The 287,196-nt window shown below is 49.7% G+C and overlaps 2 protein-coding genes across 2 annotated transcripts in view; one reads left to right on the plus strand and one right to left on the minus strand.

Annotated features, from left to right (window-relative positions):
• Nucleotides 1–3,225, minus strand: part of RPS19BP1 (ribosomal protein S19 binding protein 1) — a 3,877-nt gene extending 652 nt beyond the window's left edge. The window contains exons 1-3 of the mRNA XM_065944345.1: nucleotides 3,066–3,225; nucleotides 2,787–2,915; nucleotides 183–280 (exon numbers count right to left, since the gene is read on the minus strand). Of these exons, the coding sequence (XP_065800417.1) occupies nucleotides 183–280; nucleotides 2,787–2,915; nucleotides 3,066–3,117 (279 nt within the window). The 5' untranslated portion in view covers nucleotides 3,118–3,225. The remainder of the gene's footprint in view (nucleotides 1–182; nucleotides 281–2,786; nucleotides 2,916–3,065) is intronic.
• Nucleotides 3,226–41,733: 38,508 nt separating this feature from the next.
• On the plus strand, nucleotides 41,734–147,964 carry CACNA1I (calcium voltage-gated channel subunit alpha1 I). Its single transcript, XM_065923864.1, has 36 exons — nucleotides 41,734–41,966; nucleotides 60,627–60,738; nucleotides 62,312–62,445; nucleotides 78,876–78,973; nucleotides 94,552–94,711; nucleotides 101,652–101,967; nucleotides 103,300–103,392; nucleotides 106,593–106,899; nucleotides 109,924–110,348; nucleotides 119,554–119,705; nucleotides 120,490–120,675; nucleotides 120,985–121,102; nucleotides 121,701–121,856; nucleotides 122,335–122,428; nucleotides 123,081–123,283; nucleotides 123,931–124,398; nucleotides 124,732–124,832; nucleotides 125,529–125,652; nucleotides 125,923–125,991; nucleotides 126,493–126,677; nucleotides 127,119–127,245; nucleotides 128,803–128,928; nucleotides 130,263–130,352; nucleotides 131,803–131,995; nucleotides 132,557–132,708; nucleotides 133,984–134,093; nucleotides 134,683–134,816; nucleotides 135,584–135,654; nucleotides 138,952–139,030; nucleotides 139,744–139,865; nucleotides 140,312–140,656; nucleotides 140,916–141,062; nucleotides 142,055–142,177; nucleotides 144,131–144,296; nucleotides 145,799–145,995; nucleotides 147,293–147,964. Exons 1-36 carry the CDS (start codon nucleotides 41,734–41,736, stop codon nucleotides 147,962–147,964), a joined length of 6,588 nt encoding a protein of 2,195 aa, XP_065779936.1.
• The last annotated feature ends 139,232 nt before the right edge of the window (nucleotides 147,965–287,196 follow it).

The following is a 287,196-nucleotide window of genomic DNA, read 5'->3' on the forward strand; positions in this document are numbered from 1 at the left end:
TCCTCCCCGCTCACACTGTCAGCCCTCTGAGGAGGCCCCTCACTGCACAGCAGCGCATCCAGCTCTTGGGAGCCTGGAGGGGGGCCCACCCCGATACTAGCCTCAGGGCTGAGACTCCCACAGATCCCCGGAACAGCCTCAGCTTTCACCCCCAGTTCCCACAGCCCACCCCCCTGACGAACCTGCCGGGTGATGGATTCATCCACTGTGCTTCTTGCACTGGTCATAAACCTCAGGTTTACTCCAAGGTAACCTCGACGCTCTCTCTTCCGGAACTCAGCTGTGGAGGCAGAGAGGGTGGTTTCATTCCAGATTCACTCCCTCGAAGCTGCCTGGGTCCCCTTCTGACGTCTCCCCACTCCACCCCCGCCCCCCAGCCCTGCCGAAGGCCCCATGGTCCATTCCCCATGTCACTGCAACAGTCTGGCCTCTTCTGTCAAAGCCACACTCCACGTAGATCCCGCTCAAAGTCCCCCTTGGTTCCAGCTGCTCAAGTGATTTATTCAACAAATGTGTCCTGGGCATTTACTGTGTGTCAGGCACTGTTCTAGGTACAGAGCACAGAGCCGGAAACAGAACAGACCAAAAGTCCTGCCCTCATGGAACTTCCATTCTGAAGAAAGAGAGATGGTAAACAAGGCAAACAGTAGAGGGTGAACGTTTTATTGAGAAAAAGAGAACGGTAAACAGAAATGAGAAATGTGGGGGATGGGGGGAAGGTGGCAAGTCTAAATAAATAAGCTTTGAGAAGACCTGAAATTCACTGAAAGGAATTCTGAGCAAAGACTGGAGGAAGAGCATTCTGGAGAGTCAAAGGCTCTGAGCAGAAGTGTGACTAATGTGCTTGAAGGATGGGGAGGGGAGAACCTGAGGGGACGAAGCTGGAGGGGGCAGATTATGGGGGGCCTCAGCAGGCATGGAGGCATGGCAAGAACTCAGGCTCTCACCAAGGCTGATGGGAGTCCCTGGAGGGTGCGAGGCAAGGTAGAGACAGGTCTGACCTAGGATTTTACGGCATCACTTCAGCTGCTGTGGTGAGAAACAGATGAGGGGAGAAGGAAGGAGAAGACCAATTAGGAGGTTTTTGTAATAATCCAGGCAAGAGACAGTGTAGCTCAGACCGAGGTGGCAGCCACAGAGGCGTCCTTTAGGTTGGCCCTGAGAGTCCCCTCATTCACGTGCCATGGCAGGGGGGTGGGGTGAGTGGGGATGGAGGGTGTTGCCCGCTCCACCCTGGCATCACTGTGGCTCAACCCAGGCTCACTTCCCTGCTTTCACACTTGCTCCTGTTGTCTTTCCTCCCCGAGATTCATAGTTCTTTTAACAAATACTTGAATACCTTTATATTGCACCAGGCCCTAGGGATTTGAGGCTTCTCTTGTGGCTCAAGACAGTAAAGAATCTGCCTGTAATGTGGGAGATCTGGGTTTGATCCCTGGGTTGGGAAGATCCCCTAAAGGAGGAAATGGCAGCCCACTCCAGTATTCTTGACTGGAAAATCTCAAGGACACAGGAGCCTGACGGGCTACAGTCCATGGGGTTGCAAAAGAGTCAGACACAACTGAGCAACTAAGACTGGGGATTTGAAGACACACTAGGAGCTTACCGAGTCCTGCCACAGGTAAAACCATCAAACACCCCACCATCCTGCCCACACCTGTCCCTCTTCAAGTCTGTACATCTCATTAAGTGGCGCCAAATCCCTCTAAGATGCTCGGTTCTCGCCGACTCCCTCTTCCTCCATCCTCACAGCTAATCCACCACTGACACCATCAACACAGCTTCCATCTGCAGGACTCTCTTCTTGACTCTGCACTGTCACCAGTGCTCAGGCCACAGCTCCTTCTACTTGAAGGAATAGGTGGGAGCAGGGCTCTGGAGACACACTGCCTGGTTTCCACCTGTACCATCTGGGCAGGGGTCTGTTTCTGCATCTGTGCAATGGGGCTAATGACTGCGCCGACCTCACAGAGTTGTGAGAACAAATGAGCAAACATCTGTCAGAGGCTTAGAAGAGCACCCGGAGGGTTAACTTGCATTAAACGCTGTCTCTGACCCTCGTTTACTATATGTCACCTCGACCAGGCTTCTTTCTTTCAACATTTCAAAGATTAATAATAAACTTCTGATTCCACATATGCCAACAGTATACTTACCCCAACTCATTGTTATACTTCCATCAGGTCTGTGCTTAAATGTCGCTTCCTCAGAGAAGTCTTAGTATTCTAAGTCCCTTTCAAAGTACCCTAGTTTTACAGCTGGAGAAGGCAATGGCAACCCACTCCAGTACTCTTGCCTGGAAAATCCCATGGACGGAGGAGCCTGGTAGGCTGCAGTCCATGGGGTCGCTGAGTCGGACATGACTGAGCGACTTCCCTTTCACTTTTCACTCTCATGCATTGGAGAAGGAAATGGCAACCCACTCCAGTGTTCTTGCCTGGAGAATCCCAGGGACTGCGGTGCCTGGTGGGCTGCCGTCTATGGGGTCGCACAGAGTCGGACACGACTGACGCGACTTAGCAGCAGCAGCAGTTTTACAGCACAAACCTCATCACAGCGACCCAACCATAGGCTGATTTTGAAACTCCTCAGTGTTCTCTCCCCACTAGGACTGTAGACCTTGAGGGTCGGGACGATGTGATTCGTTCATCTCCGTGTTCCCAGGACCCCGCTCCGGGCCCGTCGCACCGCAGGTATTCTAGAAACGCCTGGGGAGCATTTGAAGCCCTGACTCCAGCGCCAGTTCCTCCCCGGGAGCAGCGCGTTCAGCCCCTTCCCAAGCTCACCCAGCGCCGATTTGGGCACCTTTCCCTTGGCGGAGTTCCGCAGTTTCTGGGCCTGGGTCGCCTTCGCCTTCCGGGTCCGCTTCGTCGGAGCTTGGCTGGGTTTGGTGTGTCCTGGAGCGGCCCCGGGGGCTGTAAAGAACGGACTCGGGTCGGAGGGCGCTCAGGGTTCCCATCCCACCCAGGCTAAGACTGGTCTGGATCGTTCGGCACCCTCGGGGCTCCTGCCCCCAGCCCCTGCCACCTTCCCGCCCGGCCGAAAGTCCTCGGGGAGAGCCTCACCCTCAGGCGCCCCCAATAGCTCCAAGCCTCGCCGCAGCAAGGTGGCCGACATGGCGGCGCTTAATCCCGCCCACACGTCTCAATTACTTCCGCCGTTGGCTCCCTTGGTGGTTTCGGCGGAAACCTGAGCTTGAACGAAAAGTTTCACAGTGAGAGGACGGAAGTACCCTCCTTCCTTAGAACGCAAGAGTGAGGTAATCGGAGGGAAGGGGGCGGGACCTGGAGGCGGGGCCAAAGCGCCGAAGGAGGCATTTGTCGTCCAATCGCATCCCAATCAACCCTTTGAAAGACAGGCAGCACCTTCTCCCGGAAGCCGTGCGCCTGTAGCCCAACTTGGCAGGTAAAGCCTCTCCGGTCTGCCGCTGCGTAGTGGGCAAGGCCGGTGCAGGGGCGGAATATTAGTGTTCTCAATTTTTACGAAAAAGGAGAATATATTTTTGGAAGTATTTTTTCCATATTCTTCAACCAGAGCAACGTATAGTTTAGCATGAGAATCCAGCTGTTTTGCATTAAATCAGACATTAAAAATATTTGCAAAAACTCCAAACAGTATCAGTGTTTTTTGTTTTTTTTTTTTTACTATTTTGTTTGGTTTTGGAAAAGACAACCATTTTCGTTAAAATGTGTCAGTTATGTTAACATGTGAGTTTGTTACTGTCATTTTAAATTAATAGACATTTTTAAATGTATCTGTTTTAGTTTCTAACGTGGTAATTCTCATTCAGTTCAGTTCAGTCGCTCAGTCGTGTCCGACTCTCTGCGACCCCATGAATCGCAGCACGCCAGGCCTCCCTGTCCATCACCAACTCCCGGAGTTTACTCAAACTCATGTCCATCCAGTCGGTGATGCCATCCAGCCATCTCATCCTCTGTTGTCCCAAAAGCTCTTTGGGATCCTGAAGTTTTTTAAGAGGGAAGAGGTTCTTGGGCTACCCAGGTGGCTCAGTGGTAAAGAATCTGTCTGCCAAAACAGGAGACTCAGGAGACATGGTTTGATCCCAGAGTCTGGAAAATCCCTTGGAGGAGGAAATAGTATTCCACTCCAGTATTCTTGCCTTGGAGAGTCCTATGGGCAGAGGAGCCTGGCAGGCTACAGGCTATGGGGTTGCAAAGAGTTGGACACGACTGAGCACCCACACAGAGTTTCTTAGATAAGATATTGATAGTTTGAGAAATTCTGGCTTAGAAATTAGTACTCTTCTTGCTGTGGGGAGTAACCCTGCCTTGTTCACTGCTCCATCTGAGCTCCTAGCCCAGTACCTGGCATTCAGAAGATACTCAATAAGTGAGTAGCGAATGAATCCGCAGTACAAACATGTTCTGAGGGCCTTTTGTATACTAGACTCTGTAGTGCGTAGGACGTGGAGGTGACTCAGTTGCTCCTATGTGAATGAACCTTACTAACCCCCACCAGCTAGTCCAGAAGGGAGAGAAAAACCTAAACAAACAATAATAACAAACACTTCTTTGAGGTGCTGTTTTCAGTGTTTAACATTTGTTGACTTACTTATATCACCCCCCTCGCTCTGAAGTAGAAGCCACTGTTTCCCCCATTTTACAAATGGCCCAGAGGGGCCAAGGAACCTATCCAGGTCACACAGGTGGTGTCAGAGCTGGGAATAAAGAAAGACCATCGGGCTGGAGCATTTATGCATTGCTGGCCTGTGCCAGCTACCCAGGATGCGGTGTGTGTCAGGAGGCCTCTGCAGAAGAGCTGGCCGTGTGGGAGGGGAGTGTCCAGGGCAGGAGGACCCTGTAGTGGGGGCATGTCCCTTGGGACAGGTGTGGCCCTGGAGGAGCAAAGGGCTGAGTGATTTCATTGGCATCAGGGCCACAGATTTGCCCTGAGGGCTTGTGGGGGGGTGGGATGGTCCCACATCCCAGTGATGTTGTCAGACAGGCTCTTTTTTCCTGCTTCTGAAATGGCCAGATTTTCTTATTTCTGTTACTGTATATTCATTGGAAGGACTGATGCTGAAGCTGAAACTCCGATACGTTGGCCACCTAACGAGAAGAACTGACTCAATGGAAAAGACCCTGATGCTGGGAAAGATTGAGGGTAGGAGGAGAAGGGGACAACAGAGGATGAGATGGTTGAATGGCATCATGGGCGCGATGCCATGGGTTTGAGTAAGCTCCGGGGGTTGGTGATCGACAGGGAAGCCTGGTGTGCTGCGGTCCATGGGGTCGCAAAGAGTCAGACACCACTGAGCGACTGAACTGAACTGATGCATTCATGTAGTGTTTATTGAATGTTTCCCCACCCATTCCTCAGTATAAACTCTATAAAGGCAGGCATCTTTCTTTATTCACTATTACATCAAGCGCCTGGAACAGAGTCTGGCATTTTGTAAGGGTTCCATAAACGTGCAAATCAGAGAGAGGAAGGCAGAGACGTCCAGGTCCACTCATCGTGGGATGAGTAAGTCTGCCTTTCAGGAGGGCAAAGGACAAAGCTCGACCGTACCCCCTTTCTCCTCCCAACGTGGGATGGATGGTCAGCACACGGTTGCCGGCGTGGAGGGATTTTTTGTCTCCTTATGTTCCAAACAAGGAGTGGATTCCTGCAGCGTCTTTGCCGGCCTCTGGAGGTGACAAGCGGCCGCTCCAGCCACTAGGTGGCGCCGCAGGACCACTTTCTCTCATCGCGCTGTTCTGCATCTGGTTTGCCGCGGTCCAGGCTAGGGTCAGAGCGTGGGGTGGGGATATGCCTCGGAGTCAGCAGGCTCTTTGTGGTCAGCCCTGACCCGCGCCCTTCCAAGACTGAGCGGGGAAGCGGAGGCAGAGCCACCAGGCTGGGACTGCCCAGCGGGGAGATAAGGCTTTCTTATGGAAAGGTGTGCAAATGACAACAGGGCATTCACCCACTCCCATAACAGACAGTGCCTCAGTTTCCTCATCTGTTAAATGGGGCTTAGCTTCCTGATAAAGTGAGTAGGAGGAGCCAGTAAGTTAATACTGATAAAGCTTGTATTACCTGACTGGGGACTGGGGAGGTAAGTACCCCACGAGGGTTCCTGGTGGATATTACTGCCAGGTCTGCCCCACTCTGACCAAGAACAAAGTGCCTGCAATTGTGCACCTGAGAAGTGCCAGGCCTGTCCTGGTCTGGATCCAAGAGGGCAGCTCCCTCCTGCTCACTCCCTGCCCCTGGGAAGTAGGGGGGGTGGGCCATGAGGTCTCACAGGTGGGTTCCTGTCCTGGCTGCCTGACTTCCGGCTACTTTCCTGCTCTCAGCCTGTTTCCTCCTCTGTCGGTGGAAGTGCTGGGCTCCTGCCTGAATTGAAGTGAAAGTCGCTCAGTCGTGTCCAACTCTGCAACCCCATGGACTGTATAGTCCATGGAATTCTCCAGGCCAGAATATTGGAGTGGATAGCCTTTCCCTTCTCCAGGGGTTTTTCTCTACCCAAGGACTGAACCCAGGTCTCTCGCATTGCAGGCAGATTCTTTACCAGCTGAGCCACCAAGGAAGCCCAAGAACATTGCAATGGAGAGCCTATCTCTTCTCCAGTGAATCTTCCCAACCCAGGAATCGAACTGGGGTCTCCTGCATTGCAGGAGGATTCTTTACCAGCCTGTCCGACCCTTCTCTGGGTGCCCCTCTATGTCTGCTCAGCCCAGGCCCTTAGCTGCACAGAAGAAGCACCCGGGTGATGTGGCCGCTTCCCCAGCCCCTGTTGCACACATGCCGCATCCTAGTCTCCTTCCTGGCAGTTCTGGAGCCAACTTAACCTCACCAGGCCTGGGGTGAGGGAACTTCAAGGCTCAGAGGGAGGTAGGGTCTTCTGCAGAGTCACAGGGTATTTCAAGAGCAGAGGGAGGACTAGGACCCACGACTCTGAGTCCTGATCAAGAGTGTGCATGAAAAAAAAAAAAAGAGTGTGCATGAGTGTGTGTGTGTGTGTGTGTGTGTGTGGCCATTTTGAAATTTCTTTCTTTTCTCTCTTTTGATTAAAAAAAAAAGTATTTGACTGTGCTGAGTCTTAGATGTGACCTGTGGGATCTTCAGTTGCAGCAGATCTAGTTTCCACTGTCCAGGAACTGGATGTGGGATCCAGTTGCCTGTCCAGGAGTGAAACCTGGGCCCCCAGCATTGGGAGGAGGGGTTGACCCACTGAACCAGCGGGCAAGTCCCTGTGTGGCCTTTCTGAATTATGTGTTGGGGGGCACCTGGGATCTTGTGATTTGCTTTTGCCTCCCCCTCTTTCTGTGAGTCTCTTAATCTCCTCACCTTTATCTCTGACTCTGTCTCTCCATGTCTCTGTCCTCTCCTTTTCTCCCTATCCCTGAGTCCTCTCTGTCTCTTCCTCAGTTACTGCACTGGCCCCTCACCCCCACCCTAAGCTCCCAGCCTCTCTCCACCTTCAGATTGAAAACCCAAATGGAATTTCCAATTGCCTTTTCCGACTGATGATTGTGCGTCTCCTAGTCCCCATGTTCCCGGCCCTCTCCCTTCCCCCTGCTGCCTGGCCTCCCTGCCTCCCTCCCTCTCACCTCCTGCTCCTGCCGTCAGTGGCTTTGAAGTGTGTTCACAAGAGCGCTCAAGAGAAAATCCATTTCTGCGCTGTCTCGTTCTAAATGGACGGGGAATGGGCTCTTTGCGGCCTCTGGTCGCATCGCCTCCCTCTCAGGGTCTCTGGAGCTTTCTTCTCTGAAAGGTGATGCTCGCGTCTCCTGTCTCATCTCCTCCTGACCAGGCTGTCACCAGGCAGTCACTCCTCAGCAGTCCCTGTGGGTGGGGGGGCATTGTGGGCCGAGGTGGGGGTTGGGAGGTGGGCAGGGCTGGGGCTGGTGCAGAGGCTCTGGGCTCGAAGCCGTTTGCCACGAAGTAGGCTGCCTTCCTTGCACAGGTGTGTTTCCTCCTCTGTCAGTTCGGCTTTGAGAAATATTGTCCAGCCCTCCTCCCAGGGCTGGGGGGGTCGGTGGGGAAGCCCAGAGCTCTTGGCTCCTGGGTCCTGAGGTCTGGAGGGAGCATGGCTTCTGGAGCCAGGCTGTGTAGGGTTGGATTCTGGCTTCTTCATTCACTAGCTGTGTGGCCTTGGGTCAGTCACATAACCTCTCTGTGCCTTGGTTTCCTCATCTGTGTGTTCATTATAATAATGGTCCCTGCCTTCTGGGGTGGCTGTGGGGATTGAATGCAAAGTGTTAATACTTGGAATAGCACATCGGGTACAGAGTTTAAGCACTATGTGTTTGAAAATAAAGGACTGCCGTGGGGGCCAGCAGTGTGCCCCGGGACCTCTGTCCACGTCTGTGAGTGTGATCTGAGTGTTTGTGTAGCTGCTAGACCTCCATGCTCTTGTGACCACACGGGGAGAGTGGTGTTCAAGAGCCTGGAGTCAGCAGGCTTGTGTTGAAATGCAGACTTTGTCACCTACCAGCTGTGGGGCCTGGGGAGGTTACACGGCCTCTCTGAGCTTCATGGGGGCTCTCGTGGGGGCTGGTGGTGTCTCCCTCCCGGGTCTCTTGGAAGGGGAGGGTGCCATGAGAGGCTACATGGAATGTCCTTGGCACCAGGCTGAGCACTTAATCAACTAGTCACTCAACTAACATCTGCTAAGCACTTACTAGGAGCCAGGCTACAGGCAGTGTGGTGGATTTGGGGTGAAAATGGGGTCTCTCTAGGCCTGGTGCTGCTCACACACTTCTGTTACACTCTCAGCAAGTGTGAGCCTCTTCTTGAGGGCCTCTGTTTGTGACCTCAGGGTTTGGAGGCTTCAGGGCTCATAGAAAGGTCCTGAAAGCTATGGTACATATACACAATGGAATATTACTTAACCATTAAAAAGAATACATTTGAATCAGTTCTAATGAGATGGATGAAACTGGAGCCTATTATACAGAGTGAAGTAAGTCAGAAAGATAAAGACCAGTACAGTATACTAACGCATATATATGGAATTTAGAAGGATGGTAACAATAACCCTATATGCAAGACAGAAAAAGAGACACATGTATAGAACAGACTTTTGGACTCTATGGGAGAAGGTGAGGGTGGGATGATCTGAGAGAACAGCATCGAAACATGTATATTATCAAGTGTGAAACAGATCACCAGCCCAGGTTGGATGCATGAGACAAGTGCTCGGGCCTGGTGCACTGGGAAGACCCAGAGGGATGGGATGGGGAGGGAGGTGGGAGGGGGGATCGGGATGGGGAACACATGTAAATCCACGGCTGATTCATGTCAATGTATGGCAAAAACCACTACAATATTATAAAGTAATTAGCCTCCAACTAATAAAAATAAATGAAATGAAATGAAATAAAATAAAATCTTAAAAAAAAAAAAGAAAGAAAAAGAAAGGTCCCAGGGACAGCAGCTCATTGTGGGGGGTCCAGGCAGAGGCAGAGTGACTTCTTTTCAACTATTTGAAAAGATACAATTGTGCTGGTGTGACTGATTTTAAGAACTTAATAAAGACACAGCAAAAAGCTACTACAAATTCTCCATGGAGCTCTGGGGTCAGATAGTGACTCTCGGTGGGGGTCAAAGATGACATCATTTTTTTTTTTTTGATGGGGACCATTTTTAAAGTCTTTACTGAATTTGTTACAATACTGGTTCTGTTTTATGTTTTGGGTTTTTGGCCAGGAGGCAAGTAGGAGTGTAGCTTCCCGATCAGGGATCAGACCCAATCCCCTGCACTGGAAGGTGGAGACTGCCAAGCAAACCCTGAAGGTGGGATCTGTTTATGGACTCAGCTCCGACCAGCCAAAGACACTAAGTTGCTGTGTGTCCTCGGCACATCCCTTGGGCCTCAGTTCCCTCTGGGGTGAGATGGGAGGGTCCCCACCACCTCCCCGCCCCACCCCGCCCCGGCCCCACACACCTGCCAGGTTCCCAAGGTCACTGAGACGTTGTGTGATTACAGGGAGAGGAAAAGAGAGATTACAGGGAGAGGAAAAGTGAGCCTGGAAGAGTCAGCAGAGGACCTGAGGGGCCTTGGTCTAGCCAGCATCCCTCCCTCTTGTCAGATGGGGGGGTCCTTAGGCAGTGCAGACTCTGGGGACCTGTCCTCACTGTGAGATTTTGAATAAGTCCCTTCTATGCTCCAGGCTTCAGGCTGCCCTTCTGGGCAGTGGGGACAGACACTTGGAGTCTGGCTGCAAAGTGTCAGGATAGGGTTAGGGAGCGGGGGGGGGGGGGGGGGGGGTGGCGGTGGGGGGGGGTGGGAGAAGGGTGGGGAATAGAAGGATGATTCAGGTTCCAAGTGGCCAGGAAGGGTCCCATCCCTTCCAGACTCAGCTTTTTAATTCTAATTACATCTCCATTAAAATGCAAATTTCCACAAACACCCAGAAAGTAGGACTTGTTGTCATGGAAACTGGAATCTGAGGGGTGGGGGAGAGGGGAGCTAGTCTCCATCTCCTGAACTTTCAGTTTGCTTGGAACCACTCTTCTTCCCTCTCCGGCACCACTTGGGGGTCTCTCGCCCCAAGGCTGGGTCTTTAGGGGAAGGGAGCTGGGTAACCTTGATGAAGTCATTTCCCTCCTTGGCCTCAATTTCTCCATCTGTGAGCTGGGGATAACACTATAGGCCTCTTTTATAGGATCGCCCTGGGGATTCAGTGATTTAATGTACAGGATATCAGAGAGCAGGGTCTGCTCTCTGGATGCAGTTCCAGGGTACCCGATGAAGCCGTGGTCTGGACCCTTCCCCACGATGAACCGAGGTGTCTCTTGCCCTGGAATTCTAGCTTCTGCTGCATCCCTGAACCAAAATAATGGCATGAGTGACCTTGAAGTCCTGTGTATGCTCAGGTCTTCAGTCGGAGCCACTCTTAAACTAATACTGCAGCCTTTGACTTTATGCTGTTTTTTTCTTGCAAGGGAGATGTGGATGCCTAAAAAATGGTGGAGGGATCTTTCTATCCCCAGTGTATCTGAAAACAGGGAGGGTAAAGAGAAGGAACTTTGGGAAGGGAAAAGAGAGCTGGTGAAAGAAGCCGGAAGGGATGATTACATGGAAGAAGCTGTATCCCTTTTTGTCTCTGTTACTAGGAAGCTCAGATTGGATGGCATTACTACTGTAATACGGTAAAAAATGTAACTGAGGGCATTATTATGTTACCATATTATTCAACTGTACTGTGTCGATTTCAGCTTTCTAATCTATCTAGTTCACTCTTGTTCCCTAAATGATTTCTAATCGTTTATTTTGCTTCCTAAGAAATCCTCTTTAGAAATAGCTGAGAGTATACATGATTTTGATAAATAAATCATGACGACAGAGGGAGAAAGAATGAGCATGGGCTGTTCTGTGCAGACCTTTCAGCCTCTGAGCTTGTGGGTGACTGTGGCCTTATTTTAAGTGCTGGAAGGGGAAAACAGGGAGTGGGGGACAGGGAAGAGTGGCTGTAAAATGTGTCTGGTGATTGACTTTGTGTTCTTAATGCTAAGTGGCTAAGTTTGCAACCCTGCAAGAACAAGGGTGGGGCTCAAGGGTCTGGTCTCAGAGGGGCCAGATATTGAACAAGATGGGGGTCAGTTCTCAGGAGAGGCCAGGAAGTGTGCATCAACTCCCACACCAATCCTGATAGCTCAGTGCTGGAGTTTACAGCAGTGCCCCAACCTTGATCGCTGGGTGGGGTCAGAAAATAGATCCTGGCTGATGGTGTGTTGGTGGAGGAAATGACACCACCCTGGGCCTGGCCTGGCTCTTGAAAGCACTCCTTGCAATCTCCAGCTCATTTTTTCTTCCTTTTTTCCTTTTTGGCTGCACTGCATAGCATGTGGGATCTTAATTCCCTAGCCAGGGGTTGAACCTGCGCCCCTTGCATTGGAAGCTTGGAGTCTTAACCACTGGATCACCAAGGAAGTCCTTCCAGCTCATGTTCCTTGCTACTACGACCTTGGTACAATATACTATGGATGGCAGAGGACAGTCCAGTAGAACTGTGACACTGATAAGAAATAAACTATTGTTGTTACAGTTTTTTATAACTCTGAGATTCAGGATCAATTTGTTTCCATAGCACAGCCTACCACATTCTGACTAATACACCTCCCAGTTCCCCTCCTGAGAGTCCCCAGGAGCCCCCAAGAGGTCAGGTTGGGGCTCCGGGATGACCTATGTCATCTATGCACAGAGGGAGAATGAGAAGGAGCAGGCTTTGTCATGGCTTCAGGGTCCTGTGTCTGCTCAGTGGTGAAACTCCCGTCCCCGAAGGCTCAGACTTCAAGTGTGCAGAGGACCGGGAGGCCTGGAGCTAGGGCTTGAGGCCTGTGGGTGTGCTGAGACCTCAACCAGGTCTCTGGGGCTTCCTCAAGCTCAGAGGAGGAAACCCCAGGGTCCTGAGATGGCTGACAGGGGGGCTTAGAGAGGAACCAGGGTCAGAGCCAGGGGCAGGGTCATCCCACTCCTGTATGTCCTTGCCGGCAGCCCAGGAGAGGCTCCAGCCATTACGTGAAAAGAGAAGGTGTGAAATGTCTGAAGCTCTTCACTGCACACAGGTGGAGCTGAGGGCACAGGTGATGGGGGCTTATCTGGACCCCAGAGCCCTGAACTGGGTGTATCCTGAGAGGCTGCCTCCCAGTCAGGACCCTGGGACCAGGAGTCAGGATGTGGTCAGAGGAGAATCCCAGGTTCTCCCAGGAGGACGCAGAGTTAGAAATTGGTGCCAAAAATTGCTCCAAGGAGGCTGAGTGCCGAAGAATGGATGCTTTCGAATCGCGGTGCTGGAGAAGACTCTTGAGAGTCCCTTGGACTGCATGGAGATCAAACCATCAACCCTGAATATTCATCAGAAGGACTGATGCTGAAGCTGAAGCTCCAATACTTTGGCCACCTGATGTGAAGAGCTGACTCTTTGGAAAAGACCCTGATGCTGGGAAAGACTGAAGGCAGGAGAAGGGGGAGACGGAGGATGAGATGGTTGGATGGCATCACCGACTCAATGGACATGAGTGTGAACAAACTCTGGGAGAGGGTGAAGGACAGGGAAGCCTATTGTGCTGCAGTCCATGGGGTCGAAAAGAGTCAGACACGACTTAGCAACTGAGCAACGACGACTCCTCCAAGGACCCCCAGGAAGGGTCGGTTTATTTCCCAACCCCACTGGCCCCACCCAGCCAACACTCCCAAGGGTCTGCTTTTGCTCGCCCCGTGCTGGGCTTTGGAGACACAGAGAAGAATTGTTCCGACTCCACCACCTCAAGGAGCCTGGTGGGGAAGACGGTGAGAGTGCCCTTTGACCTGGTGTGATTGGGGCTGGCAGGCCTGAGGAAGGGGGGCAGGGAAGGAGGGAGCATCTCAGAGTCCTTGTTCCTTGAGTGGATCCCTGTGCAAAATAAAGGTGTGGTGCCTCTTGTTCAAAAATAATTGAGCCGGTGAGCTGAGAGCAGAGCCTTTAACCAAGCATGAGGCCCTTGGGGGTGGCGGTGGGGAGCCCAGTGGGACTGCCCATGCCTGGAAGGGTTTTTCAGCTTGGGACTTTTCTAACGCACCCCTCACCCCTCCCACCGCAGCACAAGAACCAGCTGACCTGGTTCAGGTCAGTCTCCTCATCTGTAAGATGAAAAAAAAATGATACCCCCTTCTAGGGTTGTGAGGATTCAGGAGAGTGTAAAGCCTCGAGGTGGGGTGGGGCAATAATGGATCCACAGGTGATCCACCCCGAGATTTTCAAATTTCCATCACACACCTCCCGCCGCACCCGCCTGTGTTCACTCCACAGCACTAACCACTGTCTGACCACCAGGTATTTTACTTCCACTTCTTATTTTTATTCGTTGTCTGTGTTCTCAAACATGATGTGAGGACCACAGGGCTTCTATATAGCCTTTTTTCCTTCTGTGTCTTTTGACTGAAACCTTTAGTCCATTTGCATTTAAATTAATTATTAAACGTAATAGGAAGGCACTTATTGCCATTTTGTTAATTGTCTGTGGTTGTTTTTCTTGTTCTCTGTTCCTTCCTTCTTGCTCTCTTTCTTTATGATTTGATGACTTTCTTTAGTGTTATGTTCATCTTCCTTTCTGCTTATCTTTGTGTATCTGTTATGGATTTTTGGTTTGTGTTTACCATGAGGTTTTATATAACAGCCTATGTACATAGCAGTCTAAATTGATGGTTGCTCAAGTTTGAGTGCATTCTAAAAGCACTAAAGTTTTGCTACCCCCCTACTGCAGAGTGAGGTGTGTTTTTGATATAATATTTTATATCTTTTTATTTTGTGTATCCCTTAACTCATTGTGGCACTTCCATGGTGGCTCAGATGGTAAAGCATCTTCCTGCAATGCGGGAGACCCAGGTTCAACCCCTGGGTCGGGAGGATCCCCTGGAGAAGGGAATGGCAACCCACTCCAGTACTCTTGCCTGAAAAATTCCATGGACAGAGGAGCCTGGTGGGCTACAGTCCATGGGGTTGCAAGGAGTCGGACACGACTGAGCGACTTCACACTCACTCACACTCACTAACTCATTGTAGATTTTCTGCTTTTATCTTTGACCTTCATATTAGCTGTATAAGTGGTTGCTCTACTGCCTTTACTATTTATTTGCCTTTATCGTGAGATTTTTCTCTTTCATAATTTTGTATTCCTACTTATGGCCTTTTCCTTTTTTCCTTTTAAAGGAATCGTACTTATGGTCTTTTCCTTTTTTCCTTTTAAAGGAATCCCTTTAACATTTCTTGTAAGATTGGCTTATGGTGATGAATTCCTTTAGCTTTTGCTTGTTTGGGAAACTCTTTATATCTTCTTTTTGCCAGTAGCCACAGACCCTTGAGTGGTGCCTGGCAGATGTTTGTTGAATGAATGAATGAGTGTCAAGTCATTTGTTAGGTAAAAAATATGTACTGAGCACCTACTGTGTGCCAGGGACTGTCTGAGGTTTCCTTATGAGTGAGGTTTGGGGCAGAAGTGAGGGCGGGGAGCAGAGTGAGTGTGGATGTCAGACGGTAGAGCGGCAGGTGGGGTGCAGATGGTGGCCACAGACTCAGGGACAGGGAGACGGGGTTGGGGGGACGGGCCGGGGGGAGAGGCTTGGTCGGGAGGAGGGAGCATTCGCTGGTTGTGTGGCTGTGACCTGTCACGGGGCGCGCACTCAGCACGCAGCTGTTTCCTGCAGGATGGCCTTCAGCCTTGAGTCAGCCACTGGTGCCTACACTGCAGCGTCCGTGCTGGAGGTCCTGAGTCTGGAATTGCCAGGGAGGGAGGCAAAGCCCAGCCTGAGGACAGTGTCACGTGTAGCTTCACTCTGGGAGGGCGTCCCGGGTGATCGCCCCTTGTGGGGGTTCTGACTTGGTGGACACTGGCAGGAAATGTCCCCAGCTGTTCTTGTTCAGTCGCTCAGTTGTGTCCGACTGTGACCCCGTGGACTGCAGCACATCAGGCCTCCCTGTGCTTCACCATCTCTTGGGATTTGCTCAAACTCATGTCCATTGAGTCAGGGATGCCATCCAACCACCTCATCGTCTGTTGTCCCCTTCTCCTCCTGCTCTCAGTCTTCCCCAGCATCAGGGTCTTTTCCAATGAGTCGACTCTTCCCATCAGGTGGCCAAAGTATTGGAGCTTCAGCTTCAGCATCAGTCCTTCCAATGAATAGTCAGGGTTGATTTCCTTTAGGGTTGACTGCTTTGGTCTCCTTGCCAAGGGACTCTCAAGAGTCTTCTCCAGCACTGCAGTTCAAAAGCATCAATTCTTTGCCCCAGAGGGTGCTGGTAGTTCCCCTCAACCCCTCTCCTGAGAAACGGATCAAAGGAGGCTGGTGAGTCCACTGGTCCTTGGCCAAGCCGTCTCAGGCTATGTGGCTTCTGTGTGAACTCCAGCCTCTCTTTAGGGCCCAGACTCATGTCTCCAAGGGCTCCTGGCATGTCCTCTGCTCTCGTATGTTGCATGGGCCTCTCAGCCTCAACCTGTCCCTAAGGGAGCTTACTTTCCTCCCCCAAACCTGCTTCTCCTCTCCTCTGTCTCACTCCAGCCAGAAACTGGGGTGCCAGTCTCCCCTGGTCCTTTACTCCACCTGAGAGGAGTCACCCGTCCTGTCCATTCAAGTTTCTAAATCACCTCAGGCTCTGCCTTCTCTCCACCCTCAGGACCATGCCCCCAGGGTCAGGGGGCCCTAGGGATGATTTCTCATCTGCCCCCCAGGCTTGTGCCTGCAGATGCTTCCTTGGGGTGGGAGTTCCTGGGAGGCCTGCCTGGGGAGTGGGCAGCTTCTGCCTGTCCAGCTGTGGCCTTAAGGGTGGCTGTTGCCGCGTCTGCTGGCCCCAGGGTTGGCAACACACCCTCTCCCCCCTTACAGACCTTTCGTGCCTGGGGATCCATGGTTTAGGCTTCTACACCGACAGGCTCACAAGACCCCTTGGTTCTGGGGGTGCGGCGCTAGGCTGTGTCCCCACCCCAGGTCTGGTTCCAGAATCGTCCCTTCTTCTGCCTCTGCCTTCCTCTCTTCTCTGCCAGATGACCTCCTCCTGTGTCCTCCCAGGCCTGGTCGCTGGCTCCCATCCCTTCTCTTTCCCTCATGCTCCCAGGTGGAGGAAGCAGAACGTGATGATTAAGAGCATGACTCTGGAGTCAGATACCTGGGTTCAAATCTTAGCTCCACCATCTATCGGCTGTGTGACCTTAGGCAAATTACTTAAACTCTCTGGGCTTTAGTGGCCCCATCATAACCTGTGCTTAACAATAATGTCAACCCTGTAGGTTGTCATAAGGATTAAATGAACACATTCTAAGTGCCTTAGGAACCTAGCTGTTATGTTTTTTGGTGCCTATCCATTTATAGAGTGCTTTCCCAGTTAACCTCTGGGCCTCACACCTAATCTATTTGATAAATGAGGAATCTGAGGTTCCTACCTACTCGATGCAGTGGAGAGCCTGGGACTGGGAGGTCAGACCTGGGTGTGAGTTTAAGTCAGGTCATTTCTTGTGTGTCTCTGGGAGATGCCTTCTTCTGAGCCTGTTTCCTGATCTTGAGAGTCAGGATTATAAGCCTTACTTTGTAAGAACCCACTACTTTCCAGGTATGTGAACTTTAGCCAGGTTACTTGATTCTCAGTGCTTCAGTCTCCTCATCTGTAAAATGAGAGTGATAATCTGAGCACCTACCTCACAGGGCTGATGTGAAGGTTAAATGAGGTAATATGTGAAAGTGCTTAGAACAGCACCTAACTCACAATAGAGACTGTATAAATGCTAGCTATTATTATAAGTTGATGGAATTTGCACATGGGCACAAGATTTCCCAAACCCAAACATTTCCAAGAGGTTCATCCCTGGAGTGTCAACATCCTTGGATTAGATATCCCCTGGGATTCCTTGTCAGAGATGTGTGAGTGGGTGTTGGAGACCCCTGTGGAGGTAGGACATGTGAGCTGGGACTTCCAGCCAGAAAGAGCACTTTTGAGTTCTGGTTATGTTTCTTACCTACCTGGTGGTCTTGGGTGAGTCATCTCCTCTCCTCGGAGCCTCAGTTTCCTCTTTTGCAAAACACAGATGGTAATATTGGGAGGTAAAGGTTAAATCGGATGCAGTGCCTGACAAGAGAAGACCCTCAAGAAATGATCGCAGTGATTAAGATGCCCCAGCACAAAGCAGGCAGTCCACAACCAACTTTCTGCTGTGTGTGTGAGCTCTGTGGCTTTTATTTCTTTAAAATAGTGAGCTTATTTATTATTTTTTTTAAAAGCAGATTTTAAAAAATTTACGTATTTATTTTTGGCTGACTGGGTCTTCATTGCTGCACAGGCTTTTCTCTAGTTGCGGCAAGCAGGGGCTACTTTCTAGTTGTGGTGTGCAGGCTTCTCATTGTGGTGGCTTCTCTTGTTTTGGAGCACAGGCTTTAGGGCTCCCAGGCTCTGGAATACAAGCTCAATAGTTGTGGCACACGGTTTTAGTTGCGCCGAGACATGTGGGATCTTCCTGGATCAGGAATCCAACCCATGTCTCCTGCATGGGCAGGTGGATTCTTTATCACTAAGCCACTAGGGAAGCCTTGAGCTTACTCTCTCTTTCTGGCTGCACTGGGTCTTCCTTGCTGCTTGAGGGTTTTCTTTAGTTGTGGCTAGAGGGGGCTACTCTCTAGTTTTGGTGTGTCGGCTTAGTTGCCCTGTGGTATGTTGAATCTTCCTGGACCAGGGGTTGAACCTGTGACCCCTGTACTGGCAGGCAGATTCTTAACCATTGGATCACCAGGGAAGTCCACTGTGTCTTTTAAAATATGGGGGTTTCCCCAGTACTCCTTGCTTCCTCCACCAGTTGCCTCCCTACCCTCTGCTAGCACCCTGCTTATCCCAAAGTCCAAGTCTGATGGAGGGATTCCCTGCAGGGAAAGTGGGGGCCCACACAGTCCCAGAGGAAAAGAGGACCACGGCCTCTCTTCCCCCCACCCCCTGAAACAGGGAAGGAAATCCTCCTTCCCTCTTGGGAACAATTGAGCATCCCCTCAGACTCCAACTCAAAGCTCCTCAGAGACCTGAATGAATTAAAGATGTAATTAAATTAGGAATCCTTCATTATTCGAAGGCTGGGATTCTCTGGCAGGTGGGGTGATGGTGGAGAAGGGGCAGGGCCATTTTTTTTGCAGAGGCTGTTAGATTCTCTCCTGGGGGCGTGTGTGTGGCCAGGCTGGGGCCCAGAGACCTGGGAGACAGAGCCAACTCCCTTCCCACCTGCTCCCACTCAGAGGCACCTCCCCACAGTCTTGGGCAGCTTCAGGCTGCCCACTGTCGCCCTGGCCAGCCTTGCGCCAAGGCCCTCTCTCAGCTGCAGTTTTCTCATCTGCAAAATGACACAAAGCAGGGAGGGAGGATTCTGTTAAACTGCTTTTCAGGTTGCTTTAGGCAGTAAATTTCCATCTAAGAACTTGGGAGACCTCTTCCTTCGAACGCCTGCAACACTCTCCTTCTAAAGGAGTCAATTTGCACCCTTCCTCCTCAATCCTAGGGTATTTAGTTAAGCATATCTTTGGCTCAGCTCACTCATCTAAAAGGAAGGGAAACTCAGGAAATGGATATGACAGGTTCTCTGCTGGCTACCAGGGATACTGAGTGTGGTATTTCCTGCCCTGCCATGTCCAGAGGAGGAGACAGAGAAGCTGGGCTTGGAAGGAGAAAAGGGGGAGGGAAGGCACTCCAGGTTGGGGTGGGGGGGAGCGTCACAGCATGCGTAAAGACCTCAGAGGCAGGAGACAGCAGAGGGAGGAGGTGAGTGTAAGTGGAGCACTGGGGGGGCAGGTGTGCGCCGGGGAACAAGGTTCCAGAGCCTGGCGTGTGATGGAGAAGGGGAGGGCTAGCACTCTGCTACATTCCCAGAGGAAAACAAAAAATTTCAAAACTGTCAGAAATGTGATGGAGCTGTCAGGAGTACATGAAACAGCCACGTACCCTGGGAAACGGAAGTCAAGGTTCTGTTTGTTCCATGACAGTGTGAAAACTCACAACCTTTTCATCAAGATGGGTAAGAAAAACACAGGAACACTAAAAGCGTTTTGGTTCAAGTCTGCTGAGGACGTTACTCTCAGCCCGCCTGGTTTCCGCCCTCCGGCCTGGATTCCTTTGTGCGTGTCAACACTCGCCCAGATCCGCAGACATCTCTCTCTGCTCTGGTTTCTCGACTTGTCAGCCATCTTCACTGTGGTGTGCTTGGTCAGTGTGGTCCTTTGAAAACGATGTCAAAGGAGAAATTGCTCTCCTTGAAAATCTTTGGCTGGAGTCATCTCTCTTACAGTCCCTGTCCTCTGTCTCCGTCTCCCGCTTCCTTCCTGGCACCCTCCTCCCCCAACCCTGCTGAACTGCTGGGAGAGGTGTGGATGGGAATGGACACTGTCCAGGCTGGGGAGAGGCCATTGAGAGGTTCAGCACCACGGACAGCGACACAGCCTCCGAGCAACAGGAAGTGACTCCAGGCTGAAGCCTGAGCGGGTTGAGGGCTTTGCTGCTGGCTCAGTGGTAAAGAATCCACCTGCCAATGCAGAAGACACTGGTTCGATCCCTGACCTGGGATGGTCCCACATGCTGCGGGGCAACTAACCCTGTGCGCCCCAGCTACTGAGCCTGCGCTCTAGAGTCTGGGAGCAGCAACTACTGAGCTTGTGTGCGGCAGCTACTGAAGCCTCTGCACCCAGAGCCCGTGTTCCACAACAAGAGAGGCCACCGCAGTGAGAAGCCAGCACACCACAACTAGAGAGTAGCTCCCACTCTCCACAACTGGAGAAAAGCCCGAACAGCAACGAAGACCCAGCACAGCCAAAAATAAATACATAAAATGACTTAACGAAAAAATGAAAAGACTGGGTGCATGGCCTTGAGTGCCAACTCAGGCAGTTGGGGTGCAGGTGGCTGGGTTGAGGGTGATGATGTCAGAGAAGCTCCCTGTGGGTCCAGAGATGCTTTTTCCACTGGAATTCTCTTTTATTTTTTCAAGACCCTCAATCACCACCCCCACCCCCAGTTCCATTTCTTCCTCCTTCTGCAGGACTTCACTTATGCTCCCTCCCCCCCACCCCCCAGGTTCCATGCTCCCTTCTCCAGGCCCCAGGCTGCCTGTCCACAGGAACTCAGCTCACCTCCTCAGGCCCAAACCCCTGTCTCATGTGGGAGATCCTGGCCTGGCTGTCACAAGAGGCTCTGGTGAGGCTCAGTTACTTGCGTGCTGTGTGACCTTGGGCAAGTGTCAACCCTCCCGCCTGACCTCCTGGCATCTTAGCTTGGAGCCAAATCTCATGGTCAACTCCTGGCAGTCAATACACTGGTGGGGAGAGCTGTAGGCAAGGGCAGGATGTGTGCTGTTGGCCGCAGGAGGCCACAGGCAGGGCTCTGTGTGCTTGGGGGAGGGAGAGGCAGGGACTCTGAGTGTGTGTGTGTGTGTGTGTGTGTGTGTGTGTGTGTGTGTGTGCTGGGGAGGGGAGGCGAGGGCGGGAGGAAGAACGCAGAGGAGCTGCTGGACCAGAACAGAAGAACCCCTTAGCCTGTATATTTAGCTCATCGAGGTATATAAACAGAAACCTGGAGCCAACCCAACGCTCCCCCCGAGCGTGAGTCATCTGTGCTTCTGCAGCTAAAGTTAGGCTCCAATCACAGTCTCCCTCTCCCTCTCTTTTCCTTCTTCACTCTCCATCCCTTACTGCCTCCTTATCTTTTCCTCCCCATCATTCCCCTCTCCTCTCCTCTCTTTCTCCCTAAACCTCTCTCCTCTTGGATGCTCTGATCTCCCCACGCCCTTCCCTCATCTGCCCATTCCCTCACTCTCTCCCCTCCCTCAATTTTTCCACCTTCCTCCTCTTTCTCATCCCTTTCCCTCTGTCTCTCTAACACTTAACTCTGTCTTTCTGCCTTCACGGGTGCATCTGAGAAAGGGTATTTTTTGCTCTTCTGTTTGTGTGAACCTAATAACAGTAACGCTCAAGTGGCTGTGTGTACTTGAGAGGGAGTGTGAATGTATCTGTGTGAATTTGTGTCTTGCTGTGAGGATGTATTCAATAAAAATTCTGTCTGGGTGTATATGTGGGGCTGTCTGTGGTGTTTGTGGGTCTGTGTACATACAGGAGTGAGGGGATTGTGTGTCTCTGTGTGTTTCTTCTCCTTTGAGGGGTGCAGCTCTATGCCCTGGAAGGGAAAGCAGTGGAGAGCCCCTCCCCAGTTTTACACAGAGGCTTGGGGTGCATGGAGATCGCCAGACGCCCTAAAGACTGGGAGCAGCGTGGTCACAGGCTCTAGACTATCTAGACAGTGGACCCAGGCTGGGGCTTTTTGGCTGTCACTTTCTGCTGTGTGACCTTGAGTCAGTCTATTGGCCTCTCTGGTCCTTGCTTCTGCATCTGCCAGAGGAACATGATCCCTGCTCATCTTACAAGGCTGGAAGTGGGGAGCAAGGGAAGATCATGGGTGTGGAGTTGGTGAGGACATGCTGGTCACCAGAACACCTGAGGCCCATCCATCAGGTGTGCGCTTTTCTGCTTCAATGGGTTGGCTCATGTTGCTTCCCCAACTGTGTGTTTATAATTTGATGTTCAAACAGAATTGGAGGCTGGGTCCTCCCACTGGAAGTATCCCCCATCTTAATCCGTGGATTGCTACTCTCACCTTCAAGGCGCATCTTGAAAGCCACTGTCTGCAGGAAGCCTCCCAGATCTCCGCCGAGGGTGTGTATCTGCATCCTCCGTCCCCGCTGTGAGCCCTCTAACACCCCCACCATGGCCTGTGTCTCTGCCCTTGATGGAGGGATCCCCAGAAGCATTTTATGAAAGGAGATATGTGTGTGTCCTGGGAATGGTGGAAGAGAATGGAAGATGAGAGGTGGATGGGAGGGGCGGAGATAAAGTGGGGCAGCTTGAGCCCCAGGCTCTGCCCAGCCAGAGGGGGAAGTAGGAGTCTGGGCCTTCAGCTGGGCAGGTGGGCCCAGATGTCAGGGGCCATTTGCATCAGGGATCAAGGAACCTGCTGAGAAAGCATCAGGCCTCTGGCCCGAGAGCGCGTCGGGGTGGGCGGGCAGTGCCCCCTCCCGTCTGCCTGCCATGCAGCAGCCAGGGTGACCTTTGTTTAAAAATATTAATTTATTTGGCTGCTTCAGGTCCTAGCTGCAGGGAGTGGGATCTTTGCATTGTGAAAGATCCTTTGTTGTAGACTCTCTAGTTGTGGTGTGTGGGCCTAGTTTCTCCATGGTGTGTGGGATCTTAGTTCCCTGACCAGGAATCAAACTTGTGTCCCCTGCATTGTGAGGTTGATTCTTAATCACTGGACCACCAGGGAAGTCTCTAGGGAGATCTTTTAGGATCTGAGTCAGATCAGTACTTCACTTAAAATGACCCCTCCGTCCTCACTGTCCATCTTGCTTTATTTTTCTTTGCCTGGAAAATTCAATGGATAGAGGAGCCTGGCAGACTACAGTCCATGGGGTCGCAAAGAGTCAGAAACTACTGATCAACTCAGCACAACATATGATGTGTAGGCTGATCGTATCTGGTGTACTATGCTTCCCTGGTAGCTCAGCTGGTAAAGAATCTGCCTGCAATGCAGGAGACTCTGGTTCAATTCCTGGGTCGGGAAGATCCCCTGGAGAAGGGATGGGCTACCACTCCAGTATTCTTGGGCTTCCCTGGTGGCTCAGATAGTAGAGAATCCACCTGTAATGTGGGAGTGCTGGGTTTGATCCCTGGGTTTCGAAGAATCCCCTGGAGGAGGGCATGGCAGTCTACAGGGTCTCAGAATCAGACGCAGCTGAGCGCCTAAGCACTCATGTATGTCACATCTTTAGTAACAGTAGTAGTGGTGTTAGTTACTCAGTCGTGTCCAACTTTTTGCAATCCCACGGACTGTAGCCCACCAGGCTCCTCTGTCCATGGGATTCTTCAGGCAAGAACACTGGAGTGGACTGCATTCCCTTCTCCAGAGGATCTTCCTGACCCAGGGATCGAACCTGGGTCTCCTGCGTTGCGGGCAGATTCTTTACCGTTTGAGATACAGGGTATATTTTCTGACTTGCTCATTACAATATATGATCCAAGAGGGGGCAAGGACTTCATTTTGTTCATTGCTATGCCCCCAGGGCCTAGAAATGTGCCTGGCACATAGTTGGGGCTCAGAGAGGAGCTGATGAACAGACAAAGCAGCCCTGTCATGCTCTCCTGTGTGATAATCATTCATTTATTCATTCAGCCATTCATTCATGCTGCCACCTGCTCTATGCCAAGCTCTGCCCTTCTTTGCAGCGGTCCTGGTCTGACAGGGCAGGACAGAGTGCTAGGCCATCAAGATGGGGAGGGGGTAAGGAGGGAGGGACCTCTGACTCAGCTGGTGTGATGTAAAGAGGAGGCTGAGCGGGGCTTGAAGGTGCAAAGTCACTCTCTAGGTGGAGACATTTGATTGTGGTTTTTCATCTCCTCCCCCCAACTCCCAAGACCAAGGCCGAACAGAGGGCAGGACAGGGATTACTCTCTGAAGCCCAGAGTAGGCATGGGTACAGACCTGGCCCCAGAGCTGGGGCACTGGGCTCCATGATTCTTCCCAGGGCCAAGGGTTGGGGTGGGGGGGGGAGTGGGTGGGGGTTGAAGGGTGTGGAGTAGGTTTCAGTTTTAACAAAGATCGGAACCTTAAAAGAAAGGAGAAATTTCAGCCATCCTGGGTGGCCAAGGAGATGGTCCCTGGAAGGCCCATCCTGAGTCAGCAGGGGTCCCGAGGTTGCAGGGGTGAGGAGGCCCCAGGCCAACCTGGAACAGCCTCTCCGGCCCAGGACCCCGCTCCCACTCAGACAGCCCCCAGCCATCTCTCCTGGAGGGTGGCATTGAAGGTGGCTTCCCAGAGGCCTGACTGCAGGGGTGCCAGCCTTTGTCCAGCCGAGGATAAAGGGAAGAGTGGCCTGCTCTATTATTCTGTCTCCAAACAGCAGGCAGGGCAGAGGGAAAAAGGCAGCGAGAGTGTGCGTGTGGGGGAGACTTACACACAGGATGAAGACAGGGAGAGGGCCCCCCCTGAGTTAGGGAGAGGGGGTAATGCTGGGGGGAGAGGGGGACGTGACAAAGGGGGGTGGAAGAGAAAGATGGGCAGAGCCAGAGAAAGGAGAAGACAGAGAGACAGCTGAAGAGGAAGGGAGCTGGAAAAGAGGAGCAGGAAAAAGGAGAAAGATGGAGAGACAGAGACAGAGAGATAGCAACAGAGAGACAGAGGGACAGAGACAGACAGACAGAGGGACAGAGACGGACAGAGACAGAGAGACAGAGACAGGGACAGAGACAGACAAAGACAGAGAGAGACAGAGAGACAGAGGGACAGAGACAGACAGAGATAGACAGAGGGACAGAGACAGAGAGACAGAGACAGACAGAGACAGAGAGACAGAGGGACAGAGACAGAGACAGAGAGACAGAGGGACAGAGATAGACACAGAGACAGACAGAAACAGAGACAGAGAGACAGAGACAAAGGGACAGAGACAGAGGGACAGAGACAGAGACAGAGGGACAGAGCCAGACAGAGATAGAGAGACAGAAGGACAGAGACAGAGAAAAGACAGCAGAAACTGCTTTCCCTGGTTCCTCCATCACTCTCCCCTCCGGCTCCCCCATGTCTGCTGTCTCTCCCTCCAGCCCTCTCTCCCCACATCCTTCATCTCCTCCTCTCCTCTCTCTCCTGGGCCGTCTCTCCCGCACTGTGCCCGTCTCACTCCCATCCTAGCGCCTGTCTTTCTGGGAAGAGCCCTGGGGGCTCTGCTGGGGGAGATGTCGGGCATCACCACCTGCCTGGGGAACGGCCAGAAACCAGAGCCCTCATTCCTCAGTTTCCCCACGTCCTGTCCCTCTGCCTCCAGCACATCCCTTGAGTCTGCTTCCATCCCTCCGGTCAGCAACATGGCCCAGGCTCGGTAGGCCTCTGGGCCCCGGTCCTGCCCTCTGCAATGGGCTCTCACAAGGTACCCAGGCCCAGGCTTCACCACAAAGCTGAGGTTGCCACTCGCGACTCACCCCCACCCCCGGGCCTGGCATTCAAGGCCGTTTGTTCCCAAGACAAGCTCTGCTCCTTCAGAGCCCCAGGCCTTTTCTCCTGCTCTTACCCTTCCGGGGATGACCTCTCCTGCTGCCCACCAACTCTCCAGACTGTCACAGGGCTCTCTGCAACGGGAAGACCCGTCAAAGTCTGCTTTGACCCTCCACACCAGAAGAGATGTTTTCCTCGTGGGGGGCCCCTTCTCCACTGTGCCTAACCCGGGTTGTCAGGCCATCCCCCTGCTGGGCTGGTTTCATTGGTCTCTGTACCTCCAACACCTGACACGTGGTAGATGGTCCCTAAGTGTCACTGAATGACCCCCTGGAGTGATTGTCCCGTGCCACATCTTCTCATGACCTCAATTTCCTCATCAGTAACGTGGATGTGGAAATGACAGCTCAGAGTGCTGGCATTCAGGATCGCATGGAGCAAACAGGAGCACCTACTGTCTGCTGAGTTACACATGCTGGATGGTGAGGCACCAAGAGGATGGTGTGCTCACGGTCAAGCACCAGTTGGATGTGGCGGGGGGGTGGCTTCTGGTGTCCGGTCTGGGGGTCTGGGTAGTCCTCCCTGCGGTTCTCTTCTCTGACATTCACCCTGGGAATAAAGGTGCTGGTGCTCCTAGCCCCTGGTCCCCACCCCCAACCCTGCCCTTTGCAGACCTCTGGGGCATCAAGTCACCCTGTCCTTCTGCACTCAAGCTAGATTCTTCAAGCCCCACCCAGGAAGCTTCTAGGGCATCAGAGGTTTCTTTTGGGTGTGAGTCAGGGACTTCCCACCAGGCAGGAATCTGGGGGTCCTGAGATCCGTCTCCTCCCCCTCTGCCCATCTCCAGCCTTCTTCCTGGGCAGGCAGGGAGGGGGTGGGTCTCTATGCTCTCTCTGTCTCACACACACACACACACACACACACACACACACACAGACACACACACTACTCACTCACTCTAGCACAGAATCCTGTTTCTGCCGCTCATTAGCTGGGTGACCCTGGGCAATTTACTTAATTTCTCTGGATCCCGGCTCTCCCATCTGTAAAATGAGCTTCCTGACCCCTCTCACCAAGGACTGCTGTCAGGTTAAGTGGGCTAACGGAGGAGAAGGACACCTGTCTGGGGGAGGGGCTGCAGCGCCTTAGCTGGGTATGGAGGCTGGACACCCCTCCACCCCCACCTTCCAGCTTGGGCAGAATTCCTGGGGCTGCAGTGACTCTGGAGGGTTGCCAGCATCCAACTGGGCCCCTCTGGCTCTGACCTTTGCTTCCATCAGCTTAGTCGAATTGGGGGATGGACTGGCTGACCTGCCCAGGGCTGGCCTCGTGCACATCAGCTCCAAGGGGAATCCAGCCCCACAGTGAAAACCCCACTCTCACAAGGCCTGTGTGCTTCTAGCAACTTTCCCCGAGGCTTGTGGGGAGAGGGGACTGGCATATCCAAGTCCTCCTGTCTGGGAGCTCCTCCCTGGGGGCTCCCCCTCGCTGTGACTCCACCTCCTCATCTCCTCTCTTCTGCCATTGCTTTCTGCTCTTTCCCCTCTGAAACTTCCGGTTTTTCTCCCCTGACCAATCCAGCCACGATCCTCCAGACTGGGCTCTGGGTCCACCTTGGCCTCTCTGAATCCATCAAATGCCTGCTCCTGGGAGGCCCAGCATTTGGCCCTCCTCCCCTCTGAAACTAACTCTAAATCTCCTCCCTGTTTCATCCACAGTCAGCATTTCTGAACCTTTCCATCTAGTCACATTCTACAGCCCTGGCACAGGCCTGGTACCCAATAGATGCTTAATAAAATCTCTTGGAATGTTGAAGTTTGTTCTCTGCCACTGATTTTCTAGCTGCTCCCATGGTGGGCTGCTCCCAGGGCCTGGCTCTTAGGCATCCAGGGAGCTGGACTGAGAGCAGTTCTTCTCCAGGCCCTGGGGCGGGGGGGGGGATGCCCTTGAAGGGTGCGGGGTGGCCAATGTGAGGGTATCACAGGCCATCCCCTCCCTGCCCTAGTGGATGGGGTAACTCTGCCTGTTTGGAACCCTGAAACCTTGACTCTTAAGAGTTTCTGAGTCTTGGAATCCAGGAGCCTAGTGAAGAGTACAGACTCTGGCCCCTTGAATTCAAATTATTAGCTGTGTGACCTTGAACAAGTTACTTAACTTTTCTCTGCCAGTGGTTCCTCATCTGTAACACAGTAGTGACGATTTACAAGACTGCGGAAAGGATTCAATGTGTTAATATTTGTCAAGGGCTTAGACCAGGGCCTGGTGCACAGAAATGCTCTGTGAGTGTTTGAGAAATAAATCAGTGTGGATTCTGAGGAAATTGGAATCTGTGTAATCCCAGGATCTTTAGGCCTGGGAGGGACCCGTCTCATGTCCTTGGGCAGGAATTTGACCCCAGCTTCCTTTAGTCCCAGCTTGTTTATCCCCACTGACAGATGCTCCCTACTCTTGCAGCCATGACAATTGCTAGAAAGTTCTCCTCAGGGATGGAGAGGAGTCTGGGCTTCTCTTCTCAGCAGCTGCTGGAGTGTGAGGACCCAACAAGGCCTGGACTTTGTCCTGGGGAAGGGGATAGTGAACCTGGTACAGCTGTCAGGTGGGTGCACAAGGGGACTCCAGGCCAAGGCCCAGCTCACTTACCTCCTGGCAGGAGCCTGGGAGGCCCCTGCTCCCAGGGCAGGGCAGGGTCTAATGAGTGTGTGTGGCTGCTGCAGCCTTCTGCAAATACCAGGCGCAATATAAATAGCAATAATGAATAAATGAAGCTCCTGCAGCCAGCGAGGGCCTCCAGGAGGGACTGGCACAGCCCTGCTTCTTGTGGAGACCTGGAGTTGCAACCCCATCCCCCAGCAGGTTTGAGGGTCACCCCTCATTCACTGTTTCCATGACCTTTACTCTACGTGCACCCTTTATGTCCACAGAACCCATCCCGATGCTGAGCGGTGGGGTGGGCAGAGGGTGAAGGAATGCACCATGAAAGTTTTTGCTGAAGCAGAAAGCATTTAGGTTGGACACAAATCAGGACTTCCTGTCAGTGTGGACGCTTGAAGGAGGCTGGGGCGGGGGTGTTAATCCTGTCGGGATAGGGAGGGGACTGTGATCATGGAAGAGGGCAAATGTCTCCTTCAAACTGAAAAAGAACCGTGAAATGATCAGAGCTGCTCAGAGAACAAAGGAGCTGTCCCAGGAGGTGGTGAGATCGACGTCACCTCAGGTGTGCAAGCGGGAGCTGGGCCCTCACTTTGGGAGACTGTGATGGAAAAGCCCCAGTCCTGAGAACTCACCATCTGCTGGCTTCTCAGGGTCCAGCCTGTGAACTTGATGAAAATGTTGCCAGAGGAGACTGGAGAGAAAGTGAGCAGTAGCTGGCATCTTCTCCTGCCTCGCTGTCTGATCTCTTTCACTCTCCTAAGCCCAGGACTGTCCAGCTGGGCACTCAGACGGTCAGGGTATGGAGCGCCTGCTCGCGCCACCTCCTTCCTACCTCCAAGTCTTTGCACATGTCCCTTCTCCCTCTTCGATGCCAGTTCTCCACCCACCTCGTCTCCTCTTATCTCAATCCTGCACGTGCCTTTGAGGTCCCGTGCAAGCCTTTGGCCCTGGATGAGGTCTTCCCCGAGACGTCTGATCTGCAGCCCACTCTGTTCTGAAATAAATCCATCCCGCCCGCGGACGCCTTCTGGCCTGCTCAGTCCATGCCTGTGAGACACCACCGCCCAGGCTGGTGTGTGCTTACATGACCTTGCGCTGTGGTCTGGTGATGAAGGTTTGTCTGGTTTTCCCGGATGGATGAAAAGGTAAGGAGCGATGAATGTTTGTTGAGCACCTACTAGGTGCCAGGCACGGAGCTAAACCCTTTTTAGACTTCTCATTCTGCAGAGCATGAACTTAAAATCTTTTCTGTGGAATCTGTGTGTTCCTTTCACGGAAGAGGAACCTGAGGCCCAGAGACTTCAGGGGGCTTCCCAAGGTCCTCTGACAGGAAGGGGCTGAGCTGGGATCAAGCTTGAAGGCATCCTTTTCCAACTCTCTGTCCATTTAGCAGACCAAGTGGTTCCAAGGGAGGTCTCAGTATCCCTTCACCACAGCCCCAGCCCAGCAGGGTGTCCCCACTCCCCTAGCCTCCAAGGAGATGAAGTGGGGGTGGGAGAGCTGAGCAGAGGTTCTGACCCCTCTGGGTCCTGTGGCCCTGGCTTCCCTGGAGGGAAGTGATGAGGCTGGGGCATTTGCAGCTGGAGTGAGGCTTCCGTTCCACCTGAGAGCCCTCTTGGAAGCCTTCCTGGAGGAGGTGGCTTTTCAGCCAGGCCTTGAAGAGTAGGAAGAAGCTGGGTGTGGGTGAGAGGAGGGGAGGCTGCCTGTGTTGTGGAGTGAACCTTTGGAGTTGAGTTCTAAGCCGGGCTCCACCTTGGAGAAGCTGGTGGTCTTAGATGGGCAGCCTCTCACAGGGGCAGCAAGGACCCTCTCCCCACCTCTCACAACATCTCGGTTAGAATCCGGACAGTAATGTGGCCAACCAGGCAACGGGTCAGTAATGGGGTCCCTCCCTTTTTAATGCATGACGCAGCCCCCTTGTGGAGGGGATAGGACCCTCCCCCAGGCACGAGCCTGAATGTTGAGGAGGTGGCCTCAAGGCTAGAGGGGGCTTCCTGTCCTCTTGGGAGAAGAGGGGGCTCACCAGCCGCCGCCGTCAGTCTGTCTGTCGCCTCCACGCCTCCCCCCTCCAGCGTCCCGCGCCTGCAGCTTTCCCCGAAGACATTTGGTGTCAGTATAAGGACGGCTTTGCCTCGCACGCGGCGCGGCTCGGTCTCGCCGCCGCCGCACGTCCCCGCACCGCCGGGCGCTCGGGCTCCTCCGCAGCCCCCGCCGCGCAGACCCCGCGCCTGAAGCCCGGGGCCGGAGGCGCGAGCCCAGCCGAGCCGGGCGAGGAACGCGGCCCCGACCCCGCGCCCCCGCCCCGGGCGGTCGCCCGCGCGGGCTCCTCCGGGCATTTGCCCGCCGCACGGTCCCCGCAGCGCCCCCGCCCCGGGCCCGGGCCCCTGCCCGGGAGCGCCGCGCTCCCGCCCGCCCGCCGCCCGCCCGCCGCGCGCCCCAACTCCGGCTCGGTCCGCGGCTCGTCCGCGCTGCCGGCTTCTCGCCTCCCGCCGGAGCCGCGCAACACTCCCGCCAGCCCGCCGCCTCCCCGCGCCATGGCCCGGGCCCCCGGGCCCGCCGCCCACCGCCCGCCGCCCCGAGCGTCCCAGGGGCTCAGCTGATCCTGAACTGGCGGGGGGCGCCTGGCGGGGCTGCGGGTCCCCCTCGATTTCCGGCTTCGGGGGACGCGTCGCCCCCGCGGCTCTAACGTGGACGACCCCCCACCCCCCCCACCTCCGCGGCCCGGCCAAGTCCATGCCAAGGTAAGTGGGGGTGGGGTTGGAGGTGGTGGTCGGGAACGGGAAGCAAAGGAGGGCTCCGCTCCGCTGCCAATTTCTTGGCGCGTCGTGTTCTTTATTGGGGCGTTTATTTATTTCTGGGGACCGGTCCCCCCACCCGCGCGCGCCCATCAGGTCGGCCCCCCACCCCGTGCCTTGGGGGTAGGTGCCTTGGGAGGAAGGACGGGAAACTTTGACCGGTCCCTTCTCCAAGGCCACGAAAGTTCTCTCCGTGCCAATGCTGAAGCCGGCTGAGCCAGCGCTGCAGAAATTTATTCAACAAGTCAGGCTGCCGGTCGGGGGTTGGTGAGGGGGTGCCCAGGCTGTCTGTCCGTCTCTCCCGCTGTCCCTCCGCGGCTGCGGCTCTGCGGCCGGCGGGACCGGAGCTCGTGCCCGTGTCCAGGGGGCTGAGCTGGGAGTGTTGGCGGAGGCAAGGCGGCCGCAGGGGGATTGAATGGGGGGAATCCCAGGCAGCGTTTAACTTTCCTCGAGGCCGGGGTGGGAGCCGGCCCCCTCCCTGGTCAGCACCCCGAGGGTGCCCAGAGCCTAGCTGTGGGAAGCCAGGCGGGGGTCGGAGCTGGGACTCTAGGGGGTAAAAGGAAACCTCAGTAGGTTGGAGCTGGTTATATAATGAGTGTTTATGATGACTGGGTTTTAATTGTGTGCTGGGTGGTGTGTGTGTAGGATGTGGGGCGGGGGCAGGAGGCCTTGGCAGGGGTGGGCAGGCCTCTGGGGGGAGGGCATGATGCCTGGCTGGAGGGGGCTCTTAGTTGGGCCCAGGCTGATGCATCAGTCAGCTGCTCTGCTTCTTTCTTTGCCTCCGGGGTCCTGGGGGCTCTTGAGTCGTGAATGAGGTTGGCCTCTGGAGGACACACCGGAGCTGTATTCTGGCCCTGGGAGTCTGTGATCTGGGGCCAGGTGTGTGCATGTGTGTGTGTGTATGTGTGTGTGTGTGTGTGTATATGTGAGCGAGAGAGAGAAAGCGAGAGCAAGCTTGCTTGCGTCTGCTGTGGGGTGTGATCAGGTCTGACATGTCGACACGCCGTGTGACGGCGTCCTAGGGGCTGGGGTGCTCAGGTTGGCCTGACCAGGGAGCTGGTCTGTTCTGCTGTCTCTTGCCGCCTAGGGGACTCAGCCAGCAGATACTGGCCCTGTCTCCAGCCAGGGTGCTGTGCAGATGGTGCAGTGGGTCGGGTCCGTGGGCCGGGGCCCGCGGGAAGGGGTCTGGCCGAGGAGCTGGGCTGCTTGCCCGCTCCTCAGGCCCTGTCCACGCTGGCAGACCACCACTCAGATCAGTGTCTCCCCTCAGCCCCCAGGACTGGCCCTGGAAACTTGTCCACCCTTCAGGACAAACTTTCTGTTCAGGCTCCAGGCCCTCTGGCCTGGGATGGGGACTGGGTTGGGGCATCTGGAGATCTCCCTGTCCCCTTCCCTCCTCCAGCATCCGTGCTGAGCCCAGAGGGGGAGGACTCAGGGGTGACAGGGCAGGTGGCACTGAGCTGGGACGATTCTGGGGCTGCAGCCTGGGGGAGGAAAAGGGAAGAGCCCCATCCCGAGGGAGTGCTAAGCTGGCTGGTGCCAAACTCGCCTTGCCCCCCAACACTGCCACCCCCCGGGGGCCTGGGTACCACTCCAGGACCTCTGGGCTCCCTGCCTGGCTGCTCAGAGCTGCCCAAGGCTGCCTCTGGAGCTCCGTGGGGGGCAGCTTGGGGGAGGGCCGGCCAGCCTGGCTGAAGGTCTCTCCCAGTTGCTTTGATGGAGGTCCTCCACCCCCTTTCCCTCCACCTCCGTTCCAGGCGCTTCCAAGAGGGCATCTTCTAGGCCCACCAGGGGGCACCACGCGGCAATTCTCTGTGCCCTGGTTCCCCTTGACCTTGGGTGGGGAGGTGGGGGCGGAGGTAGCTGCCAGAACCACCCCCCTCTCCTCTCCCTCCTGCTGGCTCCAGACAAGCCTGCCCCTCGCGAGCCCCGCAGCCAAGCTGGGAGCAGTTTCAGGGACTGGCGTGTGACCGCAGCCTCCCAGGGGTCCTGGACCCAGATCCACATCCCGAACTCGCAGCGGGAGGTGGGAGGGAGCCTCCGACTCTCCTCCCCCTGTCCCCCTCCACTGCCATCTCTGACCCCCTCACCCTGTACCCCAAGTGGGGCTCCCCGGGAAAGTCTGCCTCTGGGCCCTCTCTGTCCCTCCCCCACCCTCGAAGAGCTCCCGCCCTGGCAGCTTCTGAAGGCAACAAGGTAACAAGGGGCTCTCCTGAGGCTCCTTGGTTCCTGCCTGTCTCCTGGGCTGCCTTGTTCACCGGATGCCCAGTCAGTGCGCTCAGAACTATGTCTGGAAAGACAGGCTGCCCGGCTGGGTGGGGGCGGCAGGGGGTGCATCGCTCTTCTCCCTTCTCCATCCCCTCTCCTCTTCTGGCTCCCCGCTTCCTTTCTGTCTGCCCTTCCCCTTGCTCTTTCTGACCTCTCATCACCCTCTGGTTCTTTTCTGCAGAGCCTTTTCTTCCCACAAGTCCCCAGGAGGTGCTCTTGGCTAGTGACCTCAGTCCTTCTTGCCCGCGAGAGTCCGGCATGTGGCTCTGCTGGAGGCCCAGAGACTGCCCAGGGAGCTGGGAGCGTGTGGTCTGTGGGCCTGTGCTCCGTCATCTGTGGATCTCTGTGAATGTGTGAGTGTGTGGGTCTGTGAGCCTTTAGGTCCGTGGGACTGTGGGTGTAAAGTGTCTGCGAGCTGGTGAATGTGTGGGTTCATGGGTCTGTGTGCCCGCACGTTTGTGGGTCTGTGGATCCTCATATCCAGGAAGATGTGGGCTGAGTCTCTCCCCCTCATGGCTGCCAGTCTACGGAGGGAAGAAAACAAATCTGATTTCCTGGATTCCCTTCTCTCTTTTGGGTTTGATAAGCACCTACTATGTGCCAAGCCCGGATCTGGGCGCTGGAGGGATGTAGCAGTGAACAGAGGGGAGCAGACGAAGGCTCAGAGCGTCTGTGCCCCTAGGAGGGGTCCAGGGCATCCCCCTGCCAGGTGTCCAGGCGTGGGCACCTGGTCATAGGGCCTGCTTTCCTCGTGCATGCTCAGAAAGGAGAACCAGGCTGTGTTTGGCACCTGTGGGGAAGGGTGCAGATCATGGAAGGCTTTGGAAGCACAAGGCGTTTGGGTACCCTGGGAGCAAGTGCTGGGAGCTTCCGGGGCTCCTTGAGCAGGAGAAGATGAGAGGGAAGTGGTTTCTCCAGGGTGGAGGCCACAGTCTTTTGGGATCAAGGTCAGCACAGGCCTGGTCCTGCCTTGCAGACCTTCTCCCTTCATCTCGGAGGCCCTCACTCTGCCGGTTCCCTCTCTCCTGCACTCTAGCCTGGGCAGTCTCGCTGAGAAGAGTGTCAGGGTTTTCCTTCTCACCACTGACCACCGGCCCCGATGAGCAGTCAGGGCTGCCCTTCACTCGCCACTGGTCCAGGGACGCAGGCTTCCTCCCTGGATCCCTCAGCTCTTGTCCCAGTCAGGAGAGACATGAGCCCATGCAGGGTCACAGGCCTGGCCCCCGAGGGGCGAGGCACTTAGCATCATGGGAGCATCGGCTTCCCGTAAAATTGGGAAAGTAGCATCCACCTTAAGGGATTTTGGTGAGGCTTAGAAATGTCTCTGCAGTGCCTAGCACGGGGCCTGGTACAGGGAAGCTGCCTTTTTTCCTTAAGGTGCTTTCTGAATCTCCTTCCCCATTCGCTGTCCCTTTTGAGAGACAGAGAAAGGACCCTATGTTGCATTTTATACAAGAGAAATGAAGCTTGCTGTGACTACGATGCAGAGCAGGTGGAGCTGGGACTCCGGACCCAGGGTTCTTTCTGCTAGAATGCTCTTCCTCCGTCAGGGGCCACCATCACCCTGACTGGTTCGCTGAAGTAAGACCCGAGGCCCTACTTCCTGCAGAGGGACTGAAAAATGATCAGCAGAGTCACCAGCTGGGAGATGTTCAAACACACGGATGGAGATTCAAACACAGCCCCACTTGCTGGGGCTTGTCACGAGGCCGAGGGCCGACAAACAAACGATGACGCCTAGTGACAGACACATGGACAGGTCCTGGGGGCGAGAGCCTGACTTCAGCCTTCCATCTGTAGCCTGGCCTGGGCAACCCTTTAACTGGGAACCTGGATTTGAACCCCCTTCATCCAAATCCTAGCTCTTTGACTAAGTAGCTCTTGACCTTGGGAAAATCTCTGCATCTCTCTGTACCTCTATTTCTTCGCCTCTAATTGGAGAGGGCAAAAGTGCATACTTCATTGGTTTGTAAAGAAGTGCCTGGCATATAGCAGGTGCTCAACAAGCAGTGTTGGCTGTGAGTCTTGTTAGCTGTCCTGGAGGGGCTGCTCATTCAGTTCATCGAATGCAGCAAGCTTGGGAGGGCGAGCTGCTGATTCTGGTGATAGAACCAAGGTGACTGCAGTATGCAGGCAGGCTCTGCTGGCCAGACCAGAGCGAGTTTAGTGTCAGGTCCCGCACTTCGACACCAGATTTCAGCCATTCCTCTCTAGGCTAGAGGAGCCTTGACTTGACTGCCGTTGCTCTGAAGAAGATCAGAGGAGAATGGTGGGCCACACGCCTCATAGTTGCTTCAGTCTGGCTGCTAGGCTCCCAGACTGCATAAGAGAGTTCCCTCTCCGTCTCCACAGAGTCAGGCAGCAGACCTGTCTGCTCTACTCTGGGTGACGTGGTGCAAACCTGGTCTAGCCCTTGCAGGGGCGAAGTCGGCAGACTCTAGCATGACTGGGGAGAGGTCCCAAGGAACAAATGATCTGAAAATTGTCGCCCAAGAAATGGATGAGGGGACTGGTGACAAGAGGCCTGGGGCAGATGAGGTTTGGGAGTGGGCGGGCGGTTGTCCACACATCTGCTGGGCTGTCATCTGGAAGAGGGAGCAGACAGAGGGTGCGGGGGGCTCTGAGACGCCAGCTGGAGGATTCTGGTAGGCAGGTTTCCCGCAGCCTCACAGAGACTTTTCCCCAGGCTCTGCATTGGCGGGTGTGGTGTTTGTGCGTGTGTGATAATGAGTGTGTGAAGTGTGTGCGTGCATGTTTGTGTGAGTGAATGTGTCTGTGTGTGAGTGTGTATCATGGTGTGTGCGTGTCTGTGACTGTGACAATGTGTAAGACATCTGGCTGTGTGACTGGGTGTGGTGTGAGTGTGTGATTGTGGGTATGTCTCTGTGTGTGATTGTGGTTGCGTTATCTTGTGCTGGTGAGTGTGTGTGGTGATGATTAGGTCACTTTTGGGGTCTTGGTCTTTTCAGAAACTCCTTGTGTAGAAATCTGGAGCCACTGAGTTTCTGGGACCCTTGAGTTCCAGGGTTCTGGAATCCTGCAGCTGGTGTGCTAACATGCTTGGGAAACCATCACAGGCTCTTTGTGCTCCGGCCCAGTGGCGTGGTCAGGTACTGATGTGTGTGTTACCCCATTCATCCTCCCAGTGGCCCCACCTCAGAACAGCCAACAGCCTCATTTTATAGACAGGGCATCCGAGGTCCCTGCCAGGTTGTCATGTGCTAAGGTGAGTTGGTGTCAGAACTGGGACTCTGATACACGTCTTGGCTTCCAGCTCTGGTGCTCTGAAGCATACACTATAGAGTGTAAGGTTATCATAGTTAATATCTTGGGTCTCTAAGGTTCGTTCTGGGTGATTCTAAGATATTTTGATTTTGAGATTCCTGGATTCGAGGATTCACAGAATGAATCTGTTGCTCTTAGAGCTGTGACATTAGCTGATGTGTGGTTGTTGACAAAGGGATAAACAATTGCTGGCCTCTGTATACCTGTGAACACACACACAAATATGCACACACCTGGCTGGCTGGCTTGGGTGACCCGCTCAGGCCTTGGGTTCTTCTCCACCAGGACTCTGGGCTCTGCAGAAACAAGGCTTCCCCATACCATACTCCAAAGGCTCTGGAGTGCCTGGGGAAAGACCCTGGCAGGCAGATTCCCCCAGAGACTTGGGAAGACTCGAGGGGCCTTTGCCCACACTGGGGATCTTGGCTGGACCAGCAGCTGTAACTTCACTGCCTGGTGACGCAACTGGGAGGGAAAGATTGGCACCAGGGCACCTTTCTTTGTCCCAAGGTGGTGCCTGTGATGATTCAGTGGGCTTGAGCTCAGGGGTGGCAGACCTGGCCTGGAACTTGACTCTGCCCTATACTGGTTGAATGATCTCAGGCACTGCTGGACTTCCTTGGTCCCCAGTCTCCTTCTCCATGAAGTAGGAATAAGCATGGTGTGTATATCATAGGACTGTGGTGGAAATCAACATGGACAGTGCATAGGAAGCCCTTTGCCCATTGCCTGGTACAGGGTCAGACTCAGAGCCTCTGTGATGCTGTGATGATGGTGGTGGTGGGAATGGTGATGGTGGTGATGGTGGTGGTGATGATGGAGATGATGGCACTGATGATGATGGTGGTGGTGGTGATGATGGTAATGGTGGTGGTGGAGATGATGATGGTGGTGGAGATGATGGAGATGATGGTGCTGATGATGATGGTGGTGGTGGTAGTGGTGGAGATGATGATGATGGTGGTGGTGGTAATAATGGTGATGGTGGTGATGATGGTAATGGTGGTGGTGGTGATGGTGGAGATGATGGTGGTGGTGGTGATGGAGGTGATGATGGTGGTGATGATGGTAGTGGTGGTGGTGGAGATGATGATGGTGGTGGTGGTAATGATGGTGATGGTAATGGTGGTGGTGGTGGTGGTAGTGGTGGTGATGGTGATGGTGGAGATGATGATGATGGTGGTGGTGATGATGGTGGTGATGATGGTAGTGGTGGTGGTGGAGATGATGATGGTGGTGGTGGTGGTGGTAATGATGGTGATGGTGGTGATGATGGTAATGGTGGTGGTGGTGATGGTAGTGGTGGTGATAGTGATGGTGGAGATGATGATGGTGGTGGTGGCGATGGTTGGTAGTGGTGATGGTGGAGATGATGGTGGTGGTGGTGATGGTGGCAGAGATGGTGGTAGTGGTGATGATGGTAATGGTGGTGGTGGTGATAGTGATGGAGATGATGATGGTGGTGGTGGTGATGATGGTGGTGATGATGGTAGTGGTGGTGGTGGAGATGATGATGATGGTGGTGATGGTGATGGTGGAGATGATGGTAATGGCGGTGGTGGTGATGGTAGTGGTGGTGATGGTGGAAATGGTGGTGGTGGAGATGATGATGATGGTGGTGGTGATGATGGGTGATGGTGATGATGGAGGTGATAATGGTGGTGATGGTGGTGGTGGAGATAATGATGATGGTGGTGGTGGAGATGATGGTGGTGGTGGTGGAGATGATGATGATGGTGGTCATGGTGATGGTGGAGATGATGGTGGTGGTGATGGTGGAGGTGGTGGTGATGGTGGAGGTGGTGGTGATAGCAAAGAGACGGTTAGGGTGACAGTCATTGGGTATGTCACCGCTGGCCCCATACCTGCTTGGGCAACCACCTTCATGGGTCCTATAGCGTCTTTCCATCTGTGTCACTTTGACTCTTCACAGGAGCAAGGCTGAACTTCACAGAGAGAAAAACTAAGACTCCAAGAGACCAGTGGGGTCAGGAGTGGGTGGGAGTATGCTGTAGATACAGTGGGGTCCTGATCCTGCCCCTAGTCATGGAGGCCAGTCTAGTCACACACCACTGCCTGTGGGGCCACCCTGGGAGCACTTAGAGGGAGGAGGTTCTGAACGTGGAGGCAGCTCAGACTCTGGGGCCAGATGGACCTGAGTTTGAATTCATCAATGCTGCCTACCACCTAAGGCAAGTGGTCTGCTTTCTCTGAGGCTCCATCTGCAGACAGGACAAAGCCCAGGAGGGCCCAGCTGCCAACTCCCCAAGAACCTCCAGCCAGACACATGAGCAGCTGGGGACACGAGCTGGGCTGCTGGCACAGAGCAGAGGGGATTGGGAAGGGAGAGCTGAAGCCAGAGAGCTATGGCCTGGGCAGCTGCAAGGGGGCAGGCCGGCAGGAGATGGCCCAGAGGGTCACGGGGGAGCAGGTCAGAGGGTGGAGGCTGGGCGGGGCAGTGGGGAGTGGATTGGTGGCCTTGGCAGTCATGGCCTCTAAGAGCCCTGCAGTGTGGGAGGAGAGGCGTGAAAGCAAGGGCCAACACGGTGTGATAGCTTTACACAGGGCCAGGTGAGGCACAGAGCAAGTTAGTACCAAGGGGAATGAGCTGAGAGCGAGGAGGGGAGGCGGTTCTGTGTGGTCCCAGAGGCCACGGCAGTCGTTACCACCTCTGCTGTTCCTGGCAGGGCTTTGGTGGAGCTGGGCGAGGTGGCATCGGGGCCAATGCCAGGCCAGGCTCTCCTGCCTGTAAAATATGCCTCAGAGCCACCCCTTTCTTTTCACCTCCTCCAGGATCCCAGGCCAGCCCAGCCCACCCTCCCAGTCTCCTTCTGGTCCTCCCCTGCCTCTCCACCTCCTCTCCCTTCAGCCCACAGAGGGGTGGGGTTAAACACAGCCCCAAGCACAGCACACCCTGCATAAACCCTTCCGTGGCTTCCTGTTGCACTTGGACTAAAACCCAAACTCCTTCCGTGGGCTCACAACGGGCCCTGCCAAACTCTTCAATTTCATCCCTCCTCCCTGGTGCCAGCTCCGCCACACTGGCCTCATTTCTGTTCCTTAGATGCACCAGCTGTTCTTGGTACCTGAAGGCCTCTTCCCACCGAGCACCCATAGTTGGTGCCTCTGATTCTTGTTTTTATTGTAAAGGTCTGTCTTTAGAGGGCAAGATGGGCTCTTCCCAAGCCCACCTTTCTCCCTTGTTTATTTACTTCCCAGCGCTTTTTACTTATTTAGTCACCGACTGTTTGCTGAGCACCTGTTATGTTCCAGGCACTGTCCAGGCACTGGGGTGAATGATGCAGATCACAGTCCCTGCTCTCTTGCAGCCCCCTTTCAGGACGGGAGACAGACCCTAAATCATAAATATGTAAATACATAATTTAGGCGGCATGTTGAGTGGTGATAAGAGCTTTGGAAGCCCAGAGAGAAAAATGAATTGACTTGTGTTCTTCTCTCCCTTGCTGGAATGAAGGCTGGTGCCAAGTCTGGCTTCTTCACCAATGTAGCCCCCTGAGCCCGCACACTGCTTGCACATAGTAGGTGCTCAGGAAATCAGTGTTGGGCAAATGAATGAATCATCAGGGCCTGGGAGAAGGGAGGATGGGAGATGGGGAGAGGGTGTTCTCAGGAGAGGTAGCCGTGTAAGCAGAAACCTGGGAGAGGAGGCAGCCCGCGCCCCAGGTCGGGACGAGGCAGTGTCTGGCAAGAGCGCGGGGCCAGTGTGGGGAGCGGTGGACTCGGGCTGGCATGGCCATGAGCAGACCTGCAGCCACCCCGGGGAGGATGTTTTTCTGCCCAGTGGTTGACACGTGGCGGGCCAAGGTGCCTGGGAGCTTATGTAAGGCCCATGGCTGGTTTTCTAGAACCGAGAGCAAAGCTCTGAGCTCAGGAGAAAACTTGGCCTCGCTGACCAGCCGGGCGAAGAGGCAGGAGGTGCCACTTCTCGCCTGTTGCCCCCCAAGAGCCAGAGAAGTGTCCAAATGTACCAGCTCTGGGTGGTCCAGCTGACAGCTTAGCAGCCACAGGCAGCAGCTGTGGGGGGGGGGGGAGGTACCACGCATCCCTGACTCCCACTGCCCAGCCTGGCACTGCCAGGGTGTCAGGGCCCAGGAGACTCCCCTGGAGGAGGATTCAGGGATTGTTAACCTCTTGGGTGATGTGGGCAGGGGCAGGTCCTGCCCTTGACTGCCTGTGGAGGGGCCGAGCAAGGCCACGGTCAGTTGTCACTGAATCCGGAGGCTGGTGCTGGGCTTCTGGCCTCTAGATACGCCCTAGTTTAGCCTGTGCCCAGGGCATGCCCCCCGCATCTCAGTTTCTCCATCTGCTAAATGGGCCCCAATAAGGCTTCTGGGGTTGTAATGAGCATCAGATGAAGCCAGGCTGCCAAAGTACGTCTGAGTGGAAGTCAGGACCAGTTACAGGTCCCAGCGCAGTGAGTTGCAGGTCCCAGCGCAAAATGAGAATGTGGGCCCCTTGATGGAAAAGTATTAAGGATTTCAAGTTCGTGACAGCAGAACATTAAACCAAGCAGAGGGTCCTTCTGAGACACCCAGGAAGCCAGCCGTCATGGAGTTCTGTCTCTGACTTTGTGTCTGTCCTCTTCCTTCTCTGTGTCTCAGTTTCTCCAGCTCTTAAACCAAGAGGTTGGTGTGTGAGGTCTCTCTGGGTTCTCAGCTTTGTGGAGCAGTGGGTGGGTGGGGTGTCCCTGGGCTCACCTGTAGGTCTCGGCTCAAGGGTCACTCCCTCAGGGAAGTCTGCCCTGATTCCACCCCGGCTTGCTCAGGTACCTAGAGGTCCCATGGCATCTCTGCTTTGTAGCACAGGTCATCCTGGCATGTCTGTCTTTCCAATAACTCTAGCCTTTTTCCTGTAACTTTTCTTTACCTTCGATGATGCAATAAATATACAACTCTGGTCTTATTGAAAAAAACAAAAAACAAAAACCTTACATCAATATCACAACTGTGTTCTAAGAAGGTTTTATTCTCTCCACATTTCACCTCCTCTGAATGAGGTTCACCAAGGTTGACCAAGACCACCAGCCTGGAAGTGGATTCCAGCTTCCGTGCCTCCCGGCCCGCAACTCTTCTGAGCCTCACAGCCAGAGTGTGGGCGAGGGGCCTGTGGGGCTTGAGGCTGGGCTGTCTGAGCCATGTCCCCTTGTTGAGGGAGGCGGGTGCCAGGCTTGCCCCCACCCCTGCCAAGTGCAGCCTCTTTTTCTTCTGCAGGGCTCCCTGCTCAGCGCCGACATGGCTGAGAACTCCCCGCCGCCCCCTTCCCCTGCCGCAGCCCCGGTGGCTGAGCCTGGAGTCACGGAGCAGCCGGGGCCCCAGAGCCCCCCTCCCTCCCCTCCTGGCCCAGAAGAGCCCCTGGACGGAGTTGACCCAGAAGTCCCTCACCCGGACCTGGCCCCCGTTGCCTTCTTCTGCCTGCGACAGACCACCAGCCCCCGGAACTGGTGCATCAAGATGGTGTGTAACCCATATCCTTTGTGGGGCCTGGGTTTATCTGGATTCTGCCTGGGGCCCTGCCGGTCCCTCTGGCCAGGAGCCCTGCGATCTGGACTGAGGCTGAGAAGCTGTGATGTCGGTGAGCCAGCTCAGGTGCTGGGCCTGGGAGATCTTGGACCATGGAGCTCAGATGGATGAGGACCTGGCGTCCTGCTGATGTGAATGTTCTGGAAGTTGCTGATGACCGTGGGCAGTCAGTGCAGTGTCCAACTGGCTCAGGAAGCCCTCGGGTGTGAACTTTAGGTCTGCAGGAGGAAACAGACTTAAGTCAGACCCTGGCCTGTGGCCCAGCTCCCAGTGATCGAGTCATTCGGGGGTCGCTGACCACAGGGGTGATGAGAGCCTATGGCGAATCGTGGGCCTGGACCATTGGCAGGTGACCCCGACACGCAGGGTGAGGCTCCATCCACCTCACCTCCTTACAGAGCTTCTTGCCTCTCCTCACTGCCTCTCCTCTGCTCGGGTCAGCCCCGATGAAGACCATTCACCCTTTCCCATGGCCTTGGAGGCACAGAGCAGAACCCTAACCAGCCCCCAGGCCCTGCCCCGCTCCCCTGGTTCTTCCCCTGCTCTTGCAGGCCTCAGGGTCTTCTCACACACTCTCTCCTTTGAAATGCCTTCCCTTCCCTCTTCACCCGGCCAAATCCTTTGCTGCATCCTTCAAATCCCCACTTACATGTCACCTCCTCAGGGCAGCCCTCTGCAGTTTCTCCTCCACCTCTCTTACTTGTCCCTAGCTGGTATGGGACTCAGAATCGACACTGTCTCGTCCAGGGCACTATCGGGTGACTGGGACACAGACCAAGCCCCTGTCTTTTTGACAGCGGGACCCCAGCACCCAGCAGAATGCCTGGCACATCGTGGGTGCTCCTGCAGGGTTCGCTGGGCACATGTCTCCATAGTGAACGGACCAGAGGCTCCATCATGGGGCACTCAGGCTGGGCTTTAGGATCTTGGGGGGATAGAGTGGGATTCTTTGATCCCGTGCTGAGGGCTCCAGGATTCTTTCCCAGCCACAAACCTCCCTCCCGCCCCTCCTTCCTGGGAGGGAGCTCAGAGAAGGAGCGTTGCGTAACCCCATGTTCCTCAGTGCGGGCAGGGTTGGCATTTGGAGTGTGAGGGTGCTGTGTGGTCTGAGCTGTCCTGCACAGCCCAGGATGTTTGCTCTTCCTGGTCCCTAAATATTGGTAGGGAGCTGCCCTCCATTATTGCGGCAACCAAAAATGAGCCTTCGCATCTGCAGACGTTGCAGGAGCCTGCTCTCCATCAAGAACCCACGGAACGGTGGACACGGAGGTGTCAGAGTCAGGCCAGCAGGGAAAGGCTGTCAGGACCCGCAGGCCCGGGTGGGAGCAGGGCGGTGTGGGAGGCCCGCCCGGGACAGACTGCTCTGAGCGCCGGAGTCCCTGGTGCTGAGGGGCCCTGGCTCAGAGCCAGCTGCCCTCTGAAACTTGGTGCTTCCTGACTCAGCTCCTCCCCCAGCCCCGAGGCAGGCCCTGAGTCACCGCCTGACTCACTGGAGAGACAGAAGGCCGCGGGGACCCTCCGTAAGCTGCCGGGCCGCGGTGGCGGAGGTCCACGCGCCCAGAGGTCAGCGCCCTTCCTTACCTGGCCTGGGCCTTAAGCTCACACTGTCAGCCGGGTTTCAGCTGGGAAGATTCTGCATCTGAAATATCAGGGGGTCCATTGTGCTGTTTTGTTTTTTTTTGGAATCAACTAATTTATTTAAAAAAATATTTATTCTTTGGCTGCCGTGGGTCTTAGTTGCCGTTCATGGGGTCTTTGGTACATCATGCAGGGTTTTCGCTGAGGTGCAGGGATTCTCTAGTTGTGGTGCGTGGACTCAGGAGTTGCAGCGCCTGGGCTTAGTTGCTCTGTGGCTCAGGGGATCTTCGTTTCCCTACCAGGAGTTGAACCCACATTCCCTGCATTGGAAGGCACATTTTTAACCACTGGACTGCCAGGGAGCTCCCCACTTGTGCTCTCTGACTCACGGGTAGGTGGCATGAAAAAGCATTGGGGACTGGAGTAAGACAGACCCATGGGCTGGTTCTGCCTGTTATTTGCTGTGTGACCAACAAGCTGATTTCTTAACCTCTCTGAGCCCCCGTTTCTCCATCTGTTAAACAGAGGTGATATTTATCCATTTTACTGGATTGTGTTGAAGACCAAAGCAGTACATAACTAGCACACGGGAAAGCAAATCTTTGTAACCTAGAAAACCTCGCATGTGGTTATCACTCTTATTACCTGTGCTCAAAAGTGATCAGGGCCCTCACTTACGGCTGAGTAAACACTGCTCGTGGTAGATTCAACAAGACACTGGGCATCACGTCTTTCGATAGAACATAATGCCTTCAGAGGGCATTGTTTCCAGGGAAAATCAGATTCTATCTCTGTGATTTAGGTAGATTTGTGCCAGTTACCATGCTGATACCCATGCCCTCATCCATGCAGACATTGCTAATCGATCACAGCATCCTCCAGCAGGGCACCCTTGGCAGCATGACTTATCAGTTTGAAACCCGTTTTCCACCCTCGATTAGACTTTGAGAACCTTTCCTAGGCATGTCACCCGTGGTATGTGGGAGAATGGCCAGTGGTGGGTTGTGTGCACTCTGGTTTCCTTTCACTGAGCCTTAGTTTTCTCATCTGTGTGATGGGACAATTAAAGACGATTAGAGATGATTCTTGCAAAGCACCCAGCCATGTGTCCAGCCCAGAGGTGGGGTTGGGGGCGGGGGGGGGGCGGTGATAATAACAAGAGCCAGCACTTAAACTGTGCTGAATGCTTTGCCGCATTATCACCTTTTAACCCTTATAACCACGCCCCAGGAGGTAGGTGCTGTCAGAGCCCCATTTACACATGGGGAAAGTGATGCTCAGAGAGGGTGACTAACTTTTATCCAGGTTGCACAGCCAGGATGTGGTAAAGCTAGCATGAAAACCTCAATATCTCTGAATTCCCCAGGCTCAGCTTTTATCCAGGACACGGCTGCCACCTTCGGAGGATGGAGACAGGGTTCTCCACACTCCAGCAGAGAGAGGATGTTTGCTTTGCAGTTCCAGGCTGCTGGGTGAGGGTCTTCCTGGTTTCCAGCGTCTACCTTCAGCAGCCACCTCACTGTGCCCTGCCAGGGGCCACCCCCCTGGAAGAGCTCGCAGCCCCCTGCCTCCCCGCGTGCCAGCCTGCGGTGAACCACCGCTTCTGCTGCCGCCGCCGTGTGAACCAGCCATGCGTGGTGGGAGCCAGTCGGCTGTGAAGGTTGTCTCTCTGCTGGGCAGGGGTAGGGCGGGAGACACCAGCTACCGGTGACCTTGGGCAAGTCACTTCCCCTCTTTTGCCCTCAGCCTCCCTGTCTGCAGGATGGGGAGACTCGGGCAGTGAGGTCAGGAGGGGCTGCCTGGGGTGTCCATTTCCCTGCCAGCTTTGTCAGGAAATGTCCCCATGGTGTGCGGGGATAGGGCTCCGCGTTCCTGGTGGGCGGGTGCACTTGTGGCTATGGTCCTGGTTCTCATCTGCTCCTCCATCCCACTTCTGTTTGCTTCTGGTGCCCTGCCTGGCTCTGCTGCTAGGACTGGGGGTCTGTGGCGCTCTTGCATTGAAGCCCACCTGGCTGAGACCCCTGCCACCTTGCAGACCCTCTGACCTGGGTCATCATAGGGCAGGAAGAGACAGGGTCCATTTTCTTATCACAGCCCTGCAGTGTCAAGCCTTGTGCTGTTCGCTGTGAAGGTTCAGTGAATTTACTGAGGTGCGCGAACGGGCTCTTGTTCATCCGTCCTTTACTCACCCATTCATGAGCTGGGTCGGCAAGCCTTTGCTGAGTGCTTGCCATGTACCAGGCTCATACAGAGGCCAACTATGGCCTTTTTGTGCAGGGGAGGGTCACTCTGGCTCTCTTGGAGAGATACCAGCCAGGAGACCATCATAAGAGGGCATCTGGCAAGGCTGGTGCCTGAAGGTGCTGGTGGGGCTGGAAAGGGGGGTTCCGAGTGGAGGCATGGCTGCTTTGGGGTTGGTGTTGGAAGGACACAGAGGTGACCCCAGGGACTGTAGCTTGGTTGAGCATGAATGATGACCTACTTGGCCAAGGGGCCTTTGTCTTTGCTGAGCCTCAGTTTGCTCATCTGTGAAATGGGAACTTCAGCGACCCCTAGTTGGGAATATCAGGGGTTCCAGTGAGAAATCCAGGGCAAGCACTGACCAGGCAAACTGTTAAGTGTGGGGTAGCAGCTGTGTGCACCGTGGAGCTGATGATGGACCTGGCAGGGAGCCACCTGGGGTAACTTGGGTGACCTAGCTCAGGACAGGGGTTCTCAAGGTCGGTGGGCAGCTAGGTCCCATGTCTGGATGATGGTCTGAGAAGCCTGTGGGATGGGCTGAGAGAGGTGCCGACTCCTGCAGGGTGGAGGGAAGGCATGAAGTTTGGGGAGTGAGGGGGAGAGGCCTGGAAAGCCTTCGCCACGGGAAGAGAAATGGGGCGTCACCACCCTCCCATCGCCCTGCTGCCCCTGCTCTGGTCATTTAGTCCATCCCCCTGCCTCTGGTGGGCTACCTCTCTGGTGCATCAGACGGGGCCTGGGGCCAATTGATAAGTACCTTTTGGGCCTTCTGAGGCTCTCAACTGACTGTCAGGAAGTCCTCCTTAATCTAACCCCCACCCCTCCTGTCCTGAGCCCTTTCCCTGGGTCAGGGCCATTGGGAAATCTGGGCCTGTATTCCTCTACCTCTTCCTGTCTAAACAGGTGGCCTCTGGGATCTCACCCCTCCTGCCCCACTGACAGCTGGCACCTTCCTCTTTCCTCTTTCCCGTACGGTGGAGAGAACCCCCAACCAGGAGCCCAGAGCGTAGTGCCCTCCAATGAGTGCCTCTTTTCTGCACCCCTCTCCTCCCCACTTGCCTTCATCCTCAGGGGGTCCTGGGCTCCCAGTGTGGACACGGTTTGTCATCAGTCAAGTGCTGTTCCCTCCCTCCCTCCTTCGCTGCCTTCTTCCATTTGTTTGCTTATTCATTCCTCCCTCAGAAACCTTCAGCGGCTCTCTCACCCCCAGAATAGTCTCACTTAGCCTGGATTCGGGGCCTTCCACCATCCACCTGGTTGGCCTCCAGCCGCCTTTCTGCTGTTTCCCTTCACACACTCTATCCTGAAGCCCAAACACGCTGCTAGTGTTTCCTGACACCCCTGCCCGCCCGTCTTTGCTTACGCTGGGTCTGCCCCCCGAGACACCCTCTCCCCCAGTCTCCACGGTGCCAAATCCTGCCAGCCCCACCAGCACCAGCTTCCTGGCCACCACCTGCAGGAAGTTTTCCGGAATCTCAGCTTTTCCCTCTCTAGCCTCCTGCAGTCCTTCCCTAGCCTCCCGCCTCGGGGGATTGTTGGTGGCTAGCCTTGTCTCCTCCTCCTCCAGTGGGGTCCCAGAGGGCTGGGCCCGTGGCTCTCCCTTGACTCTGTCTCCAACGCACAGGTGTCTCATCACTTTCTGGTTTACAAAGTACCTTCCCACTTGCCACGAGCTCCCAGATGCTCTCAGGTCCTCCTGAGCTGAGAGTGCCAGGTCCAGAAGTCTGCTAGCTCCCCATTCTACAGCTGGGAAGCCTGAGGCTGAGGAGGGGAGCCTGACCTGCCCGAGGGCACATGTTGAGTAGTGGACAAAGCCAGCGCAGAGTGGAGCCCAGGACTCTCAGGCCAGGGTCTGCTTGTGGCTGGGGAAGGGGTTCTTTCAGGGAGGGTATCCCCTCCTCCTTCAGCCCTGGCCCAAAGGGAATGTCCAGACGGATGGCAAGTGTTGCTGGAAGAAGCAGCACATGTCTGGGAAATTGTCCGTTTCCCTCCATCTGGCGTAGAGAAGGTTGTTTTTCTCAGAAGTACAAGTCAGCACCAAGCTGTGCCCTGGGGATGCGCATGGTGGTCAGAGTGGATGCCGCACACTCATTGGTCAGTAGGGTGGACCTGACGGCCAGTCAGAGGAGCCTGGCTGGGCCAGGGAGAGCCCGACCCACAGGGCCGTCTCAGGTACTGTCCCCTGGAGATGTCTATATAAACAGAGCTACAGGTGTGGCAGCTGCCCCTGACCCAGCCTAGGAGGGTTGGTGTAGCCTACCTGGAGGAGGGGACATTTGGCTGGGTTTTGCTGCATGAGTAGGAGTTTTCCAGGAGGGCAGCTGAGGAATGGTGTTTTAGGCAGGGGGACTAGTGTAGGGAACAGGGAGGAGTTTAGTGTGGCTGGAGCCTTGTGAGGCGGGGCGGGAGAGCAGGGTATGAAATGCCAGGTTGGAGCCTACTCTCCATCTTGTGGGCACTGGGGAACCACTGAAGGAGGTCCAGCAGGGATAGGGCGTGTGTAATTTCATTTATTAGAATGGTTCCTCCTGGAGCAGAATGGCAGGTGCTTGAGGGAGAGAGACTAAGGTCTGGAGACCAAGCAGGAAGCACCTACAATAGATATAGATCAGTCGATTGATGGATTCAACAGGTGTTAGTGAAGCCCAGCTTCAGTAGTGTTGGACACTGTCCCAGACAGGGTGGAGGGCTGTTCAGCCACGTTGGGTGGGGCCACGGTGTACCAGGCCTGGCACCCAGCCTTGGCCCCCAGGAGACCCCAATCTGATGGGGGAGGCAAAGCCACACCCAGGTCATACTCCAGTGAAGGAAAACGGGGTAAAGACTGGGCAGAGGGACCCTGAGTGGGCTGTGGACACCAGGAGGCTGGTCTGTCCGTTCTGACCGGCAAGCCGCAGGAGCCCTCCGTGGATAAGGAGTGGGGCAGGAGATACTTAGATGGGAAGAAGAGGGGGACGGGGCGTGATATCCCAGTTAGGAAACAACCCGGTCAGAGGGTCCGAGTCAAGCTGGGGGTCACCAAGGTCGCTGACATCAGTCTGGGGTCTGGGCTGGGAGACCAGAGGAGTGGGGTCTGAGCAGGAGGGACATTCAGGGTCTAGATTCTGGAAGGCTGTGCCAGAAAGGACGCTGGTGATCCCTCAGGGCCTACCATGTGCTGGGTGCAGCTCAGGCCCCTCTCAAGATTTCCCATTCGACAGCCGAGGCTCAGAGAGGGGAGGGGCTTGTCCAGACCACCCAGCCTGGCGATGGCTGAAGGGCCTTGGGGGGGGTCTGGGCCTGTGTCGCCAGCCCCTCGAAGCCGAGGTGAGCCCAGCTGGGAAGCCTTGTTGTGATTGATATAGAGCGGGTGGATTAGAAGGAGGGCTGGCTGGCTAATGAAGAGTCAACCCCCCCTAGGGCATTTAAAACGCGATTGGATTTTTACTCGTCAGTCCCGCCTGGGCTGCGGCTTCGTGTCAGAAGCCGACTTTGACCTGTCGCCTCCCCCAGACTGCCTCGCGGTCCTGTTGGGAGACAAATGGCTCCGTTCGTTTCCCTGGGAGAGAAATCGATATGTCTTTTTAATCAGCTAGAAGGTCTTCCTGCTCATCTCTCTCCAGCTCTCCTACGGGGCCGCCATCCACGTTTCCGTCCCCAGCTGCCCTGGGAAGTCCTGCGTCCCCTGTCTCCCCGCAAGTTCAAATCCTGACTCTGCTGCTGAGTGCTGTGTGGTCTGAGCAAGCCACTTGACCTCTCTGGGCTCCCATTTCTCTCTGGCTCCTGTACATAGACGAGAAAGCGAAGGAGAAGGCTTGGCTGACTGTGAGATTCTGTATGAATATCGGGGGCTGGGCTAGGGGAAGAGATCCAGCCCATGTATAAGCCCTGTGGCCTCAGGTGGTCACTCCTGTCTTCATCTCAATTTCCAAAAACCAAACCAGGAAAGGGTTGAGCCGTATCAACCGTGATTTTCACCTGGGGGTGATTTTGCCCACGGTGGGTATTTGGCAACGTCTGCAGACACTGTTGGATGTCACAGCCCGGGGAGGGGTGCTACTGGGCCTTGTCTTTCAGCCGCTAAGTCGTGTCTGGCTCTTTCTGACCCCATCCATGGACTGCAGCGCATCAGGCTCCTTTGTCCTCCAGTATCTCTCAGAGTTTGCTCAAATTCATGTCCATTGAGTCAGGGATGCTATCTAACCATCTCATCCTCTGCCACTTCTTTCTTCTTTTGTCTTCTATCTTTCCCAGCGTCAGCGTGTGCTACTGGTTGCCAGTGGGTAAAGGTCAGACATCCTGCCACACACAGGGCAGCCTACAACAAAAGGTCCTCCATCCCTCGATGTCAACAGTGCGGAGGCTCAGAAGGTCCCTGAGATCTCCTGAAGCTCCGAAAGTGTGGAAAGCATGGAGCTGAGGGTCTTGTGAGGAGGAAGGCTGAGATGGAGGGAAGCTGAGGACGATCCCTGAGAGGGAAGTGGAGGATGGTGCAGAGTCCCAACTGGCAGGGTTTCTTGTGGTCTCCTAGACTTGAGTTTGAGTCCTGGAACTGCCATTTACTGGGAGTCACATTCTCAATCACCCCCCTCTTTCCACCCACCCATCTCCCCACCCGCCTTCCTTTGCTTCATGCATCAATTCATCCAGCCACTCCCCAACCCACTCATCCATCCATCCATCCACCCATCTATCTATTCATCTCTTCATCTGTTTATCTGCACACCCACCCATCTATTCACTCAATCCTTACATCTGTGCATTTATCTACCCACCTTCCCAATCATCTACCCATTCAATCATCCATTGCTCCAACTACATGAAGGCCTCCCTCTCACCCTCCTACCTACCCATCTATCAACCCGTCTGTCCACTCACTTATTTGGCAAATGCAGAATACCCAGCCCAAACCTCTGTTGGGCACCATCACTCTCTCCTTGTAGCACTTGTAAGACCTCTTGTACCTGACTTCTTATTCCCCCTTTCTGCTAGACTGTGAGCTCCCTGAGGGCAGGCTCTGTGTTCCATTAATGCATGTCTCTTCTTTAGCCTTGACCCTCAGCCCTATGCTGCACATAGTAGGTGTGCAGCAAAGCTTTCAGCGAATCACATCCTAGTTAACAAGGTTGGAGTTGGAGGTTATACAGACATAGAGGAGGCTGGCTAAGAGCTCTTACACAATGGAATGCAGAGCCAAGGAATCTGGAAATTCTCTGGAAGGCAGTGGGGAGCCATGGGATGCTTTTGGTTTTGGAGGAACCCCTGGACTGCTGTGTGGAGTATGTGTCAGAGAAGGCAGGGCTGCAAGAGGAGCAGGCTGTTCATGGACTTAGGAGTGAGAGAGCGAGGCTTGCCTGGGGCAGTGGGGTGCAGAGGGGGGATGGAGAGGAGAGATTTAGGGGGTGAGATGGACAGGTCTCTGAGATGGACGTCAGGGGTGAGGGGAAGGAGGGCTCTGAGGGGTTCTAGCCTCCCTGCAAGGGGACAGCTTGCAGGATTGGGGGTGGTTGGGGTCATTATTCATGGGGTGGGAAGTTCAGGGGGGAGTATGGTGGTTTGCAGAGAGGATGGCCTATCCCATTTTGGACATGATGACTTTGAGGTTCCCTGGGACATCCCAGAGCAGTGCTTGGGAGGCTAGTTCATCAGAGTGAGTCTGTGGCTGGGATAGACTCTGGATCTGTCAGTCCAGGGCAGGTCATCGAGGCTGTGGGAGTGGGTCTGGGTGTGGGTTCGGTGGATGGAGAGGGAATCTCAGGGGGCTGGGGAGCCCAAGAAAGGCCAACATTTAAAGGGTGAGGTCCACAAAGCAGGATGAGGGTCTGTCCAGGGGTTGGTGGTGTCCCCAGCGCCCAGCAGGAGTTTCTGGAACAAGGGTCTTAAACTGAGGTTCGTCAACTTGAATCGGGACAAGCTGCATGTTTGGTTTCATTGACTTCCGACTGAAATGTAGCATTTCTTTGTATTACGAACAGAGGCAACCGAGCACAATGGGTCACCGGTAGTTCTGCGACTGTCACCAGCAGCAGTCACCGGTATTTTTGAGCCACATCACGGTTCCTTGTAGAGCTCTGGGAATGTCATTGTCATTCTGCCCTGCTTCCCAGGCGCACAGGCTCAGACCCGCCCCTGGCTTTGGTTATTCATTGTGTTGATAATGAAGCACACAGAGTTCTCCATCACAAATTTGTTTTTCTAAAAAATATTTTGACAACTATTTTAACATAACTGGCTTCCTTCCTTTCTAATACTAAGCCTTCTTTAAAAAAAATTATGCACTTAAAAACAGTATTCTGAGAAAGGGTTCATGAACTTCCCCAGGAGGTACAGAAATGCTTAAGAGCTGCTGGTGCGGGGAGAGAGGGGGTTGGCCGGGCCCAGTGCGGCCGCCCCGGGGGTGCGGAGGCTGGAGTGCACACACTTTGGCGTGTGTAAGTGTGGGAGGGGCTGTGGGGCTCCGTGGGAATGCACATGTGAACATGAACACGTGTGGTCAGGGGCAGGCAGAGAAGCCGTGTGGTGGGGGACAGGCCCCCAGGAGGCCGAGGAAGAGCGTCATCACCCTCTGTCCAGCCCTCACCCTGTCCAACCGCATCTCCATTAGTGTTTGCTCTTGGCTTCTGCAGGGCAGGGCCCATGTCATCTTCATTCAGGGTTTCCAGGGTCACTGTGGGCCAGACAGGGGCTCAGTGAAGAGGGGCTGAATATAGACTAGTGAGTGATGGATGTTAGAAAGGAGAGGAGGGGGTGTTTGAGGTGGGGAGGCGGGCTGCAGATCCCTTCAACACAGAAATCCCTCTTTAGCGTCCTTGATGCCTCCAAGTGACGGGCACCTCACTCCTCCCCGAGGCTGTAGATGCCCTGAGCTGCTGCTCCAGGTGGGCCTCTGAGAAGCGTGGATGTGTGCTGCCCTTGGAAAGCACAGCCTGGGTTGGGGGCAGGAAGCCGGGACAGAACCACACTGTTGTCAGGGGCACGACTGAGGTTCTGTAAGGGCCCAGGGGAGGCCTCCACACCCTCTGCCTAGGACTCCAAGAGGCTCCCCTGCAGGTGCACCTTCTTTGTGGACAGGCTCCTGAAGCTGGGTCAGCTTACAGACAGTGGGACCCTGGTCCCCTGGGTCCTTCCCTGCCCTTCTTTTCAGCAGTGGCTGAAATGCAGTGTCTGGTGAGTCTCCTTGGCTGGAGCTTCCTTCCCATGGACCATCCACCCCGGTTTCCTTCCAAGCTGGCAGCCCCAGTTCCCTCGCCACTGCCTCCCCCACTCCGGCTGTCTGCACTGGGCACAGAGGCCTGCTGGGCATCTGGGAATCAAAGACTTTGGCCAAATTCAATGAGTTGTCAAATTACAGAGACTCTAAGAAGTGGGCTTGGGGGCAGCAACACTCTTTCTAAGGGATCTCAGCCCACTGAACCTCCATAGCTTATAACTAGAACCAATCAGCCCGGGGAAGGGCTGTGTGTCATGTGGGGAGCTCCCTGTCACTAGAGGCATGTAAGTGGAAAGAGGACGAGGACCATCTGCCCAGCGGGTCCATTCACTTTGTGGAACAATTTTCTGTCTCAGCTGAACCACTGTGTCCCCTTGGGCAAATCTTGCCATCTCTGAACCTTCATTTTCTTTCTTATTTTGGGCCATGCCATGAGGCATGTGGGATGTGAGTTCTTAGTTCCCTAACCAGGGATCAAACCCATGCCCCTTGCAGTGGAAGCGGGGAGTCTTAACCACTGAACCACTAGTGAAGTCCTTCATTTTCATATCTGTAAAGTGGGTGGAATGATGCCTGCCATGCCCATCTTCCAAGCCTGCCATAGGCTTGGACAGAAGAAATTCTTAAATGAAGACAAAATGCTGCAAGGTTCAGATCACCATTCTGTCCCTTGCTGTGGCCTTGGGCAAGTCTGTGAAACAGGGGTAACACCCCTCCTTTGCAGGGTTGTGGTGAAGGTCTTCTGGGGGGTCCATGACAGCTGGTGCCCCAGCAGGGGTTGTGGCTTTTTAATTGTTGCATTTTATATCTCCCTATAGCTGTAGCTCAGCATCATTTCTTGTTACACTTTTTATAGTGATAGAATGTGCATGCAATAAAGCTCACAAATCTTAATGTCCAGCTTAAGGCATTTTTCCATGTAAACACACTCCTGTGACCTCACTCCATCCAAGAAGAACATCTCCAGCCCCTGCAAGCTCCCTCACCCCACCCGCAATGAACTCTCTCTCCTCTAGTTACTGCTCTTCAGACCTCTTTCACTGTTGCTTCGCTTTGCCTGGGTTTTCACTTCATATAGTTGAACTTGGGCGCTCTTTGCTCTTCTGGCTCCTGTCACCAGCGTTAGGTCTGGCCGCCCCATCCATGCTGCTGTGGTAGTTTGTTCCTTTAGATCACTGAGTAGTGTTCCATCAAAAGAATGTGTTGCAGTTTCTCAGCCTTGGCACTGTGGGCATTTCAGGCTGGAGAATTCTTTGTGGTGGGGCTGCCCTGTGCATTGTGGTGTGTTGAGCGGCATCCTTGGTCTCCATCCACCAGATGCCAAGAACATCCTTCAAAACTCAGTTTTGACAACCAAAACGTCTCCAGACATGGCCACATGTGCCCCCGGGGGCCCAAATCTTCTCCAGTTGAAATCTCCGCCCGACTCATTCTCCTGTTGATGGACACTTAGATTGTTCCCAAGTTGGGACTGTTAAGGATAACACGTGCCTTTTTGTGGGCTTATTTGGGCATTTCTCTGGGGGATGTGGACCCAAGAGTGGCACAGCTGGATTCTAGCATGGGCTTGTTTAAAGTCACCCTTCTTTTAAAAAAATTTGTTATTTATTTAAATTTTGGCTGTACCTGGTCTTCATTGCTGCTCAGGGCTTTCTCTAGTTATGGAGAGTGGGGGCTACTCTCTAGTTATGGTGCATGGGCTTCTCACTGCGGTGGCTTCTCCTGTTGCGGAGCACAGGCTCTAGGGTGCTTAGGTTTCTGTAGTTGTTGCACATGGGCGCAGGAGTTGTGGCTGATGGGCTCGAGCGTGAGGGCTCAGTAGTTTGTGGCACCCGGCTTAGTTACCCTGTGGCATGTGGAACCTTCCTAGAGTAAGAATTGAGCCCATGTCCCATGTATTAGTAGGCAGGTTCTTGATCACTGGATTCCCCAGAGAAGCCCTCTGTTTAGTTTTAATAAATGCTGCCAAGCAGCTTTCCAAAGTGGTTGTGGCTCATAAAGATAAGTCGAATGAATGAGTGAGTAAGTGAATGGATATCCTCTTTAAAGCCCAGGGCCTGCAGCATAGCTGACATTCAAAATGGTAGCCACTTCTAGTACAGTGCATACTACATGGCCTCATACCACGGTGGGTCCTAGAAGAGGTAAGCACTCTGAGCACCTCCAGCCTGGCTCATCTCAGTACACTGATGCACAGGCCAGGTATCCAGTAGGTGCTCCATGGATGCTTGTGAACCTGGCCTTGGAGGAGCACAGAGCTGGCCCAAGAACAAGGGTCTGGAAACTCAGGCCCTGGTCTGTGAAGGCCCGAAGCCTGGGTGCCCATCCTTGGATGCCCTGGGGACAGACAGAGGACGGAGCTCTGTATAGGGGCAGGCCCACCTTCCCTGCCTCCCTGGTCCAGGAGGATGAAGCTCCCAGCCCGCTTCCTCCACTTGATTTATTTAGACAACTGAAGTGCACGCCGGGAAATGAATCTGATTTCAGATTTGACAAAAATAAAAACAAACTTGGCTGCCCCAGCCAAACCGAGCACTCCCATCCCCTGCCCGCCCTCCCAGAGCCCCCCGGAATTGCAGAAACCATGACTGTCAGCTGAGTCTGCAGGATAGAGGGTGGTGGTTGTCATGGTAACCATGCAGGCCTCTGGTTCTGGCTCCTGGAGAGGAGGCTGCCCTGAGGGGGCTGGTCGGGCTCTGGACACTGCCCAGCCAGTCACTCTTCTCTTTGGGAAGTGGCAGATTCGAGGGGGCCCCTGGCATCATAGTTTCGCTGGTGGCCCTGTCCTGCCAGATCACACCCCATCTTCTTAAGACAGCAGCCAGCCATGGAGTGGAGATGGTCCTGGTCTGGCTCAGCTTTTGCTGGGGACTTTGAGGCTGGCACCCTCTCCTCGCTGGCTTCCCCTCCCACCCTCTCCTGCACCATCTCCTTCCTTCCCAGTTGAAAGGGGAAAAGCAAATATTCCACTGAGCATGTGCCAGTCCCGGCCCTGTTCCCTGAGGCCACAGCACATGACTGAGAACATGGGGTTTGGAGTCAGGAGAGGCATGTTCAAATCCTGACTTTGCTACATACCAGCCATGTGACCCTGGGTGGTTGTGGCTGGAGCCCTGGAGCCAGTGCTGGTGCCTCAGTTTCCTCATCTGTAAAATGGGGTAACAGTAGCACTTGCCAGTTGAGTGGACTTGGCTGAAGGTGAAGGGCGACTCTCCAAGTTGTTGATTAATTGTATTTAAAGTCTGTGAGTGAAGGTTCAGCCCTTGGGAGGCAGCCATGGTCTAAAGGGTTTGTGATTGCATCTCTTGTCCTTACTCAAGGTCATGTTAAGTAATCAGCAGATAACACCAGTCTGAGATTCTCAGTCCTTTGCTGGTGAGGTGACTTTTTTTTTTTTCTTTTTTGCCCCAAAGCCAAAGAATGGGAAACCCTGGACCCTGTTATAGAAGAGATGGATAAGGACAGGGGCTTCCCTGTTGCACATACATGAAAAGCCCCGGTCCTCATCCATGGTTACATGGGTTCTGTGTTCTGAGGCCTCTGGGCTCCCTTCCTCATGCGCTTACTGTAAGGTTTAAATGACATTAATACATGCTATTTCATTAGAAAAGTGAAAAGTGTTATTCGCTCAGTCCTGTCCAACTCTTTGGGACCCCAGGTACTGTAGCCTACCAGGTTCCTCTGTCCATAGGATTCTCTAGACAAGAATCCTGGAGCGGGTAGCCATTCCCTTTCTCCAGGGGATCTTCCCAACCCAAGCATCGAACCTGGGTCTCTTGCATTGTAGGCAGATTTTTTACCTTCTGAGCCTCCAGCGAAGCCCTTGATTCGAAAACTCCTTGGCAAACAAGCACTCAAGAACAGTTGAGATGCGTTTGCCATCATTACCCTTATCTCTGTTGTTAACCTGGGGCCTGGCACACAGCAGGCGCTCAATAGGTGCACGTTAGTTCACTGCTGGGCTCTGACGCCCTAGTTCTCAGGACCATGGGAGGCGCTGTGAGCAGAGCAGGGGATGCTGGGAGGAGGGCCAGCTCCCTAGGTGGGGTTGCCCAGAGGTGGAGCTGAGATGGGGGTGGGGGTGGAGGTAGGAGGCGGGGTGGGGACCTTGGCCGAGTGGCTGCTACACACACAGAGCCTGGATGTCTGGGATACGTGGGGTTTCGGTGGGGTCAGGAACCCAGTCATGGCTCAGGCACCCTGTGGCTGGGGAGTCTCTTGTCTGAGGGTCACTTCCGCTCCAGGGTCATCGTGTCCCTGAGATGCTCTCTGCCCCTCTGTGTCCCCTCTGTGCAGTGGGTGATGGGATCAGGGGCTCTCTGAGGCCTGGAATGGGGTTGTTCTGTGGCAAAGGTCACCTGGAGAGGCATGAGGGTCTGGGTGGCCAAGTGGGCAAATTGGCAGGGTCCTAACCACAGGTGCCAGGCAGGGGCCCTGAGCTTCGCCATGGGAGGCCCTCGTGGAGCTGGCACCCGGGCCCCGGCCTGCCCTGTTACCCAGAAATCCTGTACCACCCTCTCTGGGCCTCCGTCCTCCCTTGCACTGTCCCAGAGGCCCGGAGCTCTGCTTGACGGCTTTCAGAATTCCCCGGTGCTTGTGACTAATGATGGCAGCTCTGGGTGCTGGGCCAGGCCACCAAATTGCTCAGCCCAGGACCTTCACTCCTTCCACCACTCTCCTTCCCCGCGCCACGTGGTCTGGTTTAACTTCAAGGAGGGCTTATGGCTTTGATCCCCGAGCCAGTGGGGAGTGTGTCAGGAACCGCAGACAGCAATGCCAGCTCTGGCTTGACTTCTGAGCCTCGCGGGCTCCTGGAAAGGGCCCAGCCCTGCCATCTGGGATTTCCCTGAGTGCCTTGGGGCAGGACTGAGACTGTCCATCCCTGAAGTTGAGCCATCTAGAGGTGAAAGCCGCTCCATCTGCCCCTTTCGAGGGACGTGCACCAGAGGCGGCCCTGTGGCAGCGGCTCCGGCACTGCTAAGTCAGACCGTTCAGGCGACTCACTGACTGTGACCTTGGCCAGGTCACTCCAGCTCTCCAGGCTGTTTTTCCATCTGCTCCCTGTGGGCTGTGCTGAGAGTTGGGGCCATGTCCCTAGGGGCCTGGCAGGCAGTAGTCATGACTACTGCCAAGTTCATTAACACGATATGAGCTAGACCAGGTGGGTGGGGAGCACTTCGGGAAGGAGTTTGAGCCACCCCTAGGTGAGTGGGGAAAGGTGCTTCAGGAAAGCTTCCAGAAGAGGTGACAGATGATCTGGGCTGTGAAGGATGAGTAGGAGTTCACTGGTAAAGTTGGTAGAAAGACATGCATGCTGGTCGAAATGTATGCATGCATACCCCATGCCAAGGGTATGCTTGGGGACAGCAAGAAGTTCAGTGCATGCCAAGGCTGGTGAGAGGGAAGGCCAGAAGAGTTCATTGAGGTCAGAGTGTAGGAGACTGTGGGTGTCAGGCTAGGGAAGGTGATGGGAGCCACCCTCCCATCACCTCTGAAAGGCTTTTGAATAGGGGAGAGGTCTAATCAGAATTGGGCTTCAGCCAGATTAATTTGGCGATGACGAAGTGGGACAAGAACAGCAGGCTCTGGTTCTGTAGCTCAGCTCTACCTTTTTCCAGCTGGGGTCCTTGGGCAAAATTGTGTTCCCCTTTGTGACTCTGTTTCCTGACTTGTAACTGGGGCTTGTAATAGGGCTGGAGGATTAAATGCAATAACACTTGCAAAGAGCTTGGATAATATTGGCCACACAACAAACACCTTGGGATTGTGTGCAGGGCAGATTGGAGGGGCAGAGACCAGAGCTGGAAGCCAGCAGGGAGGCTGGGCAGGGCTTAGGTGAGAGATGCTGAAGATGAACTGAGGCCTTAGAGGAGGGCAAGGAAAGACACAGGCAGAGACAAGCCCTGCATCACAGAGGAGAGCAGGTCTGGTGTGAATCTCAGCTCTGGCGCTTCCCAGCTGTGTGAGCTAGGAGAGGGGCCTCATTTCTCTAAGCCTCAGTTTTCCTCATCTGTGAAATGGGCCTGCTGATCTCCATTGCTCAGGGCCTTGGTAAGGAAGAAGTGGGAGTGCCAGGCTCCTGGAAGATACCTGCCAAGTGTACTTTGAACTTGAAGCTGGCAGGAAGGGCAGAGGGAGCAGAAGAGGTGGTTGGAAAGAGAGAGAGCACGACAGTCAGGGGGAAAAGGCAAAGAGGATGGGGTAATTAGAACGTTTGAACTTCAAAAAAGTTAATTAATGATGAAGCTGCTGCTGGAGCGATGCTCAGGCTAGAAGGGGGCCCTGGCAACGACTGAAGTTAATTACAGGTTGTGGGAGAGTGGCAGAGGTTTGAGGGGGCAGGAAGGAGCAGAGTTGGGGCAAGGAAGGTCTGACAGGGAGGCAGGAGGGAAAGCAGTATCCCAAGGTGAGCAAGGACCGGGGATGGGAGGGAGGCTGTTGCCAAGGAAACCATGTCAATCTTCCGTTAGGCAGGAGATCCTCACCGTGCCACTGGGTAGGGTCTGGCTGAGAGTCTGGCTGGCATAGCTGTATCTGAGCTCAGAGAAAGGGCTTTGAAATTGAGGGGCCAGAACTTTCACTTGGGGACACTCAAGAATCTTTGGGTGTCAGAGTGGGTTGCACGTAGAGAGGTTTATTCAATCACAAAAGACATTTATTGTGCTCCTCCTAGATGCCTGTCACTGTCAGGGCATGAATGCCACCCCCCTGTCCCCTTGGAAGGTAGGTTCTAGCCTTGGATAAAGACAATGAGTGGGTCAGCAAGTTAACCCATGAATGACCCGGGCCCTCGGGTCCTCCTGGGTTCTGGCTCCTCTGGTTCTAGGATTCTAGGTTTGGGAGGGAGGGATGGGGCTGAACATCAGTGGGCTGTGTTCTAAGACTGAGCAGGAACCAGTCAGGAAGGAGCAGGGTGTTAGAGAGGAGAGTGGCCTGGCCTGGAAAGCCCACTCACCCGGGTCCAAGCACATGCCCTTGAGGCCCCACCCAGGCTGCTGACTGCAGCAGCCTTTCTGCCTGGACCGGCCTAAGGAGGCTGAACCCCACCCTGACTCATGCAGGGACCGGGGGGAGCCCAGGCACAGACCTGCTGGAGTCTGGCAATGAGCTGTAACCCAGCCACAGGAGAGGACAGAAGTACAGGGTGTCTGACCAGTCTCAGCCACGCTGGACGGGCCCTCTGTAGGGTTCAGCTCCAGGGCTTGGGCAGAGATGGAGGGGGCGTGGGTAGGGGAGTGGAAGGATGGTCAGAGAAGGGAGGCAGTGACAGTCAGAGGAAAGAAGTCAGAGATAGAGAGGCCGGGAGAGTCTGGAGATGGTCCCCCAGGCAAGTCTCTGTGGGTCTGGGGGAACTCAGGCTGGGGCAAAGAGGTCGGGGTGGGGAGGGCTTCCTGGCAGGTGGTGGCTTGGTGGGGTTCAGGTTCTCTGGTGGGTTTGGCCATGTCTGTTGTGACGGGTCGGGGCAGGCTGTTTAAAAGGTCTTTGAAAACATAGGTACTGACCCACCAGAGAGGCACCTGGGGGGCAATGGGGTGGACACCTGTGTTGGTGGTGGGGGAGTACCCCCCAGCTGTTGTGTCCTTGACTTGGTGCGCACGTGGTTTGAATGTATCAGCATGCTGGTGATCCTGCTGAACTGCGTGACCCTCGGCATGTACCAGCCCTGCGACGACATGGACTGCCTGTCAGAGCGCTGCAAGATCCTGCAGGTGAGGCCGGCTGCCCCGCCCCGCCCCCTCCGTCAGCCCCGCCCAGGCCCCGCCCACCACACCAGGCCCCGCCCCTCCCCGCCCAGCCACCGCTTCACTCCTGTCTGCCTCACTGCCAGCTGGTCCTACCTGCCTCCCTTCCATCCTCTCTCCCTTCCACCCTCTCCTCTCTATCTCGAGGCCTCTGCCCTAGTCCATGCCCCTCCTTTTCTCCCACCACCAGCTTCCTCCTGGTCTCCATCCCCACCGCCCTATTCAGTAAAGCACAAGTGACCTGTCACTCCCTGAAGAAAGCCTTGTCCTTCACTCCCAGTGATCATGGGATAAAGGCCGAGCTCCATCACTGTGTTGATGCCGCTGGGAGCCGCCTCCTGGACCTCTCCTGTTCTCATCTCACGGAGATCCCAGGTGGAGGTCTGACCTTTGGCCCCTGTGGCACATGTTACACCAGTAGTCCAGGGCGTTAGGTTTATATACCCATTTTACAGATGTGGAAACATCTAATTCTGTCTCCCTGAGAAACTCAGAGGCCTCCTGAGAGGAACTGCCCTCTGCTTGCTGTGTTCCCACAGGACTCAGAGGTTCCCAAGCAGCCCAGTTTCTCCGATTCCCTTGGGGGTACATGTTCAAGATCCAGACCCCTGACCCATTCAAAACCTGCAGAATTAGAATCTCTGAGGTGGGTCTGGGGTCCAAGTGGGTATCAAGCTCCTGGGCCGGCCCCAGGGTCCTGGGTGGAGTTAAAACCAACTAACCTCAGTGGGTACTAGACTGGCTTCCCTACCAGGTGGTGAATTTAGCGAGCATTCATCTCTGGGCCCCCAACACCAGCCTATGAGCTGCACAGAGAAGGTGCTCAGTGTCCATTTGTTGAACTGAATTGTCTTTAACCTTCACTGATCCTGGAAAGAGGGATTCCACCCAGGCCCCATCCTCGGGCAATAGACACTCACTTGAGCCCATGATGACAGCCGTGTTTGGGGGCTTCGTTTCTGAGCAGAGGAAGACATCACGGGGACCTGGGCCCAGGGCGGGTGTCAGGCCTGTTTTGAGAAAGCCCCTTCCATGTGCATTTCAGAGTCAGAGAGACCTGAGTGTCATTTCTTCCCTTCACTGCTGTGGGAACTGTGGCGAGGTTCTGAAGCAGTGTAAGTTCCCGGTTCCTCATCTGTTAAATGACAGCATTCAAAGGGTCACTGAGAGAACTGAAGAGAGGATGCAGAGCGAGGGTCTAGCCCGGGGCATGGCAATTATTAAGGAGACCCCCCCAGCTTTGCCCACTCCCGTCTGGGTCCCTTGTCATTGTGCTGGCTTTTAGGGAACAGTTAGAGGGGGCTGGAAAACCCTGGGCAAGCTCTTCCCCCATTCTGGGCCTCAGTCTCCTCATCTGTGAAATGAATGCCTTGGACTAGGATCTCTGAGGTTCTCTCCTGGACCAGGAGAAGATGTTTCCAGGTCTTTGCCTGGGCCCCGTGGTCATGCCCATGTTCCCCCCTCATACCGTGGCTCCAGCCCTGTCCTGCTCCGGGACCTCACGCTGTCCTTGCTTCTTGTCTTCCTCCTGTCCCTGCAGGTCTTTGATGACTTCATCTTTGTCTTCTTTGCCATGGAGATGGTGCTCAAGATGGTGGCCCTGGGCATTTTTGGCAAGAAGTGCTACCTTGGGGACACATGGAACCGACTGGATTTCTTCATTGTCATGGCAGGGTAGGTAGACCGTATCAGACAGGTCCTAGCCTCTGATGCATGCAGACATCATGTAAATAATCTCTGGGGCTTCTTGGTAATAATGATAAAGCTGTGTGTTATTGTCTGGATTCCTCCTGGACACCTGTGATGGAAGGAATGATGTCCCTTTCCTTAATGGCCTGGACAAACAGACATTCCTTCCTCCTCGTTCTGGTGAACTGTATGTCTTCCTGCACTGTCAGCTGATACTGGCTCTGTTTTACTCTAACTAACTGTGACCTTACAAAAGCCACTTAACCTCTCTAAACCTGAGTTTCCTCATCTGTGAAATGGGGATAATGTATAATGAAGGATAGCTCCATTAAAGTGAGCACCCAATAAATGTGAGCTATTATTATTATCATCCTAGATCACTCAGCAAGTTAGAGATCCAGCATGGACTCTACTGTCTGACTCCAAACTGTGGTTATTTCTGCCAAGACCTAAGCTATAGTCAGAAAGAGGTCAGGGGACAACTTAACCTGTTTGGAGCATCTTGGACTCTGCTCTGTGCCTTGTCCTTCCTTTCCTGGGTTAAACCAGGCTAGAGGCCCATCCACACATAAATCCAACAGTCAGCAGTTGACTGAGCTCCTACTAAGTGTCAGCATTGTCTTCAATGCAGGGCAGGAAGGATGGCAAATCTAGACATAAACTTTATCCTTCCCAAGTACCATCTGGAGAGAGGCATTCAGCAGCTACACGGGTGAACGTGCCACATGCTGAGACCAGGGCTCTGGGAAAGTGTTATGATTCTCTGAGAGCATCTTTGGGCCAGACTGGCGGCTTGGGGATTTGATGACTTGCCTGAGGAGGTGACGCACACACAACAGCTGGAAGATGGGCAGGTGTTAACCATGCCCAGTAATGGTCAATATGGCAGAAGTGAAAAGCGGGGACAAAAAGGCTAGAGACCCATGAGTGTGTGTGTGAGTGTGTACACGTGCCAATGTCCATGAGAGCATGTGCATTTGCATACATGTGTGTGCCAACATACATATGTGATGCCCTCGAGAAGTGGCAGGGAGGGTGGCCAGGCACCTGGCTGAGATGGGGAGTCAGTATCACCATGTACGCACTGAATTCCGCGGATGTGTCCTGAAGGGCAGTGGTTTGCTCCCTGGTGTTCTTTAAAACTTGACAGTATCCTTTCCTCAGAGCTGTATTCAGCTCTACAGCCACATTATCAGGGATGATTTAGACCAAATTAGAAGTTAAACTGCGTCCCTACATGGGAGTTGTGTCACCCTCTGTCAGATTCTTCCTTCTCTTTCTCATCTTGGTTTGGCTGGAGGACATCCTTAAGTAGTTTTTTGTTTTAATTGGATTGGCCAGAAAGTTCATTTGGGTTTTTCCATCACATGTTAAGAAAAAACCCGAAAGAACTTTTTGACCAGCTCAATAAAAATAAAAGGTGTTTGGATAGTGTCATTTTTCAGTCTTGCCTGTCCACGCATATATCCCTTTGATCTTGGTGGGTGAAGGGCAGTTTTCTTCTGCACTGCTCTAGAGTCACAGTTTTTCTCCCTCAGAACCCTGCATGTGGCACCATCCAAATCGACACCATATATTGCAGCCAAGGCCACTATAGATCTGGTCCTTCTTTGTTGGGAGAAACCTGCATTTTCTTTGCTAGAAGCTTGAAGGTTTTCTCTTTACCTTCAGAATTCAGACATTTCACAAGGACAGGTGTTAAGTGAAGGATCGCTTCCAGTGGGGCCTTTTGGAACTCAAGACTTGTGCATCCTTCAGGTCAGAAAAAAATTATTCCGTATCTTCTTTGGTGACTGGCCATTCTTCTCTGCTCTTTCCTAGAATTCCCAGTAAGTGGTTATTTCCATCCTCTCTCTATTCTCTGCATGTTTCGTTCACCTCTCGTACAGATGAAATCTGTACTAAGAGAGAATTCCTTGACTTGGCCTTCTGAATCACTAACAATGTCTTTTTCTCAATTTACTGCCCCTAATGGAAGTGTTCATCTCCTCTGTGTCTTTTTAATTCTCAGGATCGCTTGTTGCTCTTGAATTTCTTATTTTTCAGAGCAGCTTGTTTTTATGGATGCAATATTCACTCATATCTCTTCGTAGATACAAATTAGGCTTTACTGATCCTGAAGTCAAAGTATAATTTCCAGAAAGTTAAAAAAAATATTACCCTCACACAAATCTTAGAAGGAGCGTGTATATTACAGATTTAGCTGACTCATTAATGAGGAATCAGCAGGATGGTAATCATCAGAATCAGGAAAACAGGCAATGGGAAAAAAACCTGGGGATACAAGGTGCTTAGAATCAAAGCTGGTTAATGGCCTTATAGGGTCATAAAACTGTAACCTTTGGGGTTATCTTTTTATATTGGGCAGAATACCACTTACAGTATCTCCAAGTTCACATATAATTTCATAGCAGCCAGACCTTTAATTAACAGTAAAGAGTGAATCAGACCAAGGTGTGTTCCCCCAGATAATGAAATAATCTTTAGATGGGTCTGTTAAATAATGCTGCAAATGACGTCGCCAGAAATGCTGCCCTTCCTTTGCAAAGTTCCACATTTGGGGATGATTTTTCTTAACTCCTGTTTCAGGGAAGTCATTTGTTTTGCTGGCTCCACTGACTGCCTCCTTTGAGTGACCCCGCCCTGCCCTTTTGCCTTGAAGAGTTTCCTCTATTGCTTAGTGGTTCCTCTCTGTCTGCTCATATTTATAAAAAAAGACAATAAGGATCTAAACTGAGTGGTCTAAGGGGCTGGATTGGCTTCAGCATTGTGGCGAGGTCTCCGTTTGATGTCTTCTCTTGGTCTTCGGGGTGGAGGCAGGACGGGGGTGGGGTCCACAGGCCAGCAGTCTCCTGGGGGGTCAGGGAGGACTGGGTACATGTGCAGGCCCCTAGGGCCCCATACGTGGTTTAATGCTCTGCTTTCATCAGTTTGAAATTCTCTTTTCTTTTTTTAGTGGTCGTTGGTCTTCCACAATGGAATTCTTTCTTTGAAAATTTTTTATTGGAGCATAGTTGCTTTATAATATTGTGTTAGTTTCTGCTGTATCAGCAAAGTGAATCAGCTATATATGTATACATATATCGTCTCTCTTTTGGATTTTCTTCTCATTGAGGTCACCGCAGAGCACTGAGTGGAGTTCTCATTAGTTATCTCTGTTACACGTGGAAGCCCCACTTTATACGTAGTAGTATATCTGTGTCAGCCCCGATCTCCCGATTCTCCCCGTCCACCCCTTCCCCACCTAGGTGTTTGTGCATTCGTTCTTTACGTCTGTGTCTCTATTTCTGCTCTGCAGACAGTTTCATCTATGCCCATTTTTCTAGATTCCGTATATGTGTGTTAACATGTAATATTTGAAATTCTTTTCATAAGAAGATTTTACTTTATATTGTTTTTTCTTACTTTTGGCTGCGCTGAGTCCTGTTGCTGTGCGCGTGCTTTCTCTGGTTTGGGCGAGCAGGGGCTACTCTCTGGTTGTGGTGCGTGGGGTTCTCAAGGCAGTGGCTTCTCTTATTTCGGAGCATCACTGTAGATGCCTGGGCTGCAGTATTTGCAGCACATGGGCTCAGCTGTTGTGAAGCTTAGCTGCCCTGAGGTATGTGAAATCTTCCCGAACCGGAGATCCAACCTGCGTCCCCTGCATCGGCAGGCAGACTCTTATCCGCTGTACCAGCAGAGAAGTGCTGAAATTCTTAATACATTTTGAACAGGGGTCCTATGTTTTCACTGAGCACTGGGTCCTGGAAGTTATGTAGCCAGTCTTCGCTTGGCAGCGGGCTCAGCAGAGACATTTTTGTGAGCCATGAACAGCTCCATGTGGGATGCTGGGAACTCTGGTGACCCAGAGTTCTGGGTCGTTCCTGTCCTTTATGCCTAGAGATGATGTGGGTGCAGAAGGCAGGATGGGGAGCCACGAACCTGGGCTTCAGAGCCCAGCTCCCCCCAACCAGTCCCACCCAAACCCTCAGCTATAAATGTCCTGTTTTCTGAGCAACAGGCCTGCCATCCTGAGGACGTTTTCTTCCTTCCTGCTCCTCCTCGTCCCCAAATTGCTGGCTCCCTTTTCAAGTGACAGAGGAGACAGAACCTCTACACTGGAAGGTGCCTGGAGAGGTCGGCGTCTTCACCTCCGTATCCAGTCAGCCCCTGCTTGCGTGCTGCCACTGGGGGCAACTCACAAGGTAGCCGATTGCAAACTGGGACAGCGTTTGCTGGTGTCCAGTCACTGAATCGTGTCCGACTCCTTGCGGACCCCATGGACTGCAGCTCGCCAGGCTTCCCTGTCCTTCACTATCTCCTGGAGTTTGCTCAAACTCATGTCCAGCCTAATGTGCTGGAAAGTTCTTTCAAGGAGTTTGAAATTTGTCTTCCTGTAGCTCCTGCCTGATGGTGGATCTTGTCACTTACTCATTGACAAAGTCAGCATTTATTGAGCACCTACTGCACACCAGGTGCTATGCAGCGGGCACATGAACGGAACAAGACAGATGCTTCTGTGATTTCATGAAGCTCACGATTTAGGAAAAAATATAAAACAGATAACAAAGTTCTAGATAAATTCTACATTGGGACCAAAGCTGTTGCAGCAAAGTATAGAGGGCCATGAGGGCGTGGAATGGATCTGTATACAGTTTCCTGAGGAAGAGAGGCCTGGGAGTAAGAGTTGACGAGCAGGGGGTTGGGGAGGTGTCGTGGGTAGAGGGGACAGCATGCAGAGGGCCCGAAGGGGCTGTTTGAGGAAGAGGAGCTGTCAGAGGCCAGTAACCCGTGGGGTGGGGGCGTGCTTAAAGATGAGGCCAGAGAAGAGGCAGGGGCCTGATCGCCCAGAGGGGCCTGGAGTCCCTGGGTAGTGTGTGTTAGCGGCTCTGTCGTGTCCGACTCTTTGCGATCCCATGGACTGTAGCCCACCAGGTTCTTCCATCCATGGAATTCTCCAGGCGAGAATACTGGAATGGATTGCCATTCCAGCAGGGGTGTCCCCAGAAGACTTGTGACAGCCTTCACACATTGGAAAGTGGCTCATTTCCTCCCCGAGTCCCCCCTTCCCCATATAAAATGTTTCCAGCATCTCCCACTGTTTATTAAAGGAGGGGAGGTGGCCTCCCCTGCTGGACCTACTTTAGGCTGTCTTGGTCCCTGGCTGGGGGGAAGGACCCCGGCTTCCCACTGATGACTTACGGGAGAGAAGAGGGACTGCCCTCACCCAGGACCACGTGGGACTGTGGTGACCTGCTGACAGGCTGTGCTACCTGCCAGCCTAGGTCATGTTCACTCTCTGAGCCAGGTCTGTCCTACCCTGGAGCTGAACACAGTTGATTTTTTAAAAAACACACAAATACCCACCTTTGCATTTATTGTTATTAATTTCATCTTACAATGATCTCTTGGAGTCTTGTTTCCGTCACTCATTACATTTTCTGCCTGTGCTTGATCAGCCCAGGACAGCGAGGCCCTTGGCACCTCACCAGAGGCTCTTCCAGTGTGTGACAAAGCCCCACTCATCAGTCGGTAATAGTGGAACCTACCTCACTGTGTTATTTAAGCTATGCGTCTCTGTCTTAGTCCATTAGGAGGTCATGAAATATTCAATGACATTCTTGCTGAACTTGAGATTTTCTTTATCTATATATCTCCCTTGCTGCATCATACTGGTAATACTACCACCTCCCTTAACCAAAAAAATAAAACCACATGAAATGGCCATTGACAGCTGTGCGGAGGGGTCTGGGTACCTCTGTTAAAACCTTTCCCAAGAATTCTGATGACTGGTGTCTGGGAGGAGGGGTGGGTGTGGTGAGCTAGGGCTGTAGGGCTGGGCTGGTAGGGACCTTTCTAGAACGAGTCTGAGCCAGTGCCCTTGCCAAGGTCATGGCTGGTGTGGGCCCCGCCTTGGAGGAGCTCAGGGAACAGGAGTGGCCTTGAGTCTGATGTCCCTTAAAAGCTTTTGACTATGGTGGTATCCTGGAGAAGGCCTTGGCGTGGAAAATGGAGCTGCTGGGGGATACGCATGAGCCGATCAGGAATGGGCAACCTCCCCAAAACTTAAACATGTGTGCAAACTTGTACCCCTTCTCTGTGCTCCTCGAAATTCAGAGAGCCACAGGGTTACTGGGCACAGCTTAAAATACAGATTCTGGGGCCTCATCCAGGGGATCCTGACCCAGCAGGTACAGAGGGCCTAGGCATCTGCATTTTATGCAAATGCCCAGGTGAGTCTGGGTTCTTTTGACCCTCACAGAGCCCCTCATCAGGAGCCCTTCGAGAAGTGAGCGTGATTCCCGGTTCTGGGAACCACAGGAAGGAGAAGAGGCCTGAGGAGGGCTCTGTCTCTGATCCGTGCCCAGGATCTGAATTAATTCTCAAGACAAGCAGATGTGCTCTGTCAATGAAACAGTGGGGACTCGTAAAAATTTCTGTCATCGTTAATAATATTAACACGAATAGCGGTAACATCAGGAACTCTGCACCTTGGCCAGGGAGGAAGGAGAAGGGACTGGGCCGGGATCTATCGTGCCCTGGAAACAGCTTCTCCCCAGAGTGCGTGGGGAGCAGCTTCTCCAACCTGACTCTTACAGGCTCTCGGGCAAAAAATGTCAATAAGAATTATTCCTTATCCCTGAACTAGAGCTTTCTAAAGAGATCAGGTAGGCTTGTCCCCTCTGTGGTTGCTTGCTGAGAGTTCCTATTGTCCAAAGTGGCCCATCAGTGGGACTTTAAAAAGCAAAAGGAATTGAATCCTCTTAGGCATTATCCAGGTGAAAAAAAATAAGAGCATCTACTGTTTGCGGAGTACTCACTGTAGGCCTGATGCTGTGCATTATCTGGCCTAATCTTCAGACTAGCACTGTGAGGGAGGGACTGTGGTCAGTTCCATTTCACAGATGAGCACAGCAACAGAGAGTGACCTGCCCGAGGTCATGACCTGGTAAGGGACAGAGCCAGAAGTTGCATCCAGGCACCTTGGCTTCGTGGGCTGGCATCGAATCCTGGTTCTGTGTAACGTGCTGGGTGTATCTGTCAGGGATGTACTGGACTGCAAGTTAACAGAACATCTGACCACAGTGCAAATCCTGGGATGTTTTTCCCGACATATCATGACGTTCTGAGGTCAGTGGTTACCGGTGATGGTTCTGCGATGTGGGGGTTGATGTCCTTGTGATTTTCCAGATCTTCTTTTCATGAACACAGGGTGGCTGTTGAAACTGTGGGCGTCGTGTCTGCGTTGAAGGCAGGAAGGGTGGAGGGAGACAGGACTATGCCAGCTGTGCCTGTCTACTTGGATCTGGAAAACAACATACTCTTTTCTAGATCCTTCCCCATCTCAGCACACTTGGCCAGAGCTGGGTCTCATGGCCCTGCTCAGCTGCAAGGGAAGTTAGGGGAATGGAAAACATCATTGAATTTGGGTAAATCAATCAAGAATTGTTCCCTGGGGCCAGGCAAGATTGGAAGAAGAGAGAATGGACTTCGGGTGGGCAACTCTCAGACTCTACCACCCTCTTCTACAGCCTGTGTTTCTTCATTTTCTCTTGGCCAAAGTTGTGGCCCTTCCATGTCTCCAAGTCCTAATTGGAGCCTCAGGAGCCCTGCCTGGGCTGTCTGGGGATGTACGTGATCTGTTGAGAAATATAAAGTCAATTATCAACCCGTGTAAGCTCCATAGAGGCCAGTGCCCACTAGCAGACTCGCTGTGGTTACTGGTGTGAGAGGGTCACCACTGGGCTGTTTCCAGAAGCCTTTGCTGCATGGCTCTATGTCCATGATCTCTGGGTCAATCAAGGAAGCACTGCACATGTCAGCAGGCCCAGGTAGAATCCTCTTGGTTCTGTGACTTTAAACCCTGATTTATCCTGGGCTCTACAGGTCTGTCTACTCCAGGGCTTGTGTGCTCCAGGGCAAGGCCAAGGCCGAGCCGTCGTCCTGGAGTCCCTGGAACTCGGCCCCAGGGTCAGCACGGAGGGGAAGCTCCATATTTGTTCTGTATCTTTGTGTCCCATCACTGCAGAGCTGGGGGATCTGGGGCCATTTTCTTTTAGTTGAATCGGCCCTTGGGTGGGTGTGGACCTGGGAAGGTTCCAGGGAAAGTCCTGGTGTGGATGATTCTTCATTTGCATATGGAATAAACTGGGAGGGAGAGACAGCATGATGATTGTCGCTCTGGTCTGTTTCCATGGAAACAGGATGCTAGATGACATGGGGGACCGGGTAGGGGGTAAATCACCAGAGATTCTCAGGCTACAGGTTGACAAGCCAGACACTAGTCAATCATAAATCAGTCAGAATTCTCTCAACTTATATGAACAGGAACCCTCTGAACTTTGTTTAAAGAAGCTTACCATCCCTTTTCCTGAAAGTCGAGGGGTCTCTGACTTCAGGACCGGCTCAATCCAGAATCCTGAAAGATGTCACCAGGCAGAGTGTCCTCCCATCCTACAGCTCTTCTCGGTCCTCGGTGCTGACTTCCATCCAAGGCAGCTTTCCTCTGGGTTGGAGGGGTAGGGGGTGGGCAGAAGGAGGGCACAAACTCCTCCCTCCAGTTCAACGGAAAGACACCCCTGCTTCCCCAGCCACTCCAAGCAGAGTGGGAGAGAGCCTCCTTGGCTTGGATTGGCTAGCACGGGTCATGGGCTCATCCCTGAACCAATCACTGTAGCCTAAATGAGGCAGCATTCTGATTGGCCAGACATAGGTCAAGGTCTATGCCCTGGGCCAGCTGTGAGGTTGACCTCTCTCATACCATGTGGTCAGAGAGTGGGGAGGATGCTTTAGGCAAATCCCAGGACTGTTACCCTACAAGCAGAGAAGGGAGCTCCAGGTAGCCACAAATCAGTGATGATGCCTAGGTGGGTTGCCAGAACTAAGGTTCCTTGACTGGGTTGCACTTTCTTATCTACACCCCCACTGTCCTGAGAACTTGGGGTTGTTAACCTCATTTCCCAACTGGGGAAATGGAAGCTCAGAGATCATCAGCCTGCCTCAGGTCACACAGCCTATAGGGACTGTGTGATGTGTTCAGGTATGACTGTCCCCAGAACCCATGCTGACTCGCAACATAAAGGGTTTTACCCTTTCAGAGGCCAAAAGATCCCAGTTGATCTTCCCTGGAGGACTTGGACGGCCTCACCAGCTCTCAGAAGGGTGTGGGATGAGTCCCGGAAGAAGGATTTTTTCCCTGAGGCTGTGGTGAAGCCAACAGAATCCCTATTTGGTTTTCAGCAGCTGTGCTCGTTGGCCGTGGTGCCAAGACTACTCTGGAGTAAGGGAGCTGAATTTTGTGGGAGGCAGTCAGGAGGCATATTTGGGATGTATACTAAAAAATGATAACACTGTTTTGCCTGAAGTTCAGCCTTAACTGGGCATCCTCTATCTACCTGACAACTCTACCCAGAGACAAAGTCACCGAGTGTTGTCCCCTCTGTAGAGCCTTGTGGAGAGATGGTCCAGGGTCTTCTGCTGCCGAAGTCCCCAAATTTCTTTTGTGGTCCCCAGCTCCTCCTTTATTCTGAACTTGGCCTGACTTGGCTTCAGTTTCTTTGTCAGGTAGGCTTAAGAAACCCAGTTCTTGGACTTCCCTGATGGAACAGTGGATACGAATCCACCAGCCAATGCAGGGGTCATGGGTTCGATCCCTGGTCTGGAAAGATTCCATATGCCATGGAGCACGTAAGCCTATGCATCACAACTACTGAGCCTGCACCCTAGAGCCCGTGCTCCTCAATGGGAGAAACCACCACAATGAGAAGCCCGTGTGCACCAATGAAGAGTAGCCCTGCTCGCAACTAGAGAAAGCCTGCATGTAGCAATGAAGACCCAGTGCAATCCCCTCCCCCCAAAAAAGAAAGAAATTTTGTTTTGGTCTCATAAGAATTGTGTGATGGTATCTGGGCAATAATGACCCACCAATCATAAAACACTGGCCAGAGTCAAGGGTTAACATTATCAGTCCCTAATTTTCTCTTTCCATGATTTCCTCTCTCCCTCCTGCCCTCCCTCCACTGAACACCTACTATGTGCTGGGTGCTGGTATAGTAGCATAGACTGGTGGTCTAGTTATCACCCGACACAAGCCTGAGTCATCACAGAACTGCCTCCTGACAGATGAGTTGCCATTCCCAGCATCTCAGCTTCCTTTCCATTAGCTACATCTTACATTACATTTTAAGAAAGCCCCTGTGAGTCCCTCGTAAAGATTGAGGAAACACCCTATTTTTATCAGTAACACTCAGAAATCATCTCCTGGGAGGGGTATTTCCTGGAAAGATGTTAAGTCTCAGTCATTTTATGTTGCTTCTTGTCAGCTCCTAGATTTTTCTTTTTATTTTTTTTCTGATCTTGTCCCTCAAGTTATTTGTTTGACAAGCTGGCAGGGGGAGCCGCCTCCAAGCCGGGTGCTGGACGGGGGGCTGGGGACATAACTAGGACTCTGAGCCATGCCCTGAAGAACAGGGACACGGCAGCACCCCCTCCCAGAGGTGCCTGGGGGTGGGATCTGAAAGCCAGGAAGGGCGTCCCAGGGAGAGAGGCTGACAGATGCAGAGGCATATCTACTGGTGTATTCTGGGAAACTGAGATGTTCGGGTGTTCCTGGACTGCAGGGTAAATGGTGGGCGGTGATGGAGTCATGGTCGGGGAGCCTCCAGAGGCCCTTATCATAAGCCTGGGCTTCCCCCGGCAGGAAGTGGGATCCACGGAAGGGTTTAAGCAGGTAGCATGTGATTCGTGGGCAGTGTGCCCTGAGGCAGCAAATGAGGCTGTGATGTAATAATGGCTGGCTTTCATGTGCCAAACCCTGTCCTCGGTGCTGAATCCATATGTGAACGCATTTCATCGATCCCGTGAGGTTGATTCAGTGACTTGCCCAAGGTCACCCGGTGCAAACCCCACGCTGGGATTGGAACCCAGGCTCTGTGCTCTAAACATTGGGTAACACAGCCTCCAGGGTTGCTGGCCCTATTCCACATACTGCCGGTCTGATTAACTGACTGGCTGTGGGATGCTCTGCTTGACCTGATGATTGATGAAGGGTGGGGGGACAGGTCGTGCAGAGCTCCTGGGCCCCCCACTGCTCAGTTGGGCTCTGTCTATGCCTCAGCTTCCGGGGTGGGTGCCCTCCTCCCTCCAGGGGAAGGGGTGTAAAGTGCCTGGCACACGGTGAGTGCTCCAGAAAGTCCTCTGAAGCAACAGGACTCTTTGAGCTGCCAGGGAGAGAAACCAGTTCACATGACACCTAAGCCCCAAGAGGGAAGGGCTGGCTCGTGTGCCTGGGCAGAACAGAGCACAGATCCGTGGTTCGGGTGCAGCTGGCGGGGAGTGCTCCAACCATATGGTCAGGATCCTGCCTCGCCCCGGTTCTGGCCTCCGCCTTCCTCTGTTCTGGCAGAGCTCTCCGGCCACCATGGAGGCAAGATGGCCATTAGCGCCTCCGGGTTTCCTGGTGGTGGCTTAGCCAGGGAGAGCATCTCTTCTCTGCAGTCCCGGCTCAAGGGCCAGCAGCTCCTCACAGCCCATCCTGAACCAGTCGCGGTGGCTGATGGTGGTCGTGCAGGACAGTGTCCGGCAGTAGACGGGGCCTGGGTCTCTGCGCCTCTCCTGGGGACCAGGGGAGAGGTTTCTCAGCAGGAATCCATGGAGAGGGCCCTAAGAGCAGGTGTCCAACCTGCCTGCCCACCCTGGCATGGCCCTCACCTCAGCACGGCCACACCCGAGCCCCTTTTCCCAGACGACACCCCATCTGGGAGCTGGGTGCAGTCACCCTCCTCCTGGGGTGATGTCAGGACGAACGTGCTCGCTTTAAAGCAAATTTACTTACCTAATTAGGCGCCTGGGAGCTGGCAGGAGGTAGAGGGGGGTTTTGTTGGTTTTTTTTTTTTTAGACTTTTAGCACTGAAGCTGCACGATAAAGTAACTGTGTAATTAGGGATTAATTTCTCACTCCTGCAAGTGATGTCTTACTTGGGGCCTGGGGGAAGTCAGCCGGATGGTTATTCACCCACAGAGCAGCTCACTTCGCCTTCTCTTTTGTTGGCGGGGGGAGAATGCTCCTTCAGCTCTCCCGAGGGGGGAGGTGGCTTCTTCCGTCCCCGGTGTCCTTTGGGCTGCATAGATTCCCCGAGTCAGTGCTGTGCCTGCTCTGCGTGGTGGGGCTGGAGCAGGCTGTGTCTGAGAGATGCCCGGCCAGCATCCAGCCGGTCGTCCAAGGACGACGCCTCGGCCCCGCCCCTGCTGGTCCAGGTCTGGGGCACACAGCCTGTCAGGGTCCTCGCTGGGATTGCACCCCGTTTGTGTTTGCAGGGTGACCTGTTCATGAACAGCCCCTTGCTGGTTTTTCTCTCTCTGCCCCCTCGCTGGGCCTCCTGGGATCACCTCCCAAGTAAACTGAGGCTCCTGAGTCCTGGGCTGAGGCAGTGTTGGGGGATCCCAAGCCAGATGGGAGGTGTGAACAGAATGTGGGTGGAGCCAGAGCCCAGAGGGGTGAGGGCAGCCCGCGGTGCAGGGAGCAGCGGGGAGCAGTGCTTCCTGGAGGAGGGGATCTTGAAGGCGAAGAGTGAGGAGGATGGGCTCCACTCAAAGGAAAGGGACAGGGAGGCGTGTTTGGTAAGCTCTTTGCGCCCGGTGCCTGAGTTGTGTGGAGTAGGAGCGAGGGGTGGGGGAAGGGGGCCTAGGCCAGACTGCAGGGCCGTGAAGACTCTGCTCAGGGCTTGGACTTTGTTCTGAGGGCAGTGGGGAGCCACTGAGGGTTTAAGGCCAGGAGTGATGCAGCTAGCTTTGTGTTTCAGGAGCTTTGGGCTCACCAAGGCTGCTGCGGCTGTCAGCAGAGGGGGACGGGGACCGGACGGGGGCAGGGTGCTGGAGCTGTCGGCGACTGTCCATGTTGGGCTGGTGGTTACAGTCACCGTCAGGACAGCCTGGTTCCAGGGCGGAGACTCAGACCTGCAGTTCCTACCTCCCGGCCCCTCGCTTGGCGCCTGTCTCCCCATCCTTGTTCAATGTCCAGCTTTCTATCCTCTGCCTCTCAGGGAACTGTGAGAACTGCTGGATTCCTCACCGTGCACCTGCTGTTTACTCTTTACCACTGAAAGCATTTACACTTGGTCTTGCTCCCCCAGACAGGCGATGCGGCTGCAGCCGGACACCCCGATAGGTTCACAAAATACAGAAGAGAGAGTCAGGAGACCTGGGAGAAATGTTCAGGCAGAGGAATTCTCAGGGCCAAGGTCGTTCATGCTGCCATGAACTCAGTGACTCATCACATTTCCTCTTTTGACTCGACTGCCAGGAAGCTCAGAGCTAAGATGTTGGCACTAAGTTCTTCAAGAAATTTCTCTGGGGGAGTTTCTCAGTGGGGATCCAGGCACTTGCAACTGGTGAATTCTCAGGGGGATTTTTGCAGTAGAGGATCAGGTCAGAGGTGAAGGGAAGGGGTGGAGCCACTGTGTTGGTCTGATCTGCCAGGCTGTGGCTGTGTAGTCCCCTTCGGAGATGGGACAAGAGTCAGATCAGCCTCCATGAGAGGGCTGGGGTCTAGAAGGTGTTCAGATCCTAGGGCTCACTAACTCTGGGTTACCGTGAGCCTTGGTGACATCCAGTCATAACTTGTATCGTGCTCAAGACCCAGGGGCCAGCCCCACTTGTTTTAGAGAAACACATAAGGAAGGTGAACCCGATTTCTCACCATCAGGCCTGAATATGCAGGGCGTCTATAGTTTCCCATTCTTGCCCTCCAGCCTATCCTAGGTCAGGGCCATGGTGGATGCTCCTGACTTAATTAAGAAGCTTTAGTCCCAGACTCTGGACTGCGGGTTCTTTGAGAGGGGATCACGAGCATGGAGCCTGCGTGGCCGAGTGGGGCAGGAGAGTCAGGAACCAGGCAGGATTGTCCTGAGGGCTCCCAGTGCAGAGCAAGCCCTGTGTGGCTTGTGGGTCTGCCCTGGTCCAGGGGAGCAAGGAGGGGGTTGGGGTGGGATCTGACTGACGTAGAGGGCGCTCGAGGAGGTTAACTCAGGTGAATAATGAGAACACACGCAAGAGGCCCTCAAAATCCATTCGCTTTTTTCTGTCTACCCCTCTGCCTGTGAAGCAGCTATTTATTTTTATTGTGAGACGTGAACAAATCCTGGCCTGGCACCTGCTGGAGCTCGGAGGTGTGCCCTGGGTGGGTTCTGTCTGGCGTGGGCGGGGAGCCCCCCACCTCCGGCACACCCAGCAAGGCACCAGCCGAGCCGGTTGTCAGGATGGAATAGAACCAGGCAGAAGGGATAGGGTCTGTGTTAAAGGGGATGGGGGACGGGGGAGGGGCAGGCTGGAGCTGGGCCTGGCTGCCTGCCGTGGGGTGGCTGTCCCAGGCCTGGGGTGTGTGTGTGTGTGTGTGTGTGTGTGTGTGCGCGCGCGCGCGCCAGCGTGAGAACCTGTTTGTGTGCCCACGTGTGCCACCCCCGCAGCGCCTCCATCACACACATCTCCCGGGCTGCCTGGAGAGTCTTTCTTCCAGATAGGAAAACGACAGTTTGGCTCGCCCACGCGTGGAATCCTCACGCAGCCCCCTCCCCCGGCGCCCCCTTCTCGCGTCACCCGCTGCCCCCGGGCGCCTCTGCCCTCGCCCTCTCTGCCTGGCTGCTGCCCCCTGTCCCCCCGCTGCATCCCCTCCCGCCCCTCCTCTGGTCCCCCTGGTGGTCTCTCTCTGGCTCTGAGGTCTCTGTCACATTCCTTCACCTGAATTTGGGCCGTGGTAGGAGCGAGTGTGGATGAGGGCATTCAAGGAGTGAGTGTGTATGTGTGTGTGCACCAGAGGTTGTGTGCAGGCGTTTGACTCTGGGTTGTGTGTGTGTGTGTGAAAGAGAGAGAGACAAAGAGAGGGAGTGAAGCCTGGGCCCCAGAAAGCTGGGGGATGGATGGAGGCGTTTGAGGCAAGCAAGGCTTTCCCTCAATTACTCTTCAAGCAGCAGGAGCGGGACGGCAGCCTCACAACAGTCAGACAGGCTTGCACGGTGTGCAGGAGAAGCCTTCATTCCCGCTGACGGCGGTGACAGGTGGAACTGGCAGCCGGGCCCGAGTCTCAGGCTTGAGGGCCCAGGTCTGGTGATTGGGGCGTCCGGGGTGAGGCTGGGGTGGCAGGCCACTGGGGCCTGCCTTTCAGAGATGGGGAGCGGGTAGCGACTGAGCAGGGAGGATTTGGTGGGCGTGCTGGGAACTACAGAGGGCCCCCCCTGAGATCTGCCTGCTGTGGAGATCTGGGAAGGCCTCCTAGAGGAGGCAAACTGCCTCTGAGCTGCTGCTGGACTGGTGGACGGTGGGAGGGGCGGGCGGGCCTGTGGGGAGAGGCCCCGAGGATGAGAAGGAGGGCAGCGGTGAGGGCTCCAGGCTGTCTCTGCCTTTGAGTCTCTGCCCTGCCTCCGTGCGGACTCCTGAGGGAAGGGGCCTGTCTGAGTCGTTCTTGGGTCCATAGCACTTGGGCTGGCCTGGTTCATCATGGACCCGGGTGTGGGGAAACTGCCAAGTCTCCTGGGACTTCTGTACGGAACCCGATTAAGGCTTCAATAGAGCAGGGAGGCGTTCCCGGCGGAAGAGACAGTGGGAGGAAGGCCTGGAGCCGGTCAGTGCAGTGAGCCCACGAGGCTGGAGCCTGGGCGCCTTGCAGGGGCTGGCTGGCGGGCAGGCCCCAAAAGGGGATTATTCCTACAGGTCAAGTACTGCCTGCCTGCCACACCCCCGAGCCCTGGTCTCTGATGCCTGGCCTCGCAGAGCCCAGGTGAAACTCAGAAACTGGGGAGCGGGCAGAGCTGGGATGGCTCTTGGCTTGAGCTTCTAAAACCCATTTGCCAGGTGACCTGGGACATGTGACGTCACCTCTCCTACAGCCTCATCTCATCATAAATTCGGGCATCTAACCCTAACTTGGGGGGTTCCTGGGGACTTGGGGAGATGGAGGGATGGGGGGTTCCACCCTGGTCTCTGCCCTCAGCGAGGGCTTTGCAGACACTGCTGTTGCGGCTGTAGCTGTGATGGCCAGTTACCATCTGAGCTCAGCCTGGGGCCTCTGGGCACCTCGGTTCTCCCCCTGGGGGATGGGGTGACTGCTCCCTGTTTGGGGGGCTACCCTGGAAACGAGGGCAGGTGCTTCCGGCTCAGTGCTGGACAGGTTTAGGGGACCCAAGGTCTCTGCTCCTTATTCCCTCTGCCTCCAGCTGCATCTACCGGGCTCCTCTGGGCAGTCCACATGGTGGATGTCACCAGCCCTGCTTTTGGAGGAGGAGATGGGCCCATGGGGACAGCCCGAGGCCACAGGGCTAACTGGGGCTTAGCCAGGGATTCTGACCACTTTTCTTACCCCATCCGGGTGTGGGCGTGGCTGGTCTGGGCCGTGGCCCCGCCGCCCCTCGAACTCTGGGCCTCACTCTCTTCCCCTCTCTTCGCAGGATGGTCGAGTACTCCCTGGACCTCCAGAACATCAACCTGTCGGCCATCCGCACCGTGCGCGTCCTGAGGCCCCTCAAAGCCATCAACCGTGTGCCCAGTGAGTTGGCGCCCCCGGCCCTGCCCCAGGCCCACCTTGCCACTCACGCACTCAGCAAGACTGCCCAGCACCTCCCAGTGCCAGGCCTGTGCTGGGCACGGGACCCTTCTGTGACAGGACAGATGTGAGCCCTGCTGCCCAGGCCACTTGGGCCATTACTCGGGCCTGAAGATGCTGGAGGGTGGCCCTGATGCCTCTGGGTCCCCAAGGGACTCATACTGCAGCAAGTTTCTGACTTGCTGGGGACGAGGTTCCTTGCAGGGGCTAGTCATGGTGACAGGTGTGTGAAAAGAAGCTGGTTAGTTGGAGGGAGTTTTCTTGAAGCTTTCTACTGGGGAGGGGCTCCCGGACCCCCAACTTGTGCCGAGTGACCTGGAACTCCAGCTCCTGACACCCCTCCTACCCCTCATAGGTTCACCCCGCCTCCCACATACAGGTCCATCCACCCGCTCAGCTCCCCCATCTGACCAGCTGTCCCCATCCGTCCACCCACCTAGTATTGAGAGAGGTTATCTGAGAACAACAATCCCTGACATCTGCCTAGACTCACACTGCTTTCAAAGCCTTTCATCTCTGTGATTTCTTTTGAGCCTTACCGTCCCCCTGGGCTGGAGGTGGGCTGTGCTCATGAAAAACTGAGATGAAAAAAACCGAGACTTCAAGGAAACATGAGGTTACTTGCCCAGGAGGTCCCCCGACTCTTTTCCACTGCCTGGTGTCACCAATGGAATGGGGATTCGGGAAAGGAGGAGGGGAGCCCTGCCCCAGGGAGCTTCTGTCCTGATGGAGAAGGACAGGGACTTCCGGAGCATCCGCCACCTCCTGTGTGTCAGGCTCTTGACATGCTGATGGCTGACTTAATCCTCTCGACAACCTATGTGGGTTCAGGGAGGTTAAATGGCTTGCAGAAGGTCACACAGCAATTCAGGGGCAAGGCAGGGATCTGAGCAGAGTCCTGTCTGTCCCAAGCCCCGCTCTTCCCAGACTCAGTCTGAACTCTAGTTCTCTTCCCTTCCTGAGCCTCCGTTTCTTCTTCTGCAGAAGGTGAAGGGGCTCCTGGCACCTTGTTCTCCTCCCCAGATGGCACTGACCCCGCTCCACCCATTCCCAGCCTGCCCACCTCTCTGCAGCTGTCCACCTGACTCTGGGCTCGTGTCGGTCAGCCCAGACAGGCCTGGCGGGGCAGTGGAGGCTACGCTTTGGGATGTTTGTGGAGCAGAGGGACTTGAGGATGGGGCAGGCTGGCTCAGGCTGGAGGAGGTGCAGAGGGGGAAGGGCTGGTGTCTCAAGGTCACATGTACAAGGTCAACTCCCCACACATGAGCCTTGACATGGTGGGGAACTCAGGGGCCCCTGAGAGCTGCTGTGAGGGTCCCAAGCGAGGGCTTGAGAGGTAGGAATCGAGAGGTGGGCGGTGGGAACTCAAACTGTCTGGGGGCGGGAGGAACAGTTCACCTTTGTCCCCTCCTGGTCCTAGGGAGACTCCCTCGGGGTAGAGAAGGGGCATCCAGAGAGGCCATCCTGGCTGGCATCCTTTCTGTCTTTCCCACTTGCCACCAAGCCTAGGAGTCTTCTTAAAGATCACCTCATTCTAAACCATCTTTACCCCTTTTAACAATTGAGGCCAGTGAGGCCCAGAGAGGGCCATGGCCAGCCCAAGGTCACACAGCAGGTCCGTGGCAGGGACTAAACTGGAGCCCGTTTCTAAGCAGCACGCTTCTCCCAGGGGTGCATGTTCCCCTCCCCAGGCCCCATCTCCTCCTGGGAACCTGGCCACAAGGCAGCCTTTATTCCCGCAGCGCCCAGAACTATGTCTGGTGTGTAGCAGGCGCTCAGTAAATAGGTGTGAAGTGGACCCGCTGGGCAGGTATATGGAGCAGCTGTCCTGTGCTGCCCATGCTCAGACCGAGGGGTGCCGGGCATGTGGAGGACACAGGGGTGCAGGGAGGGCCGCAGTGGGGGGCACTGGGAGCCTGAGGTGGTGTCTGAGCTGAGACCCAGCGGAGCACGGGGGCTGAGCCGACAAGGGAGTATTTTAGAGACACCTTGGCAGTGGTGAGCAAGTGGACACAAGACTGCTCCCGCAATGCGGGTGAACGATGGCCAGGCTGGGCAGGGTGGAGAGGAGCAGGTGGATGGAAGGTCTGACTCTGGGCCTGGAGGGGATCAAGCATCTGGCCTGGGCAACCTCAGCTTCAGCAGGGATGGCACCGGACAGGGGCTGCATCTCTCCTGGGGGGTCCCCCTCGGGGAGAAAGGCAGGGCTGCCCTCAGGGGGCGGCGACCACGTGGCCAGTCACCCTCCTGGCCATGCAGCCCACAGGCCCGGCCCTCTTTCCAGAGACGCGTGTACCGGGGTCACACAGGGGTGTTTGTAGGCTATCCTACATTCTGCATCTCCTGTCAGGTCTCAGGGTCTGATAGTCATGGGAACAGCGATGTGACAGGACATTTCTGAGAGATGGTCTGGGTGGGGGGTGGGCGGGATAGACATGCAGGGTATGGGTCTCTGTGGATGTGTTTCTGTACATTTGTGCATGTGTGTGTGTGTGTGTGTGTGTGTGAGGGTCTCGCTCTGAGAGACTGTGTGTATATGTGTGTGCACATGTGGGAATGTATACATGGGGGTGTGCACATGTGGGGATGTGTACGTGGGGGTGTGCACATGTGGGAATGTGTACATGGGGGTGTGCACATGTGGGAGTGTGCGCATGTGGGGATGTGTACATGGGGGTATGCACATGTGGGAATGTGTACATGGGGGTGTGCACACCTGGGAATGTGTACATGGGGGTGTGCACACGTGGGGATGTGTACATGGGGATGTGCACACGTGGGGATGTGTACATGGGGGTGTGCACATGTGGAGGTGTGGGCCCATGTGCCTCTCCTCCCCCCACCTCACTGCCCATGTGAGGGGCTCATTTGCGGCTCCTGGCTGTGGGGGTCACTTGCAGGTCCCAGTGCCAGTCCGTCCAGTTCTCTAGAGAAGGGCAGGGCTGGGCCCCGCACTCGTGGAGGTTCTGGTTTTGGAGGCTGGGCAGCCCCAAGGGCCCAGAGAGGAGTCCAGGTCTTTCCTCAGAGGCTTCTTTCCTGCTAATAGGCTTTGCTAGGAGGCCCAGGGCTGCCCAAGATGGGCAGTTCTGTTCCCTCTCTGAGCTGTCTCTGCCTCTCAGCTGACAAATGAATCTCTTGTTTTCTTAGAACCTGGCCTGGGGGGGAGTATTTGAGAGCATGAACGCTCTGGGATCCAAAACAAGCCGTTGTGCCTCACCGCCTTCCCTGAAAGGGACCTTAAGATAAATCCATATTCATGAACAACTTAACAGGAGCCTCAGGCTGTTGGAATGGGTGCACTAATCCAGACCTCACCACTTCCTTCCCAGGAGCCAAGAGCTCTGCCCACAGTCACTGGGAATGAGTGGCCTGTAGGGGTGGGGAGTCACTTAGAAGTGTCTCTCTGAGTGGTTTGGTTGGTTGCCTTCTTTTTTCCTAGCTGTTTCCCTGAACATTCCAAGTCCTCCCATTTATCTTTTTTAGGCCATGCCACACGGCATGGGGGATTTAGTTCCCTTAGTCCCAACCAGGGATCGAACACGCATCTCCTGCATTGGAAGCATAGAATATTTATTATCCACTGGACTGCCAGGGAAGTCCCCTGTTTATCTTTATTGCTGCTTCTGCCCTGGGACTCATTCAACAATAGCCTGTAGCTTTCCATTTGGCCACTAGATGGCAGGCTAGAAGATTGGGATGACGAAGTCAAATTATGGGTTATTAATTGCAAAGCTGTGGAGAGGGAGGTGGCTGCCTGCAGTTTGCCTGAGCAACCAGGAAGACTCAGTTGGATTGTCAGGGAATGTAAGTTCTGCTTCTGAGCTGTGCTGAGAGTCTGCTGTGTGACCTGGGAAGCCCTTGGGAGTCTCTGGGCCTGTTTTCCTGTTTGTACAAAGGAGGAGCAGGGACTTTGTCCAGGATGGATGGGGCCCCTGGGGGTAATGCTCTTTACAGAACAACATAAAATGTGTCCCTCCACCCCACCCCTGTAGGTGTGTCCTGACCACTCAACCATTGGCGGATAAAGGGCAGGAGATAGCGTAGAGGAGCCGGTTGGGGAGGGAAGGAAGAAGCACTAGACTGCCAGTCAGGAGGCTAGGTTCTGACTTTTTATAAGTCCTTGCTGTGTGACTTTTTGTAAGTTGCTATCCCTTTCTGGGCCTTGGCAAGATGGGGCTGATTTATCTTTGAAAGTGCTCCCTCCTGGCATCAGTTGACTCTAGGCCTCACCCACCCTACACTTCCCTCAGTCAACTGTTCAGTTCAGTTTAGTCACTCAGTCATGTCCGAGTCTTTTCAACCCCATGGACTGCAGCATGCCAGGCCTCCTTGTCCATCACCAACGCCTGGAGTTTACTCAAACTCATGTCCATTGAGTCGGTGATGCCATCCAGCCATCTCATCCTCTGTCGTCCCCTTCTCCTGCCTTCACTCTTTCCCAGCATCAGGGTCTTTTCAAATGAGTCAATTCTTCACATCAGGTGGCCAAACTACTGGAGTTTCAGCTTCAGCGTTAGTCCTTCCAATGAATATTCAGGACTGATCTCCTTTAGGATGGGCTGGCTGGGTCTCCTTGCAGTCCAAGGGACTCTCAAGAGTCTTCTCCAACACCACAGTTCAAAAGCATCAATTCTTCAACGCTTAGCTTTCTTTATAGTCCAACTCTCACATCCATACATGACTACTGGCAAAATCATAGCTTTGACTAAACAGACCTTTGTTGGCACAGTTCATCTGTGGTGCCTCCCAAAGCCCATTGACCAAGCCATTTAGATATGAAAAGTGTTTTTTTCTCTGTTAAGAAACTAGGGCAGTTACTGCTAAAGCCTGAGCCGGTTGAGTCTGAACTGCTGGCCCACCTGTGCCCCTGTAGGCCCTGACCCAGGCTGTGGAGGGGGTTGGGAGGGAGGCCTAGGGAGCTCGGGGCAGCTGTCCACCTCCTGGAGCCCTATTTGGCTGACAACCCCTGGGTCAGCAAGAATGCACCTCTGTGCAGGGGTCTCTGGGCTGGGCAGGGCCTGGGGACAGGGAGGCAGAGCTGACAGTGCTGTGTGGAAGGCCCCTATCGGGCCCCAGCTGCAGGCTCAGGACTGGAGATTTGCTCTCTACTGACAGGCTCCAGTTCTGGTCCTTTCACTTGCCCGTTGTGGGACTCTGGGCCTCTATTTCTCCAATGATAAGATGACATTAGTGATACCAGTTACTATATGGGTTTCTAAGGACAAAGTGCTCCCATGTGTGTAGAGAGCTTAGCATGGAGCCTTGTATGCAGCAAGTGGTCAACAGGTGCTACTCTAATGAAGAAGCTGCTTGGGAGCATTGGGGTCGGAGGGTGAGGGCATCAGGACCTCTTTATAGAGGTTGCTTGTGGAAAATGCTCACCAGGAACACAGAAAACTGGGAAGGGTGGTCATGGCAGATGGAGCGGGATGACACATGCCAGGCTGAAGAGGAGCTGTTCTGGGACTGTGTGTGTATGTATGTGCACATGTGGGGTTGTGTGCACGTTTTAGTGCGTAGGCGCAGAGCACCGCATGTCACAGGGAGGCGTGAGGTGAGCGTTCCACGTCTTCTAGGGATTTACTAATAATGATAAGTGGCTAAACTTCATCATATGCTTTACACGAACTGTGTCATAACAGTCCTAGGACGTTGGTACCGTTGTGATGCCCACTTTGCAGATGGGAAAACTGAGGCAGAGACAGCTTGAGTAACCTCCTGAAGGTAACACAGCTGACCAGAGCTTTGTGCTTCCTTTCACAACCTCCTTCCTTTCCTTTTAGTGCATAGGTATCTCAGCCACCCACTCCATCTGCACAGGGACATCAGGAAAGACACCTGCCCACATCCAAGGTCAAAGCAGAAGGGCCCCATAGGCTAAAGTAACGGCCCCTTCTTTACCCCCAAGTTTGGTGTGGTCCAGACCTCTGAACGCCTTTCACTGTCAGGGTGAAGAGTTCTTGTGGTGCTGGGCCCGTAGTAGCCTGAGGGGGATGAGTCAGGGCAGGAAGGAGGATGGTAGAGTGGTTAGCGTGGAGCATGGTGTCTGAATTGCCCTGCCAGTGTTCAGAGCTTGGGCCCATGTTAGTTAGCTGCCGGACCTGGGAAAATAAACTTCTCTTGTTTTGGACCCCTATCCGCACAAGGGGGATGACACATGGCACCTCAGTGTGGGTTAGTCTGCAGTGCCAGATATAGAGCAGGTGCCCGGTGAACTGCTCCATCCCCACACCATCAGAGGGAGGGTCCCAGAGTCGGGGCTACAGACCGCAGCATCCAGAGCAGTTAGACCAGGGTTTGTGCCTGGGATCTTGGCCACCTCTCAGACCTCAGTTTCTCAATCCATAAGATGGGTCCCGGTCCTCCCTTGCTAGGCTATGAGGTAGCAAAGCATCTTCATGACACCTGCTTCTAGAAGGTGGCAACACCACACATTGATCATGTAGGGGTCTCATGTTGTCATTTAGTCGCTAAGTTGTGTCTGACTCTTTTGCGACCCCATGGACTCCAGCCTGCTAGGCTCCTCTGTCCATGGGATTTTCCAGGCAAGAATACTGTTGTGGGTGGCCATTTCCTTCTCCAGGGGGTCTTCCAGACCCAGGGACTAAACCCACGTCTCCTGCATTGACAGGTGATTCTTCACCACTGAGCCACCGGGGAAGTGTCTCATACTCCACATGTCATACTCCAGATCTGTTGGCACGGGGCTGGGGTGCCTGGAAACAAAGCTTGCATGAGAATCTCAGCACTTTCAATTTGTGTGTGTGTTCAGTGGGGCTTGGGATGCAGTTGAAGAAGAAGAAAGGTCTGGCAGCCACCTGGGAAGGAAGGGAGGGAAGGAGGGAGGTGGGGAGAGAGAAGACATTGACCAGGGGCCCTATTTCCCCAGGGCTGCTCCTTTCAGAAGAGATGGGGGTGGACTGGAGAACATCTGGGCAGAACATCTGATGAGAACAGGAAAGAGCAGCCAGGACTGCGAGAGGAGAGATGCTTGGGGTGGGGATGGGGTGAGGGCAGCCCTCTCCTCCCCGCTCTGCCTCCGCACTGGGTCAAATTTCGCTTTACACATCAGGAGGGCATGATTCGTGGATGGGACACCAGATAGAGAGAAAGAGCCACTGCCTGTTTGTTCATTCCTTCATCCGTTCATCCAGAGGAGCATCTGCAATGGGGCCACGGAGCCAGGCCTTGGGTCAGATGTGGGGGTCATGGAGAAGGCTCTGATGCTGCCCCGTCTCTGTAGGCAGGTGCTCAAGCTGGGCAGCTGTGGGCCTGGGGCCAGGTGCCCTAATGGGGGCGGCTGGGCTGAGGGGAGGGGCTCCCGACACCGTACTTTGAGGAGGCTTCAGAGAGGAGTGGGCAAGAGACTTTGGAAGACATCAGGGGCCGTGATCTGGTTGGGGACCTTCAGCAGGACAGGGCCGGCCCCCCTTCCAGGGTGTGAGCACTGACTGCCTTGGGGAGGAACCAAGGCCTCCCCTGGGGTGGAGGGCGCAGTGCCGCAGACCCCCTGTGCGGGCATTGCTTCTCGTCTCAGGAGTGGGCACTGGGGCCCCCCTTCAGTCCTCAGGCCCCTCCTCTCGGGGCTGGGGCCAGCAGCTGTGTCCTTGGCCACCCGGCCGCATGCTGCCTGGCCCGGCCTCCCGGGCACCCACTGTGCCTCTGATTAGTTGGCACTGGCCGTGGCAGCAGCAGCACATGGCCTCTCCCAGCTGCTCAGCAGCCTCTGCTGACCTGGGCAGACCAGGGAGAGAGGGGAGCCCCAGGGCCAGCCGCTGCCTCGTGGCCCCTTGCCCCAGGCCTACTCCCTTCCTCCTGGCTGCGGGCTGGGCCCCTGGCAGAGGCTGGCACGAACTCGGCTCTTTCTACTTGAGCTGGCCTGGCAGAGCGGCCGTGCTAATCTGGGCTGACAGCTGCTGTCTGCAGAGAGCACCCCAGACCTCCAGGGGAGAGGCCTGTCAGGAAGTGCACCCCCTTCACCTCCTGGGTGCCCCGCTGCCACTAGGGGCCCTTGTCTGGCTGATGCCTAGCTCTCCTTAGGGCAGAGGGCCTGGTCCAGGGGCTCGCTGGCAAGATAGGGGTGAAAAGGTTGAGCAGCTCCATCACTTTGCCCACCAGTCATCGTCTCCCCCAGCTCCTGGCATTTAAAATGCCACCTAGAGGGATTTCTCCTGGTGGTCCAGTGGTTAAGATTCCATGTTTTCTATGCAGGGGGCATGGGTTCAATTCCTGGTCTGGGAACTAACATCCTGCATGCCTCACAGTGCAGCCAAAAAATTAAAAAATAAAATGCCACCTACAAACTGTTTCTACCCTGATGCCACCCACGTGATGCTCCAGGCTATACTTCTCTCTCTGAACCCCAGACCCTGAGATCTGATTTCACACAGGTGTACACCAGGCACCCCCAATTCCACATGTCCTTGCAGACCCCCATCTCTACTGAGGACTGCTGTGTGCCTTTGAACTCAGGCCCCCAACCTTGGAGATGCCCCGGTTCCTCTATTCCACTCACACCCACATCCTATCCCCGACTCAACCTTCGGAATGCCTCCAGAACCCCGCCACGACGTCCCTCTCCACTGACAAATCATCTGACCCCAGCCAGATGTGTGTTGTCAGGATGGCAGGTGAGCAAGAGCTGGGCCAGGCCAGGTGGCTTGAAGTGAAGCACGTGGACCGAAGGTCCAGTCCCCACCCGGAGAGTCCCTGGAGAGTGCCCAGTCCCAGCATCTGGCGTGGGCAACCTCAGCAGGGAGGGCACCGGGCAGGAGCCTGCGTCTCTCCTGGGCACCCCCTTGAAAGAAAGAAAGAAAGAAAGAAAGAAAGTGAAGTCATTCAGTCATGTCTGACGCTTTGAGACCCCATGGACTGTAGCCCACCAGGCTCTTCCATCCATGGAATTTCCCAGGCAAGAACACTGGAGTAGGTTGCCATTTCCTTCTCCAGGGCATCCTCCTGACCCAGGTATAGAACCATGTGTCTTCCGCATTGCAGGCAGACGCTTTACCGTCTGAGTCAGCAGGGAGGCCCCGAGGGCTCCCCATTTCAGTCCCAGGGGAAGGCAGGGGGTGCCCTCGGGAGGCAGTGACCACGTGGCCGCTGTCAGCCTCCCGGCCATGCAGCCCACAGGCCCGGCCCCCTTTCCAGCGATGCGTGTGCGGGTTCCGGGGTCACACGGGGATGTTTGTAGGCCATCCTGCAGGCTGGGGTCCCTAATGGCCTCCCTCTTCGGCCCCAGCCCACACAGTCGTTTTATCCTCAGCAGCCCGGAGACCACGTCTGTCTTCTACCCGCGACTCTCAGCGCCGGTCAAAGCTGGAGCCACGCGCTGTCCTGCAGGCAGCCCTGTTGCCCTCCCACCTTTGCGGGCTCCTCCCTCTCCTGGAGAGCTCTCCCCGAAGTGGGCACCCGGCTGCTCCCTGCGTCTTGGCAGGGCGGCCTTTCCCCGCCCCCGCTTTATACCAGCTGGACCCCAGCCCCAGCCTGGTCCTCCCGCCCCTCCCCCAGTCTACTCTTTGCTTTTGTAGCTCTTACCACCCAACAAAGGAAGAAATGTACTTATTTATCATGTTTGCTGTTTCTTTGTATCTCGCTTGTTGTTTAGACGCTCAGTCCTGTCCAATTCTTTTGTGGCCCCATGGACTGTAGCCCGCCGGGCTTCTCTGTCCATGGGATTTCCCAGGCGAGAATACTGGAGTGGGTTGCCATTTTCTTCTCCAGGGGATCTTCCTGGCCCCAGAATCAAATCTATGTTTTCTGCATTGCAGGCAGATGCTTTACTGATGAGTCACCGGGGAAGCCCTTTCCTCTTCCTACCCTTACCTAGAATGTGTGCTTCACAAGGGCAAGGGTTTGATCTGTTTTTGTGGATGTGTTTTTAAACTGATATATCCCTAGAGCTTAAAAGAGTGCCTGGCATGTAGTTGGCCCTCGCTCAACATTTGTAGAACAGATCCATCCACCCAGCCCATCACTCCTACATTTGTTCAGGCTGCCCGCCTCAGAGGGGTTACTCTGTCCTGGGCCCCAGGCTGGATTGGGGGATGCAGAGCACCCCAGGTGGGCTTTGCAGTCCTGGTTTCTGGGGAGAGAGGAGGGCAGAGCTGTGATGAAGGATGACAGCGTAATAAGTGGTGTGATGGAGGATGGACGGGGATGTGGCAGCTCCTTGCAGGGGCACGATCCCAGCCGTGGGATCCAGGAGAGGTGACCACACATCAGAGCTCTGAAAACGGAGGAGAGATGGCCTAGTGAGCATGTGCAAGGGCCCAGCAGTGACCCAGAACCTGGGCTTCCCAGAGACTGGAAGTGGGTCAGTCTGGCTCCAGCACGGACCCCGTCGTGCCCTGGGAAGTGAACTTGGCGTTGCTGTCAGCAGCACAGTAGGAAAGAAACCCCCCGTGGCAGAGAGTCGGGGGGCGGTCAATGGGGGGCAGGATGTGTGCACAGGTGGGGAGTGGGCGTGCTGGGTGTGTCTGCAGTCTGGTGGAGCAGCAGGTTCAGGTGTGGCATGGACAGGGGGGATGAGGCTGTGACAGACTGGAGCCTGATGGTTGGGGGTCCTGTGATTGGGGGGTGGGACAAGGATTTACACTTTCCCCGTTGGAATGGGAGGCTTTGACTTTGGGGGCACACCCCCCAACCCTGCTCTGAGGTGTTCTGGCCTGGGGGTCTTCCTGAGGCTGGACAGGAACCACTGTCTTCTGTAGTTGAGGCCACTGGGGCCCAGAGAGGGCAAACTCTGCCTCTAGGCTGCCCAGCAGAACTGGCACCCAGGTGTCCTGGCCTGAGCTGGTGCTCTACTCATCAGAGAAAGGGTTCATTGGATGTTCTGAGGACTCTAGGGTCCTCTTCCATCTTAATTAGGGGAGCAGGGCCCCAAGCCACACTCATGGGTCACCTACAACCTGCCCTCATCAACGCCCACCTGGTCTCCAGCCAAGGCTCAAGAGTCACAGAGACCAAAACCAGATAATCTCATCCCCAGAGAGGAAAAGGGAGAGCCACTCATCAGAGAGGCAGGAAGCCTTCTAAGTATCTGGGGGTGAGAGTCAGAGAAGGCTGCCTGGAGGAGGAGGCCTTAGCTGAAGAGAAGTGTGAAAGATGAGCAGAAAAGATGGTCTGAGGTAGATGGTGATGGGTCTTAAGGGCAGTCTCTGCCTCTCTCTCCACCTCTGTTCTCTGTCTACAATTCTCTCTCTGTTTCACTTTCTCTGTCTCTCTCTCCTGTATCAGTTGCCAGGGGAATCAAGGGCATGGCGGAACCCTCCGACTTGCTTGAGCTAATTACTTGACTGTGGGCGTTGAAAGGAGGATTAGCTGGGTTCTGGTGAAGTCCTTCCTGGCTCCCTAATCCTGTGGCCCCTGTTCCCCAGCGCGGAAGCGATGAACTTGCTCTGAGTCCCTAATTAGCTAATTATGCCCTGGCTCTGTGGCCCTGGGGCTCCCTGGGCCCCAGGGGGGCTGTGAAGTGAGCTGGGGCTCATCTCAGCAGAGGGGAGGGAGGAGGGGAGGAGAGACAGGGCTGCCATTCCGGGAAGCCGGCGGCCAGGCAGGTTCTCAGGAACCTTTCAGAATTTCAATGTCCTGGAGAGCTGGGAAATGTAATTAATTGAGCAACAACAGCTGGGCCCTGGGGGAAAGCAGGCGGGAGCAGCCAGGCTGGGATGGTGCAGAGGTGCCTCCTCCAGGCCTCTCTGATCCCACCGCTTCTCAGGGCCGCTGCCTGGCCCTCCATGCTTGCCTCCCGCCTCTGTCCTGTCCTCCAAGATTGTTCCATCGGCTTTAAAGTCAAGAGCCGATTAAGGGGTCAGCCTGCTTAGAAACCTCCCAAGTAGCCGCCTAGCAGAGAGCTCCCGGATGCCCTCTCTGACTGGTCACCCCTCCGTGCCTTTGCCACCACTCCTGTCATCCTGCAGGGCCCAGCTCAAGTCAGCCCCTCCTGCGATGTGCCTGGAGCTCCCTTACTCCCCAGGCCTCATCCCTTTCCCCAACGCTGGGGTCCCCTGTCCCCTTGCTGGCAGACTGCAAATTCTGCAGGGGGTGAAAAATGGGATTTGGGATTTCCCACGAGCCCAGCACTGTGCCTGGTATGCAACAGTCCTTGTAAGTGTTTGATGAATGAATGAATGATGGGGCACCAGAAAGGCCTGTGACTGACTGACTTAACATTTGGATGGATTGCAGGCTGATTGCTCTGATTTCTCACTTCCCTCTTCTGCACACCCCCTGTTGTGGGGGCGGATGTGGAGGGAGTGGGGTACTGAGCCCTCACTCACCCTGGCTTGCTCTCAGTTGAAGAGCAGGAGCCTGCAAGGGAGCCCCACTGCCTTTCCCAAGAGGAGGCTGACCTAGTTTTGTGGGGTGGGAGGATGGGGGTGAGCATTAATTATTGATTGGAAATCACTCCATACAGAGCTCGTGATGCAAATCCCAAATAATTATCCTCGTTAATAACTACCTCAGCCATCGCCCCTGGAATAAATAAAAATCTGGACAGAGCCACTCTTCTCCTTGTCATCATCCTTTCATCCTCCCCTCTCCAATATTCCACCCCGTCCCCATGATTTAGCACATTGTTCATTCATAAGCAGTCATTCAATAAATGCTGGCTGAAACTCTGCTCTGGGCCAGGACCTGCTGGGTTCTGGGAGTACTGAGGTGACTCAGAAAGACCCTGTCTCCAGGAGCATATAGCCCAGTGGAAAAAACAGGAGAGTAAATGGATAACTATATATCAGGGTTAGAAGATAGATGTTGCTGTAAATAGTGCCTTCAAGGTTGTGCAGTAGGCAACCTGCACAGCTGTACATGACAGCCTACGCTAGGTCAGAGGTGCTAAGGTGGCCCAGAACAGATGAGCGAGAGATAGGTTTAGAAGGTGTATGGGAAGTCACAGAGAGACTTCACAGAGAGAAGGCAAATCCTTAACTGAGCTATGGTGACTGAATAAAGGTTTGCCAGGCACAAGAGAGGTGGAAGAGTGTTCTAGAAAGAGGGAACAGCATGAGTAAAAAAAGCATGAAGGTGTGAAATCCCATGGTATCTTTGTGCCCGTGTGCTTGCTAAGTCAGTTCAGTTGTGTCCGACTGTGTGTGACCCTATGAACTGCAGGCTTCCAGGCTCCTCTGTCCATGGGATTCTCCAGGCAAGAACACTGGAGTAGATTGCTGTGTCATCCTCCAAGGGATCTTCCCGACCCAGGGATCAAACCCGCGTCTCTTACATCTACTGCACTGGTAGATGGGTTCTTTACCACTAGTGCCACCTGAGACCTAGGGTGCACACTGGGGACAGAGGGAGGGAAAGAGGAAGATGAGGCTAGAGAGGGTACACAGGAATCACAGGATCTTGGGTGGTGTACGCTCAAGGGTGACCCACTGGCTCTTGACACTGTTTGGAGCCACAGATGCTTATGTGGACCTTCTTCCCAGAAAAATTCATGGCATCATACTTACATATTTTACAGCAATTTCATAAGGTTCAATGACCTTCTATAGTCCTTCCAGAGACCTCCCCCCACCTGCCAGGGATCCACAAACCCTGGTAGCTAATGAGAATGCCAGCAGTTTGTACACATGCTGATGACATGCCCACATTTGTGTTCTAGAGTGGCTGTTATCAGAAATTGCCCCTTCTCTGCCCTGGGCTCTGCTTTCCCTGGGCTGGCTTCAACCCCAGACAGGCACTATCCCTGGGAAGCAAGATGGCCCCAGCAACTCCAGGCTTCACTCCTCCCAACTTGTAAACTCTGCAGCAAGAGAGCATCTCTTTTCCTGTAGTTCCATCAGAAGTCTCATTGCCAACTCTCATTGGTCCTAGGTAGAGTCACATGCTCATCCTGGACCAATCACGGAGGTTAGGGAAACAGACTATGCTGATTGGCCAAGCCTGGGTCATATGATCTCCATGTCAGCCCACCCAAACTATGGAACTGGAATGGAAGAGTGATGCTGTGTTCAGAGGACTGGGAAATAGGGGCTGGGCAAAGCCACAAAGGTGGCCCACTTTTCTGGGACTTGCATTCCTGTGGATTCTCCAGTGACTGGGGTGGCTGGATCTTCTTGAGGCGTCAGGAGGGAGTGGGTGACATGCTGACCATTACCAAAGCCATGACAGTGGATGACATCACCGAGACTTGAGAGAGCAGGTGCTTTTCACAGCTGGGGGACTGAGCCCGTGGGGAGAGGGGGCATGGAGGGTGCAGATGGGACAGCTCAGGCAGGCGGGGCAGAAGGGAAGAATGGGGAGACAGATGTGAAGAGCGGTAAGTGTGTGGAGTGGTGCCAAAAGCTAAGCCTGTTCTCCACTTCCTCTGTGGGGCGGGAGCCCCAGAGTTTGCTGAGACTTTGGTGTGGGCCCGGAGCTGGGGAATCTTTGTAGCATGGTTATTGTCTTCTTGGGCCCCTCTGCTGAGGAGTCATATCCTCTAAGAGGGGAAGGGACTGGTTCAAGGTCCCACAGGTCCCAGAGGCCAGCAGAGTGAGGAATTGCACCCTGTTCTCTCTTCATCGGGGGCTATGTGTTTTCCACAGGTCTTCCCTACCTGCAGAGTTTTGGGATGTCAGATCTCCCAAGGAAGTGACTGACATGTTCTGCCCCCCTCCCCATGCCTGCCTGAAGCCCCATTCAGGTCACCCCATCACGCTCCCTGGAGATATCTATCTCCTCTCTCATTTCCCCATTTTCTCCTCTTATTGCCTCTGGCTTGGCTCGTTCATTGCAACTATTTCTAAGGAAAGGAAAAGTCCTCTTCCTCTGGCATCAGACCAGGTCTGGGTACCTTGGCAGGCCAAGGTTCTTCTCTAGGTGGTTCTGAGAGCTCTGTCTGATTTCATCATGCACTGGGGTGGGTCAGCAGGATGGTTTTGGTTGGTACTGATGTGTCCTGTCAGGGGACCACTAACTCTCCTAGAAATGAAGGACACTTAGGACACATTTATTAGGGAACCAGTGCCCATCCTGGGTGGGTGCTGGGAATAGGGAGATGAGCTAACCTCAGTTCCAGACCTCCGGGTACTTGGGGGCTACAGTAGAGTGCTAACTTGGTGTCAGGACACCGGGTTTAAATCCAGACCCTGCTGCTTCCTATCTGTGTGAACTTGGGCAAGTAGCTTCAGTTCTATGAAGCTTTGGTTGCCTTTTCTGTAAAATAGGGATAATATTACCACCCTCATAGAGTTGTCATGGAGACTGAAGAGCTCGTATTCGTGCATTACCCCGAAAAGCATTTGGCACATTAAAAGTTCTCCGTAAATATCTGCTTATTCACCCATGATCTAGTGGAAGTATAGCGGGATGCAGAGCCATTTTCATGGCTTCTGGGAGAAGGGGCAGGTACCAAGGAGGAGGTCTGTCTGGTGGCCACTGAGCAGGTTGAGGGCAGTGAGGAGCCCCTGCCCCCTTGTCCCACCTCTCCTCTCACCACCCCTTCTCTGTTCCTCTAACCCTGCTCTCTCTCTCTCCTCTCTGGGCCCTCTGCCCCTGTCTGCCAATCCCTCCACCCTCCCCTCTCCTAGGTATGCGGATCCTGGTGAACCTGCTCCTGGACACACTGCCCATGCTGGGGAATGTACTCCTGCTCTGCTTCTTTGTCTTCTTCATCTTTGGCATCATCGGCGTGCAGCTCTGGGCTGGCCTGCTTCGAAACCGCTGCTTCCTGGAGGAGAACTTCACCATGTGAGTGCAGCCCCCCACCCCCTGCCCTGGGACCCCTGGCCAGCTTTACTTGGGGCATTGTTCGTGCAGAATGTTTCCAGGCTAGGAAGGTCTCCCCATTGAGCACCTGGTCCCCATCCTTACTCCCGGTGGAGCAGAGAGATTAAGGGATGTGCCCAGGCGAGTTGGTGGTAGGTCTCCCATGAGTGGCTGGATACCAGAATGAGCGCAAAAGGCCTCTGAGCCCTCGAAACTGTTATCACAAAGTCCCGGTCCAAGATAGGCCCTTAGATGCTAATTCAGCCCCTACTGACTCTTACTTAACACACAGTTTTAACTTACTGGGTGAAAGTGAAAGTGTTAGTCGCTCAGTCGTGTCCGGCTCTTTGTGACCCTATGGTCTGTAGTCCGCCAGCTTCCTCTGTCTATGGGATTTCCCAGGCAAGAATACTGGAGCAGGTTGCCATTCCCTTCTCCAGGGGATCTTCCCAACCCAGGGATGGAACCTGGGTGTCCTGCATTACAGACAGACTCTTTACAGTCTGAGCCACCAAGGAAGCAGGAAGCAACTTACTTGGTAATTGGGACCAAAAGAGTCCCAAGAAGGAGGTTGGGTAGGAGGCTAAGACCCAAGCAGAAGTGATGACAGCAAGGGAAAACAAGATAGAAAACCTCAAAAGCAGACGTGAAACCTGGCTGTCTGATCACAGCACAGAAATTCCTGTCGGTGACTCTGAGTCATCAGGGAAAGGTCGGCTTGCATTTGGCCCACGTGCGTCTAAAAGCAGTGGGGGAGGACAGCTCCCTAGAGAGAGGCTTGTCCAAAGCTATGTAAACAGAAATCGAGCTGCGGCTCTTGGAGAAGTTGGGTTGAGTCGTCGGAAAAATTGGACATCTGTAGCATCTCAGCGAGGAGGGGTAAGCGGCGGCTTTGAGTACACATACATGGCCATATGTATTTGGACATGACTAAGCTTTCATTTCGTTTCACTAATGTGCATTAGTGCACTCCTGCTGTGTGCCAGGCCCCAGGGAGACAGAGGTAGGAAAGCATTTTCATTCATCCTGTGACTTGACACGCTCACCCAAGCAGCGGCACTTGCCCAGCACTGGGGGAGGACACAGCAGAAGCTGGGGTTCCAGCCCTTGGGGGTCGAGGGGTGGGCATAGGTGTGGGCTGGGCCTCCCTGTCCACCTGACTGTTGGTTGTGGGGATGGAGCTATGCTGGAGAGCCAGGGGGAAGCCTGGGGAAAGAACTGGCTCCCTCCACAGCGCTGTGGGGGCAGATCAGGGGCGGGGTACCCTTGTGGGTCAGGGCCCTGTGTGGGGGAGGGGAGCACTCAGTGTCAATCATTTGGAAGGGGCGGGCCCTCCTGCTTCTGGTCTGGCCTGCACAGATGGAGACGGGCAGGTGTGAGCTCTCAGCTTTGGGGGTTCAGGTCACATCCAGGCCCCCCTGGTCCCCCATGGATCTTTCCCTCGTTCATCCCGAGGTGACCCCCTCTCATTCACCCAGCTCAACCCCAGTGTCACCTCCTCCTGGAGGTCTTCCCTTACCACCCCTTTCCCCCAAACATTATCCTGCTTGATTTTCTTGGCACTGTCTCTGTCTGAACCTGTCTCACTTGTGAGTTTATCTTCAGGGTTGCTGGGCATCTCTAGTCCAGTTTATTGACTTGGTTAGCAAGGATGACACGCTCCTGTGTGACACGGGTGGTGGCGGTGGTGCTTGACTTTTGACCCCATGCAGAGACCCAGAAACTGAGTCTGAGAGAGGAGAACCTTGCTCCAGGACCTCCAAAGCCTACCATGACCACCCCCCAGTGTGTGTGCACAAAGCACATAAGCCAAGATGGTCAGATGGAGGGTTCTTGATGAGCAAAGACGATGCCACCCAGCTAGGAAGTGGCAGGGCTCCGTCTCGTGTCCTCTGCAAAGCATCTGCTCCCTTCTGGCAGATTCTGTCTAGGCATTAATGCACACGCACGACTATTTACACCCCAGACAGGTTTTAAAAATGAGAATTGCTTTGGCGCTGTGTCTTGAGTGTGTCTTAGATCAGTGTTTCTTATTCCACAAATGAACCACAGTTCAGTGATCCGGCTTCTGTTGATGGACTTTGTGTGGTTACCAGGTATTTACTTTTACCTGTGGAAGCCTGCAGGGAGCGTTGTGTATGCTTGCCATCTTTGTATGCCCTTGTGTGATCAATGACTAGACTCATAATTGCTAGTGGAAGTGTAAGACACACCTCTGAGATACTGGGGGTTCGGTTCCAGACCACGGAAATAAAGTGAGTCATACGATTTTTTTGGTTTCCCAGTGCATGTTAAGTTATGTTTACACCATCCTGTGGTCTGGTTTTTTTTTTTTTTTTTTTAATGTTTCTTTTTATTTATGTGGCTGCCCCAGGTTTTAGTTGCTACTAGTACTCGGAATCTTCGATCTTTGTTGCAGCATGTGAAATCTTTAGTTTCGGCATGCAAATTTTTAGTTGCAGCATGAGGGACCTACTTCCCTAACCAGGCCCCCTGCATTGGGAGTGTGAACCACCAGGCGGGTTGTCTGGATTCTGTTAACTGTGCAGTAGTTTATAAAAAAGAACATGCCCCAGCTGAAAATATTTTAATGCCAAAAAATGCTAGCCATCTCTGCTGAGACTTCAGTGAGTCATAGTAGCAACAACAAAGATCATTGATTGCAGATCACCATAACAGACATAATAACAACGAGAGCTTGAAATAGTGCAAGAATTACCAAAATACGACACAGAGACACAAAATGAGCAGTTGCTGTGGGAACAGTGGTGTTGATAGGCTTGTTTGAAGCAGAGTTGCCACAAACTTTCACTTTGTAAGAAGTGTAATAAAGGAAAGCTTAATAAAATGAGGTATGGGGACTTCTCTGGTGGTCCAGTGGCTAAGACTCCACATGCCCAATGCAGGCAGCCCCAGGTTCGATCCCGTCGGGGAACTAGATTCTGCATGCCGCAAGTAAGTTTGCACACGCCACAACTAAAAAGATCCACATGCCACAACTAAGATCCAAGATCCCACGTGCTGCACCTAAGACCCAGTGCAGCCAAATAAATAAGTAAATAAATGTTTTAAAAATAATAAAATGAGGTATGCCCTGTGCCCATTTAAAAAAATATTTTTTTATTTTTAAATTGAAAGATAAACACAGAATTATGTTGGTTTCTGCCAAATATCAATATACGTCAACCATAGATATACATATGTCCCCCTCCCTCTTGAACCTCTGTGTCCATTTTTTATTTGCCTTTTTTGGTTAAGGTATAAAGTGCACTCTGGCACAGCTATTAAGTGCTGTGGGGGGCAGGGTGCTCAGTGAGGTTTTCCCTGGATTAAGCACCGGTGTAAATCTACCCTGAGAAATTCACAGAGCCCAACAGGGCTCTATCCTGCCCCTTCCTCGTCACCCTCCTCCTCGCCACAAATACCCGCTATTCTGATCTCTTTTATCACCATGGACTCCCTTTGCCTGTTTCTGAGGACAGTCTTCTGTGTCTGCGTCTTTTGCTCATGGTCCTGGGTCTGTGAGGTTCATCCAAGTTGCTGCATGTATCAGTAGCTCCTTTTTTATTGCTGCGAGGCTCACTGACTGAACACACCACGACATGTTGTGTTTTTCCATTCTCCTCTGGATGTGGGTGGTTTCTGGTTCTTTGGTTCAATGACTCATGAATATTCTTGCCCATGTCTTTGGGTGGATATGGCCGTTCCTCCTTTTGGGTAAATTCCCAGGAGAAGAATTGCCAGGTGAAGGGAGTGCCTGTGTTTACTGGCTTGTAAATTTTGTTAAACCGTTTTCCAGGATGGTTGCACTGAATGTTTGCTAGCAAAGTCTAAGGAGTTCCAGTTGCCCCACATTCTATAGCGATGTTTGGATTGTCAGTCCTTTAATTTTTACTATTCTAGTGAGAGTGCAGGGGCGCCTTACTGTGGTTTTAATTTGCAACTTAATTTGAATTTTGCTAATGGCTAGTGGTGATGGGCACTTGTCTGTGTGTTTATCAGCCATTGGTATATCTTCATGTGAAGTGCCTGTATGGTTTTTGCCATTTTAAAATTGAATTGCCTTTATTTTTCTTATAAATTTGTAGCCGTTCTTTATATTCTGGATTTGAGTCCTTCAGTGGATATATATATATATATATATATATATATATATATATATATATATATATGTTTATGACATATATATATGATTCCAGTTTGAATTTTATGTTTTCACTCTTTTCTCCCCCTTTAAAATTTTTTATTTTGTTTTTTCTTTTTCCATTTTTATTTCTTTTTTTTTTTTTTTTTAAATATTATTTTATTAGTTGGAGGCCAATCACTTTACAACATTTCAGTGGGTTTTGTCATACATTGACATAAATCAGCCATATAGTTACACGTATTCCCCATCCCGATCCCCCCTCCCACCTCCCTCCCCACCCGACTCCTCAGGGTCCTCCCAGTGCACCAGGCCCGAGCACCTGACTCATGTATCCCACCTGGGCTGGTGGTCCGTTTCACCATAGATAATATACATGCTGTTCTTTCAAAACATCCCACCCTCACGTTCTCCCCCAGAGTTCAAAAGTCTGTTCTGTACTTCTGTGTCTCTTTTTCTGTTTTGCATATAGGGTTATCGCCACCATCTATCTAAATTCCGTATATCATTTTTATTTCTTTTTAAAGGTTCTTTGTATTTCCGTATTTTTTCTTTTCTTTTCTAATTTTCTTTTTGTCTTTTTTCAGTTGTCACTTTCTTAATGGTATCGTTTGATTGATAAACAGAAGCTCCCCAGTTGTAATGAGGACCAGATTCTCAATTACTTTTCTAGTATTATTTTTTGTATCCAGTTTAAGAAATCTTTTTCTAACCCAAGGTTATGAACTATCCTCCAGGGTTTCTTTTTAGAAGCTTTCTTGTTTGTATCTTTCACATTTAGGTCTGTATTCCATTTCAAATGATTTTTAGTATGGCATGTGGTTGGGGTCAAGATTCATTTTTCATGTGGATTACCAGTTGTCCCAGCACTGCTGCTGGAGAAGTCCATCCTTTCTCCATTGAATTGTCAGAGTGCCTTTATTACCATCAGGGGACCATATGTATTTGGGTTACATGTCTACATGTTAATTGTTGATGGATGTTGCCAAAGTGCCCTCTAGAAAGGTTGTGTCAATTTATACTCCCACCACTAGCGTATGAACATGTCTGTTTGCACTCACCCTTCGCCACACTCAATATTATCAGCCCTGAAATGTTTGCTGTTTGAATGGGTGTAAAATGATCTCACTGTAATTTTTGTTCGTAAATTCCTGTTATTAGTGAGGTGAGCATCTCTTTCTGTATGTTGGTCATTTTGATTTCTTCTGTGATTCTTTCATCCTTTATTCCCCTAGTGGATCCTTTTTCTTATTGAGTTATAAGAGATTTTAGTATGTTTTAGATGGTTATGTTGTATCTGTTTTATGTGTTTCAAATGCTTTATCACAGGGGATGGCAAACTTTGGCCTGTTTTTGTGAATAAAGTTTCATTGGAACACAGTCATGTCCACTTGTTTATCCGTCTTCTGTGACGGTTTTCATGTTACAGTGGCAGAGTCGCATTGTTAGGACAGAGACCATGTGGTTTGCAGAAAGAAGAAAAAAAACTTACTATTTGTCTCTTTATGGAAAAGGTTTGCCCACTTCTGCTTTATTGTAATTTGCTGTTTGTATACTATTGTTCATCTCACAGAAATTTTGTATACTCAATCTTGTCAACCTTTTTCTTTATAGGTTTTGGATTTTATGTGTCTTATATAAGAAGGCCTTACCTATCCTGAGTTAACAAAAATACTTCATATTTTCTTGTAAAGTTTTTGTGGTTATTTTTGGTGCATTAATGTTTTTTAATTCACCAGGATTTTATTATTTAAAATTTTACGATATATTTTGCTTAACCTAATATGTCCAAAGTATTATTTGCAGTGTGCAATCAATATAAACAATTGAGGAGAAAAAACCATTCTTTTTTCCTTTCAATGCCATGTCTTCCAGAATTTTATTTTTGCATATGGTGTGAGGTAGGGATCTAACTTTATTGTTTTCCAAATGGATAGCAAATGTCTTACCACCATTTATTGCCTAGTCTTTCTGTTCTCCATGGATCTGAAAAGGCTTCTCTATAATATACCAAGTTCTCTTATACCTGGGTTTGTCCCCAGGCTCTGTGGTGCTCCACGAATCTTTCTCTTCCTATGCGATACCACACTGTATATTTTGACCTCTTGTAGGGCTGTACTCCACTCATCTTTATTCTTTTAAAAAGATGTCTAGACTAGTCTCCCATTTATATAAAGCCTAGAACCATCTGGCCAGGTTTCATAGACAAAAGCATGTTGGAATTTTGGTTGGGAATTGCCGTGAGTCACAGATCAGCTCCCCAGGCTGGGTGGGGCAGGGATCGCCATCTCTGTTTTACAGATGAAGAAATTGAGATCCAGAGAGGGGAAATGACCAGCCCAAGGTCACATAGATGGGACGGGATGGGACAGGAAGGTATCTTACCTTGATTTGTTGAACCAGTAAAATTCAGCGTTTGTATATTGAGCACCTGCTGTGTGCTTCCCAAACAGTGTGCAGGCACTAGGGGTGCGGAGACCCAGTCCTCGCCCTAAAAGAGCTCCAGGCTCCCAGGGAAGTTGGGTGCATTTCCCCCAAGAGCAATAATGGGAGTTTGTGCAGGGCCTCAGGCTCCCTGAGAAGGGGAGCCCTGGAACTTCCCTCAGTGAGTAGTTGGGAGTTTTTGTGAGGATGCCAGAGGTGGAGAAAGGTGTCCCAGGCAGCGGGAACAGCATGTAGGAAGGCCTTGAAGCGATGACGGCTGGTCATTCCGGTCCTACCGTATTGCGTGGCGGTGACCCCTCCCCTTCTCTTCTCTGCACCGTCACCTGTGAACAGACAAGGGGACGTGGCTCTGCCCCCCTACTACCAGCCGGAGGAGGACGACGAGATGCCCTTCATCTGCTCCCTGTCCGGGGACAACGGCATCATGGGCTGCCACGAGATCCCTCCGCTCAAGGAGCAGGGCCGCGAGTGCTGCCTGTCCAAGGACGACGTCTACGACTTCGGGGCGGGCCGCCAGGACCTCAACGCCAGTGGGCTCTGCGTCAACTGGAACCGCTACTACAACGTGTGCCGCACGGGCAGTGCCAACCCCCACAAGGGCGCCATCAACTTTGACAACATCGGCTACGCCTGGATCGTCATTTTCCAGGTAATGCCCCCGTGCTGGTGGCTGGGGGTGGGCAGGGGTGGAGGGAGCAGCTTCACCTGGCCCTCTGTGCTGGGCGTTTGCAACCTGAGTCACTGAGGTCTGCCTGACCTGCCAGCACGACAGGCACTATCACGCCCATGTTCTGGACAGAGCAACTGAGGTTTGGAGAAAGGACTGCAGGCCCTCGAGTGTATTGCCTGAAGTCTCTGTGCCTCAATTTTCTTATCTCTAAAATGGGGGGTGGGACTTCCCTGGTGGTCCAGTGGTTAAGATTTTCACCTTCCCATGCAGGGGATGCAGGTTCAATCCCTGGTCGGGGAGCTAAGATTTCACATGCCTTGCAGCCAAAAAACTAAAACATAAAATGAGAGTAATATTGCAACAGGTTCAGTGAAGACTTTAGAAATAGTCCACATCAAACAAATTTTTTAAATTTAAAAAATGGGGGTTATAACAGCTCCCTCCCCTGCCCCCCAACCTTGAGTGGCTGAGAGGAATAAAGCAGACCATGTGAGCAGAGCCCAGCGTGCAGTGAGTGCTCGGTCAGGGTTACCTTCCTGCTGAGGTTGGAAGGAAGGATGGGGCAGGTGCAGAGGGTGGTGGCTGAGAAGCCGCTGAGAGGGCTGCCCTGCGAGCTTTGCTCTGGGGAGCAGCAGAATCATAGAATTCAGAGCCGAAGGTGTGATGTGATCACAGCCCAGCACCTGTGTTTGGAGACCTTCCGGCCCCAAGACGGGTAATTGCTCTGTGCATTTTGCCCAGAAGCCAACAAGACCACGGTGCTGGGGAGGACCCAGAGTTCGTCTTGCCCAAGGCTGCTCTGCTTTTCCTCTCTGGGAAAGTGCGTGGGGGACAGAGTCACACCAAGCTCAGCACAGCCACTGTCCCTGGCTCACTGAGCTGCGCCCCCAGCCCTACCGGGCGGGCTTTGTTAATCCCACACACTGAAGAAGCAGCTGAGGCTCAGAGAGTGGCCCGGGGGTGAGCTGGAGTTGCAACCCAGACCCCCTCCCTGCCACCTGCTTCCTCCAGTCCTTCTGCTTTGCTGTGGAAGACTGAAAGGTAGGGAGCTCTGGAGCGAGAGGGACCAGGTTAGAAGTCCCCGATCTACTCCTTGCTGGCTGTGTGACATTGGACAAGTGTCCTAACCTCTCTGAATCTCAGTTCCTCATCTGCATGTTGGGGATGAGGATGCCTGCCCAGTGGAGCCCTTGGGAGAAGTATGAGACAGAACATGTATAGTGTCCCGGTGCACTGGGGGACCTCTGTCTGGGTGACTTTCCAGAGGCTCTGCCGTCTCAGCCTGTCTTTCCTGCTCTGTTCCGGCTGCAGGTGATTACTCTGGAAGGCTGGGTGGAGATCATGTACTACGTGATGGATGCTCACTCCTTCTACAACTTCATCTATTTTATCCTGCTCATCATAGTAAGTGTCAAGGGAGCTGGTGCTCTCCGGGCAAGCTCCAGGACCCACGGGCCAGGGGACCAGAGAGTCTTCGGGAGTCCCCAGGGTGCCCCTCCGAGCCCACAGAGCTGAGTGGGAGAGAGCAGGAGGGGCAGTTTTTAAATGCACCCGAGCCACGGGTGATTGAAGGAGCTTGTTGGGGGTGGCTGCTGGAGGCATCCATCACTTCTGATTGCCTTCATTTCTCATTTCTGGGCATTGAAATCCATCCAGCACTTGAGTTTCTCTGCCTTGCAGTCTCTGGGGATACATTCTTTTCTGACCATAGCAGAGATGCAGCCCCCAGATGAAGCTTCTCAAGAGCTCCAGCATCTCCCTTGTTCCTGGGGCGGGAAGATGAGATGCTGTGAAACCGAAGCCTGGGGTGTCTTCCCAGGCAGAGTCTGGAGGGGAGACTGAGCTGGCTGTGGGCTCCTGGAGCTCCTTGGAATTCTTGGAGAGACCCACATCTCTCGGGCATCTCTGCCTTGTGGGGGGGACTTGGAGGTGAAGGGGGGCTCTCTCTACCCCCAGAGGGGGCCCCTCTGCTGGCCAGCCCCTCGGCCCCCACCACAGGCTCCCCTAAGCTTAGAGCTCCTTCACTCTGTCATACCTGACAGCCTCAGCCACAGCACAGTCCCCAAATGTCGAGGTGATTCACTTCCAGGAGAGTCACTGCTGGCTCCCTGCTGCAGGGGTGGGTTGTCTGGCTTCCTGGTGTCAGGAGGGGGTGCGCTTGGCGCTCTGGGGCAGCACCCCCTCCTGGGCTGCTGGGACTTTGACCTGGGGGTTCAGGACAAACTGAGCTGAGATACACCCGCTGCTGGCTTAGCTTCAGTGCCTCCCTGGGGGTGCTGGAATGCTTTTTGTAAGGAAACACTGCAGATAGAAGGAGAAGATCCCAGGCTTTGTTCGGCATCCCTACCCATCCACTGGTTTGTTCATTCCCCAGCACTTTCAGGGAAGCCTGCACTGTGCCAGGCTCCGAGTGCTGGGTACCGAGCAGTGGATCTGGCCTGCCCTGCCCTCTGGGAGCTCACAGTCTCATTGGGGAAAACGGGCTGCAGCAGGCAGGGACCAGCCGCATCTTAGGAGCCGCCACAAAAGGAAGCCCAAGAGGCTAAGGGAGTCCAAAGGAGATTTCTCGCCCCAGTCCAAAGGGATGGGGAAGTGAGAGGCTTCCCGGAGGAGATGATGCCAGCATCGAACCTTAAAGGCTGGAGGGGGAAGAGCCAGACGAAGCGCCTTTCTGGGCAGGGGGCGCCTTGTAGAGACCCTGAACCCAGACAAAATCCTGCAGTGGGGCGGACTCTGAAGCACTGGGGTGGCGAGAGGAGCCTTGAGATCCAGGGAGAAGCAGCCAGACACTTCATCTGCTTCTCCTGATGGAGTTAGGAGTGGCTCTGGGGGTGGCAACTTTCACCGTGATCCTGGGCAGGCCCCTTGGCTCCTAAGCTCACGGTGAAGTGGGGAACAGTGACGGCCCCTGGTTCATGGGCCCCAGGGCGGGTTAGAGGAGACAGGGTCTGCTGCCCGCACAGCTCCTGGCACGCAGTACTTGCTCAGTAAATGTGTCCTGCTGCTATTGTTGCTGCAATTATTGGGCCCCGGGTGGCAGCCCCATTGCAGGGAAAAGGGTGGCTGGCGGGAAGCTGGGGTGCTGGGTTGGCCAGGTGCTGGGAAGGCGGCAGCGAGCAGCGCCTGAGCGACCATGCTGTCCTTTGACCCTCACAGCCCTGGCCAGGCCGGGTTACCTGCCCATTTATCAGGTGTGGACCCTGAGCCTCAGAGAGGTGAGGCGCTTGGCTTAGACCACACAGCCAGTGAGGGTTCTCAGCCCTAAGACCCAGGTCCCCCGTGCTCCTTCTGGCTGGATAAGTCCTAACCTCGTCTGAGCCTTCTGTTTGACAGATGGGGAAAATGGAGGTCCAGAGGGAAATGGGGTGCTTTCTGGTCACCCAGGGACAGCGGCTGCAGGGGCAGACTGGGCAGAGGCCGCCAAGTGTGAGTTCCCAGTGGGCGGGGTCCATGTCCCTCACACGGGCCTGCAGAGCCCGTCTCCCAGAAATACAAAAAGCAAATGAGGGAGGCATCTTCTTAATTTAGAAGCAGGGGATTTTCCCAGAGTCCTCTGGGCCAGGAAGCCCCCTACAACCCTCACAGCTCATCTCCCGAACCCCGGCTACCAGCCATGCTGTTGGGGAGAGGAAGGAAGAGGGGATGAGCGACTGACCGTCACCTGCAGGAACCTTCTGGTGGGTTACCTGGAGGAGGGTGCAACACCACCGCCTCTCTCACTGCAGCTGAGTCTGGTCCAAGGCTCAGCACGTGTCTGGGAGGAGCCTGCCTCTGGAAACTGGGCCGGAAAGGGCCCTTCTGCCTCTGGTGGCCCTTGGAGTGGGGCCTGAGGACTTGAGGCAGCAGAATTCCTAACCTTTCCCTATCACCCCATCCAAACACACAAGCAAACCCTTTCTAAAGAAAACCTCTCTAGTGGGGTCTGCGGGCCCAAGTCAAGGCCATAGCGAGGGCAGGGCTGGGGTGGGTATCAGGGCTAGCAGAGCCTGCGGGGTCTCTGCCTCCCTCCCCTGCCTCAGCGTCGATGTCCCAGGCGGGAGGGCAGCTGTGGTCAGGGTCTCGGGGTCCAAAGTGGGTGGGCTTGGAAGCAGGCTTCAGGAAAGCAGCCTTCTGGGGGGCTGCCCGGGCCACCCCTGTCCTGGGCCCCAGCCTCCTCTGGGAGCCAGGCCTCAGTGATCTTTTCTTGTTCCTATCTGTGCCCGTGCCTCTCCGTCTCTCTGGGCCCTCCACACCCTGCCCCTCCTCTCTCTCCCTGTTCCCACCCTCCCCCGTCTCTGTGCCTCCCACATCCCCATCTCTGTCCTCTCTGAGTCTGTCTCACCCTCCCTCGGCGTCTCTCCTTGCCTTTCTCTCTGTGTCCCTCTGTCTCTGGCCGTCTCTGTGCCTGTTTCATGTCCGGGATCTACCCTGCCCCTCCCCCTGGTCCTCTCTCTGCCTCTGCCTCCCCTCTGCTCTTTGCCCTGCCTCCATCCCTCCGTCTCCACCGCTGTGTCTCCTGCCCCATCTCCCCTTCTCCCTCTCCCACCCTCCTGCGGCCCCCCGCCCGCACCCCCTCTCACCCCGCCATCCCCTCTGTCCCTGTCCTCTCCTCCCGTTGGTCACAGGTGGGCTCCTTCTTCATGATCAACCTGTGCCTCGTTGTCATAGCGACCCAGTTCTCGGAGACCAAGCAGCGGGAGCACCGGCTGATGCTGGAGCAGCGGCAGCGCTACCTGTCCTCCAGCACGGTGGCCAGCTACGCTGAGCCCGGCGACTGCTACGAGGAGATCTTCCAGTACGTCTGCCACATCCTGCGCAAGGCCAAGCGCCGGGCCCTGGGCCTCTACCAGGCCCTGCGGAGCCGGCGCCAGGCCCCCGGGACGCCCGGCTCCGCCACGCCCGGGTCCCGCGCCAAGGAGCCCAGGCACTACAGTAAGTAGCGGGGCCTCCAGGTGGCTCCACCCAGGCCTGGTGTGTCTCCAGCTGGGGACTCAAAAGCAGCAGTTTGGAAACGTGGCCTGTCTCTCCAGCACAAGCAGAGGTGTCCATCTAGTTCAGAACCTGGGCCTTCCCCTGGGAGCTCCAGTCCACACTGTCAGTGCCCTGTCTCCTTTCCTGACCACCTGCTGGTGCCTGGCCTGGCGTGGCCTAGCCCTGGACTTGGGGGGCCTAGCCCCATCCTGGAAATTCCCTTCTGATCCTGTGTGTGCACAGGACTCAGGCTCCACCCTGGGCTCCATGCTCGAAAGAATGAACAATAATCTGTCATTTGTTGTAGTTCAGTGGCTCAGTCGTGTCTGACTCTTTGCAACCTCATGGACTGCAGCACACCAGGCCTCCCTGTCCTTCACCATCTGCTCAAACTCATGTCCATTGAGTCAGTGATGCCATCCAACCATCTCATCTTCTGTTGTCCCCTTCCCCTCCTGCCTTCAATCTTTCCCAGCATCAGGATCTTTTCCAATGAGTCAGCTCTTTGCATCAGGTGGCCAAAGTAGTGGCGCATCTGTCCTTAGTTTTCAGATCAGTCGCTCAGTTGTGTCCGATTCTTTGAGACCCCATGGACTGCCAGGCCTCCCTGTCCATCACCAACTCCTGGAGCTTACTCAAACTCGTGTCCATCTAGTCGGTGATGCCATCCAACCATCTCATCCTCTGTCGTCCCCTTCTCCTCCTGCCTTCAATCTTTCCCAGCATCAGGGTCTTTTCCAAGGAGTCAGTTCTTTGCATCAGGTGGCCAAAGTATCGGAGTTTCAGCTTCAGCATCAGTCCTTCCGATGAATATTCAGGACTGATCTCCTTTAGGATGGACTGGTTGGATCTCCTTGCAGTCCAAGGGACTCTCAAGGGTCTTCTCCAACACCACAGTTCAAAAGCATCAATTCTTAGGCACTCAGCTTTCTTTATAGTTTTATAGTTTTCCTTAGTTTTGTGAAACTATAAAATCCCTCAACACTGCAGGCCATCCCCCTCTCACTGCCCCCACCCGTGGCTTCCTGCTGCTACCTGCCTGCCTGCTAGCACACCTGAGCTAGTGTGTCGGGTACTTCACGCACTGTGATTGCTCCTGCCTTGGGGCCATTTCTCTTGCTCAACTGTAGACAGTTCCAGAGAGTTAGCCCCTTAAGCTTCAAAGGGTTTTCCATTCATTTTCTCATCTGTTCTAGAAAACAGTCTTAAGAAGGGAACAGAGTAATATCGGCTCCCATGTTCAGAAGGGAATATGAAGGTCCGGAGGGATGAAGGGAGTCACCCAAGGTCACACAGTGTGTTAGGGACATCAGAGTTACAGGCTCTGCTGCCCCCTGCCCCCCAACCCCCACCCCCCGGGGGATGTGAACCTCTCCGGTAAGAGGAGGCAAAGGAGCCACAGGAGGTGAGCCCCACCCCAGGCCCAGCCCTGCCCCCCAGTTGGTGCCAGTGAGGAAGTCAGCCAGCCTCAGGACCGCACCCCAGAACAGCGGCAGCTGTGACCCTGGATGGCCCGGCCCCTCTGCAGCCCTCCAGTCTCCATCCATGGAGTGAGGATGAGGCCAGGCACTGTGGAATCAGCTACCCCCAAGCCCGGCTCCCGCAGTGCTCATGTTCTGGGAATCTGAGATGCTCGGAGAGAAGCTGGAGAATTCATCCTCAGGGCGGCCGCCCACCCGTCCCCGGGCGCCAGCCGTCCAGGCGTGGTCTTGGAGGAAGCTCCAGGTGGCCCGTGGGCTGGCCCAGCACGTGGCCGGGGGAGCGGGGGTCTGGGCAAGGCTGGCACCCTGTGTTCCTGGATGACGCGGGGAGGGTGTTTACTGCTTGGGACTTCCTGCTGTCGCCCCCACTCTCTCTGGAGAAACTGCGTGGAGAGAAGCCCTAGAGGGCTTCTGGAGGGAGGTCATATCCCTGCCCTGGGCCTCTGTGTCTCCCCCAACTCCCTTCCTTGGGAAACAAGCCTTAGGGGGGTGACCCCATGCTCAGCTGGACTGGGAAGTGCTTTGATCTGATCTCCGATGCTGAGGTGGACCCACCCCTGGCAGCCCCACCAGTCTAGAGGGTGAGTGAGTCAGAGAGCCTTGTCCAGGGGTATTTGGTAGCAAACGTGGAAATGAAGGGTAGACATTGCAGGTCTTTCTTTCTCTTTAACATTATATATTTTTTGCTACACAAGCAAAACCCATTTATTCTAGGAAAACATAGACAAATATAAAGAAGGAACCAAACACCCAGACAGAGCCTCTCTGACACCTCTTTGAAATGGTTCATGGATCATAGAACTTGGATCCGATACTGGCCTAGCTCCTCACCACTCCGGGGACAGCCCCGGAGATGACAGCTTCTGCCCCTGCCACGTGTGGGGACCTGTTGCCCGCTCCCCAGGGCCCACCTCGACTCAGCTATGTGGAGGGGAGCCTGGGGGCGGGGAGAGGTGCTTCTAGAATGAGGACTTTCCTTTGCCCAGGACTCCTGCCTCCTTCTTCCCTGGATGCAATAGACCCCAGGAGAATTGAGGAATGTTGAGGCCACCTTGGCTTCCTCTGAGAGGTGTCTACCCTCCATGCCGGCCTTTTCAGCCATTTTCCAAGCTCCATGATGTCGAGAAGCAAAACAGTGGGGATGGGCTGGGGTACCTGAAGGGTCTTTTGGTGACTAATCTCGGGGTGCCACAGGCCAGGAAGTGATGGAGCAAGGACACTCCTCAGGGCTCATCTGCATCTTAACCAATAGAACACACCCCACGGCTCTGTGAGGTGGGGACTTTTGGTCCCTGCTTTTTCGTGGGGGCCAGGAAAGCCCAGAAGGGGAAGCACGTTTCCCCAGGGACCATGAACCGTCGGCCTCCAAGCAGCGCTGGTGGGTTCCAGACAGACCCTGCGGGCTCACGCAGGTGGTGGCCCAGGTTATGCCAGGCCGACTGCAGGTGGGGACTATCTCCTGGGTGACCTGAGGGCCCGACCCTGACCTCTGCTTCCTTTCCAGAGTTATGCCCCCGACACAGCCCCCTGGACCCGACGCCCCACACGCTGGTGCAGCCCATCTCTGCCATGCTGGCCTCTGACCCCACCAACTGCCCCTGCTGCCAGCACGAGACCGAACGGCGGCCCTCAGGCCTGGGCAGCAGCAGCGACTCGGGCCAGGAGGGCTCGGGCTCTGGCGACTCAGGGGGCGGCGAGGAGGAAGCCGGCGCGGATGTGGCCCGGACCAGTGAGGACGGGGCCTCCTCGGAGCTGGGGAAGGAGGACGAGGAGGGGCCGGCCGACGGGGCGGCCCGGCTGTGCGAAGACGTGTGGCGGGAGACACGAGCCAAGCTGCGGGGCATCGTGGACAGCAAGTACTTCAACCGGGGCATCATGATGGCTATTCTGGTCAACACTGTCAGCATGGGCATCGAGCACCATCAGCAGGCCAGTGGGGAGCGGGGGGTGGGGCACGGGGTGGGCTGGCATGTGTGTGCCTGGGGCCTGCCGCACACCCGCGGTGTGTCTGTCTCCCCTGTCCTGGGTCCCATTCAGCCACATGACCTCAGTGCCCAGCCCAGGGTGAGGCAAGGAGGTGGCAGAGCTCAGGGTGGACGAGTGACCGAATGGTCGCCTGGGGTGAGAACCAGGGGTAGCACTTCCTGTCCCTCTCAGCGTGGACACCAGGTCACCCATAGCCCGTCCCCCACCAGTCCCTGCTGAATCCTCATTTCTGTTCCTCACCTCTGCACCTGAGCCTTCCTGTCTCTTCTCTCCAAAACACCTGGAGTGGTCTTTCCAGAGGCTGGGAGCGCCCTGGCCCCAAACTTCCACGCCCTCCGTCGCCCTCGGCACAAAATGCAGACCTTTTCACTGACGGTCAAAGCCCCTTATACTCTACCCATGAGACGCCTTCAGCAGGTGGGGCGTCCTCCTATCCCTGACCCCCCAGCCCCACTTCCTGCCCCCATCACTGCAGCCCCACGGCACTGAGGGTTAACCTGCTGCCCCATCTCCCTTCTTGGCTGAACCTGTGGCTTCTTCTGTCTTCAGCTCTGGAGGCATGGGGTGCAGAGACCGTGTTGATGGAGTTAAATGGTGGGTCCCAGGTCCCCTGGGCCATCAGGGGGTACTGCCCAGGGTTTAGAGGTGAGGCGAGTCCAGAGAAAGGGTCCCCCAAGGGGAGATCGCCGCCCATGGGGGCGGGGATGGCTACTAGAAGGTGGCAGGAGCGCAGGGAGAATGTGTGGTACCAGGGGGTATTTATGGGGGCGCAGGATGGAAGGCTAGGGGGTTAGCACAGATGTCTCCATTGCTCACACTTGGCTGACAGCCTGGACAAGTCAGTCCAGCCCTGGCTTCTTTTGGAAAAACATCATTTTCTGGCTCCCACTGTTCCCCAGACGCTAGGTGGGGTCCCTCCCTTAACCTGCACCCCAACTGTTGAGGCACTCTGTCTAGGAGCGAGCAGGAAAGCCTTGAGGCCCAAGGAGGGGATGTTACTGACCCGAGATCCCACAGCCAGTTGGGGTCAGATTTCATCCCCCCCTCTGCCAGGGTATAGAGTTTCAACACCCCCTTGGCTTCCCGGTGGTCCTCTTTCTGTGGGGCCCCCCACCCGCCCACAGCACCCCGGGGCGGGCCCCACTCTCATTTCCCTCTTCATTAGCTCACCAGGCACAGGCTCCATTCAATTTCCTTAAATGCGGCCCCTGGGGCTGCCGCCACACTCTGCTTAGAGCTGCCCGTTTGCCAGCCATTCCGGCTTAATTACGAGGGTCTCTGGGGAGGGCCAGTGGGGAGGCTTTCTGCAAGGGTAAAGCTGGTGGGACTGGCAGCCTGGATCCCTTCGCCTCGGGTCCAGTCTCCTGGCCTTTGCCTGACCCAGTGTCCCTGGGGAAGGCCCCGCAGTGAACTGGTGCTGCGGGGGTGCTGCCTCTAGCTTCTGGATGGAGCAGCACCCAGGGAGCCGGTCACAGTCCCGCCCCACCAGGGCCTGAGCACGGGCCCTGCTGATGGCTTGTGGAACCAGCTCACAGGAGCCCGTTTTCTCAGATTCCAGGATTTTGCAAGCCCACCCTTTCAAATGGTTTGGCCATGGCGGGGGTATTCACCCAGTGGAAACTGCCGTATGCTGCAAATCAGAGCTATTTTTCAGAGGCCTGTTTGCTACTGTACCACTGGTTCCCACCTTCTCAGCCATCCCTCCAAGGAAACACGGTGGCCGCAGCTCTGACCTCTGGGTCCAGCTTCTCCCTCTCCAGCCCCAGACTCAGGCCAGGCCATGGTCCCTGCTCGAGTCCTCTCAGGGTCTCCCCGCCTGGCCTGTCCGCCTTCTCCTTCTGCCGCATCCTTTTGGGCAAACACTTAAGACTTCAGATGGCGGGAGGCGGGGGGGCTCTTCTCATTGGTACCAAGCCCCACTTGGTCTCCCCACTGGGGTGCCCTCACTGGCACCCTCTGCCCTTCACAGGAGCCGCGCTGGCCTCCTTGTCCATGAGCAGATGCCCTGACTTCGTGCCCTTTACCTCATAGGGATTGGCTCCCTGGCTCCTACTAAGCGCCAGGCCCTGAGCCAGCTGGTGTATTGAGTCTTCACCACCAAAGCAGGTATTAACACCACCTGCCCCACCCCCCAACCTGACGCCTACCACCGGAATGCTGAAACCCGCTGCTTCATCCCTTGGTTCTGCTGTCGCCCAGCAGGGTGACTTTGGGCAAGTCACTTGGCCTCCTTCAGCCAGTAGCCCCATCTGGAAGTGGGCACACGAACCTCTCCTCCCAGAGCAGCTGGGAGGGTCAAATGGGTTAAGAAGCCTGACGCATAGTCCACTAGTTAGGAATGGCTTGTGAACTTTTGTTGAAACCTCACACCATCCCTGGGGCTTCCCCCATAGCTCAGTTGGTAAAGAATCCACCTGCAATGCAGGAGACCCCGGTTTAATTCCTGGGTTGGGAAGATCCGCTGGAGAAGGGACAGGCTACCCACGCTTGGGTATTCTTGGGCTTCCCTTGTGGCTCAGCTGGTAAAGAATTCAGCTGCAATGCCAGAGACCTGGGTTCGATCCCTGGAGAAGGGAAAGGCTACCCACTTCAGTATTCTGGTCTGGAGAATTCCATGACAGTTCATGGGGTCGCAAAGAGTCAGACACGACTGAACAACTTTCACTACACCACGCTTGGGGTCAGTTTACCCAGCTATCATCTGGAGCTCAAAAAAATTATTAAGGAAAAAGTGAGGGGGAGGGAAGATTTTTAAAAATATTCTCTTTAAAGCAGCTCTGAGCAGCAGCCATTGTTTGGTGGAGCTCCGCGAAGGGCCCGCTCGTGGGGCGCGGGTAGCTCTGCTCCACGCCCCTCGCTCCCATCCCAGACGGTGCTGGCAGGAAGCGATCCGCCCCCGAGTCTATTTTGAGCAACTCCGGTCTGAGGTGGTGCCGGTAGAGAGAGAGGTGGCCCAGGGCTGCCAAGGGGCAGGGAGAGAAGTGGGGAGCGGGAATGGGAGGCCGGGGAACACATGCAGCCCGTCTCCCGCAGGGGAGGGGACTCAGAGGGGAGGCATCCTGGGGGGTCCCTCATATGGCCCTGGCTGCACACCCTGCAGGCGGGGAGCTTGGCGTGGTCACCGGCTGGCAGGGGTGGCAGGTGACGAGGGCATGACAGAAGTCAGGTGCCACTTTCCTTTTCCGTCTGTGAAGGGGCCATCCCTGGGCTGAGATGAGAGGCAAGACTGGGGGTGCCCACGGCCTTTAGGGGGTCACTGCTGCCAAGATCTCGAAGGCGTGTCACCAGGGTTCCTGTGATCACGGATACTCTGTGCCTGGGAGGAGGTGACCGGGAAAAGCGGGAGTCAGCCAGGCAGGGGCCTGTGTGTGACCCCCGAGGCGGTCAGATGGTGCTGAAGTCTTTTCCTGACCCGGCGCAGCCCTGGAGGGGAGAGGGCCAGAACCGTCTGGGACGGAGTCTGCGTGACAGGCGGCTGGGTGGGGATGGCTTGGGCAGCCAGATTCCTCCGTCGTCATCTGCTCTCCTGTGTTGTCATATCTCTTCCTGGTATGACCTCTCGACAGCCCCCGGGGCAGGTGGGGGAGTGCCTTGTACCCACTGGGCACGTGGGGAAACTGAGACTCAGAGAGGTGAACTGACTTGCCCAGCGTGGCGTGGTGAGCAGCTGTCAGCGCTGGGCTCCGAGATGCTGAGGTTGAATTGGAGGTTCCAGAAAGCTGACAGGAGGTGAAGGGGAGGCACTGCTCCTGGAAGGAGGCTGTCTCAGCCCCGCCCTCTCCTGGCAATCTCTTGCCCATGCCCATGACTCCTTCCGAGCTGGGCACGGCCTTCCTGAGACTAGGGGAAGGTCACCATGTCGGATAACACAGAGGATCAGAGACTTCCCTCGTGGTCCAGTGGTAAAGGCTCTGCCTTCCAATGCAGGGGGCACAGGTTTGAGTCCTGCTTGGGGAATTAAGATCTCATGTGCTGCAGTGCAGCCAAAAAAAAGAAAACGAGAGCCAGGCTGAATGGAATGCAAGGTAGGGGTGCAGAAAGCCTCCCTAGGGCAGGGCTGACGCCAGCTGGGTCATGTCCACTGGCTCTAGGTCCCAGGGGACAGCATTCAAGGCCTCCAAATCAGTGGATGGGTCAGAACAGGTTTTATTCTCTTCAGCAGTCTCGTCAAGTCACTGCCAACCTAGATCTGGGGTGACTCTGGGAAGAGAAAGATGAGGTAGCTTAGTGCCTGATATTTCAGCTCTATGGGGGCTTAGGGGAGAGATACACCAACATGGACTGCAGTCAGGGAAGGCTTCCTGGAGGTGGTGGCACTGGAGATGGATCCTGAGGTCTGACTGGGGTTTCAGTAGACAGAGGAGAGACAAATGCAGGCACCAGGAACGTAGGTATTCCTATGGCAGACCCTCCTGAGCCCTCAAGGAGCATATGCACATGGGCCAGGGCAGACAGCCCAGGCGGCCTGGGGGCTGTCCATTCATGAAGGGTCTTGAGACAGGCTTTATCCTTAGGGCAGTGGGGGGGGGGGGCATGGAAGGCTTATAAGCAAGCCAGTGAGTCTGTGCTGAACTGGAGCCCCAAGTCAGAAAGGTAGGGCAGGTGAAGGCACCTGGACCATGGGGCGGTAGCCAGGCCAGAGGGAGGAGACCTGGGTTTGAGATCTAATTCTTCCACTGCCTGTGTGTGGCCAGGGGCAGTCACTTCCCCTCTCTGGGTCTCAGGTTTTCCGGCTGTCAAATGGGGCTACTACAGGGTAATGTTTTAGCTTTGATGGAATAATTCATGGAAAGTGCTTAGCGCCACCTGGCATGTGGGGATGTTTTTAACACCAGCTGGGTTGTTATCATGGGGGTGATGCTGGGCTCGAGGGGTTCCTGGGGGCAGCTTAGGTTCCTGCCTAGCTGGGCCCTTGTCTGCCCCTGCCGCCAGCCCTCCCAAGCCTGGCGTCCATCAGGGGTGATGGACACCCCCGCCCTGTCTGCCTCTGCTTCCAGCCTCTCCTCCAGGTTGCAGCTCCCCGCTCATCGGCCCTCCATCCTCCCACCTCTGGTGTAACCTGGTTTTTCTGCCCTTCCACCCCTCCCCTTCCCCTGGGTAGGTCTTTGCCATCTCCAGCCACCTCTCTGCAGTTTCTCCGTCTATCTGTCTGCCTCAGCGCTCTCACTTTCTGGCTCTGTCTCTGACTTAACCAGTGTCATGATCTCAGTCTTTCATTCTGTTTATCTCTGTTTTCCTCTCTTTATCTTGTCTCTCCACACCCTGCATTTGCTTCTTACTCCCCAGGTCCATATTTGTCTGTCTGTCCATCAGTCTTTTGAGTCTCTGTCCATCTCTCTGACGACTGCCCTGTTCCTCTCCATATGCCTCCCCACTTGGTCTCATATTCACTGTGTCTAAGTTTGTCTTAGACTGTGTCTATCAGTCTCTCTCCCAGAAAAATGCTTGCAGGAATGATGGATGGTCCATTAGAAAAAGATTAACAGGTGTGCGCTTGACTAGAGAAACAGCTGTTGTGAGGGAGGAGGGGAGGAAGCGGGTGACCTTTTGGGGAGAGCCGGGTGGCAGGCTTCCCATTAGTTGTGGGTGGGCGGGCGCACGGGCAGCGCGAGGCCCCTACCGTGGTGACCGCTGTTGTGGACTGTCAGCGGTCACATCTTTCATCTCCCATTTGGAGGGCTGGGAAATTGGTGACTCTCAAGAGCATCTGGGCCTGGCTCATCCTGGAATGCTGGGCCCCAGCCCTTCCCACTCTGGGGGCCTCTCTTGGGATCCCACTCCCCTTTTGGGACCATTTTGTGAGTCAAATGTAATTACAGATGGAAATGGTGCCTTCTCCTTTGATCTGGCCTTGAGAGGAGCTGGCAGTTTTATTAGATTTCCCAGGCACCAGGCGGGAAGCAGAATGCTGGGTTGCTATTTTTTTTCTCTTCTCTTTTTGACCCAAGTGGAGTCAAAGTCAGGCCCTGAGTCCCTGTGCTCCGTGGGAGAGCTGGGCTGGAGTGGGCGAACCCGATATTGGGATTTCTCCCACCTCTCTGCCTTCACTCCAGCTGGTCTCTCTGCCTGGACACCTTCTCTTCTCCCTGTTAACCACTCTCCCTTTTGGCTCTGAGGTCTCCTTGAGATGTCAGCTTCTTCCAGGAAGCTGCTCCAGACTCCACTGACCCTATGGCCCAAACCACCTTCAACTTCCCTCTGTTTTGATCACCTGCTGACTGGGTGTTAACTTTCATGATGGGCTTTGCCAGTGGAGCCTGCAAGGGCAGGGAGAATGTCCCGACTGGTTCACCACCACCCAGCCTGGGTAGCACAAACCCAGCGCTTGACTGACACTGGGGAGAGCCTGCAACAGTGGACGAGTGAATGGATGGATGGAAGAGTTTGGGGTGGGGGTGGGGACTGGGAGCGCAGTTTGGAGTCTGACTTGGTGGCGCTGCCACAGCCTTGCCAGGTGACTCTGAGCATGGCAGTTTCCTTCTCTGAGCCTCAGTTTCCTCATCTGTAAAATGGAGATGACAAGAGTGGCCTCTCAGGGTGGCTGAGGTGTCAGTAATTGAGTTGGGGTTGAGCTCAGGCCTGACAAATGGCCCTTTCCTGCTGCATGATTTGGGCAGGAACAACCTGACCCGGTGGTGAGTAGAGACCAGACACTTCACCAGTCCTGGCAGAACCAGGGGAGGGGAGAGGGGTGGAGAGAGAAGGGGCTGGAGCCCTGTGTAGCCCTCCCCTCACTCCATCTCTCATTTTAAGGATGAGGAAACTGAGGTCTGGGCAGTGAGGATGGACTTGGAACCCCACCCCAGTCGTGGCTGTAGGGTAGCTTGTTTAATACACTGGGATTCCTCGGGTAGTTCCACTTGTAAGGGTGTCATGTGCTGTTAATAATTAGCAGTTAGAAGGAAATGGCAACCCTCTCCAGTGTTCTTGTTGGAGAATCCCAGGGACGGTGGAGCCTGGTGGGCTGCCGTCTATGGGGTCGCACAGAGTCGGACACGACTGAAGCGACTTAGCAGCAGCAGCAGCAGCAGCATACAGCTCCAGGGGCAGAGGGTCGGTCTGTGGACAGAAGGGCTAGTCTCCCTCTGAGTAGCTGGGACTTTGACCTTCAGGGGCTTCCCTCATGGCTCAGATGGTAAAGAATCTGCCTGCGATGCGGGAGACCTGGGTTTGATCCCTGGGTCAGGAAGATCCCCTGGAGAAGGGAATGGCAACCCTCTCCAGTGTTCTTGCCTGGAGAATCCCATGGACAGAGGAGCCGGGTGGGCTACATACAGTCCATGGGGTGGCAAAGAATCAGACACGACTGAGTGACTTTCCCTTTGACCTTCAACCTCTCTGGACCTTAGCGTTCTCCTCTGAGCAGCAGGTGAAGTAAGCCCCACTGACCGGGTGGTCCAGTGTATTGAAAGCCATGGTGGCACATGGTAGGTGCAGGGTCTCTGTCTGCCCTTCGCAGAGCTGGTGGTCTCCAGCCACCCACAATCCTGAGAAGGCAATTGCTAAGGAAGGAAGGAGGTGGGGGGAAGGCTGGGTATGGAGGGGTGAAGGGCAGAGCCTTGGAGTCAGGCTGCCTGGGTTCAAATCCAGGCACTAGCTCTGCAGTACCTCCTCAGGCAGGTACTGGCCTTCTCTGAACCTGTCTCCTCATCGGCATAATGGGCTCTTCAGCTCAGTTCAGTTCAGTCGCTCAGTCGTGTCTGTCTCTTTGCGACCCTGTGGACTGCAGCATGCCAGGCTTCCCTGTCCATCACCATCTTCTGGAGCTTGTTCAAACTCATGTCCATCAAGTTGGTGATGCCATCCAACAATCTTATTCTCTGTCGTCCCCTTCTCCTCCTGCCTTCAATCTTTCCCAGCATCAGGGTCTCTTCTTATGAGTCAGCTCTTCGCATCAGGTGGCCAAAGTATTGGAGCTTCAGCATCAGTCCTTTCAATGAATATTCAGGATTGATTACCTTTAGGATTGACTGGTTTGATCTCCTTGCGGTTCAAGGGTCTCTCAAGAGTTTTCTCCAACACCACAGTTCAAAAGCATCAATTCTTCAGCGCTCAGGCTTCTTTATGGTCCAGCTCTCACATCCATACATGACTACTGGAAAAACCATAGCCTTGACTAAATGGACCTTTGTTGGAAAAGTAATGTCTCTGCTTTTTAATATGCTATCTAGGTTGGTCATAACTTTCCTTCCAAGGAATCAGCATCTTTTAATTTCATGGCTGCAATCACCATCTGAAGTGATTTTGGAGCACAAGAAAATAAAGTCTCTCACTATTTCCATTGTTTACCCATCTATTTGCCATGAAGGAAGGGAGTGGATGCCATGCATGATCTTCGATTTATGAACGTTGAGTTTTTAGCCAGCTTTTTCACGTTCCTCTTTCACTTTCATCAAGAGGCTCTTTAGTTCCTCTTTGCTTTCTGTCATAAGGGTGGTGTCATCTACATATCTGAGCATATTGATATTTCTCCTGGCAGTTTCGGTTCCAGCTTGTGCTTCATCCAATCTGGCGTTTAGCATGATATGCTCTGCATATAAGTTAAGTAAGCAGGGTGACAGTATTCAGCCTTGACATACTTCTTTCCCAGTTTGGGGCCAGTCCATTATTCCATGTCTGGTTTTCTAACTGTTGCTGCTTGACCTGCATACAGATGGGCTCTTGTGAGGGCCTGAGTGACACGATACTTAGGAATTGCACAGAACAGGTCCTGCACACACTCACTAAATGGGTTAGTGTTGTGGGCAAACAGGGATTTCAGCAGTCACTGGTTTGCCTTCCTGTCTTCCTCTGTATCTAACTGTGTGACCTCAGGCTGCCTTCTGAGCCTTAGCTTCCTTATCTGTAAAATGGGTATCATAATGTGGCCCTCAGTCGGCAGTACGGGCATCATTGTCCGATTGATGGAAGGTCGGCCCCATGGGTTCCCATCTCAGTAGACCTCTTGGGGCAGCAGAGATGATGCAGAAGCCAAATGCAGGGGGAGGATGGAGGTCCAGAGAGGACACTGACCTGCAGGCCATGGGGCCAGGGTGGCAGAGCCAGGCCTCCCTGGGGGTTTGAGAGCTGATGGGTGTCCAGAGTGGGGGATCCATGGCTGCCCTCTAGCCTGACCGGGTCCCCGTCCCCTGCCCCAACATCCCCACAGCCTGAGGAGCTGACCAACATCCTGGAGATCTGCAACGTGGTCTTCACCAGCATGTTTGCCCTGGAGATGCTGCTGAAGCTGGCCGCCTTTGGGCTCTTCGACTACCTGCGCAACCCCTACAACATCTTTGACAGCATCATCGTCATCATCAGGTGCTGACCTCGCCTCCCCCTGCAGCCTGCGGGCTTAGAAATAGAGCGAAGCGGGAGGGGGATTAAATGCACTGACCTCAGCCAGTAAATGAAATTGTTGTTCAGTCGCTCAGTCATGTCCGACTCTTTGCAACCCCATGGACTGCAGCACGCCAGGCTTCCCTATGCTTCATTATCTCCCGGAGTTTGCTCAAACTCATGTCTATTGAGTCAGTGATGCCATCCAACTATGAATGTAAATAAAGTACATAAGATCTAAGAAAGTTAATTATGCCAGAATGAAAATATTTGAAAATGTGTGATTTATCAATATAGACGTGCTTCTGGATGAATGAATTAAATATCAAGATCAATAGTAGTGGGTCCATGACAACCACATTCCAGAGAAAGGATGAGCATAACTAATGTCTGGAAATGTCTGTATCCGCCATCACGTGATAGAAAACTACCAGTGATTTCGACTGGCCACAGGGTCATAGGGACTGCTAATTAATTCTCTGCCTTCATAATTAAAGGAATGTTGAATCTCAAAAAGAGGTCAGCGATATTCATGGGCTGTAGACTTCTTGAAGGGGGCGGTCCGTGGAATCCAGGTTCAGAGCCCCGGGTTTAGGGTGCCACGAGCTGCAATGACCTGTCAAACATCTATTGGGTGAACGAGCGGATGAACAGGTGTCCATCTCCGCCTCCCCACCCTCCCTTCTTCCTCTGCCCTCATCCCCGCCTCCCGCTGACCCCTCCTGCCTCTCTCCCCTCCCCACCCTGCCTACTGGCCTGGCCACAGCATCTGGGAGATCGTGGGGCAGGCGGACGGCGGGCTGTCAGTGCTGCGTACTTTCCGGCTGCTGCGGGTGCTGAAGCTGGTGCGCTTCATGCCCGCGCTGCGGCGCCAGCTCGTGGTGCTCATGAAGACCATGGACAACGTGGCCACCTTCTGCATGCTGCTGATGCTCTTCATCTTCATCTTCAGGTGAGCCCTGCCTACCCTGGGGCCACACCCGTGCGGCCTGCCAGGGCCGTGGGCAGGGGCCTGGGGGAGTGTGACTGAGCTTCTCCAGGCAGCACCCCAGACCTGGGTGTGAATCCTGGCACCGTCACTTCATCCCTGATGGCTCTGGGCAAATCCTGCCCCTCTGAGCCTCAGTGTTCATATCTGTAAAATGGAACCAGCTCTGGCACTTCTCCTCTTAGTGGGCTGTTCTGAGAATTAAACAGGATGGGCGGGCAGAGAGCTTGGTATGTGTGTGAGTCCCTTGAGCCACCTCCATCCTTCCTTCAGCATCCTAGGGATGCACATCTTTGGCTGCAAATTCAGCCTCCGCACGGACACGGGAGACACGGTCCCCGACAGGAAGAACTTTGACTCCCTGCTGTGGGCCATCGTCACAGTGTTCCAGGTGAGCCCCAGCCTGTGTCCACGGGTGTCTGTCGCTTTTTGGAGGTGCCCCCAGCCTCAGAGAGCCCGGGAAAGAGCAGCAGCCTGCAAGGAGGCCCCTCAACCCCAGCCTCCAGCGGCCAGAGTGCCGCAGCTCTGGCTATGAGGGCCTGGTGCCCGTCCCGGTGCATCCACTCCTGCCCCGAGGCTTTGGGGTTAGGATTCTTCCCTGAAACCGTTTCCTCATGGGTACTGTGGTCGTGGGGGTGGGATTGTCAGGCCAGCTTGGAGGGCGTGCTGGTGACTGGGGAGCGAGTGTCAGGGCAGAAGTGTGTGATGCAGGCCTTGAGGGTGTGGGCAGACCAGGCAGCGGGAAGAGCAAGGTGTGTGTGTGTGTGCGCGCGCGCGCACGCATGTCTGCACACATGCGCATGCACTTGTATCTGTGGCTATATGCTCCAGCCAAGGCCATGATATGCGAGGACCCTGGGTGTGCATGCGTGTGTGGGAGAGAATGCTGTAGGTGTGTATGGGCTGCCGCCTGCCTGCACCTAAGACAGCCAGTGGGCTGGGGCCTGGGGATGCTCGGGGGCTGAGCAGTCAATTCCCACCCCGCACAGATCCTCACCCAGGAGGACTGGAACGTCGTCCTCTACAACGGCATGGCTTCCACTTCCCCCTGGGCCTCCCTCTACTTCGTGGCCCTCATGACCTTCGGCAACTATGTGCTCTTCAACCTGCTGGTGGCCATCCTGGTGGAGGGCTTCCAGGCGGAGGTGACTGTGGCCCTGGTGGAGGAAGCACCCCTTTGGGGCCTGTATGAGACTGGTTGGGGGGGGTGGCCTGGATAGAGGAGGACCACAATTCAAACATCTAGCAGGCAATGGTTCTCCAGAGGAGGGTTACCAGTGAGGTAGTGAGCTTCCCATCACAGGAAGCATGCAAGTGAAGGATGAATCTAGGACCCCTGTCTATCCCCCAGGGATGTAGGAATAAGTCTCTCCATCTCTGAGATCCTAGAGTCCCCAGGATCTGGGGTGCTCCATTTTCTAAACCTGGGGGACACTTGTTGTCGGGCAGATGTGGGTTTCTGGCCGAGGTCTTCATTAGCTTCTCACTTCCTTTTTCTGAGCCTCAGTTTTCCCATCTGTAAAATGGTGGTGGTGGGGAATGGTAAAAACACCCATTGAAAAATTCAGGAGGGAGGGAAGGGCTAAACTGACTTTCGTTCCAATGTGAGGGACGGTCTCCCAGGGTGATGCCAATCGCTCGTACTCGGACGAGGACCAGAGCTCATCCAACATGGAGGAGTTCGATAAGTTCCAGGAGGGCCTGGAGAGCAGTGGAGGTAAACAGATTTCCATTCATCACCTGGGAGGCCAGGACTTTTCCCCAGAGGTCCAAGCGGGCAGACGGTACAGCATCTGGTTTCCCCTCAAGCCAAGGCTCCAGGACAGCTAACTCTCTATGGTTTGTTGTTTATGTTTATAATAGACAGAAATGCTGAATCTCAAAAAGGTCAGTGACAGTCATGGCTCTCCTGAATGCTAGGCATGCAGCCCACCCTCACCCCTCCACACAGCTGGCCTGTTAGGAAGAGTTTTGGGCCTCAGGATGCCTGGGTTCTGTTGAGTGCTTCTGGGCAGCTGGGAAGAAACCTCCCCAGCCCATGCTGTGTCCTTCTCAGCAACTAGGCTAGACAGGCTCTGCCTTCTTCCTGCAATGAGCACAGGAGTGAGGCTCCCATGTTGGGTGAAGCCCAGAACTGGCATCTAAACATGGAAGGCAAGGTCTTCACTCATCCAAATGTAAAGTTGAGAGCCTTGGAGATGGGCATAGGGGAGGCACATGTAATGGGTTCTGACCAGGAGGACTTCCTGGTGGAGGAGGTCTCTCCAGAAAAATTCTTCTTTTCTGTTACTGTCCATGTCTGTTTCTTTGTCTCATGGCTTCTTTTGCTCTTGTCTGCCCCTCCTTCTGTCTCTATCTGAACCCTCCAGATCCCAAGCTCTGCCCAATCCCCATGACCCCCAATGGGCACCTGGACCCCAATCTTCCACTGGGTGGACATCTGGGCCCCACTGGGGCTGCAGCATCTGCTCCCCGCCTCTCACTGCAGCCAGACCCTGTGCTAATGGCCCTGGGCTCCCGCAAGAGCAGTGTCATGTCACTGGGGAGGGTGAGCTACGACCAGCGCTCCCTGGTGAGTCCTTGTGGGGTGCTCTGGATGGCTACTTCCTGCCGGGTGTGTGCAGAGTGACCCAGAGAAGATGTGTCTGCCAGTCTGGTACCAGCCTCAGACTGGTACCTAGGTTTAGGACACCAGACTGCCCAGCCAGAACCAGGCAGGGACCATGTCATTTCATTCCTGGGTGCCCAGGGAACAAGGAATGAATGAACAAGTGCCAGTGGGTCTGGTGTAGAGTTGGGTTTTTGTCTTAGCAGCAATGTACAGGGTAAAGAGCTCGGTCTTGGGGTTGGGGAGACCTGAGCTTCAGTCTGGCCTCTGCCACCACCAAGCTTTGTAACCATGGCCAAGTTACAACGCTTCTCTAAGCCTCCAGTTTCCTTTCCTCTAAAATGGGCAGATGCTCTAACTTGCTATACCTTTCTCACTGAGAAGTGAAGCGGCAGGAGGGACAGAACCACGGGGTGGAGGAGACCAAATGTCCCAAGATGAGGATGGAATGAGAGGCAGAGCAGGACAGGTCTCCTGGGGTCTAGCCCATTCTGTCCCCCAGTGGCCAGGTGGGTGGCTCCCTTTGGGCCTCAGCGGGTGTGCAGGTTGCCTTCAGTCACAGCCGTGACTGTGTGTGATGGCGTTGACCAGAGCCCCGGCCTTCCTCCCAGTCCAGCTCTCGGAGCTCCTACTACGGGCCGTGGGGCCGCAGCGGGGCCTGGGCCAGCAGTCGCTCCAGCTGGAACAGCCTCAAGCACAAGCCACCGTCGGCGGAGCATGAATCCCTGCTCTCCGCTGAGCGTGGCGGCACCCGGGGCTGCGAGGGTGCTCGGGACGAGGGCCCGCTGCGGGCCGCGCCCCTGCACGCCCCGCACGCCCACCACGCGCATCATGGTCCCCACCCGGCGCATCGTCACCGCCACCACCGCCGGACGCTGTCCCTCGACACCAGAGACTCGGTGGACCTGGCCGAGCTGGTGCCCGCCGTGGGCACCCACTCCCGGGCGGCCTGGAGGGTGGCGGGCCCGGCCCCTGGGCACGAGGACTGCAATGGAAGGATGCCCAGCATCGCCAAGGACGTCTTCACCAAGATGGATGACCGCCGGGATCGCGGGGAGGATGAGGAGGAGATCGACTACGTGAGTGCGCGGGGCTCTGGAGAGCCGGCATACAAGAGCGAGGGGCCGAGGGGCCGGGCTTGAATGGGGCTCCGCCTAAATGGGCGTGGCTGTGGGGAGAGGACTTCAGGTGTGTGAGCAGGGGGCGGGGCCTGGACTGCCCACCTCTGAGCTGGGCCTGCCCCTGGCACAGAAGCCCTTCTGGCCTACCCTGGGTGGGGCGAGGATTCTGGTCTTGCTAGGAGAGTTCAGAGGTCATTCAGTGGCCACACTCTGCTAGATGGCCAGGATGGGTGGAGGTGAGCAACTCTGGGCAGTGCTGACCTGCCTGACCCCGTGGCCTTCTCTTGGCAGACTCTGTGCTTCCGAGTCCGCAAGATGATTGACGTCTACAAGCCTGACTGGTGTGAAGTCCGCGAGGATTGGTCCGTCTACCTTTTCTCCCCTGAGAACAGGTGGGCAGGGCCAGGCTTGGGGTGTGGTTAGTGTAGAGGGTTGACGTGTCTGGGAGGGAGAGACTTCTGCCAAGCCAAGCAGGACCATTGCGGGGGCATCCCTTATACCGCAGAGCCTGCAGGGGAGGAAGGGGTTTGGGTGGGGGCTTTTCTGAACATCTTCTCTACCCTAAGCCGTTCCTGGGCTCCGGGTTGGATAAATCTTCTGAGATCCTGGGGTGCTTCCCTCTGGAGAGGGCATCAAGGGGCTTCCTGGAGAAGGTGGCCTTTGTGCTGGGCTCTGGAAGCAGACAACATTCTGCAGATGAAGAAGGAGGTGTGAGAGGGTGGAGGCCAGTCCAGGTGGAGAGAGTAGCCTGAGGAAAGGCCTGGGGGCAGGAGCTGAGGGTATCTGGCCATGTGTGCCCATATAGCTGAGGACAAGACTCAGGGACATGAGATGGTGTTTGGAAAGCTTTGAGTGTGGAGGCTAGGTGGGCGCCCTTCATCCTGGGGTGCTAGGCGCTTGCAGTGTGGTCAGCGAAGGTGGCATCCTGAGAAGATGTGAAATCGCCACCTGTGGTGTGTCCAGAAGAGAAGGGTCAGCTTCCTCCAGGCCACCCTGGTCCCCGTGTGTGCCTGGGCCTCCTGCCTTCCTTCCGGCCAGGGTAAGGGACAAACCAACACTCACGTGGCCCCCCTGCCCGCCCTGCCCAGGTTCCGGGTCCTGTGTCAGACCGTCATCGCCCACAAGCTCTTCGACTATGTCGTCCTGGCCTTCATCTTCCTCAACTGCATCACCATCGCCCTGGAGCGGCCCCAGATTGAGGCCGGCAGCACCGTGAGTGGCTGGGGCCTTCAGGCGGTGCAGGGGACAAGGCAGAGAGACAGGCTGCCAGGGCCTGCTGTGGGATGGCATGCCGGACTGGGGTTGGAGATCTCTACGAGGCCGGATGCCACAGAGGGAGGTGTGGCTGGGAGCTGGCCTCTGGAGAGGGGGCCGCCTCCATGGACTGTGAAGTGGCAGCCTCTCCTGGGTGCCCCTTGGCTGAAGGCAGAGGCTGGCAGTTCTGGGAGCTCCTGGACCCACGGCCTCTCCTGAATCTTTCAGGAACGCATCTTCCTCACTGTGTCCAACTACATCTTCACAGCTATCTTCGTGGGCGAGATGACCCTGAAGGTACCTGACTTCACCTGGGACCTCTCCTTCCCCCTGTCCGGGCCCCAGGCTCTGGTCCAGCCTCCGTCAGCTGGTCACCCACTTGCCCCTCAGCAGCATTCCACAGGGGGCGTTGGAGGCCCATCCCCACTTGGTGCCAGTCACTGGGTTGGGCTCCTGGGGCGGTGGAAGGAGGAGGGGGACGAGGTCAGCTTCATGTCTGCCAGGCGAGCGCTCATAACGCATTTCCAGTGTCATGGAGGTACCTGCTGGAGGCGTGGGTAGAGGCACAGGAGAGGGTTCTGTCTAGGATGCTTCTGGGAGTGCTTGGCTTCCAATGGGGGTTAGCAGATGTGTGGGGAGAAGGGAACTGGGCAGCCGTGGGCCTGTGCTTCAGGGAGTGACTCCTTGGGTAAGGGGACAGCTATAACCTGCCTTCGGAGGGGTGGCAGTGGACGCATCCACTCCTGCCCACCTGCTCCCCTGACACCTACCTGACCCTGCCCATCGCCCCGCCCCCAGGTGGTCTCGCTGGGCCTGTACTTCGGGGAGCAGGCCTATCTGCGCAGCAGCTGGAACGTACTAGACGGCTTCCTCGTCTTTGTGTCAATCATCGACATTGTGGTGTCCGTGGCCTCGGCTGGGGGAGCCAAGATCCTGGGCGTCCTCCGGGTCCTGCGGCTCCTGCGCACCCTACGACCCCTGCGGTGAGGACCCCACCCCTGCGGATGGGGAATCCAGGCACTGCCCGAGGGATCTCCCATGGTCTAAATGGACCCCTCACTGTCCCGCTCCCGACCCACACGGTCCTCTGTAGCATGTGCCGGGCACCATCTGAACCCCGGGCTGTGGGCCCTGCTCCTGGGGCGGGGCCTGCAGCAGGTGCTGGAAGGCGGGGGCTGAAGGTGGTCCCCAGGGCTGCTACCCACTCTCTGTGTGTCCTTGGGGGGCTCACTGCCATCTCTGGCCCTCTAGTATCTAGAGGAGGGTGCGGTATGTATCCCAAGGGATTGGGGTAAAAGCACTGTGTCTTGCTGTGCATATAAACTGTGGCCTGGGGGCCTCTGCTCTGGTGGCTCTGGCCTAGTAGGGGCTGTCCCGGGCCTGGCTGATGGCTCATGGTATCCTTGGCCCCTCCCTGTCTGCAGTGTCATCAGCCGGGCACCTGGCCTGAAGCTGGTGGTGGAGACACTCATCTCCTCCCTAAAACCCATCGGGAACATCGTCCTCATCTGCTGCGCCTTCTTCATCATCTTTGGCATCCTGGGGGTGCAGGTGAGGGGGCTGGGCCGGCAGTAGGCTGGGCTCTGTAGTTGAGGAAGAGGCTCTACGCTCCTGCCCAGCTCTCAGGACCTTGTGCCAGATGCCCTGGTGGAGAGGCCGTGGTCCCTGCCAGCAGGGAGCTCCCATTCCAGGCAGGGAGGCAGACAGGGCCCAAAGGGCTGAGTGCAGAGCAGGTAGGGTAAATGGGATCACAGGGGGCCAAGGGAGGCAGGAACATGGGGCTGGACTGGGGACAATGGGGAAGGAGGTGGCCTTTTCACTGGGCCTTGAAAGACAAGTGGTTTGGGCAGGTCACAGTGGGGGCAATGTATGTCGGGGCAGATGGACACATGGGGAGGTGGGGACAAGCAGAGCACTGGTGGAGAGAGTCCTGGAGCTCCGACTGGCATGGAGAGGTAAGCTGGACCAAGGCGGGTGAGACCTGGAAGGGCAGCTTGGCTTCACTGGGGTGGGCACCATGGAGAACCTCTGACCCAGGCAGGGCCCTGAGCTGATTCAGATTTTGGTTTAGCCCAGTCTGGGAATAGGGTAGGGCTTCTCTCATAGCTCAGTTGGTAAAGAATCCACCTGCCATGCAGGAGACCTCAGTTCAATTCCTGGGTTGGGAAGATCTGCTGGAGCAGGGATAGGCTACCCACTCCAGTATTCTTGGGCTTCCCTTGTGGCTCAGCTGGTAAAGAATTCACCTGCAATGTGGGAGGCCTGAGTTCAATCCCTGGGTGGGGAAGATTCCCTGGAGAATGGAAAGGCTACCCACTCCAGTATTCTGGCCTGAATATAGTGCATGGGGTCACAAAGAGTCGGACACGACTGAGCGACTTTCACTTTCAGGGCTGGACAGGGAGGAGGGGGTACAGACCGTAGACTGTGTGTCGGGGAGTGGCCAGAATGACCTGGGTCTTCTGTGGTCCCAGCTGCCACTGAGACCCTGTTTCTTGAGGGTCCGGGCCCTGTCCTGAGACCCCAGGCTCCCCACTGGCCCTGTGTTCCGGGCTGTAGCTTTGGAGGGACCCTGTTCACAGGTGTGCTTTGGGGTCCCTGAGAGACCACAACGTGGCTTCCTGGGCAGGAAGGGCTTCGTGCAGACAGTGGATCTGCCCCTTCCAGGCAGTTGACATGGAGAGGGCTTGGGTCCCTAAGGGTCCCCTTGCTTCTTCCTCTCTCTCCCTTGGAGACGTACAGACCATTTCTTGTGTGGAGTCCCTGCCGGAATCCCCAGTGTGCGTACTGGGGTCTGTTCTCTGGGGGCTGTGGACGAGCTGGGAATCAGACCAGGCTGTGAACTTTGGCTCTGCCACTTCCTGAACCTGAAATGACTTTGGGAAATTAACCTGACATCACTGGGTCTCAGTTTTCTCACCTGTGAGACGAGATGAGCGTAGCCCTGCCTCATGCCGGAGGACTTGGAGGGCGGGTGGGGTGGAGGGGGTTGGCTCAGGCATGCACAGTGTCCCTGGAGGGGCAGGTCCCTCTTCTGATTTGCACCCCAATTGCACCCCCCCGGGAGCACTGGCTAGATGGTTACTAGCCCTGTGTCCCTACCCCCAGCTCTTCAAGGGCAAATTCTACCACTGTCTGGGTGTGGACACCCGCAACATCACCAACCGCTCCGACTGCGTGGCTGCCAACTACCGCTGGGTCCATCATAAGTACAACTTCGACAATCTGGGCCAGGTGAGCACCCCCTCCTGCTCTTGACCTGACCCAGCCCACATGGGTGGGGGCGACAGCTCCTCAGTGCCAGCAGGCCTACAGACCAGGCTCCAGTCCTCCCCGGCCAGGGCTTCTGCTTTTCAAGCCTTGACTTTCTTTTCTGTAGAATGGGTAGGGGTAGAACTCTGTTCACAGGTAGTGTGAGGCTTGGGGACCCTGAATACAGAGTGTCTGGCAGGTGCTTGGCATTTAGTAAGTGCTTTAGTGGACTTTGGCTCCTGGTCCTCTTCCCGCACCCAGCCCTTTTCCATTCTGGAAAATCTGTTTAATGGCAGGCTGATGACCTTAGACTCCTGAGTAGGTCCCCGCAGAACCATGTGGGAGGTTCCAGCATAGCCTGGAACCTTAAGTCCCTTCCTGGACCTCTTTGCAGCTGTGTGCCCTCAGGCCAGTTCTGCCCTTCTCTGTGCTTCAGTGTCTTCATCTGTAAATGCGAGCAGTGATAGCAGGTCTGTAATTCCAAGGTCCCCAGGCTCTCTGCACTTCAGGCCTCTGTGATCTAAGGGTTCATGGGGACATTTGCCCCTAGAGCTGTAAGGACTTCGTATGCCTCTCTGATAGAGAGGGCTCCCTTTTTGTCCCCTGTTCTGCTCCTGGGCCTGAGCCCTTTTCAGGCAGCCCTCAGCACCTTTCCCTCTGGGAAGTGAAGAGGAAGTGTCTGAGGCCTGGATGGATAGGACGGAGGGGCCAGTATAGGGCAGGAGACCTCTGCCGTGGATGCTTTGTCCTGCTGTCCATGTAGAAGCCTTGGTTGGCCATCTCCTGGGGATCACCTCTGTTTCTAATATCATTAGTGATGCTCAATACTGCCATTTATAGACAGAGAAGCTGGGGCCCAGAGACATGATGGAACACAGCCAGTGAGTGGCAGACCTTGGGCTGATCCTGACTTCTCTCAAGAGCTCCTGTTTCAGGCGCTAGAGGCAGGGCCCCTCATGTTTTCAGGCACCTTCCAGTTTAAAGTCTCCGTTGATCCTCCCAGCCAATGTGGCAGGCAGGCCCTAAAGGGTTAGTGCCATTCTGTGGGTGAGGAGAAAACATGTCATGAATTTTTTGCCCGGTTAATGTCAGAGCTGAGACTGGAGCCCAGGACTCCCAGTCCAGTGCTCGTCCTCCTGCAGCGGTGCCTGCGGGACACAGGGCAGGCACACGGTCTGTCCTCAGCAAAGGTCCGTCGGCCGAGGACACAGCTCTGCCCTGGACTTGGGGAAGGCCTCTCTGTGCCTCCGAGGGGCCAGATGCAGCCTGAGCTGCCCATGCCACCTCCCCGTCCCCCTTCCTCCCGTGTCTTCCAGGCCCTCATGTCCCTCTTTGTGCTGGCCTCCAAGGATGGCTGGGTGAACATTATGTACAATGGACTGGACGCTGTCGCGGTGGACCAGCAGGTGGGCGCGGCTGGGCCGGGTCTGCCCGGGCAACAGGGGAGGGATATGGTGTCTTTGGGGCCCCCGGGGTCTGAAGTGGGTGTCTCCCACTGTCAGCCATACCCACCCCTCCCTGTCCTGGCCAGCACCCTCCCCGTTAGGGCTGGACTCTGGCTGGTGTAAGTCTGTGCTCCGTTTGCTTCCACAAGCCTGCTCTCTGCAGGGAGAGCGCTGTGAGCCGGCTCTGCCCGGAGGGCTGCAGAGCCTGTGGGTGGAGAAGCGAGAGTAAGAGGAGGCCCGGGGTCGGACCAGCTGCAAGGACAGCAGGTGCACGCCTGGGAGGGCCAGTGACAGGCTCAGGGCGTCATGAGGCCAGGGCCGGGGGTAGGAGGTGGAAGGAGAGTGGCAAGAGGCAGGTGGAGGAGGTAAGCAGGGCAGGAAGGTCAGGAAGGCCTAGCTGCACAGCTGGGGCTGGAGTGGAGGGCAGTGGGCATCAGTGATGGGGTAACAGTGAGGTGAACTTGTGGGAGCCTCCTGGGGCTGCTGGGTGAGGATGGATTTGGGATTGGGAGGGTGGAAGGGGTCAGAGAGGAGGCTGGGTCTGAGCCCTCACCCCCAAGATCCCTCTGAGAGCAGGGGTCCCCTCAGGGGCTAGGCGGGGGCCTTAGGCAATACACATGGCTGATCAGGGTCAGCAGTGTCCTGACTGTGGGAGTCATCGGGAGAAGGAGCAGGGAGATGCTCTAGGTTGTGACAGGACCCACTCAGTGAGGGCATCAGAGCTGGAGATGCCCCTAGGCCTGTAGGCCCCCTCGGGCTCTTGGCCTCACCCTGGACGGCTCTGGAGTGGTCATAGAGGTGGAGTTTGGGGATGTGGAGGAATGAGAACACATGATGACATCACCTTCCATTTTTCTGTCTGTACACTCTTCCTGCCTGCCACCCCCACTAACACACACATGGACACACACAGATACACACACACACACACACCATCAGGGCTGTGATCACTCCTCTGCTGGCTGCTTTGTTTCCTGGTTTGTTTCTAGATGAATGAATAAATGAATGAATGGTTGGATGAATAAATGGATGATGAGCACATGGATGAATAACTGGATAGATGGGTAAACAGATGAATGAATGGATGGATGAGTAAATGGGTAAATGAGTGGATGATGGATGGGTAAATGGAAGAATGAGTGGATGAATGGATAGGTCAGTGGGTTGATGAATAGATGGTGGGTAGGGGAAGAAGACAGATGGCAGGGAAGGGGGCACTGTCTTTGCTGAGCACCATCCTTGTACCAGGCAGGGTGGGCACTTCCTACCTTCACCTCCTGCAAATCTCCCAGTTGCCCAGGAGGCTGCTCCTGGTGCCCCCCTGCATGGAGGCTCGGCGAGGGAGGGCACCCCTTGCAGTGGGCCCCGGGGTGCCCTGCCAGCCTCCCTCAGCCCCGTCTGGTCCCCGCAGCCCGTGCCCAACCACAACCCCTGGATGCTGCTCTACTTCATCTCCTTCCTGCTCATCGTCAGCTTCTTCGTGCTCAACATGTTCGTGGGCGTCGTGGTGGAGAACTTTCACAAGTGCCGGCAGCACCAGGAGGCCGAGGAGGCACGGCGGCGCGAGGAGAAGCGGCTGCGGCGGCTGGAGAAGAAGCGCCGGAGTGAGTGGGTGACCTGCGGGGGAGGGGGATGGCTCCTCTGCCCGCTGCTCTGCGGAGGCCTGGGCCTGACCGCAGCCACTGGGCCTCTGGACCCAGAGGGAACGGAGGTCTCTGTGCCCCTGGCCTCGCCCTTCCCCAGTGTCTGCCTGACCTGACCTCTGTCATCAGTGTCCATTCAGAGTCTGATGGTGACCCCACTGCCCGCCTGAACGAGGCCTTGCAGCTCAATGCAGGCAGAGGGCAGAGACAGAGCCCAGATGCCCAGCCCTGAGCCGAGGGACCCCAATCCTGCCCCCAGCAGACCCAGAGCCCCTGAATGGGCACATTTGGGGTGGATGAGGACAGTCAGGGTCCCTCTTTGCCACCCTGCCTCACGTTCTAACCCCTTTTCCTCGAGGTGCCCTGGCTGGGTGGGGTGGACCTAGCTGACTCCCAGGGCCTGGGGTGGACCCGATCTCCCCCTCGCCTCCCCCCTCCGCTCCGGCTCTCCCTCCGTGTGCTCTGCCCCCACCTCTGCCCCAACCCTCCGTGGTCTGTGCCCCTCACCCCACACCCCTGCAGAGGCCCAGCGGCTGCCCTACTATGCCACGTACTGTCCCACGAGGCTGCTCATCCACTCCATGTGCACCAGCCACTACCTGGACATCTTCATCACCTGCATCATCTGCCTCAACGTGGTCACCATGTCCCTGGAGCACTACAACCAGCCCACGGTGAGCCCCAGCCTGGCCCCTGGCCCGAGATCACATGGCGGGGTCGGGTCCTCAGCGGGACCCCACCCCAGGGGTGGGCGGGCCAGGGTCTGAGCAGGTCCTACACGGGGTCCTGTGCTTAAGAAGCTCAGGGCCTGGTAGGATGGATGAGTGATGAGAGGGAGAGGTCACTCCTTTCCAGGGAAAGGTCCTGGTGAGTGGGGTGGGATGGGGTGGGAGTAGGGTGGGCAGTGACGTTCAGGTCCAGCCTTGAACATGGGTGACAACAGCTGGGCTGTGTTCACCGAGACTCTTTGCAGTGCATACTACAGATGTTAACTCTCTAATCCTCGCAGCAGCCTTCATGTGTGTGTGTGGCGGGCTTTCCCCAGATTTTGTAGATAAAGAAACCGAGGCTCAGAGACGTAAAATACGCTGCCCAAGTCATTCAGCCAGTGAGTGAGGCGGGACTGGAACTTTGGTTTGCCACCTGGCTCCACTACCACTGGGCATCTGGAGCCTGGCAGAGGGGCAGGGCCACTGAGGGCAAACCCTGGGGTAGGAGAGGTGACCCGTTCCCAGCTGGCTGCAGGCAGTGTTCACGAGGGACATGAGGGGTGTGTTATGTAGGGGCGAGTCTCTGAGAAGTCTTACTGGAGTGGGGGAAGAGGGGAGAGCAGAGCCTCCAGATGAGGAATCGATATGTTAGTTTAAATGGTAGGAGTGAGATACAATGAGTGCAGGCAAAAGAACGCAACCGTTGATGGAATGCAGCAGTAATGGTAGAACTTCTAAATTAACATGAAGAAATGGAATAAGTTCATATTAACCAAGTATTTATTCTGTCTGGTCTTGGACTATTGCCTCGTTTAATTTTGATAGTTACTTTCTAAGGTGGGTGCTATTATCATCCCCAATTCGTAGACTGGAAAACTAAGTCCTGAAGAAGTCAAGTGACTTGCCAAGGCTGCAAACGAGGAATAAGTACTGAGTCTGAATGCACATCGATTAATAAGTGGTCTGGTTCTTAACCGCTACCTTAACCATTACCCCATACTGCCTCCACTGAGTGGTAATTGGACCAGACCAGCAGAAATAAGGAAAAGGAAACAGCACTCTAAAATAAATAGTGTACTTTAAGTAAGGTGGGCAGAGTAAAAGCAGATATGTAAACCATTGCACTAAATGTGAATGAAGGAAATTCTCCCCTTACAAGGCAGAGATTTTTCTAACTGGAGTAAAGGTGGCAGATGGGTCATGGGGCCTGGATCATGCTTCTCTTTGTTGCTCCTGCAGTCTCTGGAGACAGCCCTCAAGTACTGCAACTACATGTTCACCACTGTCTTTGTGCTGGAGGCTGTGCTGAAGCTGGTGGCGTTTGGTCTGAGACGCTTCTTCAAGGACCGGTGAGCAAAACTGGAATGGGCTGAGGCAGCGTAGAGTGCAATGCAGGAGGGGGAAGCAGTCCTGACCCCAGGGAAACTCGGAGCAGCTGGAGGAGAGGAACCACTGGAATCTGAGGACTGATGGCCACTGACCCCGGGTGCTGCCTCAGCCCTGACGGGTGCAGGGCATTCTGCCGAACCCCTCTCGTGGGTCCTCCGTACCCCGCAGGTAGAGCAGGGCATACCTCATGTGAGTCCTTCTTTTCAGAGGGAACAGGTGGAGGTCAGAGAGGTTGATGGACTAGCCCAAGGCCGCACAGAGGGAGCAGCTGGCTCAAGATTCAGCCCTAGGAGTCAGAACCCATTCCTCCTCAGATGTTCCTTTAGCCTGGTCAGCCTCTTGCTTGAGGGATAGAGGCTGTGGTGGGGTTGGGGGTAGGGGGCAGCGAGGGAGCTGGAACCCCTGGGATCTGGAGGGGCTGTTAGGGATCCCCGAGGGCTACGGCAGGAGGGTGGAGGGCTGGGAAACTCCTCCCAGCTGGAGTGTGTCTAAACTCAAGTGCCTCTCGCCCTGCGTCTTACTCCCGCCCTCCTCTGCCTGGCCTCATAGGTGGAACCAGCTGGACCTGGCCATTGTGCTGCTGTCGGTCATGGGCATCACGCTGGAGGAGATTGAGATCAACGCGGCGCTGCCCATCAACCCCACCATCATCCGGATCATGCGGGTCCTGCGCATCGCCCGGGGTGAGGGTCGGGTGGGGCAGGATGGGCCGCCTGCTGAGCAGGGGAATAGGAGCCCATCCCTGACACACACTCAACGCCCCCATGCTGTATGCCCACACATGCCCCCGTCCTGACAGCTCTGTACTGCACCCTGGCATGCCCCCTCCATGTGACACCCTGCCCAGCGTGGCCCAGTCTCAGGTTGGGTACCCAGTGGCGCCAAGAAGACACTGGGTCCTCACCAGCCTTTCTCCAGCTCTGGCTGGGACACCCTGTCCTTGAAATCCTCTTTCTTCTCCCAGAAGCCTCCCTTTTGCCCCAAGGCTGTCCTTATACTTGTTTCAAAAAACCTCCTGCCTCTGGGCTCACCCTTCTGTCTGCCCTGCCCTTGCCACCAGATTCCGAGGTGGTGAGGGGTCCGGTGGAGAAACTCAGCAGTCACCCTGGGGCCTCTCCAGCCAGAGAGGAAGGGAGAGACCCAAGGGCACTCACACCCTGGTCAGTGTGGCCTCACCGTGGTGAATTAGGTGCTCACTCACACACTTGACTTCCCTCTGCTCCCTTGAGCCCGCCCTCCTTCTCTGGGGCTTTTTACACCGACACCCACTCGGGCGAACATGTTTGGGTGCACTACCCCACCCCGCACTCACCTGCACCCAAGGGGTTGTAGTGCGGCATCTCATTCACGGCCCTGCACTTTCTCACTCTGCCGCAGTCACACGCACACACTTGCACAGGCCTGTCCCACTGGTCTGGGCTGAGTGGGCCGGGTTGGGTGTTGCCCACAGTGCTGAAGCTCCTGAAGATGGCCACGGGGATGCGGGCCCTGCTGGACACCGTGGTTCAAGCTCTACCCCAGGTAAGAGCCGCCCCCCCCCCCAACCTAGCCATCAGCGGTGCCACGCTGGGCCCGCTGGGGGCCCGCTGGGGGGGCATGGGCTGTGACTTCCCTTCTCTTCAGATCTGCCGGAGCCAAGGCAGAGTCCTGCCTCCAGAGAAGCAATTGTGAGCTCAGGGCGTGAGAGATGGGCGGGGTCCCATCTACTCCCTTCCTTTCTTGGTGGAGACTTGCTCCCTCCCCCTACCATTCCCCCACTGCCTGCTCTGTACCCAGCCCTTGGGCTGGCCACTGAGGACCTGGGTTCTGCCCCCAGGAGTCTAGGGGGACGACAGAGGCCTCAGGGCAGTGTGGGGAGAGGCCTGCACATGGGGAAGTCAGAGAAGGCATATGGCACTTTGAACTTGACCTTGTAGGGCGGCTTGGTAAGAGATGGTGATGTGGATAGAGAGGTGACAGGTATGACATTCTAGGAGGGGATAGCATGAGACCCTGACCTGGAAGTGGGGACCCTGGGAAGTTAGGAAAGTGCCCCCTGCCATTGGTGAGGGGCAGGGAGGTAGGGTCAGGGCCACAGAGGGTGCATCTCCCGTCCTCCTGGGAGCTCTGCAGTCCCAGGCTCCTCCTCCCCTGCTGTCCCAGCTACTGATGGGTCCTCTTCTCCCTCCCCTCAGTGCGGCCTCACCTCTCCTGAGGTGAGCCTCATATACATTCATTTATTCACTATGACTCATCTAGTCTTAAGGAACTTTAGGTATCTTAAGGTAAAAGGCACGGATACAGCACGCTAAAGATGAGGATGAAAGAGTAACAGCCCAGGGAACGTGGAAGCAAATTCTCTCAGGCACCTGGGCTGAGGATATTGAGTTCCGTTCCACAGTTTGGTGTGAGCTTCCTGGCAGCCTCGTTGCAAAGGGAAAGTGACACAGCAGACAGCAGGTCTGGATGGAAAGCAAGGGCTTTCATTCAGAGAGCTGTGGTCTTTCTTAACTTAAATCCCTTGGGAGGAATTTGTCACATGGGAGATGTGGGTGAGTTCTGGGCAGATAGTGAATGGGTTGGAGACCAGACTCAAGCCTCCCTGAAAGTCAAAGTGTTAGTCACTCAGTCGTGTCCGACTCTTCCCGACCCCATGGATTGTAGCCCACCAGGCTCCTGTGTCCATGGAATTCTCCAGGCAAGAATACTGGAGTGGGCAGTCATTCCCTTCTCCAGGGGATCCTCCTAACCCAGGGATCAAATTCGGGTCTTCTGTATTGCAGGCAGATTCTGAGCCACCAGGGAACCTATGGTCAAAGCCTAGTGCCCTGTGAGAGCCTGGGGACGAGGTGCCTTTATTTTTCTTGCCTGTGAAATTGGGGCGGGGGGTGGTGGTGGTAGCAGTTTTTATCTCAAATCTCAAAGGGTTGTTGTGAGGTTTAAATAGTTAAAGCTTGTAAAGCACTGGATCATAAGAAGCACCATGGAAGAGTCTGCTGAGGACAGGAATGGGGGTGAAAAGTGTGTGCCCCCAGCCTGCCTGGCCTCCTGGCCCTTTCCCCTCGTTCTGACCCCTGGGCATCCTAACCCTACGTTGGCATAGGGCACATGGAGATGCCTAGGAGGTTCCAGCTTCAAGTAGGAGACATGTGATAGTAATTACAACTACTTTAAGAGATGTGTGTGCCTGGAACCATGTGGTATTGGGGTGAGGGGCTTACCCCTCGAAATCTATTAGCTGATCCTGGGCATTTCCTTGGTTCTTCGTAAAGTGACATGAAAACGAAACCTCAGCCCTTTCCTTCCAGGCTTTGTCTCAGGCACACAGAGAGAGGAGACATCAGGGAAGGCTTCTCAGAGGAGGTGACCCCTGATCCAGGTGTTGAGGGGTGGGGAGTAGGCATTTTCTAGGCAAAGGCAGAGAGAAGGTCTTCCTGGCAGAGAAAACAGACTATGCAAATGGGGTCTGTTCTCTGTGTGGCTGTAGTCTGGAGTTGGGAGATCAGTCTGGGAGGGGTCCACAGGGCTGGACCCCAGCAGCTGGGGCCTCACACCTGGCCTCAGAGGTGCTCAGTGAGAGCTTGTCTCTTTAATAAACCAGCATCATTTAATTAGACACTGTTGGTGTGATTGTGGCGCAGCTTAGAAGGAAACTCTTGCCTGGAGTAGAGAAACATTAGGAGCCCGTGATTAACACGGTTTACTTTTCAGCAGTTAACACGAACATCCTCAGATTCCATTCATGCAGGTCTTCTGAGGGTTCTCGGAGACACTTCCTTTCTAGGGCAAGAACATTTTGGAGCCTTATCTTACCCATAACATGAGTTAAAGGTGCTCTCTGGCCTATAGATAGACTTGAAATAGGTTTGGAATCTGATGTTTTTATCTCACCGGAGCTGAGGGAGCGGGGTGGCTGGGTTTGCAGGAGGCTTCTGGGGGGCCCAGTCTTGCATGATTCCTGTGTTCATGCCTCTCTGGGGCCAGGGCTCGTGCTGGCGCGAGGAAACAGATCTGAATTACTCCAGCCATGTCCCTGCTCTCCAGGACTTCCCAGACTGGCAGAGACAGTGACAGGGACACATCAGTTACACTCACACTGTAAGACTGCAATCCCCATCTGTCTGAAGGAATCCAGGCAGGCTTCATGAAGGAGGTAGCATTATTGATGTAACTTCCTTTTCTCCCTCTTTCCATTCATCTGTGGGATGGTACTGACCACACATAGATGTAAGAGCTGTGTGCAGAGAACCTGGGGCCAGCCTGCTAGGCTTGACCCCAGTCCTACCACTACTAGCGATGTGGTCCTCGGCAAGGACTTCACCTCTCAGGACATCTGTTTCATCACCTGAAGAATGGGGGTAAAAGAGAGTCCATAGATCACTGTGTGCAGCCATGACTAAGGAATGCTTGAAATCGGACCGCTCATAGGAAGGGCCAGTCACTTCGGTCGGTCCTATCTGACTCTTTGCAACCTCATGGACTGTAGCTCGCCAGGCTCCTCTATCCACGGGATTCTCCAGGCAAGAGCACTGGAGCGTGCTGCCTTCTCCTAACCAGGGGAACTTCCTGACCCAGAGATCAAACCCACGTCTCCTGTGGCTCCTGCATTGCAGGCGAATTCTTTACCACTGAGCCACAGGGGCCGCCAGTAAGGGCTTCACACGTGTTATGTTATTGTCTGGTGCCCTGTGCTGGACCAGCCGGCCCTCCAGGAGGTGGGGCGGGGGTGGCAGACACGGACGCAGAGCCTGCCCTGACCCTCGGGCTGGCAGACACGGACGCTGGAGCCTGCAGCGCCCCCTCCCTGCACCTGCCCAGCCCCACCTGCTGTTCCCACAGGTGGGCAACCTGGGCCTCCTCTTCATGCTACTCTTCTTCATCTACGCCGCCTTGGGAGTGGAGCTCTTCGGGAAGCTGGGTGCGTGATGCTGATGCTGAAGCCGGCCTGGGGGGTGGGCTATGGAGCAGGTCTGGTAGTGGAGGGAGTGTCCCAGCAGGGCGGGGAGCCCTGAGACACCCTCCCCCAAACAGACTGTCATGCCACGGTCTCTGTGATGGGGAAATGTTCCCACAGCGAGCCTTTGGGGGCTGGATGGGTGACCCTCAGCCATCCACACCCCCCTCCCAGTGTGAACAGAGGCTTTGGAGAGATGCTCGCCTGGGTCCGTGGGCACTCCCATACCTATGCAGTGGACCCCCCATTTGGAGCCCCCCCAGCTGTCTGACCTCTCAGGGATGCCCCTTCCAGTCCCACCTGCCAGTGCCCATCCCCAATCAGTGCCACCCCAGTAGGCAGAGTGGACAGGGCACAGACTGAGGGCGATGCAGCCCACATCCAGGCAGCCCTGCCCAGGGCCAGGTTCAGAAAACTGGCTCCCCTGGGCATGAGCCCTTACCTACCTACCTTGGCCCGGCTTCTCTCTCAGAAATTGATACCTGGAGCCAGGCTCACCTGAGCTTGAGTCTCCACCTGCGTGCCATCTTCCTGAGCCTCAGTTTCTCCATCTGTGGGCTGGGCACAGCCCGCACGCGCCTCTGAGGTTGTCTGAGATGAGGCTGAGAGGCAGCAGCGTGGGGCAGGCCCTGAAGGGGACTCTGCAGCGGGCCAGGTTGACCCCACTCTTCTTCCAGTCTGCAACGACGAGAACCCTTGTGAGGGCATGAGCCGGCACGCCACCTTCGAGAACTTCGGCATGGCCTTCCTCACGCTCTTCCAGGTCTCCACCGGCGACAACTGGAACGGGATCATGAAGGTACATGTGGGTGGGCAGGGGAGGGTCAGGCTGGGTTCCGCCTGCTCAGTGGCCCGTTGCACACGGGAGGGTGTGCAGGGCACAGAGACGCAGGGGGACCTGCCTACGGCCCTGGGGCACAGTGAGGTGGATGTGAGGCCAGAGTGGGTTTTCTGTCTGCCCTGAATGCTGCTCTGGGATCAGGGCTGAGATTCCAGGGGACAGGACTCTGCCCGGGGCCAGAGCGGGGCTGGGAGCCTGAGGCCAGGGACTCGAGGCACCACTGCTCCGGGTGCTGGGCCCTCGGCTTGGGCTTCACTGCCCATCACCCAGCACAGGTTCCCTGGCTCTGGCCTGCAGTTCAGCCTGGGCTGGGTGGAGAGGGGTCTCATGAGGACAGAGATGAGGCCTGTGTCCCAGACCCCGGCCTCACCGGCTGCCTCCCTGCCCCGCTGTCCCTGGTGCAGGACACACTGCGGGACTGCACCCACGATGAGCGCAGCTGCCTGAGTAGCCTGCAGTTTGTGTCGCCGCTGTACTTCGTCAGCTTCGTGCTCACGGCCCAGTTCGTGCTCATCAACGTGGTGGTGGCCGTGCTCATGAAGCACCTGGACGACAGCAACAAGGAGGCCCAGGAGGACGCCGAGATGGACGCTGAGCTGGAGCTGGAGATGGCCCATGGCCTGGGCCCCAGCCCGCGGCCACCCGCCAGCTCCCCGGAGGCGCCCGCGCCCGCCCACGGGCCAGGAGGGGCGGGCAGCGAAGGTGACCCCGAGGGTCGCCTGCGCCGAAGCTGCTACTCGCCAGCCCAGGTGGGCGGGGCCCGGAGAGGGCAGCGGGGTCGCCGAGGGCTGGGTTGGCAGCTGGGCTTGGCGGGGGGGAGGGCTCGGGCAGAGAGCTCGGTCGTTCCGGGCCCCTCTCCCTCAGCTCCATTTCAGGGGCGACCCTGTGATGTGGGGTCGGGCCCAGGCCACGGGCGGAGAACCAGGAAGGCAGCCCGTGCCCGCCCACCCGGCCATCCCGAGCCAGCCGATAATCCCACCTGTCCCCACCCCGTCCCCGTCCGCCTAGGAGAACCTGTGGCTGGACAGCGTCTCTTTAATCATCAAGGACTCCTTGGAGGGGGAGCTGACCATCATCGACAACCTGTCCGGGTCCATCTTCCACCACTACTCCTCGCCGGCCGGCTGCGAGAAGTGTCACCACGACAAACAGGAGGTAACGGCAGCGTCCCCAAGGGAGCTGGGGTCTCGGGGTTGGGGGTGGCACCGGTCCTGGTGGAGGGCCAGCCCGAGGGGCGAGCCGCTCTGGCTGGAGGCCCGCCAGGGCCTACTTGATCAAGGCGGGTCCAGGGGGCCGTGGTGGACGGGCCTCCTCCCCTAGGCCCAGCCTGGGCCTGTTCCTCTGCTCCGTGCAGGCCTGTGGTGTGGCCTCAGGAGCTGCGAGGCCCCACTCTGGGCCTGTACACAGCAGGTGCTCAGAAAGGGAGGCTGCCCACTGTGGTGGTGAGCTGCAGGCACCGGCCGGAAGCCCAGGCATCACCTCTGGGGCAGTGTGCCTTTTCTGTGACATCCAGGGGTCACCCAGGGCCATCGGCCCGGAGCGCAAGGCCTGAGCACCCCGGAGCCTCTTCCCGGGGCCCCTGCCCTGGTTCCAGGGCTCAGCCCTGCCTCCCCAGGTGGGCTTTCCCTGATGGGCACCGTAGGGCATCCGTGGCCTTGGGCTCGTCTTGTGCAGGCTCAGGAGGGCCCTGTCTCCTCTCCCCAGCCACGTGGGGCCCTGAGCACCTCCCTAGGACTGTCCAAGCCCCCAAGGATCCCCTTCAGCCTGAGGTGACTTCAGACTCCCCAAGGTCCTAGGGGCTCACAAGCACCCCCAGCCTGTGAGGGCAGCCTGCACAGGGCCACAGGTGAGTCAGACCCAGCAGCCTTGAAGGGCACTTGGTCTGGGGGCAAGCGGACCAGCTTTGGTTCACAGCCCTGGGTAGCTCACCTGCCCACTGGCCCAGCCCAGGCCTGGCACTCTGCCGGCTGTGACCTCCTCGGGTCGTCTCCCACCCCTCAGCCCAGGCTGGGTCCCTGCACAGGATGGACGCGCCATCTGTGCTCAGATCTCTGCCCTCGCTGACCGCTGCCCTGTGTCTCTCTGGAGGACCAGCCTGCTCCACCGCAGCCGCAGGGGTGACCCGAAGTGGCCTCCTCTCCCTGCAGGTGCAGCTGGCCGAGACGGAGGCCTTCTCCCTGAACTCAGACAGGTCCTCGTCCATCCTGCTTGGCGATGACCTGAGTCTGGAGGACCCTGCAGCCTGCCCCGTCGGCCCCAGAGACGGCAAGGTGAGCACCCAATGGGCTCCCGGGCAGGTGGATCTGAACTTGCAGCCTGCCCTCTGCCTGCCATGCTGGACCACTGCCCCTTTCTGGAGCATCATTTAAGTGGCACCCACTGCGTGCCAGGCCCTCATCTCATGTTGGTCAGATGAAGGCTGGGGACGGAGAGGTGGAGTGATTTACCTGAAGTCACACAGCAACAAGCCAGGGCTCTAATCATAGCATCCAAGTGGCCCTGCCACTCACTGTAGTTTTGGATGTTTTTGCTCCATTTAATGGGAGTTGTCCCTGGTGGGCAAACTTTACAGGGGGACCGGGGGAGGCTGAAGAGTCTAAACAGGTGCAGGCACCTCCTGTGTGCCATTCTATCTGCACTCAGTATGTCTGTCTCCCAGCTGTGTGTGTTAAGGGTGATGTGACTCCAATCCACAGGCCAGGGCATGAGAGCTCTGAGAGGTGAGGCGGTTTGTCCTGTCACACAGCTGGGCATGGTCCCCAACCTCTGCCCTCGAGGTGGTCAGTCTGAGGGAGGCTAGGAGGGCTGGAAGGGCTGCTCTGTTGATCCTGCAGGCTCAGGGAGAGGAGGTCTGCCACCGGGCTTGTGACCTCCAGGCCGAGTCATTTTTTTTTTTTAAAGCATTTATTTCTTTATTTGATTTCCCTGGTGACTCAGATGGTAAAAAGAGTCTGCCTGTAATGCGGGAGACCCAAGTTCAATCCCCGGGTTGGGATGATCCCCTGGAGAAGGAAATGGCAACCCACTCCAGTATTCTTGCCTGGAGAATTCTACGGATGGAGGAGCCTGGTGGGCTACAGTCCATGGGGTTGCAAGGAGTCGGACACTTGGGTCTTAGTTGTGGCATTCAGGATCTTCACTGCATCGTGTGTGGTTCTTTTGGCGTGGCACACGGACTCTAGTTGTGGTGTGTGGTCCCAGTACTTGCATTAGAGGACTTAATTGCTTCAAGGCATTCTAGTCGTGCTTGCCCAGGCTGGGAGAGGTGCAAGAGCCCCTGGCCTGAGGTTGATATGCAGTGGACGTCCCCTAAGAAAGTCTCTGTCTGCCTGACCCCTGGTGCAGCCTGAGTTTGCACCACTGACCCCCAGAGGCAGTGTCCAGTCCCCCCCAGTGTCCCCCAATTCCATCAGCTCCAGGAAGGCGGGGATGGGGGGAGTGGATCTTCCCGGCCCCTTCTGTCCCCTTTCTGACAGCTGACAGCCCCTACCCCCCACCGCCCCCAGCCTCTTCCTGGATCTCCTGCACCCCTGCACTGTTTTCCCACACAGGATGTTGGGATGCACAGTTTCTAGGGTCTGGTGGGTGTTAGGTGGGTGCTGTTTTATTAGGACTCAAAGAATAGCTCATAGGGGGCTCATCTACCTTGGAGAGGGCATTGAGGCAGCTTTTGAGGCACATACTGTTCAGAGGTCACCTTGGGCTGCAGGGTTGAAGAGCAGGGCTTAGGGAGTGCCAGGAAGGAGAGCTGGTTGCCAGAAGGAGCGGTTCCTCTCTCATTTATGGATGTGGAAACTGAGGCTCAGCCACGGGAAGGAACCTGCCCAGGGTCACACTCACAAGGAGGCTTTGAAGCTCCTTGGTTCGTTTTCTGGTGCCTTCACCAGCCTAGGCTTGGCCTTTTTACTGGCCAGGGTCTGTGCCAGGCACTTGGCTACAGAGACAAGGAAGACCTTCAGGAGTCTCAGGGTCACAAGGGGAGTGAGTGGGGAAATTGTTACCTGCCTGGGACATCAGAGAGGGCTTCCTGGAGGTGGGGCCCTTTCACCTCCAGGAAGTTTTGGAAGATGATGATCGCTGGCCAGGTGGAAGAGGTGAGGAGAAGGCCGTCCCAGGCAGTGAGAACAGTGAAGCAAAGGGCTGAAGAGCAGGGACATGAAGGCAGCTGTGGTGGGCTGTTCCCCCTCCACCATCCTGCCCCTTCCACCTCCCTTTTTCTGTAGGGTGAGCCTGACCCGCCTGAGCCCATGCCGGTAGGGGACCTGGGTGAATGCTTCTTCCCCTTACCCAACACGGCCGTCTCGTCGGGTCCGGAGAGCTTCCTGTGTGAGATGGAGGCCATCCCGTTCAACCCCGTCCGGTCCTGGCTGAAACACGAGAGCACCCAAGGTGAGGGTGGGCGCCCCGCCAGCTCCCATGACCCTGATCTCGGGTTTTGGCTTCGGAGGGAGCTGGCTGAGGTTTTTCCTTAGTAATTTTGCCTAGACTATTACATCGAGTCCAGAAAGAACCAGATGGTTAATTGACAATAAAAGATAGGAATCTCAGGCCTGATAGAACAATGACAAAAGACCAGTAACCAAATAATACAGAGAGATGAGATCATAATTATACCAAAAATCTGGGCTAATGGATGATTCACGCTGAGTGTCCTAGGAGCTGTGGTGAAAAAGGAAACAGGTTGGCACACACAGCTCTCATCAAGCAGAAGGCAAGCTGCCTAATTATTGAAGTGTTTTTCTAGAGCTGAATTTGAGAGATGTTTATCCCACAAGATCATCACACAAGGTGATACTGAACAGCAGAGAGGCTGTGGTCCTAAATAGCTCTTTCATACAAAGTCCTACCTTCAACGTCTTCTGTGACCTTTGAGCTTGTGGCTGGGCTCTGGGCGCAAGAACAGAGGACTCAATTGACTGGTCCCTCACAGGTTCACCTTCACCTCCAGTCCCTCTGGAAGGTGATGGGATCTGGCTTCATAGCACTGGCTGGGGAAGAGGGGCCCCGAGATCCTGAGCCCACGCTAAGTACTCTTCTGGGAGGAGGCCTGGCCTTGAGCACCTTCCAGGAGCTAAAGGTGGAGTGACTCTTCCGAGTACCTTCCTAAAGCTGATGGCCTCTGGACTGGATATGATGGTTGAGGTGCCAAGACTCCAGACCTCCTGAATCAAAAGTTAGGGCACAGGACCAAAGAGCCATTCTGATCAGACGAAGTCCTGTCATCTCTACCTAACCTTTCATTAGCATTTTTCCTGAAAGAAGATGACACAGATGAGGAATCCCCCTTACCTGGGGACATTCAAGCGTCCATCCTCATCCTGGAAGGCACTGAGGGGATGGGCAGAAGATGCTGCCCCCCACCCGCAGAACTGCCCCTGCTTTCATTTCCACCTCACCTTCTCCTTGCCCCTCTCCATCCCCAAAACTCTGTCTGCTCTGCTGGCCAGCGTGGTGCCCACCTGTGTGCTGTCCTTGGGTGGGGGTCCCCCAGGCCTGGCCAGGCCCCGAGGGTGTCAGGACTGGGGGGGTGAGTGTCTTAGTGGGTACTGCCGTTCATGGGCTTGAGCTCCATAGCTGCTTCTTGCTCTTATGGCCATGTCTCCGCTCCTCAAGGTGGGCAGCTGGTCCCCATTTAAAGAGGAAGGAAGCTAGGGGACCTTGAGCCTGGGTCTGCTTGGCTCTAGAAACTGCCACTGCCCACTGCCCATCCTCCCAGGACTCACAGGCAGGCTCGGTGTTTCTTGCTCTCACGATGGACTCTGAGGCTCAGAGAGGGAGGCTTGCCCATGGAGTCACAGACAATTTGTCAGGGGGGCCCTTCCTGCCAGCCTACCCTCAGGGGCTCGCCAGCCTGAGCCTGCTCCCCTGACCCTCTCCTCCCTCCCCAGCAGCGCCCCTGAGCCCCTTCTCCCCGGATGCCTCCAGCCCACTCCTGCCCATGCCTGCCGAGTTCTTCCACCCTGCCGTGGCCGCCAGCCAGGAAGGGCAGGAGAAGGGCACCGGGGCCGGGACCCTCCCCAAGATCGCCCTGCAGGGCTCCTGGGCCTCCCTGCGGTCGCCGAGCATCAACTGCACCCTCCTTCGACAGGTACGGTCCCTCCCGGCTCTGAGAGCTCTCCTGTCAGGGGACATGCAAGGGGGATCTTGAAATCCAAGGTGAGGGAGGAGGGAATGGGGCCCAGCCAAAGGCACCGGGCAGGGTGGTGCCAGGGACACTTGGCAAAGTGGGGCGTAGTGCTGAGGCTGGAGGGAGGAGGTGGCACTAGAGGCCGATGAAGTGGACAGGGCGGGGTCCTAGGGCATCTGGGGACAGTAGAGTGTGGAGAGGGCCCAGATCGGGGGCCCTGGAGGAAGACCTGGGCTCTAGCTTGAGGGGACAGGGAGGAGGGGGCGTTGGGAGTCATTGCAGGGTGTGGGGTGGGGCACTGAGGGGGTTGGGGTGTGATTGCTAGGAATGGAGGTCTCGGTCTGCATGGCCACCTGCATCGAATTGGCCAGGGCCACCACCTGGGCACCCCTCAGGGCCCAGAGCACAGGCAGAAGGGTCTGCAGACCTGACCTCCCTGGTCTGGGGGTGGGGATGGCGGGGAGCGGGGGCCGGGGAAGGGGACCAGGTCTCAGGGACAGGCACAGTGCGGGAGGCATAGTCAGCCCAGGGCTCTTGCAATTACTTGTTCGCCCAGTGACTGTTGACCCCAGCTACCCTACAACCAGCGTCAGGGTGAAAAATCCCTGCCTTCTAGGGGGTTTACCGTTTAGTGTGCTGCAGGGATGTGCCAGGAGAGATGATCAGAGTAAATGCATGGAAAGTATAGTCTGGCAGTGATGTGGGCCAGGGAGAATGCTGCTGCGGGCGCGGGTGGGAGCTGGGAGGGAGGGGAGCTGGGGGGGAGTGGGCTGCTGACAGTTCAGGTGGAGGGACTGGAAGGGCCCTGAGAGGTGATGCAGGTGTGTATCAGGGAAGAGCTTTCCGGGCAGAGGTGGGGGCGGGGGGGGGGGGGTGCGGGGGGTGGGTGGGAGGAGCCAGGTGAGTAAGGGGGGAGGGAGGTCCCAGAGGGATGGGGTGGGGCCCAAGGGCTCTTCCTCCCAGTGAACTCGGATCCCCCTCTGCTGGGTGCCAGGGTCTGACTGGGGTCTGAGCAGGATGACGCTGGTGGCACCTTGAGGACCAGGCAGTGGGGTGGGGTGGGGTGGGGCCCAGTTGGAGGCTACTGCAGGGACCACCAGGGGGGCCACCCTGCAGCTCAGACAGCTGGAGGGGGGAGGCGGAAGGAAAGCCGCGCCGGGCCCGGTGTGTTCCTGAGGGGTCGCAGGGGCTGGGAGGGTGCCCATCGGGGGAGGGGAACACCGGGCGGCGCCCCCACCCCCTGTGGCCCTCCCCGCAGGCCACGGGGAGCGACACGTCGCTGGAGGTCAGCCGCAGCAGCTCGGCGGGCAGCCTGCAGACCACGCTGGAGGACAGCCTGACCCTGAGCGACAGCCCTCGGCGAGGGCTGGGGCTGCCCGCGTCCGTCCCGGGGCCCCGCGCCGGCCAGTCGCCCGCCGCACGCCGCCGCCCGAGCCCGCGGGGCCGGGGCCCGTTCAGCCTGCGCGGGCTGCGGGCGCACCAGCGCAGCCACAGCAGCGGGGGCTCCACCAGCCCGGGCTGCACGCGGCACGACTCCATGGACCCCTCGGACGAGGAGAGCGCGGGCGGCCGGGCCGGCGGGGGCGGCGGGGGCGCGGGCAGCGAGCACTCGGAGACCCTCAGCAGCCTCTCGCTCACCTCCCTCTTCGGGCCGCCGCCCCCGCCGCCCGGCCTCCCGCCCGCGCGCCGCTTCAGCAGCGCCAGCAGCCTGGCCGCCGGCCCCGGCCGCCCCCGCGCCGTCGCCGCCGCCGCCCCCGGGCCCCGCGGCCTGGCCCGCAGCCCCTCCTGGGCCGCCGCCGATCGCTGCAAGGACCCGCCGCGCCCGGCCGAGCCGGCCGCCCCCCGGGACCCCGAGGCGCCCGAGCCGCAGCCCCCGCCGCCGCCAGGGGAGCCGCCGTCCGCGGACGCAGCGAGCCAGGGGAGGAGATGAGGGCCGCCGCCCGCCCGCCCCGTCTCACCCTTCTTTACCTCAGGAGCCAGGGGCAGACAGCAATACTTCGTCCAGTCCACGACCTGGACCTGGGCGCCGCGCCGGGGGGCCGCCGTCGGGGCGGGAGGAGCAGGGTTCCCCCCGCGGTGGCCGAGGCTCAGAAGGGCCCAGCTGCGGTCCTGCCCGTGCGTATACGTGTATACATATGCATATACATAGAGAGAGACAGACATATATATTTATTTATTTTTTCTACTGAGAGCTTATGACTTCCAGAAAGTGCTAAAGTTGAGCATAGCCGGTGGGGGCCCACTCCGGGGCCACTGGCGGCTGGAATTTCTGGTGTCTCCCTCCCGGGTTGAGTGTCTTGGGAGAGTGCTCTCAGACCTCCGAGGGTCCCCCCCACCCCGTGGCCGGGGAGACAGGCCCGGAAGAAGAGGTGGAATTCAGGGTGCATTTTTTTTTCCTTTAAAGAAGAAACGCTGCTAAGATCCCAACCCTTCACATGTTGGGGTGTCTGTCTTGTTCTTGACCGTCTAGTTGTTGTGACAGTCCTTCATAGATGCCCCAGAGCACACAAACTCTCTTAGTCAACCAGTTAGATGTCTTTCTTTAGAAAAACCAGGGGTGAGTCCTGGTGTTACTTTTAGGACAGGGGTGGGGGTGGAAGGTGGCCCCACGACTGGGCAGGGTTGGGGGGTGGCGCTCTGCTTTAGGTGAGGTTCCAGGCGCTTTTGCCCCCCAGGAGCTGAGAGCAGCAGAGCTGCAGGAAGAAGAGGGACGGTGGAGGAATTAAGCAGATGAGGTCAAGGGAACCCTCGTGGTCTGTGCTGGTCGGGCTGCCCCCCGGGGCTCCTGGGTTCTGACAATCAGTGGCCGGTTACCTATTGCCTTTTACCCCCACCCCGGGGTGGACCCTGAGCCACGGCCATTCCTGGAGGTTGTACACACCCCCCACTCCCTGTCCCCTGACCAACTCTGCTCCCTGCTCCCCCATCCTCCATGGAGTTCAGGGTAAAACAGATCTGACAGGACCCTAAGTAGGGGTGGGGGTAGCTGCCTGGGCCTTGGCATCAGCCCTGGCCCCTGCGCCTTCCCATGCCTGCCTGGCACCTGGAGACCCACATCACCACATCCTCTCTCCCTGCTGCCTGCCTCTGAGTCTCTGTTTTATTCCCCTCCCCAGCTTTCCCAAAGCTGCAATACTTCTCAAATGGGTTCCCAGACAGGTATTTATTTGAATAGTTTTGCATTTATCAGATGGGTATTTATTTGAATAGTTGTACATTTATTTCAGTATTTATTAGGAAAAAACCCCAGTACATTGGACCCATGACGTCATAGACATAGTGCTCAGATCAAGGCTGGGTTTTGAGCAGTGAATGGACTTGAAGTCATTTTGAGTAAGAAGGCTGGGTCGTGGTGATTCAGTGTTCTGCAGACACACAGAAGTTGTGGGGTGGGAAAGGCCGAAAGCTGGGCACTCACCGCGCTTCAGCAATAACCAGGCCCTTTGCCGGTGTGAGAGCCTCTCAAAGGCTTCAGCTGGCCCCGCCGAGGGGCCCTTGACCTTGTTCCCAAACCCTGACCTTAAAGAGCTTGGCTTTGGGCTGGCCTGATGGGTTCGGGAGAAAGGTCTTCTTGACAAGCCCTGGGTCTTCTGGGTGGCAGAGGGACCCCTGGGGTCTGGGCATCGTGCAAGGGGAGGAGGTAACGTGGCCTGCAAAGCCTTTCCCCAAGAGCTGATAGGACAAAGGCTTGTTCGGTCCACTTCACACCTGAGGAAGCCAAGGCCCACCCCAGGGGCTGAAGGGGCCACCCCAGGACCCTCAGAGCGTGGGCAGCAAAGAGGCTGGGGCACCGTGGGTGGCCATCCCCCGAGTACCTGGAATGTGAAACAGGGATCCTGTGTTTCAAAGCAGGTGGATTCAGAAAGTCACAGCCAGGCTGCGGGCCTCTCTGCTGGCAGTGGGGGGAGTTGGGCCATCTTGACGGTCAGTCCTGGACTTGCCCCTGAGCCTCTGGAGCCTCCCTGTCCTCACCCGAAAGTGCGATGGTGGACAGTCCCCTTTGAGGGGTCACCGTGAGGACACACAGGCAGTACCCGGAAGCCCTGCACTCTCCCAGGCAGCAGCTTCCGGGGAGAAGTTGGCTGGGCCTGGCGTCATGTCCCCTCCTGTCCCCCAGGGGCCCGCTGGCTGTGGGGGGAGGCTGGGCTCTTGTCCTCAGCTGTTTGCACCAGAGAGCCTTGCGCTGGCCGCCCTGGCCATGCTGATGGTTTCATCACGGGGGTGCTTGCCCATCTGGGGAAGAAGAGGGCGCGGGTAGCCTGCCGGGCTCTGCCGCACCCTCCCTCCATGAGCCATGCTGGCCCCACCAGTTGAGGTGGAGGGGAGGCCGCACACACAGTAGCTGTGCCTGGCAGCATGTTCCTGGAGGGACGTGTATGCCAGAGACTGGAAGATGGCCAGAGGGACCTGGGATGACCGTGTGGAGGGTGGGTTGGGGTTCAAGGGGATGGTATCTGACACCAGTCAGTAGCTTCTGTTTTCTGGGCTCAGACGTCATTGGGCAGCCCTGAGCCGTATGTACTGCTGCTCCACGCACAAACCAGGGAAGTGACTTTCCTGGTGTTACTGGGTTATCAATGGCTGGGCAGGGAACACATCTTGGGTGTGTCTGACATAAAGCCATCCTTTTACCCAAATCTGTGTGACCTCAGAACAAGCAGACAGGTGGGAAGAGTGATCCAGCCGTCGCCTGAGTGATGGTGGGAGGTCTGGTCAGAGCAGGATGTGTCTCAGAGCTGAACACGGAAGATAGAAGCTTTGCCCGAGGGAGTCGTGAGAGATGGGCTGATTCCTGGAGGGCCTTAAATGCAGAACCCAGGCACTTGGTCTTGTTTCTGGGAGTTACAGGTGATAGGGGACCAGGGAAGCTGTGGTTGGCTGGCCAGGACAAGCCCAAATGGCTAAGGGTTGGGTGATTAGCCCCTCTGCCCTCCCCGATCCTGCGGCCTGTCCATAACAAAAGCACAAACCTACCCTAACTGACGTGGCCTGGCCCTGAGGAGAGTGGGGACCCTGGTGCTGGACACCCCAAGCTGTGTGTTTGCAGATCTCTGCAGGATGGTGGCTGGCAGGCCCCTCAACACCTGTACAAAGGGACCCAAGACCAGATGGGACATGGCCTGCCCCGGCCAAACCCTTTTCCTGTCTCCTGCCAGGCCTTCTCCTGCACCAGGCAGCCCCCTAAAAGTGGACCAAATGTGCACAGTATCAGCCTGTCTGCCTGTCTTCCTCCCCCCCACCCCAAATCTTCCCACTGGAGCTTTCTGTTTCCAGGGCCACCTCTGGCCCCCTTTGCTGCGCTGTGTAAGGGCTTGGGGTCTTAGAAACCGCTGTTTAGCCCAGATACAAATACACTTTTTGTCTTTGTGCAATAATCAGTGTTCCTGGCGGAGCCTGGGCTGAGCCAGGGTTTGAGGAGGAGACAGAGGCTGCCTCCTCCTGGAAGCCCTCCACCCAGCCCTGCTGCTGTGACTATCGCGCTCCCAGTGGCTGTACAGCTTCTATGGCGTGAATAAACTTCCCTCCTAGTTGCTGATGGCGCTGGTACCCACTGGCCCAGACGGCCCGGGGTAGAGAAACCAAGTGGCAGCCACCACCAGTGTTGTTTTGAATAAAACCCGAAGTCTATTTCAGAATTCTTCTGTGTGTCCGGGCTGTTCTTTCCCTAGTGGCGTGGGTGTTGAACTGGGAGGTTTCCCGGTGGGGGGTGGGTGGGCGTGGTGGTGGTGATGTGTGTATCATTCACAGGCTGAGGGGCCTGGGGTGTCTGGGACCTAGAGACACCCCGGAAGGGTCCTCTTCTGGCTGGGCTGTGGTTCGGGGGCTGCCGGGCTGGGGAGGAAGCAGAACCTGGCTCTGTAGTGAAGACGTTGGACCCGGGTGAGAGAGTAACAAGAGAGAAGTCATCTGCTTAGCTGGTACTGTCACCTAAAGTCATACTGTGGGTATTTTCAGGACTCTTGGTTCAGTTCAGTTCAGTCGCTCAGTCGTGTCTGACTCTTAGCGACCCCATGGACTACTGCACGCCAGGCCTCCCTGTCCATCACCAACTCCTGGAGTTTACTCAAAGTCATGTCCATCAAGTCGATGATGCCATCTAACCATCTCATCCTCTGTCATCCCCTTTTCCCCCGCCTTCAATCTTTCCCAGCATGAGAGTCTTTTCCAATGAGTCAGTTCTTTGCATCAGGTGGCCAAAGTATTGGAGTTTCAGCTTCCGCATCAGTCCTTCCGATGAACACCCAGGACTGATCTCCCTTAGGATGGACTGGTTGGATCTCCTTGCAGTCCAAGGGACTTTCAGGAGTCTTCTCCAAGACCACAGTTCGCAAAGGACAAAAATCCAACTCAAATGAACTTGAAAGAAAAAGCTGGAAGAGAGGAAAGGAAGACAGGGAGAAAGAGAGAAATAAGATGAAAATAACTTAGTGACTCAAGTAGCTAAAAAGTCCAGATGTAGAGTCCGCTTCAGATGCGGTTGGATCAAGGGCTCTAACTATGGTGCTAGGACGAAGTCTCTCTCTCCCTCTTGGCTCTGCTTCCTTCTGAGTTTGCTTCCCTCTTCTCCGAGTGGCCACCAGCAGCCCAGGCTTGGGGCCTATCTATCTGCCCACCCCCAGATGAAGGAGGGCGTCTCTCCCGGACAGTCTGGCAAAGTTCATGTTTGACTGGGGTAAATGCCATGCTCTGATTGGCCAGGTCTGAATTCTGGGATCCAGGGATGAGGGTGACCCACCAGCATCATGGTTTGAGAGCAAGAAAGGGAGAAACTGTCAAGGAGAACCACTGTGTGCTTATTGGAAGGAAGGGCTGAAGGCTGGACATGCAGAGAAACCTGGGCTGCCTCTCCTCCGGCTAAGCTGCGTGTGGCTTCATCCCTGGGAAGGGTGCTCTCATCACTGCCCCTCAGATCAGACCAGGGGCCCAGAGAGGTCCAGAGACTGAGCACCCGGACGTCAACAAGCTGTAGGTGTGGAATAGCCAAGCTGTGGTTGGAGCGCCTGCCTGATCCCCACCAGCCTTGTCTAGTCTACCCGCCCCCTTGGTGTGTGCTCGCTATACTTGAGGGCCAACTAGGGCCTTGGCCTGGACAGGAGAGGGACATGGGGACAACGCGGGTGACCTCCAGTGCTGTCCACTTCAGAGAACAGGAAGACCTGGGGCCACTCCACAGACAGGCCTGTAACCCCGGCCCTATGTTACCCCCCTGTTGACTCACCCCTGCTTTCCTATCTGCTCTGAGACCCCTTCTGGTGGTCCCTGCAGCTCTGGATTGGGGAGAGGGTGATATGGACAGAGACATCACTGCTGCCTTCCAGGCCTCTCTGTGTGGCGCCCACGTGGACGCTTCCAGCTGCAGGTTTTGTTGCTCAGAGCACTAGTTTTCCCTGCTTGAGGAGGGGGAGGCAGAGGGGGTCTCACCAGGAGCCTTATCGAGGCCTGGGCATCTGCCTCACCATAGATGAAGCAGTGGGGGCAGGGAGAGCGGTGACGGCTGATGGGGGCTGCTGCACACCCACTGGTGTGCGTGGGCCGCCGGCGGGCCTGCCCCTACTCCTGACGGCCTGCCTCCACCTGGGGAGGGGTCTGACCCCCATTTTCAGATGAGAAAACTGAGGCAGGGCAAGCCTTCCACAGAGCAGGCAGGGCTCTGAGTCCCAGCGTAGGTCCAGACCCCAGCCTGAGCCTCACTCATCACCCGGGAGACTTGGTCCAGCTGCGCAGCCTCGGCTCTCAGGACCAAATTGTCCAGCAAGCCTTGACTCCCTGGGGAGACACCTGCTCCAGCCCCTCCTCTCCCAGCCCCTAGAGGCAGGCCTGCTGGACTCTTCCATGGGGCACTTCAGACTCCACCTGTTCAAAACCTCTAGATGGCTGACCCCCAACACCCATCCCTCTCTGGAAGCCTGGGCTCCAGACTCCTCTCCTCTCCCACCGGGGGCCCCGGCCTGAATCGCCCACCTCACCCTTGCTTCCCTTCTGCTCCCCCACCCAGCTCCTTTTCATCACCTCCCAACCCTCCCTACTGACGTCCCAGGGCACATTCCTTGGCCCCTTGGCTCACCTTGGAGGCGACTGTCCCTCCTCCTGGAGCTCTCTCCTCCCTCCCAGCCCCCAGGCTGTCTCTGCCTCCTTTCCAGGCCTCATCAGCCTCTGTCGCTCTGCAGGCCGCCCACGTGCTGCCAACCCCACGCCTCTTCCCCCGTGTCCTGTAAGAACAGGCCCCCCGCCACAATGTCCCCTGTTCCCTTTCTCCCCTTCCCCTGGCTCCTACTTACCACTTTAGCTTACCCAAATGTCACTTCCTCCAGGAAGCCTTCCCAGCGGCCCATGGCTTTGCTCTCCAGCTTCCACTTCTCCCTCCACACCAACGCTTTATCCCCATGTCCTTGTCTGTCTCCTGAATCCCCATCGCACTGTATCAGTTCAACAATGGCAACCATGGTCCCTCCGCCCAGCCCAGAGCCTAGTGCCCAGCTCACCCCCTCCCTCATTTCTCTACCTGAGGAAACTGAGGCCCAGAGAGGCCGTATGACATGTGCCAAGTCACACAAGGAGGCGGAGCCAGTGGTGACCATGACCTGCCCGCCCCTTCCATAGCCGGGGAGCGAGCATCCATCTCTCGCGCTGAGGCCACCCTGGGCCCTGAGAGCAGAGCTGTGCTCGCTTTGTTTTCCTCTCCGTTACCCGTTAATAATGGGATTAAAGGCAAGTTGCTGCCAAGGAGAGAGACTGAGAAAAAAACAGAACATTTTAAGAGAATGAAAAACTTCACCCATCAGCACTTTTTATTTAGACCTGAATTCATGAATTTTAACCAAATAAACACTGGCATGTTAGGTATTAATATATGGACGATTATGCAAAACCGCTATTACGGCTGTAATGAAAATTAGATTCTGACTCGGAGGTAGCGTTCCAGGAGGGAGGCGGCGTCCTCCGGTTTCCTGCGCTGTGACCTCAGATTGCCGTTGTCATGGCAACAGGGTTGCTCTGGGAATCGGTGGATCGGAGACTGGTCCTGTGGGGAGGGGCTGCCAGAGGTCCCCGCTGGGCTGGTGCAGAACTGCAGGCCCCCAAATGCGGGCTGGGCCCCCATGACTCTGTCCCCCGGGGCAGCTCTGAGACTCATGGGAGAGCGGACAGGTCACCAGTGGGGAGGTGGGGTACACACAAGTGCCCCCACGTCACCCACGACTTCTTCTCACTGCCCTCTCTGATGGCTCTGCCCTTGCATATTTCAGTAGATGTTTGCTGAGCACCTACTATGCACTAGGTGATAGGTGCTGGGGATACAGTGTTGATGGGTCCCCGAGTTCAGGAACCTGCTGTCTCAGATGGGGAGATAGAAAATAAAAAGCAAGCAGACACATGAGTGGAGTTGTTTCAGAACCTGCAAGTGCCAGGACGGCTCTGGACCAGGTGCTCTGATGGAGGATGGCTGAGGGGAGGGGGGAAGGTCCTTCCACCAGGACGGTCAGGGGAGACCTCTCTGGAAGGGAGTCCTTTGGGCCAGGGCCTGGAGGACAAGAGGTAGACAGCCGTACAAAGGCATTGGCCACCCCTCAGAGAGTCGGGCTGCCAGATCAAATCCAAGACGCTTGGTTAAATTTGAATATCAAATAAATCACAAATAATTTTTTAGTGTATGCCCCATACCATATCTCTGGTTTGACTGGAGGTCAGATGCTTATTTGCTGATCTGCCAATCCTATCAGAGGGAGCAGGTGACTGACTTACCCAGGTTGAGATCTGGTCTGATCTTCTCCTGAGTGGCTGCTTGGGATCCCTGAGCGCCCCAACCCCCACCTCCGGGGCCGGGCTGATGGCTCCAGATGTCAGCTCCTCAGGATGAGGCTTTTGAGTTAACCTTGGGAGATGAGGGGCGGAGAGGAAGGTCTCCCCAGTACTGCTGCCAACACCCCCATTCACCCCATTTCAGCCCGTCAGCATGGCCTCCTGGTCCCTGTGTCTCCTGCTGCTCTCCCTTCCTCTCTGCCCCGCTCCGTGTCTCTGTCTCTCTCTGTCCATCTCTCCATCCGCTTCTGTCTCTCTGTCTTACCTCCCTCCATCTCTGACTCTCCACTGATATCCTGACCACCTCCCCCTCATTCTTGCAATAATGGAAAGCACATCACCAGTCCGGCGGCCACCCGAGGCCCTCTGTGTTCAGTGCCCGCAGGGAGGGGGCTGAGGTCTGCGCATGGGCTGGAGGCCGAGTCACAGCCCGGACCCGATTCCATGCTCTTTCCTCCCCACGTGGTGCCTGTCTCATGCGCTCTCACCTCTTCTGTCTTGGGAGATGGGAAGGGCACTCAGGTCAGAGTCCCTGTCCTGCCCAGCAAGTGACCATGGGCCAGAGTCAGCCTGCTTGGGCAAATCAGGGGACAGCTTGCTGTGCTGGTGCTGAAAAGGGCAGCTCTGGCCCTGAGGAAAGGTGCCACCAAGACTTGTCAGTTAAATGTAGAACCGGGGGGGTCTCACCCCCACTCCAGGGCACCCCATATCACATACTACCTGGAGAAGTGTTCCCCACAAGACACTCCATCCTGGGAGGATGGAGAGGCAAAGTTCAGGGACTCAAGGCCCCAGTTGGATTTGGGACAGGGCCTAGGGCAGCCACAATCATGGAGAGGAGCATCTTCCCTCCAGGAGGCCGCCACAACAAGGGACACAGGCACCATCACCATGGTTACCTCCCAGAGTCAGAGGAAAATTTGGAGAGAGAGAGCATCCAGGAAGACTGTTCCCAGCTGGGGATGGACAGGCCCTGAGTGTCTCACCCAAGGAAGGTGGCAGCCTGTCAGATGGTGCTCAGTGAGCCTTCCTCCTGGTATCCATTCCCTTGTAGAGTCCCCACCCCTAGCGTGTGGGCTAGACCTAGTGACTTCCTCCTGATGGCTAGACTATGGCAGAAGTGATGGGATGTCACTTCCAAGAGCAGGTGACAAGGATCTGGCTTCTGTCTTCCTCGCCTTTTCTGCCCTGCTCATCTCCTCGCTCTGACGGGAACTGGCTGCCACACTGTAGGCTGCCCTGTGCAAGGCCTACGTGATGAGGGGTTGAAAGATGCAGTCCTCAGGCCAGCATCCATGGGGGTGAGGCCCTGAGCCCAACAACCCTCAAGGTGCTGATCCCATCCGCACCCATTCCAGTGAGCCGGGAAGCAGACCTCCCTCAGCCAAGCGTGCAGATGAGAGACTGCAGCCCCTGGCAGCGTGAGGATTGCAGCCTTAGGGGACCCCTAGCCAGAGGGTCCAGTTAAGCCAGGGGGCTTCCCAGGTGGCTCAGCCTGTAAAGAATCTGCCTGCAATGCAGGAGACGTGGGTTCGATCCCTGGATTGGGAAGATACCCCGGAGGAGGAAATGGTAACCCACTCCTGTATTCTTGCCCAGGAAATCTCATGGACTGAGGAGCCTGGCAGGTTACAGTCCACTGGGGCACAAAAGAGACACAACTTCACGGCTACAGCACCACCGGGTAAGCTGTGTCCCTGTTCCCAGCCCAGAGAAACTGTGAACTCTTAGATGGTGATGCTTTAAGCCGCTCAGTTTAGGAGTAATTTGTTATACAGCCGCAGATAGCTGACACAAGTGCACAGTCATGTTCTGCATCATGTGAAATTCTACAACAGGAAGATTAACCTGTAGTGGAAACAAATCAGAACAGTGGTTGCCTCCTGGAAGCAGAGGCAGGACTGCCTCCAAAGAGGCGGGAGGACGATTTCTGGGATGATGTGTGCTCAGTTGCTGGGTCGTGTCCAACTCTTTGCGACCGCATGGACGGTAGTCCACCAGGCTCCTCTGTTCATGGGATTTCCAGAGTGGGTAGCCATTTCCTTCTCGAGGGGATCTTTCCAACCCAGGGATCGAACCAAGTCTCCTGTGTCTCCTTCATTGGCAGGCAGATTCTTTACCTCTGAGCCACCTGGGAAGCCCCTCTGGGATGATAGTCATATCCTTTGTTCTGATGTGGGTTTATATTACATGTTTATTTGCAAATGACTTTTAAGTTTTGTGCTTTTCACTGTATGTAAATTTCACCCCCCCAAACAGTAAACCAGAAAGCGTTGAAGGGGAATTGGACTGACATCATCAATTTACTTTGAAATGCATCAAAAAGTAAGACAGATTGATGGATGGATATTGATAAAGCAAGTATTATGAAATGTAAATGGTAGAATTCTACTGTTATAGAATCTGGGTGTTCACTAAAAATTCTTTCCGCTTGGCTGTGTGTTTGAAACTTTCATAATAAAATGTTTTTTAAAAAATCACTCATTTAGCGAATACAGAGTGCTTAATGGGAGAAAATTAGAATAATAGCACTGTGGTCCAGATAGTAATTTTAATCAAGGTTTATTATGTTAGGTGTCTGATGAGGCTCTTTCACATGAGTTATTTCATTTCTTCCTTAGGGCCAGGGCACAGGATACTTTGATGTCTTCAATTTTACAGATAGGGAAACCAAGGCACAGGAGAATTCTTTCCATCAAGTTTATGTAGCGAGGAAGCTGCTAAACGGGGGTTTCCCCGGGTCTGAGTACTCAGAAGGCTTGAGCTGTGTCAGCCTAGGGGTGTCATGTCCTTCTGGGCCTCAGTTTCCCAATCTCTGAAGCCCTTTAAGCGCAGCTTTATGCCTCAGGGGCCGCGCCACACAGACTCATGTTGCAGTCACAAGAAGCTTGTGGAATGCACGATGAGACCCTTCATCCCCGTGGTCCTGCTTCCTCCTGGGCAGAAGGAAGGCGCACAGTAGGTGGTTCTGGACAGGGAGACACGTCCTCCCTCAGATGCTGGCCTCCTCTCTTCTGCGGCTCTCATGCCCGGCCAGGGGTTTCTGGGGTCTCACTCCTGTATGGTCCGATTCCACAGGAACGTGACTTGCTGTAGAGATGATGACGCCTCACGACCTTGGGACTCCATGGGTCCCTCACCCCTGTCCTTCTCTTCACGAAGAAGGAGGATGCTCAGTCCATCCGTAGCCCTGGCCTGAGAGGAAGCCTCCATCTCCTCCATCCAAGCCCCTACTTTTTTTTTTTTTTTTTAATTTTACTTTCTCCGTGGGGTCTTGCATCATGTGGGATCTTTATTGTGGCACAAGGGCTTCTCTCTTGTTGCTGGGTGCGGGCTTAGTTGCCCTGTGGGATCTTAGTTCCCAAACAGGGATTGAACCCACATCGCCTGCATTGCAAGGCGGGCTCTTAACCACTGAACCACCAGGGAAGTCCCAAGCCTCTGCTTCTGAGTGTATACAAGGGCACAGAAAATGCCCCTAAAATGTCTTTGAGACCCTCCTCCCCACCCAGGTAGGCTGGGAACTCAGGCAGGACTTCCGTGTTCCAGTCTGGAAGCAAAGTCCCCTTTTCTCTGGAAAGTCTCTGTTTTTGCTCTTAAGACCTTTCACCTGTTCAATGAGGCCCATCTGCCTCATGGAAAGCCAGCTCCTTTACTCAAGTTCAACTGATCGTAAATGTTATCACACCCGCAAATTACCCTCAGAGCTGCATCTACATAGTGCTTGACTAAGCAACTGAGCACCACGGCCCAGCCAGGTTGACACATAAAAGCGACATCACAACTGGGTCATTCTAACTCACACCTTTGCTTGTAGGGACCACTTACCACACGTGTGATTTGTGGGTGGGGGGTAGGGGGCTGTGGATACTGCTGTTACCAGAGCTGGGGGGCAGAGGAGGGGATGTGGTCAGTTACCAGCAGGGGGCCCTTCCTTGTCCCTCCAGGCTGTGAGCCATCAAGGGTGGGCGTCAGGAAGCCCATTCTCTAACCTGATGTGTCTCCGTGTTGTAGGAAGGGGGACCCCTTCCAGGTCCCAAAAGGGGGCTCTTGTCTAACACTCAGAAATGGATTGTCCGAGGAGACACAGAAGCTGATTTTATTGGAAAAGGGCACCCAGGCTGAGAGCAGGAAGGTAAAGGAACCTGGGAAGACTGCTCTGCCACGTGGCTCGAAGTCTCAGGTTTTATGGTGATGGGATTTCTTTTTCCGGGTTGTCTCTGCCCAATCATTCTGACTCAGGGTCCTTTCTGGTGGCGCACGCATTGCTTAGCCAAGATGGATTCCAGCGAGAAGAATTCTGGGAGGTGGTGGGTCACATGGAATCTCCTTTTGGCCTTTCCTGAACTCTTCCAGTTGGTGGTGGCTCATTAGTTACCTGTTCCTTACCAGGACCTCATGAAAATGGTTACTGTGGTGCCTGGCCAGGGTGAGCAGGTTCAATCAACGCTCCCCTAACAACTGTATCCCTACAATTTCGTCAATGCCCAACGGCAGCTCTCATCCCTGCAGAAGCGGTCAGTGAATACAGGTTTGTGGCCTCTTGAAGACATGCTTGCACAGTGGGTGAAGTGAGGACTCCAGAGGTCAAGCAAGGTGTCATTAAGGGCTGTGGAGATGAGGTTTTTCTGCATGCGGCAGCCTCAACGTCCTGCCGGCTCTGGGCCACACGCCCACCTCCAGAGCATGCCCGGGCCCCTCCCTGCCAGGCAGGCTGGGCTGCCTCTGGAATCTCGCCTGCAGGGAACAGAGCAGGGCCTGCCTGATTCTGTCTCCAGGGACCTGAACTTCGGGGCTGGCAACCTCCCAGCCACGCCCCGACCCTCAGTCTGAATGGGCCATCACTGAGTCGTCACTCCACTGCAATCCACGACCACCATTATCTTCTCGCCCCAGGCTTGCCTGTGTCTGCATCTGTGTCTCCAATACACAGGAGCTCCTCAGGAGCACGGCCTCACCTGTATGATCTGGGGACCTAGTGGCCAGTGCAGGCCTGGCGTGGAACGGTGACAAGGCAGAGAAAGGAAGGGGGATCTTTCTCAAACCAATATCCCCCTTGCAACTCCAGTGAGCCGCTCAGGCTCTGTGAGCCGTGATTTTGCATCCTGGGAGCCCCCTGAATACACACCCTTGAAGCCCCTAAGGCCTGACAAGATTGTACAGGTTTGAGTTAGGACATAGATGGGCTCCAGGTTAGACATTTACAGCTGGCCTCCTGTTTGCATTTCATGGGCCACAGTGCAGTGGGCTTCAGGCTGGATACTTACAACTGTTAGCGTTTCCTGGGACAAGAGATAGGTGGGTTCCAGTTAAGGCATTTACAAACAGGCTCCTTTTTGCCCTCTGAAATGAAAGTAACGACAGAAATAGGGTAACTAGTCAGTGTTTGTCTCTTGTAAACACCTTATAGTAACAGTCATGGCAAGGACAAAGAGGGGCAAAACCCTGGTTGAGTAAAGGATTAAGGGATCTCCGCTCCCCTCCTCTTTGGGGACGAGGGAGACACTACACATGCGCAGAAAGGCTCCTTGCGGGTCAAAAGTCAAGGGATAATGCCAGGTCATATGAGTCTTGCTCCTCCCAGAAGACTTCACTTGGAGATTCATCTCGGCTGAGGGGTACTTGCACACCCAGGGGAGGGTCTCAGGGTATGGGGGAAAAAAAATCAGATAACTGGCCTGAAGGAAGACAAAGACCCCAAAGAACTGACCTGTATAAGTGACTTAGCCACCTTTTTACTGCCTTCTTCCTCGCTAGGGGCACGCCCACAGCCTTCTCCTCCGGGTGTGCATCTCTGCCTTGCTTCTATCTCATTTAAATTGTTTCTCTCGTGCGCTTCCATTTGTTCTTGTACTTTGTCTCTAATAACAAACTCTGTATCTGCATTTAGAGTTTCTGCCTTCCTAATAAATGCATTTCTCACTGGGGGCAAAGATCCAGGGAAAAATATCTTCCAGCCTCTAGCCCTTGCTGGTCTGGTGGCTAGGATTCCTGGTTCTCATCCAGCTTAGTCACTCAGTCGTTTCTGACTGTTTGTGACCCCATGGATGGTAGCCCACCAGGTTCCTCTGTCCATAGGGATTCTCCAGGCAAGTATACTGGGGTGGGTTGCCATGCCCACCTGCAGGGGATCTGCCCAACCCCAGGATTGAACCCAGGATTCCCACATTGCAGGCAGATTCTTTACCATCTCAGCCACCAGGGAAGCCCTTCATCCAGGCTGCTGCTGCTGCTACTGCTAAGTCACTTCAGTTGTGTCCGACTCTGTGCGACCCCATAGACGGCAGCTCGCTAGGCTCCTCTGTCCCAGGCAAGAATACTGGAGTGGGTTGCCATTTCCTTCTCCAATGCATGAAAGTGAAAAGTGAAAGTGAAGTCTCTCAGTCGTGCCCGACTCTTAGCGTCCCCATGGACTGCAGCCCACCAGGCTCCTCCGTCCATGGGATTTTCTAGGCAAGAGTACTGGAGTGGGGTGCCATTGCCTTCTTCGTCATCCAGGCTACCCAGGTTCAATTTCTGAGCAGGTAGTTAAGATCTTGCTTCACACCATTGTTCACTGCTGCCTCTCGAGATTAATACTAAACTACAGGACAATTCTATGTGAGACTTTAATTCTGACAAATGGTGGACCAGTGGACTAAAGAACAAAGGCTGCTGTCACAGGTTAATCCCTAAGTCCCAGGGGCTTTTTTTCTTATTCATCTAACGTTTGAAATGGCAGGCAGTTCTCCTTCAGGCAGTGATTAGGGACGCAGGCTCATCTGTCTTGTGACTCTGTCATCTTCCACTGTGGATGGTGTGGGAGGTTTTCACAATCCTGACCTGGGAAGAATTCCACTGGACATGCTACCATGCTTAGCTGCAAGGGTTGAGGGTAGCTAGGACTGTGGTCTGGGTGTGAGCCCCAAAGGAAGAAGAGATGGTTTGGTGAACAAGTATTTGTTCTGCTATAGTCAGATCCTCCAGGGGTTGAGGGACACTCTTGCTACAAAAACACCTAAAAATGCAGGTTCAGTCATTACAAACTTCTTTATTCAATGCATAGATAAGCTTGTAAGAAAGTAAGGGAAATTCCTGAGAGCCAGGAATGATGTGGGAAACGATACTGGAACTAGAAGCAAACACTGCCTTGAGGCATTTGCTAGGAGCCTAGAACTGGGTTTTAACTGCAATGCACACATTATCTTTGGGGCCTCCCAGGTGGCTCGGTGGTAAAGAATCTAGTGGGCAAGCAGGAGATGCGGGTTCAATCCCTGGGTCAGGAGGATCCCCTGGAGAAGCAAATGGCAACTCACTCCAGTATTCTTGCCTGGGAAATCCCATGGACAGAAGAGTCTGGTGAGCTACAGTCCATGGGGTCACAAAAGTGACATAACTTAGCGACTAACCCATAAGACATTATCTTATCTAGAGCTCATGGGAGCTTGGGAGTGTGAAGCGAGATCTTTATCTCAAGCTGGGACCCTCTGAGGTGGTACACTCAGCATAAGGTTGGTCTGTAAAAACCAAACTTTTAGCAAAGAAAGAGAGCAAAGATATTCATGTGTCCGGGGCCCTGCAATGAATGAAGATAAAAAAGATTCCTTTTTGAGAACGTGTCAATTTAGGCTGATCTTCACTAGCAATTGGGGCTCCAATTTGTGAGATCAGTGGTCCAGAAAACTCCAAGCCCAGAAGTTAACCTAAAGTGGTATTGGGTGGATAGACCTGGGGCACATGGCTAGAGCACACCCATGTCTTCTAGGTCCTTCTGGGTTCCTACAGAATATCATTTGGCTACAATCTCAAACTGCAAAACACATGAGAAAACAATCCATGATGAGTCAGAGTCAGCAGAAACCACGCATGCAAAACTAGATCAAAAGATTTCAGATGTTTGAGTGATCAGAACTAGAATAAAAATAAGTTTAAAATGTTTCAAGAGAGAACTGAGAATACAGACAAGGAGGGGGGGAAAGACTTTAAAAGTGATCCAAGAGATTGAAAAAGAGCCAGGTAGAACTTCTAGAAATGAAAAACGTAATAACTGAAACACAAAACTCCACGGATGGAAGAAACAGCAAATAGACCCAGTTCGGGAGGGAATCAGTGAACTAGAAGATGGAGCAGAAGCAATTACCAGGATGCTTAAATGCAGGACAGAGGGAAACTCAGAACATATGAGATAGAGGCTAAGAAGAGGAGGTTGGGATGAGAAATAATGCACAGCTGCACGGAGGGCCAAAGGGAGACAACCGAGAACAGGAGAGAAAGTCGTTATTCAAAGAGGTGATGGCTGAGAATTTTCCAGAATTGATAAAAGACACGAATTTCAGTTCAGGAAGCACAATAAATCCTAAGCAAGGGTTTGAAAAAAAACCAAAACACCAAAAACCCACACACGGACCCATCACAGTGATGGAGAATAGCAAAGAAATCTTACAAGAAGCCGAAGAGAAAATGACCCATCTGTGAATGGCAGACTTCTTAATGGCAGTGAGAGAGGCTAGGAGCCTGGAAATCAATATTATCAAAGACTAAAAACATAAGTGAATTCATTGTTCAACTGGAACCTGTATTACGTAAACATGTCTCGCAAGAACAGAATGAAGGCATCTTCAGACAAAGACCAGAGGGGACAAGAGAGCCCCCACGAGAGCCACTCCTAATGAAAGGTGATTCCTGATGGAAGGAGGCCCCAGAGGCAAGAGCAGGGGTCAAGGAGATGGTCCACGTGTGGGGAAAGCCTGGAGGTACACTGACTTTGTAGAACAATCCTGTTGTTTAGTCTTTAAGTCGTGTTCGACTCTTCTGCAACCCCAGAGACTGTAGCCCGCCAGACTCCTCTGTCCATGGGATTCTCCAGGCAAGAATACTGGAGTGGGCTGCCCTTCCCTTCTCCAGGGGATCTTCCTGACCCAGGGATTGACCCCACGTCCCTTGCACCTCCTGCATTGGCAGGCAGATTCTTTACAGCTGAGTCACTTGGGAAGCCCTGAGCAATCCTAGTACTGTCTAATTTGGGAGATAAAATAGATAAGATGTCTGAGATTCTTGTATTTCACATGATGACGATCTTCATGCTCTTTGGAAAAATACTAATGTCAAATTTTTTGAATAGTGTTCTCTGCTTTGCCCCAAACCCAGGCACACACTTTATAGACCTGCAGGATGCTTCAGTACCTGGACAGGAGCCCAGAACACACTCTGAGGCCCCAAAATCTTGGCCAGAGGAGAGAATTCCCAGAATTTGGTTTCCCTCAATGCTGATTTTCCCTTGGCCTATCCCAGGGGTTCTCACTTGAAACACCTGGAGGACATTTTACCATCTGTGTCTGATTCAGCCAGAAAATCTACATTTCTAAAAGTTCCCAGGTGCCCCTGGGCTTGGACCAGTTTTAGAACCATTAATCTAATCATTCAAATTTTCTCCCATCGGTTGCAGGGTTAACACCCCTCCTCCAGGAAGCCTTCCAGCAGACACACACACCTCACAAAGCAAGAACTGTGTTTGTATTATTACTGCTGCATTTTCATCCTTTGCCTGCTCAGAACAAGACAGATGCTAAGTTAATTTTAGTTGAGCAGCTAACTATATAAAGTGTATCTTCTGGTCAGTGGGTCTTTGAGTGGGGGTTCAGGTGGTCTTCCCAGGTGGCTCAGTGGTAAAGAACCTGTCTGCCAATGCAGGAGACTCGGGTTTGATCCCTGAGTTGGGAAGATACCGTGGAGAAGGAAATGGCAACCCACTTCAGTATTCTTGCCTGAGAAATCCCATGGATAGAGGAGCCAGTCAGTCTACAGTCTATGGGGTTGCAAAAGACACGACTTAGTGACTAAACAGTTCAGTTCAGTTCAGTCACTCAGTCGTGTCTCTCTTTGCGACCCCATGGACTGCAGCATGCCGGGCTTCCCTGTCCAACACCAACTCCCGGAGCTTACTCAAACTCATGTCCATCGAGTCGGTGATACCGTCCATCCATCTCATCCTCTGTCATCCCCTTCTCCTCCTGTCCTCAATCTTTCCCAGCATCAGGGTCTTTACAATGAGTCAGTTCTTCGCATCAGGTGGCCAAAGTATCTGAGTTTCAGCTTCAGCATCAGTCCTTGGGGTTTGTCCCCACCAAGAAATCACTGACTTGCATACAGAACCCATACATATACACAATGCATACACCACACACACACACACACACACACACACACACACACACCCCATTTCTATTTACCAGAGTTGCCACATCTCCTCTGCCCCTTAGCAATCTTACCTGAGGGCTCTCTGTGTGCCAGGCCTGGCACTGGACTCCGCGGTCCTACTGCCCCTCACAAGGCTCCCCAGGGGGTATGGGGGGGTTGGCTACTTGTGGCTTTTTCTAAAGGTCACTGGCTCTGGGCTGCTTCTAACTGCCCCGCCCCCTCCAGACCCTGCTTTATTCTCCACCCCAAGGCCATGTCCCTTAGGGATTGGTTCAGAGTCCTGGAAAGCCCTTGTTTCCTCCCCTCCAGTGAAGATGTCAGGGCCTGGCAGGGGGACTAAGTGGAACGACATGGGCAATTGATCCCAACAAGCTTAAGACATCCCGGTTCCAGGAGAAGGGTCTGCTGACAGGAGAGGCAGCTGCCCAGGCTGCTGGTGGGAGTCCTGCTGGGGCAGCTGGGAGCCCCCGACCTGTCATCAGGGGTGGGGGCACGGCAGGGAGGAAGGACGGTGCTGGGCATTTTGGGGGAGCAGGCCCCCTCATGGAGGGGCTGGCAGCCCCGGTGGGTGCTGCCCTGAGAGGTGCCCAAAGGCCTCCAGGGGCAGAGGGGGCCGTGGAGGGCTGCCTGAGGAGGCCCAGATGGCTGATTTATGAAGTCAGATTAAGAAGATGGATGGCCTGTCCCTGGGCCAAGAAATGAGTCCTGTTGCAAACCTCTGAAGGGCACGGATGGAACGTGGAGGAGGAGGAGGCTGAGAAGGAGCCGTTCAGGAGAGTAATGAGGAGTAATGGGCTGAAACTGAGCCGATTTCAGGAAAGAGATCTTGGCTGTGACGTCTGCTCGGGCTGGAAGCTGGCTCTGGGAGGAAGAGAATCCCGGGGCAGCTACTGGACCGGGCTCGGAAGGTTCAGGGGGAGAGGCCTGGGGTCTGCAGAGGCCCTCCTGCACCATCTCACCCGGAGCCAGTGAGACCCGGCCTGAGTTCCCCCCCTGCACCCCCAGCAGGGGAAGGTCACAGCTCCAGGGCTGCCTGGGGTCTGGAGGGGTGGGGGCCCAAGGGATGACAGCTGACAGAGAGCTGGGTGCAGTCCGGCCCTCTGCTCTGCCCGTGGGGGGCCAAGCGGGCACCACCACCCACCCCTGGACAGGGGGCAGGGTCACACCGACTCAGACACCAAACAGACTCATGTCAGAGCCCAGTTTTCTGTTCAGAGTCCTTGCAACCGATGGTGTGGGAGCTGGACGTGTGGGGGCCTTGCCGCGTGGCCACGTCCTTGGGAGCAGAGCACCTCCAGAGATCTCTGAGATGCCTCCAGGGCCTGGGGGAGCGTCCACACCCTGGAGCTCACTCCCAGGTCCCCTGAGTGACTCAGCTCCCAGGAGCAAGGCCGCCCCTCCTTCCACGCAGGGCCACGTGCCAGGGCGGCTCTCACACTGGGGGATGATGCCCATGACTCAGGCGCCAGTGCAGTGCCCAGCCTGGGATGGGAACAGGTTGCACCCTCAGGGAGCCCAGGAAGGGGCGGCAGGGCTGGGGGGCCACCAGGGGGACCCCTCCCACATGCCCAGCCTCCAGCATGCCTCCTGCTGCGGTGGGGGGACTTGTTCTCTCCTTTTGTAAATGAGAAGGTTGCCGTGAGGCCTTGCCTACCGGGTTCTGGGTTGTCAAGGGCGGATGTGGTTGACCCCTCATTTCCACCATGTGCAAGGCCACGTATCTCTCTCTGTCATTAGTTATGAGACCAATTGCTTCACCACCCCCAGTCTCCCAGAAAAAGGAGTCAGGACCTGAAACCCACTCCACAGGGTCCAGGGAGCTGAAGGTCCAGCCTGGCCCTCGGTAGGTCCTTCTGCAGACCAGCATGGGCCGCTCCCCTGCTGAGGCCCCGGGACTCTGAAACAGGGGTGTCCTCCTCATGCAAAACGAATGGTCCTCGTGGGCCTGGCACCCACCCTGGCAGCAACTTGCTTTGACCTCTGTCTCCATGCACAGTCTGGTCTGGCCATTGTGGATCTGTCTGGGCAACTTCCGCCCACCCCCAGGCCTCGACCCAGCCCAGCAGCCAGGGCCTGCCCTCCTCTCCCCATCCTGAACCTCCCCTTCCCCTCCTGAGTCCCCTCTGGTCCTCCCCTCCCAGCCACCGCCCCCTACTTCCAGCCCTCCACTCTGGAACAACCTTGCTGCTGTCTTTGCAACTCTCTTGCTGTCAGAAGGCAGCATGTGGACCATGAACTGTTCGTTGGTGGGATTTTTAGTCACTAATGAAGCTGAAGCTTGGTACTGGACAGACGAGGAGTAAGAAAGAAGTGTGAGTGTCAGCTCTGCCTCCTGAGGGGACCCCCGCCCAGGTCAGCGCTGGTTCCTGGGGGAGCCGGGCCTCCCCAGAGGGGAGCTGGGGTTCGAGTGCTGGGCTGCGGAGTTGACAGCGCACTAAGCCACGCCCCTCCCCCGTATAGATTTGTATTCCGAAAGACTTGGGGAGGAAAGTAATAAAACATGAAGGGAAAAAAAAAACCACCAAACCCCAACACGTCCCAACAAGATTGCTCATCAGTTTGAAAGATGGACTAGGACCTAGGTCTATAATGAAGAGACTGGATTGTGTCCTGATTAAGCTGTCTGGCGCTTGCCAGTGGCGCTACAGCGCCATCCTGACCTTCACAGAGGTCTCCAAACAGTGAGACTCACTCCCAGAGACACTGCTTAGTTTCAGGTGGATTTAAAGCCCCCCATCCCCTCATCCATCCAAGAGCAGGCCCCCAGCCCTCCCAGCCTCCCCTGGGAGAAGAGAGGGGAGGGTGCTGGTGGAGGGGCTGTGTCTTCTCTTTCTGGACCACAGCATCCTCCCCATTGCCTGGAGATCCTGCCTGGATAACCGGGAGGATCCTCAGTGAGAACTGGGCAGGCTGCCTGGCCCTCGGCCCACCCTCACTCAGCACCCCTTCCTCTCCGGCTCTTGCAGTGCCCCGCCTGGTCATCTGGTGAGAGAGGCCCGCTGCCCTGCCCCGCCTAGCAGGATGTTGCTTCCTCTTGGCTGGGGCAGGAAGCCATCCCTCCAGCCCCAGTTCCGGGGCTCAGGCTCACCCAACGGTTCTAATTGGAGGCGGGGAGCGACTGTGCATGAGTCCTGTGGACTTGGACTATGTTAAACCAGGAGTCATTTCTCAGCTAAGGGGCATCTTCTCCCTGGAGAAAGGTCTTAAAGTGTCTAATGAACAAGCACAGAAGCAGCTTGGGGCACTCTACGTGCAGCTCCGGTGGTGACACCCGCTACATAAAAATGATAAGGGCCATTTATCTTCTGTCTTTGGAACATGAAAGCAGACTCTTAGGCCTGAGACTACAATATGTGAATGGAATTGTTATTACCTGCAGCTGATCGCGGCACCCTGCTTCTGGAGGCCAGGCCTCCAGGGCAGCCTGTAACCATCATTAGAGAAGGTTTCACACGCTCTTAAATAAAAGACCAGGTTTAATGGCCTCTCCCGCCCTTGGGCTCTGAATGTAGTGACCTCCCTCTTGCTCTCGCCCTGGATCACCTCACTGCCACTCTTCTGCCACCTGCGGGCTGAAGCTCACCTTGGTTCTGGAAACTGCTCAGGACTAGAAACTGAGCTTCAAGCCCCGAGAACTTCAACTCCTAAGTGTTTCTGGGGTCCTTCTTCTGTTGCTAAGACCTCTGTGCTGAATCACCTTGCCACCCAGGACCCCACGGGGTCTCCTGACTTGCCTGCCACACTGACCATGGGATCTACATGAAGCGTGAATGAATCTGACTGCATCAACCCCTCAGCTTTGATGGCATCCCAGTGCTTTTCCACAAGGCTCTCTTGACCTGATATCACCAGCCCTCTGCCCACTCTTCCAGTCTTCTCTCCGTCCCCTATCTCAACGCTCCATGCTAGTGGACTTCCCTGATCGTCCAGAGGTTAAGGATCCATCTGCCGATGCAGGGGACATGGGTTCGATCCCTGGTCCCGGAAGATTCCACATGCTGCGGGGCAACAAAGCCCATGTGCCACAACTTCTGAACCCAGAGTGCCCTAGAGCCCGTGCTCTGCAACAAGAGAAGCCACTGCCATGAGAAGCACTGCGGAGTAACTAGAAAGTAGCCCTGCTCGCTGCAACTAGAAAACCTGTGCACAGCAATGAAGACCCAGCACAGGCAAAAATAAATAAAAAGCAAAACAAACTCCGTGCTAGCTACCACCCCACCCAGCTTATGTTGCATGGCCTCCTCCATCTTTGATTATGCTGGTCCCTCAGCCTGGATGCTCCCCTCCCCAAGTCCCTGCGCTTTTCTGGACTACTGGTTTTATAAATGTCTGAGTTACTTCCTCTTCCAGGAAGTCCTCCTGGAGCTGCAAACCCCTACCCTCTCTCAGTGTGCTGTGTCATGACCGTGCCCATTTGGGATCTGTCTGACCCCAGTCTCCCATCTCCCCAGGAATGCTAGCTCTGCCTATGAGGCTACCTGACCCTGTCACTCCCCGCGTCCCTGCTGCAGATAGAAACTGATGTCACCTGGATGGAGCCCCTAGACCAGCGTGAGACCACTGCCCACAATGCCTGAGGCCGAATGCCAGTACATCTGGGACCCTGAGGGAGGAGGCCCAGGGCCCTGTGCCCTCAGCTCTTGGGACCTCCGTGGCCACCTCCCTCCTTGGAGACCAGCTGGCCCCAAGGAAGGGCAGGAGCAGCACTGGGCTCTCCACTCGAGGGGAAGGAAGTCTAGAGCCCACCCCTCAGACAGCATCCTTTTCTCCCAGGTCTCACTTGGTTACAGCTGCTCTCAGCCAGCACCTTCTTGTCCCTGGGAGAGGCCTGCTTGGTTCTCAGAGCCCCGGTCCCCTCGTCACCCACCCCAGCGTCCCTTCATTTTGTTTTCATCACATGCTCTCATCAGGGAGGCCAGAGGAGGGCCCGTGTGGCGCCAGGATGTGAATCCATCTGGAAAACTCTCGTGTCCTTCAGCAAAGAGGCCCCAGACTCTCAGAGCCCACGAGGAGGCGATGACAAGGACCAGATGGGGTCCCCCCGGACAAAGGTCACATGTGCCTCGAATGCACCCGTCTTCCCTGGAAGCGTCCCCGCACTTGTCATGGTGATGGGGGCGGGGGTGGGGGCAGGGTTGTGACTTGTCACATGGGGAGGAAACTTCCTCATTTTCTAACTTACATAAGACCCGGCCACATGGTGCCCCTGCTCCGACAATTCACGGTCTCAGAGGGACAGTAAACCCTATGTGTTCCCAAGTAAGGCTGGTCTTGTCACCTCCTCCTCCTCTTTGGGGACCTGCAAAGGACTTGGGCACAGTGGTGGAGGCACCCGCAGCCCCAGGACTCTCAGGAACCCAGGGACCCTCGAGGTCACCCCAGGGCAGGATCGTGCTCACAACCTGGTGCTTTTGAACCAGAGCATTTACCTGGTGATCTGCATTCCTTCCATCTCAGAAATGCTACTTACTCCTGCCACACGGAGGATCCAGGCACGCACCTAGGTCAGGGGGTCAGACAGGAGTGCAGAGGAAACTAGGTTCGAGTGGAGGGAAGGCTGGATCGGAGTAGGTGTGCAAAGTCCCTGTCGTCAGATGATGAACACGAACTCGCAGTGAAGATCCGAGTGTAAACCCTGACCCCGTCAGTCATTTCTTGGCCAGACACAGACTATCCTGGCCTGATGTCCTGACTTCAAAGGGGCAAGTGCCGCCTCACAGGGACGAGGCAGGTGCCCTTGGAAGTGGCTGTCAGCCCTCGCTGGGTGCTGAGGATGCAGAATCAGAAGCCGGGTCTCCGCCCCAGGGGCCCACAGAGGAGGGAAGCACTTCTAGGCTTGTTGTGTTAGAAGGAATCACCCTCTTCAGAGCCAGTTTAAATAATGTGAGTTTGCTGTCAGGACCCAGGGGGATCTCCCAGGACTTACTGCAGGGAGGGTAAGTCTCCCTGCCTCTCCCGGCCTCTCGAGGCCCCCCAACCCCTCTCTATGCGCAGGCTCCTTTCTCCACGCGGCAGGCAGAGGGTTTTGCCCTCCAGAAGGTCAGGGCCAGGCAGAGGACAGGGAGGGGTCCCAGGAGATGAGGTCTCAGATGAGAAGTTTTTAACCCAAGGCCACCAGTTCCTGAAGGCTGACTGACCTTGGCCTTGTTGGCTGGAGAAGCAAATGAATGAATGAATGAGTGAATGATTGACTCTCCAACATGAGCAGGCCTGGCTGTCAGGCCTGCACTGGAGCTCGTGGGCAGGGGGAGGTGGGCAAGCTGAGTAGGATTAGCATAGGACACCTGGCAAGCTGCCGGCTGACCCCTGGGGAGCAGAGTCAGGATGAAACGTCCACAGAGGCCTTGACTTTCAACCAAGTAATTCCACTTCCGTGGAATCACTGGCATAAATACACAAAGATATTTACTGCAGCCGTGGAAGCCACGGAAATGACCCTCAAAATGGGACTCAAACACTGTACACCACGGAGCATTCATACCATGGAATTCCAGGAGCTGTTAGTGAGAACCACGGCACAGACGAGCAAGTGGAGCTGTTTGTCCAGGCCACACACCAGCAGGGAGGAGAGGGCCATTGCCCTGATACTAAAGGGCTGCGAGCGGCATTGTGAGATGAAGAACAGCGCGTGGGATGGTGTAAGAAGCAGCAGAGATGGGCGGGCGGGCGGTATCAGAAATGTTTGTGAGAAGAGGCTAGGAAGCAGACGAGGATGTTTTACTAGCTGTAAACCCTTTTGCTTTTTTCCATGTTTGTTTCTGTCTCGGTTTGAAAAGCAGTTATTATAGATGGAAAATAACAAAAAACAAACTTATTTAGCATCTTTCTGGCAGGAAGGAGCAGGTTGCTTGCAAATAATGTGATGAATCTTTAAAAATATCGCCTTCAAACTTAGAGGCAGGGTGACCTTGGTCTAGATTGGGGCCCAGGCTGGTTCTGGGCGAGGGGGTGCTGGTCCCCTGAGGGCATTCAGGAGGGAGTGACCGGCAGTTGACAGCTACACTGGGCTCAGGGCCTGGGGGCTGAGGGAGGGTGGGAGACGGGCCAGCTTGTGACCAGCCAGGCAGGGTCCAGGCCACGATGCTGCAGCCGGGCCTGGGGAGCAGAGACTAGGAAAGAGAAGCAGAAATAACTGCACTCAGACGAGACATACGTGACGATGACAACAGCCGCTGTGTGTCTGGCGTGGTGCTGGGCCCTGCCTCTGAGCATCTCATTGGCTCCTCTGAAGGTCACAGCCTGCGAGCACTCCCAGTGTCCCCAAGGCACAGACAAGCAGGTGGAGCCATCTGTCCAGGCCACACACCAGCAGGGAGAAGAGGGTCATTGGACTGTCTGGTCCCAGCCTCCAGAGAGCCGAGGGTCTGGGTGCACAGTGGACACCAGGGTGAGCGGGCACCTCGACCGGCCCTGGGTCTGGGCTTGGCGGTTTAGGATCCCGAGCCAGCAGCCCAGGTCTGGGAGGCTGGGACTGAGAGCTTGCATTTGCCCCCCTGCCCCAGAGGGTCCTCAAGGGCTGCAGGTACCCGTATCCCCCACCCTGCCCTCTGTGATGAGCATCACAGAACTTGTATGGTTGAGCCTTTATGCCAGCTCTGGTTAGGGATGGTAACCGTGACCCCAGGCCCCCAGGCCCCCAGGCCTGCTGGGCAGGGTCTGTGTCCTGCTCTGTCTTGGGGCCTGAATTCTAAGGCAGTGCTTTTCCTGCACGTGACCTGGCAGGTGGAGGCTTTGCAGAAAAGATTTTCTGTTTCCTCTACAGGTATTTTCACTAGGCAGAGGCTCAGGGTATTAGGAACTTGACCCCTAGGGGCCCTTGAGAAAGAAGGGCTCCAAGGGAAGCAGGGGAGGGGGCTGGGGAGAAGGCCCGGCTGTTGTCTCCTAGGGCCGCACCCCACCCACCCCACCCAGGGCCACTCGGTGACTGCGTGTGTCTCCCTACAGGTCCATGGACACTGCAGGGCTGGGCATGGGAGCTGTGCTCCTAGCTGGGCATTAGCTGTGGAGTAGGGTCAGGGCAGAAGCTGGAGGAGTTTGGTGAGTTTTGATTTCTAATAAAAGTCACTGCAGAGCAGGATCAGCATGAGAATGTTTTATTTATTCTTCTCGGTTGTAGGGAGGGCATTTCCTGCACAAACAGGCCATGCCACCCCCCCACCCCCACCCCAACTACTGGGAGCCTAGGGCTTTGTTAAGCAGGAGTATTTAGTGTTCATCTATCTGGGCTTCCCTGCCCATGGGTCACAAAGAGTCGGACATGACTGAAGCAACACACACACACACACACACATCAGGGCTTCCCAGGTGTCGCTAGTGGTAAAGAACCGGCCTGCCAATGCAGGAGACGTAAGAGACGCGGGTTCGATCCCTCGGCCAGAACAGGGCCTCTGAACCCAGAGACTGGGCTGCTGTGTGTCCATTCATTGTTCCTGCAGCGGCACAGTTGCTTTTCTGCTGTCCCCCAAGTCCCGTCTGTGGGTTCAAGGGCAGGGCCCACCTCTCAGCAGAGCATTAGAGGGGGCGCGCGCTCACCCGGCTGGCAGTACGGATCAGTGAACTGTGGCGAGCTGCCCACCCGGCAAGTATCCCTTTGCTGCCCACCTTGGAGGATGCAGGTCTTGTTATTAAGGAACGTGGTCAGTTCCTTATAGAAACTGAGGCTCACCGACGCGATGGACATGAGTTTGAGCAAGCTCCGGGAGTTGGTGATGGACAGGGAGGCCTGGCGTGCTGCAGTTCATGGGGTGGCAAAGAGTCGGACATGACTGAGCGACTGAACTGAACTGAAGCTGAATGGCACCTCCCAAGCTGGGGCCCAGGAAGAAAAGACCTGATGTCAGAGGAGTGAGCCTCTAGTGACATTTCAGGCTCCTCTACAGGCTGGTTGGGGGAGGGTAATGCCCCCACAGGCCTCGTGACACCCTGAAGTTCCCTCGGAGGGCTGGGCCAGCCAGTCAGGCCTTTCTGCTTCATCTGAAGCCTCCGATTCCCCACTGTGCAGTCGCGGGTGGGATCTTACAGGCGTAGCCAGCCAGCCCTCAGTGAGCTGGGTGCGGGAGGCTCATCTGTCCTGATGCGCAGCAGCTATTAACAGACATGCTGCTCTGAGAGCCTGAAGCCTCCGAGGACACATCTGCTCCTCAGAAGGCTCTGTGATGTGACAATCTTCCGTTCCCGCACCCTGTCTGCCTGGGGGAGGGGGCAGTGTCCCCATTCCTTCCCTGCAGCACCCCTGTGCCTGTCCATCAGGTGCCAGCTGGCCCCTGACTACCCACCCCCCACCCCTACCTCACAATAGACATCTCCCGGCTCCCTACTGCCTACAAGATCAAGGAACCTCCTGGGTTCCTTATCTTCAGGGTCTTACAGACGGTGCACCCGCTGCTTCCCAGAACAGCTCCTGTCACTCACCACCCAGCCCTTCTCTGTGGACGTTCCATTAACTTTGCACAGCCTGTACCCTCTGTGGCACCTGGACCCCGTCCCCTAGCTGGTGGGCTCAGCCCCGAAGACCCGGCTCAATAACATCTCTTCTGTGCCAGGCCTCCACTCTCTCTGGGAGAATTTGCCCCTGGCCCAGCACAGCACATCTGCCTCCAGAACACTTCATTGTATGGTGATGGAGTGGAGGCTGTCTGCCCTCAAGGTCACGGACAAGGTCATCTTCCTCTTCGGGCCTTGGGGTTTAGCCTTGAACCCAGCATTTAGCAGCAGCAACTCAGGAAATGTCCACGCTTTATTGAAAATGAGTGAAGAAATATATCGGTGCTAAGGAACGCCACCAATACCTCCTGGCCTGAAGGTGATCCAGAAAGGGTGCAGAGGGTGGGGTGGGGGATAGAGGGGGCTGGGGAGGTGGAGGGGTGGAGGGAGAGGAGTGGGAGAAGTGGGGTGGGGTGTGACCTTTGGCCTCCTGTCTCTGAGGAGGGTCCCCAGGTCCTGCCATGGTGGCAGGCGTGGAAGGAGCCCCGGCTGAGCACTCTCAGGGGTCCCCCACCCCGAAGCTGCACTTGCAGAGTGGTCTCGCTTTCCTTTCTTCAGCCTGGCAGAGGCGGAGCCAAGGATAAGGCAGGAGAATGCGGACTTCGTCGCTACACTTACCCGTGTTGCTTCCTGCCTGTCTCCACCCCGGGGGCAGATGCTCCTGCCGTGGGTTGTTGTCAGACACGGGGACGGAAGGCCCCGCAGAGGACCTGCGGCCTCAGAGGCTCAGCCGACAGCAGCTGCCGTCCCCCCTGCCGGCTCCCCTGGCCCAGACTTGTGTGGTTCTGCTCCAGCCTTGACCTGGTCTCACCTGCGTGGTTTTTAAATGCAAATAAGAGGTGATCTTCTGCTGTGCTCCCCCACAACCATCATGACCTTCTCCTATAAATAGAGTAGAAATTAGACTCAGTGGGTCACAGCTGGGGTACTGGGATCGATTTCTTTTCCTTCTTTCTCAAATGTTTTTTTGAGATGAGACTCTGTTCCCGCCCCGACCTTGTCTGAACCGCTGCTTGAACATCTGGTTCGTGGGTATATGTGAGGAGTGAAATAAAACGGGAAAGCGAACAGCAGCCCAAACAAAGAATAAGTTTTGCTTCTAACATTTGAGACCAGGGTGTTGTGGGTGGAGGTGGGAGGGAGCTGTGGGTCCAAGGCCCTGGCGTCCACTCGTCAACTGCCTGGGGCCGTGCCTGAGCTTCTCTGAGACTTGGTTCCGCACGTCTGAGATGGACTAATCACATCCACCTCAAACACTGCTGGGGGATCAAATGAAATAAAGCGTGGAGACAACATTTTCCACACTGAGATACAGGGTATCACTACTAACCATCAAGGATCTTTCACCATTTAAAAAATGTGTGTTCTATCCATAAGTGGAATATTACTCAGCCTTTAAAAGGGAGGAAATTCTGACACATGCTATAGCATGAACAAACCTTGAAGACAGTCTGCTAAGTGAAATACGCCAGTCATAAAAAGACAAATCTTTTATGATTCCACTCATACGTGGTACCTGGAGGAGTCAAGTTCATAGAGGCAGAAAGCAGAAGGGTGGATGCTGGGGGCTGGGGGCAGGGAGGATGGAGAATTAGTGTTTGATGGGCAAAGAGTTTCAGTTTGGAAAGATGAAAAAGTTCAGGAGATGGATGGTGGTGATGGCTAAACAACCACATGAACGTACTTAACGCCTCTGAACTCAACCCTTAAAAAACAGTTAACATGCTAAATTTTATGTTATGTATATTCTGTCACCAAAAATATGTGTGACAGTCCCTTGGGAAATGGAAATGAAGGGATGGAAGCACACACCTCATTTCCAGAAAACAAAGGGTGTGTGTGTGAGATTTGCTTTATGTAGATGACAAGTAAAATAAAGGGAAAGGAGAGAAAACTTTAAAAAGGAAGCTGGCCAGCCCTTGAAGCTGAGGTTTTTATAGCCTCTGGGGCAGTGTCCTTCAACATTGGAGAAAGACTGATACTGCCTGTAACATTTTGAAAGGTCAAAACCAAGTGAAACGCCAGCCTACTGCCTAAACGCATGATAATAGCAAATTTAAAAATTAATTACAGGGTCCTTCCTGCCGACACCCGGCGCTGCTCAGAGGTGCCACTGTTCCCAGATGCCTTCCGCTGCTTCTATCCTCAGGAGCAGCTCAGCTCTGCCTCATGCCATTGTTCCCGGACAATGATATGTTTTGAAATGAAAACTGTTCTAGTTGGACACAAAGGAGACAGCTTCCGGATTCTGAGCCCAGACGGGAATGAAAACTCTGCTCAGCTGAGGACGGAAGGGGCAGCCGTTCGAGGAGGACATCTGGGGAGCCCTGAGTCAACTTCAGACCCCCTGAACTGCATGAGGCCCTGCGAGATACACACTGGGGGAGTGGGGAGGGCACCCATTACAGCCAAGCGCTCCACGTGATGGTGTCTGATCAAGTTCTCCCAACCGTCCTGCCTCCATCATTTCTGTTTCCCAGATGAGCAGAGCAGCACCCACAGAGGCTAAACTTGCCCAAGGTCATCCGTTCTAAGACTCAGGCTGGATTCAATCCTGCCCTCCCTGACGGCCAAGAAGGAACAGGAGACGAAGGATCTGTCACCAGCTGGTATCTAGGAGGCCTTAGGGAAGCACCTTTTCATTTGCTTATTTTGGAGATGGGGCTAATTTCTGTTCCAGTCAGCATTGAAACCAAGCAGGACCCTGGGCACAGAAGCTTTTTTGACACCCTGTTTCTTGTTTGTTAGGGAATAGCCTTCCGACTCCGTGATCTTCCCTGAGTTCCAAAGGGCAGATTTGAACAACCACTAATCAGGGAAGGGAGGGGATGCAGGGACAAGGGAGGAACAGCCAGGAAGCAGTGCCGCAGCCTTGGGGTACTGTCCTGGTTCTGCCTCAAGGCATACACACAAAAAATATCTTGGAGTTCTAAAACAAATACCTTGGAGAACTAAAACTCCCAACAGATGGAAGGTGCTAGCATTCTTCATTCCAGAGAAGACCATGAAGGGAGCGCAGGCCCCGCACACACCCTCATCCTGGTCCGCAGACCCCACCCTCCTGCTAGGAAGCTTCTCTCTCAGTCCTCCCAGGTTGGCACGCACCGTGTTGAGAGGCAGGAGCCTGCTGTGTTCCCCTTTTCCTGGCAAAGCAATAACGCTATCCTTTTCTACCTCACCCAAAACTCTGAGCTTCAATTCAGCACCAGTGCACAGAGACTAAATTTTCAGCATCAGTTTGGTGCGGTGTTGCGAGGTTATATCCATCTGTACCAACCCAACGCTTGCTGGCTGGGGACTCTGCGGCATTGCTCTTGGCAGGGAACAGGTGACTCAGAACATAAAGGCTTCGGCCATGTTTGAAGTGACACAACCACACCTAACCTCCAGGGCAGTGGGAGGTGCCGCCTTGCCCTGCCGCAGGGAGAGCAGGACCAGGCATATCTGATTGCACCCGTGTTTCCCGCCACACACACTGCACCCCCGCCACCCCGCCCAGCTTGCTTCCTAGGTTATTGTCAGGCTGGAGAGAGGAAGTGTATGAGATGTACTTCGTTAAACATCAAATTCTCTGCAGATGTAAATTCCTCATGTGAAATACAAATGTAAGCTTCTAATGTATTATTATTGTTGTTGTTAGTGATATTAATAAACCTTTTCAGAGGAGGAAATGGGAACCCACTCCAGTATTTTTGCCTGGAAAATCCCAAGGACAGAGGAGCCTGGTGGGCTACAGTCCATGGGGTTGCAAAGAGTTGGACACGACTGAGCAGACAGCACACACCTGTCTTTCACAGCATCCAAGAATCAGCCTTGACCATGAACCCAAAGTGGTGGGAGGCGCTCTTCCGGTCAAGACAGAAGGCTCTGAGCGGACCCCGCACTGTGACCCTGCTCGCTTCATTTGACTTCTGCCGTACTGACTGCCATCAGAGCTTTTCTTCCTCTGTGGAAGTTTCTATCATTAGCCAATCCCAAAGCCACAGAACCATCAGAATTTTAATAGACTTGGGCCCCAGAGCTTGACTGCAAATATTGTCATGCACAGCTACGGATGGAAAGTAACGGATCTTTACAATGTGACTGAACACTGTGCCTTTTAAGCCATTCCTCGGGGCCCCAGGGCCCTGCAGGGGTGATGGAGAGGTTTCTGGGAAAACAGTCGGTGGTGGTGGGGGGATCATTTAATTGGCTCCATTTTTCTGTCCCTGGCACTCTCCCAAAGTTATGCCACCAGTTGGATAGAAAAAACTCATCAAGAAAGCTTTGACAATTTCTAAAATTTCCAAAGGTCTGTCCTTGAGTTTCATGCTGGCAACTGTTTCTTTATTCTCTTCCTCCGCAATTGTTTCTTTTCCTTTCTCCTTTCCAGCTGATGATATCTTCTTATCTCTACTCTCCCCCTACCATCCCACCCCTGCCCTGGACACACACACACACACACACACACATACACACCCTTAGCTCTGGGTTCTTTCTCTTTGCACTTCTCTGACAGGAAGTGCAGTGCCTTGCAGTTGTAAGAACACCTCTTTGGAATCAAGCAGATCTGTGTTCAAATCCAGCCTCTGACTTGTACTTGGCTGTGTGTTCTTGGGCAGTTCCTTAAGTTCTCTGAGGCTAGTTTCCTCACCACAACATGGGGAAGGTAATATCTGGTTTGCAGAGTTTGGTGTGTGACTATGACTGATTCCCACCTCTTCTTCCTCCCTCTCCCACTGCAGCTCTGGCCCAAGCCTTCCCAGCCCCATGTGTCCCCCGGTTCCACGTGGGGCCCTGGCTCACCCAGCTCTGGAGGGCCTCGGTCACCTTTCCGGAGCTCGGGAGAGATTGCGCGGGGCTCACAGAGCTGGTGTGCTGGGTCCCCTGGCAGACGGACAGCCCAGGAGAGGAGTGGGGTGTGAAGGGCAAGAACGATCCACACACGTCCCACCCAGGACACAAGCTGCACCAGCCTTAGAGACGAGAAGGTTAAAGGCAGAATTCCTGATGATCGCTTTTGGCTGTTTGCATCGGGCTTCTGGCCCGTGGCTCCATTCAGAGGCGGCCCCATGTGTGTCCACGACCCCAAGAATCACCCTCACATTGCTGTTTCCTCCATGTCACAGCTCTGTCCCTGACACGGGCTTGTCCACAGCCCTGCATGCGCCGGGCACTCAGGAAATCCTGGTTCCGCCCCAGGCCCCTGTCTGCCGGGCTCTTGGTCAGTCTGGGCTCAGCTTCCTGCCAGGGCCTCCAGCTTCCTCAGCTCCCCATCCTGGGCCGCCCACTCGGTCACTCCCTGCCCCCTCGCAGCCTTCTTTGTGTCATCACTAGGCAACCTGGACTTGGGATGCTGGGCTGACTTGAAGCCTCTTCGTTTCTGGGGCCTGCCTCCTCCTCAATGCCCCTGCCTGCTCCCGATACCCGCTAGCCTTGAGACCTCTGATGGGAGGGGCCGTGTGAGACACTTTCTAATTAGGTCTGGACCTGGTTCTGCTTTTCCCCGACTGCTCATCTCAGCTCATCCCTTTGTTGTCTCTGGAGCGTCTGATGCTAAAGAGGCCCCTGGCCAAGTCTCCTTGGACCTGGACCAAGAGGTCGGCTGATTGCCCCCGTCAGCCTGGTTCCCAGGGCATGGCTCCTCTGGAAGGAGTTCCTTGATGGACTGATCCCTTCCTGGTGGAAGTTAAGCCTCCGGTCAAGCTTGGGAAGGTCCAGTGGGAGTCCTCTCCACGACTCTTTGGACCCAGGTGTGGCTTCTGCTCAGCATCCCTCCCCAGAAGAACTCCTGTCAATGCTCCGTATATAGTCCCACAGTGGTCCGCCTTCAGGATCACGCAATGTCAGAGTTAGGGTGGGGATGTGCTGAGACCATCCACCCCAAGGCCTCTATCTTGCACCTGGGGAGCAGGTCACCCGGCTCAGGGGCCAGTCAGGGCCAGAGCCTGGTCTTCTGATGCCCAACCCAGCACACAGGCCTCCTCCTCCAGATCCATCCCTGCACGAGCAGCTCCGGGCTTCGCTTTGAAGTGAGCACAGACAATGGAATCGCTTGTATGGTGACTCCCCACCCCACTCCCCGCTGGAACCCCTGGTAAGGCCTCCCTGTGAGGGTGACGTCCTGGCTTATGGCTGGCTGGTTTGGCCCAGATGTCCTCCATGCTGGCACCGAGGGCGATAGCTTTATAGGAGCCAGGTACCTTCGGATCTCCCAGATCTTTTAGCACTAAGATCTCTATGACCATGGAAGGAAAGATGCTCTCACCGTGAGAGCGCTGGAGTATTCAGGGAACCGCTGAGTCTCCTTTCCTATCCCGGCTCATTCTGAGGCCTGAGTTCACCGTGTTCCTTGTTACTGGCTCCTTCTCTTGTGCAAGCGGGCGTAGCTGAAGTATGGAGGTGGAGTTAGACGTGCATACTATGTGACTCCACTGTTTGTGGGGAGGAGAGCCAGGTCCCCCAAGCAGAAATCACCCAGAAATCCAGGCCAAGGTCGGCGGCTGCCATGGTTTGGGGGCAGAGCTGACAGCAGTCACAGTGGATGGGATTTGTTCCCGCCCATCCCACATTGTGGTTTGGGGAGAGCTTATTTATAAGAATGAAGTCCATCTCTAGGTCATGAGAAAGCTATAATTTTGGAAATTGTAACATGTCATGGGGTGATGCTGTACTGACAGAAGTTTCTAGGGGCGAGTGAGGAACCAAGGAGGAGAATCAAAAGGAAGGAATGGGCAGAGTGTCTGCAGCCCCTCCAGGGGAGGAGCCCTGCCTCTGTGGGGCTGTCGATCCATCCTGCTCACTACTCTTTCTGGAGATGCTTCCTAGAATCTGGCTGTGCTCCAGGCGCTATGCGAGGTTCTGGCGACCCTGGAAGGACAGGAGGAGAGGGGCGCCCCCTGCGCTCAGGATTCGCTGGCCTGATTGAGCTTCTTTGTGTTCCTTAAACAGTCAAGCTCATCTCTGCCTCGGGGCCTTTGTCCATGATCTCCTCCTTCTGTTCAAGATGCTGGTTCCTTGATTTCTTTTCTTGAGTGGCTTCTCATTAGTGGGTCTCAGCTCAATGTTACCTCTTGGGAGGGGTCTTTCTCGGTGAGTGTCATTCACTTTCTGACCTGTTTTTATCCATTCTGCTTTATTTTCTTTACAACTCTTACCACTCTCTGGAATTCTGACTTAGTTGTTTATTGTCTGTGCTCACTAACTGGACTGTCAGGTCCATGACAACAGGAATCCTGCCTGTCTCATTCTCCTCTAGATCCTAAGATCTCTCCTAGAATAGCGCCTGACAGACAGAAGGAGCTCGGTAAATATTCATTGATGAATAAAGCTCCACATGGAACTCTTGAGCCGTCTCTTTGTGTCAGGCACTGTTTCGGCACTACAAAGCTGTAAGTAAATTGACAGTGTACCATGCTTCCATACAATTGTACTGTATTTCATTTAATCTTTGTAGGAGCCTCGTTGAGAGACAATTTATATTATTTCCATAGTGTAAACAAAACCATAGTAAATAACTTGTTCAGCCGGTCCCATCACTTCATGGCAAATAGATGGGGAGAAAGTGGAAACAGTGGCAAATTTTATTTTCCTTGGATCCAAAATCTCTGTGGACTGTGATTGCAGCCGTGAAATTAAAAGACACTTGCTCCTTGGAAGAAAAGCTATGACAAACCTAGACATAGTATTTAAAAAGCAGAGACGCCCTTTTGGCAACAAAAGTCCATATAGTCATGCTGAAAAACTGATGCTCTTGAACTGTGGTGCTGGAGAGGACACTTGAGAGTCCCTTGGACTGCAAGGAGATCAAACCAGACAATCCTAAAGGAAATCAGCCCTGTATATTCACAGGAGCGATGTTGAAGCTGAAGCTCCAATACTTTGGCCACCTGATGTGAAGAGTCGACTCATTGAAAAAGACCCTGATGCTGGGAAAGACTTAGGGCAGGAGGAGAAGTGGGTGGCAGAGGATGAGATGGTTGGATGGCATCAATGACTCAATGGACATGAATCTGAGCAAACTCCAGGAGATAGTAAAGGACAGGGAAGCCTGGCATGCTATAGTTCATGGGGTTGCAAAGAGTCAGATACAACTTAGCGGCTAAACAGCAATGAACAAAAACAACAAACCATAAAAGTAAATAACCTGCTTCCTTGTGTGGTTCCACCCTTCTTCTTTTGCCCCTGTCATGAAAGCATGTCCCAGGGAGGGGCTACTTCTTCATTCTGGATCCCAGAAAGAAGATGCCATGGATAAGAGCCTTGGCTGACCAGGGGTTTAACTTGAAAGAGGAATATGCTATGGTAGTCGTAAGCAACGGAGAATCTGGGTTGTCTGTGACCACAGTATAACTGAGCAAGACCTCATTAGTACACTGGCTGTAAGAATGTTGATAAGAAAAAAAAAAGAATGTTGATAAGGAAACACTTTCTGGAGAAGGGTGCAGGTGTGGTTAGCTAGAGATACCCTGAAGAAGAGATGGGAAGATGCTGGGCCACAGAGGCACCCACAGGCAAGCGTTCTGACCCCACACGATTTCTTGTCTCTGCATTGACAGTCACAGGAATGCTGGTGTATTGTTTCCTGAATGGACACCCCATCACCCCAGGTTTATAATCAGGCCCCAATCTGCCTCTCCAGCCTCGTCTCCCTACTGCTTTTCTCTCTGGACCTCCATGTTTTTTCCTGTCTCTATCCTGAACTCACTACAAGGGCAGGCATCTGGGGAAATGACTTCCTCTTTCCAAACCTCAGTTTCCCACCGATGAGAGGAAGGATAATAAGAACTCTTGGGATTAAGAATTGAGTTAATGTCGGAAAGTGCCTGGCCCTCCGTAGATGTTTGTTGAATGAGTGAATGAATAAACAAATGAATGAATAAGCACTTAAAGTCTGGTGCCAAAGAACAATCTGGCTCATAAGGGTCTCTTTCAATTTGAGTCATTACAAATCAGTCTCCTCTGGCTTGAGTACTTCTGGAAAGCTGATAAAGTCACCATTTTTGAACCTCCAGAAATTGAGACGGCAGTGACCTCGGCAAGGGGCATCCCTCCCACAAGTGTCATTTGCAGCAGGCTATATAGCCTCACCTGCCAAGGCAGGGACGAGGGAGCCAGGGTCAGCCAGAGCCACTGAACAGACAGACGTGTGTTCCAGGGCAGCTGTCCTCTTCTGAATGCTGCTCCTGGGTGTGCAGGCTCCTGGGAACAAGGCAATTGATTACTGTACAGCAGACACAAAGGCCCACGCGACATGGGACCTGGAGAGACACTGTGACATTCAATCATTGCCAGGCCCGGCGATGGACCTGTGTTCGTTTCAAAGAAGGCAACCCACCAGCTGGCTGGGTACCCTTAATGGATTCTGAAAACCCAGACACTGAAAAATACTTCTCCTTGCCAACTAATTGAAAGTGATGAAATTGAAGTTCAGCTTGAGAAGCACATATTTGTTGCAGAATTGTTTATATAATAATGTCAGGTCACCGCCCAAATCCAAGGATTGTGTAAGGTATGTGGGAAATATGGAGATAGAAGAAGAGAGGTAACACTGATTGAGCATCTACTATGTACAAGGTGTCTTGTAGACATGTTTTCATTTAATTCTCACAATAGCCAGGTGAGGTGAGCGCTAATAACTCATGATATGCAGTGAAACATCTACTTCCGCTTTATTGACTACACCAAAGCCTTTGACTGTGTGGATCACAACAAACTGGAAAATTCTGAAAGAGATGGGAATACCAGACCACCTTACCTGCCTCCTGAGAAATCTGTATGCAGATCAAGAAGCAAAAGTTAGAACCGGACATGGAACAACAGACTGGTTCCAAATAGGGAAAGGAATATGTCAAGGCTGTATATTGTCACCCTGCTTACTTAACTTATATGCAGAGTACATCATGAGAAACGCTGGGCTGGAGGAAGCACAAGCTGGAATCAAGATTGCCGAGAGAAATATCAACAACCTCAGATATGCAGACGACACCACCCTTATGGCAGAAAACAAAGAACTAAAGAGCCTCTTGATGAAAGTGAAAGAGGAGAGTGAAAAAGTTGGCTTAAAACTCAACATTCAGAAAACTAAGATCATGGCACCCGGTCCCATCACTTCATGGCAAATAAATGCGGAAACAATGGAAACAATGAGAGACTTTATTTTGGGGGACTCCAAAATCACTGCAGGTGGTGACTGCAGCCATGAAATTAAAAGACACTTGCTCCTTGGAAGAAAAGCTATGACCAACCTAGACAGCATATTAAAAAGCAGAGACATTACTTTGCCAACAAAGGTCCGTCTAGTCAAAGCTATGGTTTTTCCAATAGTCATGTATGGATGTGAGAGTTGGACTGTAAAGAAAGCTGAGCACAGAGGAAGTGATGCTTTTGAACTGTGAAGTTGGAGAAGACTCTTGAGAGTCCCTTGGACTGCAAGGAGATCCTAAAGGTCAATCCTAAAGGAATCAGTCCAGAACATTCATTGGAAGGACTGATGTTGAAGCTGAAACTCCAATACTTTGGCTACCTGAAGCTCATGAAGAACTGACTCATTAGAAAAGACCCTGATGCTAGGAAAGATTGAAGGTGGGATGAGACAGGGACAACAGAGGATGAGATGGTTGGATGGCATCACTGTCTTGATGGACATGAGTTTGATTAAGCTCCAGGTGTTGGTGATGGACAGGGAAGCCTGGCGTGCTGCAGTCCATGGGGTCACAAAGAGTCAGACACGATTGAGTGACTGAACTGAACAGAACAGGTGAAGGAACAGAGGCTCAGGAAGCTTGAGTCGCAGGCCCAGGGCTGCAGAGCTCAGAACAGGCAGAGCCTGGACTCAAATTCTTTCCGTCTGATCCCCCGAACTGTGATTCTCATGTTGCTACCTCCGTGACCCTGCGCAGCCTCCGAATGGCTGAAAGGGAACTCAAGGAGGGCTGGGCTCTAGTTACACTGCGTTCTCTTGGAGCAGGACTGAATTGAGGCAGGTGAGGCTTCAGATCACACCTTGATCTCAGACTCCTGGCTTTCAGAATTGTGAGATGATAAATTACTTTTAAAAAAATTCAGTTAATTAATAATTTGACTGTACCAGGTCTTAGTTGCAGCAGACTCTTTGTTGTAGCATGTGAACTCTTAGTTGTGGTCTGTGAGTTCTACTTGCCTGACCAGGGATGAAACATGGCCCCCGGCATTGGGAGCAGAGTCTTAGCTGCCGGCTCAGCAGTGTGTGTTCAGTTGTGTCTGATTCTTTGCGACCCCACGGACTGTAGCCCGCCAGACTCTTCTGTCTATGGGATTCTCCGGGCAAGAATACTGGAGTGGGTTGCCATGCCCTTCTCCAGGGGATCTTCCCAACCCGGGGATTGAACCTAGGTCTCCTGCATTGCAGGCAGATTCTTTACCACGGCGCCACCTGAGAAGCCCCCAGATCACTAGGGAAGTCCCTAAATTACTGTTATTTTAAGCTACCAAGCATGTGGCCAAAGCAGCCCTCGGATACTAATACAGGGACGACAGTGATGGATCAGCTTCTCCTCTCTTGTGGGAGCACTGGGTTCAGGTCCCCAGCTCAGACAGGGCATTTCCTCAGTGAAACCAGCTCAACCCCACTGGAGGCCTCTGGTTACCCCATTACACCCACGGGAAGTCCTCGCCCCGTCCCAAGGGTGCTGCGGTGAAGACATGGCTATCACGTTTCCCATCATGTTTCCCAAGCGGCGGGTGAGCGCTCCATGCAGATTAGAGGGTTGGTTGTGGGGCAGGGGGATCTGCACAGGGCAGCTGCCGACACAGAACAGAGAAATCACAGAAGGACACACGCTCATTCCCAACCCTGTCCCACCCCCTCAATTATTTTTAAAATTCTTTAAAATTCAGAATTTTAATAATCAACTGCTTGTTAATATCCAATCACCTCTATTTACTGTATTTTTCCATGCGGTAATAGTGGTGGGCTGAAAAGCTGGCGAATACTGCTATGTTCTCATGCTAAACAGCAGAGCCAAGCCTCAGCAGATTAGTCATTGAAATTCACCCCTTTAAAGATTGTCATTTAGGCGTGGAGGCAGAATCAGAGTGGATAATCATCGCTAGCTCCCCCCCCCCAACCCCCCAGCTCATCCATCTCAAGTATGTGAGGTGTTCTGGTCTTTGTGTTATTTTGTTTCCAGTAACTCTGGCTTTTAGGGGAAGAAGCGGCGATTAATGAGCCAAATGAAAACACTAATTTCCATATATTAGAGATGATGAAATATGCTAATGGCTTAAACAAAGCTAATCTACAAGATTAAGAATATAAAAGACAATTTTAAGGGCAGAGGCTCCGTACTGAGATTTTGGCAGCTGATTAGAATGCTGATGCTGGAGAGGGGCTGGAGGCGGCCCAGCGCGTGGGACGGGATGCCTCCAGCATCGGAACCTGGGGGAGGCATCCTGCCCGCTGCTCAGCGCTCTGCGACCTTGAGCCCCTGACTCAGGCTCTCTGAGGCTCGAATCCCTCATCTGTCTCGCTCTCTAAAGAGTCATGAGACTCAAGTGTTAGTCACTCAGTCGTGTCTGACTCTTCGTGACCCCATGGACTGTAGCCTGCCGAGTTCCTCCGTGCATGGAATTCTCCAGGCAAGAATACCAGAGTGGGTGGCCATTCTCTTCTCCAGGGGGTCATATTGACCCAGGGACTAAAGACAGACATACTCAAGTGCTTTGCAAATGGTAAGGCGCCCCACAAACGTTAGGAAGCCCAAGGCCAAGGGGATTTGAATAGACTGAGCCGTGAAAGCCTTCTGAGATGAATACCCGGCAAGCACAGCGATCTCTTGTGTTGTTTTTCCTCCTGCAGCTTCCTAAGACGCTTTAAAAGGAAATCTAGGACTTCCCTGGTAGTACAGTGATTAAGAATCCTCCTGCCAATGCAGGGGACATGGATTAGATCCCTGATCCAGGAAGATCTCATCTTGGGGTAACTAAGCTGGTGCACCACAACTATGGAGCCTGCACCCTAGAGCCCAGGAGCCACAACTTCTGAAGCCCATGTGCCTAGAGCCCGTACTCCGCAACAAGAGAAGCCACTGCAGTGAGATGCCCGCGCATCACAGCTAAAGAGCAGCCCCTGCTCACTGCAATTAGAGAAAGCCTGCATGTAGCAACGAAGACGCAGTGCAGGCAAAAATACATAAATAAATATAGTGGGTTTTTTTTTTTTTACAGAGGAAATCTACAGTCTTCAGGATGAGGCTTGTTGGTCACCCCCAACCTACATGGCAGGTAGAGGAGCGTCTGGACCTTTCGTTCCTAAGCTGCTCGCCATTACTGTTCCCACAGGGAACCACAGCTGGTGAAGGCGCCTCCCCTTCAGTAGGGCAGAGACGACTAGCGGCCACCGTGGCAGGACCACACTCAGCAGCGGTTCTCAGCAACAAGGGACTAAGCTGGCCGGGACCTATCCAGGCACAGACGACATGGTCCCCAGGGCCAGGCTTGCACAGGATCGAGCTTCTGGAAGGCAGCCAGCCCGATCCCCATTGCAACTTTAGGGGAGAAGGCAGGAAAGCTGTCCTCTCCATGGGCTTTCAGGGCCTCCAGATGCCCCTGCTTATTTGGGGGCATGTATGTGGGTCTTGAAAGGTGGTGGCATCTTCTGGAAGGGCTCTTGTCTCAGGAACGTAGGAAGCTTTGGCTTTGGGCTTCCTGTGTCCTCTTTCATGGTCCCCCCAGGTGGACGTGTGACTGCCAGTGCTGCCTCGGTCCTACTGGGGCCGGGCCCTGCCTTCCCGCCTCCCGTCACAGACCGACCTCCCTCCCCTACCACTGCCTCTTTCAGGCTCAAATCAGCTTTTCCATTAAGTCCCTTCTGGTCTCTTGTCCAAAGGCTCTGCCGCCGCCAGCTGACGGTGTCCACAGCGGGTCTGTATTGATTGCCATCTGCCCTGTGAAAGGGACGGGGCCCTGTGCCCGCTGGGCCCCTGCATCCCCGGAGTCCATGTTTGTTTGCCTCTTTCTTGCTAGTTCTCTTTATCTTTGGAATTTGTGCTTTTCAAGCTGTGTATTTATTCTCACCTTCGGCTTAATCTAACGTGTTACTGTTTCTGGCTCAGTCCTTTCTCTGTTTTCAGTTTTTATGGGGGTGGGGGCGGGTGGAGGAAATACAGGTGGAACAGGCTGTTTGAGGGTTAATAGAAGCAGCTCCCCAGGACTCTTCCATAGCGAGTGTGGACGTAAAGCAAATATCACACCATTAGCCCAGAGACGAAACTAACCACCAAGGGTCACTATGGAGAAAGTGTTCCCCATTAAAAAATGAAGTATGAGCATATTATTGTATATGAAACTGAAGTCAGAACTGATTTTTTCTTTAGTTTCTGTTGGCTGTTTCTGGGTTGCTCTCTGTGGTTTTCAACTGCACATTATATGCTCCAGAGGCAGAGATCCATTAAAGAAATGAAAATTCTCAGACTTCCCTGGTGGTCAGTGGTTAAGACTCCATGCTTCCATTGCAGGGGGTGTGGGTTCAGTTCCTGGTCAGGGAACTAAGATCCCACATGCCAAGTGGCTCAGCAAAAAAAAAAAAAAGGTAGAAATGAAAATTCTCCACTGCTGGGGTGAACCAGTGAAAGCAGTCCCCAATTAAAATCCTATATGTGTAGCTACATGACATTTCCCAGGTTTAATTGTGTGGAAAAAAGAAATTGGGACAGTCTCTTCACCTCCAAACCAGCTCTTAGGATATTCTAGCTTTCTGCAGCTTCTGCTAATTTGGGTCTAGACATGAAAGAGGGCAGGGAAAGGCTGGGGAGTGTGTGTGGAGGCAGATAGCTCTTCAGAAAAGGGATACCAACAAAAGAAAGATCCAAAAAGTCTGAGGTGGATGCTTCAGCCAAGCAGCTCTAGAAGTTGGGGGCGACCAGCTGGAGGGCAGAGTGCAAAGGGGACAGCTGCCGTGGGTGCAGGAGCTCCAGCTTCTCCCCAAACCCAGGACAGACAGACTAGCCCTGCCCATCTTCCTCATTTGTCATCCCACCGACGCCCACCTTGCTACCCTCACCCTGAATTGTGAGGCAGTGAAGCCAGTGATCACAAGCACAACCTCTATACCCAGATGGACCAGGGATCCTGGTCTGGCTTTGACCCTTACAACTAACTACCCGTGTGACCCTGAACAAGCAAACTCAGCTTCTCTCAGCCTCTGTCTTCTCATATGAAACGCGGCAATACCTTCCTGGTATGGTTGTTGAGAAAATAAAAACGTGCTTAGCACATTGCTAGCAGTCAGTGAATGTCAACTATTCTTATTGGTGGTGTCGATACACACACACGCATCCCGGAACTCCTGGGTCTCATCCTGATTCATTTCTTATTTTGCATCTCCCAGTTTTAATCCATCATCAAGTCCTAGAACTATTGCATTTTGCTTTGGCGTTCTTCAGTGTTAAGAACGATGCAGCAACACTGTGGGGACAAGTTCTCAACGGCAGCACAACCGAACACACATATTGTGATCTTTTATAATGGAATTTTACTGTTTGAGTAGCATTGAATGCCCGAAGCCATCATTCTGCAATAATTACCGTATCTTTAAGAACTTTCTTCTTTCTGAAATTACCAAACACAATCATCTTCAGAACCTAGCTTCTTCTGAGCCAAATGACTCTTTTCTGAGACTGCCTGCTGATAAAAGGTGGCAATATATTCTGGCATTAACAATAATATGGTTGGCCTCCCCAAACGACTTGCTGTTCTGCAAGAAATAAGTCTCTCAATTCCACATAACTAAACCCCACCCCCTTTTAAGAATCACATCTCAGAATCCATTCTATTAAAAATAAAGTGAAACTTAGAAAAACAATCCCCAGGATGCTGAGTACATAACTGTTTGCCAAGTTGTTCTCTATTCCCTTTCTCTGTAAAATGAAGACACTGGAAAGAAGGGACTCCTTGAGCAACCAGGAACAAACCACTGTCACAGCCAACTCATTTGGTGGCAAGATGAGTCACCAAGATCTCCAAGCCCCCCTCCCCCACTCTTAAAGATTTTTCTTTGATGTGGACCATTTTTTAAGAAGTCTTTATCAAATTTGTTATAATATTGCTTCTGCTTTGTGCTTTGGTTTTTTGGCTTCAAGGCATGTAGGATCTTAGCTCCTAGACTAGGGATTGAACTTGCACTCCCTGAATTGGAAGGCAAAGTCTTAACCACTGGATTGCCAGGGAAGTCCATCCAAAACCCCCTTTTAAAGCCTATTTTTATCACTTTGTGAGTGGATTTTGGAAACCCTTTAACCTTCATATTTCTATGATGCTTTATTTTCAATATGATAAATTTCCTTGTCTCTAGGTCCTTTTCTGTTACTCAGTCTATAAATGTTACCTATGCGTGTGTGCATGTGCTCAGTCATGTCCAACTCTTCGTGACCCCCATGGACCGTAGCCCACCAGGCTCCTCTGTCCATGGAATTTTCCAGGCAAGAATACTGGAGTGAATTGCCATTTCCTTCTCCAGGGTATCTTCCCCACCCAGGAATCAAACCTTCGTCTTATGCATCTCCTGCATTAGCAGGAGGGTTCTTGACAAGCTGAGCCACCTGGGAAGCCCTAAATGCTACCTCTCATCACCTACTGTAGATGCATTAAAGGAAACTAAAGTGCTCACATTTTTTTTTAATTCCTATTTAACCTTTATTTATTTATTTTTTCAGTTCAGTTCAGTTCAGTCGCTCAGTCGTGTCCGACTCTTTGAGACCCCATGAATCGCAGCACACCAGGCCTCCCTGTCCATCACCAACTCCCGGAGTTTACTCATACTCATGTCCATCGAGTCGGTGATGCCATCCAACCAACTCATCCTCTGTCGTCCCCTTCTCCTCCTGCCCTCAATCTTTCCCAGCATCATGGTCTTTTCCAATGAGTCAGCTCTTCGCATCAGGCGGCCAAAGTATTGGAGTTTCAGCTTCAACATCAGCCCTTCCAATGAACACTCAGGACTGATCTCCTTTAGGATGGGCTGGTTGGATCTCCTTGCAGTCCAAGGGACTCTCAAGAGTCTTCTCCAACACCACAGTTCAAAAGCATCAATTCTTTGGCACTCAGCTTTCTTTATACTCCGATTCTCACATCCATACATGACTACTGGAAAAACCATAGCCTTGACTAGACAGACCTTTGTTGGCAAAGTAATGTCTCTGCTTTTTAATATGCTGTCTAGGTTGGTCATAACTTTCCTTCTAAGGAGCAAGTGTCTTTTAATTTCATGGCTGCAATCACCATCTGCAGTGATTTTAGAGCCCAGAAAAATAAAGTCTGACACTGTTTCCACTGTTTCCCCATCTATTTGCCATGAAGTGATGGGACCAGATGCCATGATCTTAGTTTTCTGAATGTTGAGCTTTAAGCCAACTTTTCCACTCTCCTCTTTCACTTTCATCAAGAGGCTTTTTAGTTCCTCTTCACTTTTTGTCATAAGGGTGGTGTCATCTGCATAGCTGAGGTTATTGATATTTCTCCCGGCAATCTTGATTCCAGCTTGTGCTTCTTCCAGCCCAGGATTTCTCATGATGTACTCTCCATATAAGCAGGGTGACAATACACAGCCTTGACATACTCCTTTTCCTATTTGGACCCAGTCTGTTGTTCCATGTCCAGTTCTAACTGCTGCTTCCTGACCTGCATATAGGTTTCTCAAGAGGCAGGTCAGGTGGTCTGGTATTCCCATCTCTTTCAGAATTTTCCAGTTTATTGTGATCCACACAGTCAAAGGCTTTGGTATAGTCAATAAAGCAGAAATAGATGTTTTTCTGGAACTCTCTTGCTTTTTCAATGATCCAGCAGATGTTGGCAATTTGATCTCTGGTTCCTCTACCTTTTCTAAAACCAGCTTGAACATCTGGAAGTTAACAGTTCATATATTGCTGAAGTCTGGCTTGGAGAAATTTGAGCATTGCTTTACTAGTGTGTGAGATGAGTGCATTTAAATTTATTTAATTGGAGGCTAATTACTTTACAATATTGTACTGGTTTTTTGCCATATATTGACATGAATCAGCCATGGGTGTACATGTTGTTCCCCATCCTGAACCCTCCTCCCACCACCCTCCCCATCCCATTCCTCAGAGTCATCCCAGTGCACCAGCCCAGAGCACCCTGTCTCATGCATTGAACCTAGACTGGTGATCTATTTCACATATGATAATATGAATGTTTCAACATTATTCTCTCAAATCATCCCACCCTCGCCTTCTCCCACAGAGTCCAAAAGTCTGTTCTTTACATCTGAGTCTCTTTTGCTATCTCGCATATAGGGTCATCGTTACCATCTTTCTAAATTCCATATATATGCATTAATATACTGTATTGGTGTTTTTCTTTCTGACTTACTTCACTCTGTATAATATGCTCCAGTTTCATCCACCTCATTAGAACTGATTCAAGTGCATTCTTTTTAATAGCTGAGTAATATTCCATGGTGTATATGTACCACAGCTTTCTTATCCATTCGTCTGCCAATGGACATCTAGGTTGCTTCCATGTCCTGGCTATTGTAAACTGTGCTTCGATGAACATTGGGGTACACGTGTCTCTTTCAATTCTGGTTTCCTCGGTGTGTGTGCCCAGCAGTGGGATTGCTGGTCTTATGGCAGTTCTATTTCCATTTTTTAAAGGAATCTCCACACTGTTCTCCATAGTGGCTATACTAGTTTGCATTCCCACCAACAGTGTAAGAGGGTTCCCTTTTCTCCACATCCTCTCCAGCATTCATTGTTTGTAGACTTTTTGACATTTTTGACCCACCAGTTCGTAATCCTATTCTCAGACTCTCGTTCTGGCTCCCAGCTTTTGCACATGCTGTTCTCTCTGCCTAGGAAATTCTCTCTACCCTAACTCCCTTTGCTTGACTAAATTCTGCTTATCCTTCAGGAATCAGTTTGGATTTCATTTCCTCTGAGAGGTGTTCCCTGACCCCAGATTGGAGCTTGTTGTGGTTCTTTACCAAGCTCTCCACACCATCCTTTGCCTCCCAAATTCACAGGACTTAACACAATACCCTCTAATTACCCATCGATCTGTCTGTGACTCCACCAAACCGTGCCTCTGAAGACAAGACTGCATCCATTTTGTTCACCACTGTATCTCCAATGTCTAGGAAACTACCTACTTATAAAGGGTGCTTAATTAATATTTAAAGAATGAACACATGAGTAATTTGACAGTAAGTAAACTGTAAAATATTTTTTAAATTGTCTTATAATAAGACCCTCAAGTTCCAAGTAAAATGCTTAAGAGAATAACATTTAATGAAGTATTTTTAATCTGAGATAATTACAAAGTCAATCAGAACATACCCACTCCTAATTTAAGCCAAGTTTGTTCTATTCGTTTAATGGCGTTGGGCTAAATAGAAACGGAAATAAGTGCTTGTTAATTATACTAATTAACAAATGGTTGAATGAAAATATATGAGCTATGTAAAACCTAGTTAAATCTGAAGTTACTATGTGCATGTAATAAGCGCATAGTAAGTAAGGTAGTTTCTCAAGAGGATAGTTTTCATTCCCTCAGTTATTTGTGGGGTTTCTCTGAGTAAATTTCAAGATGTCTGATATAGCACTTTTTGGTGATGGGGGTGGGGAGGGAAGAATGCTGTATCTCTGGAAGCTTTTTCTTCTCCACTCTTGGCAATGTACAACTAAGAAATTTTATAGCTGTTACAAAAAAGAGATATTGCATCTTTCTATCCTTTAAGAATCCATTGGTGGATTTTCCCAGATGATGAGGAAAGTCAATAGAAGGTGTCTTATGATTTCATACTTATTTTATGCTCTGCTTTATTTCAGAAAGAAGTTTTATTTGCCCAACATGTCATTAGTGGCATTTATTTCAATAATCCTGGAACTTGTATTTCAGCTCAAAAGTTATTTCCTTGAAGAATTCTTTCACCAATCAAATCATATATATTATTTCCCAGAACTATTAGCCTCTCACATTTTAAAAAACAACTTGATCAATCTGTCAAAGTTCTCCAGAATTCTAGAACTCAAGCTGTTGGAAAACAGAAGTTATATCTGATTTTGCTCAGCACTGTATACCCTCAGGGCCTGGTATAGAGTCTTCTGGCATTGAAAAAGATAAAAACCTGATAGACAAATGATTGCAGAAGCCACTTTTCCCTAAGGGCACCTGTTGAGTTCAACAAATTCCAATTTTCATTTTGGTGGCCTTGAAAGGTGATGGGAACAAATTACTTCACATAAGGTGGGGCATTTAACAAGAGATACTCCTTATGGTGAAGTGGAACCAAATGGCTATGCATTGAGAATGAATTTGAAATGCACTATCTCTTATGAGGAATTTAAGTCTGAGATTGACCTGATTATTCTAGAAAACTTCAAGCAATGGCCATGATTTACCTAACCACTATGAATATTCATTGAAAGGACTGATGCTGAAGCTCCAATATTCTGGTCACCTGATGTGAAGAACTGACTCATTTGAAAAGACCCTGATGCTGGGAAAGATTGAAGGCGGGAGGAGAAAGGGACGACACAGGATGAGATGGTTTGATGGCATTACTGACTCAATGGACATGAGTTTGAGTGAACTCTGGGAGTTGGTGATGGACAGGGAGGCCTGGCGTGCTGGAGTCCATGCTGTTGCAAAGAGTTGGACACGACTGAGAGACTGAGCTGAACTGAACTGAAATTATATCTCAATTTTTAAAAGTTTGTGGATTGCAGTTATGCAAAGGAAAATTTATAGCCTTATGCATGCATTAGACCATTCTTAATAGTTTGCTAGCAAGAATGCTCTTTAGTTTACTTATTATTCTTACCAGTAAGAATTTTATACTAGTTTACTTACCATTTCTACTACCAAAGATATGCTTGAAACTATCTGTAAGAAACAGACGTCTATGAAAAACAATATAGCCAATTTTACAAGAACCAAGTAGAGTTATAGAAATGGAAAATACAGTAGCTGAATTGAAAACCAAATGAAGATTTAACAACAAATTATGTATAGCTGAAGAGAAAATTCATTAACTTGAAGGTAGGTTGGGAAATAATTACCCTAATTTATGCAATATGTATACTGAAATATTCTGCTGTGAAGTGTCATGATAACTGAAAATTATTTTCAAGTAGTTCAGCAAAATCTGTGTGTGTTTATCTACATAATGTGTATATAGACGTAGATGTGTTTAGCAAGAGAGGGAGGTAAGGCAAACATAGCAGCATGTTAACAATTGGTGAATCTGAGTAAAGGCTATATTGATGTGCAATGTACAACTGTACACTGAACATTTCCATAAGCTCTTCTAAAATTAAAAATAAAACTAGTAAAACAGTAGCACTTAAATGGCATAAAAATATCAAGAACAAAGAACTAAGTCTTTAAAAAAGAAATAGAAGCCTTCTTGGGGGGGGGGCAATAATGAGCTTATTGAAAAACATGAAGAGAACATCTATATGGTTTTAGAGGTTTTAGAGACATACCATGTTCATGAATTGGAAGATTAAATTTTTAAAAATTTCCCCAAATTGATTAACAGAGTTAATGCAACTTTATTCAAAATTGAATAGGGCTTTGGAAAGAACTTCACAAGATGCTTCTGTAATATATATAGAAAAGGGCCAAGAAGAGAAAAACTCTTTTGGATTCCAAATGCCACAAATAATATTGTTTTGTTCCTACTTCGGTGGTGCCTCTTTCTCAATTTCCTTATTTTCCCAACTTCTTCCTGATCTTATGTTAGAATGCCCCAGGGCTCAGGCCTTCAACTTCTTTCCACTATTACACTGACTCCTTTGGTAATTTCATCTAGTCTTGTAACTTTAAATAAAAATCATATACTAGCCTCTATTTCAATTTCTCTCTCAAACTCACTCTTATATCCAATTGTTTACTTGATATCTCTACGTTATCTAATAGACATGTGAAATTTAACAAAATGGATGACTTAAATTTAAAAAATTAGTTTAGTTCAGTTCAGTCACTCAGTCATGTCCGACTCTTTGCGACCCCATGGACTGTAGCACGCCAGGCCTCCCTGTCCATCACCAACTCCCGGAGTTTACTCAAATTCATGTCCATTGATTCAGTGATGCCATCCAACCATCTCATCCTCTGTTGTCCCCTTCTCCTTCTGCCTTCGATCTTTCCCAGCATCATAGTCTTTTCAAGTGAATCAGCTGTTCGCATCAGGTGGCCAAAGTATTGGAGTTTCAGCTTCAACATCAGTCCTTCCAGTGAATATTCAGGACTGATTTCCTTTAGGATGGACTGGTTGGATCTCCTCACGGTCCAAAGGACTCTCAAGAGTCGGAGTCTCCAAAACCACAGTTCAAAAGCATCAATTTGTTGGCGTTCAGCTTTCTTTGTAGTCCAACTCTCACATTCATACATGATTACTGGAAAAACCATAGCCTTGACTAGATGGACCTTTATTTTTTGGCCACACCGCACAGCATGTGGGATCTTAGTCCCCTGATCAGAGAGTGAACCCGTCTATGCCCTCTGTAGTGGAAGGGCAGAGTCTGAACAACTGGATCACTAGGGAAGTCCCTAAATTTTTTTCTATCTGCAACCTTCCTCATCTTAGTTGATGGCAACCTCATCTTGAATTTTAGTTGCTCAATCTAATACCTGTGGGTTCATCCTTGACTCTTCTCTTCCAACCCATCAGCAAATCCCTAAATGAATCACTTCTCATTTACCTTTACTGTGCTGACCCTGGCTTGAGCCATATCCAGCTCTTATCTGGATAACTTCAACAGCCTTCCGATTGGCTTATTTCCTCATCCCATGTTCCTGTACTAAGGGTGCCCTCTAGTTCTTAACCCAGTTTGCATGATGAAAATCAGTTTTGATTTGGGACCGGCACCCAGAGCATTAGAATACTTTTTTGAATGTCTCATATTTCTTCAGCTATCAGAGATCACTTTAGTCTTTGGTTAGTAATTGTTGAAACTGAACAATGGGTACATGGAGCCCTTTACATTGTTCTTTCAAATAAATATGAAACAAAACAAAAGCTTCTCTGGTGACTCTAATCTGCAGCAGGATTGAGAATCACTGGTCTGTAATCCCCAAACCAGATCATTTCCCCCATAAATAATCGAGACAGTTCTATTTGAAAAGCTGTCTTAATTAATTAAAAAGATACATAAAAGACTAAAAACACCAAATTTATTTTCCAAAATACAAGAAAAAGGTACACATTTAAATTCACTTTGCATATACCCTAACAACAACAAAAAGAACAAAACCCCACCTGTTTCATGTCCTACTTATCTGAACTTAACTCTCAACCAACTGTGGCATCCACAAGAAGGGAAAGATTTTTGGCCCTTTTCTGCAGAACCTTTTTGCAGAAAGGTGATGTGAAAAGATGTGAAACATATACCCCAGACTCAATTCTCCTAAGACAAGGCAAAGGCTTGTTAACAATGAAGCTCCATACTAATGGAAAATGAGAGGCTTCTTACTGCCAATTTATCCAGGAACTCTGGAATAGTCATCTGCTGTTTGAAGTATTACCACAACTTTCACTACTGCTCAACGTTATTTTGAGGTAAAGTACAGAGCATGGAGGAATGAAATTCTCTTCAGTTTCAAATGAACTAATATTTAAATCTGAAAATATTATCAAAGGTTATTCTTTTTATCTTTAAAAAATAAACCACCCAAACAAATTTATTGGTTTGAAGTATACTTGTTTAATAAACCTGACAAAGAAAAATCAAACTATCATTCTATTTTTGCACAGTAATGAGAATCTATAAAATGTTTTGCTTTCTAACAAAAATAGCTACTGAGATAATTAGACTTGATCTGAGTCTGCCTCAGAATACTGGGGGAACTGCAGAGACTTGCTTATTTGTGGACTGGACCCACTCATGCTTACCAGACGACTACTGATGACATTAAGTTCTCGTATCACCATGCTCAGGTCTTCGTGTAATGTGACTATGGCATTTTTTACCTCCCCTAGAAGAACATTAGTGGAATTGTCTGCTTCAGGTTCCCTAGACAGGTCTTTGGTTGCCTGAGAACTGGAACAGGACATAGAGGTGAAATGGTCTACATTTTGAGTGGAAAACGCTACCCAATTACTGCTAGAAATAGAACTTGTCTTCTTTTTGGCAGAATCAGAGTTGTCTGGAAGAATTTCCAGTAGGTTGAGGTGGTCATTTTCTTTTTCATCGAAGGACAATGGACTCCTAGGAGCAAAAGAGTGATGAATACTGGCTGTCTTATCTATATTTTTAACAGAGGCAGAAGAAGATTCTTGACGGGACAAAGTCCAAAAGGAAGGTCCGGCCAAAACTGGGGGTAAGGGATGAACAGACTTCTCTGGAGAGGCTGAATCAGGGGATGACACAGATAAGGTAGAATAGGAGAATGCTCCCTCAGACGCAGTTGAAACTAAAATGTAGAAATGAAAAATAAATAAATAAATAAAATGTAGAAATGAAAGACAAAGATTAGGCAACATACAAATAAGAGTAATAGCTTAAATAATTTTACAATGTCAAATTCTATCTGGGCTCAGCATAAACTACTTAGAATTTTATATGTTAAAGAGTCACAATAGGCCCAAATAAAACCTAGGCAGGAAGTAAAGAAAATCTAAAGATCTATGATACATCAATAATACCATAAAGAAGGAACTTAAATAGAAATATCAATATTCATCTTAACTCTTAAACTTTGCCTAATATATTTTTATACTACACTTATCAGAGAGCAGAAAAGTAGAATATTACACCCTCTTCTACTCACTGCCAGAATTTTAAGCTGACATTTAAAGCAGAAAGTCTGAGAAACCTGTAACTTAGATTTCTTCATTTTTTTCCCTTTTTTTTTTTACAGAAAATATTATGGCAAAATGAACAACCAACTACAAGTACCTCAGAGTTATAAAACTAATCTGTTTCTCGCAATAGTCAAATATAGTCAAGGCTGAGTCCAACCCATCTGAGATCCAGGACACTTTAGCACTTGTATATAATTTTTTTTTCCACCAAGAAACTATAAATAAAATGAAAAGCATTCTAAGCCTGTTTTCCATAAAATTAAAGATTTGATAACATTTTTAACTTCCCTTCAAGAAAAAATCATAGTAAATCTCTTCTTTCACACTTTATTCTAAATCATTATTTCCCAAACCATTATGGAGAACACTGTGTCCCTTAAGATGGAAAAAGATGTTTTGTGAGAACTGGGTTTCAAAGTCAAATAAGATTGGCCAATTGCACACTGTGCCTCCCACTAGGAGATTAACAATATCCGTTAGTATATTCAAGGTTCTGAGAAATCAACAGTACAGCTGACCCTTGAACAACACGGGGGTTAGGGGTGCTGGCCCGCCCCACATTCAAAGACCCCCCATAACTTTCCAGTTGGCCCACCGTATCTGCAGTTCCTAATCAGCAGACTCAGTCAGCCTCAGACTGTAGAGTACTGAGCCATGCATTTACTGGGGAAATCGTGTGTGAGTAGACTCGTGCAGTTTGAACCCATGTATTTAAGGGCCACCTGTAATTTATTCAAGTGTTTTCCAAACTTTATTGGACACAGATTATTTTCTTGTCTCCTTGGAATGTCTATTTTTATTCATTTATGCCTTAGGTGGGTTTTCCAGATGACTCAGTGGTAACCTGCCTGCCAACGCAGGACCAGTGGGTTCAATCCCTGGGTCGGGAAATGGCAACCCACTCCAGTATTCTTGCCTGGAAAATTCCATGTTCAGAGGAGTCTGGTGGCTACAGTCCATGGGGTTGCAAAGAGTCAGACTCGACTGATGTGACTGAGCACGCATGCCTTAAAAGGAGGTAAAAGTTGTCAAATTCCAGTGCCAAAGTCTTTGAAATTAACTTTGGACTTACTACTTTAAAAAAAATTTTTTTATTGGCAATTCCCTGGCAGTCCAGTGATTAAGCCTCTGGGCTTCCAATGCAAGCAAGCATGGGTTTGACCCCCTGCTCTGGGAACTAAGATCCCACATGCCACGAAGCATGGCCAAAAACTAAAAGCAAATAAAATAACAGTGAGAATAATTTGAGAATAAAATAATTAAAAAAACAAAAACTTATTCACTATAAGTCATTGAAGAGGGAGATTAATGCTTACACTTAGCACACAAGACTTATCTTTCTTTCTTATTTTATTTATTTTACATATTCATGTCATTCTAAACTAAATTGGACCTCTTGTTTAAAAATGTGGCCAGGGCAGACAGCTTCTATTTTTGGCTTCAAAGCCACCTGGTGCCTAGCTCCAGTTCTCAGGAAATAATTCTAATCACAAAACTTTAAGGGGGTGAAATGAGTATTCTCAGTTGGTGCAGCAGCAGGACACAAAAAAGAAAGTAGGAACTTCATTAACACACGGTCAAGATAGGACAAGCACACTTAAGAATCCAGGTCAGGCTTATCCAACATTCTATCCTTGGATTAAAAAGAGGGTATGTGGTAACCATCCTGCCAATGACGGAAGCCTCTATATATGCGTGTCCCAAGTCACTCTGCAACCCTCTGGGCTGTACTCACAGCTGTCACTGGACACGTCTCTTTGCCACCCTCCAATTTTCCATCAATATATCCTGGATCTTTCTCTTTCTTGGTCTGTTCTCAGGCTAGACTAACTCGTTCTCCAGTAGCTAGCATCTCACTTCAGAGACCCTCCATGTACCTTCTCCCAAATACACATCTCTAGACTTCTGCCAGAGGTTGTGAGAGTTGGTTGAGTATTCGGGGCAACTGTTCATCTGTTTGACAAGGAAGAAAAGTCTAAGGATTTAAATTGCTTTTCAAATAGCTATTTTCGAATTCTCTTTATTTAGCACCACACTCCAATAACAACCTGTGGAATAGGCTTCATAATCCCATTTAAAACATGAGGCAAAGGTATCTCAAAGAAGCAAAGAAACTTTCCCAAGATCACAAGGCTAAAAAGGGGTAGAGATGAGACTCAAATTCAAATCTCTGATGTTAAAGCATGTAATCTAATCCACTAAGCTCTACATCCACACCATTCTAGTATATTAGAATTATTTTTACTCTATTAGAGAATTATGTTAAATTCTAGATATAAAGTTGAGAAGGCAGGCAACCAGGATGGTGAGGGATGTAGAAGGGTTGATGGATATGCAAATCTTTACCCCAAAACAGATAGGAAGACAAAGGGTAGGAGGCTATATTTAGTTATTTGAAAACAGACAGAAAATCTTAGTAATATTTATCTTCCATTTCTCATATTGTGCACAAGTTGGAACTACGGTTAACAGGAGAAAGTAACAGAAAAAGAGTTTTCAGTCCAGTTGAAAAAAGAAAACGTTTAAATAGTTGTGGTTTCCCACACATGACATGCGCTGCTTTGGGAAGCGGTGAGGTTCCTAACACTTACGGAGCTCATGCACAGCCTGAGCGACCATTTGGCAGGAACATTTCAGGCAAGATCAAGGCATCAGCTGACAGAACTATATATCCTTGGTGAGATTCTAAGATTCTAGGACCCAAACCACATATGTTAGAGTACTAAGAAACTATTCTAGAAATAGTTCACTCTGGTCAGAAAGAATGATTTCATAAGGAAGATTTAAGAAGGCCAGGAGGAAAATAATATTTCAGTCAAATGTTAGTATAATGTTATCTTATATATTTAAAGATCTCTGGTTCCTCTGCCTATTCTAAACCCAGCTTGTACATCTGGAAGTTCTCAATTCAAGTACTCCTGAAGCCTAGCTTCAGACTCTTGAGAGTCCCTTGGGCAGCACCGAGATCAAACCAGTCAATCCTAAGGGAAATCAACCCTGAATACTCATTGGAAGGATTTTGAGCATAACCTTACTAGCATGGGAAGTGAGCAAAAGTGTTTGGTAGTTTGAACATTCTTTAGCATTGCCCTTCTTTGGAATTGAGATGACACAGATTTTCTTTTCTTGGGCCCCAAAATCACTGTGAATGGTGACTGCAGCCATGAAATTAGAAGACACTTCCTTTTTGGAAGGAAGGCTAGGATAAACTTAGAGTATGAAAAAGCAAAGACATCATTTTGCCGACAAAGGTTCACATAGTCAAAGCTATGGTCTCTCCAGTAGCCATGTATGGATGTGAGAGTTAAGATCATAAAGAAGGCTGAATGCTAAAGCTTTTGAATTGAGGTTTGGAGAAAACTCTTGAGAGTCCCTTGTGCAGCACCGAGATCAAACCAGTCGATCCTAAGGAAAATCAACCCTGAATACTCATTGGAAGGGCTGATGCTGAAGCTCTAATATTTTGGCCACCTGATGTTAACTTATTGCAAAAGACCCTGATGCTGGGAATGATTGAGGGCAGGAGGAGAAGAGGGCAGCAGAGGATGAGATGGTTGGATGGCATTACTGACTTGATGGGCATGAAGTTGGGTGAACTCCAGGAGATGGTGAGGGACAGGGAGGCCTGGCGTGCTGCAGTCCATGGGGTTGCAAAAAGTTGGACATGACTTAGCGACTGAACAACAAATATATTTAAAGATAACACAGTTAAGGTAGGCACACACATGTGACATGATGAATACCTGGCTTCAGTTTTATGCTGAAACTGAAAGTTGCTCAGTTGTGTCTGACTCTTGGGACCCCCATGAACTATACAGTCGCTGGAATTCTCCAGGCCAGAATACTGGTGTGGGTAGCCTTTCCCTTCTCCAGGGGACCTTCCCAACCCAGGGATCGAACCCAGGTCTCCCACACTGCAGGCAGATTCTTTACCAGCTGAGCCTCCAGGGAAGCCCACAGTTTAAAGCCAGTGTTTCTCAAAGTGTGGTTTCTGAACCAGCAGCAGCATCACCTGGGAATTTGTTAAAATGAGGTTCTAGGGCCCCACCCCAGACCAGCTGAATCAGACACTGGGGGCTGGAGCTCAGAAGACTGTGTGTGAACAAACCTGCAGGTGTTTCTGCTGCGTGCTGAGGTCAGAGAATCACTGCTTTTTGCTGTGTGCCCACCCTTCTCCTACTGTGTGGCTACAAGTGCTGAGTAAACAGCTTCTCACTGTTGATGGTTCTGCAGCTCTGACTCGTAGGCTGCCTGATGCTTTCGCTCTTGAGAACCCACTCCATCTCTAATTGCTGCACGCCAATTTACTGTTGTTTCCAAACACGCTGCAGCTGTGCCAGCCGCTGCACACTGCGCCTCAGGGCGCATGTCCCTCGCCCTTTAGTGACCCTCCTGGGCTCGCTGCGGAAGTTGTTAACAAGCGTCTTCTTTATACAGCCGACCCCCCAGGGCCGAAATGCAGCAAGTACTGCAAATCAGCTGCAGCAAATGGCTGGATTTAATAGTCTCATTGTGTGATACAGACATGCTAATGAATGCCAGACTCGCTTGAAGATGGTACTGACAAAATTTTTCCAAATGCAGATGTGTTATCTCTAATTTTTTATACTCACAAATAACACTGGATCTGTTAATTAGGGTCACAAAGAGTCGGACACAATTGAAGCGACTTAGCATGCACACACTGTTAATTATTATTATTTTTTTTATTAGTTGGAGGCTAATTACTTCACAACATTTCAGTGGGTTTTGTCATACATTGATATGAATCAGCCATAGAGTTACACGTATTCCCCATCCTGATCCCCCCTCCCACCTTCCCGATCCCCCCTCCCACCTTCACACTGTTAATTATTATACTACAATTTTAAACTTAAAAAGCATTTGGAAGTACTGGGTTGAAAAAAATAAGATAACAAATACACTTCTGGAAATACTTAAAAGTTATCTTTAGCAGTAAACGTAATTTTTCTGCTGGCAGCTGGTCTTTGGTAAACAGTTCATTGTACAAGAGAGGGATTTTTTTCTTTTTCTCATTTTCCAATTCATCTCTTTCAGTTTTCCTCACTAATATAGAATGGCTATCAAGTTACCTACACACAGGAATTAAACTATCCTGATTTTGTTCTATGGCTAAAAAATGAAACATTTACAAAATTCTTTGTAACAGAATTATTCATAACTGCCAAAAAGTGGAAACAAGCCAAACGTCTGTGAACTGATTAGGATAAAGAAAATGTGTTTATCTATACATTGGAATATTATCCAGCCATAAAAAGGAACGACTTACTGATTTATGCTACATTGTGGATAAACCTTGAAAACATGATGCTCAGTGAAAGAAATTAATCACAAAAGGCCACCTGTTGCATGACTCCATCACATGAAATGTCCAGAAAAGGTAAATCCATAGAGACAGAAAGCAGACAGTGGCTACTAGGGGTTGCGATAAAGCAGGCAGAGTGACTGCTTGTGTGCACAAAACTTTTGAGGGTAATGGGAATGCTCCAGCATTAGTAGTGATGACTGTACAACTCTGATAATACACTGAAAAACCACTAAATTGTCCATTTTCCAAGGGCGCATCCTATGGTACAGGAATTAGATCTCAATTTTTAAAAGCTGCCATACTTGAAAATTCATTTTTAGTATCATTATTATAAATAAGCTACATAAAAGAACCAGATTTAGGAGTAACAAGGGGCTAGAGAGAAATGGTAGTAAGTCTGCCCCTTATTATAAGTGGTTATAAATCACTTACGCTGGACTTTTATTGGGAAAATTGGATTATTGGATTAAAGATGAGTTTTCTCACTTGCTTATGAAGTATAAATGTGGTTCATTAAATTAAAAAAATCAAATCAGTGTGTCTTTTTGTCTGCACAAGAGCTGGCAGGAGCTGCACAGCTGGAAGGGCTGCTGGGGGGTCTAGGGGGCGGGGAGCACCCCGCTGTGACTTCCCTGGAGAGTGATAAGCGTCCCTCTCCCATCAACGCTGCACTCCACATGGTGCTTCTGGACCACCCTGACCACTAGCTCACCAGAGTTAGCTGGGACGGTCTGTAGAACTACTTTCTTTCATTTCCCCCACTGCTTCAGGGACACTTAATTGCTCTAACTCCAAGGCTTTTACAGGCAAAACGAAAAAGGCACTGTAAACGAGTCTTTCGTGTGTGTCACTGTAGTTTCTTTTCCTAGCAAAGGTGCACTGAAAAACAGCTACGAAGAACAACTACTGCTGAAATCCAGAGTAAAAAAAATGGAACCAAATGAGACAGAAAGGAGGAAGTCAGTGAGAATGGTCACCACTATCTCAACAAGACAAAGTACAGATAATTTTTTCCTCCCCAAAATTAGAAAGTAAAATCCAGTGCATCTAACACACTCACCCTGACTGTGGCTCATGAGACTGTAAGGAAAGCTGCCTGCCACCAAATTGGCTTTTAAGTATGTACTAGCTCCTTTTTTCCTTTTTAGTGTGCATGATAAACTAACGACCTAAAACAACAGTTTGAGCTTCAGACAAATAAGCAGAGGAGCAGACGGAATGGGCTATTCTCAGAACAGAGGTATTGAGCATCAAAAGGTCAAAGGAGGTTGCTGCAGCAAATTCATTCCTCTCCTTCAGTAAAGATATTACAGTGTATTAGCTGGCTGCCTTAGATAGTCTCCTTGGTATTTGAGAACTGCTAAAATATGCAAGTATTTTTTTAATTTGCCCAGCTCATTATCTCCAAAGAGTTTATGACATTGGACCTGGACCCTTCCTATAAACAAACACTTAAATGAAAACCAGAAAATAGGTACTCAGTTATCCTCCACCATCCAGTATCCATGGAGACTAGCATCCATTTAGTCTCATCATTTCTTGAATTCCTCAACCACAATGACCTTCAGTCATTCCTCTGAGTATTCCCTAGAATGTCATGACTCACAACTGCTCTACTTTGAAACCTTGTTTTCCAAGATTACTTTTTCTTCTCAGTTACTTCCAGGTCTATAGATTCCTCTTACATTCCTTTTAATACATCTACACTTTGGCCTCATTGATGCAATGAGACCATAGATGCAATGATCTTTCTATTTTCTCTCTTTCTATCAGTGTCCTCTTGGTTCTGGCTCCTTTCTTAAACCAATCTAGAATCCCAGGATCCATCACTTTAGCCATTTTCTGGCTACCCTCTTGCTGAATGTTTTCTGCCTTATTTGCTACTAATTTCTTTCTTTGGCCTTGCAGGGTGGCATGCAGGATCCTAGTTCCCCAACCAGGGAATCGAACCTGTGCCCCCAGCAGTGAAGTCTTAACCACTGGACCATCAGAGAAGTCTCCCTGCTACTAATTCCTAATTCAGGAGTCAGCAAAACTTTAATAGAAAGGACAAGAGAGATCTTTTAGGATTTGTGGTTCATACGGTCTCTGTTTGAACTACTCAGCTCTGCTGATGTGGCACAAAAGCAGCCAAAGACAATATGCGAGCCAAGTAGTATGGCTGTTTTCCAATAAAACTTTATTTACAAAAACAGGCAGTGGGTTAGATTCGGTCCAGGCTGAAAGTTGGTCAATCCCTGTCGGAGGCCTATTTCAATTTAAATATCTGCCTTTTTCATTTCTATCCCCAGGATGCTCAGCACAGGAAAAAAAAAAAAAAGCCCAGACCTGACAAACTGGACCACTACAAATAACTGCTCCTCCATCTTCTCAGAGTCTCAGCAGCTCTTTCTTCCATTCTCTGCAGTTCAGTTCAGTTCAGTCACTGAGTCGTGTCCGACTCTTTGTGACCCCATGAACTGGAACACACCAGGCTTCCCTGTACATCACCAACTCCCAGAGTTTACCCAAACTCATGTCCATTGATTTGGTGATGCCATCCAACCATCTCATCCTCTGTCGTCCCCTTTTCCTCCTGCCCTCAATCTTTCCCAACATCAGGGTCTTTCCAAATGAATCAGCTCTCTGCATCAGGTGGCCAAAATATTGGAGCTTCGGCTTCAACATCAGTCCTTCCAATGAACACCCAGGACTGATCTCCTTTAGGATGGACTGGTTGGATCTCCTTGCAGTCCAAGGGACTCTCAAGGGTCTTCTCCAACATCACAGTTCAAAAGCATCAATTCTTCAGTGCTCAGCTTTCTTTATAGTCCAACTCTCACATCCATACATGACTACTGGAAAAACCATAGCCTTGACTAGACAGACCTTTGTTGGCAAAGTAATGTCTCTGCTTTTTAATATGCTGTCTAGGTTGGCCATAACTTTCCTTCCAAGGAGTAACTGTCTTTTAATTTCATGGCTGCAGTCACCATCTGCAGTGATTTTGGAGCCCCCCAAAAATAAAATCTGTCACTGTTTCCACTGTTTCCTCACCTATTTGCCAAGAAGTGATGGGACCATATGCCATGATCTTAGTTTTCTGAATGTTGAGCTTTAAGCCAACTTTTTCACTCTCCTCTTTCACTTTCATCAAGAGGCTCTTTAGTTCTTCTTCACATTCTGCCATGAGGGTGGTGTCATCTGCATATCTGAGGTTGTTGACATTTCTCCCGGCAATCTTGATTCCAGCTTGTGCTTCTTCCAGCCCAGTGTTTCTCATGATGTATTCTGCATATAAGTTCTCTGCAGTGGCTGTTCTAAATGTTCCAGTTTCTTCATGGAAAAAATGAAACCACTCCAAACCCTCAGGCTTGGCAGGTGAGCCCAGACAGTAAGATATGGAGGCCATGACATACAGAATGTGGCCCATGATTGTTCAGTACATTTAATTATTAAGAACAATAAGACCCTTCCCTCACATCCGGTATACCCTTTTTTCTCCTTCCTTATGTGTTCTTAGCATGAGGTGACTCTCTTTCTGGTCTGGATTCTGGTCTGCCTTCCCCATATCACCCTCCGTCTCAGGATCTTTCCCCCTACCTTGCTCACCGGCTCTTGTCTCTATCTCTCACCTCAAATCTTTTCCTACAGCTGACTTATTGGAAAAGACTCTGATGCTGGGAAAGACTCAAGGCAAAAGGAGAAGAGAGCAGCAGAGGATGAGATGGTTAGATAGCATCACCAACTCAACGGATGTGATCTGAGCAAATTCCAGGAGACAGTGAACGACAGGGAAATCTGGCACGCTGCAGTCCATGGCGACTCATAGAGTCAGATACAACATAGCAACTGAATAACAATGACACTTTTAACACTAGAATTTAAAATAAAATATATGGTATTTTCTATTTACCCACATATTTATAATTTCTAGTGCTATCTTCCCCCACCCCACCCCACCCCACCCCCCACAATTCACTGGGGTCTTCCCCTAGACATATATTATGGCTTCAACCACCGTTGTGAGATCCACATCCTGGGCTGCAAGATCTCTGGACACCCTCAAGGGCTATGGCTACATGGAATTTGCCACCGACAGCTCGGCCCAGGCCACCATGGAGCTGGACAAGAGCATCTTTCAAGGCCAGGTCATCAAATGCTGCCCAAAAGGACCAACTTACCAGGGATAGGCTCCATGGAACACGGGGGCCTTCAGGAACACCCAGGTGCCAGGGGAGCCTTCTCCCACAGCAGCCTCCAGGGCATGGCCCATTCCAGACTGTGAGAATAGAACCACGGGTGTGGAAGAGTCTCACCATGGTTTTTACTCTGTTGAAGTGAGGACCTGATTTTGAGAGTGGGGCTGTAGCGGGGTCAGGAGTTAACACAGCTCTACTTGGGACCATTTACTCTACACAGAATAACTACTCCGCTCTCGTCATTCAGCGGGACGACAGTCCAGACCCCACGCCAAAGCCATCGGGCACCCAGCGGGGCACAGGGTGGGCCTGCCAAGTGCACCAGTCTTGACTGTGGAGGGCACGGGGCAAAGCTGCAGGTAGGTGATGCTCAGGCAGTTGGGTTCGGCTACAGTAATGCCTTTTATGGAAAAGTAGAAATGTGTGTCTTCTTGGTCAAGAATTTGGGCAGAGTTTATAAATGGAATATGAGACTCCTTCTGAGTCTCCCTCCCTTTCAGGGTTTCCCTTGTAACTTTTCAACTTCTCTGCCAGTACTGAACTATTTCTTTTGACACCTCAACCTTTATGAACTGAATAGTATCCTCAAGGTCTTAATTTCAGCTAATTATTTTTCTGCTTTGGAATTCAGGAATTCTCTGGATTCCTTTTTATAGACAGCAGTAGTCTATTCCAATGAAATTTGCCCATCATTTCTTTTGTTGAAATATATATATATATATAAATCATAATTATTTTAAAGTATGTATCTTATAACTTCAGTATCTAGATTATTTGTGAGTCTGTTTCTATTGTTTATTTTATTCTGTATTTCTGGTCATTTGTTCATTTCCTAGTATGCCTGGTAATTTTTTGGTGAATGCCAAACGTTAATGCATGAAAAATTGTAGCACCACTCAAGAAAGGATTTCATTATCTTCAGATACTCTGCTCTAGCTGAAGCTGGGTTTCAGCATTTGGGAGGGCTGTTCTATTTCCAGGTTGTCCTTACTCCTAGAAGGTACCTCTGATGCATAGGGTGTAGCCCTTTAGAGGGCCCAGCTGAAAGGATGGTGTATTTACCAGAGCCCCTACAATTCTGCATATCCTAAATTCCAACCTCCGTCTTCACAGCACCACAGGACTATCAGAATCTCTGGTTAGCTTGTTGGTTTCTTCCCATTTAGTTTCTCAGCACCTTATCCAAAACCTGAACAGTTTAGCAGCAGGCAAGTAAGAAATTACACAAAGACTTGTGGACTTTTTCTCTGTGATTCCCTCCCCTCTGAAATATTGGCCCCTTAAGTCCCTGACATCTTAGAAGCCCCAAACTCCAAGCCTACCTCCCAAGTTCAGTGAGACAGTGGAAAGCCCAGGCCTCTTGTGTTTTCTTGGCTTCTATCATCCTGCTCTGCTAACAGGCAAACACCCCTCGTGTTTACTTGGCTTCTATCACTCTGCTCTGCTAACAGGCAAACAGGCAAGGGGGAGAAAACGGAGACACCACTCAGACACCAACTGCAGGTCCTGGCCTCCTCTATTTCTGATCCACTGGCTATAAATTAAAGAATCCCATGGTACCCTCTTTGGGTTTGATAATTTGCTAGAACGGCTCACAGAACTCAGGACCTTGCTTTACTTACTATGATGGGATTATTATTAAGGAACAACCAAATAGAAGAAATGCATGGGGCAAGGTACAGGGAAGGAAGGCAGAGCTGCCATACCTTCTTCAGGCGGTCGTCCTCCCAGAACCTTCATGTGCTCACCAACCTGGAAGCCCTCTCAACCCCATGGTCTAGGGTTTTTACAGAGGTTCCATTACATGGGCATGGTTGATCCAATTATTGGCCCCTGATTTTTTTACACTATCCGTCACTGTCACCTGCGTGTTCTTTTTAAAAAGCGTTAATTATTTGTTTTGGCTGCGCTGGGTCTTCATTGGAGCATGTGGGCTTCTCTAACTGTGGTGTAGGTTCCAGAGCATGTGGTTCAGCAGTTGCACATGTGGGCTTAGTTGGGATATGTGGGATCTTATTAATAGTTCCCTGAGCATGGAGTCTTATCCACTGGGCCACCAGGGAAGTCTCCATTGGCTTTTTTTTTTTTTTTTTTTAAATATTATTTTATTAGTTGGAGGCCAATCACTTTACAACATTTCAGTGGGTTTTGTCATACATTGGCATGAATCAGCCATATAGTTACACGTATTCCCCATCCCGATCCCCCCTCCCACCTCCCTCCCCACCCGACTCCTCAGGGTCCTCCCAGTGCACCAGGCCCGAGCACCTGACTCATGTATCCCACCTGGGCTGGTGGTCCGTTTCACCATAGATAGTATACATGCTGTTCTTTCAAAACATCCCACCCTCACGTTCTCCCCCAGAGTTCAAAAGTCTGTTCTGTACTTCTGTGTCTCTTTTTCTGTTTTGCATATAGGGTTATCGCCACCATCTATCTAAATTCCGTATATATGTGTTAGTATACTGTAATGTTCTTTATCTTTCTGGCTTACTTCACTCTGTATAATGGGCTCCAGTTTCATCCATCTCATTAGAACTGATTCAAATGAATTCTTTTTAACGGCTGAGTAATATTCCATGGTGTATATGTACCACAGCTTCCTTATCCATTCATCTGTTGATGGGCATCTGGGTTGGGAAGTCTCCATTGGCTTTTGATTGATCATTGGCCATTCCTCCTCCTCTCCCCAGAGGTCAGGGATGGAGTTGAAAGTGTTTATGATGAATAACAGAAAATGCCTCTTTCTCTCCTATCACTCAGGAAAATGACAAGGGCTTCAGAAGCTCCGTGCAAGGAACCAGGGGTGGAGACCAAATACACATTGCTTATTGCATCACAGTATCACAATCCTTCCCCTAGGAGCCTGACCATCAGGTGTTTTCTACCTTGGTTGTTTTTATAATGATTTCTAATAGTTTTCTGGCTTTAACCAATATTGTTGGTGGAGGATTAGACTAATGCTATTTGCTTCATTACAAGTTGGAGCAAAAGTCTTCCTTGCTAACTGGTTTTAGAGGAACTTCTTGTAATTTTTCATAATTAAATATACTTGATATACAAGCTATGACAAAAGTATTTTCAATTTTCTTTTTGCGGTATTTGTGGAAGAAATGAACCAAAGTAACAGCTTCCCAGGGGACAGCATGCACATGAGCTAATCATAACATGCAGTGGCTATCATAACCAGTACTAATTGGTTTCTCCATCAGTAATCTCAGCAGAAAAGTTAATTTTGTGACAAAACTAAGAATTAGTTTTATTTTTAGGTACTTAATTAAAAAAAAAAACTCTGGGAAGAGCAGTAAGAAGAATCTCTTACTAGTCACTGACCTTACCAGCATCAAGGTAAGTTTCTTTAACCTCACACAATTTTGGCTTCCATTGTTTGCATTTATATTGTACTTCTGACCTGAATTTGAGGCAGTTTAAAGGATTTATATTTTAAAAGTTCATATTTAAAAAATTATGAGTTAGTATGCATTATTACACATGAAAATCAATAAACGACTTAGTCTTTGAAATGAAAAAAAGTGAAAGTGTTAGTCGCTCAGTCATGTCCGACTCTTTGAGACCCTGTGGACTGTAGCCGGCCAGGCTCCTCTGTCCACGGAATTCTCCACGTAAGAATACTGGAATGGGTAGCCATTCTGTTCTCCAGGGAATCTTCCCAACCCAGGGATTGAACCCGGGTCTCTTTCATTGCAGTCAGGTTCTTTACTATCTGAGCCACCAGGGGTATGGACCAGCAAGTGGGTAATTCTTTTACTAATTAACTCTACAGAAGAAAGTATAAATTATAAAATGTAGGATTTAACAACTGATGGTCAGTGACCTGGGATCTCAACAGGCTTTATCCTTTATCAGCCAGTCTAAACAAGACTGCAACCCTCTCAATGTTTTGTAAGACAGAAGCGGGAACAGATTCTCTATGTCCCCCAACTTTTTTTGTAATCCATACACAGCTCTTTTAAAAACGGGAAAACACACACATGCATACCCATATGGATGAATGTGTATGCATACACACCAATATACACACTAATCACTTTTTCTCACATAGTTTTTGAATAAGTAACCTAAATGTTTGACAGGAAGCTCTAATTTAATGCTGCTGATAAGTCACCTCAGTCGTGTCCGACTCTGTGTGACCCCATAGAGGGCAGCCCACCAGGCTCCACTGTCCCTGGGATTCTCCGGGCAAGAATACTGGAGTGGGTTGCCATTTCCTTTTCCAATGCACGAAAGTGAAAAGTGAAAGAGAAGTTGCTCAGTCGTGTCCAACTCTTCGCGACCCCATGGACTGCAGCCTACCAGGCTCCTCCGTCCATGGGATTTTCCAGGCAAGAGTACTGGAGTGGGGTGCCATTGCCTTCTCCTATTTAATGCTAGTTCTTTCTAATTTGTTCTGTATCAAAATTGCTCAGAATGTGGGCTTCACTCAAGCACAGGTAACCATGATGATGATCTGCTATTAGCCCTTTAATAAAAGGGGCACTTTCCCAACTCAGAAGTAAATCTCTTCATACCAATGGGTGGAGAATAAGAGAAGGCAACAAACCAGGAGACAGAAAGCAGAAAAAAGTGAAAGAAGAGTACTTCAAAAGAGGGGTTTCTTGTAGACTCACCCCACGAGGCTAAGGTCTTGAGGTTTTCATCCTCCATAGGAACCAGGCTGGACTGTGTTGCTTTCTGATGACCCTTACTGATTACAGCCTCTTTCGTTGGGTCAAATGCTGTGAATGAGGGAGAGACATACAGTGTCTCCACAGAGGCCTGATTACGGAAAGTAGAATCTGATTTTGATGTTCTTAAATGAGGGCCAATGAACTCTTCTTGACTAGCTGGCCAATGTGCTGACAAAGTTGTCAATGTGTCACAGCTTTTTGCAGCTGGCTGCTTTTCTAAAGGCATTTGCAAAGGGTTTCCTGTGATGGTCTTTGTAATGGTACTGTCTGAGTTCTTGTCCAGACTCACATTTGTCTGCAGAGATGGGCTTTTTTCTGAGGGAACAGGCACAGCATCTGTAAAATAACAAATGAAAGAGCTATAAAAAAAAAAAAATAATAAGATGGAAAGTACTCTATGTCAAATTTATTGCATTTTTAATAATTGGATTTTTTTTTGCTGTAACAGAATTCTCTGCTGTTTAGTCGATTCTACTTTTTCACTGTTTCTATTCTGTCTATTTAAAGTATTCCCAAGTTTAAGTGATGACTAGTCATTCTGTGGCTGTCTTCTCTCTCTCTCTCTCCTTACTGAAGTCAAGGCCAGGCAGCTTCAAATAACTTGTCTTTAAATATTTCTCCCTTCACCCACTTATCCATCTCTGAAACCACTCTATTTTTAGTTCCTTCAAACTTTCATCTCTTACAAGATAAACTAGAGAAAACATGCCACCTCATACTGGTCTATCCTCATAGAACCCCCAGCTACAAAAAAGTCTTTTTGCCCCAAAATAAAAAATGTCTTCTCGCCCCAGTGTCTATCCAAGGCCCATGAAAGAAAATCACTCTCTTAGATAGCAACCTAATTATAATAATAACCGGGTGGGAGAAAAGAAGCAATTTTTCTGGAACCGTTGTGATAATTACTAAAATGTAAGTTCCATCAGGTCAGGGATCTTTTTCCTTTTTATTCATTAATATCATCAAAATACCTAGGGTATAATGGGGAAAGTACCTGGAATATAACAGACAAAGTAATATTTACTACAAATCAAAGGGATTGAGAGAATGGAGAGGAACTGAAATTTATCTATTGAATATGAATTATGAGCCTGGTCCAAGTTTCTAGATGTAAATTGTTATCAACACTTTCAGTGCTAGGGACTTGTGCTTGAATAGTTTCATCTGAAATAGTAAATGGAAAGAAAGAAAACTGAGAGAGGGCAAAAGGAAGACTGTCTCATTTGAGCTCCCCCAAAAAAGCAGGCGATGGGAATTGTGCAAGTTGCTATGATGTGTTTCCACGTCACAATGCTCATCACAATGTACCTCATAGTGAGCAGTGAGATGCTCATTGTTATCACTTTCAGACTGTGAGTTATTATAATGAAAAGCAAATTTTCTTTGACTCTAACCGTCTTTCCCATTTCATCCCCAGTTGGAAGCTAACCTGGGCAAAAGTGCTGCTGGTCCACTACAGAATCAGACAGTTCAAGAAACTTAAATCATTACCTCTACTAGGAATTCCGTTTCCCCCCCCAGCCCTCTCATCTCCAGACATTTTCATATTTAAAAACTCTGTTCAACTCTCACCTTCTCTACAAAGCATGCCCTGATCTCATCTTTCCTCGCTCTATTCTATTACTGTTTATCTTATGGTATCTTGTTAGGAGTCCTGTGAGCAGTTGTAACGAGTTGCCATCTCGTTAACTATTAATACAAGTCTGGCTGCCTACTGGGAAACAGGTTCCTTGAGGAGACCTTACTAGGAGTTTCCTTTGTACCCCAGCACCCAACAGTGCCACTCCCATAGGGTGTGGTTGATAAATGCTTGTTGAGTGGAAGGCCAAACTGAAGCACAAGGATTAAAAAGGTAATGGCTTTGTTTTTTAAATGGAATACAGTTTAACTACTTAATAGTGATTAAAGGAAACAGAAAATTGGTAGACAAAAATAACATCTAAAATATTCTAGGTTTGCATATGATCATGTTATATCTAGTGGATAAAGGTTCTGTTAAAAAGATTAATATATTCTTAGTGTAATATGAGATCAATGGTATCTCACAGTGCATGTGTGCATCACCATATTTACATAAAAGCATGGCTAAGAAGTGAATTTTAGCCAAATATTTTTCCATTGACTTTCATTTTTCTTAGGAGAAAAGTCTTTCTATAAGTAATGAAATCATCTTGAAATTGGTAGCTCAGACGGTAAAGCATCTGTCTACAATGCGGGAGACCTGGGTTCGATCCCTGGGTCGGGAAGATCCTCTGGAGAAGGAAATGGCAACCCACTCCAGTACTCTTGCCTGGAAAATCCCATGGATGGAGGAGCATGGTAGGCTACAGTCCATGGGGTCACAAAGAGTCGGACACGACTGAGCAACTTCACTTAAACTAGGATAATTCAGAATAACAGTGACTTTTTGATAACAATATTCATAACAATACTCCATCTAAATCTAAAGAAAGAAGGAAACTGAAATCTTAAGACACTCCTTGAAACTCATTCCTCTGTGGATACTTCAAGTGAACTCTGCTGGCATTCCTTCGTCTCACTAAGCAACCTTTTCAACGTTCTTCCCTGGCTCTGTTTCCTTTAAAATGTAGACAGTCTGTCCTTGGCCCCTTTCTCTTCTGCCTCTGCCATATCCCAGGGCGACGTCACCTATCACTGCTCTTAAAAGAGCACGAGATCCACCACCTGTATGCAAGTAATTCACACATTTTAATTCTCAGCTCTGACTTCTGCTGAGTTCTAGCCCCCAATACACACCCATCTCTCTGTACAGGGCGGTCTTACTACCCCCCAGCCTCCTCACCCTTGGGTGCTTGTTTCACCTCTATTAATATGATCATCAACTTCCCAGTCAAGCGGGTTATTTTGGAGCACCGTTGCTACTGCCGCCTCTAAGAGGTCTCCCCGCCCGTTCCCTCAGTGCATTCTGCACAGTACAGCCAGAGTGGACTTTCCAAACTGAAAACCTGCTCGTGTCACTTCTTTCCAGTACGTCTTCAAACTACTTAACAGGGTTTACAAGGGTCTTTATAAATCAGTCCCCATTTACCTCTCTTGCCTCATTTTGTACTGTTGTTGCTGTTCAGTTGCCAAGTCGTGTCCAAGTCTTTGCGACTCCATGGACTGCAGCATACTCTTCCTAAAACCGTGTGATTCTGCTTAACCTCTCCCAGTTCTTCACATTCACCATGTTTCTTTCCGGTACCAGGTCTTCGCCCATGCTGTCCCTTCTGCCTGAAATGCCCCTCCCTCTTCATCCCTGATTCCGGCTCCCAGGCTGATGGCCTTGAGGCGGACATACACGTTCACATCTCTCTCTGCTCTCCCTTCAGTCTAGAACACCCTCACCTTTACCCTCTTCTCTGTCAAAAACCTTTCCACTCTTCTAACCCCAGTTCAAATACTGCCTCCTTGGTGAAATCCTTTCTATATCCTCCAAGTTAAGATGAATCCCTCTTTCCTTTGTTCTGCATGATACAATGTGAATATTCTTGTTTTCACTTATCATTTCCTATATTTACAGCCCATGGGGTTGGGAAGAGTCGGACACGACTAAGCATGCACACACATCATATTTCAAATATTATTCATTCATTTGACAAATATTTACTAAGTATTAGTATGTGGCAGGCACTAAGCTCTGATGTCAGCAATAAACCAATCTTGTTGTTGACACCTCGTTAGAGCTTGTTGACAGCTCTGGCACCCCCTAGAGTTTGCACACCCACTCACAGCACATATCGTGTTCAACTTGTTCAATCTGTGACTGACAGAGTACCTAACATTCACTTGATAGATGTTTGTTCAAGGAATCATTATCTGGATGATCCAGTTGTTAAAAGGAACATGAGTGGAGGACAAGAGATGTCTTAGAGGACATTCTAATTTAGTCCTTTTGTGATACACAGGAGAACCTGAGATTTCTAGAGGTCAAGTGACTTGTCAGGCTCACAAAATGATTCAAGAGCAGAAGTAGGACCAGAACCCCAAATTCCTGATTTCTAAGTCAATGCTCTTGTTATTAGGGGAATATGAGAAGGAATAAAGAGAACCAGCTGCACCAAGTACTTCTTGACCAACAGCTGTTGTAACGATACATAACTGAAGTGACTGGAGCTTTGGGATCAGGACATTTGTCCCTGGGGCTGCCTTTAGGAATGTGGGACCCTGCAGAGGGGGTCAGAGTTAAGTACACAGTTGGCCTGTGTATCTGTGCCTGTTTGTCTTCTCCCAGGAAGGGGCGTGGGTGGGGTAGGTTTTTTTCTTCGATTCATATGAAGAAAGAATAGCGTCTATGGAAAATTTTTGGAAGCCGAGGAGAACCTGTGGGGGTCTGATGGAGAACAGCAAAAGGTTTCTCTTTTTATGCTCAAACACAAAGCACAAAAGTGGATATTCTGTAAACACTAAAACACTAAAGGGATTGTTTCATGAGGGATTCCCAAATTTCTCTGGGAGAGAATTTCTGTGAGTTCCACTGAAAAGGCAGAGAGGAATACAAAGTGAATTAATTTGGTTGGCTTGCTTTATCTGGTTTCTCATTTTCTTTCCATTTAAACCTGAATGTCAAAAAGCTTTATTCTCAAGTATCTATCCAGCAGACTCCTGGATGGGAAGTCTAGAATTAAATTATGAGACTGTACTCAGTTTTTTTATTGTAACAGTGCTTTACACCTGCTAAAATACTTGATTAATGCAAAAGAGGACCTTGAAATGTCAGTCATATTAAAACTGGTTTGGATATTCTTGATAGTTATCTTTAGGAAGAAGCTTATTCCCTATGTAGGACATCAGACAGCAAATTTAAATACAGACTATCACCAAAATGCCTGAAGCAAGGGAAGAAAAAAAGACAGCCAACAACACAACTCCATGCTTTGAGCCTAAGGACAAAAGAAAAATAGCTATGCTGCTGAAGGTACTCGAAAATGTTTTTGCTGGTTCAGAGACAATGATGAAATAATTTTTAAACAGAACATCAGATTTAATTCTGAGTTGAGAAACTTTGCCTACAGACAGGAACATTCCCATACTGGTAGCTCTTTTACAATTTTCAATAATTCCACTGCCTTGTTTCAGGTACTATAATCATTGCAAATTATTTTATATTCTATTATACTGTGGATCTAATAATGGGTGTTATATTCCAACAGCGCTATTGCTGTGATCGATTCTGTTGGTCTGATACACAGTATCTAATTACAGCTACAAAACAGAGAGCTGGCAAGCATGACAAAAGATGGATGCCACACCACGTCTTTCTGTAGTTTAAAACTGTATAACTAAAGGAGCTTCTACTTTAGTAATTATGTTAATCAGAGAAAATAGGACCTGAAGATAATAAGGCCATTTTGCTAAGAGGCCACAGTTATACATTATTAACACAGAGGGGTTATTTGAATTGCTCATTAATACATTCGTTTAAAGTAGACAAGCTATTAATTTTAAATGGATATTTAATGTGAAAGTTAAATAACATGTTTGACATGAAAATCTTAATATATTTACCTTAAAATATTTACATAAAGCTCCAAATAATCATTATAAATGATCTATGTTAAGTGTGTGTATGTACGTGTGGGTGTGTAGGAGGGATGTATATACACATCTGAGAATTTTTTATCATGTATCATCATACTTCACTGTAGTATATATTATATCCAAATATTAAATTAAGGAAATATATTTGGAATTATAGTTATGAAATATGTCAAGTATATTTACTACTTCTTTTGATATATATTTGAGGTAATGGCTTAGCTTTGCATAGAAAAATAGAGATATGGACACATTTAAAGGTGCTTTTCTTTAAAAGTCATCAAGTGGGACAGCTGAAGACTTTCAGGCCATGAAAATGGATTGTAATGTTGTGCTATGAGCTGTGAGTTTAATGCTAATGAAGCAACTGTATAAAATAAAGTGTCTTGAGACAGAAACACACATAAAACAAGGCTATGTGTTGATCTGCTGGCGGTGATATTATGACCAGAGATCATGGGAAACTGAGTCCATTTCCCAGGAGCAAAGATTCAGGAGGGAAGGTGTCAGTGTTTGTCGTGACCTCACAGAACCATGTTCAACTTGAATAAATTCTGCCCAACACTTTAATAAATTGACTGTACCACCAGGGGAGCTTTTAAGACTCCCCTGGGTCAGGTTACAAATAAATTAGCACCTCTGGCAAGGGGACTCAGGGACAGTGGTGTTAAAAGCCAGTGTGCATTGTCACTGATAAAAACACTAGGAGAAGAGATAAGATGATCACAGCAATAAATAGTTGTTAATTTCACCCTCCTCCACCAAAAAAGAAAATGGATCATAATGATTGGATTATATTGGGTTGGTCAGAAAGTATGTTAGGGTTTTCCTGTAACATATCACGGAAAAGCCTGAATAAACTTTTTGACCAACCCAATAAAATAGGTACTGGATGCTTATTAAATTTTACACCATAGTTATGGTCTGACCAATAATAAAAATCCTAATTTCCCTTAACGGATCATCATTATCAAAACTGAAGCTCTAAATATCTTCAGGAAGCTGGTGATCATTACCTACAGCGACGTTTTCTGTCTTTTAGGCTAGAGTTTGAGTGGATCTGGTCTCTGGCAGGTCAAGGTCTCCGCATGCTACAGAGCATACTCCAGGCTGACTGCAACGGGCAGGTACCTAAAGGCGCAAGAGTTTGTGACCATCCAACCAATCCTTATAATTACAATAAAATCCTGCATGTGACTCCAGGAGAGTAAAATATTAAGCAGAACTGGATCATAGGTCTAATTCTGACATGACTTAAACATACGCAATGTTTGAAATGGTACCTGGCCCAAAGTAAACAAATGTAGTAAACAGGTACTGTTATTCCAGCACAGTCTAAAGAAGTGGCATTATGAGGGACTTGCTTCCATGGCCCTGTCTGGATGCAGATGGGGACCTGAACACACCAGGAACTCTCCCTTCCCTCCAGAAATTTCTGCATTCGCAGACCACAAAGCATAACGCAAGACTGTGAGCACTGGTTCTTGTATTTGAGAACACGGGAGCTGGTGTGCTGTGGAAAGATGACGATGAAGAACTACAGTTGTCAAACATTTTCCCCATAGATGTACAGACCAGTGATAAACTAAAAGTGTAAAGTTACCTTAACACTGAGTAAAAATCATGCCTAAGTCTGAAATACTGCAACAAACCTTTAAATATAATTTAAATTATGAATTCAAAAGCAACTGCTATTTCTCATGAAGCATGAGTTACTCAAAATAAGCACACATGAAAACCTCTCGCCTATTAAAACTTCACGTATTATATATGTCCCTTTGGAAAATACCTTGCAGAATACCTAAGATGCTAAGTACTGTTTCTCTTCCTGTGGCAGAGGGGGATGGTCCTTGTTCTTACAGCTCTCTGCTTATACATATAAATATGCATTTTAATTGAAATATAATTGATGTACAATATTCTGTGAGCTCCACGTGTACTACACAGTGCTTTGACCTTGGCATACATTATGCAATGATCGCCACGACCAGTCTCGTAACCCTCTGTCTCCATATAAAGTTATCACAATATTATTGACATATTCCTTATGCTGTATTCTACCCCCATAGCTTCCTTATCTTGTAACTGGAGGTTTGTACCTCTTAATCTCCTTCACCTATTTCCTCCACAGCTTACATTTCAATAATACGATTTATAACACTGTATTATAATTTATCTATTGTTTCCTTTGCTCTTTTTATTTCACATATTTTCATTCATTCATTTTTGCAATGAATATATTAAAGATGGATCATGTACTGTACATTGTGCTTGAAAATACAAAAGTCAGCAGCATTAAACCAGCAAAACCTTCAGACATTGTTAATCCACTGGAATTATAAAACACAGAAGATAAAATGACCACAGGTATATTTAACTTCTATAAAGAAATAAAAGCTTGAAAACATGAGCAAGAAATAAGAAATTATAAAAATAGAAGCAAAGGACTTTCCTGTTGGTCCAGTGGTTAAGATTCTGCACTTCCAATGCAGGGGGTGCAGGTTCAATCCCTTGGCGAGGAACTAAGGTCCCTCATTCCACATGTCACAGGGCATGGCTAAAAGTAAATAAACAAATAAAACCAAGTAGATCTGACAAAGATCCAAACAGACTTCTGTGCTCTGCTTAGTCGCTCAGTTGTGTCCGACCCCTTACGACCCCATGGACTGTAGCCCACCAGGCTCCTCTGTCCGTGGGATTCTCCAGGCAAGAATACTGGAGTGGTTTGCATGCCCTCCTCTAAAAATGAAAAATAAAATAACTGAAAATTTAAATGTAACTGGTTGATTTAAGCAGCAGATTAACTCCAGTTGAAGAGAAAATTGGGAACTGGAAGACAGGTACAAAGATTCGAAAGCACAGCACAGAGATCAAAGAAAGACAGTATGGACGCGAGGAGTGAGAGTCTTCGTCCAAGTATCCGGAGCTCCGACTCCTTCCAGTCTCCAGCTGCCTGCCCCACGGCGAGTCAGTCATTCTCAAGCACCTCCAAGGCTCCCCTGCACACCAGGGGCCGTCCCACCGGGCTTTTGCTCTGGCCGCTCTTTTACTTTTCCTTCCCTCTGTCTTCTGGAGGTCAGCTTAAGGAACAACGCTCCCTCCTACAAGCTTAGCTCCTCTGAGGTGCTCAAATAGGGGCGGGTGAGGGACAGGGAGGAGACAAGGGTCTGTCTCTTTTTTCCTCACTGGCCCCTGCTGTTGTCACATAACGCTGGTGGTCGCTGCTCTCTCTGCTGAGGCCTCTCTGCCCTCCAGGTAGCCCTGCTGGACGGGACCCAAGATGACCACGATGGTTCTCCGTCCTGCCAAACCCACCTCTGGGCAGCCCCCCACTCTGACCAACGCTGGGGCACAGGCCAAAACCAACTCACCAGGCCTCAGTGGCTTTACTGCCAACGCGACTGGTCAGTGTCTCCCTCCCCAGGCCAGAGTCAGATCCTGGCTAGAATTCCAGGTATGAGTCAGGCACTGGTTCTCCAACTCCAGGGAATATATCTCAGAGCCCCTCTCACTGGGTCAGTGAGTAGCAGTCTCTTCACTGCTCCTCCAAAGACGGGGGTGTGTGTGGAGACTCATGGCATATGGCATTAGCTCCCTCCCAAGACGTGGTCTGTATACAGACAGTATTGACAGAAACATGAAGAGAGAGATTCAACCACCACTATTTCCATTTTGTTAAAACTGTTAACTTCAGGGAAATGAAGACGTAGCTTGAACATGTTGGATATGCTGGACTGTGATCAACAAGAAGGGCAAAATGATTAACTGCTAGATTTCTCTCTGAATCTTATTAAGGGATTGGGCATGTTTGATGATGACCTACATTCAAGGTGTGCCACGCTTTTTAAAATAGTAATAAAATTCTCAGATCTCTGAAATGTACAGCAGACAAAACCACTATCCAGAAAGCACACATAGAATCTTTAATTAGCTGTCTCAAGGAAAGACTGATTAAAGAAACAGGAAAAATAATCATCTAAGGTGGAATTCAGTTATTCTAGTGTACTGATAGTCAATATTTCCAGAACAAATATAGAACTCAAAATGCAACTCTTACTGTATCCCCAAACCTGTTCTCTCCCATCCATCCCTTCTCAGTAAATGGCACCCCTCATTCACTTCACAAAGGCAGGAAACTAGGAATCATCTTTGTTTCCATCCTTTTCCTCATGCTGACAACTGACCATCGGGAGATCCTCGGGGCTGAACTCTAAACTGTATGCCAAATTCGCCCACTTTCCTCCATAGCCACTGCCCTGCCTCAGCCACGGTCATTTGAATGGTCTCCAGAGCCTCATCATTGGTCCTTTTGCTTTTGCTTCTCCCCATAATGCATTTCCCCTTGGTTTATATTTTGTTGTTGTTGTTGTTCAGTTGCTAAGTCATATCTCTTTGCAACTCCATGGACTGCAGCATGCCAGGCTTCCCTGTCCTTCACTATCTCCTGGAGCTTGCTCAGACTCATGTCCATTGAGTCGGTGATGCCATCCAACCATCTCATCTTCTGTCAGCTCCCTCTTCTCTTGCCCTCAATCTTTCCCAGCATTGGGATCTTTTCCAATAAGTTGGCTCTTCGCATTAGGTGGCTAAAGTATTGGAACTTCAGCTTCAGCATCAGGCCTTCCAATGAATATTCAGGGTTGATTTCCCCTTAGGATTGATTGGTTGGATCTCCTTGCTGTCCAAGGGATTCTCAAGAGTCTTCTCCAGCACATTTTTAAAGCATCAATTCTTCGGCACTCAGCGTTCTTTATGGCCCAATTCTCACATCTGTACATGTGAAAGTTGTGAAAAAGTTCCATATCTGTACTGGAAGAACCATAGCTTTGACTAGACAGACCTTTGTTGGCCAAGTGATGTATGATTTTTAATACGCTGTCTAGGTTTGTCATAGCTTTCTTTCAAGGAGCAAACGTCTTTTAATTTTGTGGCTGCAGTCACTGTCCACAGTGATTTTGGATCCCAAGAAAATAAAATCTGCCACTGTTTCCATTTTTCCCCATCTATTTGCCATGAAGTGACAGGACCGGAAAGCCCAGAGGAGGTACAATAACCCTGTCTCCAGCATGTCAGGAAAGGCTTCCTGGAAGAAGCAACATTTTGCTGAACCCTAAACATTCAAATGAGTAGGAATGGAGAACAGAGGAAGGGGCATATGCAAAGTGTGAGAGAACATGGCATTTTGGCAAGTTGCTTGGCATCCATTGCTAGACCACTGCGTGTGATGGAGGAGGAAGGAGGTAAAAGGTAGGCTACAGAGGAAAGCAGAGGTCAATGATGAAGGAGCTTATCCTCCAGGCTAAGGTGTTAGACTTTGTCCTAAGGGGAGCTTTTCAGAATTCTGACCAGATCAGAGCTGCATTTTAGAAATGTTCTTAGTCTCCAGTTCTGTTTTCACCCCTGACTGCTCTTCCTAACTTGTCCTCATCCAGTCTTTTCTTTACACCACATCCACAGTCATCTTCCTAAAAGCGAGGAAGATCTGGTCATCTCATGTCCTTGCTTAAATCACTTCAAAGGCTCCCCATCATTATCTAGACACAACTGAAACTCCTCCAGCACATGCTTGCCTTCGTCCATTAGCGCTGCGATAACACAGTACTACAGACTGGATAGCTAAGAAACAACAGAAATTTCTCTCTCACAGTTCTAGAGGCTGAAGTCTGAGGTCAGGATACCAAGATAGCTGGGTTCTGTGAGGACTTCTTTCAGGTAACAGACTGCTGACTGCTGACTGTGAGTTCAGCTGGTGGGAGGGCTAGGAAGTTGTGTGAGGTCTCTGGTTAAAGACCACCAATCCCCTTCCAACTTCTTCTTACCCCACCCCCTGTCCTCTCACACACTGTTCAACCTAAGATATTCTGTTCTTCTTCCCTCACTTGGTCTGGCTGATTCTGTTAATAGGCAAAACAGTGTTTTTCAAACTGCAGGTTGTGATCCGTTAGTAGGTTATGAGATCGATTTTGTAGGTCACATCTAATATTTTTTTTTTTTTTTTTTAAAACTGTCTAGAAGGCTGATTCATGTCAATGTATGACAAAACCCACTGAAATGTTGTAAAGTGATTGGCCTCCAACTAATAAAATAATATTAAAAAAAAAAAAAAAAAAAAACTGTCTAGAATAAAATAGAACGGATCAGAGTACATCTCCGATAACTATTGCAACACTACTGTTTCTGGTGTGTGTTTGTGTGTACTGGGTCTTTACACAAAAGGCATTTCGGACTGCAGATCACAGTTAAAAGGTTTGAAACACATAAGCATAGGCTCGGGGATCAGACTATTTTGGTCTAAATCCTGACTTTGTCATTTCCAAACTCTGCGACCTTGGGCAAGTTATTCAAAAATTCTGTGTGGATTTTCTTCATTTATCCCGTAAGACGGCTTTGAAGAGTAAATGAGTTAAAGTGCATAAAAGTAAACCCAGCACACACATGACACCAGGGCTGACAGTCTAGTCATCACCTATTCTTCAGGTTCCTGAGTATCCCTTTCTCTAGAAAGTCTCCCCTAACATCCGAAGTCAAAGTCAGGTGCCCTCTCGTGTGCTTCCCTCGCCACTCTCTATCCTGACACTTACCTCATCTGTCTGATCAGACCTGATCAGTCCTGATTAGACCCTGGGCTGGAAGCTACATAAATTCAGGGATCTTGTCATCATCGCATATCCAGCAGTTGGCACAGGGCCTGACACACAGTAGGTGTTCAGTAAATAGCTGTAGGATGCATAACTCACTCACTTGGAAATAGATACATAGCCATCTGTTTCACTCAAATAAAGTCAAATTGGGACGTATACACCTCAGGTGTCACAGTCATTTGATAAAGAACCTGTCACCTTAGTTTACATTAAGACTGTTTCTCCTAATTTGAAATCTCAGAGAGTTATATGATATTTTTATAATACATGCACTTGTTAGTAATGTAGAAAAAGATTTAGGTGGGATGGCTCTTGATCTAACGTGCATAAATAATTCAAAAGTGAGTGTTTCTTTTAATCACTGCAATGATGAAAAGAGTCGGCCACTGCATGACAAATAAAAGGTGACATCTTTAAATATAGTTACCATCTTTCTCTTTTAATTATTTAATTGACTTCTGCAGATGATTGTGGCTTTGCCTTATTCATTTTAGTAAGAACCTTTCACAGTTCCATTCATGTCAATTTTTCATGCACGAATCGTGTTTTCCAGATTTTTGAAGTTAATAAGGTGGGAACAATTAAATTTCAAAAAAAGATTTAACTGAATTTCTTCACCAACCATACAATACACAGTTACTGTGTTGATAACCACTCAAATTTCTGTGATCATTTCTCTAATTAAAAACATGCTTTGCAATAAGACTCTGATGATCGATAGAAAGACACCTGCAGGGAAATGTGAAAGCATGGAGCAGCCGCCCTCAAAACGGAAGCCACGAACGCGACGCACGTGGCCCGTGAGCCACGGCCTGAACACCGCACACACACCGGAAGTGGCCAAGGGCGGTGTTCATAGTCAGCGCTCAGGTAGTGCAGAGTCACCACGCTGGGGTCATCCGTGAAACCCCCGAATCAAATGACTCTTACAAAATCAAAGAGACACACAAGTGACACAGCACATCAGATGATGCCAAGTGTTACCAGGAAAATAAAGCAGGAAAGAGGGGAGGGTGTACCGGTGGAGGTGGTGAAGTGTCAGTTTTTAATACTGTGTTGAGGAAAGCCTCCCTAGGCTGGAACATTTCAGCAGGACCTGAAAAGAGTGACACAAAGAGTCAGAGGAGGAGTGAGAGAACACTGTGTGTGTGGACTCAGCAGTGGCCTTCAGAAGAAACACACTCCTCTGGCAGGCTGTAAAAGGAAGCTTAAAGGCTCCGGGAGATGGGACCGTTGGAAGGGATCTATTACATGCAGTGTGCTCGGACACCTTCTAACTGCCCTGGAATAAACTCTCTTCATCAACGCACTAGCAACTATTGTGATGGCGCACCAGCATCACTGCAGAGCTTGTAGTGTTTGTCATCTGCAGGCTAGAGATGACCCCAGGGATAATGCAGCAGGATTGGGTTTCCTGATTGCAGTGGGGATAGTGGCATCCTGGAGTGGCAGCAGCTTAAAACAGTGGAAACAGTGGCTGACTTTATTTTTCTGGGCTCCAAAATCACTGTGGATGGTGACTGCAGCCACGAAATTAAAAGACGCTTGCTCCTTGGAAGGAAAGTTATGACCAACCTAGACAGCATGTTAAAAAATAGAGACATTACTTTGCCAACAAAGGTCCGTCTAGTCAAGGCTATGGTTTTTCCAGTAGTCGTGTATGGATGTGAGAGTTGGACTATAAAGAAAGCTGAGCGCCGAAGAATTGATGCTTTTGAACTGTGGTGTTGGAGAAGACTCTTGAGAGTCCCTTGGACTGCAAGGAGATCCAACCAGCCCATCCTAAAGGAGATCAGTCCTGGGTATTAATTGGGCGGACTGACGTTGAAGCTGAAACGCCAATACTTTGGCCACCTGATGCGGAGAGCTGACTCATTTGAAAACACCCTGATGCTGGGAAAGATTGAGGGCAGGAGGAGAAGGGGATGACAGAGGAGATGGTTGGATGGTATCACCGACTCAATGGACATGAGTTTGCGTAAACTCTGGGAGTTGGTGATGGACAGGGAGACCTGGCGTGCTGCAGTTCATGGGGTCACAAAGAGTTGGACACGACTGAGTGACTGAACTGAACTGAATCTTAGAAACAAGGGAGGCACAAGAACCAAAATAAGCCACAGGGATGCAACGATATCAGGTTTTTTGTTTGTAGGCTTGCTTTTACTTTCAGGGATATACAGTAATGGCTAATGAATCACGAGATGAATAGAAAATAGGTGGGCAGCCTACGAAGTGCTGCTCTATAAGTGAAAAAAGTGAAAGTGAAAGTCGCTCGGTTATGTCCAACCCTTTGTGACTCCAAGGACTATATAGTCCATGGAATTCTCCAGGCCAGAATACTGGAGTAGGCCTTTCCCTTCTCCAGGAGATCTTCCCAATCCAGGGATCGAATCCAGGTCTCCCACATTGCAGACGCTGCTCTACCATACATGGATGGAACACCTAATTAGTGTCATTATGGGAGAAGTCATGGTCTTTTACTCAATTCCTAAACTGAAGCCAGTTCACAAAGTCAGAATCTCCTGATTGAGGGGAAGGTCAGATCCCCTTGAGAAAGAATCCTGAGACACCCACCACAGGTATATATGGTAAATCTTCTAAACCTTCCCTAGAGGACCCGAAGCCATTTACAGCAGTGATTGTCCTTGGAAAGGGAAACACAAAGAGCTCCCTGGTCTTGTTAGATACTGGCTTGTAACTGACACCAATCTCTGGAGATCCAACAATGCCATTATGCTCTACTAAGTAGGGGTTTATGGAAATCAGGTGACACATGAAGTCTCCACCTAGGCTCCAGCTCACAATGGGTCCAGTAAAACCACAGACCTACCTCTAGTTATTTCCATGGTCTCAGAATGTATAATGGGAATAGATACACTTAGTAACTGGCAGAATCCCCACTTTAGTTTCACAACCCATGGAGTTCAGGCTATTATGGTTAGACGGACCATGTAGAAACCTCAAGAATTAATTATACTCCCTCACTCCAAAAAATATTTTTTGGGAAACTGCAGACATTAGCACTACCATCAAAGACTTAAAAGTTATAGGGATGGTGAAAAGCCAGAAGGTTTGTGGGGAATGACTAGAGATTATTGCAAATATAATCAAGTGGTGATGCCAATCATAGCTGTAATTCCAGCTGTGGTATCTTTCCTAGAGCAAATCAACACAGTCCCTGGAATCTTATGTCCAGTTACTGGCCTAGAAATGTTTCTTTAAAAACCTCTATTAATAATGAGAATCGGCCTTCATGTGGCAGAGACAGAGTATACCTTTACTATCTCGCTTCAATCTCTTTCAACAGAGACCAGACAGACCTGGATTTCCTTGATATCCCACAGAACAACATACTGGTCCTTTATGTTGATGATACAATGCTAACTGGACTTAATAGGAAGGAAGAAACAAGTCCTCTTAGCGCTTCATGCATGTAGAGGTGGGAGATAAATCCTCAGAATGCTCTAGGGTAGCAACATCTGTGGAGTTTTTAGAGTATTCAGTGGTCTGCTGCATGTTAACATATCCCCTCTAAAGTGAGAGACAAGTCGTTGGGACTTCCCTGGTGGCCCAGTGGTTAAGACTCCGTGCTCCCCATGCAGGGGGCCAGGTTCCACCTCTGTTCAGGGAACTAGATCCCCCTAAGAGCCCACATGCTGCAAGCCCAGATGCAGCTGGAAAAAAAAAAAAAAGCAGTGAGAGACAAGTTGCTGCCCCTTGAATTATCCAACACAAAGAAATAAATCATAGTAAAATAGGTGTCTTGGAATTTCAGAGGCAATGTATATATACCACATTTGGGTGTGCTGCTCTGACCATTTACTGTGATTTTTCAGTGGGGAATCAAAGCAAGAAAGGGTTCTGCCACAGGCCAAGACCACTGCATAAGCTTCTCAGACAGCTGGACCATATAACCTTGAACCAATCCAAGCGCCTGATGCAGAGAAAGATGGTAAGCAGAGCATCTCATGAGCCCCAGTAGGAAAATCACAAAGCTGACCTCTAGGACTCAGGAGTAAAGCCATGTCTTCTTTTGTCTACACCTCAGGACACCACACAACTATGTGGCCATCATGTAACGGGTGCTACCTAGTCTAGAGGACAAAGAATTGGGGCATGCACAGCAGCATTCTACTGTAAAATCAAATGGAATAGATGAGTCCAAACCGAGTCACAAGGCCCATGGAAACTATACAAACAGATGGCTCAGACTCCACGAAATCTGCTCCCATTATTTATTACTACCCTCTCAACTTCCACCCCTAGCTCCATGTAGAACTGCCAGTTAAGAGAGAAAAGTATAGGACTGGTTTACAGATGAATCTCAGGAATGCCAGCAGTAGCCAGCAGTAGTTAACTGCTAAATCAGAGCCTCACTCACAAGTGCCCTGAAAGAGTAGGAAAATCCTCCAGAAGACAGAACTGCAAACAGATGCACACTTCACATGGAAGGCAAGAAGCAATTCATGGCCGATGGGGGCTATCAGGGACCTGGAAAGAAAAAGATTGGAAGATGGGAGAGCAATACGTGGATTACTCTTCAGGGTGTATGTGCACACTGTGTGAAGACATTCATGTCCCATAGAAGTGCCTGCCTGGGGACACTCACTACAGAAGAGGCTCTCAGAAATCAGACGGGCAAGACGCTCTGTTTAATGGACGTCAACCATCCTCTTTCCTTAGTCACTCCAGTGGCTGTGCAATGGACTCTGGCTGTGTGGTAGGGTGGAGACCATGGAGGGGTTCCACACATGAGCCTTCTGTCACCAGGGTGACCTGGCTGCCAAGCTGCGGAATGCCCAACCTGTTACGAGTAGAGGTCAATGCTATATCCCTAGCACAGCACCATTTTCCAGGGAACGCAGCCAATTACCTGGTGTCAGGTTGACTGCACTGGACCTATCCATTATAAAGGGGGCAGTGCTTTGTCTTCATGAGGAGACAGATGTATTCAGGGTAGCCATTTGCCTTCCCTGCCTGCAGTCCTTCTGCCAGCACCATTAGTGAAGGTACAGAATCCTTTATCTACTTTTATATCATTTCACAAACAACCCTACACAAATTATTCCAGTGTATAAACAAAGAGCAAATGCTTTCCAAATCTTTTTATGAGTCTGGCAACATCTCAGTATCAAACATAACAAAGAAAATATGAGAAAAGAGTCCTGGTTAATTTCACTCATGGATACAGATGCAAAACTCCTAAATAAAACATTAGCAAATCAAACCCAGCAAGATATATAAAAGATAATATATCATTACCAAATTGAGTGTATTCCAGAAATTCAAGGTTGTTTCAACATTTGGAAATCAGCTACTTTACCAAATGAACAGCTTAAGGGAGAAAAACCTATAACCATCAATATAGATACTAAAAATGGATAAAAATTCAACACATATTCATGATAAAACTGTTGACAAATTAGGAATAGAGATCTGCAAAAAGCATACAGTAAACTCATCTTAATGGAAAAATGCTGAAATAATTTTCTTTAAGATACAGACTGAATCTAGGAAGACCATAATTAAAGTTTCTATTCAGCACTCCCTGAATGGTTCTGCCTAGCAAGGTGAGGTAAGAAAATGAAATACAAGGTACAGTTTACAAGTGTGAAATAAACCTGCCATCATTCACGTGATGTGATTTTCAACATAAGAAACTGAAAAGAATCTACAGGAAAATTGGTAAGAATTAGCTGATCAAGTTTCCTGGCTATAAAATCAATATACAAAAATTAGTTCTACTCATTTGCATCATCAACAAACTGTTACAATATGCAATTTATAAAATTATATCTTTTACAGTAGCAACAAAAATACATAAAGTACACAGGACTAAATCTAACAAAAGATACATAAGACTTGTGTGGGGAAAAAACTATAAAATATAACACAGTAAAGTGAAAGTTGCTTAGTCGTGTCTGATTCTTTGTGACCCCATGGACTATACAGTCCACGAAATTCTCCAGTCCATAATACTGGAGTGGGTAAGCCTTTCCCTTCTCCAGGGGATCTTTCCAACCCAGGGATCGAACCCAGTTCTCCTGCATTGCAGGCGGATTCTTTACCAGCTAAGCCACAAGAGAAACCCAGGAATACTGGAGTGGGTAGCCTATCCCTTCTCCAGGGGATCTTTCTGACCCAGGAATTGAACCGGGGTCTCTAGCATTGCAGGTGGATTCTTTACCAATTGAGCTATCAGAGAGGTCAACTCAGTGAAGAAGACTTAAATAAACAGAATATTGTAAGGAGGTCACTTCTCCAAATTGATTTAAAGATTGGCAAGCCAATAAAAAACTCTAAGAGGCTTTTTTTCAAGGAACATGATAAGCTTGTATGTGGGAAAGCAAGCAAAGGGTCAAAAAATAAATAAAAGAAAAAAAACAATAACTCTTCCTGATAAAGGAAAAGTCATCAAGAATTATTACAAAGGTAGAGTAATTAAAAGTATTTGTTGGTTCTGGGGTAGCCAAATGACTTGCGGAACAGAACAGACAGCTGAGAAACAAAAATTCATGCATATGTGTAAACTTGCTTTAGGCTATAGACGGTACTTCAGTTCAACAGGGAAAGGACAGACTTTTCAATAATTGATACTGGGACACCTGGTTATCCATTTAGAAGTAAAAATGGACTCCTGCTTCAACCATACACAAAATCCAATTCCAGCCTCATTAAGAATTTAATTGTGGAAAGCAAAATTATAAAAATCTTAACCTTTAAGGTCTTGAGACAAGAAATAATTTTTTTAGATCACAAGATACAAAAAAGTACAAATCATAAAGAATGAAAATTAAGAACTTCTGCTACCAGAAAATTTCCATGGCTCATTAATGAATTTGATAAAATTGCAGGATACAAAATTAACATACAGAAATCTGTTGCATTTCTAAATACTAACAACATACACTAACTGTACACTTTCTGAAATATCAGAAAGAGAAATTAAGCAAACAAACCTGTTTACCATTGCATCAAAAAGAATAAAATACCTAGGAACAAATCTACCTAAGGAGGCAAAAGACCTGTACTCCAAAAACTATAAGACATTGATGAAAGAAACTGAAGATGACACAAACAAATGGAAAGATACACTGTGTTCTTGGATTGGAAGAATCAACAGTTAAAATGACCATACTACCCAAGGAAATCTACAGATTCAATGCAATCCTTATCAAATTGCTGATGGCACTTTTCACAGAACTAGAACAAAATTTTTCTGTTTGTCTGTTTGAAAACACAAAAGACTCTGAATAACCAATCTTAGGAAAGACGAAGGGAGCTGCAGGAATCCTACCGCCTGATTGCAGAGTATATTACAAAGCTATAGTCATCAAAACAGTATAGTACTGACACAAAAATAGGCATATAGATCAATGAAAAGGATAGAAAGCCCAGAAATAAACCCAGGCACTTATGGTCAATTAACTTATGACAAAAGAAGCAAGATCACATAATGTTGGAAAGACAATCTGTTCAACAAAAATGGTACTGGGAAAACTGGACAGCTGTATCTAAAAAAATGAATTTAGATCATTCTTTAACACCACACACAAAAATAAACTCAAAATGGATTAAAGACAGGACACAATAAAACTCCTAGAGGAAAACATGCAGAACATTCTCTGACATAAACCACAGCAGTATCTTTTTTGCTCTGACTCCCAGAATAATGGAAATAAAACAAAAATGGGACTTTCTTAAACTCAATTTTTTGCACAGTAAAGGAAACAATAAACAAAATGAAAATACAATCCACAGACTGGAAGAAAATATTTGCAAAGGATGTGATTGACAGGGGATTGATCTCCAAAATCTATAGCTCATGAGGCTTAACATCATCAAAACAAAGAACTCAATCAAAAAATAAGCAGAATACCTACATAGACATTTCTCCAAAGAAGACATACAGATGGCCTGAGAGGCACAAGAAAAGATGTTCAATATTCCCAATTATTACAGAAATGCAAATCAAAACTACAAGTATCACCTCACACCAGTCAAAATGACTATCATCAAAAAACCCACAAACAAAAATAAATAAAAGAATAAACAAAAAATCCACAAACAATGGATGTTGGAGAGGGTACGGAGTGAAGGGAACCCTCCTACACTGTTGGTGGGAATGTAAATTGGTACAGCCACTATGGAGAACAGTGCAGAGGTTCCTTAAAAAACTAAACATAGAGCTACCATATGACCCTGCAGTCCCACTCCTGGGGATACACCTGGAGAAAAACATGGTCTGAAAGGACACATGCACCCCAGTGTTCACTGCAGCACTGTTTACAATAGCCAAGACATGGAAGGGAGATTTTAGTTCTATCTATATGGTTTGAATTTTAAAAATCAGAATATATTCACTTATTATTTATGTAATGTAAAAATAAGTAAAATTTATTAAATAAATAATTATGATACAAAACTATAAATTCTATTTTGGGGGTATGGGCAAAGTGGTGTACAGAAAGATTTTATAGCAATAGTGACATTTGAGCTGGGCCTTGCTGGGTTTTTTTTTTTTTTTTTAATTTATTTATTTTTTAATTTAAGGATAAATGCTTTACAGAAACGTGTTGGTTTCTGCCAAACAAGCCAGGCCTTACTGTTTGAATAGGATTTTGTTGAGCATTCATTATTTGATGGAGAATTGTGTCAGCCTGCATATTCCAAAGATGACTGTGTGATACACTTCCCACCCCACATGCTTTTTTTTCAATATGACGTTGACACTTGTCCGTTGAGAGACAGGCATCCTCGTACCCTCCCTTGAACTTTGGCAAGACTTTTTGACTGCCTTGATAAACTGAATGGGGAGGAAGTATTCTAGAATGGCTTTTGAAATTATTCAGCTTCTGCTGGGTCATTTCCTTCACAGGATGTTGAACCTTGGAACCCAGCCACCATGCTACAAGGATGCCCAAACTAGCCCGTGGGGAGAGACCACAAAAGGAGACTCATGTGGAGAGAAACTGAGGCTCCCAGTAGACACAGCAAGCATCAACTACCAGACACGTAAAGGGATGAGCCATCAGAGGATTCCTGTCCCCAGCCTTTGTGTTCTCGAGCGGAGGCCCAGATGTACGTCACGGAGCAGAGACAAGATGCCCCCACTGTGCCCTGTCCTAATTCCCGACCCAGAGAATCCGTGAGCAGAATAAATGGCTGTTTTATGCCACTAAAGTTTTAGAGCAGTGTGTTACACAGCTGAAGTAACTGGAACAAAGACATTCTAAGGAGAAAGTAATAGAATGTCACAAAGTATTGTGAATACTGGCAGTATTGGTGATGAGGCCATAAAGGTTGGCTGGAACCAGACTAAGAAAAGTCTTACATGACAGTAAAAATTATAAAAAAAACTAGACTTACTGGCAGTAGAAAACTGTTGAAAGGTTTTAAGCTGGAAAAAAACGAAATGCTAAGATCTGCATTTGCAAGCTATCTCTGAGATCAGTGTGAAGGGAAGACTGGAGAAAAGACTCAAAACAGAAATTCAATAAAGATTTTAAAAATGGTTCACATAAAAAAAAAATCTTTTAAAAATAATCAGAAAAGCTCCTTCAATTAAGATGAGTCCTAAACAAGTAAAAGAGTAGAATCATCTCTCAAGCGACATGCTTTGTGACTTTTTTCTTCTCAAGGGTTGCTTCTGATGCTCATTTATACTCAATTTCCTTGTATTAAAATGCTGGCAGAGAGAAGCACGTCACACAGAAACCTGTACAGGAGTATTTACAGCAGCTTTAGCTAAAATTGCCAAAACGTGGACATGACCAAGATGTTCTTCAGTAGTTGAATGGGTAAATTCCCTCGTATATCTTACTCAGCACTAATAAAAAAAATGCACCATTAAGCCATGAAAAGACATGGAGGAACCTTAAATGCACATTACTAAGTGAAAGAAGCCATCTGAAAAGGTTACATACCACATGATTCTAACTTTATGACTTTCTGGAAAAGGCAAAACTCTGAAGATATTTAAAATGTCAGTGGTTTTCAGGGGTTAGAAGGGAGGAAAGAACAGACAAAGCATAGAGGATTTTTAGGGCAGAGATGCACTCTGTACAATACTATAATGGTGGATACATGTTGTATACATTTGTCAAAACCCACAGAATGTGCACCACTGAGAGAGAATGCCAACAAAAAGTATGGTCTTTGGATGATTTTTTTAAAAAGTGTTAATGTAGGTTCACTGTTTGCAACAAATGTGCCACTCTGGTGTGGGATGTTGATAGCACAGAATGTTTCGCTTTGTTTGGGGAAGAGGGGTATATGGGGAATCTTGGTATCTTCCCTCAATTTTGCAATTAAACTGCTCTTAAAAAAGTCTATTGAAAATATTAGGGGATGGAAATGTTAGGGGATATTAAAACACAAAAACATTTTCCTTAGGTTTTCTTTCAAATTTCTGGATCTGGATCAATTTACATAAAGTGTATTCTAAGAATAAAAGCAAGCTGTCTAAAAAATTGTTACCACTTATAGCCAATTATTTATGTGAATAACGCCAACCTTATCTACAAATATCATCATAACCCCTTGTTTCTGGGTTGATTAAAATATCCTCATCTGTCTCAGAACTGGCTTATATACAAGTGAACTTTTACAGTAAAACTATACTAATAAACTTCAGTTTTAATATTTTGGATATTGGGACTCTATATAATGGGAAACTAAGGAGCATGGTCCAAAGATGAGGGAGAAGATGAAACTCAGAATATAAGGAGCCAACTCTGTGAAAAGGAAAAGGATGCCTGGATGAAAATAAAAACAAAGATATATGAGCGGATAAAAGCTACTCAGAATGCTTTGTTCATCTTCACAGATCTTTTATCCTTTTTTTCCTGAGAAAATCAAGGGAAGAATGTATTGGAAACTGAGTTCATGGAGAAGAGACAGGCTGGAGTGGCTTGACAGTGGATCAATCAGATCTTGAGTAGCAGTAGAGCCTGGCTGGAATTTAATAGTGTAATTTACTGGAGGCCAGTATACTGTGCTATTCTCTAGTGTTAATTACTCAAGGGATGATTAACCAATTTGTGGGACACCATGCTTCATACTTTCTCACATTTTCATCTAATGCTTCCTTCTGAAAAATACAAGCTCTTCATCAGAGAAGATTAATACAAATAAGAAAAGGAGCTAAAATGAATTTTCTGCTTTAAAGAAAAAAATTTACCAATATAAAAGATTTAACATTTGTAATTAATAATTTTTGAAATCAAACAATGACAACGAATAAAGCAAAATAGACAAAAACATTGAAACAAATAGTAAAACAAGGTTCTTGAACCCTGTGTGAATTGAATTTATCCATGTTAATCTTTTCCCATAGGACCAAAGTTAAAGCCACTGTTGCTATATTTCACAAAATAAAATCTGATGAAAGACAATACCTGGCCAGTGTTTCTTATTCACATTTCCGAGTACAATTTTTATTCTTTACCTGTATCCCAGAGATTATAGACATCTGTTTGCCCTTCTGACAACCACGCCGATGATGAGAAAATGGAAGTAGGAATTGTCGGCAAAACTGGCTTTGGATCATCCTCACAAAATAACATCAGGTCCTTAGGGAAAGCAAAAGAGCACATGAAAGAAGAAAAAAATTAATCCCACTGCTTCAGTTTGCTACAGCAAATGGACAATTGATGGAGACACAATGTGTCTATATGTGCTAACATCATCATACATTTGGACTGAAAAAATTAACACAGAAGTTATCTACACTAGGGTGTCCACTGAGTGTTGAGTGGTTTTCTACCCTTACGGATCCCCTCTCCCTGCAGCAGTGTGGATGGAGCAAGCAAATATTACGCTTAGTGAAACGTCAGATAGAGAAAGACAAATATTGTTTGACATTACTTACATGTGGAATATGAAAATAATGCAAAGAATGTATATGCAAAACAGACTCACATATATAAAAAAACTAATGGATACCAAGAGAAGAGGCAAGGGGGAGGGGCATATTAGGAGTATGGGATTAAGAGATACCAACCACCATGTATAAAACAGACAACCAACAAGGATATATTGTAATAGCACACGGAATTATAGCCATTATCTTGTAATAACTTTTAATGGAGTGTATCTTGCTATGCTATACATCCAAAATTAACAAAATATTTTAAATCAACTATACTCCAATTAATATAAATAAATAAGTAAAAAAAAAAAAAAAAAAAAAAACAACAACTATACCTTCCAAGTATAAAAAAAAAATCACTCTTTCCTAAAAATACCGAGTGCAGATAAGCAATGATTTCTTTGAAGGCATTAACTTTCCCTACCACTTCTTAAGCATCCTTAGAACTTACTATCTCAGAGGCCAATTCTGTTTTATTGGTAGTAACAAAGCTGCCTGTGTATGTCTTTTATCCATATTTAAAATTTTAAACTTTTAATCATGGAGTAAAGAAAGCAGACAATAATCCAGTCGTGTAGGTTAAACAACAATCAACGCAACCAGTCTTGTTTCATTTGTATCTTTACCACTTCCCATCTATTTTATTTTGAAGCAAATCTTAGATATATCACTTATTTAAATATGTATGTAATAGAACTCTAACAATAATAATTGTGTTTACACCTGGAAAAGATGATGCTGTGAAAGTGCTGCACTCAACATGCCAGCAAATTTGGAAAACTCGGCAGTGGCCACAGGACTGGAAAAGGTCAGTTTTCGTTCCAATCTCTAAGAAAGGCAATGGCAAAGAATGCTCAAACTACTGCATAATTGCACTCATCTCACATGCTAGTAAAGTAATGCTCAAAATTCTCCAAGCCAGGCTTCAATATGTGAACTGTGAACTTCCAGGTGTTCAAGCTGGATTTAGAAAAAGCAGAGGAACCAGAGATCAAATTGCCAACATCCGTTGGATCATTGAAAAAGCAAGAGAGTTCCAGAAAAAAAGTCTACTTATGCTTTATTGACTATGCTAAAGTTTTTGACTGTGTGGATCACAACAAACTGTGGAAAATTCTGAAAGAGATGGGAATACCAGACCACCTGACCTGCCTCTTGAGAAATCTGTATGCAGATCAGGAAGCAACAGTTAGAACTGGACATAGAACAACAGACTGGTTCCAAATAGGGACAGGAGTACGTCAAGGCTGTGTATTATCACCCTGCTAATTTAATTTATATGCAGTACCATCATGAGAAATGCCGGGCTGAATGAAGCACAAGCTAGAATGAAGACTGCAGGGAGAAATATCAATAACCTCAGATATGCAGATGACACCATCCTTGTGGCAGAAAACGAAGAACTAAAGAGCCTCTTGATGAAAGTGAAAGAGGAGGGTAAAAAAGCTGGCTTAAAACTCAACATACAGAAAACTAAGATCATGGCATCTGGTCCCATCACTTCAAGGTAAATAGATGGGGAAACAACAGAAATAGTGAGAGACTTTATTTTTGGGGGGGCTCCAAAATCACTGCAGATGGTGACTGCAGCCATGAAATTAAAAGACACTTGCTCCTTGGAAGAAAAGCTATGACCAACCTAGACAGCACATTAAAAAGCAGAGACATTACTTTGCCAACAAAGGTCCGTCTAGTCAAAGCTATGGCTTTTCCAGTAGTCATGTATGGATGTGAGAGTTGGACTGTAAAGAAAGCTGAGCACCGAGGAATTGATGCTTTTGAACTGTGGTGTTGGAGAAGACTCTTGAGAGTCCCTTGGACTGCAAGGAGATCCAACCAGTCCATCCTAAAGGAGATCAGTCCTGAATATTCATTGGAAGGACTGATGCTGAAGCTTAAATTCCAATACTTTGACCACCTGATGTGAAGAACTGACTCATTTGAAAAGACCCAGATGTTGGGAAAGATTGAAGGCGGGAGGAGAAGGGGATGACAGAGGATGAGATGGTTGGATGGCATCACCAACTCAATGGACATGGGTTTGGGTAAACTGGGAGTTGGTGATGGACAGTGAGGCCTGATGTGTTGCAGTCCATGGGGTTGCAAAGAGTTGAACATGGCTGAGCAACTGAACAGAACTGAGGAACTTCACAATAACTTCTTAATGTCATCAATAATTATAAACTGCTCAGATTTTCAATTTAACATAGCTGTCATAAATAGGTTTTTATACAGCTTGTCTGGAGAAGGATCCAAACAAAGTCTTCACAGTGGGATTAGATGACTTGTCTTTCTTCCCCCATGAATAGTGGAAAATGTTTTTTTCAGCATTTACTGATGCATAATTAACAAATAGTAAAATGAAAAACCTTAAGTGTAAAGCTCAATAACTTTTAATATTATGCATATACTTATGTAACCACATTTCCTTCACTCCAGAAAGTTCCCTCAAGCTCCTTTTCAATTGATACCATCCTCTCACCACCAGTAAAGAGTATTATACCTTCTATCACCATCAATGTTTTCCTGTTCTTGAAAAGTTGGCTTAAAGCTCAAGAGTCAGTGGCATAAAGATCATGGCATCCAGTCCCATCACTTCGTGGCAAATAGATGGGGAAACAGTGGAAACAGTGGCTGCCTTTATTTTTCTGGGCTCCAAAATCACTGCAGATGGTGATTGCAGTCATGAAATTAAAAGATGCTTACTCCTTGGAAGGAAAGTTATGACCAATCTAGACAGCATATTAAAAAGCAGAGACATTACTTTGCCAACAAAGGTCCGTCTAGTCAAGGCAGTGGTTTTTCCAGTGGTCATGTATGGATGTGAGAGTTGGACTATAAAGAAAGCTGAGTGCCAAAGAATTGATGCTTTTAAACTGTGGTGTTGGAGAAGACTCTTGAGAGTCCCTTGGACTGCAAGGAGATCCAACCAGTCCATCCTAAAGGAGATCAGTCCTGGGTGTTCACTGGAAGGACTGATGTTGAAGCTGAAACTCCAATACTTTGGTCACCTGATGCAAACAGCTGACTCACTGGAAAAGACCCTGATGCTGGGAAAGATTGAGGGCAGGAGGAGAAGGGGATGACAAAGGATGAGATGGTTGGAAGCCATCACTGACTCAATGGACAAGGGTTTGGGTGGACTCTGGGAGTTGGTGATGGACAGGGAGGCCTGGCGTGCTGTGATTCATGGGGTCGCAAAGAGTCGAACACGACTAAGCGATTGAACTGAACTGAATTTCATATAAATGTAGCCATACATTATGTACTCTTTTGTATCTGATTCCCGTTGCTTACCATAGTATTTGTGAGAGTCATCCGTGTTTTGGGTGTGTTGGTACTTTTTTTGTAAGAAGTGTTCCGCTGTGTGAAAATACCATAATTGGTTTATCTGCTCTCCTGCACATGGACGTTTTGGTTGTCTCCATGTTTCAGCTATTATGAATAAAGCTCTATGAACACTCTTGCACAAATCTTTCTGTGGACAACTGTATTCATTACTCCTGGATATCTACACAGGAAAAGAATGGTTCGGTCACAGAATAGATTTATTTTTAACATCTTTAGAAACTGTCAAACCATTTTCCAGGTGATCTGCCACTTTTTATAATTCATCAATATTCTGAAATCATTGTATATTCACATTCAGTTGTAAGAAATAACACAGAGAGATCTTGTGTGTCCTTTACACAGTTTCCTCTATAAGTAACATTGTGCGAAATTATAGAACAAAATCATATTCAGGATACTGACATTGTTATGGTCAAAATACACAACATTTCCATCACCATAAGTCTCCTTCCTGATGCTTTTTTATATTACCATGCCCTGCTCCCAACAACTACTAGTGTGTTCTTCATTTCTGTAATTTTGACATTTGAAGAATGTTATATAAATGGAATCATACAGGATGTAACCTTTGGAGATTGGCTTTTTTCACCTGGCATAATTCCCAGAGAGTCATCCAAGTTGTTGCATGCATCAATAACTTGTTCCTTTTTTATTGCCAAGCAGTAAAGGCAAATTGGTTGTCTGAGAAGGCTTTACAAATAGCTGAGGAAAAGAAGCAAAAGGCAAGAGAGAAAGGGAAAGATATACCCAACTGAATGCAGAGTTCCAGAGAATAGCGAGGAGAGATTAGAAGGCCTTCTTCAATGAACAATGCAAAGAAATAGAAGAAAACAATAAAATGGGAAAGACTAGTGATCTCTTTAAGAAATTTGGAGATACCAAAGGAACATGTCATGCAAGAACGGGCACAATACAGGACAGAAATGGCAAGGACCTAACAGAAGCAAAAGAGATTAAGAAGATGTTGCAAGAATACACAGAAGAACGTACAAGAAAGGTATTAATGACCGGGATAACCACAATGGTGTGGTCACTCACCTAGAGCCAGACATCCAGGAGTGTGAAGTCAAGTGGGCCTTAGGAAGCATCACTACGATCAAAGCTAGTGGAGTGATGGAATTCCAGCTGAGCTATTTCAAATCCTAAAAGATACTGCTGTTAAAGTGTTCCAATCAATATGTTAGCAAATTTGAAAAACTCAGCAGTGGCCACAGGACTGGAAAAGGTTAGTTTTCACTCCAATCCCAAAGAAAGGCAACGCTAAAGAATGTTCAAACTACTGCACAATCGTGTTCATTTTTCATGCTCGCACAGCTGTGCTTGAAATCCTTTGAGCGAGGCTTCAGCAGAACTTCCAAATGTACAACATGGGTTTCCAAGAGGAAAGGAACCCGTGATCAAATTGCCAACATTCACTGGATCATAGAGAAAGCAAGGGAATTCCAAAAACATTATCTACTTCTACTTCATTGATTACGCTAAAGCCTATGACTATGTGGATCACAACAAACTGTGGAAAATTTTTGAGATGAGAATACCAGACCACCATACTTGTCTCCTCAGAAACTTGTATGCAGGTCAAGAAGCAACAGTTAGAACCGGACATGGAACAACTGACTAGTTCAAAATTGGGAAAGGAGGACGTCAAGGCTGTATATCATCATCTCGCTTATTTATTTTCTAATGTAGAGTTCAGTTGATAAGTCATGTCTAGCTCTTTGCGACCCCATGGACTGCAGCACGCCAGGCTCTCCTGTCCTTCACTCTCTTCCCTAGTTTGCTCAGATTCATGTCCATGGAGTTGGTGATGTCATCTAACCATCTCATCTTCTGTCACTCCCTTCTCCTCCTGTCTTCAGTCTTATCCAGCATCAGGATCTTTTCCAATGAGTCAGACGTTCATAGCAAGTGGCCGAAATACTGGAGCTGCAGCTTCAGCATCAGTCCTTCCAACGAATATTCAGGGTTGATTTCCTTTAGGACTGACTGGTTTTATCTCCCTGCAGTCCAAAGGAGTCTCAAGAGTCTTCAGGGTACATCATACAAAATGCCAGGCTGGATGAATCATAAGCTGGAATTAAGATTGCTGGGAGAAATATCAACAACCTGAGATATACAGATAATATCACTCTAATGACAGAGACTGAAGAGGAACTAAAGACACTCCTGATGAGGATGAAAGAGGACTGTGAAAAAGCTGGTTTGAAACTCAACATTAAAGAACAAAAATCATGGCATCTGGTCCCATCACCTCCTGGCAAACAGAAGGGGAAAAAGTGGAAGCAGTGACAGATTTTATTTTCTTGGACTCCAAAACCACTGTGGAGGGTGACTGCAGCCATGAAATTAAAAGACACTTGTTCCTTGGAAGGAAAGTTCTGACAAACCCAGACACAGTATTAAAAAAGCAGAGACATCACTTAACCAACAAAGGTCTGCATAGTCAAGGCTATGGTTTTTCCAGTAGTCAAGTATGGATGTGAGAGTTGGAGCATAAAGAAGGCTTAGCACACAAGAATTGATGCTTTTGAACTGTTGTGCTACAGAAGATTCTTGAGAGTCCCCTGGACAGCAAAGAGAGCAAAACAGTCAATCCTAAAGGAAATCAGTCCTGAATATTCATTGGAAGGACTGATGCTGAAGCTGAAGCTCCAGTACTTTGGCCACCTGATACAAAGAGCTGACATTGGAAAAGATTCTGGTGCTCCAAAGGTTGAAGGCAAAGGAGGGGAGTGAAAGAGGATGAGATGGTTAGGTAGCATAACCAACTCGACAAACATGAATTTGAGCAAACTCTGAGAGATAGTGGAGGACAGAGGAGCCTGGCATGGTGCAGTTCATAGGATTTCCCAGGCAAGAATAATGCAGTGGGTTGCTATTTCCTTCTCCAGAGGATCTTCCTGAGCCAAGGATCAAACACATCTCTAAATCTTCACTGGCAGGCAGGTTCTTTACCACTGTACCACCTGGGAAATTCAGGACCCATGGACAAAGACCAAATGTGTATTTCTTACTATGATCACAATATCAAAGTCTTACAGAAGTCCAATTTTAATGTAGTCAAATTCTCCTCTATTTAATGGCACCTAGATATGAAGTTATTTCTAGAAATACTTTCTCTAGTCTAAGACTTTATAAAATGTCACCTCAGCTTTTTACTTCAAGAGACTATTTTTTAGATCAGTTTTAGGTTCACAGCAAAGTTGAGAGAAAGCTACAGAGATTTCCCTGTATATCTCTATAGTCTGTGGGGTCACAGAGTCAGACATGACTTAGCAACTAAACAACAACGACCACCACCACCAACCATAGTTTCTGGCACAGAGCTCCCAAAACCCTTGGAATTTCCTGGGTGATAGGAGTATCTTTTGTTCTAATGAAGTGACTCTTGGTGGGTTCCTCAAGGCTTCAAGATGGGGACTGGCCATGAGAAAGCTCAAGCCATGGTTAGAAACTTGAAACTTTCAGCCCTAACCTTCCAAGAAGGGAGGTGGGTTAGAGATTCAGTTAACGATCAATCATGCTTATATGATGAAGCTTCCACTAAAAAATCCTAAGTACATAGTACAAAGAACTTCTGGGTTGGTAAACACAACTGCATGCTGGGAGATTGGTACACCCAGTTCCGTGGCTACAGAAGCTCCTGCACACAAAATGGTTTTGGGTGCATTTTTCAGTCTCAGCTTACATATTTCTTCATCTGCCTGTTCATTTGTGTTCTTTATATATTCTTTACTATATAATAAACCAGTATATGTAACCGTTTCCCTGACTATGTAAACAAATACTGCTAAAAGCTGTTTTAGCAAATGATCAAACCTCAGGAAGGGGTCACTGGACATGGATTTACAGTGGTCAGCCAAAAGTATAGGTGACAACCTGGGACCTGCAGTTGGTCTCTGAAGCAGAGGCGGGGAGAGGGAAGTGTTGTGGACTGAGTCCTTAGCCCGTGGGATCTGATGCTGTCTCCAGGAGAAAGCATCAGAAATAAATTAAATTGTAGGACATCCAGATGGTGTCAGAGAATTGCTTGAAGTATAGAAAACCCATGTCTCTGATATTAGAAGTGGAACGTGGTAGCAGTATGACAGTAAAGGCAAAACATGGGTGGGGGTGGGGCGGTGGATAATGTGTTTTTCTTTTACAAAGGCAAAAAAAAAGCCATAAATAAAGCAAAAAAATCAAATGAATGACAAAGGATTAATCTACAGAACACATTAATACAAGCAGCTCTTACAGCTCAACATCAGGAAAACAGACAGCCCAGTGAAAAACAGGGCAAAGACCTAAACAGACATTTCCCCAAAGAAGACATACAGATGGCCAATAAACACATGAAAAGATGGTCAACATCACTCATTATTAGATAAAAGCAAATCAAAACTACAATGAGGTATCACCTCACACCAGTCCGAAGGGCCATTATCAAAAAATCTACAAACAATAAATGTTGGAGCGGTTGTGGAGAAAAGGGAACCTCTTGCTTTGTTGGTGGGAATGTAAATTGATAAAACCACTATGGAGAACAGTATGGAGATTCCTTAAAAAACTAGGAATAAAACTACCATATGACCCAGCAGTTCCACTACTGGGCTTATACCCTGAGGAAACAACAATTGAAAAAGACACTTATATCCCAATGTTCATCATAGCACTATTTACAATAACTAGAACATGGTAGCATCCTAGATTTCCATTGACAGATAAATGGATAAGGATAAAGAAGTTGTACATATATACATTGGAATATCACTCAGCCATAAGAAAGAATGCATTTGAGTCAGTTCTAATGAGGTGGATGAACCTAGAGCCCATTATACAAAGTGAAATAAGACAGAAAGAAAAAAACAAATATTGTATATTAATACATGTATATGGAATCTAGAAAAACGGTACTGATGAACCTATATGCAGGGGAGCAGTGGAAATGCAGACATAGTGAACAAACTTGTAAACACGATGAGAAGAGGACGGGATGAATTGGGAGAGGAGCACTGAAACATATCCATTCAGTTCAGTTCAGTCGCTCCATCGTGTCTGACTCTTTGTGACCCCATGGACTACAGCACGCTAGGCTTCCCTGTCCATTACCAACTCCCAGAGTTTACTCAAATTCATGTGCATTGAGTCGGTGATGCCATCCAACCATCTCACCCTCTGTCGTCCCCTTTTCCTCCTGCCCTCAATCTTTCCCAGCATTAGGGTCTTTTCCAATGAGTCAGCTCTTCGCATCAGATGGCCAGAGTACTGGTGTTTCGACTTCAGCATCAGTCCTTCCAATGAATATTCAGGACTGATTTCCTTAAGGATGAACTGGTTGAATCTCCTTGCAGTCCAAAGGACTCTCAAGAGTCTTCTCCAACACCACAGTTCAAAAGCATCAGTTCTTCGGTGCTCAGCTTTATTTATGGTCCATATTTTACCATATGTAAAATAGAGAGCTAGTGAGAATTTGCTGTATGATGCAGGGAGCTCAAATCTGGTACTCTGTGACAATGTAGAGGTGTAGAATGGGGTGGGAGGGAGGTTCAAGAGGTAGGGGACATGTGTACACCTATGGCTGGTTCATGTTGCTGTATGGCAGAAACCAACACAACATTGTAAAGCAATTATCCTCCAATTAAAAATAAATAAATTTTTAAAACTCAAGTGAAAAGCTAAAAATGATTAGATAAAGGACCAGGTAATGGGCTAAATATTTAACAGACAGATAGCTCTAGTAACTGATAAAGAAAAAGATAGAAATCAAGTGGAAAAATGGGTAAAAGACATGAATTAATTAATAAAATAAAAAAACCCACAAAGCCCAATAAACACGTGGTAAGTTGTTCAAACTTACGCTTAAGATAAAACAAATTTAAACAAGATTTTTCTACCTCTTAGATTGGCAAAGATGTACAAACTTGATAATACTCAGTATATACAAAGATGAGTGGATACACTTTTGGTGCATATAAAGTGGTGCAACTTTTGCGAGGACAATTTGGCAGTACTTTTCAAAACTAAAAATAAATATAACCTTTCAGCAATTCCACTTTTGGGACAGCACCATAAAAATGTATGTACAAGGTTGTTATTGCAACACTGCTTTTAATAGACAAAAACATTAAAAAAATCCCAAAATGATTACCAACAGGGATGGGTTAAATAAATAAAGATTAATTTACACATCAAGAATACAACATAAGATACATAAATCCTCACCCTTTTATATTGTTTAAACTTTTCTCAGTATTTTCTAATTTAAAAAGAATAAAAATATAAAAATGGAAACAAATGACTTTTAAGCACAAAGTAAAGATGCAAAAAAGAGGTAAAAGGAGGATGAATTAACATAATTAGAGTAAGTATAATGTTCATTTCTCTAACAGTTTTGATATGTTCAAATTTTTGCAAATATCATAAATGATACGTTAATAGACCCAAGAATAAAAATTGTTTACTCTTCACTTAGTAAATAATAAACAGAGGCAGTAAGAAATAAACATTTCTCTTCTGTCACTAGTGATTTAGTAACTCAGAACTACACTGAAGGCTTTGGTCAGCTTTGATTTTGTGTGAACCAATTTATAGCATCCCTAACTGTTGCTATGGAAACAACTGAGACCCAAAAAAATCATAACCTCATTGCTGGATCTTCTCAAGTAGGAAAAGAGAAAGGTCTTTTGGAGCTGGTGAAAAGCTACAAAAAGCCTTACTAATTAGCAAATTTAATAATAAAAATTCTGGACAGTATGCAGAGACAGAACTCATCCATGTCTAAGTGTCATAAATTTAAAGACTTTCCCTAGTTTTGAATGTATCAGAGGCAAGTACTATTCGGTTTTGAAAGTCCTATTCAGTTCAGAATTTTACTTACTGCTTTTAGATCATTTTTGCATTTGTAGAAAGAGAATAGTTAAAGAAGTTGCTATTAAAAGTTTTTAAAAGATTTTTTAAGTACCCCTCATTCTGCCTAAGCAATCAACAACATCATTTCTTTCTCATTCCGTATTAAGAACATGAGAATTTTAATGTAGATGCAGTACATTTGGCAACAACAATTAGATTTACTATTCGTCTTGGTAGGTTTTGTCTTCTGCTAACAAGAGAAGATTACTGAAGAGGACATGTTGGATTGCATCAAGTATTCTTGACAGTAATAACAGCAATGTTTGTCAATGGGATGATGGAAGAGTGTTCTGACATAGTTATGCTTTGAAAAAGGGAAATCTAGCTTTAAACTTCGAGAGATGGGCACCATTTTCTGCTCATGGATATAAGATGTGAAATGATGTAAATAAATTACAGTGGATTCCTCTAAAGAAAAAACAATAATGATGAGAATTTAAAGACTGATAAAAAAAAAAAAAAAAACCAGTAGGTGACATTTTATGTCTTTGTGAGACTCCATAGCATATAAGATTATTCAAGTCTATTCTCTCCCTTAAAAGCCAGCAGCAGCAAATAGACTGATCTCAAATTTTAAAATCATTTTGACATAATCTCAAAACTGAAAATAACCTACAGATTTTCAATCTGTGGGCTATTTTGCAATTAAGATACAGTGAAATTTTAATCGTATGCACTTTTCTGAGCTACTAGAAAATCAGGTAAATCCAATACCTAGTGGCTGGGGGAAAAGGCTGGGAACAGAAGACTAAGAAATAGTTCCAAGCCCCCTCATAAGACCTCTGGCAAAACCCTGAATGAAGAACTCAGAGCAGGAGGCCAAACAAGCCTCTATCACAGGAAAAGAGGGGAAGGGCACTAACATTGAGTGTCTCCTCATTCATTCATTTCACTTTTCATTAACACAAACTGGGCAACTGAAGATTCAATAATAAAGAGACTAGAAAAGTCTCCAAAGCTCTAGAAATGGAGCTTTCTTTCTAGTAGGAGAAACACCTAAAACAGAAAAACGAATGAATGAGATAATTTCATAGGGTCTTGAGTGGAACAGATTTCCAGTCAAAATGGTTCTACTTGCTCATACTGCAGGGATATGTGTTCTCCAAACACACAGCAATGAAAGAGAAAAGAGACAAGTGTGAGAATTAAAGGCACCATCATGCTAAAGGACAAGATGAACATCTTCACAGATGAGAGCATGAATACAAACAGATGACAGTGAGGAGGTTGAAGCTGTGAATCTTTGAGTGCAAAAAAAAAAAAGAGAGAGAGAAAACCAGAAGGTCAGTTCCAGAGGGGTAAATACAGATTTAAAATGATCACTGAGGATAGGAGTGCTGAACATGGGCTGACTGATTGAAATGATGCCTGGGCATTGGGTTCCCCTACTTACCAAGGAACCTGAAACAATTAATCTGGCATCAGTCAGGGCCTTGGACTCTGGCTTCTCAAAGTATTATACAAGTGGTTTCGAGAGGACACAGACTAAACTTCAGCAGCAACTGAGCCACAGTATCCCTTGGTCTGGAGACTGGATCTGGAGTATGTCTGACATGAGCGAAAGAAAGGGGCTGTCCTCTGAAGGGAGTGCCTCCAGTGAGTGCAGAAGCCCTGAGCAGGTGAGAACAATCAGTGGGACTGAGCAGACAGCTTGAGAAGACACTTCTTCACCTTTCCTCTTCCAATCCCCCGGGGGAGGTGGTTAACCACTGAAGGAGTGCCTCCCTCTAAAGCTGCTTCTTGGGGTGCGAAGGATAAAGACCTAATCCGAGGCACTGACCCTCAGAACGAGGAATTCTTGGAGGGAGAAGGAGGGGCAGGACGTGCTCTCCGCCCTGCAGTCCATTTCTCCCTCTCTCACTTAAGCTGACAGAGCCGACACGGACTAAGGCCTGACCTCTAGCAGTCCTAGACAAAGCAGCCATGATCTCGAGGGGTGAACAGTCATCCGAGGACCAAAACTATTAAAAAAAAACTGAGTCACAGGTTTTGTCAAAGTATAGATATTAGAAAAGATGGACCAAGAACTTAAAGTTAATATACAAACTATAATAAATATGGAAAGGGATAAGCAATATGCAACAGGAACAAACACAATAAAAAGAATGAAGTAGAAACATTAAACATCAAATATAAAAACAGAACATGGGAACAGAGAACACAGTCAGGATAAACAGTAGAATGGATTTGCCGCAAAAAAATATCAAACTGGAAGATCAAGTTGAGAAATTCTAGATGAAGAAAAAAGAAAATATTAAATAGAGTCTATAAAGAAAACTGAAGAGATATGAAGGTAGAAATAGAATTACTAATATTCAGATAAGAAGAGCTCAAGAAAGAGAAAAATAAAAATATACAGTAGGAAACATTTGAACCAGAGATAACTGTCTCGGAATTAAATAGAGGTGAGAGACCGTCCACTGGAGAGTCTACAGGGCGACAAAGAGGAGAGAGAAGGAAAATATACACTTAAACACTTAGAGCGAAATTTCAGACTTTTCAACAATTGTGTTGAAACAATTGGATATCGGTAGAGGAAAAAAGTTTTTTTTTTAAATCTCAACTATACTTCACATCTTACACAAAAATTAAATCAAAACAGATCAGAGATCTAAATGTAAAACATGAAACTATAAAGCTTTTAGAAGAAAACATAGGAGAAAACCTCCATGATCTTGGGATAGACAAAGAGTTCTAAGATACAACAGCAAAAGCATGATCTGTAAAGTAAAAAATTGATAACCTGGACTTCGCTAAAATTTAAAACTGTTGCTGGAAAGCTGAGTGAAGTGTACCTGGGCCTCTGTACTATTTCTGCAACATCCTATAAGTCTATAATTATTTCACAATAAAAAATGTTTACATGAATAGAGGAAGATGGACTGTGTGTTAAATTAATATTGCTTATCCATGAGTGCATGCTCTGTCGCTTAGTCATGTCTGACTCTTTGCAGCCCCATGGACTGTAGCCGGCCAATTTCCTCTGTCCATGGGATTTTCCAGGCAAGAATAGTGAAGTGGGTTGCCATTTCCTTCTCCAGAGGATCTTCCTGACCCAGGGATCAAACGGTGTCTCCTGCATTGGCAGGTGGGTTCTTTACCAGAGAGCCACCTGGGAAGCCTTTGCTTACCCACAGGGGGTGCAAATAAAATAAAATCCCTATCTTAACACTGTATAGTAAAATTCTAGAGGGCATAAAGTGCTTCCCTTGTGGCTCAGCTGGTAAACAATCCGCCGGCAAGGCAGGAGACCTGGGTTGGATCCCTGCATTGGAAAGATCCCCTGGGGAAGGGAAAGGCCACCCACTCCAGTATTCTGGCCTGGAGAGTTCCATGGACTGTATATAGGCCACGGGGTCACAAAGAGTCAGACAAGACTGAGCGACTTTCACTTTCACAGAGGGCATACATATTTGAAGATTTAGAAGAAAAAATAAGAGACTTTTCTCATATTAGGATAAAAAATTTTTTTCTTAAGATTTTTTAAGGCACAAAGTATAAAGGAAAACTTTATTAATAAAACTTTGAATAACAGAAGGTATCAAAAGCAAGTTAAAAGAAGATAGCTTCTCTTCCCTGAAGCTCGAAAAACAAAGAAAACAAAATTTCCCTCAGGGCTCCAGAAAGAAATGCAGCCCTGTAGACACCTTGATTCTAGGCCACCCATCCCTGGGTCAGACTTCTAACCTACAGGACTGTCAGATGCTACTTTTGTGTTGATTTAAGGCACTAAGCTTCTGGGAATTTGTCAGAGCAGCAATAGGAAACTACTGTGATGACTCACCTCTGTCGATTTCCAGGCATTAATCTTGATGGGCAGTGCTTCCTGGGACAAGACAGTTCCACTGGGCACCTCAATGTCTTGACACTGTTCTTTTTCCTGTCCTGCCTTGGAAGTGTTTTCTGTCAACAACATAAAGCTAAGATTTTACTTTGACAAAAAAGTAGTCATGTTTTCACATTAGCTCACAATTTTTCAGTTAATCACTTCTGACGATCCATTTTGTCTACAAAACATCATGTGCCAGTGGTAACCAATGAGCATTAATCATTTAATACATCCCTTTGTCATAACTGACAAGTTTGGAAAGATTTTAAAAATACAACTTCAATTCTAGCCCTTTTTCCCATCAATGATTCTATTTTTCAGTTTTATTATTTGAATCATATTTTTTAAAATAAGGTATAATATAGAAAATAGAGTTTGAAAATGTGAAAATTACTCAAATGAAATTCTAGCAAGGCAGGAGTGACATCTAAAATTATTTTAATTAATATTTAAAAGAACTTTATTACTGTGGTGTGAATTTCATGTGTTCTAGGCAAAAGAAATCAGAAATATATAGATTATTTGAGAAAAAGAAACTTTAAACAAATTTTTGATTTGAAAAATTAAAAAAAAAGAATATGCCAATGAAGATAAGCTATTTTTGTTTATATATATTTGCTGAATTTAATGATTTTTGTAGTCAATATCACTTTCTTTCCTATGTTAATTACTATGTAAATGAAAGTACTGAATCAACTATATTCCAGTATGTTATTGGGCACCACAGAAAGTCTAAGAAATCTATCTTTAAAGTAGTATACACACTTCTGGGGGTATTTAAAGACTACCCAAGGGATAGGTGGGCATAGACAACTTTAAAGAATGTAACTTTCAGATGTAAAGTTCTGTATATATTCTTACCAAAAACTGACTTTCCTGAGAATGCAACTATGTAGAAGCATCTGGCTAGTTCTTTTCCTCCTCCTTTCATAATCAATTTTCTCTCACTTTATAAAGAAAGACATTTTCTTTACCCATCTAATTATGGAGCATCTTCCCTTCAGCTACAAGAATAAGAATCTCTGAGGCACTAAACAACAGTAAAAAAGATTGGTGTGAGGAAGCTTCTTTTATTCAAGGCATGAAAAACCCAAAGTACAGCTTCAAAGTTTGTCCTGCCTTACACATATTTCTTTGTCTCAGAAAGCATGGCATAGGTAACAGGCCTTTTGGGCCACACCAGGATGTGAGGTACTCAGATATATCACAATACGGAGAAGCAGGACAGTGTCCTTCTGCTTCCCATCCCCCTGGTACTGTCAAAGAATGCATCATTCCTGGGGAAGAGTCCCAGAAGAGAAGAGCAAAGAAAGCATAGAGGATAGAAGCACCTTATTCCACCAGTGCAACACACCTAGGGCAAGCCTTTGCAGTGGTGGTGGTTTAGTCACTAAGCCATGTCCAACTCGTGTGACCCCATGGACTGGAGCCTGCCAGGCTCCTCTGGCCATAGGATTCTCCAGGCACGAATACTGGGGTGGCTTCCCATTTCCTTCTCCAGAGGGTCTTCCTGACCCAGGGATCAAACCTGGATCTCCTGCATTGCAGGCAGAATCTTTACCAATTGAGCTACGAGGGAAGCCCTAAAGGAAGTTCCACCAGTGCAACACACTTGGGCAAGCCTTTGTGCTTTAACTTTGAGAGTGTTAATACAACCAGAGTGATGGCTGTTTCCAAGTGTATTTAAATAAATAAAGTAAAATGTTTTTCTGAAAGGAAGCTTAAATCTGATTCGACTGGTTCTTTGACAATGAGGACCAACTTTGTAAACTAGGTAAATATGACAAATATTTTCCAGTAATTGAACGAAACAAACCTGCAGTTCTGAAGACTTGATGAAAATTCACTTAAAGCATATGACACACAAAAAAGTCATTTCTCAAAAACGTTTGTGTTGACAGGTACACTGCAATTAGTGCTTTTATTTTTCCCAAACATTCTGAGTATACTGGGTTAACTTAATGTGTAACCAATTAATAGCCATTTGATACATTTTAGCAAATGTTTTTTGGTATTATTCCCAGAAATTGAGAACATAAATTGCTCCCAGTGACTGTTTAACAAGTCTTTTCCTAAGTAGGCTGTTTCCAATCCTTTGCTTTCGACAAGGAAGAAAGACCTAATCACGTTAACAGTTGACAAGTGATGGAAAACATTTTTATAATAAATCACTGTATAATTCTGGGCATATTACTTGGAAAGAAATCATAGCATTGATTGACACTGCTATAATAAAACACCTTCTATTCCCACTGACAATTTTATGTGAACAAATCTTCTCAGCATTTACATCTATAAAAATGTAAAACAGAAATAGAATTTACATTGAACCTTGTTTATTTCAAGCAGTAAGTAATATTCACATGTGGGTAAATGAACAGTTCCATGTAGTTCATTAAAAAAAATGTCCTTCCAATAAAATTTTATTCTTTATGTTTAATAAGTATTTATAAAAATGTGTAATACATTTATGTGGTTTTGATCGATTGTGTACTAAAAATAATTACAATGATAAGTCAATCTAGAGGGAATATTTTTCCACTTAAAGTCTCTGGTCGCAATTAGGAAAAATAATTGCAATTTATATACATATTTCACGTAGAGAAGACTTTCAAGCATAAGCATACTTTCTGTTAGGAAAAATTCTGTGAGATGTGAAATATAAATATGACTTCAAGGAGAAAAGAGAATGATACAAAATTTCTAACAATTAAAGAAGACCATGCATTTTTTAAATGAAGGATTACAGATATCAATCACAATAGTATCTATATTCCTTTAGATGCTCTTAAAAAACTCATGAAACATTTTTGATTGTTTTCTCTTCTTGTCTTTAAAGTCAATATTTTGAATTCTATCCTTTGCATTTACTATTCTTAAGACAAAATTTCACATCAATTAAAAATGTTTAAGGAGGTATATAATTTTTCAAAATCACTTTGAGATATACAAGAAAAATAGCCTGATTTTTGCCTTCGAAATGTTTATAGACTGACTAGTGAGGTAAGTCTAAAATACAGACTTATAGGAAATAATTAGAGGAAAACAATTACAGGCCAAACTTTCTTAAAATAACTTTCACTGGAAAAGACCCTGATGCTGCGAAAGATTGAGGGCAAGAGGAGAAGAGAACAACAGAGGATGAGATGGCTGGATGGCATCACTGACTCAGTGGACATTACTTTGAGCAAACTCAGGGATAGATAGTGAAGGACGGAGAAGTCTGGTGTGATGCAGCTCATGAGATCACAAAGAGTCAGACATGACTTAGGGACTGAACAACAATGAATAGATATTCGAAGGAAAAAAATAATCAGTGTGCCCCAGAGTAATCAGAAAGAACCTCAAACTGGAAGGAAACTTTGAACAAGGCTTTGAAGGGCAACTAGGATTCTGATAAACACAGAGGAGAAATGATTTCAAGCAGAAGGAACTACATAGAAAAGGAGCAAGTATGGTATAAGCCACAGATGCTGAAGAACACAATTTTGCATTTATGGCTCTAACTTTTCGTTTTCTTATAACTCTAGCTGAAAATTAATCATTAAAATGAGCTTATTTTGGACTTGGAGATTCTATAACTAAACCTGGCAAACAGCAGTAATTTAAGGTTTAGATCATCTATGTACTTTCAAGCGGTTTAATGAAGGACTACATTATCACTCTTGGAGCATTCAGCAACTTATCCTTGAAATGATATGGATTTAAGTTTTAGACATCCCAGAAGTTGCTGTAGTTCAGTTGCTCAGTCATGACCAACTCTTTGCAATCCCACGGACTGCAGCACGCCAGGCTTTCCTGTCCTTCACTGTCTCCTGGAGTTTGCTCAAACTCATGTCCATTGAGTCAGTGATGTCATCCAACCATCTCATTCTATGTCGCTCCCTTCTCCTCCTGCCCTTAATCTATCCCAGCATCAGGGTCTTTTCCAATGAGTTGGCTGTTCATAACAGGTGGCCAAAGTATTGGAGCTTCAGCTTCAAAATCAGGCCTTCCAGTGAATATTCAGGGTTGATTTCCTTTGATCTCCTAGCAAGCAGTTCAAGGGACTCTCAAAAGTCTTCTCCATCACCACAATTCGAAAGCATCAATTCTTTGGTGGCACTCAGCCTTCTTTATGGTCCAGCTCTCACATCTGTACATGACTACTTTAAAAACCATAGCTTTGACTGTACAGACTTCATTGGCAAAGGGATGTTTCTGTTTTTTAATATGCTGTCTAGGTTTGTCCTAAGTTTTCTTCAAAGGAGCAAGCGTCTTTTAATTTTGTGGCTGCAGTCACCCTCCACAGTGATTTTGGAGCCGAAGAAAATAAAATCTGTCACTGTATCCACTTTTCCCCCATCTATTTCCCATGAAGTGATGAGATCATATGCTACGATCTTCGTTTTTTGAACATGAGTGTTAAGCCAGCTTTTTCACTCTCCTCCTTCACTTTCATCAAGAGGCTCTTTAGTTCCTCTTCACTTTCTGCCATTAGAGTGCTATCGTTTGCATATCTGAGGTTGTTGATGTTTTCTCCTGGCAATTTTGATTTCAGCTTTTGTGTCTTCCAGCCCAGTATTTCACATGATGTGCTCTGCATATAAGTTAAATAAGCAGCATGACAAAATACAGCCTTGACACACTCCTTGCATGTATATTAGATAATCTTATGGGGCAAGAAGGCAGGCAGAATATAGTGAGTCTACAGAAACCCATTTAGAAATTTTTTTTTTTTTTAGTATCAGCACAACATTGCCAGTGAAGTGTGTTTAATTAAATTAGGTGATTACACAACATTGCTTTCTAGGTTTTCACAATCAAGTAGAGGGGGAGAACACACAACACACATTTAGCTTCTCAGTGGAAATGAAGTACCTTGTATATCACAAGCTGTTTATCAATTGAGACTGTGAAGTCACAGCCAAGGAGGACTAGTATGTGAATTAGAAACCTCAAAGGAAAAAGTGAAGATGCTGCAGGAAGTGATGCTATTGAGTCATTCAAAGATGAGTCCTTAGATACCAAAGCTGTAGATACTCGGCAGAGACGATCTAGAGAGAAGTTACAGATCTCATTGAGCCTGTATCACTCAGATAATACCACAAAGCAGAACTGGTGAAGCTTGTGATACTTCTCAGATAAGATATCAAACTGACGTTCAGACTATCAGACATTAACAACGCCACTGTGCATTTTGGAGTTGAAAAGCTCCTGAGTGCACAAATCGTTCTACATATTATTTAGCATCTAACAGACATTTTGGCTATATATTAATAGTGTCCTTTCAGGTGTAATTGAAGTAAACTAAGTCACTTACCTAACAAAATTAACTTTAAAAAATATGTATTTAATTATTATTAGCATTTTTGGGGTGGTGGGATTTTGTTGCTGCTCACGGGCTTTCTCTAGCTGTGGTGAGCGAGGGCTACTCTTCGATGCAGCGCTCTGACTTCTCTCGTTGCAGAGCACAGGCTGCAGGTGTGAAGACTTCAGTAGTTGCAGTGCGGAGGCTCAGTAGTTGTGGCTCATGGGCTAAGTTACTCCTTGATGTGGGATCTTCCTGGACCAGGGATTGAACCTGTGTCCTTTGCATTGCAAGGCAGATTCTTAACCACTGGACCACCAGGGAAGCCCCCAAAATTAACTTTTAAAAATGAACAAGTGCATTAATCATAGAAAATGAAAACTGATAAGGTTTCAAAGCCTCATGGTGATTAAGAGTATCATGAGTTTGGAACCTTAACAATTTTAATATCATGGAACAGACTGATAAAAAAGATGCAAGAATAGTACAAAGAACTCTCATCCAGAGTCACCAGTAGTTAACATTTTGCTTTATAATTCTTTCTTCATTTATGTACATATCATGGTCCTATATCCTAAACCTCGAGGCAAAGTCACTGCTGCAGGTTGAGTTCCCCAGGAAACAGACTTTGAGACTCAGATTTGTATGAGAGGGATTCATTAGGAAGCACTCTCAGAAACCACATTTAGGGTAGGGAGGGAGACAGGCCTGGGCCAAGGGAAAACCTGAACTGCGGTGCATTTGCAACAGAGGTCTTGGCCAATCCTCCTGGGAGCTCTGGGGCTGGAACAGCTCTTCAGACTTGTCCTGCCTTGAAGCAAAGTGGCTGGCCCATGTCCACAAGTCATTGACAGTAGGTTCTCTCAGGGATGGGGCAGGACTTTAGGCAGAGAGGTTTTCCTCAGTTGTTGGGAGTTTGAAGAGAAATTAGCCAAGACCCCTCAGGCGCCAGCTCTCCCAGCAGCTGAGGGAACAAGTGCCTTGATTTTGAAGCGGGAATCTGGGAAACACCATAGCATCCACTACAGACACCACCTCTGTGATTTCACTTTACTATTATATTTACTCACGACAAATGCTTCAGAGGGAGAGTTTCTAGAAGCCACCTACATTGCTTATCACTACATCTCCAAACTTCCCACGTGGCGCAGTGGTAAAGCATCTCCCTGCCAATGCAGGAGACGCAGGTTCAATCCCTGGATAGTGAAGATCCACTGGAGTATGAAATGGCAACCCCCTCCAGTATTCTCGCCTGGGAAATATCATGGACAGATAAGCCTGGCGGGCTACAGTCCAGCGGAGTCACAAAGAGTCGGACACGACTGAGTGGCTGAGCGTGCATGTCTTCAAGCCAGAAAAGGTGCATCAAATTCTTCTCACTCTTGGAACCTGTCCAACTTCTTCCAACACCAGCAAGAGCAGGGTGCCCCAACCCCTGCTCTGTTAGGAACCAGGCTGCGCAGCAGGAGGTGAGTAAGCTACTAAAGCTTCAGCTGCCACTCCCCCCTGCTCTCCATCACTCTCATTACTGCCTGAAGCATCCCCGCCCCATGGAAAACTGTCTTCCACAGAACTGGTCCCTGGTGCCAAAAAGGTGGAGGATCATTGAGTTAGAGGAAATTCTGCTTACAAGGGGTTCGTGTGTTTAGATTAAGCCCACCTGAATATTCCCTTTTTTGATAAATAATGTAACATAATCACGGGAATGATAATTCATCATAATTCACAGGTTATCTTCACATTCAAAAGAGAGGGGATTCAATAAAGGCAAGGGTCATTGAGGTCTATTCACAGAATTCTGCCTACCACAGTGGTCAAAATTACAAACACTTTAAAAAAATAGTATTTATTTTTTTTGGTTTAAGAAATCCTTCCCTATTCCAATGTGGAAAAGATATTGTATATTTTCTTCTAAACATTCTGAATTTTTCCTTTTTCACTTTTAAGTCCTTAATTCCTCCAGGATACATTCTTGTGTGGGCTTTCCTGGTGGGTCAGATGGTAAAGAATCTGCCTGAAATGTGAGAGCCCTGGGTTCGGGAAGATCCCCTGAAGAAGGGAAGGGCAACCCACTCCAGTATTCTTGCCTGGAGAATCCCATGGACAGAGGAGCCTGGTGAGCTATGGTCCATGGGGTTGCATAGAGTCAGACATGACTGACTGACACACACACACACACACACACACATTCTTGTGCACAATATGAGACAGAGACCTAATTTCACTTTTTCCAACATGGATAAATTAATTTACTGGTACTGTTAAACAGTTCATCCTCTCCCCACCAATGTGAAACACCACCTCTGTCATACACTAAGATAACACAGTTGTACAGGTTTGATTTCAGGGCTCTATCGTTTGTTCCATTGGCCATGCACCTATCCCTGCATCACTACCACACTGCCATGATCAGAGCTCTTTGTTCCTGTGATCTAGAAAGGCAAGCTCTCCACCTTATTCTTCTACAGGAACATTTTGGACATGCCTGACCTTCTGCTCCTTCCAGATGAGTTTTGGAATTAGCCGATCAAATTCTATGTTTAAAATCCTTTTGGGACTTTGATTTTAAATGTACTCAATCACTGATTCTCAACTTGGGGCAATTTTTGTTCCCAAGAGACATCTGACCACATCTGCAGCAGACATTTCTGGTTCTCACAAAAGGAAGGGATGTGAGATAATAGCATCTAGTGGGTATAGGCCAGAGATAAGGCTCAACAACCTACATTGCACAGGGCGGTCCCCACATCAAGGCGTTATCTGTCTTAAAATGTCAGTAGTACCAGGCTTTAGAAACCCTCCACTAAATTTGTGCAATTTGGAGACAACTGATACTTACCAATTTTTTAGACTTTCAATAAATATATATATATATTTCATTATTTAATTAATTTAAATTTTTAGAAGATCCTTGGAGACTTCCCATACCTCTGGTGAGTCCAGAAATGTCTCAGTATATCATTTCTAGTCTTTAATTACTGTGCAATAAATGAGTTTCTTGGAGCTCCTCATAAGTGTTGTTACCAGAAGTAGACCTGAAATACTGTCTGTGAAACTTGGCACTAGCACAATTTCATTTTTATACAAACAATTTCTCTCTAGTTATTCATCTTCATACGTATTTGTAAGGATGGATGGATAGCAAGATGCCTAGAATTTACATTCATCTGATATTAATTATGGCTATTTCTGAGTGATTGGATTGGAAGTGATTAATTCTTTACAATGGGACTATTTTTTTTTTTTACAAGAATAAGGTGATTTTTCTGAAACAAAAGAAGAAAAATAATCGGACTAGAAGCAAATATTCTAAGATGTTAATAGTGGTTGGTTTAGGGTGGTAGAGGTATAAGCTGCTGTTTGTTTCTTTTTTGTATATTTATTTTTAAGTTTAAAAAGAATCACTGCTTAAATGTTCATCAGTGTAAATGTCTTAGTACCAACCACACTTGAACCACACACTCTGCCATTGAGACTGTATGTGATAAAGCCACCAAGTCCGGCTCTGCATCAACCCTCCATAAATAGAAAGTTCACTGTGGGAAAATGCTGGTGGCTTTTCTGTTTGTTTTTAATTTATGTGTGTTTATTTATTTTCATGGTGGGTCTCCACGGCTCTGCATGGGCTTTCTCTAGCTGCAGCGAGTTGGGGCCACTCCCTCGTTGTGGTGCGTGGGTCCTCATTGCAGTGATTTCTCTTGCTGTGGAGCATGGGCGCTGGGCACACAGGCTTCAGTAACTGTGGTGTGCAAGCTCAGGACTCGTGGTTCACAGGCTCAAGAGCGCAGGCTCTGCGGCTGTGGTGCACAAGCTTAGTTGCAACGTGTGGAAGCTTCCCAAACCAGGAATCGAACCTTGTGTTGGCAGGCGGATTCCTATCCATTGTGCCAGCAGGGCAGTCCCACATGGGTGTTTTTGTTTATTAAAGTATGACAACTGCTTTGAATTCTAACTTTTGGTTCAACAGGAATCATTTGCAATTTTCAGGGAAACAGTTCCATGATGTAAGTTGTTATTACATTTAACACAGGCCAGAGTAATCCTTCTCTGATACAGGTAAAGTTCCATTGCAAAGACTAGTACCACTAAAGAGCTCTTTATAGAAGACTGGATGATCCACAGAGGTAATGCTTTGCTGGTCTAGTTGTAAGCAATGTCTCTGGTGATAGTTTTCATAATTATTACCTCTAAGAAAAGGCCCTAACTCTGATGCTTACAGCTCAGAAAAGCTGAGTTATCACTGTGCTTTATATAGCTTTCTGTCTTGCCATCAAGCAGCACTTATCCTTTAGCTCATCTTTTCCTTCAAACAACAAAATCATCTAAACAAAAAATACCCAAGCTATCCACCCAAATTAAAATATGAGGAAAACATCCAGGAACAGGAAAAAAAGAGTAGAAGCAGCTATGTGTGTATAACACCTTCTCTAAAGCATCTTTTTTCCCTTGCTAATTCACCACAAAGAAGTGAGGCACAGCTGTTTCAGCTCAGGATCCTAAAGCCAGGGTATCAGATTTCTAGCAATGCATTCAATTTTACATTTCATTATAACTAAATAATTCAGAAGCATCTTTAAATTCCTTCTGATGGAAATTTATGAAACTATAACTCGCCTTCATTTTCTCTGACTCGAATGTTAGAGTCATTTTCGATTTCTGTCTTTCTTCTCCAATATATCATCTATGTATCCATTCCCTCTCTATATTCTATCTTTAAACATTACCTTTTCCTCATTTCAATAACCCTTGAGCGGGTCCTAGATTGAAACAACTGTCTCCTAGAAAACTCCCCTCTAATTTGTAGCTCCTTCATTTCTACACAAAGCAATAAGAATTATCTTCCACCAACAGCTGTTTTTAGTAATAAGAAAACTAAGTTCTGTGACTAAGCTGAACATCCCTTCTGTTCTCCAAGGCCTACAATGGATCCTAGATGCTAGCTGTATCAAACTGAAATTTCCAAATACTGCTCATAAACTGTATGTATAAACTGTGCGGAGTACTCTCAACTATCTGCCCACATTTTTCTACATATAAAATTTATTTTTTCTATTTCACTTAATCTGACAACCATGTATTACCATGATTAATTCATTCCTTGTATTCTTTCCCACTATGGTAGGGACTATTTGTTGTCCCCTATATTTATTCTCTCCTTCTTCCTTAACAGGAGATTTTCTTTTCATCTGGGCACATGGCTGTTATACAAAGACTACATTTCTCAGCCCTTCTTGAAGCTAGGAGCATCCATGTAACTAAGTGCTAAACAATAAGAGTACGTAAGCCAAAATGTTACAGGCGATTTTCATAAATGTCCTTAAAGAGAAGGGGCATTCATATTTTCAACCCTTCCTCCTTTCTACTGGCTAGAAGGCAGATGTAATGACTGGAGGCAAGCAGCCATCCTGGATCATAAAGTGGAAGTTACATGGTGAGTTTGGTGGAGCAACAAGACAGAAAGCCCTGACATCATGAAGAGCCATAGAATACCTAGAATACCTAGTTCTGGATTATTTTTAGAAGAGAGAAGTTCTTACTATGTTTACACCACCAGTTTTGTGGCCCTAATACTGTCACTCATGGGTGCCCCTAATTTTAACTGATCCACATATCTCCAAGTTATCATTTGCTGTTTTTCCTGTTCCATTAATAATGCCTCCTAATAAATTTTCTTATGTTCCCCAGGCCCAACCGAATTATAGGTTTTCTTTCTTCTTTTAAAATACAGTTTCAGATTCAAATCCCTACATGGATATGGTTAGTATTGCTAAGCTTACTTAATCCAATTTCTCTCTTTTTGAACACAAACACACACTTCTATATACCCCCTTTGTATGTATACGATACACAGTGATGGTAAATGAAATTTTAAAATCATGTAACAGATTTTTTAACAAACTTACTACAGCTTTTATATCTAAAAAGTCATTATTCACTTTAAATCTTCACTACAAATGCACTTCAGTGATGCTGTCATCCACCAAAACTCTTTTTGAACATCTTTTTTTGAAACGGACAGAAAGTCCATCAGTGGATATAACCTCTGTAAGAGCAGAAATGCACCTAATTTGTTTACCAGGGCTAGCCAATAGTATCTGGCACAAAGTACGCAGGAACTCAATACATGTTTGTGGTATGAAAAAAAATGAACTATAGCAAAACTTCATCATTTGCAGGTAGACTGATTTTTTTAGTCAAAAGGTATTCAGAGCTCAGTTTAGCTGGATAATAAGCTATCATAAAGCTGGGACATATCAGTTTGGGTTCAAAAAAAGCAGTGACTCTAAGGCAATAAGCTAGATTTTCTTATATGAATCATGGAAATGGCTCAGAGTTCAGCTACTTCTGCAGCAATTTAGGGATTCATCTCCTAAGTTGACGATGAAGGGTGCCAAGCTTTCTCCCATCTCAGAGCATTTGCACCACTGTTTCCTCTGCCCAAAGATCCCAGATACACCTGGACAGTTCCCTCACTTCATTCAAGTCTCTGTGTAAATCTCCACCTCCTCCAGAAGCATCTCCCTCACGACCTGACCTAAAATAAAGCCATTCCTGTCCCTCTCTGCCCTGTCACTGCTTCCCTTTGCTTTACAGGACTTGACACTACTTGACACAGGATTTTACATCTGTTTTATTTATGTGTGTTTAGTATCTACCTCTGACACTAGAATATTTGCTACGTGATGAGAGGGGATTTGTTTTATTCACTGCTATCGCACCAAAGTTCTGCTAGATATCCAAATTTCATATTATAAATTTAATAAATATATTTATAATGAAAGGAAGTAAGAGGAGAGCAAATGGAAGAAGGAAGAACAAAAATGGTAACAGAGAAGCAGCAAAAGGGATGTAGAAACTCTAGGTGAGTCATAATTGTTTATTTCACTCTGTTACTTCATTTTAGGTATCAGTTTGAATTTAAGGCTTCTATGAGAAAATTTCAGAATGTGTTTTTGGCTCTTTCAAGATTTATTTCAAAGGACCAGGTCCCCAAAGAAAGAGGTTCCACTACTTTTTAGAAGTATTTGGTTGGTATTTATTAATATTATTATAACTACAATGCCGACCTCTTTTACTATCTTTCAACTGCCCAGTCCACACCAGTACAAATGGAGTGAACATTTGAGAACTCTTGACTTGTCAGAATAGTATTATACTTTAATGATTTTTAGCAGGATTGTTTTGTATTGGCACTAATATTAACATTTTAAATTTTCAATATTTAACTGACACCTGGAATGTCTCTCTTTCAATATCTTGCTTAATATAGTTACATGATAAAGCTGGGAGGCAGGCCTTTGAAAATGCTTTCAACTATGTGCTCCTATATGTATGTAACATATATATGTAACATATGTAACATGCATATATATATATGTAACATAACATATGTATATGTTACTCCTACTATGCCCCTCACTAAGGCACAAAGTGTAGCTGCTTTCAAGGGCCAGTTACCTAGGTCACATTTCACTAATATTTTTGCTTCTTCAAACTGTCCATTCTTTACACAATTTATTAACAGGATTTATATTGGATAAGTTAGAGCAAAATGGCATTCCTTTGTTGTTTAGTCGCTAAGTTGTGTCCGAGTCTTTTTGACCACGTGGACTATAGCCTGCCAGGCTCATCTGTCCATGGGATGTCCCTTTATGTTTCAGCAAATTCAGTAGAAAAGATAACTGCCTTTTCTTTCTGATTTCTATTAAAACATTATAAATAAGTGCCTTCTTTTCTGAGAAGAACTACTTTTCAGTGGTCCAGATTTAAAGTTTTAGGTAAAGGAAACGGTTATATAACACAGGGAACTTTCCTAGAAGAGTTTTAGAGCATTCTCAGAATTTGGAGGCACATTTTTTAATGTCAATGTCTTGATTTGTAGGATCAAAGAACGCAAATGTGTGCACACCCAGACCCCTAGTCTCCGAACACAGTTCTCCTTCATCTCCAGTTATGATTAACATCTTAAAACTCAATCAGGATGCCATATAGGGTAGTACTAGTTTATTACCTTTAAAGCTCAAAAATATTTTATTTGAATCCCAGATAACTGCATTCAGAAACAGTCATTAAATTTTCTACTGAACAGTATCCTTCATCACTGTTGTCTACACTATGATGTCTAATGTAGTAACAGTACTACTAATATAGCATTAATACTTCAGTACTAAAACCCAATGTTTTCTACTTTTTAGTTGTTCTTAAATGATATCTATTGCACTTTAGGCCGATGCCCATTATACGTACTTTTATTATGTAGCCGTGCAACCTTAAGAAGCTTATTCTTCTTCTCTGAAACAGGAATTTCTGGTGTGGGGGCAGAAGCACACGCTGTTGGTGAGTTACCGGTACCAGGTAATCTTTTAGGAAATGTCATAGAGTAGGAGGTACGCCGTCTAGTCCGACACGCTACCTCCCTCTCTCTATGTAGCAACTGTTCGTCCATCAGCAACGTTATAACTTGTTTTGATTTTTCCCGGATATAATAACCTGAAAAATACATTAACTGGCTTAGAAAATTTTAATTAAGGCTACCATAAACTTTTATTCTAAGAAAAAATAAGCAAAGTGTAAAAACCTTTAGCAAATGTAGAGGGAAATCCAAATTTCATTAGAATTGTCAATGACTATACTCCTATTCTTACACTTTAAGAAGTAAGCATGTGATGAAATCACACCGTACACTGGCATTACATTTTTCATCTTAAACATTAATTGGATTTTTCTTTTGAAAGCACTACATTATTTATTTCATTTTTCAAATTGGCATTGAGCACTACCTAATACTGTACTATATAGGTGTCTGTTTACTTGTTTATTGGTTTCTCACCTAGAATATAGGCTCCATGAGGGCAGAGACTCTTTAGTGTCTAGAAGAATGATTGGCGCACAGTAAGTGAAAGTGAAAGTCCCTTAGTCGTGTCCAACTCTTTGCGATCCCATGGACTATACAGTCCATGGAATTCTCCAGGCCAAAATACTGGAGTGGGTAGCCTTTCCCTTCTCCAGGGGATCTTCCCAACCCAGGGATTGAACCAAGGTCTCCCACATTGCAGGCAGATTCTTTACCAGCTGAGCCACAAGGGAAGCCAAAGAATACTGCAGTGGGCAGCCTAACCCTTTCTCCCACAGATCTTCCCAACCCAGAAATCGAACTGGGGTCTCCTGCATTGCAGGCAGATTCGTTACCAACTGAGCTATCAGGGAAGCCCATAGTAAATACTTAATGAATATTTGCTGAGTGAATGAGTCAATAAAGGAGAAAATTACCAAAAAGTCTCCATTTTCTTCTTGATGCAGTGCAAATGGAGCCAGTCAGATGAAAAATACTGTCGTTGCCACTTTACAACTTAGCTGCCTGAGAAAGTTATTTGGTCTGAAATAATTTCTTAGAACCTTCCTAATTGGAAAAGGTTTAAACTAGAAATTATGGGGCAGATATGGAACATTCTACTCGGAGTCTGCATGGATGGGTGGCTTTGAGGACAGCTGCAATAGTTCAAAGGGAGATGCAAGTACCTTGAGCAGAATGTCAAACACAAGGATGAGGGGCTTCTCCCCACAGCCTCAGGGCTCCTTCCTGAGGAGCAGCCTGCAGCATCAGGACAGTGGGGCCACGGCACTTCACAGAAAATTGGAAAGAAATCATCCCGAAGTGAACTTCCCATTCAAGGATGCCCACTGCCCTGGCCACCTCCCATCATCCCCAAGATACTGGAGAGTAGGAACCTGGATGTTTTAAAGGATCAGAGTTGAAAGTGAAAAGATTCAAGAACCCAATAAACCTGCTTCAATGATGAGGTAAATAATAATAATAGTAATAAGATGGCATCTACTTACTTCTTACCAATACATTTTCGAAAAGGATGAGTTCATAGTACTAAAATATAATGGGCTTCCCCGGTGGCTCAGTGGTAAAGAATCTGCCTGCCAATGCAGGAGACCTGGGTTTGATCCCTGGGTTGGGAAGATCCCCAGAGAAGGAAATGGCAACCCATTCCAGTATTCTTGCCTGGGAAATCCCATGGACAGAGGAGCCTGGAGGGCTACAGTCCATGGGGTCACAAAAGAGTCGGACATGATTTAGCACCTAAACAACAACAACAAACTAAAATAGAATAGTACTGAAAATAGTTAGGCAGCAACTGCTTTGTGTTTGAAAATAGGGAGAATAGTGAAGGGGACTGAAGAGGGGGAGAGAGAAGCAGGGAAGGAGAAAGAGACAAAGAGAAGAGAGGAAGGAGAGAAAAAACAGATTATCTGAAATAGGGAATTAAACTACGCATCAGATCAACAGCCAGATACTACATAAGACCTACCAAGATGGAAAGCTTGTTAGTTGAGGTGAAGGTTAAAGCAAAAACAAAGCTATATATCATTTCATCGGGAATCTTTTGGTTCTTAGTGACAGAACCTCAATTTGAACTGGTTGTGGGAAAATCAGGGGTTGCAACTGGGCTACAGATATAAACAAATAAGACACTAGAAAACTGCCGGCACCCTCACCCAACCACCTCTGCTTCCCTCTGGGTAATGCCTTTTCTCTTCTCACAGGTCCGCTTCTTCAATCTGGATGTGGAAAAGGCCACAGACAGCTCCACATTCACACCTCAGGCTGTGTCACCTGAGAAGTCTCCTTCATTCATTCAAATTTGAAAATTCTAGGAGAATGACACTGAGTGGCCCAGCTTGAAAGTCACCTACCCGTCACTATGGCCAGAGAGTAGGATGCTACCACTGGCAACCCCCATTAGAAAGACACAGTGGATTAAAATGAGTGAAATAATGCCACTGCAGCAACAATGATGGACCTAGAGAATGTCATACTGAGTGAAGTCAGTCAGACAGAGAAGGAGAAATACCATTTGGCATCCCTTATATGTGGGATCTAAAGAGAAATGATACAAACGAACTTATGAAACAGAGACTTACAGACTTAAGAGAAGAAAATTACAGTTGCTGGGCTGGGGTGGGGGGAGAATAGGAGAAGGGAGGAGTTTGGGACAGACATGTACACATTGTAACATTTAAAATGGCCAACCAACAAGGACCTACTGTATAGCACATGGAACTCTGCTCAGTGGTATGTGGCAAGCTGGATGAGAGGAGGGTTTGTGAGAGAATAGATACATGTATATGTATGGCTGAGTCCTTTTACTGCTCATCTGAAACTATCAAAACATTGTTTGTTAATTGGCTTTACCCCAATACAAAAGAAAAAGTTTTAAAAACAATCCTTAAACTTTGCACCCATGTGAACTGATGGACATTCACCAAACTTACGGTGGTAATGATTTAATGATGTGTGTAAGTGTGCTGTGTATCGTAAACAGGGCTTCTGGCAGGCGGGTTCTTTACCACTAGTGCCACCCCAGAAGTCCCATACGTCAAACACATCTCAATAAAACTAGCAGAAAAAATTAGGAAAAAAAAAAAGACACAGTGGAGTGAGAGGAAGGTCAACAGCATAGAAAAAAGAATGAGGAAAAAGCCAGTATGAACAACCCTCCCAAACTCAAAGGATGAGAACATGCAAATCTCTAGATCAACTATGCAAGAGGCAATTCTCAAGGACGTTAACTTATGCAGTCGTTTTACTGTTTCCTGTACACTTTAAGTTTCAGGAAATATTCTAAGTAGTAGGGGCACTGGTGAGGAAAAGACAGACAAGGTCCCTTATGAAGATAACTTCAGATAAAAATTCATGTTTTACAGGAAATGAAGAAGAGAGATGTGCTAACACCAATTCAGGATGCAGTCAAGGGAAGTCTTACTGAGGAAGTTACATAGCAGCTGAGGCTTAAACAGCGAGAAAAAGCCGGCTGCACAGACCTGCACGCAGAGAGCTCCTGGCAGAGGGAACAGCCCAGATTTCGCTTCTTCAGGAAAGCCTCCTACTGAGAGATAACCACCCCTTCCCACCTCACCCTACTCATACCTCAGGGCCTCACTGGTCACATTAGGCCCTACCTTCACACACTCACTGGAGAAGGCAATGGCAACCCACTCCAGTACTCTTGCCTGGAAAATTCCATGGACGGAGAAGCCTGGTAGGCTCCAGTCCATGGGGTCGCAGAAATGGACACGACTGAGCAACTTCACTCACTTTCCCTTTCACACACTCACAGCACCAACACTTGTCTTTCAGAGGCTTCCACGGTTTGTAACTGTCTGGGTGATAAATGTCTTTTTCCTCCATTAGAGTACAGTATCCATGAAGGCCAAAACTATCCTTGTTCGCTTAAGAGAAACTTAAGAAACATTTGTATGTTTCACAAGTTGGAAACAAGATTGCTGGGAGAAATATCAGAAACCTCAGATATGCAGATGACACCACCCTAATGGCAGAAAGTGAAGAGGAACTGAAGAGCCTCTTGATGAAAGTGAAAGAGGAGAGTGAAAAATCTGGTTTGAACCTCAATATTAAAAAAAACTAAGATCACTTCACTTCATGGCAAACGTTGTTCAGTCGCTCAGTCATGTCCAACTCTTTGCAACCCCATGGACTGCAGCATGCCAGGCTTCCCCCAGGCTTTACCCACTAAGTCACGGGGAAGCCCAGTCTATACGGTGAAAGAAATCAAATAGTCATTGCCTCTAGGAAAAAGAGAGGACTGACTGGAAAGAGTAATAAAGGAACTTTCTGGGATGATGAAAATGTTCTTTGAGTGGGTGATGGATATGTTTATCAACATTCGCCAAACTTTACACTTAAGATATGTGTGTTTTAGAGTATATAAATTATATCTCAATAAAGCACTATAAGCATTAAAGATATACTTTTAAAATAATTTCTAGTAAAGAAATGGAAAATATTGTTATTAAAGGAGTCGGTTATCGCTTTTATATTTTTTATATTCCTAAAAGAAAGTCAAATGCTTTAAATATGCTGAAAGTATAAATATATAAAGGTATTAATCATTCATTCACCAAATACCTATTGGGTGATCCTACACCCAGGCATCATACTAAGTACTAAGAACACTATTACCACCCTTAAGAAAATCAAGTGTGGGGAACTTCCCTGGTGGCTCAGTGGTTAAGGATCTGTCTTCCAATGCAGGGTACGCGGGTTTAATCCCTGGTCAGGGAACAATGATCCCATGCGCCATGGGGCAACTGAGCCTGCATGCCACAACTACTGGAGCCCAGGTGCTACAACAAAGATCCCAAGAGCCACAATTGAAGACCCAACACACCAAAAATAAGGAAATAAATATTTTTTTAAAAAAAGAAAAGGAATTCAAGTTTTGTCAGGGATACAGACACAGATATCAGTGTACTCTGACAGAGGTATACAGACACTGGACATAAAGGAGAGAATGGTACACTCTCCCTGAGGATGTCAAGGAGATTCAGGACTCTTGAATCAACTATGGAAACATGGCAACTTTTCTGATAAGTTTGAGCCTTACATGTAATGGGGCCCTAAGTCAAAGATAAAAGAAAACTGGCCAATCATGCCAGCTGTATCGAGTTACTTGCCCAAATTAGTTATACTTGAGTGAAGGATTTTTGTTTTAATTGGAGGATAACTGCTTTACAATATTGTATTGGTCTCTGTCATACATCAACATGAATCAGCCATAGGTGTACATATGTCCCCTCCCCCTTGAATCTCCCTCCCACCTCCCACTCCATTCCACCCCTCTAGGTTGTCACAGACCACCAGATTTGAGCTTCCTGCGAGCGAAGGACTTTTTAAGCCATGAGAGCTACAAGTACAGAGTATAAGGGGGATATTTCTCATACCATGCATAAGTACCTAGTATAAGTACCTAGTACTTATACCATTTCTTATACATTTCTTGACCTAAATAACTCTGAAACATGCAACAAAGCATAAACTGCTCAGCTCCTGCTCCAGATTAGTGAACAGAGCTAGTTCAGTTCTTAGGTCCTTCCTATCTGCTATGTGTAACTAGTTAAATGCTTGGTCAAGTCTGGAGACCGACACATGTTGACAAGACAGAGTAGAAGTGTGACGAGCATCAGGAGGATGGGGATAATACCATTCATTCATTCACCTATACACTGCAGTAGTTAAGAACATGGATTCTGAAATCGAAACACCTAGATTGTAATCCTGGCTCTGTCACTAACTAGCCATGTGCAAAAGTAATTGCGGTTTTGCATTGTTGAAATTTGCTGTTTGATATTGGAATATAGTCTTAAATAAATGTGGTTATGTTTCAGTTCAGTTCAGTCGCTCAGTCATGTTCAACTCTTTTGCGACCCCATTAACTCCCTGTCCATCACCAACTCCCAAAGTCCACCCAAACCCATATCCATTTTGTCAGTGATGCCATCCAACCATCTCATGCTCTGTCGTTCCCTTCTCCTCCTGCCCTCAATCTTTCCCAGCATCATGGTCTTTTCAAATGAGTCAGCTCTCTGCATCAGGTGGCCAAAGTATTGGAGTTTCAGTTTCAGCATCAGTCCTTCCAATGAATATTCAGGACTGATCTCCTTTAGGATGGACTGGTTGGATCTCCTTGCAGTCCAAGGGACTCTCAAGAGTCTTCTCCAACACCATAGTTAAAATGCATCAGTTCCTCTGTGCTCAGCTTTCTTTATAGTCCAACTCTTACATCCACATATGACTATTGGAAAAACCATAGCCTTGACTAGACGGACCTTTGTTGGCAAAGTAATGTCTCTGCTTTTTAATATGCTGTCGAGGTTGGTCATAGCTTTCCTTCCGAGGAGCAAGCATCTTTTAATTTCATGGCTGCAATCACCATCTGCGGTGATTTTGGAGCCCAGAAAATAAAGGCAGCCACTGTTTCTACTGTTTCCCCATCTATTTGCCATGAAGTGACAGGACAGGATGCCATGATCTGTTTTCTGAATGTTGAGCTTTAAGCCAACTTTTTCACTCTCTTCTTTCACTTTCATCAAGAGGCTCTTTAGTTCTTCACTTTCTGCCATAAGGGTGGTGTCGTCTGCATATCTGAGGTTATTGATATTTCTCCCAGCAATCTTGATTCCAGCTTGTGCTTCCTCCAGCCCAACGTTTCTCATGATGTACTCTGCATATAAGTTAAATAAGCAGGGTGACAATATACAGCCTTGACATACTCCTTTTCCTATTTGGAACCAGTCTGCTGTTCCATGTCCAGTTTGAACTGTTGTTTCCTGAGCTGTATACAGGTTTCTCAAGAGGCAGGTCAGGTGGTCTGTTATTCCCATCTCTTTCAGAATTTTCCACAGTTTACTGTGATCCACAAGGTCAAAGGCTTTGGCATAGTCAATAAAGCAGAAGTAGATGCTTCTCTGGAACTTGCTTGCTTTTTTGATGATCCAGCAGATATTGGCAATTTGATCTCTGGTTCCTCTGCTTTTTCTAAAACCAGCTTGAACATCTGGAAGTTCACGGTTCACGTATAGCTGAAGCCTGGCTTGGAGAATTTTGAGCATTACTTTACTAGTGTGTGAGATGAGTGCAATTGTGCAGTAGTTTGAGCATTCTTTGGCATTACCTTTCTTTGGGATTGGAATGAAAACTGACCTTTTCCAGTCCTGTGGCCACTGCTGAGTTTTCCAAATTTGCTGGCATATTGAGTGCAGCACTTTCACAGCATCATCTTTTTTTAAATTTTAATGTGCATTTCTTGCTTTATGATTATTTGCTAATGACTTATTACTTGCTCTGTATTTTATATGTATTTTAGACTATGAAAATGATGTTAGACAAAAAGCAAATTTGAGCAATTTTCTTATTCAAGTTCAAAATGGGTCATAAAGCAGAAGAGACAACTTGCAACATAAGCAACGCATTTGAACCAGGAACTGCTAATGAACATACAGTACAGTGGTGATTTGAGAAGTTTTGCAAAGGAGACGAGAGCTTTGAAGATGAGGAGTGTGGTAGCTGGCCATCAGAAGTTGACAACAACGAACTGACAGCAATCATCAAAGCTGATCCTCTTACAACTACATGAGAAGCTGCCAAAGAACTCAACATTGACCATTCTACAGTCATTTGGCATTTGAGGCAAACTGGAAAGGTGAAAAAAGCTCCATAAGTGAGTATCTCGTAAGCAGACCAAAAATGAAAAATATCGTTTTGAAGCGTCTTATTCTTTTATTCTATGCAACAACAGCTAACCATTTCCCAATCAGATTGTGGCATTCAATGAAAAGTGGATTTTATCCAACAATTGGGAATGACCAGCTCAGTGACTGAACCAAGAAGAAGCTCTAAAGCACTTCCCAAAGCCAATTTTGCACCAAAAAAAGGTCATGGTCACTGTTAGGTGGTGTGCTGCCAGTCTGATCCACTACAGCTTTCTGAATCCCAGTGAAATCATTAACTCTGAGAAGTATACTCATAAATCGATGAGATACACTGAAAACGCCAACGCCTGCAGCCAGCACTGGTCAGTAGAATGGGTCCACTTCTCCACAACAACACCCGACCGCACGTCACACAAACAATGCTTCAAAAGTTGAATGAATTGGGCTACAAAGTTTTGCCTCATCCACCATATTCACCTGACCTCTCGCCAACTGACTGACACTTCTTTAAGCATTTCGAAGCTTTTTGCAGGGAAAATGCTTCCACAACCAGCAAGAGGCAGAAAACACTTTCCAAGAGTTCGTCGAATCCTGAGGCACAGATTTTAAAAGCCATGTATTTATTTTAAATGTTTTGAGATAAACAATTTGACTCATTGCTTTAAATTTACTTCACCTGAAAAGCTGTCTGGAGGTTGAAGAAAACCATATTGAGAACATTATTTGAAAATGTTAACGTACTATTTGCAAATAAGTTTCTCTCATTTCCCACTTTTTCTGACTTCTCAACTTTTTTCCCCAGTAGTATCACTATTATTAATTATTGAGCATGTTCTTTGTGATAGGCACTGTTGTAATGCTGGAGATGAAGCCTGGACAAAACAGACACAGAATGTTCATGCCCTTATGAAACTTACTTTCCAGCGGAGAAGATAAATCATAAATAATAAGATAAAACATACCAATATCTGATAAGAAATATCATGAAGAAAAAGAAAACAGAAAGTGCAAAACACATCAGTGCAAAGAGTGGGCAGGGCTGCTTTTGTGTAAATTGGGTAGATCTAGAAGCCTGCATGGGCTTCCCTAGTAGCTCAGCTGGTAAAGAATCCACCTGCAATGCAGGAGACCCTGGTTTGATTCCTGGGTTGTGAAGATCCCCTGAAGAAAGGATAGGCTATCCACCCCAGTATTCTTGGGCTTCCCTGGTGGCTCAGATGGTAAAGAATCTGCCCACAATGCGGGAGACCTGGGTTTGATCCCTGGGTTAGGAAGATCCCCTGGAGGAGGGCATGGCAACCCACATCAGTATTCTTGCCTGGAGAATCCCCATGGACAGAGGCTACAGTCCATGGGGGTCACAAGGAGTCAGACACGACTGAGTGACTCAGCACAGCACTGAAGCCTGCACTAATAAGAGGACTTTTTGAGCAGAGATCTGAAGGATACAGAAAGCACTGCAGGAATCTGAGGACTCCAGGCAAAGGAAACAGCAAGGATAAAGACCATGGAGGAAAAAAAAAGATTTTTTTCTGTAATATCTTCTACTTTTATCTTTTCTCTGGTCTCTTCTTGATAACCTGTATCTAGGGTATGATCCAGCTGTAGATTACTTGGGTCACTACAATTTTTCCTAGATTAATTTCTCCCTACAGACTTCACTCTGCTTTTTTTCTTCTCTGATTGAACAAAATCATTCTTACCAAGCAGTTTTTCAAGGATCACATTCCTTTCTTCAAGTCTCTTGCTATTTTTATGACTTCCATTCAATGAAAATTTACCGATCATTTAACATATGGTATATACCCTCAGAATTTAGATAAGGACAGATATACATAGTAGATAAGATACACTATAAAAAATACCACTCTGATATTATGCAGAAACTGCTGTAGCAATTATTTCTGCCCAGTGAAGATAGGAAGAGAGTTGGGGGGTACAAAGGAAGAGGCTTCGGAGCTAGGATCTGAAGACCAAATAGGAGTTCAAAGAGCAGATATCAAGGAAAGAATATTACAGGGAAGAAGAAACATCTTAAGTACAAGTAGAGGTGTATAAGCAAATAACATACCAGGATTGCTTGGTGATACAATTCACTAGATTGAAAACTAAAGAAATGAGTAGAAAGGTAGATTGGGAACACATTAACAGTCCTGACATCATCATGAGAACCAGTTGTTTTGAACTATTTCAACAGCACATCTCGTCAATAACAAAGTTTTACACATGTATCCACCCCCTAAATATATATATATATATTTATGTATGAATTATCTCAAGAGCTACTATTCTAATATGTTACACTCACTAGAGAACAAACACAAAAAGAGAAGCATATAAAACCTAAAATAAGTAATATTTTCCCCAATGCAATAGTTTTTCATTAATTAATATTTATTAAATTAGTAGTGTGCACCAATGTTATCAATCAATAACTAATATGCCTTCCATAATCAACAAATGAATATGCAGTTGACCCTTGAACAACATGGGTTTGAACTGCGTGCATTCACTTAAATGTAGACTTTTTTTCCAAGAAATATGTACTATGATACTACACAATCCACTGCTGAGTGAACCTGAGAATGTGAAATTGAAAATAGGCTATAAAGTTATGTGCAGATTTTCCACTGTTTATTGGAGGGGAACAGTGTCAGCGCCCTAACCCCCAAGTTGTTCAAGGTGTCAACTGTAGTATGCTTCTGCTGACAATTCAGTTCTAACTTGCCTTTTTTTTTTTACTGTCTTGATGCTAACAAAGTGAGTTTTTATAAAGTCCAACACAGCACAGTTGTACTTCTTTAATCCTAAGCTCAAACATTAGGTAATCTGAAAGACAGTGTATTCAAACATAACCATACGTATGATACTTTGCACATATAAAAAGGTATAAATGAATAAATAGATTTTCCTGTATATTGATAATTGCATGCTTATCTACTTTACCTCTCAAAATAGCTCATAAGCTCTTCAAAGCAATGGCTGATCCTCTCTTTCCATTTAAAAAGATATTATCATAGTGGTAAATACAGTAATAACATAACCGTTTTGTGAAGTACAAAAATGATTATACCCCATTCATCATTATCCAAAAAATTATGCCTTTTTAAAACCTAACTCTTGGAGAAAAACAAATATCATATACTCCAGGTGGCGCTAGTGGTAAAGAACCCACCTGCCGATGCAGGAGACAAGAGACTCGAGTTCGACCCCTGGGTCGGGAAGATCCCCTGGAGAAGGGAATGGCAACCCACTCCAGTATTCTTGCCTGGATAATCCAATGGACAGAGAAACCTTTCTAAAGGGTCACAAAGAGTTTGACACAACTGAAGCAACTTAGTACACATACAACGCATATATATGGAACCTAGAAAGACGGTACTGATGAAATTATTTGCAGGGCAGCAGGACTTCCCTGGTAGCTCAACTGGTAAAGAATCCTCCTGCGATGCAGGAGACCCCAGTTTTATTCCTGGGTCGGGAAGATCCACTGGAAAAGGAATAGGCTACCCACTCCAGTATTCTTGGCTTCCCTGGTGGCTCAGCTGGTAAAGAATCCGCCTGCAATATGGGAGACCTAGGTTCCATCCCTGGGTTGGGACAATACCCTGGAGAAGAGAATGGCTACTCACTCCAGTATTCTGGCCTGGAGAATTCCATGAACTATTCCATGGGGTCACAAAGAGTCGGACATGACTGAGGGACTTTCACTTTCACTGCAGACACAGACATAGAAAACAGACTTATGGACACGGGGGTAGGAAAGAAGGAAGGAGGAGGGTGGGATGTATGCAGAGAGTAACAGCTATGGCTTTTCCAGTAGTCATGTACGGATGTGAGAGCTGGACTAATAACAAAGCTGAGCACCAAAGAATTGATGCTTTTGAACTGTGGTGTTGGAGAAGACTCTTGAAAGTCCCTCGGACTGCAAGGAGATCAAACCAGTCAGTCCTAAAGGAAATCAACCCTTAATATTCATTGGAAGGACTGATGCTGAAGCTGAAGCTCCAATACTTGGGCCACCTGATGTGAAGAACTGACTCACTGGAAAAGACCCGAATGCTGGGAAAGATTGAAGGCGGGAGTAGAAGAGGATGTCATGGGAGGAGTTGGTTGGGTGGCATCACTGACTCAACTCGATGGACATGAGTTTGAGCAAGCTCCAGGAGCTGGTGATGGACAGGGAAGCCTGGTGTGCTGCAGTCCATGGGGTCGAAAAGAGTCGGACACGACTGAGAGACTGAACTGTACTGAACTGAACTAAACACGGAAACTTATATTACCATATGCAAAATAGAGAGCCAATGGGAATTTGCTCTATGACAGGGGACTCAAACTGGGGCTCTAACACCCTGGAGGGGTGGGACGGGGAGAGAGGCGGGTCGGAAGTTCAAAAGGGAGGGGACATATATATACCCATGGCTGATTCACGTCTCTGTTTGGCAGAAACTAACACAATTCTGTAAAACAGTTATCCTTCAATTAAAAAATAAATTTAAAATTAAAAATAAAAAGAAAGAGTTAATGTCTGTAATTCTGAATCATCTCCTTAAAGAAAAAAATAAACCTAACTCTTGGGCTCGCAAAATTTTAATTAGTATTTAATTTTAATAATAAATTTAACCCTAATAGAAGCTGATGCCTTTGTAATTTCTGGATTAAATAGTACAGCACGCTCAAAACCCAAGAAGATATTCTCCAGTTTTATCATCAAGCCTCAACCTGACCTACAATAAGCACTTAAAAAAAGATGACATACACCAGGACCAAGTAGGATTTCTACTAAAAATGCAAGGGAAACAGGGAAAAATACATAACATCAACTGATGCAGAAAAGGCACCTGACAAAAGTCAACACCCTATCCTGAGAAAGATGTTCAACAGACTAGGAACAGGAGAGAACTCCAGCAACCTTATAAAGAGTACCTATGAAAAACCCATCCCTAATATCATACTTGGGGCCTCCCTAATGACTCAATGGGAGAGAATCTGCCTGCAATGCAGGAGATTCAGTTTCGATCCCTGGGTTGGGAAGACCCCCTGGAGGAGGAAATGACAACCCACTCCAGTATTCTGCCTGGAAAATTCCATGGACAGAGGAGCCTGGTGGGCTACAGTCCACGGGGTCGCAAAGAGTCAGACATGACTGAGCACATGACAGATGGAACATCATACTTAATGGTGAAAGACTGAAAGTTCTTAAGATCAGGAACGAGACAAGAATGTCTGTTCTCACCATCTCTATTCATCATTGTACAGGAGGTTTCAGACAAAGCAACTAAGAGAGAAAAAGAAATAAGAGGCTTCCAGAGTAGAAAGGAAGAAGTAAAATTATCTCTATTTGCAGATGACATAATCTTGTATGTAGGAAATTCAAAGAAATCTACAAAAAAAGAGACCAAAACACCCCAAAAGTATTATAGTTAACAGTTATTACAGAAAATATTATAGCAGAGTAATAAAATACAAGATTAATATACTAAAATCAGATGACCAGCTGAATTTATATACATTAGCAATGAAAAATCTGAAAATGAAATTAAGAAAACAATTTTCTGTGGGTTTTTTTTGGGGGGGGTGGTCTGTGCAAGATCTTAGTTCCCGTACTTACTGCAGTAGAAGTGTGGAGTCTTAACCACTGGACCTCCACAGAAGTACCCGTCATTTCATTTATAATAGTACCAAAAAAAAAAAAAAAAGCAGAAATAAATTTTAACAAAAGAAATAAAACTTGTACAATGAATACTACAAAACATGTTTGAAAGAAATGAAAGAAGACCTAAATAAAAGGAATGGTTTCTTATGTTTATAAATTTGAGGAAATAACATTATTTATATGGCAATATTCCTGAAATTGATCTTCAGACTGAACGTAATGTCAAACAAAATTCTAGATGTCTTTTTTGAAGAAATTGACAAGCTGATGCTAAACTTGATATGGAAATGCAAGGAACCCAGAACAGTCGTAACAATACCAGAAAAGAACAAAGTTGGAGTTGGAAATAAAAGTCATATTCCTTTATTTCAAAACTTACTACAAAGCTACAATAATCAAAATAGTGTGGCACAGGCATAAGAATAGATGCATAGATCAATGGAACAGAATTAAGAGTACAGAAATAAGCCCATATATCTAAGGTTGATTGATTTCTGTAAGCATGTCAATATAATTCAATGAGGAAAGAATACTCTTTTCAGCAAATAGTAGTGGGACAACTGGGTATAAAAGAGTAAGTCTGGATCTCTACATCCCACCATATATAAAAATAAATTCAAAATTGGCCCAAGATAAATGCAATAGCTAAAACTACAAAACTCTTAATAAGAAAACATAGGTGTAAATCTTTGTGACTTTAGACTAGGCAATGAGTTCTTACTTGTGATACAAAGTACAAGCAATCAAAGGAAAAACAGATAAAATGGACTTCTTCAAAATTTAATCAAGAAAGGAAAAAAACAACCTATATAGAATGGGAGAAGATACCTGCAAATCACCTATCTGGATAAAGGTCTTATATCCAAAATATATAAAGAATTCTTTAAAAACTCAAAGAAAATTTTTTTAATGGACAAAGAATTTGGATAGATATTTCTCTAAAGAAGACATATAAATGGCCCAACAAAGACATGAGAAGAAGCTCAACATCATTAGTCTTCAGGAAACTGTAAATTAAAACCACAGTCAGATAGTAACACTGCTTCACATCCAGCAGAATGGTTATAATAAAAAAGATAAAACAATAACAGGATTACCAAGGATGTTAACAGCAATCCTCCTATTAATATACTGCTGGTGGGAATGTAAAATGGTGCTGCTGCTAAGAAAAACAGTTTAGTGGTTCCTCAAAAAGCTAAATATTGACTTACCACATGACCCAGTAATTCCACTCCTAAGTATACTTTCTGAAAGAAAGAAACTGAAATCAGGACTGATAACTTGTACGCTAGAGTTCACTATAGCATTATTCACAATAGCCAAAAGGTGAAAACAACCAAGAACCCATTAACAGATGAACAGATAAACAAAATGTGGTTAAATACCTACACATTAACGTGATTCAGTATAAAAAGAATGAAGTTCTGATACATCCCCTAACATGGCTGAATTTGGAGGACATGGTAAGTAACATAAGCCAGACACACAAAAAAACAAGTACTACATGATTCCATTTTAGGAGGTACCCAAAATAGGCAAAATTATAGAGACAAGAAGTAGATTAGAGGTTAGCAAGGGAGTTGCTGCTGAATGGTTACAGAGTTCCTGTTTGGGGTGATGAAAAAGTTTGGAAACAGACAGTGGTGATGGTTGTACCACAGTGTGAATGTAATGAATGCCACTGAAGCATACACTTAAAATGGCAAATTTTATGTTACATTTATTTTATCTCAATTTTAAAAATTAATTATACACCAAAAGTCATAGGATTGTGCCCCTGGGTGAACTCTATGGTGTATGAATTATGTCTCAATAAAACTGTTTTTTAAAGAAAAAAAAAAGAAACCATCTCTCAAGCTATAAAAGATATAGAAGAATCTTAAAAGCATATTGCTAAGAGAAAAAACAATTCTGAAAAAGCTACATACAGAATGATTCCAACTATATGACAGTCTGGAAAAAACAAAACTATAGAAACAATAAAAAGATCAGTGACTGTCAAGGGCTCAAGGCAGGCAAGAAAGGATGGATAGGTGGAACACGGGGCACTTTCAAGGCAGTGAAACTATTCTGCACAATACTGGAATGGTAGATACATGACATTATGCATTTTTCAAAACCCACAGAACTGCAGAACACAAAGGGTGAATACTTTGTGTAAACTAAGGACTATTAGTTAATATTAATGTATCAATACTGGTTTAATTGTAACAAATGTACAACACTAATGCAAGATGTTAACAGGAGAAAGCATGTGTGGGTGGGGAAGGATGTGTGGGAACTCTACTTTTTGCACCATTTTTCTGTAACCCTAAAACTGCTCTAAAAAAGACTCTATTTTTAAAAGGTATACTTAACAGAGACCGCACTGAATTTTATCCTCTTCTCATGATTCATAAGGCTATTCACTTTAACAAATTATAATTTGACTTTAGATGGGAGGAAGTGTTGATTCTTTACCACTTGAGAACAGTATCAGGCCCTACTGAATCATCCCATGCAACATCCTATGCAGCCTTTCCCTACTGCTCTTCCACCCCCGACAATATTACTTCATGACCTAAATTTCTGTATTCATAAAACTACTCTCATCATAGGTTCTGAAGAGTCTATAGTCTTTGGAAACAGTTTATCACACTTATGACTAAATTCCAGTCTAATTATAATTACGAATTACAGTGACATTATTATATCAAGTTGTCATGCCTCCTAGTTTATTCACTTTGTTCTTTTTTTTTCCCACATGGTCATGTTAGTTTTGTTTGGTCTAATTATAAACTGTGTTTAAAATATACAAGTTTATATAAAACAAAATAAAAATCATCTCTAGGGACTTCCCTTGGCACTCCAGTGGTTAAGACTCTGAGCTTCCATTGCAGGAGGTGCAGGTTTGATCCCTAGTATGGGAACTAAGACCCTGCAGGCCGTGCAGGGCAGCCAAAACAAAAAAACACAACAGCAAAATTTAAAAAAAAATCATCTCTAGTCCTACCAGGACCACTTGTTAAACTCTTATATAATAAATCTCATATACATAAATATAATTTTTTAAACAAAATTGGGACAATTGCATATTCTTTCTTCCATTTGTTATCTCTCGCAACAAATGTTGATGGCACCTCTTCTGCTGAGAACCAGCAATGGGCAAGGCAGACAAAGTCCCTGCCCTCATGGAGCTGACATCCTTTGGGGAGAAATAGGCAAACATATTTACACTCCTCACAACCATCCTATGAGACAGACATTGTTGTTATCCCAATGCACAGAGAGCTAAACTGAGGCCTTAGGTAATCTAATAAATTACCTTAGTATATACAGTTAGGCAGCAGAGAGTCAGGATTCAACCCCAGGTTGAAAGAAAACCCTATTTGATAACAGACTCTGAGCTTTTAACTCATCAAAGAGATCTTAATATGATATCCTGTATCTTTATAAAATGGTACCAGAGGTAATAGTTTGGATTAGCTCCCTAAAATAGCACATTTACTCCAAGGACATAGTTCTTTGACTTCAATCATGAAGCTTGCTCATGGAAAATTATTCATTGCTATTTTGTCATATGCAAATTAAGCAGGAACTCAAGTTCCACTTTTTAACTTTTTGATATACTTGTTTTGGTTTTTTTTTTTTTCACTTTATTTTTTAAATCAATTTATTTAGACTAAAACAAAAATAATTCACACATTTTCTTCCCTCCCTCCACCTCTAACAACTGCTAATCTGTTCTCTGTACCTATAAACTTTTCTTTTTTTTAACTCCACATGTAAGAGAAATCATACAATATCTGTCTTTCTCTGTCTGACTTATTTCACTTTGCATAATGCCCTCGAGGTCCGAAAGAATGAAATCTTGCCTTGTGCAACAACATGAATGGACCTTGAGGGCATTATGCTAAGTGAAATAAGTCAGGCTGAGAAAGGTGAATACTACAAGGCCTCTCTTTTATGTTCATTGTCTACAAGGTGTCCTTTTATCAGGCACCTAACTGTGTTAGTTTTACACATCATTTTGAAATATATATATACATTGTTTTCAAAGGCACTCAAGAGTCAACACAAAGGATTAAACTGGAAACCCAAACTGTCCCAGAGGAAAGGTAGCTAGCACATTTAAGAACTACTTTTCCCCAGCCTCTGCTTTAAAGTGACGTCCTCCCACACTCTTACTCTTTACTAGCACACCGTATAAACTTCTTCATCTGGTACCTTGATCTTTCCCAGCTTCGTCTATGTGCTGAAAATCTTTCAGAGTTTGAAGGTTATGGTACCCCTCTCTGCAATGCTGAATAACTTTCTTTGATCCATTCTTGATGAGATAATCCATTAAGGTAAGAGATTTATACACATGGCGCCAGTTCTTCCCGTGGTCATTGAGTCTCTGCCATAGCATGTTCATAATTTCAGAGAGAGAAACTGTGTTGAAAGTCAGGTCGCTGATATCTAACATTAGAGAACTGGAAGGACCCCAAGGGTCATTAGAAGTTGCTTCCCTGACTTTTATTTCAGCATCTGAGTAATTTTTCACAAAGTTTTTCACTTGCCTCCTGAATGCCATAGGTAAGACAAATTTGAAGGTGAGATGGGGGATGAAAGCAACAGAATAGGTGTTTATGTCATTGGTTTATAGAATCCTTGAGAGGTAGTTGGTCCCCAAGTCTGCTGCTCCCAAATACAAATGACTAATCGCCATCTTGACAAGGTATCAATTTTCTGCAAAGGAATACACAAAAAAATAAGTAAGTTAAATATTTTTAAAATGTCTCCAGAAGAGCAATTCAGTCTGAAAAATCTAGCTGTAGTTTCCAAATTAGTACCTCATGTACATCAGCCAGAATTAGGGGACCATATAAATGTTCCTAGGATCAATAGGGGAAAATATCTCATGAGGGATTAGCCTATGTTATTTAAAGAAACATAAGTGGTCTTTCGAGACCTAAAAGTTCCCATTTAAAGTATCATTGGGACTTCCCTGGTGGTCCAGTGGTTAAGCATCTGCCTGCCAATGCCAGGGGACATGGGTTTGATCTTTGGTCCAGGAAGATTCCACATTCTGCAAGGCAAGTAAGCCCATGTATCACAAGTACTGAAGACTGCATGCTCTAGAGCCCGTGCTCCACAACAAGAGAAGCCACTGCAATGAGAAGCCCAGGCACCACAACTAGAGAATAGCCCCCACTCACCAAAACTAGAGAAAGCCTATGTGCAGCAACAGAGATCTAGCACAGTCAAAAAATTTTTTAAAAAGTATCCTTGAACCTCTTTGGCCAGAAATAAAATTATTATAAAGCATTACAAGGACAGTGGACAAATTAATGGTGGACAAGAAAATGGAACTTGCACTGTGACATGTCAAGATTTGTTGTCACGTATAAATATGTTATGTCCTGAGAGTAATCAAGTGAAAACTGAGTCTTACAATCATCAACTGACCTCTGGTTGTATCCTTTTTAGAACTTACAAGTCATTAGAATCAAATCTAAATATAATCTGCTTTCTAGTTAAATAAGGAGGATCATCAACTATTAAGAAATTGTCGTCAGTGGACTCCACATGTAAACCACGGAACCCTAAACCATTATTTTAGTCCTGGTAAGGCTGGCAAATCAAAGGAAAAGGTTAAACTACTTTCTTTACTCAACTTTAGAAAAATATTCCCTGATGAGCACCCAGACCCAATGACAGCTCAACAACCTATAATCAGATTTTACTAGAGAAAGTACACACATACTAAAGAAAATGGCTAAAAATCCATAACAAATGTGCTTGCTATTTTTTGTTTTGTTTCTCTTCCTTGACCTTCTCAATTTTAACCTCAGGCTTGATTAATTTCTCTGTATGTATTTAAGGAAGACATAATTTTCAGAAGCAGCCTAAAGAAACCATCACTTCTTTTTTAAAAAATAAGAGAAGGGAATAAGCAGTCATTTTTGTTTTTGGTAAAAGTGCAACACATTCTCAAATAAATAAGATAGAAAATGTATCTGTTTAACTAAGATTTCTCCTAAAGAGACCATCATCAACCCTAGATAGAAAAAGAGAAATTGTGTGTTTTTACAATTTTCTGATTTTCTCTCCTGTTTGCACTTTGAATACAGACATTTTTATCTGACTCACTCCTACAGTGAAAACTCGACTTATAATGTGTTTCAATAAGCTATTAAAATTTTCAATCATGAGAGTTTTTTTTTTTCTATTGTCCTTTTTTGCCCTCTACCAAGCTCACTCAATGCAGCGATGTACTGTGACATTGGCTTGGAGCAACAAATATTGATCTGTTTCTTCACAAGTCTATTAAAAAAAAAAAGCCTCGTTAGAATCATAACTCGCTAGAATTGAACACAGTTGTTAAAACTTTTTTTCTTTTTCAAATAGCTACCTATGTATATTTTGGAGGGACAAAATCGTAATATCTAGGTTTTCCTCTATTCTTAACCTGCTTTTTTAAATTTAAAAAATGTTTTCTTAAATGAAGTTTCTGTTACAGAAAATTATCTACATACTAGTCTTCCATCCAATAGAGTAGTTCACAATGGGATGTGCTGGACTTATCAAAATTAAATATATTCTTAAACATTCAAAAAACTAAAGAAAAATGTCTGGATAAGTGAATTCGTATTATTTACTACCGTACAGTACATTGTGACGTGAACACAGAATACATAACACACCACTCTACTACTTGAAATCTTGAAATCTTCTCAGGCTAACAAGAAATTCATTTGTGTTCATTGTAAATTAGGTTGGTTTATTATGTGTTTCAGACACCTGGCTATATGCAAACGCTCAGTTTACTCAGTCCTTCAAAAGTTTGAGATTGTAAATATAGTGATATAATATGAGACAAAAGTAATGCCCAAGAGGATAAATGTTCACACCTGAATTTTGGCTGTCTGGCTATCCAAGTCCTTATAACATATAGAAATGGAGGGAAGTAAGATATTTCATGCTATAAATTTGGCTTTTCTCCTCTGAGAGGCCTTCACCCACCACACTTACTACTTAGATCCTCCATCATGCTCTTTTCAGACCCAGTTTATTTCCTTCATGACACTTATCAGGATCCATAATTATGTGTTTGTCATTTTCTCTTCAGCTTTCTCCACCATCAGATTAGAAACTTCTTGGGAGCAGCAACCATGATCATCTTATCTATCAGTAAATTCTACTGCATAAACAGGTACCCAGCAGGCACTCAATATGTTGCACGAATGACCAAGTGGTGGATTGATTTTGCTTTGAGATAAACATGAATTGATTCTACAGCTTTGGGTTATAAATATGACATTTAAAAATATAATCCAACCCTTGCAATTGTCAAGTAAAATTCTAATGTTTGCTTATGAATCTAGAGTTAAAACTAGAGTTAATATCTAGTTTTAACTTTAAAGTTTTAAGCAAACATTTTCAAATCAATCAATAAGTATTTCTTGAGTATCTATATTTATATAGCTTTGTGGAAGGTATAATAAATATAAAACATTCTGCATACATTCAAAAACATCAGTTAGTTAAGGAGCTTTCTCCCTTCAACACTTCCAAGATAAACCAATAACGAAGTATAAAACGTCTCTTAATTTTCTTACTCCATTTACCCACTTACTCAACTCTTTGACAAAGGCTGCTTTCTCCCCCAAC

This window comes from Muntiacus reevesi, chromosome 1 (assembly GCF_963930625.1).
Source record: "Muntiacus reevesi chromosome 1, mMunRee1.1, whole genome shotgun sequence".
In the NCBI taxonomy this organism is placed as follows: Eukaryota; Metazoa; Chordata; class Mammalia; order Artiodactyla; family Cervidae; genus Muntiacus; species Muntiacus reevesi.

Excerpts from the sequence above, each read along its gene's own strand:
- CACNA1I (XM_065923864.1), top strand. The coding sequence starts at position 41,734 with ATGGCTGAGAACTCCCCGCCGCCCCCTTCCCCTGCCGCAGCCCCGGTG. Across the intron at positions 106,900-109,923 it reads CAAGGAGCCCAGGCACTACA|AGTTATGCCCCCGACACAGC; the intron begins GTAAGTAGCGGG and ends CTTCCTTTCCAG. Across the intron at positions 127,246-128,802 it reads TTGGCATCCTGGGGGTGCAG|CTCTTCAAGGGCAAATTCTA; the intron begins GTGAGGGGGCTG and ends CCCTACCCCCAG.